This window comes from Phoenix dactylifera, unplaced genomic scaffold (assembly GCF_009389715.1).
Source record: "Phoenix dactylifera cultivar Barhee BC4 unplaced genomic scaffold, palm_55x_up_171113_PBpolish2nd_filt_p 000159F, whole genome shotgun sequence".
In the NCBI taxonomy this organism is placed as follows: domain Eukaryota; kingdom Viridiplantae; phylum Streptophyta; class Magnoliopsida; order Arecales; family Arecaceae; genus Phoenix; species Phoenix dactylifera.
In genome coordinates this window covers 783,075-1,071,432 of record NW_024067703.1, presented here as the reverse complement: position 1 = coordinate 1,071,432, position 288,358 = coordinate 783,075, and positions in this window count along the sequence as shown.

Sequence of the window (288,358 nt, the reverse complement as noted above, 5' to 3'; positions counted from 1 at the left end):
GTACTCTAGACCCTGGGCTCTAAGCCTATCGCCTATGGTGAATCCTTCCCGGGAGAGATAGTCGAAAGTGACATACCTCCCGGAGGTGACGGCCTTCCCGGCCAACGGCCTAACATGAACCACCCTAGGCGGGGAACGATCCGGAGGAGGTTGCCTCGCGGGATCGTGCCGCGCCTTGGAGCGCCGCTCGGGACCGGCCACGGGACGGGACCTCTTTCTAACAACTCCCTTGCGAGGCATCTTGACCTAAACGAGATGAAAACCTAGAGAACGAAGAAGGATCGATAGAGGAAGCTCGGGACTGACCTGAAAAGACCTAGGAATGGACGGAAACTCAATGTCCGGCGAAGAATCGACGGGAAAAGGGCTTGGAGACGATCGAGGATGACCTAGGAGTCGGCTCTAGGGCTTTGTGAACAGTGGCGGCTTGAGAAAAAGTGTTTGCGAAACGACAAACCTAGGGTTAAAAAGTCGGATCCCGACTGCGAGTCGACTCCCCTGAGTCGCGAGTCGACTCGACCTCGAGTCGACTCCAGAAAATGCGCGAGTCGACTCTCCTTATGCGCCTGTAGACTTCGAGTCGACTCCCGACAATGTGCGAGTCGACTCCCCCTCAGCTGCCAACTTTGCGAGTCGACTCCCCCAAATGCGCGAGTCGACTCCCCCTTAGGAGCCGGCTCTGAAACTTACTCGAGTCGTCTCTAACCTTGGCACGCACTTAAAAATCATGCTATAACCGTGCCAAATGAGGGAAAATCACCTAGTTGGGATCTGATTTGATGATCATTGAATAGAAACTCTATTTTAACCTCATTTTAATCATCAAAATCAATTAATCTAGTGGAAACTCCCACTAGGATGGGTCAATCACTCCTAATCCCCTCCTAAGTACACTGAACCTCTCTTCACTTAGGGGTTTTGTGAAAATATCTGCTAATTGATTATCAGTACAAACAAATTGGAGAGTCACATCACCATTCAATACATGATCTCTTATGAAGTGATGTCTTATCTCAATGTGTTTAGTTCTTGAGTGTTGAATTGGATTTTTAGTTAGGTTTATGGCACTTGTATTATCACAATTAGTGGAGATTTTATCTTGTTTAATGCCATAATCTTCTAATTGTTGTTTAATCCACAAGATTTGAGCACAACAACTCCCAGCTGCAACATATTCAGCTTCTGCAGTGGATAATGCAACTGAGTTTTGTTTCTTGCTAAACCATGAGATTAGGTTTTCTCCTAGAAATTGACAAGACCCGCTGGTACTTTTTCTATCAAGCTTACATCCAGCGAAGTCTGAATCTGTGTACCCTATTAAGTTTAGGCTAGATTCTTTAGAGTACCACAGCCCTATGTTCTTAGTTCCTATTAAGTATTTAAAGATTCTCTTAACTGCAGCTAGGTGTGATTCTTTAGGATTAGCCTGATATCTAGCACACATGCACACACTAAACATAATATCAGGCCTACTTGCAGTAAGATACAGTAAAGAACCTATCATACCTCTATAAAGTTTTTGATCTACAGATTTACCTGATTCATCTTGGTCTAACTTACATGATGAGCTCATGGGGGTGCTGATTGACTTGTTTCCCTCCATATCAAACTTCTTGAGCATCTCCTTGATATATTTGGCTTGATTGATGAAGATGCCTCCTTCAGATTGTTTGATTTGAAGCCCGAGGAAGTAGTTCAGCTCTCCCATCATGCTCATCTCAAACTCACTCTGCATCAAATCAGCAAATTCCTCGCAGAGGCGATTGTTAGTAGCACCGAAAATGATATCATCAACATAAATCTGTACTAATAACATATCCTTATTTTTCTTTTTCAGAAATAATGTTGTATCTACATTTCCCCTAGAGAATTCATGTTCTAATAGAAATTTACTAAGTCTCTCATACCATGCTCTAGGTGCTTGTTTTAGTCCATAAAGTGCTTTGTTCAGTTTATACACATGATTGGGGTATTGATGATTTTCAAAATCAGGAGGTTGTTCCACATATACCTCCTCATTAATAAACCCATTTAGAAAAGCACTTTTTACATCCATTTGATATAGCTTGAAGTCCTTAGAGCATGCATATGCTAATAATAGTCTAATAGCCTCAAGTCTAGCTACGGGAGCAAAGGTTTCATCAAAGTCTATACCTTCTTCTTGATTATAACCCTTTGCTACTAGTCTAGCCTTATTCCTTATAACAATTCCATTTTCATCTAGCTTATTTTTATATATCCATTTTGTACCTATAATTGGATATTCAGAAGGTCTCTCTACTAGATCCCACACTTTGTTTCTAGTAAATTGGTTTAGTTCTTCTTGCATTGCATTTATCCAATTTACATCATTTTCGGCTTCTTCTATATGTTTGGGCTCAAAGTGTGAAACAAAAGCTAGATGGTTATTCAAATTTCTAAGGGATGCTCTAGTCCTAACGGGTTGGGATGGATCATCTAGAATTAGTTCCTTAGGATGCCCATGAGCATACCTCCAAGCTTTAGTTAGCCCATGATCCACTATAGGCTCTTGGTTTGATGATTCTCCTTCAATCAACTTTTGATTATCATCTTGTAATCCCATCTCATCTATCTTTTCTTCAAGTATTTCAATATCATCATCAAAATTAACCTTCTTACTAGATGAGATGTCACTAGAGTCATCAAAAACAACATGTATAGATTCTTCTATAACTAGGGTTCTTTTATTAAAGATTCTATAGGCTTTACTAGTTGTAGAATAACCTAGGAATATTCCTTCATCAGATTTTGGATCAAATTTCCCTAGATTATCTTTCCCATTATTATGTACAAAACACCTACATCCGAAAACATGAAAATAGTTAACCTTTGGTTTTCTGTTTTTCCACAGTTCATATGGTGTTTTCTTTATGATGGGTCTTAATAGAACTCTATTTAATACATGGCAAGAAGTATTAATGGCTTCTCCCCAAAAGTACTTAGGGAGGTTACTTTCACATAACATCGTTCTAGCCATTTCCTCTAGGATTCTATTTTTCTTTTCCACAACTCCATTTTGTTGTGGTGTCCTAGGTGCTGAGAAATTATGGGTTATCCCCTTTTTACTACAAAATTCAACAAATAATTGATTTTCGAATTCGGTACCATGGTCACTTCTAATAGCTATAACTGAGGACTCTCTAGCATTTGTTACTTCCTTATGGAACTTCTTAAACATAGAAAATGCTTGATCCTTATGCGCTAGAAACATGACCCATGTGTACCTAGAGTAATCATCTACTATAACTAGACCATATTTATTTCCACCTAGGCTTGTTGTTCTAGTTGGACCAAATAGGTCCATGTGTAGTAATTCTAGAGGCCTAGAAGTAGAGACACATTTTATGGATTTAAAAGAGTTTCTAGATTGTTTGCCAAATTGACATGCTTCACATATTTTGTTCTTTTCAAATTTTAATTTTGGCAAACCTATCACGGAGTCTCTTTTAACTAGTTTAGTTATTGTGTCCATGCTTGCATGACCTAACTTACGGTGCCATATCCAACTAGCATCATTTTCTTTAGTTTCATTAACAACTAAATATTGGTTATGTTTTGTAAGGTCTTCTAGATCTACCACATATACATTTCCACGTCTCATCCCTTTAAAAACTAAACTATTATCATTAGGATTTGTTATAATACATAGTGATGGTTTAAACATAACATCATATCCTTTATCACATAATTGACTAATGCTTAACAAGTTATGCTTAAGACCATCAACATATCTAACATTATCTATAAAGGTAGAAGGGGTGATTTGAACTTTACCAATACCAATGATGTGACCTTGGTTGTTGTCTCCAAAAGTCACAGCACCTCCCTTCTTAGCTTCAAGGGTGAAAAATTGATCTTTATCACCCGTCATGTGCCTTGAACAGCCACTATCCAAATACCAGCAGTTTTTGTTGACCTTGGCTGCAAGACACTCCTACACAAGCAAATCATGTCATCTTAGGTACCCAAGTTTTCTTGGGTCCTTCATGGTTAGTCAAGTTGGTTCCTTTTGGAACCCATACCCTTTTATTTTTTCTTTTAGTTTTACTTTTCCTAAAATTACATGCATTTGCTTTATGTCCTACTATTCCACAACAAAAGCAAGTTATTTTCTTAATTTTAGTTTCCCCAGCTTTAACAAAGAAGTTACTAAGAAGTTTTTGCTATTCCTTGGTTTATACCCTAAACCCGCTTTATTAAATACGGCTCGTTGATTATTAAGTATCATGTTTAACTTTTCAGAACTATATGTGAATTTTTCAACTAAGGGTTTGTATTTGTTTAGTTCTTTAGTTAATGTCTGATTTTCGATTTTTAGATCATTTAGCTCTTTAGTTAGATCCTTGTTTAAGACTTGTTTATGGTTTTTGAGATCTGAAAATTTCTTTGTTAGTTTCTCAATATCTTTCGTTAAGGTGTTAGTCTTCTTAATTAGGAGTTGGTTGCTTGTCTTAAGTTCTAGATTTTCTTTGGTGAGATTATCTTTATCCTTAATTAATGAATCATGCTTATGAATATAACTTTGGTTAGTTACTTTTAGTTCTCTGTTTTTAACATTTATATTCTTATACTCAATCATTAATTCATTGAACGCATCATAAAGTTCATCAAATGTAAAATCAAAATGCGTATCGGAAATTACCTCAATTTCGTTGGCCATGAAACAGAAATTGGCCTTCTCTTCTTGTTCTTCATCCGATGATGAAGATGATGCGTCGGAGTCCGATAGGGTGGTGACAAGTGCCTTCTTCTTCTTGTACTTACTCCCCTTCTTCAGTAAGGGGCACTCTGCTCTTATGTGTCCCGGCTTCTTGCACTCGTAACACCCAATCCCCTCATTTTCCCTTTCCTTACCTTTGTCTCTGCGGTAGGAATTTGAGGGACCTCTCCTTTGATGATACGTCTTCTTGTGGTTGATAAACTTCTTGAACTTGCGCACAAGAAGTGCCTCACCACCATCTTCCTCATCTTCTTCCTCTTCACTGCTGCTGCTGCAAGACAGGTCCTTGTTAGAAGAAGTAGATTTTAAAGCTATTACCTTTTTCTTATGGGAGGACTCTTCCTCGTTGTGTTGTTTCATGGTAAGCTCATGCGTCATCAGGGATCCAAGGAGCTCTTCAAGTTGAAGCTTGTTCAAGTCTTTAGCTTCTTGGATCGCCGTCACCTTGGCTTCCCACGACCTTGGTAGACACCGAAGGATTTTTCTGACAAGTTCACTGTTAGTATAGTTCTTGCCAAGGCTTTTTAGGCCATTGACAATATCAGTGAACCTAGTGAACATGCTTGTGATTGTTTCATTCGAATCCATTTTAAATAGTTCATATTTATGAACCAAGATGTTTATTTTGGATTCCTTGACTTGATTCGTGCCCTCATGGGTCACTTCAAGTCTGTCCCAAATTTCTTTTGCAGAATTACAAGTTGAAACTCTATTGAATTCATTACGGTCTAAGGCATAATAAAACACATTCATTGCTTTAGAGTTTAGTTGTGCCTTCCTCATGTCATGTTCATCCCAATCCGTTTCTAGTTTGGGTACCTTAACACCCTCTACATATGTGGATGGGATGTATGGGCCATTCACTACAATGGTCCACATCTCATAGTCTTGGGCTTGGATGAATATTCTCATCCTAGCCTTCCAGTATGAGTAGTCGGATCCATTGAAGAAAGGAGGTCTTTGGGTGGACTGACCCTCAATGTGAGAAGATCCAAATGGGGTTGTCATTTTGATCTTTTAACTCTTGAGTGGAAGAGTTTTTGGCTCTGATACCACTTGTTGCCCAGATAGACAACCCAAGAGGGGGGGGTGAATTGGGTTTTTAAATTAACTTAGCTAATTAAAACTTTGTGGATGATTAACTAAATACTATAGCCAGTTATTTAATTAAAGCTAAGTGCTGTGAGTAATGTGTGGGGAAGAAGATGAGAGACAATGCACTACAAACACAAAGTTTTATAGTGGTTCGGAGCTAACCCTTGCTCCTACGTCCACTCCCCAAGTCTCACTTGGGAATTTCACTATAACCCCCTTGGATTACAGCCGGTTGTTTTGCAAGCTCACAACCGAACTTGTTGTTTTACGAGCTCACAACGAACTCGGTCGGTTTTCCCAGGCTCACCGACTAGAACCAACCCCGATTGTTTTCCCGGGCTCACAATCAAACCCTTACACTCGTTGGTTTTAAACCGGCTCACCAACCAACCTTAATCCCCTTGATTCAATCCCCCGATTGAATCAAGTAAATACACGAGATAGAAGAAAACAGAAAATAGCTTCTCAAAAAGCAGATTTAAAACAATATAATCGTAAAGGAGTTAGAAGCCCTCAAACGCTTTTAAGATGGTGAAGAGGTGTGGCTTCTGGAACTTCGGTCTCCTCTTGAAAGAGTGATCGACTTGAAAGCAGGAGGAGGAAGCTTTGAATGCTGGGAAGATGTTGGTGGAGCAGTAAATGCAGATCTTCCCTTTTTCTCGTTGAAGAGCACTTAGAGAGCTTGAAGACTTGAATGCTAGGAGTGGAATGTGTGTTCTCTACCTTGCTACAGTCTTCTGTGGCTATTTAAGCCAACCCCCACGGAAACTAGCCGTTACTCTGCTTTTTCTGGCCGTTCTGCACACTCTGCGCAGCCTGACAATGTGACCGTTGGTGGGTTGGAGTCGACTCGCGCGATCAGGAGTCGACTCGGCTGTAGCAGGAGTCGACTCGAGCTTTTCCGGAGTCGACTCGGCAACTGTTCCCAGTTTGAATTAAAGTTGCCGTCTTGACTGGGAGTCGACTCGTCTTGACCCGGAGTCGACTCGCCAACTTCTGGCGCTGACCTGGCAATTTTGGAGTCGGCTCATCCTCTGTAGTCCGTGGATCCAAATTTGAATTTTGTCCACTCGAGTTGACTCGACTGTCCTGGGAGTCGACTCGAATCTCAGAGCCCGAACTCCCGATTCTCTGTCTTTTGGCTCATCCAGTCTTGGAGTCGACTCGAACTTCCTTGGAGTCGACTCGGCTCTCAGTTTCCGAAAGTTGGTCTTCTGCCTTTTGACGTGAAGCTTGTCTTGGAGTCGACTCGAGCTGTCTGGGAGTCGACTCGAATCTCAGAGGCAGTAACATGGTCTTCTGTCTGTCGACGGTCGCACAGTCTCGGAGTCGACTCGCGTACTGCGGGAGTCGACTCGAATCTCAGAGTCCATAAAACGCTCTCTGACTTTTTCTTTGTGTACCGCTGGGAGTCGACTCGCGTTCCACTGGAGTCGACTCGAATCTCAGAGTCCATAAAACGCTCTCTGACTTTTTCTGTGTGTACCGCTGGGAGTCGACTCGCATTCCACTGGAGTCGACTCGAATCTCAGACCTGAAAAACTGCTCTTCTGTCCTTCTGTCTGTTTTCAGTCGGAGTCGACTCGTACTGATCAGGAGTCGACTCGAGCTCGTGCCAGTGACCTTGATACGCTTGGAGTCGACTCGTGAAACTCGGGAGTCGACTCGTATCTCAGACATTGGTTCATGCAGACTTCTTAACTTATCCAAAATGCTATGAACCAAGTCTAGAGACACTTGGACAGGATTTTCACTGAAACACTCAATTGAATTCATTAGTAATCACAAGATATACTCAAATGCTTTGAGCTCATCAAAATCAAATGGGGTTTTAATCGATCACTCCACATAATGTTTCCCAAGCTGCGATCAACATCATCTACCCGCCTTCCTCTCCAACCACCTCTATCAACTCTAGCATGGTCGGACATGTTATAAGACGCTTTTTCATCAAAAACATCATCGTTCGCATCCTCATGCTCAACTTGGAATTGACGCCTTGCTTGCCTTTGCACATTAGGACCTTCACGTGCATGGTTCCTTTGCAACGCAGCAATGTTCGCATCTTGTCTTTCCAACCTGTCCAAAATTTCACCAAATCTGACTTCCATGCGCTCAAAATGTTGTCGCATAGCTCGTTGTTCAAGTGTCTCTGCCGTCCTTTCTTCCTCGCCACTTGACATCATTGTAGTAACCTGTCAAGAATGTTAAGAAAACCTCACAAGTTCCCTCCCCAGGTGTTTTACCCCAATGATATGTCACTCACCAAGTGTTTCACTCTTGCCTTTTACCTCTCAATTCACTTAAATTAGTTCTTCAAGGAACTAGAGAAACTCAAATCAAAGCAATTACCTTGCGATGTACAAACAACTTATCCACGAAACTCAGAGGGTGGACAAGAATTGAAAAGGATCAAGAATAACAAGTCAAATACTTACTTTCTTTTTCAGTTCAAATCTGTTTCAGAATTCCAAACCGAAGCCACACAATTTTTTTTTTTTTTGCCTCACAATTTTTTTTTTCTGATTTTTTTTTTATATATAAAGCACAATAGAGGCACTTTAAACTTCAAGGAATAGAAATTGAAAATATGGAAAGCAACAATGAAGAAGATGAAAAGGCCAAAATAAAATAAGAAGCACCAAGGATAGAAACTGATTTAGAAGACCTATGCTCTGATACCAACTGATGTGAACCCCGTAAGATGGATTCTTAGAAACCCACGAACAAGTTGATGAATAACCCAAGAAAGTCTGGAAATCAGTTTGGAAGAGATAGAACCTTGACCCAATGTTTAGCAAAACATGAACCAAAGGTATAGAAGGTTGTTGACGCCACACCCTAATTAGAATCAGGATGATAAGTCACTTGAAGGCCACAAGGGTTGCCTTGATAAGTTCTAAGTTCAATGAAGAACCAAAGAAGTGAATAACCTCACAATTTTCATTCCAATTTAGATCTGCCTGTTTACATAAGGAACACCCTTTTTATAGCCCAAAGGGAAACCTACCAGCCTTTAATTAAAGTCTAATCCCTAGAACAATAATAACTCCACTAGTCATAGTTCAGTCTCCTAGGAAATTAATGAAGACAGTTTCCTAGAACATTAATGAAACTCCACTAGTCAAAGTTCAATCTCCTAGGAATTAATGAAGACAATTTCCTAGAACATTCAGCAACATAAAACTAAATCTGAAAACTCCAGCAATATTTCCACCAAGTAAGCATCTAATTTGGCCTAATAATTGCATGGATCATGTTGACTAGTCCACAAGCTATCTTCACGTCCAAATCCACTCCAATAGCCTCTTGCTGGTTCCAAGCTTCCTCAATCAGCCCATTGAGTGCTTCCTTCATTCTTTTAGCTTTGGACCGAGTGATTGGTCCTCCACCAGTTTGTAATGGATCATCAAGATGTATCGGACCAGAATGCTCCATACATTGCTCCTTGCTTCCCACGGCCTTGGATAGTCCCTCCTTAGGTTGCTTGGTGGCTGCATCCTGGTTTCCATCATTCATGGTGAGGTTGCTGTAGTTTAACGAGCACATAAACATGGGCCCTATCTATCAGGATTCTTGTGGTGCAGATTGGTGTTAGATGTTTGCCTAGAAGTCAATCTGGCTGACACATTATTAATTCTAGGACATAATTTTGTACTTGACTTTATTATTATTAAATAATAAATGGGCATCTTTTTTATTCATACTGTTTATGTATCTATGAATCGTCCAAGAAATTAATAAGATGATGATGCATATTCTCAAGAGTTGAGAATTTGAGCCATGTATCATTGGAGATTAATTTCTAAATATTCCTGATCAATGGATCATCATGAGGACGGTGATCGATCCGATAAGATTAGTGCACGGATCGCTTTCTTTATGGATGGACGAGTCTCGAGTCCACAGTGTAGGAACACTAAAGTGATAGTGCAGGTGCTTGTTAGAGAACAAGGGTACTGAGCGTGACTAAGACAAGAAGTCACTTGGATGTCTGTCCACTCGTCAGTGACTTACTTAATGTTGCAGTTGTGTGACTGGTCCTTTGACCTGTGGTGCTTCGGCTACTCACAGTGAGGTTATTGTAGTTTGACTGCACGTATACATGGTCTCTAGACATATGGATCCTTGTAGTGCAGATTGGCTGCAGTAGCTTCACTATAGGAGTAGGGTATGCACCTACATGAAATCTATCGATATTGAAAGATGAGGAGTGATCCTATGTGATTTATAAGACTGAGTTCGTAAGACCTCGACCGGGGCAATACGCATAGTGAAGAAAGAGTTTTTCACTCTCGAACTTAAGTCAAATAAATCTTGACATATGACAGACGATGGGGTTTGACGAGTTGTCCATGACCTTCGTCCTGTAGAGATCCACGATAGAAGGACTGTATTATACGATAACTGCACCTAGAGTTCATCATTCCATTCTGCTGGATAGCCACTACATGCTGCTAGATGTCACTGATGGATGGTGAGACTCACAGGGACTATCTCGATGGTCGATAATTCCTAATGAGTTGAGTTGGAATTGTTCCAACCCATTGAAAGAAGTTTTCAATGATATTATGATAGAGATCGTAGTATATCTCACTACTAGACAGAATAGAACCTATGGGGTCACACACATTAGAGGTATTGACTAATTCGATGGTTGAATTGTGATTAGGAATCACAAATAATTTATAATTATCAATCTGATTGATAATTAGACTAACCCACTAAGAGTTAGTGAGTTGAAGAAGAAATAATGGAATTTAATTAATTGGACTTAAAACATGAATCCTACTTGGAGTAGGATTCCTAGAGTCCTAATTAGATTAGGACTTGGAATTCAAATTAGAGTCCTACTTATAGTAGGATTCCTAGAGTCCTAATTGGATTAGGACTTCGGATTCAAATTAGAGTCCTATTCGGAATAGGATTTCTAAAGTCCTAATTAGATTAGGACTAAAATTGAATAAGTCCTAATTGGATTAGGATTTCTTAAGTCATAATTAATTATTAATCTAATGAATTAACATGACTCCTAATTGGATTATGATTGAAGAGTTCAATTGAGTCATGATTCATTTGAGTTCTAATTGGATTAGGACTTGCATGGATTAAACCCAAATTGGTTCACACTTTGGTCTAAGCCTAATTAGATTAGGACCTAACCAAAAGAGGGCCACCTAATCCTCCTTATAGGACGACAAGGTTAACCAAGAAGGAGGGGCGTATGCCCTGCCTCTTTCTCTTAATTGGTGCGGCAAAATAAAGAGGGGTTGGTGCCCCTCTTGGAAATTAATTAGGAGCTCCACACGTCATTTAAAGGGGACATGGGGCGGCACCTAGGGCATTGAAGCCCTTTCTTCTCTAGCCGTGAGCCCCCTGCCTCCTCTTGGTTTTTAGTCGCCACCAGCTAGAAGAAAAGAAAGGCATTGGCAGCCGCCCTTCCTCACTCTCTTGGGTTCCAATGCAAGCAAGGGAAAAGGCTGCAAGGTGCTTGTGTTCTTCTTCCAAGACTCATCCTTCTTCTTCCTCCTCCCAAGCACAATCAAAGGTTGATTCAAAGGGAGGATATCAGACATCTAAAGTTGTCTTTGCAAGGGAGCTAGCACCCCAGGGAGACAAGAGAGCTTGATCGGTCCTCTACCTCGTGTGGATACCCGTAGAGGCCGGATGCGTATGCAGCTTCAAGCGAACCTTCATCCAAAATCACGAACATCAGTTTACGGTGATCATCTATCCGTACAAGATGAAGATCTGATCTTCCTAATGGTTTAAAAAGTTTTTAATCCTAATCTATCTATGAACAACCGTTTTAAATATTGTTCATGTGATGAACGGGATCTCGCGCATACCTTTCGCTGTGTTCAGAATTTTTCTGCGGCGTGTGAGGGATCCCAACAATAGTATCAGAGCCATGGTTACGTAGATTAAGATTAGGATTATGAGATTGAGGCATATTAGATCTGAAATTTTAAAAGATTATTCTTGTAAAATTTTCTGCGTGCAGCATTTCAGGTTGCTGATTTTTCTGCATGCTGATTTTTTGTATGCTTGGATTAATGATTCTATTGCTTTGATAATATGATTACAAATATTTAGAATCATATCTTGCATGATCAGCAACTCATGAGATGACATAATTAGCTAAATTATAGATCTGTAAATTATATTTATGCATGAGATGCGTATGGTGATGATCATGGATGATCCTTTGTGAATGTGCTGAAATGTTCTGCAATGTTCTGTGATGTTATGTGATGATATGTAATTTAGATTTTTAGATGCCTGCATGCATCTTAAATTCATGTATTAGAGATCTGTGTGTCTTAAGAAAAGGGTTGCAATTATTCTTTTATTTTTAAATTTATCTCGGATGTAATCTGTGATGTGTGTTGCACGTCGATGGTTGATCGATGCATACCCCTACAAGCAAGACTTGCGCGGATCGAGATCAAGGGTTGATTGAAGATGGATCAAGAAGTTGATCACAATTGAACCTAAGGGATCAAGATCGAGTCAAGAGTTGAAGGCGATCTAACCCATTGACGTGCATGTGCTTGTACTATGACCCCATCCTGGATCCATGATCATCACCAGTTACATTTACTTGGTTATTATGCCTGGATGTTTATGTTTATATCTATGCATAGCGGGTAGATATATATTTGCATTAGATGTGGATAGTCAATCGAAAGAGACCTAAATTAAAATCTCCTCAATCAGTCGAGAGTGAACCAACATGAGCGAGTCATATTAAATTAATTGATCTAATTGGAATCTAGAAAAGCATGAAAGGTGGTTACTTAATTAGGACCTTACTCTCTGAGTAAGGGGAGCCTCCCACCTGCTTATCTGGCTAATTGCTTTATTACCTCTTATGAAGAGCTCAAGGTTGCAAACACTAAGACATGATTACACAATATTAAGTCCATAGGTCTTCCACCGTAGTAAAGCTGCTAAGGACTTTCCGGTGTTGATTTGTCTCGGCTGGACATAGTGGGCAAGTTGCATCGGGGGACTGGACTTCTCTATAGATATGAGATATTGTAGGGGTAAAGGTAGGGTTGGGTGCCAATAACTATTAGGTGAGGATCCATGATGACTTTATTTCTACGGTTATACGGTGGGTCTGACTTAACTAAGGAATGGGGCCAATAATTGTTAGGTGAGGTCTTCATGACTTAGAGACCAAGTAGCACTGCAATATGCTTGAGAAGCATTGTACAAGAGTTGTACACTCATCCTTTTATGTGTCACAAATAACTGTTAGGTGAGGTGGCATGTAAATCGGTGGGACCGCAGTACCCATTAGAAACCTTAGTCGCGTAGGGTTTTCGTTTCTCTACCAGAGGAGTGTGAGAGATTCAAGAAAATAGTGGGAGATATGTTTGTTCTAAAAGATCCTAGAACAAATTAAGATTAAGTACAAAGTCTAACTAGAATCTTTACTCTCTACATATCATAATGTCAGTTTCTAACCCTTTGATCCGTATCCTTGAGACCAACCGACTGACCGGAGCCAATTACAAGTACTGGTTTAGAAACCTCAAAATCATTTTGAATTGCGAGAAACTACGCTATATCCTCGAAAATGATATCCTCAGGTTACCAGCACGTCCTACTGATGATCAGCGTGAGACGCATCAAAAGTGGACGGATGATGACATTAGGGTCAAGTGCTATATCATGGCATCCATGACCAATGAACTCCAATGCCAGCATGAGAATACGAAGACTGCTAGGGAGATATTGGCACACCTGTAAGAGTTGTATGGTGAGCAGAGTTGCACAGCTGTTAACCCTAAAGGATGAATTTTGATGATTACAAATACTTGAGATGATGTTGTGTACTAATGACATTGGCTTAATTATGAAGTTTTATAAGTCAAGAAAAATCAGAAAAATTGAAGCACTGCAAAATCTTTAAGTTCTTCGCAAACATCTCATTGGACATGTTCAAAAGAAAATGATCTTAATCTAATCCATGGAGATCAGAGATGAAGTCTAAAGTTTTCTGTTTGAAAGACTTGAGACAACCCCTAAGAAAAAAGGACAAGTTCAAGTTGATTTTGATATGTTTTATTCAAGGAACACGGTCAATGAGTCGACCGCGAAAAATATGAGTCGACCCTTGTGTAGTTCAAAGTAAACAAAAAGCCTTCAGTGCCTGAGACAAAGTCTGAAGAGTCGACCCCTTGTTCAAAATGAGTCGACCTCCGAAATTGAAGAGTCGACCCTTGCGTTTGAAGAGTCGACCCCTACTCAGTTTCAGCGTCAGCCCAAAAAAATATATCATGAGTCGACCTTTGCATCTGAAGAGGCAACTCCTGAAGATGAGCCGACCCTTTAGGATAAAGAGTCGACCCTTTGGAGATATCACAGCATAAGCCTTCTCAACATCTTGAAGCGTCGATCCAGAATGAACATGAGTCGACCCCTAAGATATATTAGTCGACCCTTGTACTGCTAGGACCACAACGGAAAGCTTTGAATGACTTTTGTCTTCTTCTGTAATAGAAAAAGATTCTCATCAGAATGGGAAGAAAGTATTTCAAATTCTGCCGAAGAATTTGTTTATAAATACGAGGGAACCTCAGAATGAAAACAACAAGAAAAGGAAAAAAGATTCTATCAAAAAATAAAAAGATTTCTACTGAGAAAAAAAGAAGAAAAAGCTAAACTGTTCATCATCCTCACCGGCACTCATCTGAAACTTACTCCTGTGAGGAGTAGAAGTTTCTCATTGAATCGAGAACATCTGCTGCTTAAGCATTGCGACATTCTTCCACAACCAACTTCTTCATCAGCTTTAGCTTTATTTTTATTGATTCATTCTATATATTCTGAAGCTTTAAGTTTTCCAGTTACAGCTTTCATTTATTTGTATTAACTGTCGCTGCAACAGTTTCATTCATTTGAAACCCATAAAGGCTCTTCCAAGCCTTGATTAGAAGTTGCTGAATCGGGAGTATTCAGCAAGGGTGATAGTTTTTGGTTGGTTTATCTGAAAACCAACTGGGTTGTTTGTGAGCCCGGAAAAACAAACGGTGTAAAGTTTTTGGTTGGTTTATCAGAAAACCAACTGGATTGTTTGTGATCCTGAAAAATAAAAGATTTTCGGTTGGTTGTTTGAGAAAACCAACTGAATTTTTTATTGTGAGCTCGAAAAACAATCAGGCTGTAATCTGCTGGGTTATAGTGAAATCTCAAGCTAGGCTTGAGGAGTGGACGTAGGTGCTGGGAGTGCACCGAATCACTATAAACCTTGGTGTTTGCGTTTGTGGTTGTCTCTCTTTCTCCACTGCATATTCCTGATTGCTTTCCTCTTCTTATTCACTGATTCATTTGTGCAAGTTTATTTCCGCTGCTAAATCTTCAAGTTATTGAAAGATAACAATAACTCACATCCTTCATACGCTTAATTTTTAAAGATCCAATTCACCCCCCACTCTTGGGCTGCACCTCTGGGCAACAAGTGGTATTAGAGCCTGGTACTCACAGTAACTTTTTGATCTAACAATCAAGAGTTAAAGGTCATGACAGCCACTATGGGATCCTCTGTTGCCGAAGGGCAATCTACCAACAGACCACCTCTTTTCAATGGCACAAATTTTTCTTATTGGAAAGCACGCATGCGTATTTTTATTCAAACACTTGACTATGATTTATGGACTATTATTGTCAATGGACCTCGCAAACCAACTAAGATTGTAGATGGCATCACCTTATTCAAACCTGAGATTGAATGGGATGACCATGATAAAAGAATGGCTCAGCTAAATGCAAAAGCCATGAATGTTCTTTACTGTTCTTTAGATACAAATGAGTTTAATCGTACATCTATTTGCATGACCGCTAAAGAAATCTGGAATAAGCTGGAAGTTACACATGAAGGCACTAACCAGGTCAAAGAATCTAAAATCAGTATAGTAGTGCATAAGTATGAATTTTTTAGAATGGAAAATATTGAATCTATAACTAAAATGTTTACTAGATTCACTAATATTATAAACGGCTTGAAAAGTCTTGGTAGATCTTACTCGAACAATGATCTTGTTCGAAAAATTCTTAGGTCTCTTCCTAGAGCATGGGAAGCAAAGGTCACTACCATTCAAGAAGCCAAAGATCTCAACTCTCTTCCATTAGAAGAACTGCTAGATTTCCTAATGACTCATGAGCTTTCAATGAAATAGAACCTTGAGGAGGACGAACCCAAGAAGCGCAGAACCATTGCTCTTAAGTCCACTCTACATGAAGATGAGAGCGAGGACTCTGAATCTGAAAATAATGAAGAAATGACCCTGATTACAAGAAGGTTCAGAAAATTCTTTAGAAGAAATAGAGAAAACTTTAAGAAAAGGCTTGTAATCAAGGGGGAGCAAAGCAAAGAAAATAAGGAGCAATATGTCTATTATGTGTGCAAAAAGCTTGGACACTTCAGAACAGACTGTCCTCTATTAAAAAAGGCTCCAAAAATGTTAAGGAAGAAAGCTATGCTGGCTACTTGGAGTGACAGTGATGAATCCAGCTGTGGAGAAGAGGAACAACAACAAGAAGCTGCAAATCTGTGTCCAATGACACAGAAAGTGAGGTATATTTAAAAACTGAATATGATTTCATTTTTGATGAACTTCAAGATGCTTTTTCTAAGCTTATGATTGAATATAAAAAGCTTAGTTTAAAGAATAAGGAGCTAAAGATTAAAAACCAATTGTTGGAAAAAGAAAATGCTCTGCTTCTGAAAAAATAAGAGGAACTACATAAAGAAGAATAAAAGTTAGATAAAGAACTTGAAAAACTGAGACCTATAGTAGATAAATTCATCCTAAACTCTGAGAAATTAAATCTAATCCTAGAGAGTCAGAAAGTTGTTTATGATAAAGCTGGTTAAGGATATAATCGTTGGAAGAAATAGAAATCATTGAAGAACATATTTGTAAAGCCAACTTATGTTCAACCAAAATCTACATTGTTTAAATTAGATAATAGAAACAAGAATACACTGCATGCAATCCTAAAAGCCAAAAACTTATAAGCAATATTTAAATTAAAAAAATATGGGTTCCAAAGGGAACCATCATTGCTAACATTCAAGGATCCAAGAAAGCTTGGATACCAAGGATAAGAAATTAAATTTCTATTTTGCAGGTGTGTCTAGCATCCCAAGCATCAAACAGAAAATGGTATTTGGACAGTGGGTGCTCTAGACACATGACAGGGTATGAATCCCAATTCATGTCCCTCAAAAAGAAAAATGGAGGAATGGTTACCTTTGGTGATAATGGAAAAGGCAAAATTATTGGTATTGGTAACATTCAGATTACTCCAACTACTTTTATTGAAAATATTTTATAGGTAGATGGATTAAAACATAATTTGCTAAGCATTAGTCAATTCTGTATAAGGGATATATTGTGACTTTTGAATCATCAATATGCTTAGTTTCTAGTACTAATAATAGTGGTATAATATTTACTGGACATAGACATGGAAATGTGTATTTGGTTGATTTAGATCAAATACTCATGAAAAATATGGACTGTTTGGTAGCAATGAAAACCAAAAACAGTGAAGCTAGCTGGTTATGACATCGAAAATTAGCTCATGCATGCATGGACTTAATTTCAAAACTTATTCGAAAAAAACTTATTTTCGGCTTGCCAAAATTATCATTTGAAAGGGATAAAATCTGTTATGCATGCCAACTAGAAAAACAGACCAAAACCTCTTTCAAATCAAAAAATGTTGTCTCCACAAACAGACCTCTAGAGCTTTTGCATATGGACTTATTTGGACCAACTAGAACTGCAAGTCTAGGTGGAAAGCATTATGGTTTTGTTATTGATGATTTTTCTAGGTATACATGTGTTTTATTTTTGGCACACAAAAGTGAAGCATTTTCAGCTTTTACTAAACTGTATAAAAAGATTTCAAATGAACATGGACTGCAGACCATCAAGATTAGAAGTGATCATGGAACTGAATTTGAAAATCATGACTTTGAAAATTTCTGCACTGAAAATGGTATTGATCATAACTTTTCTGCACCAAGAATACCACAACAAAATGGTGTTGTAGAGAGAAAGAATAGAACTCTTACTGAAATGGCTAGAACAAAGTTATGTGAAAGTGACTTACCTAAATATTTTTGGGCTGAAGCCATGAATACAGCTTGTTATGTTCTTAATAGAGTTACTGTTAGGTCAATTCTAAAGAAAACTTCTTATGAACTTTTGAAAAATAAGAAACCAAATCTTTCATACTTTCATGTTTTTGATTGCATCTATTTTGTTCTAAATAATGGTAAGGACAACTTGAGAAAATTTGATTCAAAATCAGATGAAGCTATTTTTCTTGGATATTCTTCATCAAGCAAAGCATATAGAATATTTAACAAAAGAATTCTAGTCGTAGAAGAGTCAATACATGTTATCTTTGATGAATCTAATGACTCTTCTTCAAGGAAGAATGTAGATCTCAATGATGATGCAGAAGAACTAAATGAACAAGTCAAAGATTTAACCCTAAAGGATGTTTCTGCATCTGAAAATTCAAAGCATGATGAAAATCAAGAAGAAGAAGATCAAATGCTTAAAGATAAAACTAGTCTACCAAAAGAATGGAGGTATGCACATAGTCATCCTAGAGACTTAATAATTGGTGATCCTTCTTAAGGCATTAGAACTAGATCTTCTATTAGAGATGTTTGTAATCACCTTGCATTTGTTTCTCAAATTGAACCAAAATCTTTTGAAGAGGCTGAAAATGATAACAATTGGTTAATGGCAATGCAAGAAGAACTAAAACAATTTGAAAGAAACAATGTTTGAAATTTGGTTAGAAGGCCTAAAAATATTTCTGTAATTGGAACAAAATGGGTTTTCAGAAACAAATTAAATGAAGATGGAATTGTAATTAGAAATAAGGCTAGATTAGTTGCAAAAGGATATAATCAAGAAGAAGAAATTAATTTTGATGAAACTTTTGCACCTGTAGCTAGACTTGAAGCTATTAGGCTATTACTTGCTTTTGCATGCTTCATGAATTTTAAATTATTTCAGATGGATGCCAAAAGTGCATTTCTAAATGGGTTCATAACAGAAGAAGTTTATGTAGAACAGCCACCTGGTTTTGAAAATCATAAACTTCCGGATCATGTCTTTAAATTGAATAAAGCATTTTATGGCCTAAAGCAAGCTCCTAGAGCTTCGTATGATAGACTAAGAAATTTTTTAATAAAGAGTAATTTTTTAAGAGGAAATGTTGATAAAACTTTGTTTATTAAAAAGAAAAATGCAGACATTCTAATTGTTCAAATATATGTTGATGATATTATATTTGGTGCTACTAATGAAAGTTTATGTGAAGAATTTGCTAAGCTCATGCAAAGTGATTTCAAGATGAATTTGATGGGTGAACTCAACTTTTTCCTTGAACTCCAAATTAAGCAAATAAGAGATGGAATCTTCATCTGCCAAAGCAAGTACACAAAAAAAATCTTAAAGAAGTTTGGTATGGAAGATTCAAAAATAATAGGTACTCCTATGAGCCTCTCTTGTAAATTAGAAAAAGATGAGCATGGTAAATCCCTTGATTCAAAGCTGTATAGAGGAATGATTGGATCTTTACTTTATCTTACAGCAAGTAGACCTGACATAATGCATAGTGTTTGTATGTGTGTAAGATATCAAGTAAATCCTAAAGAATCATACTTAATTGCTGTTAAAAGGATATTAAGATACTTAAACGGAACACTACACTTAGGCTTATGGTATTCTAAGACATCTACAATTGACTTAATTGAAAATTCAGATGTTGATTTTGCTGGTTGTAGATTAGATAGAAAAAGTACAAATCGAACTTGTCAATTTTTTGGAACAAACTTAATTTCTTGGTTAGCAAGAAACAAAATTCCGTAGCATTATCTACAACTGAGGTTGAATATATTGCTGCAGGAAGTTGCTGTGCCCAAATTCTATGGATTAAGCAACAACTTGAAGACTATGGCATAAAACAAAATAAAATACCTATAAGGTGGGACAACACTAGTGTCATAAATCTAACTAAAAATTCCATACAACACTCAAGATCTAAATATATAGAAATCAGACATCATTTCATAAGAGATCATGCTCAAAATGAGGATATAAAAATGGAATTTATAAATACTGATAAACAAATTGCAGATATTTTTACTAAACCTCTTAATGAAGAAGTATTTTGTAAATTTAGAGGTGAATTATGTATTTGTGATCCATTTTGTTCACTGATTATGAATGATAAATTGTGTATTTTGATTGACTATTATTGGTTGAATTTTAGTTGAATTGATCCGTGGTTTGCAATTGAGTTTCAAATCTTATTCAAAAAGATTTTGTCTCTTAAACAGTCTGAGGAGATGACTCATATAAATGAGGAGTCGACTCACGTAGTAAGGGACGACTCTTAAGTTAAAAGAGTCGACCCCTAACTTACAGGAGATGACTCTTAAGTTAAAAGAGTCGACTCCTAGTTCATAGGAGATGACTCATGAGTTGAATGAGTCGACTAAAGTGGAAACTATTCGAAATTGATTTTAAAAGGCTTTTTCCTTCTCTCTCTGAAACTTTGAACCTGAAACATTTCATACCTCGTAGAGCGCCTTTTTTTTCTTCAAACTCTCCCTCAAATAAAAACTTCCAAAACCCTAGAAAACCTTTTTGAGGTTCTGATTGATCTTCCAATGGTGAGAATCAAGCAAGTAACATCTGGGCCAAAGAGAAAGAATACCACTCCACACACAGAGAGGAGAACGAAGGCTAGGGCAGAAAAGAAAATGAACCCACAAAGGGAAGTAACACTACCACCTCAACCCATTACGGCCCCTCTGTCACCTCCGTCCTCAGTTTCGAAACAAGAACCTCTCTCTATAAGAAATGTATCCACAAGAAGGAGAGTGGATTTCGAGTTCTTGGAAAGGGAAAATTTACCACTTGGGCAGAATCTAAAGGATATGGGTTAGGAATACCTATGTTTACTGAATGTGCCAACCTACCCAGACCTAGTACGAGAGTTCTACAGCAATGCCAGATATGGACAAGAACAAATCTCATCTAAGGTAAAAGATGTCCCTATTTTAATTACTGAAGAGATTCTTAGATACCCTTCGGATTCCAAATGATGGAGAAAACAGAGATCACCTAGAGAATAGGAATGAAGGGATAAGTACCATTCTGAATAGAGAAATCACAAAAGATTGGACTGAAATCAGTGCCAATCAACTGAATGCTGAGATGCGCTTGCTGCATCACATGATCAACAAAATGTTCCTCCCGAAGACCAAAAAATTTGATCATGTTTCAGAACGGGATATACTAGTAATGCATCATGTCTTACAAAGACTCCCACTGAACTTGCCCTATCTGATGCTTAGATACATGGAAGCTCAAGGACAGAGAAAAGGAGCTTCACTTTCTTATGGTATGGTCTTAACTCGAGTCTTCTGTTACTTCAATGTAAATCTAGAAGGGGAGACCAAGAAGGAACTATTGTCTTCTGATGTCTACAATGACAAATCATTGAAAAGAATGGGATTTGTCAAAAATGAGGGCAAATGAACTCATAAAGGGAAAGAAATTCAAGATGAAGTGGTCAAGACACTCCAACACCACTTAAAGGCAAAAGAATCCCTACACAAGTACCTCCAACAGAGCCTCCAGCCAGTGAACCTCCTCCAGTCCAAAGGCCATCAGATCCTCTACTCAGACTTGAGAAATGGCAACTAAAATTTATTGGAGATAACATTATAAAAGCAATGTTCAATTCTGGAGTATATTGGAATTCGGTTGTTGACCTCATTGACTTGGTAAAAGAAGTAAAATCTGAACTGCAAGGATTGAGGCAACTAGCAGCTAACCAGCAGAGGAGAATTATTGAGATTGAAAAATAGTTGAAAGAACAAGAAAATTCTATTCAAGGCTCAATACAAGAATTGAAAGAAGAACACACTCAGCTCACTTGTTCCATCACTACACTAAACAATAAAAATGACAAGCTGATAGAAGAGCCAAAGGAAGATCAGTTTGAACTTTCATCCTCAAAACCTTGAACCTAGACTGACCTTAGACTGAACCTAACCAAAGCTTAGACTGAAACCCATGTTTTCAAAACATAACCTTGTACTAAGCGAAGTTTCATGATTATTTGGCACACTTGTATGCTGACTGATATCAATTGATACAAATTGTAATCCTCTGATTTATCAAATGTACTTTATTTACCCAATGCAATGAATGATTACTGTTCTTGAAATATATGTCTTCATTAGCTTATATACTGCTTTGATACATATTGCATCTGATACATATCAAAATCTTTAATTATTCCTTAATGTTGGTATCAGATATTATTTTTAGCTTCCTTCTTTTTGTTGATGACAAAAAGGGGGAGAAATATGAAAAGAATTCTAATCTGAGAAATGAGAAATATGAAAAGAATTCTAATATGAGAAATGAGAAATATGAAAAGAATTCTAATCTTAGAAATGAGAAATAAGATATAAGAATTATGAAAAGAATTCAGAATACAAATCTCCACACTAAAGATAATATATAGGGGGAGATTTAAATTATGATAAAGAACAGGTACTCTGCATAATTCAAATGTTTGTAATTGATAGGGGAAGACTTTTCTCTTTAATTTATTGAAATTATGCATATATCTCTGAATGTTATATTTGCTCTGAACTTCATTATAAAATTTTGATAATTGCTATGAAATTTATTGCAAAATTCTTTTTAACCCAATGGTTTTGTCATCATCAAAAAGGGGAAGATTGTCAACCCTAAAGGATGAATTTTGATGATTACAAAATACTTGAGATGATGTTGTGTACTAATGACATTGGTTTAATTGTGAAGCTTTACAAGTCAAGAAAAATCAGAAGAATTGAAGTACTGCAAAATCTTAAGTTCTTTGCAAACATCTCATTGGACATGATCTAAAAGAAAATGATCTTAATCTAATCCATGGAGATCAGAGATGAAGTCTAAAGATTTCTGTTTGAAAGACTTGAGTCAACCCCTCAGCAAAAAGGATAAGTTTAAGTTGACTCTGATATATTTTATTCAAAGAACACAGTCAATGAGTCGACCCCTGCAAAATATGAGTCGACCCTTGTGTAGTTCAAAGTAAACAGAAAGCCTTCACCGCCTGAGACAAAGTCTGAAGAATCGATCCTTGTTCAAAATGAGTCAACCCCCGAAATTGAAGAGTCGACCCTTGCATTTGAAGAGTCAACCCCTGCTCAGTCTCAGCGTCAGCCCAAAAAAATATATCATGAGTCGATCCTTGCGTCTGAAGAGGCAACTCCTGATGAAGATGAGCCGACCCTTTAGGATAAAGCGTCGACCCCTTGGAGATATCACAGCATAAGCCTTCTCAACATCTTGAAGTACCAATCCAAAGTTGTTGCCTAGATAGACAACCCAAGAGGGGGGGTGAATTGGGTTTTAAAATAATTTTGCAATTAAAACATTTGAGGATGACTAATTAATACTTTTGCAAGATGATTAATTAGTTGCTATGTGCTGTGAGTGAAATGAGAGTGAGAGAGAGAGACACAAGCAATCACAAACACAATGTTTATAGTGGTTCGGAGCTAACCCTTGCTCCTACGTCCACTCCCCAAGTCTCACTTGGGAATTCACTATAACCCCTTGGATTACAGCCGGTTGTTTTACAAGCTCACAACCCAACTTGTTGTTTTACGAGCTCACAACGAACTCGGTCGGTTTTCCCAGGCTCACCGACTAGAACCACCCCGATTGTTTTTCCGGGATCACAATCGAACCCTTACACGTTGGTTTTACCCTCGGCTCACCAACCAACCTCTACACTCTTGATTCAATCCCCTGATTGAATCAAGCAAAGACAAGATGGAAAGAACAAGGACAAACAGAAAAATAGAGTTTCTAAAAAACAGATATACAGCAATATAAACTAGAGAGAAGTTAAGAGCCCTCAAACACGTTTGAGTTGGAGTAGAGTAGGGCTTCTTGAACTGTGAGTCTCCTCTTGAATGTCTGGTCGACTTGAAGGCAGAAGGAGACTTCTTTTAAATGCTGGGAAGAGGTAGCTGGATGGAGTTAATGGCGCTCTTCCTTCTTTTCTGTTGAAAAACAGTTGGCAGAGATAGGATGCTTGATTTCTTTGAGTGGAATGGTGCTTCTCTGCCTTGCTACAGTCCTCTGTGGCTATTTAAGCCATCCTCCACGGAAACTAGCCGTTAGACATCTTTTTCTGCCCGTTCTGCACACTCTGCACATCCTGACAATATGTCCGTTGGGGTCGGAGTCGACTCGCGCGATCTGGAGTCGACTCGGCTGTAGCGGAAGTCGACTCATGCTTTTCTGGAGTCGGCTCGGCAACTGTTCCAGATTTGAATTAAAGTGACCTCCGCGACTGGGAGTCGACTCGACTTAACCCGGAGTCGACTCGCCAACTTCTAGAGCTGACTTGCCATTTTCGGAGTCGGCTCATCCTATGAAGTCCATGGAGCTAATTTTTCAACTTGGCCCACTCGAGTCGACTCGACAATCCTGGGAGTCGACTCGGCGCTCAAAGCCCGAACTCCCGATCTTCTGTCTTTTGGCTCGTCCAGTCTTGGAGTCGACTCGAACTGTTCTGGAGTCGACTCGGCTCTCAGTTTCCGAAACACAGCCTTCTGCCTTTTTGATGTAGCGCTGCCTTGGAGTCGACTCGAGCTGTCTGGGAGTCGACTCAGCTCTCAGAGACAATAATTCGGTCTTCTATCTTTTTGGGGTCGCGCTGTCTCGGAGTCGACTCGCGCATTGCGGGAGTCGACTCGGATCTCAGAGTCCGAAAACTGCTCTCTGACTTTTGCCTTGTGTACCACTGAGAGTCGACTCTCGCTTTCTTTGGAGTCGACCTGCCAACCATCGGAGTCGACTCGCGTTCCACAGGAGTCGACTCGCGTTCCACAGGAGTCGTCTCGAATCTCAGGGTCGAAAATCGCTCTCTGACTTTTCTGTCTGTAACTCCTTGGAGTCGACTCATACTACTCCGGAGTCGACTCGGTAATCATCGGAGTCGACTCGCGCACTTCAGGAGTCGACTCGCTGACAGGTTTTGAGTTGAGTCTTTCTGTTCGTCTGTCAGTTCTCAGTCGGAGTCGACTCGTAATGATCCGGAGTCGACTCGAGCCCGTGCCAGTGATTCTGATACGCTTGGAGTCGACTCATAATATCCCGGAGTCGACTCGAGTCTCAGACTTTGGTTCAAACTGACTTCTTAACTTATCCAAAATATCTTGAACCAAGTCTAGAAATACTTAGACAAGATTTTCACTGAAACACTCAATTGAATTCATTAGTAAACAAAAGATATACTCAATTGTTTGAGCTCATCAAAATCAAATAGGGTTTTAATCAATCACTCCACAATCTCCCCCTTTTTGATGATGACAAAACATTGAGTATATGTAAAGTGAATTGCTCAATAAACAAGAAAATGAAATCTATAAATGAATTCAAGTGTCTGATTTTTTTAATTTATCCAAACTTGAAAGGTGTGAGACAATAAATTTTGGAGTTAAAGCTCCCCCTTTCATTTGGAATTATATAAGCCTTCATGTCATGCACTCAATTATTTGGCTTATATATATTTAATGATTTGACTTTCTTAAAAATTCAGATTCTCCCCCTCAACATATGCATTCTACTTTGTTTTGATTCTCTGAATTTCCTTTTAATGCATTGAAGTTTTTGAACTGAAATTTTTGGTTTTTAGAGGGAAAATCTGTCAATTTGTTCTTGAGTAGGATTCAACTAATCTCCGAATATCCCTTGAATAGATTCTGGAGATTACTCCATTAGGAGCCCCAACAGAGAGATAATGAGCCTCGAGGTACCAAATCCACTAAGAACAAATTATGTTTTAATTTTTAATTTTTGATTTCTTTTATGTTGATTCCATTTACATATCTATTAAATATTTCTCCCCCTTTTTGTCATCGTATCAAAAAGGAAGTGAGTATAACACGCAATCAATTAGAGAGCAAATTGCACAAAATTGAAGAGAATATGTCTACTCATTGTATTGATGTGTATGTAAATACATTTGTGAATACAATAAGTAAAGCAAAAAGAATACATGTCAAAATACAAAAAGATATCTAAGGCTTCCTCGAGGAGGATGCGGCTCCCCGGGGCATGCGCTCTGCAAGTAGTGTGACAGCATTGGTGACGTGCTCGAGCTGTCGGATAATGGCCGAGGTGGCCCTGCTATGTGTCGTATCGAGCTCGGTCACCGACTGCTGAAGTGTGTCAAGCTTGGCGATGAGCACATTCGCCAAGCGCTCGGCCCCCTGGGTAGTGGTGCCCATGTCGTGTCGCATGTCATCGCGCATCTTCCGAGTGGTGCTCGTGACTTCGCTCATGCTGTGGAACTGGGCTTGGATCAGGCTCCTTACATTGTAGATTTCTTCCCGCACATGGGCCGTCATCTCAGTCACTGCTGACAGGGAAGGGACCAACGCTGAAGAAGGTGCAGGAGAGGGAGCAGGCACTGAACCTCGGAGCTCCCTAAGCAGGTCGTCCCGGAGATCTCTAACTATCTCCTGCCGCAACTCCCGGAGCTGCTCAGGAGAGATCCGGACCTCCATGGGCTGAGTAGGTGGAGCTGAGGAGGAGGGTCCGGCAGAGGTCGTGGGAGCAGAGGTGGAGGGAAAGGTAGGATAGTCTGAGTCTGGGTCAGGACTGGGGGAATGTCTGGTGGTATGTGTGGAGGTGGATGATTTCCTAACCCAGGTTCCCTCGACCTTCCGAAACCCCATCCTGTGTAGGGTTCCCGGACGCATGCGATCTGTCCATCGCAATGCGCGAGAGGGTTCCCCCTCAGGAATGGGAATCTCGGCCTCCCTAAATAGAAGAGTGAACATCATGCCATAGGGGAGGGTGAGCCTAGGTCTATCTAGTGGCTCACATAGATATCTATACATCATCTTGGGAAAGTTGATTGAGGTGTCCTGGAGGATGTAGAACATAAGAGCTAGGTCTCTCTCAGATACAAAATCGAAGCGGCCAGTCTTCGGGAAGAGGGACCTAGAGATGATACTCAAGAGGAGCCGCATCTCAACTGAAAGTGAGCTAGCGGACACCTCATCTAAGGGGGACTGAGGTGGATGTCCTAGAATGGCCGTAAGGGCCTCAGTCCTATCCTCGGGGTGTGTGGAAGCCACCCCTACTTGTGGAAGATGGAGGATCTGAGCAATGATATCCTCCGAAATGAACAATGGGACACCGGCTACCATGCCCTCGATACCCCCATCGCCCCTATGTACAGTACCGTAGAACTCCCTAACTAGGCCAGGGTATGTGGGGAGATCTAGGGAACAAAAATACTCTAAGCCCTGGGCCCGCAGTCTCTCTCCTATAGTAAAGCCCTCCCGGGAGAGATAGTCGAAATCGACGTATCTCCCGGTGGAGACCGCCTTCCCGGCGCACGGCCTCGAGGGAACCTCCCTCGGCGGGGAACGAGCCGGAGGTTGTGGCCTCGCGGGATCGTTCCGAGCCTTGGAACGCCGCTCGGCACCGGTCGCGGGTTGGGGTCTCTTCCGGACAACGGCTTTACGAGGCATTTTGACCTAGGGAAGAGGAAGGAACCTAAAGAAGCGAGGAAGATGGACGGAAAAAACCTTAAGGTCGGCCGGAGACGCTCTAGGAGTCGGCTCTAGGGCTTGTGAACAGTGGCGGCGGTGAATAGAAGTGTTGAGTAAACGATGAAGTTAGGGTTAAAAAATCGGATCCCGACTGCAAGTTGACTCCTCTGAGTCGCGAGTCGACTCGACCTCGAGTCGACTCCAAAGTATGCGCGAGTCGACTCTCCTTATGCGCCTATTGACCTCGAGTCGACTCCCGACTGTATGCGAGTCGACTCTCCGTTACGAGCCGACTCTGAAACTTGCTCGAGTCATCTCGAACTCTGGCACACACCTAAAAATCATGCTATGTTCGTGCCGAATGAGGGAAAATCACTAAGTTATGATCTGATTTGATGATCATTGTAAAGAAACTCTAAATTAGCCACAATCTAATTATCAAAATCAATGAACTAGTGGAAAATACCACTAGAATGGATCAATCACTCCCAATCCCCTCCTAAGCACACTAAATCTCTCTTCACTTAAGGTTTTTGTAAAAATGTCAGCTAATTGATCATCAGTGCAAACAAATTGAAGTGTCACATCACCATTCAGTACATGATCTCTTATGAAGTGATGTCTTATCTCAATATGTTTAGTTCTTGAATGCTGAATTGGATTTTTAGTTAGATTAATGGCACTTGTATTATCACAATTAATAGAAATTTTATCTTGTTTAATGCCATAATCTTCCAATTGTTGTTTGATCCACAAGATTTGAGCACAACAACTTCCGGCTGCAACATATTCAGCTTCAGCAGTAGATAATGCAACCGAGTTTTGTTTCTTGCTAAACCATGAGATTAAGTTTTCTCCTAGGAATTGACATGACCCGCTGGTGCTTTTTTTATCAAGTTTACATCCAGCAAAGTCTGAATCTGTGTATCTTATTAAGTTTAGGCTAGATTCTTTAGAATACCATAACCCTATATTCTTTGTTCCTATTAGGTATTTAAAGATTCTCTTGACTGCAATTAGATGAGATTCCTTAGGATTAGACTGATATCTAGCACACATGAAAACACTAAACATGATATCAGGTCTACTTGCAGTAAGATACAATAAAGATCCTATCATACCTCTATATAGTTTCTGATCTACAGATTTACCTGATTCATCTTGGTCTAATTTGCATGATGAGCTCATGGGGGTGCTAATTGACTTGTTCCCCTCCATATCAAACTTCTTAAGCATCTCCTTGATGTATTTAGCTTGATTGATGAAGATGCCTTCTTCAGATTGTTTGATTTGAAGCCCGAGGAAATAATTCAGCTCTCCCATCATGCTCATTTCAAATTCATTCTGCATCAAGTCAGCAAATTCTTCGCAGAGGCGATTGTTAGTAGCACCGAAAATAATATCATCAACATAAATCTGCACTAACAACATATCTTTGTTTTTCTTCTTTAGAAACAATGTTGTATCTACATTACCCCTAGAAAACTCATGTTCTAATAGAAATTTGCTAAGCCTCTTATACCATGCTCTAGGTGCTTGTTTCAAACCATAAAGTGCCTTGTTTAATTTATATACATGATTAGGGTATTGATGATTTTCAAAACCAGGAGGTTATTCTACATATACCTCCTCATTAATATACCCATTTAAGAATGCACTTTTTACATCCATTTGAAATAATTTGAAGTCCTTAGAGCATGCAAATGCTAGTAAAAGTCTAATTGCCTCAAGTCTAGCTACAGGAGCAAAGGTTTCATCAAAATCTATACCTTCTTCTTGATTATAACCCTTTGCTACTAATCTAGCCTTATTCCTTATTACAATTCCATTTTCATCAAGTTTATTTTTATAAATCCATTTGGTACCTATAATTGAATATTCAGTAGGTCTTTCAACTAGATTCCATACTTTGTTTCTAGTAAATTGGTTTAATTCTTCTTGCATTGCATTTATCCAATTTACATCTTTTTCAGCTTCTTCTATGTGTTTGGGCTCAAAATGTGAAACGAAAGCTAGATGATTGTTTAAGTTCCTAAGAGATGCTCTAGTCCTAACAGGTTGAGATGGATCATCTAGAATTAATTCCTTAGGATGCCCGTGAGCAAACCTCCAAGCCTTAGTCAGCCCATGATCCATAATAGCCTCTTGGCTTGATGATGCATTTCCAATTAATTTTTGATTATCATCTTGTAATGTCATCTCATCTATCTTCTCTTCAAGAATTTCACCATCATCATCAAAATTAACTCTCTTGCTAGAAGAGATATCACTAAAATCATCAAAAACAACATGTATGGATTCTTCTATAACCAGGGTTCTTTTATTAAAGATTCTATAGGCTTTACTAGTTGTGGAGTACCCCAAGAATATACCCTCATCAGATTTAGAGTCAAATTTTCCTAGATTATCTTTCCCATTATTATGAACAAAACACCTACATCCAAAAATATGAAAATAGTTCACTTTTGGTTTTCTGTTTTTCCAAAGTTCATAAGGTGTTTTCTTTATGATGGGTCTTAATAAAACTCTATTTAATATATGACAAGAAGTATTGACGGCTTCTCCCCAAAAGTACTTAGGGAGGTTACTTTCACACAACATAGTTCTAGCCATTTTCTCTAGAGTTCTATTTTTTCTCTTCACAACTCTATTTTACTGTGGTGTCCTAGGTGCAGAAAAATTGTGTGTTATCCCCTTTTTACTACAAAACTCATCAAATAAATGATTTTCAAATTCGGTACCATGGTCACTTCTAATAGCTATTACTGAAGTATCTCTAGCATTTGTTACTTCTCTATGAAATTTCTTGAAAATTGAAAATACTTGATCCTTATGGCCTAAGAACATGACCCAAGTATATCTAGAATAATCATCTACGATAACTAAACCATATTTATTTCTACCTAGACTTGTGGTTCTAGTTGGTCCGAATAGGTCCATGTGTAGTAGTTCTAGAGGTCTAGAGGTAGAGACACAATTTATAGATTTAAAGGAGTTCCTTGATTGTTTGCCAAATTGACATGCTTCACATATTTTATTCTTTTCAAACTTTAATTTTGGCAAACCTATCACAGAATCTCTTTTAACTAGTTTAGATATGGTGTCCATGCTTGCATGACCTAACTTACGGTGCCATAACCAACTAGCATCATTATCCTTAGTTTCATTAACAACTAAACATGGGTTGTGTTTGGCAAGATCCTCAAGGTCTACAACATACACATTTCCACGTCTTATTCCTTTAAAAACTAAACTATTGTCATTTGGGTTTGTTATGATGCATAGTGATGGTTTAAACATAACATTATAACCTCTATCACATAATTGACTAATGCTTAATAAATTATGCTTAAGACCATCAACATATCGAACATTATCAATAAAAGTTGAAGGGGTAATTTGTACTTTACCTATACCAATGATGTGACCTTGGTTATTGTCTCCAAAAGTCACAACACCTCCCTTCTTAGCTTCAAGGGTGAAGAATTGATCCTTGTCACCCGTCATGTGTCTTGAGCAGCCACTATCCAAGTACCAACAATTTTTGTCGACCTTGGCTGCAAGACACTCCTACACAAGCAAATCATATAATCTTAGGTACCCAAGTTTTCTTGGGTCCTTCATGGTTAGTAATGTTGGTTCCTTTTGGAACCCAAACCCTCTTAATTTTTCTTTTAGTTTTTCCTTTCCTATAATTACACACATTTGCTTTATGTCCTAAAGTTCCACAACAAAAGCAGGTTATTTTCTTAGTTTTACTTTCTCCTGCTTTAACAAAGAAGTTACTAAGAAGTTTTTGCTTATGTTTAGGTTTACACCCTAAACCCGCTCTATTGAATACCGCTCGTTGACTATTAAGTATCATATTCAATTTTTCAGAACTATATGTAAATTTTTCAACCAAGAGTTTGTATTTTTCAAGTTCTTTAGTTAGTGTTTGTTTTTCTGCTTTTAGATCATTTAGTTCTTTTGTGAGACTCTCATTTATATGTTTATTGTTTTTGGGTTCTAATGTTTCTTTGTTCAGCCTTTCATTTTCTTTAGTTAAGGTATTATTCTTTTGTATCAAGATTTGGTTGCTTGTTTTAAGTTCTGCATTTTCTTTGATAAGAACATCTTTATCCTTAACTAATGAATCATACTTACGGAGATGAGTTTGGTTAGTTACTTTTAGTTCTTTGTTTTTAACGTTTATTATTTTGTATTCATCCATTAATTCATTGAAAGCATCATATAATTCATCGAAAGTAAAATCTAAATGTGGTGCGGATGTTACCTCATTTTCATTGGCCATGAAGCAGAAATTGGCCTTTTCTCCTTGTTCCTCATCCGATGATGATGATGATGTGTCGGAGTCCGATAGGGTGGTGACAAGGGCTTTCTTCTTCTTGTACTTGCTCCCCTTCTTCAGTAAAGGACACTCAGCTCTGATGTGTCCCGGCTTCTTGCACTCATAACATCCAATCCCCTCATTTTCCCTTTTCTTACCTTTATCCTTTCAATAGAAATTTGAGGGGCCTCTCCTTTGATGAAAGGACTTCTTTTGGTTGATGAATCTTCTGAACTTACGTACGAGAAGAGCCTCATCATCCTCTCCCTCGTGATCTTCTTCTTCACTGCTGCTACTGCAAGACAAGTCTTTGTTAGATGATGTAGATTTGAGAGCTATTACCTTTTTCTTATGGGAGGACTCTTCTTCGCTGTGTTGCTTCATTGTTCGCTCGTGCGTCATTAGGGATCCAAGAAGCTCCTCAAGTGGTAGCTTGTTCAAGTCCTTGGCTTCTTAGATTGCCGTCACCTTGGCTTCCCATGACCTTGGTAGACAGCGAAGAATCTTCCTGACAAGATCACTGTTAGTATAGTTTTTGCCAAGGCTTTTTAGGCCATTGACAATGTCAGTAAATCTAGTGAACATGCAAGTGATTGTTTCATTAGAATCCATCTTAAATAGTTTATACTTATGAACCAATATGTTTATTTTGGATTCTTTGACTTGATTCGTGCCCTCATGGGTCACTTCAAGTCTATCCCAAATCTCTTTTGCAGAATTGCAAGTAGAGACTCTATTGAATTCATTCCTATCTAATGCACAGTAAAGCACATTCATTGTTTTGGAATTGAGTTGTGCCTTTCTCATGTCATGGTCATCCCAATCCTTTTCGAGTTTGGGTACAGTGACACCCTCTACATAGATGGATGGGATGTATGGTCCATTTACTACAATGGTCCACATCTCATAGTCTTGGGCTTGGATAAATATTCTCATCCTAGCCTTCCAATATGAGTAGTCGGATCCATTAAAGAATGGGGGTCTTTGGGTGGACTGACCCTCAATGTGGGAAGATCCAAATGGGGTTGTCATTTTGATCTTTTACTCCTAGGGTAGAAGAGTTTAGGCTCTGATACCACTTGTTGCCCAGATAGACAATCCAAGAGGGGGGGTGAATTGGGTTTTAAAATAATTTTGCAATTAAAATGTTTGAGGATGACTAATTAATACTTTTGCAAGATGATTAATTAGTTGCTATGTGCTGTGAGTGAAATGAGAGTGAGAGAGAGAGACACAAGCAATCACAAACACAATGTTTATAGTGGTTCGGAGCTAACCCTTGCTCCTACGTCCACTCCCCAAGTCTCACTTGGGAATTCACTATAACCCCTTGGATTACAGCCGGTTGTTTTACAAGCTCACAACCCAACTTGTTGTTTTACGAGCTTACAACGAACTCGATCAGTTTTCCCAGGCTCACCGACTAGAACCACCCCGATTGTTTTCCCGGGATCACAATCGAACCCTTACACGTTGGTTTTACCCTCGGCTCACCAACCAACCTCTACACTCTTGATTCAATCCCCTGATTGAATCAAGCAAAGACAAGATGGAAAGAACAAGGACAAACAGAAAAACAGAGTTTCTAAAAAACAGATATACAGCAATATAAACTAGAGAGAAGTTAAGAGCCCTCAAACACGTTTGAGTAGGAGTAGAGTAGGGCTTCTTGAACTGTGAGTCTCCTCTTGAATGTCTGGTCGACTTGAAGGCAGAAGGAGACTTCTTTTAAATGCTGGGAAGAGGTAGCTGGATGGAGTTAATGGCGCTCTTCCTTCTTTTCTGTTGAAAAACAGTTGGCAGAGATAGGATGCTTGATTTCTTTGAGTGGAATGGTGCTTCTCTGCCTTGCTACAGTCCTCTATGGCTATTTAAGCCATCCCCCACGGAAACTAGCCGTTAGACACCTTTTTCTGCCCGTTCTGCACACTCTGCACATCCTGACAATATGTCCGTTGGGGTCGGAGTCGACTCGCGCGATCTGGAGTCGACTCGGCTGTAGCGGGAGTCGACTCATGCTTTTCTGGAGTCGGCTCGGCAACTGTTCCGGATTTGAATTAAAGTGACCTCCGCGACTGGGAGTCGACTCGACTTAACCTAGAGTCGACTCGCCAACTTCTGGAGCTGACTTGCCATTTTCGGAGTCGGCTCATCCCATGAAGTCCATGGAGCTAATTTTTCAACTTGGCCCACTCGAGTCGACTCGACAATCCTGGGAGTCCACTCGGCGCTCAGAGCCCGAACTCCCGATCTTCTGTCTTTTGGCTCGTCCAGTCTTGGAGTCGACTCGAACTGTTCCGGAGTCGACTCGGCTCTCAGTTTCCGAAACACAGCCTTCTGCCTTTTTGATGTAGCACTGCCTTGGAGTCGACTCGAGCTGTCTGGGAGTCGACTCGGCTCTCAGAGACAATAATTCGGTCTTCTGTCTTTTTGGGGTCGCGCTGTCTCGGAGTCGACTCGCGCATTGCGGGAGTCGACTCGGATCTCAGAGTCCGAAAACTGCTCTCTGACTTTTGCCTTGTGTACCACTGAGAGTCGACTCTTGCTTTCTTTGGAGTCGACCTGCCAACCATCGGAGTCGACTCGCGTTCCACAGGAGTCGACTCGAATCTCAGGGTCGAAAATCGCTCTCTGACTTTTCTGTCTGTAACTCCTTGGAGTTGACTCATACTACTCCGGAGTCGACTCGGTAATCATCGGAGTCGACTCACGCACTTCAGGAGTCGACTCGCTGACAGGTTTTGAGTTGAGTCTTTCTGTTCGTCTGTCAGTTCTAAGTCGGAGTCGACTCGTAATGATCCGGAGTCGACTCGAGCCCGTGCCAGTGATTCTGATACGCTTGGAGTCGACTCGTAATATCCCGGAGTCGACTCAAGTCTCAGACTTTGGTTCAAACTGACTTCTTAACTTATCCAAAATATCTTGAACCAAGTCTAGAAACACTTAGACAAGATTTTCACTGAAACACTCAATTGAATTCATTAGTAAACAAAAGATATACTCAATTGTTTGAGCTCATCAAAATCAAATAGGATTTTAATCAATCACTCCACAAAAGTGAACATGAGTCGACCCTTGAGATACATGAGTCGACCCTTGTACTGCTGGGACCACAACGGGAAGCTTTGAACGACTGTTGTCTTCTTCTGTAACAGAAAAAGATTCTCATCAGAACGGGAAGAAAGAATTTCAAATCCCGCCGAAGAATTTGTCTATAAATACGAGGAAACCTAGAATGGAAACAACAAGAAAAGGAAAAAAGATTCTATAAAAAAAACAAAAAGGTTTTCACTGAGAAAAAGAGAAGAAAAAGCTTAACCGTTCATCATCCTCACCGGCACTCATCTGAAACTTACTCCTATGAGGAAATCAGTCAAAGTTTCTCATTGAATCGAGAATAGCTGTTGCTTAAGCATTGGACATTCTTCCACAGCCAACTTCTTCATCGGCTTCAGCTTTATTTTTATTGATTCATTCTATATATTCTAAAGTTTTAAGTTTTCCAGTTACAACTTTCATTTATTTGGATTAACTGTCGTTGTAACAGTTTCATTCATTTGAAACCTGTAATGGCTTTTCCAAGCCTTGATTGGAAGTTGCTGAATCGGAAGTATTCAGCAAGAGAAATAGTTTCTGATTGGTTTATCTCAAAACCAACTAAGTTGTTTGTGAGTCCGAAAAAACAAACGATGTAAAGTTTTTGGTTGGTTTATCTAAAAACCAACTGGATTGTTTGTAATCCCGAAAAACAAAAGATTTTTGGTTGGTTGCCTGGGAAAACCAACTAAATTTTTGATTGTGAGCCCAAAAAATAATCAGGCTGTAATCTGCTGGATTATAGTGAAATCTCAAGCTTGGCTTGAGGAGTGGACGTACGTGCTGAGAGTGCACCGAACCACTATAAACCTTGGTGTTTGCATTTGTGGTTTTCTCTCTTTCTCCACTGCATATTCCTGATTGCTTTCCTCTTCTTATTCACTGATTCATTTGTGCAAGTTTATTTCCGCTGCTAAATCTGCAAGTTATTGAAAGATAACAATAACTCACATCCTTCACATGCTTAATTTTTAAAGACCTAATTCAACCCCCCCTCTTGCGCTGCACCTCTGGGCAACAACAACTCGCTTTGAAGTGTCCAAGAGGCCCTTCAAGGCAAAGATGCGCAAGGGGCAGTCTGTCCATGATCACGGACTGACTATGATCAAGGACTTAGAGGAGTTTGAGAAGCTCGGTATGAATTTGCACAAGGAATTGCAAGTAGATCTGATCCTACACTCCCTTTCTGATTCATTTGGGTAGTTTATAGTAAACTACCACATGAATAAGATTGAATGCACTAAGACTAAACTGTTGAATATGTTGGTAACTGCTGAAGAAGCCTTGAAAGGTTCAAGAGACACTATCCTTGCTGTTGAGTTTGTTGGGAATTGTATCCTAAATATCAATCGTCAACATGTTGATGATTAAATTTTGTAAATGAATTGACAAATTAATAAAGTGTAATTTGGCATTATTCATCATTTCATCTTCAAATGAACTCTTATATGATGAAGTCCTTAGGAATTATGTTATGATAAAGGAGGATTTATCTTTGAGTCTTTAAACTTGTTCGCGACCAAATGATATGTTGTTACTAGGACGATAACATTATCGAGATTAGATCGTTGTGTGACATATACGTTGGTTGTCCTCTTAACCAAAGAGTGTGGAGACATTGGTATACCACACAGGTGAAGTGTAGGAGTACATTTCACTGAACGTGACCAATTCTGGAATGCTTTACCGTCAAGAGATGTTCCGAGTGGATATGGGTATAAATTTGGCCCTCTGACCTGAGACCGCAACCTATGACTAGCAAGCAACTCACTGTACTTTGGTACCGGACTACCTGAATTTCTAATTCAGTGACGGAAGGTCACTGGGTGCAGTCAAGTACTTGCATAGTCAGTTGTGAGTCGAGATGGAATTGACCCCTCCTGAAAATAGGCGATAATATCTTGTGATTAATTTAGCAAAACCTTGGCTAGGGTAATCCCAGTGAGGAGTCACGGAATATCTAAAGTTAATCACATAATAGATGTACTAATTATAGGGTTGACAGTAAGCTCTAAGTCATCCTGGCATTAGGAGTCAAAGGGATTGAATTATACAGTAACATAGTCCAAGGTTCTAGAATATTTGCTTCGCATATATTCCACATATCCGGATGTCGAGTACCATTGCTAGATGGTCACATCGATTAGTATAGAAAGATGTTCCTATACTACCGGCTTAGGTTTGAACCTATGAGGTCACACATATAGAAATTTTTAGGTCGATCAAATGGCTGATTGATGATTAAGAATTATTCAGGGATAATTTGGTCAATTTGATTGACAAATTATCCTAAGCAAAAGTTGCATTAAAATAATTATTGAATTATTGGAGGATTAATTAGCAATTAGATAGCTAATGAACTCAATTTGATTGAGTAATTGGGCTTAGGTTGAGCTAAATTGAATAGGATTCAATTTGGGCTGCATCTGGGTTTGACCTAATTGGATTGGGTTCAACCCAAGTTGATTGAGCTTGACCCAATTGATGGAACTTGATCCAATTAGATTGGGCTTGATCCAAATCAATTAGAAGACCTTATTTGATGAGGATTATGAGTCCAAATAATCAGAATTGGATAAGGAGAAGAATCCCTAAATTTTAGAAACCCATCCTTATCTTCTTGGAGAAGAATGACACCTTGATTTATTTCCAATATTTTCCTTGCCTATCCTCTTTATTTTTGGCCAAAAATTGGCGTGAGAAGAGAGAAGGCGTGGGGCTATATTTGTTATAAAAATGGTGCCTCAAATCGTCCTAAAAAGATTTATTTGTAGGGATTGCATGGTGCATGAAAAAGGGTGGTCTGCGGCTGAACTTTGGATGCATGAATTCCTATCTTTTAGGGATCCAAAATGCACAAAATTTGGATATGTTTATCTCATCTTAGATATTAAATCACTAGAATTTTTTGGAGATTTTATCAGCCAAATTAATTGGCTAAATTAGGTGTGAGGCGTGGGGGGATCTTTTGGCTATAAAAGACCCCCATGCCTGGGGTTCAAAATATACAATATTTAGATATTTCAAAAAATTCTAAAAAAATTCTCTGATGGCCTTCATCCCTTCTTCTCCTTCTTCCTCATGTCCATCCTCCATCTCCTTGAAGAACAATCAAAAGTTGAGTGTTTAGAAGGAGAAAGCTTTAGCCACTGCAGTGTTCCTGCGCGAGCTAGCAGTCCTGCGGAAAACGATCTACCTAGGGCTTCGTGTGTACTTCTCATAGAAGATATTCGTGTGCGTGGCTGCAAAGTCAAGAATCAGATCCATAAGTTTCTTCCATCATAAAAGGTATTAATTCTAGATTAATCTTTTATTTTGGAGTCAGGGTCTAGGTCCGATTCCTCGAGATTTTACCCTCCTTTGGGGCTCCTCATGGAGTTATTTCCAGAATCCATTCGATGGATATTCGAAGATTAATCAGACTAGAGTGTTTACCTTTCAGATCTGATAGTTAATCATACATAAAATTTTAGCATAATTGTTTAAATGATTCCGGCATAATCCTATGTGTGCTTACAATACTGATTTCTAGATTTGATCTTGTAAGCATGCACAAATTAAATTGTTTGATTCGATTTTTCCGCTGTGTTTTTAAAACTTAAAAATAACTATGTATGGCTTGATCCCCCTTTTGAAGGGGTATGTAGGCAACCCGATCAGGTTCAGCCATGGTTTTAAAAAAAAAAATTCAGCATGCTTAACACCGAAGAATCTTGGATTCACTTTCAGTGGTATCAGAGCCAGGTTCTTGTTTAAACTTTTATGTTTTAATTCTTGCAATTAAATCTGAAATCATGAACATATTTAGATTAGATCTAAAGTATTTTTTATGATTGATTTAATTGCTGATTATGCATGATTAACTAGATCTGAAATTTTGAATGCATATGATGCATGTTTGCGTTAAGATTTGTAACATAAAGAAATCTGAAATCATAATATTATTTAGATTAGATCTAAATAAAATTAATGATTCAATTGATCTCTGATTTTAAAGAACAAATCAGATCTAAAAATAATAATAAAAATAAATAAATACATAAGATGTATGTTGTTTGAGTTAATTCATATTAGTTTGTATATATGATATATGAACATAAATCATCTAAGATTTAAACATGAATTAAATCTGAATTTTAACATGATTAATTACAAATCTCAGATCTGAAAAATAACTTTTAAGAACTGAAACTTTATAATTAATATGTAATTAAGAATTATGCAATGATCTGAATTTTCATAAGTTTATACTTAATGGAGAATTAAGTGATATGAAAATCTAGATCTAGAATTGTAACTCAATTAAATGACAATTGCATAATTCATGGGGCATTTGGATTAGCTCAAATCAAGTTCTTAGGATTGGGTTAGAACTAGGGTTAGAATCAAACATGGTCTAATTAGTGTTAATTGATCAAATCTAATTAAGTAGTAACTAGATTAGGTCAAGGAAACTCTAGGTCAAATATAGTAGTTGTAGATTGATCAATTCCATGTCTTTGATTAGACCAAGATGAAACTTGATTTAGGCTCAGAGGTAGAGCCCGAGTCATTTGAGTGATCAAATCGAAATTGATTAACCAGTTGATGTCTAAGGTAAGTTTGGCAGACTCGACCGGTGGTTTTTAATTGGGAGCTACTCGCACTGATTCATCTTTGTCAAGTTAATGGCATATCCCTTTCACCGATCTCACTTACCTGGCCAACATGGCCAATCATATTTTGATTGGATCACTTAATGATTCAAGTTAGCTCATGCCTATAAGGAAAATCAGTTTGACTGATTTAGGTGCCTCCTTAATCGGTTTGAGTCTAATCTGATTTGGTGAAGTCAGTGGGAGAAATTAGACTAACCGGATCTTTTCATCTATCCTAATTATGAAATCCTCTAAAATTAGTAGGTTCTTAAAATGAAATGGTTATGGGGATAACTAGATCATAGCCTCCCATTAAGTTGGGTGATAATGGGTCCAATATTTTGATAATTATTGGTGGCGCGACACGCCTGGTACTTATCAAGCATTGAAATTGTCGTTCAATATATGATGAGTTAAGTGTACCTTTAATAGGCGGTCAGGTAAGCCGAGCCACACTCGGGCTTAGTCATCTATTAGTTGATTTGACTGAACCCTATCATTTAATGGTTGGACCTAACTAGGGTATTCGGTGGAGGCGCTACACGCCTGCCGAAGAACCTAGGGCAAAATCATCACTAGAAGTTGCTTGTTGAAGCAATTGGTTAAGAACCTACCAATAGGTGCATATGGGTTGGCCGAGCCACACCGGGCCTATATACGATCTATTGGGTTCTAGTGCCCACTAAAGAATTAAGAGTAATTTTTCGAGTTGGAAGTAGAGGCTACCAATTTGTATAAAATAGTGGGAGTATCTTTAGACTAAAGTTCAAGTCTACTGTGTTTAGTCAATTCATATACTAATAGCCAAATTTTTTTTTTATGCAGAAATGGCCACAAGTTTGTCACTTCGTTCATTATTGGATAATGACAAGTTGACTGGTCTCAATTTCAATAATTGGTATAGGAAACTAAAAGTTGTGCCATAGCATGAACGAATCCTTTATGTGATAACGGATCTACCACCTGAGCAGCCCGCTGCTAATGCACGGGGTACGGTCAGAGATATTTATCAGAAGTAGCTCAGTGATCATATCACAGTTCGTTGCATTATGCTTGCTGCAATGAATGATGAGTTTAGTAGGCATTTTGAGAATGCGCAGCCGGAAGATATCATTCAAGTGTTGAATGAATCATTCGGTGTTCCCGACGACATTGAGAGGCACAAAACCAGTTGTGTCATCTTCAATGCCCGAATGAAAGATGGAACCTCGGTAACTGATCATGTACTGTGTTGATCGAGCGTTGAAGCTCTCTTAGCTTTCCCCTTCATAATCAATTAGGGAAGGATGCCATACTAAACTCATTGCCTAGATCATACCGTCCCTTTCTCACTCATTTTCGTATGACGAAACCTGTAGTGAATTATCACCAATTGTTGGGGTTACTACCGATGTTTGAGAATGATCACCAACTTCTGAAGAAAATCGTAAACTTAGTGGGAGGATCTTCCAAAGGTCGTCCCTTTAAGAAAGAGAAAAAGAAAAATAAAAAAGTGCATCATGCTCAGCCTAGTCAGACAAAGAAGAGAAAGGTTGATCAAAGTAAGGCGGAGTGCTTCTTCTGCAAGAAGCTAGGACATTGGAAGAGGAATTATCCTCTTTACACTGCATCCCTTGATCCGAACAGGCCTAAGAAAAGTGGGCAATCAGTTGCCAACCAAGGTACTTATATGATAACACCTTGCAATTTTTCTGTTTGTGATAATTCGACTTGGGTATTAGATACCGGTAGTTCTTTTAATATTTGCAATTTGTTGCAGGGACTACAAGTCAGTGAGAGATTTGAAGAAGAAAAAAGATTCCTGAATGTTGGAGATGGAAGAGTTGTTCCAGTTCTAGCTTTAGAAATTCTTAAATTTTTATTCAGCTCTCATGTAAATGTTCTTAGTGATTGTCACTATTGTCCAAGTTTTTTGTTGAATGTCATTTTTGTAGGCCTTTTGGCCAAAAATGGTTATGAAATATCAATAGAAAAGGATTATAGAAATGTCATTTGGAATGGTGTTGCTGTAATGAATAAAATTCTGAGTAATGACATTTACATTTTGTCACAGCCTGTTCATATGATGTACATGTCCAATAAGCGCCCTAGAATAGATATTGTCACGGATGTCTACATTTGGCATCATAGGCTAGAGCATATTAACAAGAACAGGATGAACAGGTTAAGTAAAGAAGGAATCCTCAATGTTAATGATTGTGAATCATTAACAATCTGTGAATCATGCCTTCTTGGTAAAATGACTATGTCACCTTTTATTGAAAAAGGTGAACGAGCCAATGACTTATTGAACCTTATACATACTGATGTATGTGGGCCAATGAGTACAGATGCTAAAGGTGGATATGTATATTTCATTACTTTCACAGACGACCTTTCAAGGTATGGTTATGTCTATTTAATGAGACATAAATCTGAAGCATTTGGAATGTTCAAATTGTATCGTAATGAAGTAGAAAAATAAATTGGAAAGAGTAGTAAAACTCTTCGATCAGATCGAGGAGGCGAATATCTTTCCAATGAGTTTTTGACATATCTAGGAGAGAATGAGATTCTCTCCCGATGGACTCCTTCTAGTACACCACAGTATAACGGTGTATCAGAAAGAAGAAATCGAACCCTATTAGATATGGTTCGATCCATAATGGGATTTGCAAGTCTGCCCATATCATTTTGGGGATATGCACTTGAGTCAGCTTGTTACATTCTTAATAAGGTTCCAAGAAGTCTGTAAATAAAACACCACATGAGATGTGGACTGGACGTAAGCCGATGTTCTCTCGCCTTAGGGTTTGGAGGTGTCCGGCGTATGTCAAAAGTTTGAAGACAGATAAACTTGAACCCAAGTCTGACAAATGTTTTTTTGTTGGTTATCCTAAAGAAACTAAAGGATACTACTTCTACTTTGCTGAAGAACAAAAGTTGTTCGTAAGCAATAGAGGCATTTTCTTAGAGAAGAAATTCCTTAGTGAAGGAACAAATAGCTCTAATGTTGAGCTTAGAAAAGTTCAACATGTAGAAGATCCCACACCATCTACTGAACCAGTTGAGTCAGATTTGATTAGATCAGATCCAGAATCCATCTTAGATGCATCATTAAAGCGATCAGGTAGAGTATTACGTCAGCCGGAAAGATACTATAGTTTCTTGGTCCGGGACGGGGATCCTATCGAACTTGATGAGAACGATGAGGATCCGATCACCTACATGGATGCAATGCAAAGGTATGACTCTGATAAATGGCTTGGAGCCATGCAATCCAAAATGGAATCCATGAAGGTCAATAATGTATTGACATTAGTTGACCCATCCGAAGGGATTAAACCCATAGGGTGTAAGTGGATTTTCAAAAGGAAACGAGGTGCGGACGGAAAGGTAGAGACCTATAAAGCCCGTCTGGTTGCCAAGGGATATCGTCAACATTATGGTATTGACTATGACGAGACGTTTTCTTCCGTGGCAATGCTCAAGTTCATTCGGATTGTGCTTGCGATAACAGCATATTTAGATTATGAAATCTGACAAATGGATGTAAAGACCGCTTTTCTAAATAGAGATTTAGAAGAGAAGGTGTATATGATGCAACCTGAAGATTTTATATCTGCAGATGAGTCTAAGGTGTGCAAGCTTCAAAAATCCATTTATGGATTAAAGCAAGCTTCACGGAGTTGGAACATACGATTTGATAAGGTGATCAAATCGTATGGCTTCATTAAGAATGAAGAGGAACCTTGCATTTACAAATGGGCAAATGGTTCAGTTATTATATTTCTTGTCTTGTATGTGGATGACATTCTTCTAATCGGGAATGACATTCCTGCATTATAAGGAATAAAGGTTTGGCTATCATCTCAATTTGCCATGAAGAATTTGGGAGAAGCATCTTACATCCTAAGAATGAAGATCTATAGAGATAGATCTAGAAAATTGCTTGGATTATCCCAATCCACATACATTGATACTATACTGAAGAGGTTCAATATGATTAATTCCAAGAAAGGCTATTTTCCGATGGGCTATGGAATTAACCTCTCTAAGAGGGATTGTCCGACAACCCCTCAAGAAAGAGAGAGTATGGATAGAATTCCATATGCTTTGGTAGTGGAATCTATAATGTATGCCATGACATGTATTAGACCAGATGTAGCATACTCACTAGATGTAGTGAGCAGATACTAGTCTGATCTAGGTAGCAACCACTGGAAGGTTGTAAAAATTATACTTAAGTATTTGAGAAATACTAAAGACCAGTGGCTTATCTACGGTGATTCTGACTTAAAACTTGAGAGATATACCGATTCAAGTTTTCAGTCAGATCAAGATGATAGCAAGAGCGTGTCGGGATATATCTTCACTCTTAAGGGTGGGGCCATCTGCTGGAAGAGTTCCAAGCAGCATACAGTGGTAGATTCTACATGTGAAGCAGAATACATCGCAGCATCTGATGCCGCCAAGAAAGCTGTATGGTTGCGGAAGTTCATCACCGAACTTAGAGTGACACCCTCCATTGATGGTTCAGTGAATGTATTTTGTGACAACACTGGAGCCATAGCTCAAGCAAGAGAACCCAAAGCACATCAGTGGACCAAGCATATTCTACGTCGCTACCACCTGGTTCGAGAGATCGTCGAACGAGGTAATATTAATCTTCAGAAGATTGACACAAAAAAAAATCTGGCTGACCCATTTACCAAAGTCCTCGGCATCAAAGAGTTCAACGAATACAAGTCAAAGATGGGTATTAGATACTATGCCGATTGGCTCTAGGCTAAGTGGAAGTTGTTGGGAATTGTATCCTAAATATCAATCGTCAGCATGTTGATGATTGAATTTTGTAAATGAATTGACAAATTAATAAAGTGTTATTTGGCATTATTCATCATTTCATCTTCAAATAAACTCTTATATGATGAAGTCCTTAGGAATTATGTTATGATGGAGGAGGATTTATCTTTGAGTCCTTAAACTTGTTCGACCAAATGATATGTTGTTACTAGGACGACAATATTATCGAGATTAGGTCGTTGTGTGACATATACGTTGGCTGTCCTCTTAACCAAGTAGTGTGGAGACACTGGTGTGCCACACAGGTGAAGTGTAGGAGTACATTTCACTGAACGTAACCAATTCCGGAATGCTCTACTATCAAGAGATGTTTCGAGTGGATATGGGTATAAGTTTGGCCCTCTGACCTGAGACCGCAACCTGTGACTAGCAAGCAACTCACTGTACTTTGGAAAAAATTACCATGCACGAGCCACGCACAATGTTAAGTGATAAGTGCTAAATAATGCATAAATTAATATCTTACTCATAACACTTGTCATTATTTTTATGCACATATTTTAAATTTAAACATAAGAAAATGTGTTCCCCTTCATCATGGCATTATTAAAAATAATTCGAGTTTGCCTGATTTTATTGGTCAAGTCTAATGTGTGCAGGTCAAGTCGAACTAATTGGGATGATGTCTGAACTAAAGTGTGCAGGTCGCATTTGCAGCTGAACCCGTGTCCACATCACCCTCTAAGTGCTTAGCGATTAATGCTCCAAGTTTGATCCTAGCCGTCCCATGTTGATCTCCCAATATCCCAGCTCATAGATCCGTTTCATTACTCTCCCACATTACAACATCTTTCTGGATTATCACCTAGCCGACCCAAATTCATCTCTTCCGAATTCCAAGTCCCCTTAAATCCAATGTCTTCCCTCTTCCGAACCAACGCAGCCAAATTAAATTCACATCATCTCACCCTTCCGAGTCCCTAGCCGTGAGCTTCTACCACGAAATCCTTCCCGTGTCCCACGAACAAAACCAAAACAAAACCTCCCGCATGATCCACACGATGGATTCAAAAACCTAGTTTCCTCCACGTCCTTCCCAGCACCCCAACGTCTTCCGTACCATCTTCCCCTTCTTCCGTGATCCAACTCCAACCTCCGAGATCCTCTCAAATGCCCACGTCTTGCATCACTCCCCCGTTCCAGCTTGCATCCTTATCCCAGGAACAAGAATTCATCCGCGTACGAGTTCCCTAGCCGTGAGCATCATCAACGTCGCATCCCCTGCTCCGCTAGATTTCAGCCAAGATAGATGCAAGTCCAATCTTCCCAGCGTCCGGATAGACTTCATCTTCCCCTGCTTCGAATAAGTCCCAAACTCCCATTCATAGTTATCCAGCAAATCCTTCATCGCCCATGAAGAATCCAACGCGTCCCAGCCGCGTCCAAGATCCTCTCCGCATTGAAGAAGCGCCGATTCCTTCCATCGCCCATGGATGATAACCAGCAACCACTGCCAGCTGCTTCCCTCGCGGACTCAAATCAACCTCTGGATCCCTTGAGAACAAAGCTTATCCTCTCCGGAAAGCAAGCATCATGAGCTCCCTCCACATCCATTCCAGCTCCCCTGTTACGCGTATCTCCTAGCATCCCGTCTTCATCGCCCACTGAACGCGTATCAGACTCATCAAATATGATATTAACTGACTCTTCGACTACAAGGGTTCTTTTATTGAATACTCTGTATGCCCTGCTAGATGTGGAGTATCCTAAGAAGATACCTTCATCTGACTTGGCATCAAATTTACTTAGATCCTCCTTGCCATTGTTTAAGATGAAACATCTACATCCAAATACTCTAAGATACTTAGCAGTTGGTTTCTTATTCTTCCAAAGTTCATAAGGAGTTTTCTTGGTTATTGGTCGTATTAAAACTCGATTTAGAATATGGCAAGCAGTGCTTATAGCTTCAGCCCAAAAGTACTTTGGAAGATTTGACTCACACAACATCGTGCGTGCCATTTCTGCCAATGTCCTGTTTTTCCTTTCAACAACCCCATTTTGTTGAGGCGTTCTAGGTGCTGAAAATTGATGTGAAATACCATTTTTATTACAAAATTCTTCAAAGTGTTGATTTTCAAATTCAGTACCATGATCACTTCGAATTGCTACTAAGGTGAGCTTCTTTTTATTTGTGATATTATTATAAAGTTTCAAGAATTCTGAAAATGCTTCATTCTTATGTGCCAAAAATGAAACCCATGTATATCTTGAGAGATCATCTACAATAACTAGTCCATACTTCTTCCCCCTTAGACTCGCAGTTCTAGTGGGTCCAAATAGATCCATGTGTATGAGTTCAAAAGGCCTAGTTGTTGATACTATATTTTTTGATTTGAAGGATGATTTAGTTTGTTTTCCCAATGAGCATGGTCCACAGATTTTGTCCTTTTCAAAAATCAACTTTGGCACATCTTTTATTAATTCCTTATTGACTAGTTTTGATATTAATTCCATACTAGCATGTCCTAGTCTACGATGCCAAAGCCAACTTGTTTCATTTTTCTTTTCTTCATTAGTAATTAAGCATAATCCATTTTTCTTGCCTAAATCATGTAGATCTACCATGTAAATATTTCTTTGCCTTTGTCCTACAAGTACAATGCTATTATCTTTAAGATTTGTGATTATGCATACTGAAGCTTCAAATGTGACTTTAAATCCTTTATCACAAAATTGACTTATGCTAAGTAGGTTATATTTCAAACCCTTAACTAATAAGACATTTTCTATGAAAATAGATGGAGTAATGAAAATTTTATCCTTTCCAATGATATACCCTTTACCATTGTCTCCATAGGTTACTACTCCACCCTTCTTAGATTCCAAGGTGACAAATTGGTCTACGTCACCAGTCATGTGTCTTGAACAGCCGCTATCTAGATACTATCGTTTTTCCTCTTTATTAGCTGCAAGACACCCCTGCAATAAAGATCAAGAAAGAGCTTTAGGTACCCAAACTATGTTGGGTCCTTTAGGGTTAGTACTTGATGTTCTTTTTGGAACCCAAACTTTCTTGAATTTGAGCTTATGATTATTACTCAATTTGTTTTGACTGGACTTTCTATAGTTACATTCATATGCTTTATGTCCTGATTTATTGCAGCAATGACAAGTAATATTTTTATTTTTAGCTTTAACAAAAATGTTCTTCAAGTATTTTTGATTCCTATTTGTTTTATAACCTAATCCAGCCTTATCATATACAGCTTTTTGACTATCAAGAATCATATTTAATTTGGTTGAACTAAGTGTAAACTTATCTACTAAGGATTTATATTTTTCAGCATCTTCTTTTAACTTGATATTTTCAGCAATTAGATTCTTGGTTTCATTTGTGAGTTTCCTACTTAATGTTTCATAGTTATGAGATAGTTTTAGCTTGTCTTTGATAAGAGATTGATTTTCTTCTTTTAGAACTTTATTTTTATTGATTAGTTTTTTATGTTCTTCCATTAGTTCTAAAAATGCATCATGTAATTCATCAACAGTAAAATCACATTCAAGTTCAGAATCTACCTCATCGTCATTGGCCATATGACACATTTGGGCCGTCTCTTGATGATCTTCCTCTTCTAAACTTGACTCCTCACTTTCACTCCATTCAGCCATGAAGTTCTTCTTTTTCAGTTTTTTTGCCATCCATTTCAATTCTGGGCAATCTATCTTATAATGCCCAGGTTTGTTACACTCATAACAAATAGGAGTTTCTTTTTCTTTTTCTTTGTCCTTACCCTTTTCTTTGCTTGAGCTACCTTTGAAGAAGGGTTTCTTTTTATGAAATCTATTCTTACCTCTCATAAACTTTCTGAATTTTCTTCCAAGCATAGCCATTCCTTCTTCATCCAATTCATCATCATCATCTGAATCTTCCGACTCAGTTTGTTGTTTAGGGGTGGTAGACTTTAGGGCAATGAGCTTTCTTCTCTTGATCTCATCTTCTGAATTTTGCCTTATGGTCAACTCATGGGTCATGAGTGATCCTAGAAGTTTCTCTAATTACAGTGTGTTGAGGTCCTTAGCTTCCTGAATTGCAGTTACCTTGGCCTCCCAAACTCTTGGTAGAGACCTGAGAATTTTTCGCACCAATTTAGAGTTAGTATAAGACTTTCCTAAACTCTTAAGCCCATTTATAATTTCAGTAAAACGAGTAAACATATCTGTGGAGTGATTGATTAAAACCCTATTTGATTTTGATGAGCTCAAAGCATTTGAGTATATTTCTTGTTTACTAATAAATTCAATTAAGTGTTTCAGTGAAAATCTTGTCTAAGTGTCTCAAGACTTGGTTCATAATTTTTGGATAAGTTAAGAAGTCAGCTTGAACCAAAGTCTGAGACTCGAGTCGACTCCAGAGTATCACGAGTCGACTCCAAGCATATCAAGTTCACTGGCACGAGCTCGAGTTGACTCCGGATCAGTACGAGTCGACTCCGACTGAGAACAGACAGACGAACAGAAAGCTTCAACTCAGAACCTGTCAACGAGTCGACTCCCGAAGTGTGCGAGTCGACTCCGATGTTCACCGAGTCGACTCCAGGGTAGTAAGAGTCGACTCCAAGAGGAATACAAAGAAAAAGTCAGAGAGCAGTTTTCGGGTCTGAGATTCGAGTCGACTCCAGTGGAACGCGAGTCGACTCCGATGGTTGGCAGGTCGACTCCAAAGACAGCAAGAGTCGACTCTCAGCAGTACACAAAGAAAAAGTCAGAGGGCAGATTCTGGACTCTGAGATTCGAGTCGACTCCCGCATTACGCGAGTCGACTCCGAGACTCCGCGACCATCAAAAAGACAGAAGACCAATTTACTGTCTCTGAGATTCGAGTCGACTCCCAGACAGCTAGAGTCGACTCCAAGGCAGCTTCACATCAAAAGGGCAGAAGACCAAGTTTCGGAAACTGAGAGCCGAGTCGACTCCGAGGAAGCTCGAGTCGACTCCAAGACTGGACGAGCCAAAAGACAGAAGATAGGGAGTTCGGGCTCTGAGCGCCGAGTCGACTCCCAGGACAGTCGAGTCGACTCGAGTGGACCAAATTCAAAAATACGTCCACGGACTTCATGGGATGAGCCGACTCCGAGAAAGCCAAGTCAGCTCCAGAAGTTGGCGAGTCGACTCTGGGTCAAGACGAGTCGACTCCCAGTCGCGAAGGCAACTTTAATTCAAATCTGAAACAGTTGCAGAGTCGACTCCGGAAAAGTATGAGTCGACTCCCGCTACAGACGAGTCGACTCCTGATCGCGCGAGTCGACTCTAACCCACCAACGGACACATTGTCAGGCTGCGCAGAGTGTGCAGAACGGGCAGAAAAAGCTCTCTAACGGCTAGTTTCCGTGGGGGTTGGTTTAAATAGCCACAGAGGACTGTAGCAAGGTAGAGAACAACCATTCCACTCCAAGTATTCAAGCATTCAACTCTGCAACTTGTTCTTCAACGAGAAAAAGGGAAGATCTGCATTTACTGCATCCACCTACATCTTCCCAGCAATTAAAGAAGCTCCTCCTGCATTCAAGTCGACTACACATTCAAGAGGAGACCGAAGTTTAAGAAGCCATTCCTCTTCTCCAACTTAAAAGCGTTTGAGGGCTTCTAAACTCCTTTTAGATTATATTGTCTTTCATCTACTTTTGAGAAGCTTGTTTTTCTGTTTGTCTATTCTATTCACAACTTGTATTTGCTTGATTCAATCGGGGGATTGAATCAAGGGTATAGAGGTTAGTTGGTGAGCCTAGTTATTAAAACCAACGTGTGTAAGGGTTTGATTGTGATCCCGAGAAAACAATCGGGGTGGTTCTAGTCGGTGAGCCTGGGAAAACCGACCGAGTTCGTTGTGAGCTCGTAAAACAACAAGTTTGGTTGTGAGCTTGGAAAGCAACCGGCTGTAATCCAAGGGGGTTATAGTGAATTCCCAAGTGAGACTTGGGGAGTGGACGTAGGAGCAAGGGTTAGCTCCGAACCACTATAAAACTTGGTGTTTGTGTTTGATTGTCTCTCTTCTTCTTCCTCTCTTATCACTCACAGCACATAGCATTTAATTAAACAACTTGCAATAGTTTTAATTAGTCATCCACAAACGTTTTAAATATCTAAATTATTTTAAAACCTAATTCACCCCCCCCTCTTGGGTTGTCTATCTGGGCAACAAGTGGTATCAGAGCCTAAACTCTTCCACCCAAGAGTAAAAGATCGAAATGACAACCCCATTTGGATCTTCTCACATTGAGGGTCAGTCCACCCAAAGACCCCCATTCTTTAATGGATCCGACTACTCATATTGGAAGGCTAGGATGAGAATATTCATCCAAGCCCAAGACTATGAGATGTGGACCATTATAGTAAATGGCCCATACATCCCATCCATATATGTAGAGGGTATCACGGTACCCAAACTAGAAAAGGATTGGGATGAACATGACATGAGAAAGGCACAACTAAACTCTAAAGCTATGAATGTGCTTTATTGTGCCTTAGATAGAAATGAATTCAATAGGGTCTCTACTTGCAATTCTGCAAAAGAGATTTGGGACAGACTTGAAGTGACCCATGAGGGCACGAATCAAGTCAAAGAATCCAAAATAAATATTTTGGTTCATAAATATGAACTATTTAAAATGGATTCTAATGAAACAATTACATGCATGTTTACTAGGTTTACTGACATTGTCAATGGCCTAAAAAGCCTTGGCAAGAACTATACTAACAGTGAGCTTGTCAGGAAAATCCTTCGGTGTCTACCAAGGTCATGGGAAGCTAAAGTGACCGCAATCCAAGAAGCCAAGGACCTGAACAAATTACCACTTGAGGAGCTTCTTGGATCCCTAATGACGCACGAGCTAACCATGAAACAACACAACGAGGAAGAGTCCTCCCATAAGAAAAAGGTAATAGCTCTAAAATCTACTTCATCTAACAAGGACTTATCTTGCAGTAGCAGCAGTGAAGAAGAAGAACATGAGGAAGATGATGGTGAGGCACTTCTTGTGCGCAAATTCAGAAAATTCATCAACCACAAGAAGTCCTATCATCAAAGGAGAGGCCCCTCTAATTCTTACCGCAAGGACAAAGGTAAGGAAAGAGAAAATGAGGGGATTGGGTGTTACGAGTGCAAGAAGCCGGGTCACATAAGAGCTGAGTGCCCTTTACTGAAAAAGGGGAGCAAGTACAAGAAGAAGAAGGCTCTTGTCACAACACTATCCGACTCCGATTCATCATCCTCTTCATCGGATGATGAACAAGAAGAGAAGGCCAATTTCTGCTTCATGGCCAATGAAAATGAGGTAACTTCCGAATCGCATCTTGATTTTTCTTTTGATGAACTTTATGATGCATTTAATGAATTAATGATAGAATATAAGGCCATAAATCTTAAGAATAAAGAACTAAAAACCGCTAATCAATCATACCTACATAAATACGATAAATTAGTTAAGGATAAGGATTTAATCACCAAAGAAAATATAGAACTTAAGACAAGCAACCAACTTTTAACTCAAAAGACTAATACCTTAACTAAAGATAATGAAAAACTAACTAAGGAATTTTAAGAACTTAAAAAACATAAACAAATCTTAAATAAGGATCTCACAAAAGAACTTAATGATCTAAAAGCAGAAAATCAAACACTAACTAAAGAACTTAACAAATACAAACCCTTAGTTGAAAAATTTACATATAGCTCTGAAAAGTTAAATATGATACTCAATAGTCAACGAGCAGTATTTAATAAAGCGGGTTTAGGGTATAAACCAAGAAATAAACAAAAACTTCTTAGCAACTTCTTTGTTAAAGCTGGAGAAACTAAAACTAAGAAAATAACCTGCTTTTGTTGTGGGACTATAGGACATAAGGCAAATGTATGTGACTATAGGAAAAGTAAAACAAAAAGGAAAATTAAAAGGGTATGGGTTCCAAAAGGAACCAACTTGACTAACCATGAAGGACCCAAGAAAACTTGGGTACCTAAGATTATATGATCTACTTGTGTAGGAGTGTCTTGCAGCCAAGGTCAACAAAAACTGCTGGTACTTGGACAGTGGCTGCTCAAGACACATGACGGGTGACAAGGATCAATTTTTCACCCTTGAAGCTAAGAAGGGAGGTGCTGTGACTTTTGGAGACAACAACAAAGGTCACATCATTGGTATTGGTAAAGTTCAAATCACCCCTTCTACTTATATTGATAATGTTAGATATGTTGATGGTCTTAAGCATAACTTATTAAGCATTAGTCAATTATGTGATAAAGGGTATGATGTTATGTTTAAACCATCACTATGCATTATAACAAACCCTAATGATAATAGTTTAGTTTTTAAAGGAATTAGACGAGGAAATGTATATGTTGTAGACCTTGAAGATCTTGCAAAACATAACCAATGTCTAGTTGTTAATGAAACTAAGGATAATTGTTGCCCAGAGATGGTCACCCAAGAGGGGGGTGAATTGGGTGTTTTAAAACTTTTCGCCTAATTAAAAATAAAACACACAAATATATGCACTAAAGTAAAGAAGGAGGAATGAGAAAGGTCAATCGCAAACACAAGGTTTTATAGTGGTTCGGAGCTTCCACTGCTCCTACATCCACTCCCCAAATCACCTTTGAGAATTTCCACTATAATCCAAGATTACAGTACGGTAGTTTTGCGAGTTCACTACCTAACTCGTTGTTTTACACCGGGCTCACAACAAACCCTAACACCCCCAATTTCACTTAGGCTTGGGACGCCTTTCCCTTGTTCCACGTCCCTTGACTGGAACAAGCACCACAATGAAAGAGTTTACACAGAAAAGAAAAGCTCTAGAAAAGCAAATATGGCAATGATGAACAATAGAACCCGGAAGAATCCTTTTGCCGTTGGAAGCGTGGGAAAATGGTGATTCTTCCGATGTGGATCGCGTAGATTTGAGTGTGAGCTTTGAATGCACGAGCGGAAGAGAGTGGTTGAGCTTGAAATCACTTGGGAAGCTTGAAAGCACTTGATTTCTTCACTTGAATGCACTCACTCCCTTGAACTTCTCTCTCTTGCTTCTCTCTTAAATGATCTAGCTTTTGGGTTGGTGAAAAGTTGTTTTGAAGCACTTAAGAGCTCCCTTTTATAGCCCAAAAAGCAAATATAGCCGTTAGAGATAAAGTAAAAGAGATTTGAAATTCAAACCAAACCTGTAAAAGTTGTCAGTTGCGTCCCAGGCGTTCCGGGGACGTCTCCGCTTCAACGAGAGACGTCTCGGCTACAAGATTTTACTTTTTACGTTGTCTGGGGTCGACTCGGCACTTTACGGGGACGACTCTGCTTGTTTGCACTTTTTGAATGGGGATGACTCCGCTGTCTCGGGGTCGACTCCGCTTCTTTATCTCCGAAAAACATGTCCTCTGGAATTCCCTGAGAGAGCCGACTCCGCTCTTTCAGGGGACGTCTCTGCTGCCTTATCACCGAAAAAATCATTCTCTGGAAAACCCTGAGAGAGCCGTCTCCGCTATCTTGGGGACGACTCGGGAAGTCTCCTTTTTACTTGTGGGGACGACTCTGCTTGCTGTGGGGACGTCTCGCGCATATCTCTTGAAAACTGCCTTTCTGCCGCCACTGAGAGAGTCGACTCCGCTACTGAGAGAGTCGACTCCGCTGTCGTGGGGACGACTCGGCAGGTGCCGGGGACGTCTCCAAGTGTGCCAGTTCTTCCTGTTTGTGCCAGAGACGTCTCTGAGACTATCAGGAGACGTCTCGGCTGTCCCTGAACTTTTTCTTTCATCTCAAAAAAATTCTTCAATAAGTTCATAAAAATTATGGAAACTTGCCTAGACATTTCTTAACAATATTCTTAATAAAACACATGAATTTCTCAATTAAATTGTTAAGATAAATGGAATTATACTCTAGTGTTTTGTATTCATCAAAATCCATTAGGGGGTCAACAATCTCCCCCTTTTTGATGATGACAAAACACTGAGTATATGCAAAATTCGAAATTTAAACATATACACAGTATTTGCTCAGATGTAGAGGTATAAAGATAATTGAAAGCTAAGTTCTTTTTGACTCCCCCTTTCTTTTCCAGAAGGGCAATTATCTTAAAGCCAATATTCTTCAATTTTATCTCTTCCAATTCAACTTTTAAGCATGAATTTTGTATTTTGCATTCCAATGTATCCATATTGGTTCTACTCCCCTTATCCATATTGGTTCTATGGTTCTACTCCCCCTTTTTGTCATCAACAATGAAGGGGACAAATTATCTGTAGGTGCTTAAAGCATACTTCCTAGTAAGATTCAGCATATTTCCATGAACGACTCAAGAATATTCAAGTTGTACTCCCCCTGTCCAAGTCATTTCTATTAATGAATTCAGTCATTCATATCACTCCCCCTTTGTTTTGGAATTCATTTCAGACTCATCTTTTTGTTTAGTATAGTTATCACAAGATGTGCCCCCTCTGTTTTAGATGCATTGTTTCTTTGTATCAAATTTGAACACTCAAGGTATGTGATGAGATTTTTATGGCACATCACAAACTCACATACACAATCACATACACAGAGTTAGAAATGTACACAGGGTTTCAAAAGAGATAGTATGTCATTCATATGTCATTGTAAACCTTTGAAGTCAGTACATAGTCAAAAGAAGAAATCATTACAAGTATTGATTTCTAATACAAAAAGTGTTTCAAAATAGCCTAGGGTTTACAAAAAGAAGATTCCTAGATGTTTACAAAGCGTCCCTTATCGGCGACGTTGCTCATAAATCCTACTAGCTGCATCTATAAAAGCATTGATTGAATCCATTAGGGTCTTAAATTGATCTCCCTGTGACTTGTGGAAGGCTGCCACAAGTGCTTCAAATTCTTCAGTTGCCATTTCAATCCTCCCTCTAAGTTGGGCAACTAAAGTGCCCACATTGCCTCCTGGGCTTGTCAACTCTTTGAGGCTCTTGGAAATGGTCTTCAAGCTGTCCTTGAGCTCTATTGATCTGAATTTTTGGGAGGCATCCACACCAATTATTTCATGTGTTGTGGCTTCAATTTGACTTCTAATGTCCTTCAGCTCTTGTAGAAGCACTTCATGTGAAGCTCTGAAGGGGGCCAACTCTGTAGAGATCATGGATCTCATCTCCTCCCTCATTTGTTGGCAAATTGCAGATGCTAGGGTGCGCATCTGATCTTCTGAAAGAAAGGAGGGCCCGCTAACTGGAGGAGGTGGTGGCATGGATGTGGAAGGTCCAGCTGAGCTGGAGGGTATATCAGGGATATCCAAGTGGCTAGGTGGAGGAGAGTGATGGTCAGACTCATGATGTGGGTTCTCGGGCTCTAGGAATTGGGCTTTTCTCTTTGGTACCTTCACCCACGACCTATCTATCTTATGAAATTCCATTCTTCTCATTGTGCCCTCATTATAATAGTCGGTGTTTCTCAAGGGCTTTGCAGGTTCATTTGTTGGAATGGAAACTTTGAAGTGTTTGAAAACTAAGGTAAAGATCATGTCGTAGGGTAAACTAAACCTAGAATACCTATGACATAGGGCAATGTAGTTTAGCATAAGTCTAGGGAGGTTTAGGGGTATCCCTAGTAGGATATGGTGCATTATAACTAAATCTCGCTCCGAAACAAAATCGAAGCGACCGGTTTTGGGAAATAGGACCCGGTTGACAATACTTAAAAGAAGTCTCATCTCTGCATTTAGGTCCTGGGAATTGACAACATCAAGAGGGCCGCAGTCCTCTCTTCCTAAAAGTAGATTTAGGGCTGATTCCCTTTGGGAATGTGAGGTTGGAGCCTCACCGTCCTTAGGAATTTGTAAGACAGTGGATAGGACATCTTCATTGACTTCTACTAATGTCCCCCGGACATATGCAGTGTACCCTTGGTCCCCTAAGGCCATATTGCTAAAAAGTTCTCTAACTAGGCCGGGGTAGGTCGAGGTATTTAGGGTACAAAGGTGCTCCCACCCTTGGGCTCGGAGTCTCTCTCCAATAGAGAACCCCTCATGATCTAAAAATGAGAAATCTATGTACCTTCCGGTCGTGACTGTGCGATTTGCACAGGAAATAGTCGTGGTTGGCGGAGCAACCGGAGGAGACGGCGGGGAATGTTCTTCCCTCCGTTCCTCATCGTCGGCCGCTGCCCTAGGTCGCCTTCCACGGGTTGTCCTAGCTCTTTTGGGTGCCATGATTGGAAATCCTAAGAAAAAGTGGAGAAGGAGGCTAGGGTTTGTGATGGAGAACAAATGGAGGCTAGGGTTTTCGTTTTTGGTCGGGGATGAGAGAAGATAGCTCGGGTCGGCTCGAGCTGTTTCACTTATTTTAAAAACCCTAGTTCGGTCCCCGAGACGTCTCTGCGACTAAGGCGAGACGTCTCGCCTGGGGGGACGTCTCTGCGACTTGCCAGAGACGTCTCCGGCACTGAAAAATTTCAGACTGAATTTTATCTTTTCCCAAATTTTTATTTAATCGCCCTAAACAACATGATTTCTTTTGATAAACACAGAGTGAATTTGTTTGTGGTCCTCCCCATTAATAATACACCCTATAATAATTTGGTTATGATTTTTGAATTATTAATATTGAAATGAGGAATGTTTGACCAAATTTCGAATACCTATGATATAGGCTCTGAAAATATCTCTATGAAGAGTCCAAGGGAGGGTAACCATCCTCCGGAAAGTCAAACAGTTCGTCATTTAGATTAGATGGATTCATGCTTTCACTTATATTGACCTTGAGATGGATTACTAGTTTGAGTAGCAAAGCAATGCAATACAAATTCAATTCATTTGCTAGGATCATACAAGCTTAAAGCATTCCTCAAGAAATTGAATCTATCTTTACAAAGGGGCTTTGTAAAGATATCAGCCAATTGATTTTCAGTACATACATATTCAATCATCACATCATTTTTCAGCACATGATCCCTAATAAAGTGATGCCTAATCTCTATATGCTTTGACTTAGAGTGTTGGACAGGATTTTTTGTTAAATTAATTGCACTTGTATTATCACATTTAATTGGTATATTATCCATTTTGATACCGAAATCTTCAAGTTGTTGCTTAATCCAAAGAACTTGGGCACAACAGCTTCCAGCTGCAATGTACTCAGCCTCAGCTGTGGACAAGGCAACTGAATTTTGTTTCTTGCTAAACCAAGAAACCAAATTGGCACCCAAGAATTGACATGTGCCACTTGTGCTTTTTCTGTCGAGTTTGCACCCAGCAAAGTCAGCATCGGAATAAGCAATTAAATTTATGTCAGATTGTTTAGAATACCATAAGCCTACATTAGATGTCCCTACTAGATATCTAAAAATTCTCTTAACAGCTTGCAAGTGTGATTCCTTAGGACATGCTTGGTATCTAGCACACATACAAACACTGAATAATATATCTGGTCTACTAGCAGTAAGGTAAAGTAGAGAGCCTATCATACCTCTGTACAATTTGCAGTCTATACTTTTACCTTTTTCATCTTTGTCAAGCTTGCAACTTGAGCCCATGGGTGTGCTGATTTTCTTTGCATCCTTCATCTTGAATTTTTCCAACATTTCCTTGATGTATTTGGACTGACTGATGAAGATGCCCTCCTCTGATTGTTTTATTTGTAGCCCAAGGAAGAAGTTGAGCTCACCCATCATGCTCATTTCAAATTCTCCCTGCATAAGCTTGGCAAACTCTTGACAAAGACTATCATTAGTAGCACCAAAAATTATATCATCCACATAAATTTGTACAAGCAATAAGTCATTTTCTTTTCTTTTAATAAAGAGGGTTTTGTCTACATTTCCTTTCTTAAATTTGTTTTCAATTAGGAAATTACTTAATCTTTCATACCATGCCCTAGGGGCTTGCTTAAGGCCATACAATGCTTTATACAATTTATATACATAATCTGGATGTAAGTGATTTTCAAAACCTGGAGGTTGTTCTACATAAACTTCCTCCATTATATAGCCGTTTAAAAATGCACTTTTTACATCCATTTGATAGAGTTTAAAATCCATGAAGCATGCATATGCCAAAAGTAATCTAATAGCTTCTAATCTAGCAACAGGAGCAAAAGTTTCATCAAAGTCTATTCCTTCCTCCTGATTATATCCTTTGGCCACTAGCCTGGCTTTGTTTCTTATTACTATCCCATCTTCATCTAGTTTATTTCTATATACCCATTTGGTGCCTATAATTGAAACATTAGGGGGTCTTTTCATTAGAGTCCAAACTTTATTTCTTTCAAATTGATTTAATTCCTCTTGCATAGCATTCATCCAATTATCATCTTTTTCAGCTTCTTCTAGTGATTTAGGCTCTATTTGTGAAACGAAAGCAAGATAATTACTAGTATTTCTTAGAGAGGATCTAGTTCTTATACCTTGTGAAGGATCACCAAGGATTAGATCCTTTGGATGACCATGTGCATACCTCCATTCCTTAGGAAGATCTTGAATTCTTGATGGAGGTTGATCTTCTTCACCTTGCTGATTTGTATCTTCTTTGATCTCATCCTCATGTTGTTTGTCTTGTATGGAGAATTCCTTCATTCGGTCTTCAAGTATACCTGCATCACCATCTTCTTCTTTTCTAGAAGAATCTCCATTAGCTTCATCAAAAACAACATGAATGGATTCTTCAACAACAAGAGTTCTCTTGTTGAAGACCCTGTATGCTCTACTAGATGAGGAATAACCTAAGAAGATCCCCTCATCTGATTTAGCACTAAATTTGCTTAGATTGTCCTTTCCATTATTTAAAACAAAGCATCGACAACCGAAAACATGAAAATAGCTTATATTTGGTTTCTTACCTTTTATTAACTCATAAGGTGTTTTCTTCAAGATGGATCTAACTAATGCACGGTTCAAAATGTGACATGCAGTATTTATTGCTTCAGCCCAGAAATATTTTGGTAGATCCGATTCGCACAACATGGTACGAGCCATATCTGCTAGTGTGCGATTCTTCCTCTCTACCACCCCATTTTGTTGGGGTGTTCTAGGTGCCGAGAAATTGTGATTGATACCATTTTCGTCACAAAACTTTTCAAAGTGCTGATTTTCAAACTCGGTACCATGATCACTCCTAATTGCTTTTAATTTAAGATTGAGTTCATTCGAAACTCTATTATGAAACTTGATAAAAGCGGGAAAGGACTCATCTTTATGTGCAAGAAATGAAACCCATGTAAAACGTGAAAAATCATCAATAATTACAAGACCAAATTTCTTACCCCCTAGACTAGCAGTTCTAGTGGGTCCAAACAAGTCCATGTGAATTAGTTCCAAGGGTTTTGTTGTTGAGACTATGTTCTTAGACTTGAAAGAATTTCTTGTTTGTTTCCCTAATTGACATGCAGCACAAATTTTATTCTTTTCAAAGTCTATTTTTAGTAGTCCTTTAACTAGATCCTTTGTAATTAATTTAGAGATTAAATCCATGCTAGCATGCCCTAACCTACGATGCCATAACCAACTAGTCTCATTGACTTTGGGATTCATGGCTACAAGACATTGGCCATCCTTCATGGTGAGATCATCAAGATCTACCATGTAAACATTTCCATGCCTATGTCCTGTGAGTATGATCTCATTATCAATTGGACTACTAATTATGCATAGTGATGATTCAAATGATACTTTAAATCCCTTGTCACAAAATTGACTTATACTTAATAAATTATGTTTTAGTCCATTAACTAACAATACATTATCAATGAATGAGGAGGGTGATATGGAGATTTTACCAACACCAATGATTCGGCCTTTAGCATTGTCTCCAAATGTGACTACTCCTCCTTCTTTTGATTCCAAGGTGACGAAGAGACTCTTGTCACCGGTCATATGCCTTGAGCAGCCACTATCAAGATACCACATTCTCTTTTTATTCCCGGCTGCAAGGCATACCTACAAAATGATCACGTGAAGCTCTTAGGTACCCAAGTTTTCTTGGGTCCTTCGTGGTTAGTGTAGTTGGTTCCCTTAGGCACCCATACTTTAGTTATGTTTTTAGCTTTCACAAATGTACTCTTGTTAGTTTGGATCTTTCTTTGAATACAAGAGTAGGCTTTATGTCCATTCTTTCCACAATGAAAGCATGTAGGTTTTTCAGTTTTTACATCTTTTGCTTTTACAAAGAAATTCTTTAGATACTTTTGTTGCTTGTTAGTTTTATATCCTAATCCGGCTTTATTAAAAACAGCTCTTTGATTTGAAAGAATAAGATTTAATTTTTCAGAGCTTTGTGTAAATTTTTCAACAATTGGTTTGTACTTATGTACCTCATTCTTAAGATTCAAATTTTCTTTGACTAGTTCTTCCTTATCCTTTTTAAGAGATTCAACATTTTGTGCAAGTGAGGTATTATTATCGAGTAGGGATTTTACTTTTAGATTTAATTCCTTAATTACTGTTTTTGCCTTTTCATTTTCAATGGTAAGTTTTGAATTTTTGATTTCTAGGTTAGTAGTGTTAATATTTTTAACGTTCTCCTTTTTAATTAATAGGTTTTCAATATCTTCCTTCAGTTTTTGATTGGAGGCTTTTAATTCTTTATTTTTTGCTCCTAACAGACTACAATCACCCATAAGTTCTTGAAAAGCTTCATACAATTCTTCTAAAGTAAAATTTATGGTTGGGTTTTGACATACCTCGTCGTCTTCGAACGCCATGAAGCACAAATTGGCGGTCTCTTCCTTCTCTTCCTCGGAGGATGATGTGTCACTATCATCCCATGTTGCCTTCAATGCCTTCTTCTTCTTCTTTCCAAAATACTTCTTTTGTTGAGGACATTCGGAACAAATGTGTCCCGGTCTCTTGCAATCATAGCATATGATTGGGTCTCTTTCTTTTTCCTTTTCTTTTTCCCAATCATTTCTCCCTCCAAATTTCTTTCTTGGGAAGGGTTTCTTTCTTCTCATGAATTTCTTAAACTTCCTTACTATCAAACCCAAGTCCTCATCTTGGCTTTCTTCTTCACTCTCACTACTCTCTTCTTCACACACACTTGAGGTAGCCTTGAGTGCGATTGTCTTTTTCTTAGGCAACTCTTCTTCATGTTGCTTCATCGTGAGCTCATGCGTCATCAATGACCCCAAAAGTTGTTCTAGCCCCAAGGTGTTGAGGTCTTTGGCTTCTACGATTGCCGTGACCTTTGCTTCCCATGCTTTTGGCAAAGACCTGAGAATTTTACTCACAAGTTTCGGGTTAGTGTAAGATTTACCCAAGCTCTTTAGACCATTAATAATATCGGTAAAGCGTGTAAACATGCATGTAATAGTTTCATTAGGTTCCATCTTAAACAATTCATATTTGTGAACTAGAATGTTCACTTTGGACTCTTTGACTTGATTTGTACCCTCGTGGGTAACTTCAAGCCTATCCCATATTTTTTTAGCGGAACTACATGTGGAGACTCTATTAAACTCATTTACATCTAAAGAACAAAATAATGAGTTCATGGCTCTCGAATTGAGTTGAGCCATCCTATCATCATTCTCATCCCAATCCTCCTCAGGTTTGGGAACTCGAATGCCATTAACCACGTGTGATGGTTCTTGTGGTCCCTTGACTATAACCCTCCACAAGGCATAGTCTTGTGCTTGAATGAAAATTCTCATTCTAGTCTTCCAATAGGTATAATTTGTCCCATTGAAGAGTGGAGGTCTATTGGTTGCTTGCTTCTCGGCAGGAACATTGTTAAAGGGTGTTGCCATCTAGATCTTTGGCTAAGACGGTTAGGTCTTTCAAGAAATACACAGAGCACCTGCTCTGATACCACTTGTTGCCCAGAGATGGTCACCCAAGAGGGGGGTGAATTGGGTGTTTTAAAACTTTTCGCCTAATTAAAAATAAAACACACAAATATATGCACTAAAGTAAAGAAGGAGGAATTGGAAAGGTCAATCGCAAACACAAGATTTTATAGTGGTTCGGAGCTTCCACTGCTCCTACATCCACTCCCCAAATCACCTTTGGGAATTTCCACTATAATCCAAGATTACAGTACGGTAGTTTTGCGAGTTCACTACCTAACTCGTTGTTTTACACCGGGCTCACAACAAACCCTAACACTCCCAATTTCACTTAGGTTTGGGACGCCTTTCCCTTGTTCCACGTCCCTTGACTGGAACAAGCACCACAATGAAAGAGTTTACACAGAAAAGAAAAGCTCTAGAAAAGCAAATATGGCAATGATGAACAATAGAACTCGGAAGAATCCTTTTGCCGTTGGAAGCATGGGAAATGGTGATTCTTCCGATGTGGATCGCGTAGATTTGAGTGTGAGCTTTGAATGCACGAGCGGAAGAGAGTGGTTGAGCTTGAAATCACTTGGGAAGCTTGAAAGCACTTGATTTCTTCACTTGAATGCACTCACTCCCTTGAACTTCTCTCTCTTGCTTCTCTCTTAAATGATCTAGCTTTTGGGTTGGTGAAAAGTTGTTTTGAAGCACTTAAGAGCTCCCTTTTATAGCCCAAAAAGCAAATATAGCCGTTAGAGATAAAGTAAAAGAGATTTGAAATTCAAACCAAACCTGTAAAAGTTGTCAGTCGCGTCCCAGGCGTTCCGGGGACGTCTCCGCTTCAACGAGAGACGTCTCGGCTACAAGATTTTACTTTTTACGTTGTCTGGGGTCGACTCGGCACTTTACGGGGACGACTCTGCTTGTTTGCACTTTTTGAATGGGGACGACTCCGCTGTCTCGGGGTCGACTCCGCTTCTTTATCTCCGAAAAACATGTCCTCTGGAATTCCCTGAGAGAGCCGACTCCGCTCTTTCAGGGGACGTCTCCGCTGCCTTATCACCGAAAAAATCATTCTCTGGAAAACCCTGAGAGAGCCGTCTCCGCTATCTTGGGGACGACTCGGGAAGTCTCCTTTTTACTTGTGGGGACGACTCTGCTTGCTGTGGGGACGTCTCGCGCATATCTCTTGAAAACTGCCTTTCTGCCGCCACTGAGAGAGTCGACTCCGCTACTGAGAGAGTCGACTCCGCTACTGAGAGAGTCGACTCCGCTGTCGTGGGGACGACTCGGCAGGTGCCGGGGACGTCTCCAAGTGTGCCAGTTCTTCCTGTTTGTGCCAGAGACGTCTCTGAGACTATCAGGAGACGTCTCGGCTGTCCCTAAACTTTTTCTTTCATCTCAAAAAAAATTCTTCAATAAGTTCATAAAAATTATGAAAACTTGCCTAGACATTTCTTAACAATATTCTTAATAAAACACATGAATTTCTCAATTAAATTGTTAAGATAAATGGAATTATACTCTAGTGTTTTGTATTCATCAAAATCCATTAGGGGGTCAACAATAATGATGCTAGTTGGTTGTGGCACCGTAAGTTAGGTCATGCAAGCATGGACACAATAACTAAACTAGTCAAAAGAGATTCCGTGATAGGTTTGCCAAAATTAAAATTTGAAAAGAACAAAATATGTGAAGCATGTCAATTTGGCAAACAATCTAGGAACTCATTTAAATCCATAAAATGTGTCTCTACCTCTAGGCCTCTAGAATTATTACACATGGACCTATTCGGACCAACTAGAACAACAAGCCTAGGTGGAAATAAATATGGTCTAGTTATTGTAGATGATTACTCTAGGTACACATGGGTCATGTTCCTAGCACATAAGGATCAAGCATTTTCTGTTTTTAAGAAATTCCATAAAGAAGTAACCAATGCTAGAGATACCTCAGTAATAGCTATTAGAAGTGACCATGGTACCGAATTCGAAAATCAGTCATTTGAGGAATTTTGTAGTAAAAAGGGGATAACCCATGATTTTTCTGCACCTAGGACACCACAACAAAATGGAGTTGTGGAGAGGAAAAATAGAACTCTAGAGGAAATGGCTAGAACTATGTTATGTGAAAGTAACCTCCCTAAGTACTTTTGGGGAGAAGCCATTAATACTTCTTGTCATATATTAAATAGAGTTCTATTGAGACCCATCATAAAGAAAACACCTTATGAACTTTGGAAAAACAGAAAACCAAAAGTTAATTACTTTCATGTTTTTGGATGTAGGTGTTTTGTTCATAATAATGGAAAAGATAATCTAGGTAAATTTGACTCTAAATCTGATGAGGGAATTTTCTTAGGCTACTCTACAACTAGCAAAGCCTATAGAGTCTTTAACAAAAGAACCTTAGTTATAGAAGAATCTATACATGTATTTGATGATTCTAGTGACATCTCCTCTAGTAAGAAAGATAATTTTGATGATGATGTTGAAATTCTTGAAGAAAAGATAGATGAGATGGTATTACAAGATGATAATCAAAAGTTGAGTGAAGGAGCATCATCAAGCCAAGAGGCTATTGTGGATCATGGGCTAACTAAAGCTTGGAGGTATGCTCACGGGCATCCTAAGGAACTAATTCTAGATGATCCATCTCAACCGGTTAGGACTAGAGCATCCCTTAGGAATTTGAATAACCATCTAGCTTTTGTCTCACACTTTGAGCCCAAACATATAGAAGAAGCCGAAAATGATGTAAATTGGATAAATGCAATGCAAGAAGAATTAAACCAATTTACTAGAAACAAAGTGTGGAATCTAGTTGAGAGACCTTCTGAATATCTAATTATAGGTACAAAATGGATTTATAAAAATAAACTAGATGAAAATGGAATCGTAATAAGGAATAAGGCTAGACTAGTAGCAAAGGGGTATAATCAAGAAGAAGGTATAGATTTTGATGAAACCTTTGCTCCTGTAGCTAGACTTGAGGCTATTAGACTATTATTAGCATATGCATGCTCTAAGGACTTCAAACTATTTCAAATGGATGTAAAAAGTGCATTTTTAAATGGGTATATTAATGAGGAGGTATATGTAGAACAACCTCCTAGTTTTGAAAATCATCAATACCCTAATCATGTTTATAAATTGAACAAAGCACTTTATGGTTTGAAACAAGCACCTAGAGCATGGTATGAGAGACTTAGCAAATTCCTATTAGAACATGAGTTCTCTAGGGGTAATGTAGATACAACTCTATTTCTGAAAAAGAAAAACCAAGATATGCTGTTAGTACAGATTTATGTTGATGATATTATTTTCGGTGCTACTAACAATCGTCTCTGCGAAGAATTTGCTAACTTGATGCAGAGTGAATTTGAGATGAGCATGATGGGAGAGCTGACTTACTTCCTTGGACTCCAAATCAAACAATCTGAAGGAGGCATCTTCATCAATCAAGCCAAATATATCAAGGAGATGCTCAAGAAGTTTGATATGGAGGGAAACAAATCAATCAGCACCCCCATGAGTTCATCATGCAAATTAGACCAAGATGAATCAGGTAAATCTGTAGATCAGAAACTGTATCGAGGTATGATAGGATCCTTATTGTATCTTACTGCAAGTAGACCTGATATTATGTTTAGTGTTTGCATGTGTGCTAGATATCAGGCTAATCCTAAAGAATCACATCTAGTTGCAGTTAAGAGAATTTTTAAATATTTAATAGGAACTAAGAATATAGGGCTATGGTACTCTAAAGAATCTAGCCTAAACTTAATAGGATACACAGATTCAGACTTCGCTGGATGTAAGCTTGATAGAAAAAGTACCAGCGGGTCGTGTCAATTTCTAGGGGAAAACCTTATCTCATGGTTTAGCAAGAAACAAAACTCGGTTGCATTATCTATTGCTGAAGCTGAATATGTTGCAGCCGGGAGTTGTTGTGCTCAAATCTTGTGGATTAAACAACAACTAGAAGATTATGGCATTAAACAAGATAAAATTTCCATTAATTGTGATAATACAAGTGCCATTAATCTAACTAAAAATCCAATTCAGCATTCAAGAACTAAACATATTGAGATAAGACATCACTTCATAAGAGATCATGTATTGAATGGTGATGTGACACTCCAATTTGTTTGTACTGATGATCAATTAGCAGACATTTTTACAAAACCCCTAAGTGAAGAGAGGTTTAGTGTGCTTAGGAGGGGATTAGGAGTGATTGATCCATCCTAGTGGTAGTTTCCACTGGATTCATTGATTTTGATGATTAGTTTGTGGTTAAAATAGAGTTTCTCTTCAATGATCATCAAATCAGATCTTAATTTAGTGATTTTCCCTCGTTTGGCACAAACGAAGCATGATTTTTAGGTGCGTGCCAAAGTTAGAGACGACTCGAGTAAGTTTCAGAGTCGGCTCCTAAGGGGGAGTCGACTCGCGCATTTGCGGGAGTCGACTCGCATAGATGGCAGCAGAGGGGGAGTCGACTCACATATAGTCGGGAGTCGACTCGAGGTCTACAGGCGCATAAGGAGAGTCGACTCGCGCATATTCTGGAGTCGACTCGAGGTCGAGTCGACTCGCGACTCAGTGGAGTCGACTCGCAGTCGGGATCCGACTTTTTAACCCTAGCTTTGTCGTTTCGAAAACACTTTCTTTCTCAGCCGCCACTGTTCACAAGCCCTAGAGCCGACTCCTAGGTCGTCCCCGATTGTCTCCAAGCCCAGTTCCACAGCATGAGTGAGGTCACGAGCACCACTCGACGGATGCGGGATGACATCGGCCGTGACATGTCCACCACCACCGCGGCCGAGTGCTTGTCGAATGTGCTCATCGACAAGCTGGACGGACTGCAGAAGTCAGTACTCGAGCTGGATACGACACAGAGCAGGGCCATCCAGGCCATCATTCGCCAGCTAGAGAACGTGACCAATGCGGTCCAATCACTCGTGGAGCGCGTGCCTCGAGGAGATACATCCTCGAGAGGAGGAGTCACATCCTCGAGAGGAGGAGATACATCCTCGAGAGGAGGACCTACATCCTCGAGGAGACCGTAGCTACTTTTTGTATTTTGCTTTGACATGTATTGCTTTACGTTACTTATTGTATTCTGAAATATACTTACATACAAATTAATACAATGAGTAGCCGTATTTTTCTTCAATACTGTGCCTTTTGATCTATGTTTGATTGTGTGTTCTATTTACCTCCTTTTTGATATGATGATAAAAAGGGGGAGAAATATGTAAAAGGAGGAAAAATATGTATAAAATATGTAAAAGGAATCAATGGAAATCAATAAAAAGATAAACTCTTAAAACACACAAATTTGTTCTAAATGGATTCGGTACCTCGAGGCTCATTATCTCTCTTTTGGGGCTCCTAATGGAGTAATCTCCAGAATCTATTCAAGGGATATTCGGAGATTAGCTGAATCCTACTCAAGAACAAATTGACAGATTTTTCCTCTAAAAACCAAAATTTCAGTTCAAAAACTTCAAAGCATTAAAAGGAAATTCAAAGAATCAAAACAAAGTAGAATGCATATGTTGAGGGGGAGAATCTGAATTTTTAAGAAAGCTAAATCATTAAATATATATAAGCCAAACAATTGATTGCATGATATGAAGGCTTATATAATTCCAAATGAAAGGGGGAGCTTTAACTCCGAAATTTATTGTTTCACTCCTTTCAAGCTTGGATAAATTGAACTACCAGACATTTGAATTTATTTATGGATTTTATTTCATTGTTTATTGTGCAATTCACTTTACATATACTCAATGTTTTGTCATCATCAAAAAGGAGGAGATTGTGGAGTGATTGATTAAAACCCTATTTGATTTTGATGAGCTCAAAGCATTTGAGTATATTTCTTGTTTACTAATGAATTCAATTAAGTGTTTCAGTGAAAATCTTGTCTAAGTGTCTCAAGACTTGGTTCATAATTTTTGGATAAGTTAAGAAGTCAGCTTGAACCAAAGTCTGAGACTCGAGTCGACTCCAGAGTATCACGAGTCGACTCCAAGCGTATCAAGTTCACTGGCACGAGCTCGAGTCGACTCCGGATCAGTACGAGTCGACTCCGACTGAGAACAGACAGACGAACAGAAAGCTTCAACTCAGAACCTGTCAACGAGTCGACTCCCGAAGTGTGCGAGTCGACTCCGATATTCACCGAGTCGACTCCAGGGTAGTAAGAGTCGACTCCAAGAGGAATACAAAGAAAAAGTCAGAGAGCAGTTTTCGGGTCTGAGATTCGAGTCGACTCCAGTGGAACGCGAGTCGACTCCAGTCGACTCCAAAGACAGCAAGAGTCGACTCTCAGCAGTACACAAAGAAAAAGTCAGAGGGCAGATTCTGGACTCTGAGATTCGAGTCGACTCCCGCATTACGCGAGTCGACTCCGAGACTCCGCGACCATCAAAAAGACAGAAGACCAATTTACTGTCTCTGAGATTCGAGTCGACTCCCAGACAGCTAGAGTCGACTCCAAGGCAGCTTCACATCAAAAGGGCAGAAGACCAAGTTTCGGAAACTGAGAGCCGAGTCGACTCCGAGGAAGCTCGAGTCGACTCCAAGACTGGACGAGCCAAAAGACAGAAGATAGGGAGTTCGGGCTCTGAGCGCCGAGTCGACTCCCAGGACAGTCGAGTCGACTCGAGTGGACCAAATTCAAAAATACGTCCACGGACTTCATGGGATGAGCCGACTCCGAGAAAGCCAAGTCAGCTCCAGAAGTTGGCGAGTCGACTCTGGGTCAAGACGAGTTGACTCCCAGTCGCGAAGGCAACTTTAATTCAAATCTGGAACAGTTGCAGAGTCGACTCCGGAAAAGTATGAGTCGACTCCCGCTACAGACGAGTCGACTCCTGATCGCGCGAGTCGACTTTAACCCACCAACGGACACATTGTCAGGCTGCGCAGAGTGTGCAGAACGGGCAGAAAAAGCTCTCTAACAGCTAGTTTCCGTGGGGGTTGGTTTAAATAGCCACAGAGGACTGTAGCAAGGTAGAGAACAACCATTCCACTCCAAGTATTCAAGCATTCAACTCTGCAACTTGTTCTTCAACGAGAAAAAGGAAAGATCTGCATTTACTGCATCCACCTACATCTTCCCAGCAATTAAAGAAGCTCCTCCTGCATTCAAGTCGACTACACATTCAAGAGGAGACCGAAGTTTAAGAAGCCATTCCTCTTCTCCAACTTAAAAGCGTTTGAGGGCTTCTAAACTCCTTTTAGATTATATTGTCTTTCATCTGCTTTTGAGAAGCTTGTTTTTCTGTTTGTCTATTCTATTCACAACTTGTATTTGCTTGATTCAATCGGGGGATTGAATCAAGGGTATAGAAGTTAGTTAGTGAGCCTAGTTATTAAAACCAACGTGTGTAAGGGTTTGATTGTGATCCCGGGAAAACAATCGGGGTGGTTCTAGTCGGTGAGCCTGGAAAAACCGACCGAGTTCGTTGTGAGCTCATAAAACAACAAGTTTGGTTGTGAGCTTGGAAAACAACCGGCTGTAATCCAAGGGGGTTATAGTGATTTCCCAAGTGAGGCTTGGGGAGTGGACGTAGGAGCAAGGGTTAGCTCCGAACCACTATAAAACTTGGTGTTTGTGTTTGATTGTCTCTCTTCTTCTTCCTCTCTTATCACTCACAGCACATAGCATTTAATTAAACAACTTGCAATAGTTTTAATTAGTCATCCACAAACGTTTTAAATATCTAAATTATTTTAAAACCCAATTCACCCCCCCCCTCTTGGGTTGTCTATCTGGGCAACAATATCAATTATGGACTCAGTGGATTCCATTTTAAACAATTCATACTTGTGTACTAATATGTTTATTTTTGACTCCTTAACTTGATTAGTCCTTTCATGAGTGACCTCAAGTTTGTCCCAAATTTCTTTTGCAGAGACGCAAGTAGATATTCTATTAAATTCACTTACATCTAATGGACAGTAAAGTACATTAATTGCTTTTGCATTTAACTGTGCTAATCTTCTATCACTTTCATTCCAATCCATTTCTGGTTTGGGTATGATAGTGCCCTCTATATTAAGTGTGGGTGTGTGAGGTCCTCTAGTAATAATGTACCATAATTCATAGTCTAAAGCTTGAATGAATATCCTCATCCTAGCTTTCCAGTATGTGTAGTTTGTGCCATTAAATAGAGGAGGTCTATTTGTGGATTGCCCCTCACTCATAGAACATCCCACTTGGGTTGTCATGATCTTTAACTCTTGATTGTGAGATCAATAAGTACTATTGGAGCACCTTGCTCTGATACCACTTGTTGCCCAAGGTGACAAGCCAAGAGGGGAGGGGGGGTGAATTGGTTTCTCTTAATTTTAACTAACTTACTTATGTTAATTGATGAGTTAGTGAAATATGCAAATCACAATACAAACAACAAGAAGTCTAGTGGTTCGGTGCTCTCCTTAGCACCTACGTCCACTCCCCAAGCGACCCCTTGGGAATTCACTATATGTTGGGTTGTGGAGCCTGATCCATTCCCTTTTTCTAGACCCCTATGTGCACTATGGTGGTGGAGGATCAAGGGAAGACAAGCCGGAAAGAGTTTCGAGAAGATTCAGAGTTGAATCAGCAAAGAAAGAAACCTTCAGCAAGGTTCGGAGTCGACTCCAGCAGACTTGGAGTCGACTCTGGCACGCAGGTAGTCTTGGCACAGTTTTTGGAGTCGACTCCAGCAGACCTGGAGTCGACTCTCTAGTATTGGAGTCGACTCGAGAACTCCAGGAGTCGACTCCCACAGGCAGACAGAGAGGCATTTTTCTGTGGACTGTTGCCGAGTCGACTCGCAGAATTGCGGGAGTCGACTCGAACACGGTTTTCACGCGAGGCTGAGTTATGAACCGGGTCCAAGCCAAGGTTTTTTGAGCCCTAATCAAAGTAAGAGATTGGGAGGTATATATAGACTTCTTGAGGGATACGAGAGGTGTGGTTGCAACCTAGAGAAACCCTAGAACTCATCAACGAGAGGTTCCAAAAGTAGATCCTTTGTGTGCATCAGGAAGACGACGTGTTGCTCATCTTGAGAGAGATTGTTTGCTGTGAGAAAGAGAGTTTGTTTCTCTTTTCTTGAATCTCTGTAACTTCCTTTGATCATATAGTGAAATATTGATCTGTGCGGCTGTGGACGTAGGAGCAAGAGACTCCGAACCACATAAACTTGAGTGTCTTGTGCGTTTTGCTATTGTTTTTGCCGTGTTATTCTTTCTCCTACTATCCTTTATATTCCGCATTCGTAGGGTTGATCCCTAACAACTGGTATCAGAGCAATCTGGTTCGAAGGAAAAAGTGGGAGCAATGGCGGCTGAAGAAGGCAAGGTCAAGATTGACAGATTTGACGGCAAAGACTTTGGTTTCTGGAAGATGTAGATCGAAGATTATTTATATCAGAAGAAACTTCATCTACCTCTTGAAGGTATGAAACCGACAAATATGTCACAGGCTGTTGCCCAGGTGACAATCCAAGAGGGGGGGGGGGGTGAATTGGTTTCTTCTAAATTTTTGGTACTTTTAAAACTTTCTTAATTAAGTGCGATGGATGCTCTCTTAGGTTATTTAAGTGAGTTAATCTAATGCAAGAAGAGAAGATAAAGCAAGAAAAAATGAAAGCACAAACACAATGCAAACACACCAATATATAGTGGTTCGGTGCTCTCCTTAGCACCTACGTCCACTCCCCAAGCGTACCCTTGGGAATTCACTATAATCTTGCGGATTACAGTTGGATTGTTTTCCGGGCTCACAATCCAAAAACCTTGTTGGTTTTACGGGCTCACCAACGAACCTATACACTTGGTTTTCCGGGCTCACCAAGAACCTTGTTGGTTTTGCGGGCTCACCAACGGAACCTATACAACTTTGGTTTTCCGGGTTCACCAAAAACCTTTGTTGGTTTTGCGGGCTTACCAACGAACCTTTGTTGGTTTTGCGGGCTTACCAACGAACCTTTACAAAGTGTTTAAACAAATGAAAAGAAAAGATTTAAACTCCTAGATGAGCATATAAAGCAATATGAACAACAAGAAGAGTTAGAAAGAAATTATCGCTTTGAAGTCGCTTTGCTCTTCTTGGTCAAGGAAGCTTCACTCTTCAATGGGGAAGGAGCTCTTAATTGCCTCTTTGAATCTGCTCAATCCCTTTCTTTGATTCTTGAATGAAGCTCTTGATGAAGCTTGTCTTGCTAGGGTTCTCTCTTGAATGCACTTGATGTATTTTTCCCCAAAAGCTTGCTTCCTCTGATGAATACTCCCTCTTAAATACTTCTCCAACCTCCAAATAGTCCTTTCTGACCGTTGGATTTGGAAGAAACTAGCCGTTTTATAGCCATTGGGAGTCCAAAACAGCATTTCTGCACAACTAGCCGTTATGTTCAGCCCGTGTTTGGGTCGGCTCAACCTGTCCTTGGGTCGACCCAAACGTTCATTGGGTCGACTCAACCATTTCTTGGGTCGACCCTCTCAGAAAACACAGAAACTTGAAAATTCAGCCTTCTGTTGCCTTGGGTCGACCCAACCTTTCTTTGGGTCGACCCCAAGGTCAGCTTCAGAAAATTCAGAGCCTTGGAATTTCAGCCTTTCTTCACTTGGGTCGACTCAACCTTTCTTTGGGTCGACTCAAGGTTTACTTGGGTCGACTCAACTTCTTCTTGGGTCGACCCTCTCAGTAAATCCAGAGAGCATTCTTCCTTTGCATTTTGAGGTTCTTTGGGAGTTGGGTCGACTCTTGCTTACCTTGGGTCGACCCCAACTCACTGTTCATGTTGTGCTGTTTTTGCAGGAGTGTGCCAGATGATTCCTCGATGTGCCGGGGTCGACCCAATCAACCTATGGGTCGACTCAATCCACACTTTGCTGCATTCTCAAGGTTAGTTTCATCCAAATGAACAAGACCATATATATATTTCCAATTAAGCAAATGTACTGAGAGCAATGAACTTATAAATGAAGTATCAATTTTAACTTATAGCATTCTCTAGAGAATTGCTTGTTAATCATCAAAATAACACTATCATCCTCAATCTCCCCCTATTTGATGATTACAAAATAAAGAGTATAAGCCTATTGATACTTTGTCTTTAAAATCAGTTTATAAAAGGAATTGAATTTCAGAATTTCAGGCTTTTCATATATATAAGTGAGAATCTCCCCCTATATCATTCAAAAATTTGCCAATTTGATTTTTTGAATGGCTCCCCTTTCATTTATACATTCATTTAGCAATGAAACTTCAAAAATTTGAGATAAAATAAGAAGTTTCAGCTTATGTATCGGGGGTGAGACAGGAGCGTGCCAAATTCTGAATTTATATGTGCCAAATTCTGAAATTATGATAGAAATTTTTGATTTGATGATTTTCATTGTTACAAATTGCTCCCCCTTAGATATGTAAGCTTTCTTATATGATTTTCAATTTGTTTGCCCATTTATTTCTCTTTTCTTTTCATAACTTCTTACTCACTCTTTCTCACAAAAGTAATACTCTTTCTTCTCCCTTTATATACTCTTTTCCTTCTCTTCTCTTTTATATACTCTTTCCTTCTCTTCTCTTTTATATACTCTTTCCTTCTCTTCTCCTTTATATACTCTTTCCTTCTCTTCTCCCCCTTTTTGTTATCATCAAAAACATATATATGGGAAAAGATGCAATAAAGAACAAACTTCAGACTTCATTGATCAAAATAGGAACATTTCATATATTAATGCTCAAAATGATGAAAAGTACAATGTTCCACAATCAAGATTTAAAGATATAAGGGAAAGACAAGATTCATAAGGGAAAAAGCAAGATACATATGAGAAAAGGCAAGATACATACGAGAACTAGATTTCTAGCCTAGGCTCTAAATATAGATGCTAAGATCAGCCTAGGGAGACTCTAATTGAGAGTGGGAAATAGGGTTTTCGGAAGAGGACAAAGGGTAAACAGTGCCCTAGATAGCTCACGGGTCCCCCTTTTAATAGTGGGGTCCCGACGTTGGGTCGACTCAAGAAATTTCTTGGGTCGACTCAACGTTGGGTCGACCCTATTCTGGGTTGGGTTGACCCAAGTGCAGATTTTCTTTTTTCGTTTTGCTTCTAAAAGATCAAAATGACAACCCCATTTGGATCTTCCCACTTTGAGGGCCAGTCTACCCAAAGACCCCCATTCTTTAATGGATCCGACTACTCATATTGGAAGGCTAGGATGAGAATATTTATCCAAGCCCAAGACTATGAGATGTGGACCATTATATTAAATGGACCATACATCCCATCCATCTATGTAGAGGGTGTCACTGTACCCAAACTTGAAAAAGATTGGGATGACAATGACTTTAGGAAGGCACAACTCAATGCCAAAGCAATGAATGTGCTTTACTGTGCATTAGATAGAAATGAATTCAATAGAGTCTCTACTTGCAATTCTGCAAAAGAGATTTGGGATAGACTTGAAGTGACCCATGAGGGCACGAATCAAGTCAAAGAATCCAAAATAAATATATTAGTTCATAAGTACGAGTTATTTAAGATGGATTCTAATGAAACAATCACTTGCATGTTCACTAGGTTTACTGACATTGTCAATGGCCTAAAAAGCCTTGGCAAAAATTATACTAACAGTGAACTTGTCAGGAAGATTCTTCGCTGTCTACCAAGGTCATGGGAAGCCAAGGTGACGGCAATCCAAGAGCCAAAGACTTGAACAAGCTTCCACTTGAGGAACTTCTTGGATCCCTAATGACGCACGAGCTCACAATGAAACAACACAGCGAAGAAGAGTCTTCTCACAAGAAAAAGGTAATAGCATTAAAATCTGTTTCTACTAACAAAGACTTATCTTGCAGTAGTAGCAGTGAAGAAGAAGACAATGAGGGAGATGATGATGAGGCTCTCCTTGTAAGAAATTCAGAAGATTCATCAACCGGAAGAAGTCCTCACATCAAAGAAGAGGCCCCTCAAGTTCCTATCACAAGGATAAAGGTAAGGAAAGGGAAAATGAGGGGATTGGATGTTATGAGTGTAAGAAGCCAGGGCACTTCAGAGCTGAGTGTCCTTTGCTGAAGAAGGGAGCAAGTACAAGAAGAAGAAAGTCCTCGTCTCCACCTATCGGACTCCGACACATCATCATCATCATCGGATGAAGAACAAGAAGAAAAGGCCAATTTGTGTTTTATGGCTAACGACAATGAGGTAACATCCGCAACACATTTAGATTTTACTTTCGATGAACTATATGATGCCTTCAATGAATTAATGGACGAGTACAAGACAATAAACCTTAAAAACAAAGAATTAAACTAACTAACCAAACTCACCTCCGGAAGTATGATACATTAGTTAAAGAAAAAGATATTATTATCAAAGAAAATTCAGAACTTAAGACAAGCAATCAAATCTTAATTCAAAAGAATAATACCTTAACTAAAGATAACGAAAGGCTGAACAAAGAAATAGTAGAACTTAAAAACAATAAACATATCTTAAAAGAGAGTCTCACAAAAGAATTAAATAATATGAAAACAGAAAAACAAAAATTGACACTCGAACTTGAAAAGTACAAGCCTATTGTAGAAAAATTTACATACAGCTCAGAAAAATTAGAGATGATACTTAATAGTCAACGAGCTGTATTCAATAGAGCAGGTTTAGGGTATAAACCTAAAAATAAGCAAAAACTCCTTAGTAACTTCTTTGTTAAAGCAGGAGAAAGTAAAATTAAGAAAATAACCTATTTTTGTTGTGGAACATTAGGACATAAAGCAAATGTATGTCATTATAGGAAAGGTAAAACTAAAAGAAAAATTAAAAGAATTTGGGTTCCAAAAGAAACCAACATTACTAACCATGAAGGACCCAAGAAAACTTGAGTACCTAAATGTATATGATTTGCTTGTGTAGGAGTGTCTTGCAGCCAAGGTCGACAAAAATTGTTGGTACTTGGATAGTAGCTGCTCAAGACACATGACGGGTGACAAGGATCACTTCTTCACCCTTGAAGCTAAGAAGGGAGGTGCTGTGACTTTTGGAGACAATAACCAAGGTCACATCATTGGTATAGGTAAAGTACAAATTACCCCTTCAACCTTTATTGATAATGTTCGATATGTTGATGGTCTTAAGCATAATCTACTAAGCATTAGTCAATTGTGTGATAGAGGTTATGATGTTATGTTCAAACCATCACTATGCATCATTACAATCTCAAATAACAATAGTTTAGTTTTTAAAGGATAAGACGTGGGAATGTGTATGTTGTAGACCTTGAGATCTTGCCAAACATAACCCATGTTAGTTGTAATGAAACTAAGGATAATGATGCTAGTTGGTTATGACACCGTAAGTTAGGTCATGCAAGCATGGACACAATTCTAACTAGTTAAAGAGATTCCGTGATAGGTTTGCTAAACTAAAGTTTGAAAAGAATAAAATATGTGAAGCTTGTCAATATGGCAAACAATCAGGAACTCCTTTAAATCCATAAAGTGTGTCTCTACCTCTAGACCTCTAGAACTACTACACATGGATCTATTCGGACCAACTAGAACCACAAGTCTAGGTGGAAATAAATTTGGTCTAGTTATTTGTAGATGATTTTTCTAGATACACTTGGGTCATGTTCTTAGTCATAAAGATCAAGCATTTTCAGTTTTAAGAAATTTCATAGGAAGTAACCAATGCTAGAGATACTTCAGTCATAGCTATTAGAAGTGATCATGGAACCGAATTTGAAAATCATTTATTTGATGAGTTTTGTAGTAAAAAGGGGATAACTCATAATTTTTCTGCACCTAGGATCCCACAACAAAATGGAGTTGTGGAAAGGAAAAATAGAACTCTAGAGGAAATGGCTAGAACATGTTATGTGAAAGTACCTCCTAAGTACTTTTGGGGAGAAGCATCAATACCTCATGTCATATATTAAAAGAGTTTTATTGAGACCCATTATAAAGAAAACACCTTATGAACTTGGAAAAACAGAAAACCAAAGGTAAATTATTTTCATGTCTTTGGATGTAGGTGTTTTGTTCATAAAATGGGAAAGATAATCTAGAAAATTTGACTCTAAATCTGATGAGGTATATTCTTAGGGTACTCTACACTAGTAAGCCTATAGAGTCTTTAATAAAAGAACCCTAGTTATAGAAGAATCCATACATGTTGTTTTTTGGATGATTCTAGTGATACCTCTTCTAGTAAGAGGTTAATCTTTGATGCTGAAATTCTTGAAGAAAAGATAGATGAGATGACGTTACAAGATGATAATCAAAATTAATTGGAGATGCATCATCAAGCCAAGAGGCTATTGTGGATCATGGGCTGACTAAGGCTTGGAGGTTTGCTCACGGGCATCCTAAGGAATTAATTTTAGATGATCCATCTCAACCTGTTAGGACTAGAGCATCTCTTAGGAACTTAAATAATCATCTAGCTTTTGTCTCACATTTTGAGCCCAAACATATAGAAGAAGCTTGAAAAAGATGTAAATTGGATAAATGCAATGCAAGAAGAATTAAACCAATTTACTAGAAACAAAGTATGGAATCTAGTTGAACGACCTTCTGAATATTCAATTATAGGCACCAAATGGATATATAAAAACAAACTTGATGAAAATGGAATTGTAATAAGGAATAAGGCTAGACTAGTAGCAAAGGGGTATAATCAAGAAGAAGGTATAGATTTTGATGAAACCTTTGCTCCTGTAGCTAGACTAGAGGCAATTAGATTATTATTAGCATTTGCATGCTCCAAGGATTTCAAATTATTTCAAATGGATGTAAAAGTGCATTTTTGAATGGGTATATTAATGAGGAGGTGTATGTAGAACAACCTCCTGGTTTTGAAAATCATCAATACCCTAATCATGTGTATAAACTGAACAAAGCTCTTTATGGTTTGAAACAAGCACCTAGAGCATGGTATGAAAGGCTTAGCAAATTCTTACTAGAACATGAGTTCTCTAGGAGAAATGTAGATACAACATTGTTTCTAAAGAAGAACAAAGATATGTTATTAGTGCAGATTTATGTTGATGATATTATTTTCGGTGCTACTACAATCGCCTCTGCGAAGAATTTGCTGACTTGATGCAGGGTGAGTTTGAAATGAGCATGATGGGAGAGCTGAACTATTTCCTCGGGCTTCAAATCAAACAATCAAAAGAAGGGATCTTCATCAATCAAGCTAAATACATCAAGGAGATGCTTAAGAAGTTTGATATGGAGGGAAACAAGTCAATCAGCACACCCATGAGCTCATCATGCAAACTAGACCAAGATGAATCAGGTAAATCTGTAGATCAAAGATGTATAGAGGTATGATAGGATCTTTATTGTATCTCACTGCAAGTAGACCTGATATCATGTTTAGTGTATGCATGTTGTGCAGATATCAGTCTAATCTAAGGAATCTCATCTAATTGCAGTAAAAAGTCTTTAAATACCTAATAGGAACAAAAAGTATAGGTTTATGGTATTCTAAAGAATCTGTCTGAACTTAATAGGATATACAGATTCAGACTTTGCTGTTGTAAACTTGATAGAAAAAGCACCAGCGGGTCATGTCAATTCCTAGGGAGAAAACTTAATTTCATGGTTTAGCAAGAACAAACTCGGTTGCATTATCTACTGCTGAAGCTGAATATGTAGCTGCCGGGAGTTGTTGTGCTCAATCATGTGGATTAAACAACAACTTGAAGGACTATGGCATTAACAAGACAAATTTCCATTAATTGTATAATACAAGTGCAATTAATCTAACCAAAAATTCCAATTCAGCATTCAAGAACTAAACATATTGAGATAAGACATCACTTCATAAGAGATCATGTTCTGAATGGTGATGTGACACTCCAATTTGTTTGCACTAATGATCAATTAGCTGATATCTTCACAAAACCTTTGAGTGAAGAGAGATTTAGTGTGCTTAGGAGAGGATTAGGAGTGATTGATCCATCCTAGTGTGTTCTCCACTAGTCCATTGATTTTGATAATTAGGTGGTGTTGAATTTAGAGTCTCTCATCGATGATTATCAAGTCAGATCATAAACTTAGTGCTTATCCTTGTTTGGCACGAAATAGCATGATTTTTAAGTGCGTGCCAGAGTTCGAGTCCGACTCGGATACGTTTCAGAGTCGGCTCATAAGGAGGAGTCGACTGCACATAGACGGGAGTCGACTCGAGGAAGATGAAGCATAAGGGGAGTCGACTCACACATAGGCGGGAGTCGACTCGAGGTCGATGACAGCATTAGGGGAGTCGACTCGCGCATATTTTGGAGTCGACTCGAGGTCGAGTCGACTCGCGACTCAGTGGAGTCGACTCGAGGTCGGGATCCGGATTTTTTAACCCTAATCCAAGCGTTTAATCAACACTTCTATTCACCGCCGCCACTGTTCATAAACCCTAGAGCCGTCTCCTACGTCGTCTCCGACCGTCCTTAGGGCTTTTCCGTCGACCCTCTTCCGTCCCTTAGGGTTCTTCCTCTTCCTAGGTCTAGAATGCCTCGAAAACCGTTGTCCCAAGCCGGAAGAGGCCCCAACCCGCGACCGGTGCCGAGCGACGGTCCAAGGCTCGGAACGATCCCGTGAGGCCACAACCTCCGGCTCGTTCCCGCCGAGGCCCGTTCCCTCGGCGAGCCTCTTACGCGTCATGCGATGACTCCTTCTCCAGGTCGGGTGGACGTGCGCCGGGAAGGCGGTCTCCACCGGGAGATACGTCAACTTTGACTATCTCTCCCGGGAGGGCTTCACCATAGGAGAGAGGTTGCGGGCCCAGGGTTTAGAGTTCTTTTGTTCCTTAGATCTCCCCACATACTCTGGTCTAGTTAGGGAGTTTTATGGTACTGTGCATAGGGGCAATGGGGGTATAGAGGGAACCGTAGCGGGTGTCCTATTATTTATTTCAGAGGATTTCATAGCTCAAATCCTCCATCTTCCCCAAGTAGGGGTATCTCCTACACACCCCGAGGATAGGACTGAGGCCCTTACGGCCATTTTAGGGAGTCCACCCCAGTCCCCACTGTTGGGGTGTATGTGGAGACCTTTGGTGATGAAGAGAATTGAAGGAAAATCAATTCTGCATAGTTTTCTGTCTGGCGGACTGTCGGAGTCGACTCGAGCTTCAGTCGAGTCGACTCGGGAACAGTCGAGTCGACTCGAGGTCTGTCGAGTCGACCCGAGAGGAGAAAGCCGCAAAAACCATGTTTCTGTCTGGACTGTCAGAGTCGACTCGAACTACAGTCGAGTCGACTCGGAGCATCGTCGAGTCGACTCGAGATACAGTGAGTCGACTCGAGATCGTGCCAGTTAAACTGGAAGTTGTTCAGACGTGCCAGAGTCGACTCGGACTTCAGCCGAGTCGACTCGGGCTCGCGAAAAATCGTACGGACGATTTTCTTTTGGTGTTTTTGGTGGCGTTTCGACGGCTATGATCATCTGAAGGTCTTGAGACTATATATAGGACTCATGAGAGCCCTAGGGTAAGGTATTGGCCGTATATTTGAGAGAGACTCTTGTTTGTGAGGCTAGGGTTCTAGAGAAGAAGAGGATTGGGATCCTACTTCTTGTGCAAAGGGAATTCTGTGTGAATCTCTTGTAGATCGATCGCTTGTGATCGTTCGGGTGTGTGCTATCTCTGTAATCAGTTCATCCTTATTGAGATTTGGAGCGGTGGAGGACGTAGGCTATTTGTAGCCGAACCTCGTTACATTTTTGTGTTTGCTTTGCTATTTTCTTCCTTCTTCTTCCTTTGATCTTTGATAATCCGTTGCGGTGCTCAAGTGTTTTACCCTACTGATACCACGGGGTAATCTTTTGCCCTTCGTAGGCGGAGCGAAGAGGTGATCCTTGAGTCCGGAGTCGAGGGAGCGAGAGAGTGCTTATCCGTTTGTATCTCTCTTGCTTGTCCGACGTCGGTGGCGGCGCTGGTGTGAGTGGGTTCCGGTGCGGGGGCGACAACAATTGGTATCAGAGCTATTGGTTATTCTGCAATGGCGGATGAAGGGAAGTTGCGAATTGAGAAGTTCAATGGCACGAACTTCGGGTTTTGGAAGATGCAAATAGAAGATTACCTTTACCAGAAGGATCTCTATTTACCTCTTGGAGGTAGAGCAAAGAAACCAGAGAAGATGTCCGATGAAGACTGGGAGGTCCTCGATCGGAAGACGCTCGGCACCATCAGATTGTCACTTGCATCCCAAGTGGCATTCAACATCAAAAACGAGAAGACGACGATGGAGTTGATGGCAACATTGTCGCGGATGTACGAGAAACCCTCAGCATCAAACAAGGTATTTCTCATGAAGAGGTTGTTTAATCTTCGTATGAAAAATGGCGGCAGCGTAGCAGAATACCTCAACGAGTTCAATGGACTCACGGCCCAGTTGGAGTCAGTGGAGATTAGTTTTGACGATGAGATTCGGGCATTGCTAATCCTCTCCGGATTGCCTGATAGCTGGGAGGGCCTGGTGATGGCGGTGAGCAACTCTTCGGCAACGGGGAAGTTGATTTTTGATGACGTTGTGGGAGTGCTTCTGAGTGAAGAAGCAAGAAGGAAATCTTCTGGAGCTACGGAGTCGTCTGGAAGTGCACTAAACACCTCTGACCGGGGAAGACAAAAGAAGGACGGTCGATTTCGAAGCGACTCGAAGTCGAGATCCAGCAGGTCTCGAGCACCTCAGAACAAGGGAGCGAAGTGCTGGAACTGCGGGAAGACGGGGCACTTTAGGAGGGATTGCAAATCTCCTAAAGGGAAGCAAGGCGACCACACCGAAGGAGTCAGCAAGGATCTGGCAAATCTTGCTGAAGACGGTGATATGGATGCCCTCGTTCTATCTTTGTCTACCTGTGACGAGTCTTGGGTGATAGACTCGGGCGCGTCTTTCCATGCTACATCCCAACGGAAGCTTCTTGGAGGATATGAGAAGGGAGACTTTGGCAAAGTCTACCTAGGGGATGGAGAGCCTTGCACCATACAAGGAAGGGGAAGCGCGGAAGTGAAGTTGGTTTCTGGATCTTCACTTGAGCTTGAGGACGTACGGCACGTACCTCAACTGCAGAGGAATCTGATTTCTGTTGGACAGTTGGCGAGCCAGGGGTACAAGGCTACTTTCACAGCTGATCAGTGGAAGATATCCAGAGGTTCGTTGACGGTGGCTAGTGGCAAGAAGGTTGGGACACTTTATGTCACCAACGGCACGGAGAACTCTATTGGAGTTGTTGCAGCAGATGTGGACACCAAGTTATGGCATTGTAGACTTGGGCACATGAGTTATCAGGGACTGGAGGTGATGCACCAGTTGGGAAAGCTGCAGGGTCTCAGGAGTGTTGAGATGGACTTCTGTGAGGATTGTGTTCTCGGAAAGCAGAAGCGTGTTTCATTCAACAAAGAAGGTAAACCTCGGAAGCAAGAAAAGCTAGATCTCGTGCACACGGACGTGTGGGGGCCTGCACCAGTTTCTTCCATTGGTGGATCTCAGTACTATGTTACTTTTATTGATGATGCTACCAGGAAGCTTTGGGTGTTCTTCTTGAAGCACAAGTCAGAGGTATTTGGGGTCTTCAGGAGATGGCAGGCGATGGTAGAACTCGAGACAGGAAAGAGGTTGAAATGCCTGAGATCGGACAACGGTGGTGAGTATTGTAGCAGGGAGTTTGAGGACTACTGTGCAGATGCTGGGATCGTCAGGCAAAGGACAGTTCCAGGAACACCACAACAAAATGGAGTTGCTGAAAGGATGAACAGAACAATTAATGAGCGTGCCAGGAGTATGAGGATACATGCTGGATTGCCACAGCAGTTTTGGGCGGAAGCAGTTAACACTGCTGCCTACTTGATCAACAGAGGGCCATCAAAGAAACTTGAATTTGGGATTCCTGAGGAAGCATGGACAGCGAAGAAGATTGATTTGGCGCACTTACGAGTATTCGGTTGTACCAGTTATGTCCATGTTGATTCCAGTCAAAGAAGCAAACTAGACGCCAAATCAAAGAAGTGTATTTTCGTTGGATACGGAGGTCAACAGTTTGGGTACCGGCTTTGGGATCCCGAACACAAGAAGATCATTCGTAGTAATGATGTGGTATTCAATGAGAAAATGCAGCAGAGCACTGAATCAGAAACAAAACCTGTTGAGCCGTGTTTTGTGGATCCTGAAGAGGAGTCTACAAATTCTGGTCAGAAGACTCAGTCAGAGCAAGAACCTGAAGCATTGGCACCCCCTCCACAACTAAGAAGGTCCACTCGTAGTACTCATGGGAAGCCTCCTCAAAGGTATGATGGGACTCTTAGTTATTTGCTGCTCACAGATAATGGCGAACCTGAATGCTTCACGGAGGCATTGGAGGTTGATACCAGGAAGGAGTGGGAGTTGGCCATGGATGATGAGATGAAGTCATTGGAGCAGAATCAAACGTGGGATTTGGTGGATCTGCCCAAGGGGAAGAAAGCACTGTCAAACAAATGGGTTTACAGGCTGAAGGAAGAGCAAGGCGGGAAGAAGCGATACAAGGCCAGGCTGGTTGTAAAAGGATTTCAGCAGAGAGCAGGTATCGACTTCACAGAGATCTTTTCTCCTGTAGTCAAGATGAGTACTATTCGAGCGGTGCTGAGCATGGTGGCAGTAGAGGATCTTCACTTAGAGCAGCTTGATGTGAAGACGGCCTTTCTCCACGGAGATCTCGATGAGGAGATATATATGCAGCAGCCGGAAGGATACATGCAGCTGGCACAGGTGACTTAGTCTGCAACTAAAGAAAAGCCTCTATGGTTTGAAACAGGCACCCAGACAATGGGTATCTCAAGTTCGATAGTTACATGCTTGAGATAGGATACAGGAGATGTCAGGAGGATCACTGTTGCTACTTCCGGGGACTTCGGTACATCTTACATTATCTTGCTATTGTATGTTGATGACATGTTAGTTGCAGGAGCTAGCATGCATGAGATTGCAAAATTGAAGCTGAAGCTGTCAAGAAAATTTGCAATGAAGGATCTAGGAGCAGCAAAACAGATCCTTGGGATGCGGGATTCAGTAGAGATAGGTCTAAACATATCCTCAGACTATCTCAGGCGGAGTACATCAGCCGAGTACTCAGGAGATTCTGCATGGAGGGTGCCCAAACCTGTTGGCACACCGCTGGGTGCCCCATTTTAAGCTCTCAAAAGGGCAAAGTCCGAAGACGCGGGGTGGAGGAGCTCAATATGTCAAAAATCCCGTATGCATCGGCAGTGGGGAGCTTGATGTACGCTATGGTGTGTACGAGACCAGACATTGCTCAAGCAGTGGGAGTTGTGAGTCGCTTCATGAGCTACCCAGGCTTGGAGCAATTGGCGCGCAGTCAAATGGATACTGAGGTATCTGAAAGGCACTGGAGCACATGTCATTGTGCTATGGAGGTTCTGAGATCCAGTTACAGGGCTATGTGGACTCAGACATGGCAGGGGACTTGGATGGCAGGAAGAAGCACGACAGGGTACTTGTTCACCTTGGGCAGTGGAGCCGTCAGTTGGATTTCCAGGTTGCAACCAGTTGTTGCATTGTCGACTACGGAGGCGGAGTATGTGGCAGCCACAGAGGCGTGCAAGGAACTAATATGGCTTTCAAGGCTTGATGAAGGAGCTTGGGAAGGAACAGAAGGATTGGCATGTTTATATTCAGATAGTCAATGTGCAATTTCATCTGGCAAAGAATTCAGCTTTCCATTCAAGGACGAAGCATATTGACATACGGGTACCACTTCGTGAGGTCATTGCTCGAGCAGGGACTCGTCAAGTTGGAGAAGATTCATACAAGTCAGAATTCTGCAGATATGTTGACGAAGGTCATCACGGTGGAGAAGCTGAGGAGTTGTTCAGCTTCTGCTGGTCTTCATGCTTGAAGATGTTGAGGAGGCATCGTACCTATTTCACTAGGATGATTTAGTTTCAGTGGGAGCACAGACGAGAGCCAAGTAACAAGAGGGATATACCCAAGGTCTCCAAGTGGGAGATTGTTGGGGTATGTGGAGACCTTTGGTGATGAAGGAATTGAAGGAAAATCAATTCTGCATAGTTTTCTGGTCTGGCGGGACTGTCGGGAGTCGACTCAAGCTTCAGTCGAGTCGACTCGGGAACAGTCGAGTCGACTCGAGGGTCTGTCGAGTCGACCCGAGAGGAGAAAGCCGCAAAAACCATGTTTCTGTCTGGACTGTCAGAGTCCACTCGAACTACAGTCGAATCGACTCGGAGCATCGTCGAGTCCGACTCGAGATATAGTCGAGTCGACTCGAGATCGTGCCAGTTAAACTGGAAGTTGTTCAGACGTGCCAGAGTCGACTCGGACTTCAGCCGAGTCGACTCGGGGCTCGCGAAAAATCGTACGGACGATTTTCTTTTGGTGTTTTTGGTGGCGTTCGACGGCTATGATCATCTGAAGGTCTTGAGCTATATATAGGACTCATGAGAGCCTAGGAAAAAGGTGATTGGCCGTATATTTGAGAGAGGACTCTTGTTTGTGAGGCTAGGGTTCTAGAGAAGAAGAGGATTGGGATCCTACTTCTTGTGCAAAGGGAATTCTGTGGTGAATCTCTTGTAGATCGATCGCTTGTGATCGTTCGGGTGTGTGCTATCTCTGTAATCAGTTCATTCCTTATTGAGATTTGGAGCGGTGGGAGGACGTAGGCTATTTGTAGCCGAACCTCTTACATTTTTGTGTTTGCTTTGCTATTTTCTTCTTCTTCTTCCTTTGATCTTTGATAATCCGTTGCGGTGCTCAAGTGTTTTTACCCTACTGATACCATGGGTAATCTTTTGCCCTTCGTAGGCGGAGCGAAGAAGGTGATCCTTGAGTCCGGAGTCGAGGGAGCAAGAGAGTGCTTATCCGTTTGTATTCTCTTGCTTGTCCGACGTCGGTGGCGGCGCTGGTGTGAGTGGGGTTCCCGGTGCGGGGCGCTGACAACACCCACTAGACGAGGTGTCCGCTGGATCTCTTTCTGTTGAGATGCGGCTCCTCCTGAGCATCATCTCTAGGACCCTTTTTCCTAAGACCGGCCGATTTGATTTTGTGTCTGAGAGGGACCTAGCCCTCATGTACCACATTCTCCAGGACACCCCTATCAACTTTCCCAAGATGATCTATAGATACCTATGTGAGCCACTAGATAGACCTAGGCTCACCCTTCCTTATGGGATGCTGTACACCCTGATCTTTAGGGAGTCCGAGATCCCTATTCCTGAGGGGGAACCCTCTCGCGCATTGCGATGGACAGATCGCATGGGTGAGGGAACCCTACACAGGATGGGGTTTCATAAGGTAGAGGGAACATGGGTTAGGAACCATCTTCCTCCACACCTACTACCAGACATTCCCCCAGTCCTGACCCAGATTCAGATTATCCTACCTTTCCCTCCACCTCAGCTCCCACCACCTCAGCCGGACCCCTCCTCCTCAGCTCCACCCACTCAGCAGATGGAGGTTCGGATTTCTCTTGAGCAGCTCCGGGAGTTGCCGGCAGGAGATTGTCAAAGATCTTCGGACGATCTTCTGAGGGAGCTCAGAGGGTCCACCCACTGCCCCCTCTTCTGCGTTGGTTCCCTCCCCTATCAGCCGTGACCGAGATGACGGTCCATCTAAGAGAGGAGTCTTCAACGTCAGGAGCCTGATCCAAGCCCAGTTCTCCAACATGAGCGATGTCACAAGCAACACACGGAAGATGCGAGATGACATCCGACATGATATGGGCACCACTAGTCAGGGGGTCGAGCGCTTGGCGAATGTCCTGATCGCCAAGCTGGACACATTCAGGGAGACTCTGACCGAGCTCTCCACGACACACAGCAGGGCCACCTCGGCCATTATCACACAGTTAGGGCACCGTCACCGATGCGGTCACTGTACTCATGGAACACCAGTCCAGACTGCCCAAGGGAGCCGCATCTCCTCGAGGAAGCCCTAGCTTATTTTGTTTACTTTGACATGTATTTACTGTTTTACTTATTGTATTCACAAATGCACTTACATATACATCAATACAATGAGTAGACAAATTTCTTCAAAATTGTGCAAATTGATCTCCGCTTGTTTGTGTGTTCTGCTTACTTCCTTTTTGATGCAATGACAAAAAAGGGGGAAGAAATATATTTAATAGATATGTAAAAGGAATCAATGAAAATCAATAAAAAGAAATTTTTATAACACACAAGAATTGTTCTTAGTGGATTCGATACCTCGAGGCTCATTATCTCTCTGTTGGGGCTCCTAATGGAGTAATCTCCAGAATCTATTCAAGGATATTCGGAGATTAGTTGAATCATACTTAAGAACAAATTGACAGATTTTTCCTCTAAAAACCAAAAATTTAAGGTTAAATTCTGAGAATCAAAACTAGTTGAATGCATGTGTTGAGGGGAGAATCTGAATGTTTAAGAAAGCAAAATCATTAAATATATATAAGCCAAACAATTGATTGCATGATATGAAGGCTTATATAATTCCAATGAAAGGGGGAGCCTTAACTTCAAATTTATTGTTTCACACCCTTTCAGGGTTTGGGATAAATTAAATAACCAGACATATGAATTCATTTTAAAATTTTTACTATAATTCTCCTTGTTTGTTGAGCATTCACTTTACATATACTCAATGTTTTGTCATCATCAAAAAGGGGGAGATTGTGGAGTGATTGATTATGACCCTATTTGATTTTGATGAGCTCAAAGCATTTGAGTATATCTTATGTTTACTAATGAATTCAATCTAGTGTTCAGTGATATTCTTGTAAATTTCTGGTTAAGTGTCTCTAGATTTGGTTCAAGACAATTTCGATAAGTTAAGAAGTCAAGATGAACCAAAGTCTGAGACTCGAGTCGACTCCGGGATATTACGAGTCGACTCCTAAGCGTATCAGGAAGCACTGGCACAGACTCGAGTCGACTCCGGAACATTACGAGTCGACGTCCCGACTGAGAACAGACAGAACGAGCAGAAAGATACAACTCAAACCTGTCTGCGAGTCGACTCCTGAAGAGCGCGAGTCGACTCCGATGCTAGCCGAGTCGACTCCAGAGCTATATGAGTTGGACTCCAGGGAGTTACAGACAAAAAGTTAGAGAGCAGTTTTCGGACCCTGAGAGCCGAATCGACTCCTGAGGAACGCGAGTCGACTTCCGATGGTTGGCAGGTCGACTCCAAAGAAAGCTAGAGTCGACTCTCAGTGTCCATATACTAGGCAAAAGTCAGAGAGCAGTTTTCGGACACTGAGATCCGAGGTCGACCTCCCGCAATGTCCGAGTCGACTCCGAGACAGCGCCGACCCCAAAAGACAGAAGACAGTATTGTTGTCTCTTGAGACGCGAGTCGACTCCAAGACAGTTCGAGTCGACTCCAAAGGCAGCGCTACTCCAAAAAGACAGAAGATTGTTTTCGCGATACTGAGAGCCGAGTCGACTCCGGAAACAGCTCGAGTCGACTCCAAGACTGCACGAGCCAAAAGACAGAAGATCGGGAGTTCGGCCTCTGAGCGCCGAGTCGACTCCCAGATCACGAGTCGACTCGATGAGCCAAGTTGAAGAATACATCTATGGGATTCCTTGGGATGAGCCGACTCCAAAAGTGCAAGGTCAGCTCCAGATTTTGGCGAGTCGACTCTGGGTTAAGTCGAGTCGACTCCCAGTCTAGGAAGACTACTTTAATTCAAATCTGGAACAGTTGCCGAGCCGACTCCAGAAAAGCATGAGTCGACTCCTGCTACAGCCGAGTCGACTCCAGATCACGCGCAGTCGACTCCGACCCCAACGGACACATTGTCAGGATGTACAGAATATGCAGAACGGCTAGTAAAGTGTGTCTAACGGGCTAGTTTCTATGGGGAATGGGCTTAAATAGCCACAGAGGACTGTAGCAAAGAGAGAAAAGTAACATTCCACTCAAGAAAACAAGAATCCTTCATCTGCAAACTGATTTCAACGGAAAAGAAGGAAGAGGGCCATTAACTCCAGTCAACCAACTCTTCCCAGCATTAAAGAAGTCTCCTCCCGCCTCCAAGTCTTCCAGACATTCAAGAGGAGACCCAAAGTTCAAGAAGCCCTTCTCTACTTCATCTCAAACGTGTTTGAGGGCTCTTAACTTTTCTCTTATATATATCGCTGTATATCTGCTTTTAGAAGCTCTATTTTTCTGTTTGTCTTTGTTCTTTCCATTTGGATCTTACTTGATTCAATCAGGGGATTGAATCAAGGGTATATAGGTTTGTTGGTGAGCCTAGGTTGAAACCAACGTGTAAGGGTTCGATTGTGATCCCGAAAAAACAATCGGGGTGGTTCTAGTCGGTGAGCCTGGGAAAACCGACCGAGTTCGTTGTGACCTCGTAAAACAACAAGTTGGGTTGTGAGCTTGCAAAACAACCAGCTGTAATCCGAGGGTTATAGTGAATTCTCAAGTGAGACTTGGGGAGTGGACGTAGGAGCAAGGGTTAGCTCCGAACCACTATAAAATCCTTGTTTTGTGAATTGTCTTGTTATTTGCACTTTCTTTTCATTCACTGCACGCAGCATCTAATTAATTACCTACAAAGAATAATTAGCTGATCCACAAACGTTTTATTGAAAAATTAGTGTAAACCCAATTCACCCCCCCTCTTGGGTTGTCTATTGGCAACAGTATGAGTTGATTTATATGCCAAAACTAGTTTCTTTAATCTTGGTATTCATAATGCATATATTCTAAAAATATACCAAAGTTACACATTCTTATGCCTAAGATCAATAATAAGAAATGTCATGGTTATAAAACTTTCAATTTAAGCATATAGAGAATTCATAGAGTTATTCTTAATAAATTAATTAATCATTAGCAAACTTATCCAACAGTCAGTAAAGCATACTATAAAATAAAGTGATTTGATTATATTTTTAAAAAATATTACCTATATCACAAAATTGATTAATACCTGCAATTCATGTTTAATTAGATACTAAGGCAAGAGAATGATGAGATGCAAGGATTACTAATTTTCATTATTCTTTTTATTTCAATTACTTTCTTAAGTATATTTTAAGTTCATTCTTTATATATGTTAGAGCACCCAATGTCTAAATTAACATCTTTTGTTGGAAACTTGAGTGCTAGACACACCTGCCGAAAAATAATTAGATTTTCAACTTAGGAACCCAAGCTCTTTTGGGTTTTTGCAGGTTATGCTATAATTGTTCCTTTTGGAATCCATATTTATTTAATAGTAATAGCTTTACCATGTTAATTTATGTGTGTTGGAACTATAGGAAAGTTTGTTAGCATCCCTAATTGCCATGAAAATTTCGAAATAATTTTCAGATTGCAGCGGAAAAACATTGCGGGATCCGTTCATCGCATGAACGAATTTTTAAAAACTTTCGTTTGTAGATAGATTAGAATTAAATTATTTTAAACCATTTTAAATCTTAAGAAGATCAGATCTTCACTTGTGCGGGTAGATGGTCTCCGTAAATCTGATTCACGTGGATTTGTAGAAGGTTCGATGGAAGCCGCACACGCGTCGGCCTCTACGGGTATCCACACGAGGTAATGATTCGATCGAAGCCTATGGATTCACCGGGGTGCTAGCTCCCTTGCAGAGATGGCTTTTTGATGGCTGAGATCCTCTCCTTTGAATCAACCTTTGATTGGCTTGAGAGGAGGAAGAAGAAGGAAATGCCAAGGAAGAAGAAACAAAGGCTCTTCGCAGCCTTTTCTTTTTCTCCTACGCTGGACCCAAGGAAGAGGAAGAAGAAGGCCACCCACCCTTTCTTTTTCTCCCTTTTCTCTTCGTTGGCTTGAAGGAGGAATGAGGGGAGGAGAGGTTCCCACGAAATGCCCAAGAAAAGCATCCAAAATTCTGGCCGAAATCACTCTCCCTTTTGAAATGCAAAGGGATAAAGATGAGCTCCTATTTCTTTTTTAGGAGCTCATCCTTATCTCTATTTCATGCCACCTAGGAGGGCGTGCTCCCTTCCTTTTTCTCCCACGCATGGCTCAAAGAGAGGGGTATTCCCCTCCCTCTTATCCATTTAAATCTGCCACTTAATCAAATTAATGGGTGATTTAATTTGGGTCTAGTGCATGAGTCCAATCCTAGTCAAAATAGGACTTGTATGAACCCATTTCAATTTCCTCTTATCCTAATCTAATTAGGATTTAATTGAACCATGACTCTATTGAACTCTTCAATCCTAATCCAATTAGGAGTCATGAAATTAATTAGATTAAATTTAAAAATTAATTTGGACTTAAAATAATCCTAATCTAATTAGGACTTATTAAATTTCAGCCCTAAGACAATTAGGACTTTAGAAATCCTATTCCAAATAGGATTCTAATTTAATTTGAAATCCTAATCCAATTAGGACTTCATGAATCCCACTCCAAGTAGGACACATAATCAAGTCCAATTAATTAATTCAATTAATTAAATTGCAATCCGATTGCAATTGTTTCTTCTTCTAACACTAACTCTTAGCGGGTTATCCATTTATCAATCTAATTGATTATTTGTGATTCCTAATCACATTCAACCATCGGATCGGTCATTACCTCTAATGTGTGTGACCCCATAGGTTCTATTCTGACTGGTAGTGAGATATATTACGATCTCTATCATAATATCATTGAAAACTCCTTTCAATGGGTTGAAAACAATTTCAACTCAACTCCAGGGTTCATCGACCTCAAGATGATCCCTGTGAGTCTCACCATCACCAGTGACACTAGCAGTATGTAGTGGCCACCCAACAGAATAGAATGATGAACCTCTAGGTGCAGTTATTGTATGATACAGTCCTTCTATCGTGGATCCCTACAGACCGGAGGTCATGGATAACTCGTCAAACCCGTCATCTGCCATATGTCTAGATTTATACGACTTGAGTTCGATAGTGGAAAACTCTTTCTCCACTGTATATTATTGCCCTGGCCAAGGTCTTAGAACTCAGTCTAATAAATTACATAGGATCTCTCCTCATCTATCAAGGTCGATAGATTTCATGTAGGTGCATACCCTACTCCTACAGTGAACTTACTGCAGCCAATCTCCACTATAAGGACCCATATGGCTAGAGACCATGTGTATGTGCAGTCAAACTACACATAACCTCACTGTGAGTAGCGAAGCCCGCAGGTCAAAGGACCAGTCATACTACTGCAACATCAAGCAAGTCACTGACGAGTGGATAGACATCCAAGTGACTTCTTGTCTTGGTCACGCTCAGTACCCTTGTTCTCTAACAAGCACCTACACTATCACTTCAGCGTCCCTACACTGTGGACTCGAGTCTCGTCCATCCAGAAGAAAAGTGATCTGTGCACTGATCGGATTGATCACCGTCTCGTGACGATCCATTGATCAGGAGCATTTAGAAATTAATCACCAATGATACATGGCTCAAATTCTCAACTCTTGAGAATATGTATCATCATCTTATTAATTCCTTGGACGATTCATAGACACATAAATAATATGAATGAAAAGATGCCCATTTATTATTCAATAATAATAAAGTCAAGTACAAATTTATGTCCCAGAATTATAATGTGTCAGCCAGATTGGCTTCTAGGGCATACATCTACAATCTCCCACTTGCACTAAAACCAATCAGCCATATATCTAAGCCCCATCTTCTCAAGGTGGGCTTCAGTCTTCTGCTGACTTAGCTGGCTTAGTAAGCGGGTCTGCCACGTTGTCCGTGGAGTCTACTCTCTGCACCTCGATATATTTCTTCTCGAGTAGTCGCGTATAAGGTGAAAGCGCCGCTCTATGTGCTTGGACTTCTGATGAGACCTTGGCTCCTTAGCAAGAGCTATGGCGCCATTATTATCGCAGTAGAGTGTGATGGCATCTGATGGCATTACATCTAGTTCTGCAATGAATTTCTTGAACCAAAAGGCTTCCTTTGCAGCTTCAGAGGCGGCGATATACTCAGCTTCCATGGTAGAATCAACAATGATCGGTTGTTTGAAACTCTTCCAATTAACCGTACGCCATTGCACAGAACACATATCCAGATGTAGACTTTCTATCATCCAATATCAGTCATAAGTCTGAATCTGTGTATCCTTCTACCTTTAACTCCGATGCTCCTCCAAAGACCAAGAACAAATCTTTAGTTCTTCTTAAGTACTTAAGAATGTTCTTCACAGCTGTCCAGTGCTCTTCGCCTGGATTCGACTGATATCTGCTAGTGACACTCACAGCAAGGGCTATATCAGTCGTTTGTACATAGCATGGCATACATGAGGCTCTCTATTGCAGAAGCATAAGGAATCCTGCTCATGCGTTGAATCTCTTCATATGTGTTGGGGCACATCTTTTTGGAGGATGAATCCCATGCCTAAGGGGTAAGAGACTTCTCTTGGAGTTTTCCATACTGAACCTCTTCAGTACCTCCTCTATGTACATCCTCTGTGATAGGCCAAGAACCTCTTAGATCTATCTCTATAGACCTTAATCCCCAAATGTAGGATGCTTCCCCAAGGTCTTTCATGGAGAACTCTTTTGACAACCAGACCTTGACCGAGGTTAGCATGGAAACATCATTCCCAATCAAGAGGATGTCATCCACATACAGTACGAGGAATACGACAGCACTCCCACTAACCTTCTTGTAAACACACGGTTCCTCTTCGTTCTTGATGAACTCAAACGATTTGATTGCATCATTGAATCGAGTATTCCAGCTCCGAGATACTTGCTTTAGTCCATAGATGGACCTTTGCAGCTTGCAGACCTTGTGATTCCATCACTGAAAGTGAAACCCAAAGGCTGCTCTATATAGATATCTTCATCAAGATATCTGTTACGGGGGAACTTAGCCACCATGCCCCACGTGACCGGCACGCGCCCAGGAAGACTACGGCTGCCCCTTGATCCAGCAATCCGACCTCGGGTCGGATTATCTTCGGCTTCCGCAGCCCGACCCCGAGTCGGCTGCCCCTTGATCCAGCAATCCGACCTCGGGTCGGATATCTTCGGCTCCGCAGCCCGACCCGAGTCGGCTGCCCCCTTGATCCAGCCAATCCGACCTCGGGTCGGATATCTTCGGCTCCGCAGCCGACCCCGAGTCGGCCGCCCTTGATCCGCAATCCGACCCCGAGTCGGCAATCTCTCGACAACAACAGACTGTTCCTCTGAGGCACGCCGCGGCCCCCTGCTCCACTACTCCCTGCAACGGCCGTATCCGGCGCTGCCCACGATCCCCTGTAACAGCCGTTACAAAGCGGAGCCTCTACTATGCCCTGCCATGGCTGTACCCAGCGCTGCCCCACGACGCCCTGTAACGGCCATGTCAGTGGCAGCCCCATCGTGCCACACGATGACGAATCCCCGGAAAAACCCCCAGCCTGATATATATGAGGCTGGGGGGGAAGGGGGATGGTAAGATATATCTTCCAGAGTATCATCTCACCTGCTACCTTCTCCTTCTCCTTCTCCTTCGATCTCCTCTGAACTTGATCGTCGGAGGGCCCCCACTACCCCGGTGGTGGTGCGAGGCTTGCTTGCAGGTTTCACGGCGGAGGGCGGAGCGCAACCAAGCAACTCAAAGGGAACCCCGTTCACACCGCTGTGCCAATCGTTCTCGGTTTGGACCACCAGCAACAGTTGGCGCTAGAGGAAGGGCCGGATCTCAAAGCGATCGTAATGGCACGGCGAGGTGGTCGTGGAGCTTCCAATGCTTCTGGTCGCGGGGCCTCTCGCGCCTCCGGCCGGGAGGCCGCTGCATCTCCAACACACTCTCAGCAAACACTCCACCACCCCACCGCCCCATTCAGACGGTCGAAAGCCCGCCCAGTTCGACCCAGCTAGCCCAGCAGGTTCGCACCCTCGCGGAGGCGGTGCAGAATCTGCAGGGTGCGATGTCCCGGGCGCCGCAGCGGGCTCAGGAGCCACTGCTCCCTGAGCGCTCGCCTGTCCTCCTCAACCCGCGCTCCTTCCTCTCCCATGGGGAGGAGCGCCGGCGCGAGGAGGATTCTCGAGCACGGTCTATTCTGTCGGGACCTTCCCATCGGAGCTGCGCGGGGTACGAGAGGTGGGCCCGGGCGCGTTCCCAGACCCCCCCAGTCCTCGAGGAACCCGCGCTCCAGTCGGTCCCCCACTCGCCGCTCCTTGTCTCCCACCCACCGGTCGCGCTCCCTGGACCGGCGGGTGGACGATCTCCACCGACAACTCCAGGTCCTGAAAGGGCCATTCCAAAGATCCCTTCGCCGACTTAGAGATCTCCTTCCAGCCGGCGCTTGCCTCGAGGATCCTGCGGACCCCGAATCCCCGGGGTTTCAAAATGCCGGCGATCGAGCCCTATGACGGGGCGGCAGACCCGCGGGATCACGTCGAGAGTTTCAGGACCCTTATGCTCCTCCACGGAGCATCAGATTCCCCTTCTCTGCAAGGCCTTCCCCGGCAACCCTCCGTGGCCCGGCGAGGGCGTGGTTCGCCGGGCTGGAGGCTGACTCAATCCGGTCTTTCAACCAGTTCACGTCGCCTCTTCCTCACTCATTTCGCCGTCAGTAGCCGGCGGCGACTGGTCTTCGACTCCCCTCTTTGACGTCCGGCAAAAACGAGGGAGAAAGCCTACGGGATTATCTTACCCGCTTCAACAGGGCTACGCTGGAGGTTCCGGAACCTGAGTCAGGAGGTAGCTCTTTCAGCCCTGAAGCGTGGCTTCTGGAAGGGCAGGCTCACCTTCTTCCTGGACAAACGCCTGCCGCGGAGCTTCCCAGAGCTGTTGTCCCGGGCGAACCAGTATGCGGACGCCGAGGAGGCGGCCGCCCACTGGAGCAAGGAGGCTGCCGAGATCCCTCCAAAGCTTGGGAAGAAAAGGCGGAAAGAGGCACCGCCAGAGGAGGAGCCCGACGCCCCAGCGTCGGCGCAGAAGCCCGTCGCCGGCGGAAGAACCACGGCGCCCCACGCCCTCGTTCTCCGCCCCGACGTTTCAACCGGTACACCCCCTCCTGACTCCCCGGGCCCAGATCCTTATGGAGATCAAGGGGCGGGAGGACCTCCCGGCCCCGAGACAGATACGAAGGATCCCTGGAAAGAGGCCCCTCCCGGGCGTACTGTGAGTACCACCGAGACCACGGCCACGACACAGAGGACTGCTTCCAGCTTCGGGACGAGATCGAGGCTCTTATCCGTCGGGGGTGTCTCGGTCGATATGTGAGCGACCGACGTCCCCCCGCAGAACCCGCGTCCGGCCGACCCGGCTCCTCCGGAGCCTCGGGAGCAGAATCGACCCGTTGCAGGCGTGATCCACACTATCACTGGGGGCTGCTCTCGGCCCGTGAGGAACGCAGGGGGCTTCGACGGAAGTGTCAGGGGACGGCCGTCGTAAAGAGGCAGAGGGTCGGCAATGTAATCACCTTTTCTGATGAGGATGTAAAGGGGGTTCAGACTCCCCACGATGACGCATGGTGATCTCCCTCACTATGGCAAACTATGATGTAAGGCGTGTTCTTGTGGATAGTGGAAGCTCAGCTGATATTTTGTTTTACGAGGCCTTCCAAAAGATGAGCTTGTCCAGACAGTTGTTGCACAAAATGTCCACCCCCCTCGTAGGATTCACCGTGACGCGGTCCCGGCGGAAGGTGTCGTTGAGGCTGCCTGTGACTGCGGGCGTCGCACCCGCAGAAGCCACGGTGCGACTCGGGTTCTTGGTCGTCCGTGTTCCCTCGGCCTACAACGCTATCCCTCGGGCGACCCGGGCTGAACGCCCTTCGCGCGGTGGTCCCACGTACCACTTGCTCATGCGGTTCCCCCACGGCGGTCGGGATCGGAAGAGGTCCGAGGTGACCAACCGACCGCACGGCAATGTTTTCTAGCGACCCTCAAAGGGAAGAAGCCCGCAGGAAGCCCTAAGTGTCGAGTCCCTTGATGCCAGAGACGAGGTGGCCTTGCGGCAGGGGGAGCCGGCCGAGGGTGTGGTCGAAGTCCCCCTCGAGGAAGGCCGCCCCGACCGGGCGGTCCGGGTCGGCGCCAATCTCGATCCGGGAGTTCGGGCCCGGTTGGTGGAATTCCTCCGAGCCAATACCGATGTATTTGCCTTGGTCGGCGGCCGATGTACCTGGGATCGACCCGGAGGTCATTTCTCACGCCCTCAACGTCGACCCGACCCACCGACCAATAAAGCAGAAGAAGAGACACTGTGCCCCAGATCGGATCCGGGTGGTCCGACCCAGGAGGTAGACAAGCTCTTGGAGGCAGGATTCATAAGGGAGGTAAGCTACCCCGAGTGGCTGGCAAATGTTTGTACTTGTCCGGAAGGCGAGCGGGAAGTGGAGGATGTGCGTCGACTATACCGACCTGAACAAGGCGTGCCCTAAGGATAGCTTTCCGCTTCCGCGAATAGACCAACTGGTCGACGCGACTCCGGATATCAGCTGCTGTCTTTCATGGACGCCTTTCTCCGGTTACAACCAGATAATGATGGCCCCACAGGACAAGGAGAAAACTGCCTTTATAACAAGACCGGGGGCTGTACTGCTACAAGGTAATGCCCTTCGGTCTGAAGAATGCTGGCGCCACTTACCAGCGCCTCGTCAACAAAATCTTCAAAGAGCAAATCGGCCGGAACATGGAGGTGTACGTGGACGATATGCTGGTGAAGAGCCGCCATGCAGACCAGCACATCGCGGATTTGGAGGAGACTTTCACCACCCTTGCGGAAGTTTCGCATGAAGCTGAAACCCAGCGAAGTGCGCCTTCGGCGCTTCGGCCGGGAGGTTCCTCGGTTTCATTGTCAACCAGCGGGGTATCGAAGCCCAACCCGGACAAAATCAAGGCCATCCAAGGTATGTCCCCTCCGACCAAAGTAAAGGAGGTTCAGGAGCTCGCTGGAAGGGTCGCCGCGCTTGGACGATTTGTGGCAAAATCGGCCGAACGCTGCCAACCATTCTTCAAGGTGTTAAAACGCCCGAAAGACTTCCTCTGGACGGCCGAATGTCAAGCAGCATTCGACCAGCTCAAGGAATACCTGGCGTCTCCTCCCCTACTGTCCAAGCCGCAAGAAGGGGAGATGCTCTACCTCTATCTGGCGGTCTCCCCAACCGCGGTCAGTGCGGTGCTGGTTCGGGAAGAGGCAAAGCTCCAGAAGCCCGTGTACTACATCAGCCGGGTCCTACGGGATGCCGAGACGCGGTATACGAAGGCTGAGAAGATCGCCTTCGCGCTGCTGACGCGACCAGGAGACTCCGCCCTATTTCCAGGCCCCATTCTGTCACCCTCTTAACTGATCAACCACTACGACAGATCCTCAGCAATCCGGGAATGCGGGACGGCTGGTGAAGTGGGCAATAGAACTCGGTGAGTTCGACATCCGCTACCCAGCCTCAACCCCGCCATCAAGGCCCCAGGTGCTCGCGATTTCCTCGCTGAGTGCACGGGGCAGGAGGCGGAACCTAGACCGCCGGAAACGCCCAGCCTCGACCTCCCGACCTGGACGCTTCCACATCGATGGGTCGTCGAACCCCCGAGGTGGAGGAGCCGGCTGGTCCTTACCAGTCCTGATGGAGTGATAGCCGAGTATGCCTTGAGATTCGGATTTCCAGTGACCAACAACGAGGCGGAGTACGAGGCCCTAGTCACGGGACTCAAACTCACCAGGGAGCTCGGCATCCGGCGTTTGAAGGTCTTCACCGACTCCCAGCTGGTGGTCGGGCAGGTTCGTGGGGAATTCGAGGCCCGGAGCCCGACCATGCAGAACTACATCCGGAAGGTGCAAGCACTCATTCCCGATCTCGGCAGTGTCGACATCCAGCAGGTCTCCAGAAGCGAAAATGCTAGGGCCGACAGGTTGTCCCGCTTGGTGAGCGCAGAGGCGCACAACTTGTCGAGGGCAATCTACCTGGAGACCCTGGAGGCCCCGAGCATCGGCGAGGCTGGAGCGGTGATGGCGATTGATCCGGAGCCGTCTTGGATGGACCCGCTCGTCGCCTACCTCGCCGAAGGGATCCTCCCTGAAGACGAAGATCAAGCTCGGCAACTTGTCAAGAAGTCCGCCCACTACGTACTCTATGAAGGGAGGCTGTATCGGACCTCGTTTACCGCCCCCCTCTTAAGGTGCCTCCGCCCCTCGGAGGCGGCCTACGTCCTCGGCGAAGTCCACGAGGGCGTTTGCGGATCGCACTTGGGGGCTAGGTCCTTGGCCGCACAAGATCATGAGGCAAGGCTATTATTGGCCTACCTTGTTGGAGGACTCAAAGGATCATGTACGGAAATGCGACGCCTGCCAGCCAGCCACGCCAACGTCCAGAGAGTCCCTTCTGTCCCTTGGCACCAATCACCGCACCCTGGCCCTTCGCACAGTGGGGAATGGATATCCCTCGGACCATTCCCCGTCGCTTCAGCCCAGCGAAAATTCTTGATTGTTGCAATCGACTACTTCACCAGTGGGTGGAGGCAGAGCCGCTGGCCACTATCACGGTGGGCGCAAGTCCGGAAGTTCGTGAAGAAAAACATCATTATCCGATTTGGGGTACCCCGAGTCCTCATCTCGGATAATGGTCGACAGTTCGACAACAAGCATTTCCGTGATTTCTACGAGGAGTTCGGGATCGAGCATCGGTTCACATCTGTTGTCCGCATCCCCAAACCAACGGTGAGGCCGAGGTCACAAATCGGACAATCCTCCAAGGAATTAAGGCGTGAATCGGTCGGACGGGGCAAGCTTGGGTCGAAGAACTCGAGAATGTCCTTTGGGCGTATCGACCACGCATCGGACCCCTACCGGGGAGACACCTTTCAGCCTAACCTATGGCGCGAAAGCGGTTGTTCCGTGGAGCTCGGACTCCCCTCGCCCGGGTGGCCGCGCACCGACCCGAGGCCAATTCGGAGCAACTCCGAGGGAACCTGGACCTCTTGAAGAAGCCAAGAGAATGGGCGCAGGTTCGGATGGCGATGTATCAGCGGAGGGTGGCCCGATATTATAACTCCAAGGTCCGACCGAAACTTTTCAGATCGGAGATCTGGTGCTAAGGCGAGCCAAAGCATCTCAACCCGCGGAAGGTGGGAAGCTGGCGCCAAAATTGGGAAGGCCCGTATAGGGTTCGCTGGGTAAACCGACCTGGCTCCTGCCAGTTGGAGGCCCTAGATGGTCGAGAAATTCCGAGGAGCTGGAATTCCGCTAACCTGCGGGCGTATTACCAGTAGAACGACAAAGCCAGGAAGACAGTTCGAAAAATGTACAATTCTTTTCATTTCAATAATTCCTGGTTACAACGGTGTGTTCGTGTGATTACAAAGAATTCCCAGAGGGGAATGGGGATAAAGAAAACAAGGAAGAGGTGGAGACTCCGTGGAGCTGAAGATCTGGGATCCCCGAACCCTCCATCCGAAGCAAGCTGCAATCCCACCGGGCGTGGGTGCTTCCCCCCGGAGGCGCCATCGACGCCTCACGAAAAAGATGAGGAGCCGCCGCAGAAGAAGTTCCCGCTGCCTCCAGAGGAACGCCACCTCCAAGGAATATTCCGGTCCTCCCCGGGAGAAGGGGAGGGAAGGAATACAAGGGAGAAGAGCGCGAGGAGGCGCGATCGCCGGATGAAGCGTCTGGCGCAGAGCTCAATCGGGAGGCCGGGGCTGAAAGGAGGGGGGATGTGATCCCGGATGAAACGCCTAGAGCGGAGTTCCGCCGGGGAGAACCTCCTTGTTGATCCCAGATGAAACGGCTAGTTTGGCGGAAGTCGCGAGGGGCGCGCCTCCCGCGTTCCTCCAGCAGGGGTTTTCCAGCCACACGCCGGAGAGGAGGTCTACGATCCATGGCAACCTGAATAGCTCCGGCTTGGGAGGCCTCCACCGCACCTGCACTTATATTTATAGCCAAACTGTGGCCCCGGTCGTTCCGATGCGGGTGGCTCCAATAAAGGCGGCGCGCACCGAATCCGGAGCCGTTCCAGCTCTCGGAGGCGTAATCCTCCCACGATCTCCCAAGCGTCGTTCTCCTTAATTGCATTCTTCATGCAGGACACTCCGGGCGGTGTGTATCCCACGGCCCACGTATCTCCGCTCGGCGGCCCAGGCCGCATCCGCCTCGAAGAAGCGCGCGTATCGCGCCGCTTAACTGACACTCCTTGCAAGCAGCAACTGGCGATCCGATTTTCCAGGTAACGCCTCAATTAGCATTTAATACCCTTCTGGTGTTCCCCCAGGCGACGCTTTGGAGAATAGGAGAAACACGATCGTAGCTTGGCCACTGGAGAGATCCCGTCGAGCGGCAAGCGACAGGCCGTGGCCAACGAGCGGAATTTTCCGAGGTTCGGCCCTCGGATGCCAGGCTAACCCGATGATCATGCCCGGGAGCAGACTAGCCTGAAGCCCCGACCGGGTCCGCCTCGGCTTGCGCCAGCCTTGGCCGACCAATGAGCGGAATTTCCCGAGGCTCGGCCCTCGGATGCCAGGCTAACCCGATGATCATCCCGGGAGCAGACTAGCCTGAAGCCCCGACCGGTCGCCTCGGCTTGCGCCAGCCTTGGCCGACCAACGAGCAGAATTTTTCGAGGCCTCGGCCCTCGGATGCCAGGCTAACCCGATGATCATCCCGGGAGCAGACTAGCCTGAAGCCCCGACCGGTCACCTCGGCTTGCGCCAGCCCTTGGCCGACCAACGAGCGGAATTTCCTGAGGCTCAGCCCTCGGATGCCAGGCTAACCCGATGATCATCCCGGGAGCAGACTAGCCTGAAGCCCCGACCGGTCGCCTCGGCTTGCGCCAGCCTTGGCCGACCAATGAGCGGAATTTCCCGAGGCTCGGCCCTCGGATGCCAGGCCAACCCGATGATCATCCCGGGAGCAGACTAGCCTGAAGCCCCGACCGGGTCACCTCGGCTTGCGCCAGCCTTGGCCGACCAACGAGCGGTAATTTCCTGAGGCCTAACCCTCGGATGCCTGGCCTAGCGCGGAAGAATTTTCTGAGGCCTAACCCCCGGATGCCTGGCTAGCACCGGAAGAATTTCCTGAGCCTAACCCTCGATGCCTTGGCCTAGCGCCGGAAGAATTTCCTGAGGCCTAACCCTCGGATGCCCTGGCCTAGTGCCGGAAGAATTTCCTGAGGCCTAATCCTCGGATGCCTGGCCTAGCGCCGGATGAATTTCCTGAGGCCTAAACCCTCGGATGCCTGGCCTAAGCGCCGGAAGAATTTCCTGAGGCCTAACCCTCGATGCCTGGCCTAGCGCCGGATGAATTTCCTGAGGCATAACCCTCGGATGCCTGGCCTAGTGCCGGAAGAATTTTCTGAGGCCTAATCCTCGGATGCCTGGCCTAGCGCCGGATGAATTTCCTGAGGCCTAACCCTCGGATGCCTGGCCTAGGCGCCGGAAGAATTTTCTGAGGCCTAACCCTCGGATGCCTGGCCTAGCGCCGGATGAATTTTCTGAGGCCTAACCCTCGGATGCCTGGCCTAGCGCCGGATGAATTTCCTGAGGCCTAACCCCTCGGATGCCTGGCCTAGTGCCGAAAGAATTTTCTGAGGCCTAACCCTCGGATGCCTGGCCTAGCGCCGGAAGAATTTCCTGAGGCCTAACCTTCGGATGCCTGGCCTAGCGCCGGATGAGTTTCCTGAGGCCTAACCCTCGGATGCCTGGCCTAGCGCCGGAGGAACTTCAAGAGTCAGGAGTCGGCGAGGCGCTACGAGAGTTAAAAAGAGGAAGGATGAAAGTGAAATGAGGAAACACTCTGTTTGCATTAACTTTCGTTGCACCAGGGCCGAGACCCATACAACATGGCAAAACGCCAACATACAAAGAAAAGAAACAAAGAAAAGTACAGAGGGTCAGCTTGGAGGAACCCCTGGGTCGGGAACGGCGAGCACACCCGCAAGGGGTAGGGAGACAGTTAGAGAATCAGCAGGCAATGGCATCGAAGGGGAGTCGAGGAGGGAGACCCCACTCAGGTCAATTTCGGGGTATCTAGCGGACACCCTCGCCAGGCCTTCATCGAAGCCTAAGACAAAGGAGTCGGACCCCGCGTCCGACATGTCACGGATGAACTCGGCGGACTGACGATAGGCCTGTACCGCCTGACGCCCGATTTCCGCGCTCTTCTCGCCAGCGCCGCCTCCGCTCGCTCCGTAATCTGAGCTTTCGCCTCCATGACCTTCGCCACAATCCGGTCGTCCGCCTCGGAGGAGACCCTCAGCAGATCGGCCCGAGCCTCCATGTGCTTCGCCTCGGCAGCAACGCGAGCAGCCTCAGCCTCCTCCAGGCGCGAATGAAGCTCCCGGTTGCTCGCGCGGGACTCCTCCAAGGCCGATTCCAATTCGGCCAGCTTGGCTTCAAGAGATCGGCTCGGTTGCGGGCGTTGTCGGCTGACTGCTAGGCCTTCTCCCACCTCTCCCGGAAGTCGGCAGCTTCGGCCCGCTCCTCCGCCTTCCTGATCTCACCTTCGAGACCCCGAGGCAACTTGAGTTGCTCCCTGAGTCTCCAACAGTTGCCTCTCGAGGGCGGCGAAGCCGAGTACCCCGCTCTTCGCCACCTGGAGCCTCGTCTCGAGGTCCCTGGTCGTCCTCCCCGCCGCAGCCTGGCCTCCCTCCTCTACAGCTTTCAGTCGGCTCTCGGCCCTCGCCAGAAGCCTCGCCTGTTCCTCGTGGCTCTCCTCCAGACGGATCATGTACTGGGCGAGCTAAGAGATAGGAAAAATGAGGGCGTCAGGCGGGGATCAATAGAGCCTACAAATGACGAAAGCGGCCAGAAGAACACTCACCGACATGAGACAGACGCAGCTGGCAGCTCCGACGTCAAGGATCCCCATCTGCCGGACCCGCCTACGGTCACTCTCCAGCAGCACCGTCTCGATGAGGTTTCGGGCGCCGGCGAAAGTGAAGGCTGACCCCGACTTCGCCCCGGAGCCGGACGGTGGTTCTGCGGCCTTACCCTTACCCATTGCTTGGGGGAGAGTCATGCTGACCGTGCTCGGGGCGGGGGCCGCTCCAGAAATCGACAGGGTCCCGCTCGGCCGGGGCCTCGGCGCGCTCCTTCTCGTATCATCCGAAGCCGACCGAGTCGAAGGCCGGGCTGGGGACCGATCGCGTCCGACCGGCCGTCTCGGGCGCGCCCGGGTGACGCCTCCGGAAAAGCGGTAGTCTCATCACCGGAGGGCTGATACGGCGTCAACTGTCGGTCCGAGCCCACGCGTCCCCCTGATCAGTGGGTCCGGACCCGTCTGTCGGCGTCGGAGTCGCCTGCTGGCGGGACTTCTTCGCCGGTGGGACCCCGCTCGGAGGATTCCGTTTCTTCCTCCGGACCGCTTCCAGTAGGGACGCCCTACTGACAGCCATCAGCCTTGTCCGACCGCATGACGTCGTCGATTTCTGCAAAAAGGACGAGATGGTCGGAGACTGAGAAACTGATGGAAAGAAGAAACGAAAGAGGAGAAAAGAGCTAAAAAAGAAGTGGTGGCGGCTCACGGTCGGCGGGGACCGAGCTCAGACCGACGTTCACCAAGGCATCCTCGGAAATAAGGCGGGCCACCGGGGGAAGCCCGGCCCTCGGCAACCAGCCCCCTCAAGACGGCAACGCCATCGGACTCCTCCCACGACAACCTCGATAAGCCGATCGGGGACTTCATCGGCATCTCCCAGGTTGTCCCGATTCCCCAAGAGGGATCTACGTCAATGAAAAGAAACGCTCCTTCCAGCCGTGAATGGAGGAAGGAGCATCCTTGACGAGGCCGCACCCTCGCCGCGCCGCGAAGCACCACCACCCTCTGTCCCGGGGGTGGCCGTTCAGGCCGTAGCATTCCCAAAAGACATTCAGGGTGGCGGGAACCTCATGCATGCGGCAGAGAACCTGGAAGGCCGTCAGGGTGCGCCATGAGTTCGGCACCAGTTGCGTCGGCGCCACTCTTAAACCCCGAAGCACCTGCACGACTAAGTCCGAGGGGGGAAAGCGGAACCCAGCCCGAAGGATGTCCTCATTGATGGCGACCTTCCCTGGAGGAGGATGGGACATCCTCTCCTCAGGCCCCGGGAGCGTAATGTTGCAGGCTTCGGGAAGGTGGTATCCGGGCCACGAACCTATCTAGGTCTTCAGGGACCAGCTCCGACTGAATGCGGTCCGCCCTTACTTCGTCCATCCCTAATGGCCAGTGAACCTACGGTCAGGACGGGGTCAAGAGGGGGGAAGGCACCGGAACGACTGGAGTACACTAACACGAAAGGAGAAAGTACGGAGAGCCCTAAATTGAAGAGTGGGGCAACTCACCGGAAAGGAAGGAAGAACGGCTCCGAGAGCGTCAAAGGAGGAGCGAACGAACAGTTCGGCGGCAACGACAGCGGCACAAGGGAGAAACTTGAAGATGCCTGTGAAGAGAAAGGCGGACGGGGGAGGGCCCCCGATTAAATAGGCGGAAAGGCGGGTGATGCCTCGGTGACGCCAGAGGACGCCTGGCTGCCGAAAGTTTGTTCGCGCCCCAAAGGCGAATCGACGCCATTAAGGAAGGATGTCCGCCGAAATCCGCAGACCGCCAGATCAGCGACAACTGCCATACGCCATAAAGAAGGCGGGGAAGCTCGGAGCGCGCGCGCTTTCCGAGGGATGGCGGCAATCTCGAAGCATCACTCCCTTCACCCGTTCCCCTCCTGGTTCCAGGCTCGGGAGTGGGGGCTACTGTTACGGGGGAACTTAGCCACCATGCCCCACGTGACCGGCACGCGCGCCCAGGAAGACTACGGCTGCCCCTTGATCCAGCAATCCGACCTCGAGTCGGATATCTTCGGCTCCGCAGCCCGACCCCGAGTCGGCTGCCCCTTGATCCGGCAATCCGACCTCGGGTCGGATATCTTCGGCTCCGCAGCCCGACCCCGAGTCGGCTGCCCCTTGATCCGGCAATCCGACCTCGGGTCGGATATCTTCGGCTCCGCAGCCCGACCCCGAGTCGGCTGCCCCTTGATCCAGCAATCCGACCTCGGGTCGGATATCTTCGGCTCCGCAGCCCGACCCCGAGTCGGCCGCCCCTTGATCCAGCAATCCGACCCCGAGTCGGCAATCTCTCGACAACAACAGACTGTTCCTCTGAGGCACGCCGCGGCCCCCTGCTCCACTACTCCCTGCAACGGCCGTATCCGGCGCTGCCCCACGATCCCCTGTAACAGCCGTACAAAGCGGAGCTCCACTATGCCCTGCCATGGCTGTACCCAGCGCTGCCCCACGACGCCCTGTAACGGCCATGTCAGTGGCAGCCCCGTCATGCCACACGATGACGAATCCCCGGAAAAACCCCCAGCCTGATATATATGAGGCTGGGGGGGAAGGGGGATGGTAAGATATATCTTCCAGAGTATCATCTCACCTGCTACCTTCTCCTTCTCCTTCTCCTTCGATCTCCTCTGACTTGATCGTCGGAGGGCCCCCACTACCCCGGTGGTGGTGCGAGGCTTGCTTGCAGGTTTCACGGCGGAGGGCGGAGCGCAACCAAAGCAACTCAAAGGGAACCCCGTTCACACCGCTGTGCCAATCGTTCTCGGTTTGGACCACCAGCAACAATATCCATTCAGGAAAGCAGTTTTCACATCCATCTGCCATATTTCATAATCATGAAACGCTGCAATGGCAAGCAACGTTCGAATGGATTTTAGCATGGCTACAGGTGAAAAAGTCTCCTGATAGTCAATGCCTTCACGCTGACTATACCCTTTCGCCACTAGCCTTGCCTTATAGGTCTCTACCTTTCCATCCGAACCTATCTTCCTTTTGTAGATCCATTTGCATCCAATAGGTACTATACCTCTGGTGGATCTACTAAGGTCCAGACTTGGTTGGAATACATGGAGTCTATCTCTGACTTCATGGCTTCCAGCCATTTCTCGGAATCGATATCAGATATCGCCTCGTCGTAGGTATTGGAATCCTGTACATGTTCCCTATCTCCCATGAGGAACATTTCCTCGGTGTCCTCTACTAGTATACCTAAGTATCTATCGGGAGGATGGGAGACCCTACTAGATCTACGAGGTGGAGGAGGTACTACGTGTACTGGCTTTATATGAATAGGTTCTATAGGATCCATGACTCGTTGCTTTTCAGAGACTCTCTCTTCAAGCTCAATTTTTCTCCCACTGCCTCTATCAAGGATACACTATTTTACCAAGAAGACGGCATGTCGGCTCACAAACACATTGTGATCCTCTGAAACGTAAAAATTGTATCCTAATGACTCTTTAGGATATCCAATGAAATGAGCACTTATGGTCCTAGACTCTAACTTGTCCGCCTGTAGTCGCTTGACGTGGGCCGGACATCCCCAAATCTTGAGATGACCAAGACTCGGCTTCCTTACCATGCCATATCTCATACGGTGTGGTAGGAACGGATTTAGAAGGAAACTCTATTCAATAAATAAATTGCGGATAATAAGGCATCTTCCCAAAGAAACATAGGTAGATCAGTGAAGCTCATCATGGATCGAACCATATCCAATAGAGTCCGATTCCTCCTTTCTGACACCCCGTTGAGTTGAGGTGTACCCGGAAGCGTCCATTGTGAGACTATGCCATTTTTCCTTGAGATAATCCCGGAATTCCCCACTAAGGTATTCTCCTCCTCGATCTGATCGAAGAACCTTAAGGGTTTTTCCAGTCTGTTTTTCTACTTCATTTCTGAACTCTTGGAACTTTTCAAAAGACTTCAGATTTGTATCTCGTAAGATACACATAACCCATATCATGAATAGTCATCGGTAAAGATAATGAAGTATGAAATAACGACCCCTGGCTAGCACATCGAATGGGCCACACGCATTCAGTGGTGTACCAGGGTGAGTATTTCAGTGGTCCTCTCCCCCCAAGTCCTACAAAAGGTAATCTAGCCATTTTCCTTGAAGACAGGACTCACAAACTGAATATGACTCAGAAGTCAACTAGGCCGAGAAGCCCATCTTTCTCCATTTTGTTCATTCTATCCTCTCCAATATTGGCCAAGTCTGAGAAGGTGCCACAAATACTTCTGGTTTTTCTCATCTCTGGAATCTTCTAGATCCATATGGCAACTTCCCTACCCTTGCTCAGCCAATTCACATGAACACATCAATATGCAAGTTGTAGAACTGTCAATATGGAAACCACGTGCAACTAATTATTTCTGAAATTAAAATTGAACAGCAGTCTTTGTCAAAGGTAAAATATGACTATCCTTGTGCTAAACACGAAACAGAAATCAATTCCTGCATAGCAGCAGGGACATAATAACAGTCTCTAAGTTGTAAACTAAATCCAGACGGTAATCGCAGAGGATAGGTGCCCACAGCTACAGCAGCAACTCTTGCCCCGTTGCCAACCCGAAGGGTTACTGCACCATCCGCCAGCCTCCTACTTTCCTTTAGACCCTGCATAGTAGTGCACAAATGAGCACTAGAACCAGAATCTATAACCCAACTAGAAGTAGAAGAAACCGTAAGGTTAGTTTCAATCACAAGCAAGTCTAGCATACCTTCAGAAGGTGTGTCCCTTTTGTTCTTCAAGTTCTCGAGGTATGAAGGGCAGTTCCTTTTCCAGTGGCCATTGACGTTGCAGTGGAAATATTTTCCTTTGTCACTAGCTTTTTCTTATGAACTTTCTTTTTAGGCTTTTTGTCTTTCTTGTGCTTCTTTGCAGACTTCTTTTTCTTCCAAGTAGACTTTCTCTTGGAACCAGAAGTCAGCTCAGCAGCCAGAACAGAGCCCTTTGAACCTTTCAAGGCCCCTTCAGCAGTTACCAACATGTTCAACAACTCGGTCTTCGTGCATTCAATTTTATTCATATGGTAGTTTACTATAAACTGACCAAGTGAATCAGGAAGGGATTGCAGGATCAGATCTATCTGCAGTTCCTTATGCATGGACATACTGAGCTTCTCAAGCTCCTCGAGGTCCTTGATCATAGTCAGACAATGATCATGGAAAGACTGCCCCTCGCGCATCTTTGCCTTGAAGAGCCTCTTGGACACTTCAAAGTATGCAATGCGGCTCTGCTCACCATACAACTCTTGCAGGTGAGCCAGTATTTCCCTAGCAGTCTTTATATTCTCATGCTGGATTGAAGTTCGTTAGTCATGGATGCCATGATATAGCACTTGACCCTAATGTCGTCATCAGTCCACTTCTGATGCGTCTCACGCTGATCATCAGTAGGACGTGCTGGTAGCCTAGGGATATCATTCTCGAGCACATACCCTATTTTCTCACAATTCAGAATAATTTTCAGGTTCCTAAGCTAGTCTTTATAGTTGGTTCCGGTCAGTCTGTTGGTCTCAAGGATTCGGGTCAAAGGGTTTGAAGCTGACATTGTGATATGTAGAGAGTAAAGATTCTAGTTAGACTTTGTACTTGAACTTAATTGTTCTAGGGACTTTTAAAACAAATATGCTCCCACTATTTCTCGAATCCCTCATACTCCCCTGATGAAGAAACGAAAACCCTACGCGACTAGGATTTTTAGTGGTACTGCGGTCTCACCGATTTACATGCCGCCTCACCTAACAGTTATTGGTGACATATACATAGATGAGTGTACAACTCTTGTACAATGCTTCTCAAGCAAATTGCAGTGGTACTTGGTCTCTAAGTGATGAAGACCTCACCTAACAGTTATTGGCCCCATTACTTAGTTAAGTCAGACCCACCGTATAACCGCAGAAATAAAGTCATCATTGGGTCCTCACCTAACAGTTATTGGTGCCCACCCCACCTTTACCCACAACATCTCATGTCTAATAGAGAGGTCCAGCCCATGCAACTTGCCCACTGTGTCCAGCCGAGACAAATCAACACCGAAAAGACCTTAGCAGCTCTACTACGGTGGAAGACCTATGGACTTAATATTGCATAATCAAGTCTTAGTGTTTGCAACTTGAGTTCTTCATAAGAGGTAATCGAACAATTGGCCAGGTAAGCAGGTGGGAGGCTCCCCTTACTCAGAGAGTAAGGTCCTAATTAAGTAACCACCTTATAGGCTTGCCTAGACACCAATTAGATCAATTAATCTAATATGACTAACTCATGTTGGTTCACCCTCGACTGATTAGGGAGGTTTCGATTTAGGTCTCACTCGATCGCGTATTCACATCTCATGCAAATATAAGTCTACCCGCATAACATAAGCATTAAACATCCAGGCATTTATCAAAAATAAAATTAAATGGTGATGATCATGGATCCAGGATGGGGTCATTTTACAAGCACATGCACGTCAATTGGTTTGATCGTCTTCAACTCTTGACTCGATCTTGATCCTCTAGGTCCAATTGTGATCAACTCCTTGATCCATCTTCAATCAACCCTTGATCTTGATCCGCGCATGTTGAGCTTGTTGATGTACATATCGATCAACCATCGACGTGCAACACACATCACAGATTACATCCCAGATTGCTTTAAAAATTAAATAAAAATAAAAATAAAATTACAACCCTTTTCATGAGACACGCAGGTCTCTAATACATGAATTTAAGATGCACGCAGGCATCTGAAAATTAAAATTACATGCATCACAGAACATCGCAGAACATTTCAGCACATTCAAAGGGTCCATCCATGATCATCACCATACGCATCACATGCATAAAAAATTATTTTCAGATCTGTATTTAATGATTATTCATCTCATGACTTGCTGATCATGCTAGATTTGACTCTAAATATTTGTAATCACATTATCAAAGCTTTAGAATCATTAATCTAAGCATCTAAAAAGTATGCAGAAAAATCAGCAAGCTGAAAATTCTGCATACATAAATTTCAGCAAGCATAATCCCTTAAATTTCAGATCTAAAATGCCTTGAAAAATTTAATTCTAATCTTAATCTACATAACCATGGCTCTGATACCACTGTTAGCATCCCTCATATGCCATGAAAATTTCGAAATAATTTTCAGATTGCAGCGGAAAAAATATGCGGGATCCGTTCATCGCATGAACGTATTTTAAAACCTTTCGTTTGTAGATAGATTAGAATTAAATTATTTTAAACCATTTTAAAATCATTAAGAAGATCAGATCTTCACCTTGTGCGGGTAGATGGTCTCCGCAAATCTGATTTACGTGGATTTGTAGAAGGTTCGTGGAAGCCGCACACGCGTCCGGCCTCTACAGGTATCCACACGAAGTACTGACTCGATCGAAGCCTTTGGATCTCACCGGGGTGCTAGCTCCCTTGCAGAGATGGCTTGGATGGCTGAAGTCCTCTCCTTTGAATCAACCTTTGATTGGCTTGAGAGGAAGAAGAAGAAAGCCAAGGAAGAAGAAACAAAGCCGCAGCCTTTTCTTTTTCTCCTCCTGGAACCAAGAAGAGGAAGAAGAAGGCACCCACTTTCTTTTTCTCTTTATTGTGGCTCAAGGAGGAATGAGGGGAGGAGAGCTCACGAAATGAAGAAAAGCATCAAAATTCTGGCCGAAATCACCCTCCTTTTAAATGCAAAGGGATAAAGATGAGCTCCTATTTTTTAGGAGCTCATCCTTATCTCTATTTCATGCCACCTAGGAGGGGCGTGCGCCCTCCTTTTTCCCACGCATGGCTCAAGGGAGGGGCATATTCCCCTCCCTCTTATCCATTTAAATCTGCCACTTAATCAAATTAATGGGTGATTTAATTTGGGTCTAGTGCATGAGTCCAATCCTAGTCAAAATAGGACTTGTATGAACCCATTTCAATTTCCTCCTTCCTAATCTAATTAGGATTTAATTGAACCATGACTCTATTGAACTCTTCAATCCTAATCCAATTAGGAGTCATAAATTAATTAGATTAAATTTAAAATTAATTAGGACTTAAGAAAATCCTAATCTAATCAGGACTTGTTCAATTTCAGCCCTAAGACAATTAGGACTTTAGAAATCCTATTCCAAATAGGATTCTAATTTAATTTGAAATCCTAATCCAATTAGGACTCCATGATCCCACTCCAAGTAGGACTCATGATCAAGTCCAATTAATTAAATTTAATTAAATTAAATTGCAATCCGATTGCAATTGTTCCTTCTTCTAACCACTAACTCTTAGCGGGTTTTCATTTATCAATCTAATTGATTATTTGTGATTCCTAATCACATTCAACCATCGGATCGGTCATACCTCTAATGTGTGTGACCCCATAGGTTCTATTCTGACTGGTAGTGAGATATATTGATCTCTATCACAATATCATTGAAAACTCCTTTCAATGGGTTGAAACAATTCAACTCAACTCATCAGGGTTATCGACCATCAAGATGATCCCTGTGAGTCTCACCATCCACCAGTGACACCTAGCAGTATGTAGTGGCCACCCAGCAGAATAGAATGATGAACCTCTAGGTGCAGTTATCGTATGATACAGTCCTTCTATCGTGGATCCCTACAGACGGAGGTCATGGATAACTCGTCAAACCCCGTCGTCTGTCATATGTCTAGATTTATTCGACTTGAGTTCGATAGTGAAAAACTCTTTCTCCACTTTATATTATTGCCCTGGCCAAGGTCTTAGAACTCAGTCTAATAAATCACATAGGATCACTCTCCTCTTCTATCAAGGTCGATAGATTCCATGTAAGTGCATACCCTACTCCTACAGTGAACTTACTGCAGCCAATCTACACTACAAGGACCCATATGGCTAGAGACCATGTATATGTAGTCAAACTACAATAACCTCACTGTGAGTAGCCGAAGCACCGCAGGTCAAAGGACCAGTCATACTACTGCAACATCAAGCAAGTCACTGACGAGTGGATAGACATCCAAGTGACTTCTTGTCTTGGTCACGCTCAGTACCCTTGTTCTCTAACAAGCACCTGCACTATCACTTCAGTGTCCCTACACTGTGGACTCGAGTCTCGTCCATCCAGAAGAAAAGTGATCTGTGCACTGATCGGATCGATCACCGTCCTCGTGATGATCCATTGATCAGGAGCATTTAGAAATTAATCACCAATGATACATGGCTCAAATTCTCAACTCTTGAGAATATGTATCATCATCTTATTAATTCTTGGACGATTCATAGACACATAAAAATATGAATGAAAAGATGCCCATTTATTATTCAATAATAATAAAGTCAAGTACAAATTTATGTCCAAATTAATAATGTGTCAGCCAGATTGGCTTCTAGGGCATACATCTAACAAAGTTATTATGCCCATTCTTTTTATATTTGAAATAAGTTATCTTATTTGATGGTTTGCTTGGTGAATTGATAATCTTTTTCTTTAGAAAATTATTGTTAAGCAAGGGAGTCAAGCCAAATTTTGATTTATCAAGGCTTTCTTGCTTTTAATTTCTTTCTTTCTTTCTTCTTGCTTCCTCTTCTTCTTTATCTTTAGGAAGCTTTTGAATTTCTTAGGGATTGATGATAGGTCTTTGTCTTCATCCCCAATATTTTCTTTTCTGAACTTTCTTCCTGATTTAGAGTGTTTCCTGCATGCTCAATGTTAGTCTTGCAATTATCCTCAAGTAATCTAACATGGGGTTCCTCAGAAATATCATAAGTTGCTTCAAGAGAATTCCATATTTGTTTGGCAGATGAACATATACAAATTTGGTTGAAAATATTTCATTAAATGCACAGTAGAGAAGGTTCATGGCCTTAGCATTTAGTTTAGCCAAATTTTTATCGAACATACTTTCAATCAATTTCGTGGGTGTGTGTAGGCCATTTTTTATGACATTCCATAACTCATAATTTTGTGATTGAGTAAAGATTTTCATTCTAGCTTTCCATTAAATATAGTTAGATCCATCAAATAGTGGAGGTTTGTTTGTGGAAAGTCCCTCAGCAAATAATATGTTATGTGGGGTTGTCATAATCTTTGGCTCTAGTCGGTTAAGACTACAAATAATATGAGAGCACCTGTTCTGATACCACTTGTTGCCCAAGGGGACAACCCAAGAGGGAGGATGAATTGGGTTTTCTAAAACATTATGTTTCCTAATTTACTTTGAATTGAATGCAGCGGAATGATAAGATGTTATTTACTTAAGCTCTAGGCAATTACAAGTAAAGTAGTGGAAGATTAAGCTAGAGCAATTATAATCTATGTGAATGGTAAGGATGGAGTGGAAGCTAAGCAAATTCTAAACAATCACTTATAAATCAATAGGAAACAAAATTAGAGATATTACACAATCAAGTATGAATGTAAGGCATGAAACACAAGAGATAAGGCATCACAAACACAAAGATGTATAGTGGTTCGGTACACCCCAGCACCTACATCCACTCCCCAAGATCTCTTGGAAATTTCACTATAATCCCTCAGATTACAGCCGGTTGTTTTACAAGCTCACAAACTAACTTGTTGTTTTCACGAGATCACAACGAACTCGGTCGGTTTTCACAGGCTCACCGACTAGAACCAACCGATTGTTTTTCGGGTTCATAATCAAACCCAGTTGGTTTTTCCCGGTTCACCAACCACACCCTTACACCGTTGGTTTTCCCTTTGGCTCAACAACAAACCTTAATCCCTTGATTCAATCCCTTGATTGAATCAAGTTACCAGATATTAAAACAAGAATTTAAAGCAAATACAAGCTTCTTAAACAAGCAGATATAGCAAATATAAACAAGTAGAGTAAAGAGAAGAAGCCCTCAAACAAATTTTGTAGATGAAGAAACTCGGCTTCTTCTTTACTTGACCCTCTTCCTGATTTTACCGAGGTAGAGGATCACTGAGGCAACACACAGTTGGAGAGGAAGCTTTGGGATTCACTTGGATGCTCTTCTTCTCTCACTTTTGCTTTGAATGGCCCTTTTGTGCTTCTGGGAGGTTTCTCTTGAAATCTCGTTGAAATCTCTTTCCTATGTGTTCTCTCCCACTTCCTTAACTTCTCCCCTAGCTCTTCCCTTGATTTTATAGCTTTGGATGGCGTGGGAACAAAGATCTAGCCATTAGAGACAAAAATAGAGCCGTTGGAGTTGAGAAAAAACTAGCTATTATGCCTCCCAGCATGCTCGAGTCGACTCGGCTGAAGTAGGAGTCGACTCGGATGAACTTCCAGGAATCGACTCGAGGACTATTCTTTTGAATCTTTCTTTGAATTTGCTCATCCAACTTGAATCCTTTGAACTTGAAACTTGGGCCAATGAAGTATAGCTTTCTTTCAATTTTTTGAGAGCTTTTGAGGTCTTCTTCTATTCTTCCAATTTGTTATGTTCCTTGCAAAATAAATATCTTTCTTCTTGCAACACAATATTAGTAATTATACTTCAAGGTTTTGTGATTATTAATATCAATCTATGGATCAGCAATCTTCCCCTTTTTGATGATGTCAAAACTTGGAGTATATGCAATATAAAATAGATTGTGTTCTAGAGCTAATGCATAACTAAGTTGCATGAAGTAGAAAACATGCATATTTAAAACATACTTCATGATAATGCTTTAGATTTAATCAGCTTAACACAATCAACATATTTCAATCTAAGCTGATTTGTATTCAATTCAAAACATAAAGCATTATGAGCATATACTCATACTCAAATATTTCTCCTCCTTTTTGACAACATCAAAAAGGTTGCAAAGTAATTAAATATTAAGCACAAAGCAGCAAATGATACTCAAATATTCCTTTTCCTTAGTGTACTCTGATTTTCAGTCAATGCATGTTGAATTATTGCAAGAATATGAATCATATAACTCAAGACAATAATGTCAGAATAAGATTAATGAGTATAGATCAAAGCTAATTAAGATGATTTCAGAGCAAATTATAATGAGAGCACATCGAATGTGATTCCAAAGATAGTTTTCAAATCAAGTGTAGGTGGAACATTTTTCAAGTTAATTCAAGGGTATCAAGACTGATATTCAAAGAAGGCACGAATGAAAATCTAATCCCTTTTTTTTGAAAGATCTTTAATAACAAGTATGAAAGCTTGTTCATTTAAGATCTTTTTCCTAATATATTAGGTATTTAGCAACAAAAAAAATCAAAAAAATATAACATCATGTTGGATCATTAATTCTTAATGACTTCAAAGTTCTTATGTGATAATAAAAGCATTCGGTCACAAAAATCAAAACATGAATTCATGCAATTTATGATATATCTTAGAGTATACATAAAATTCAAAGCTTTGAAAGTTCATTTAAAGATAGATTTTCTAATAAAGATAGATGGAATTCGTATTCAAATAATTTTCAGAACAGCTGATTTGCCGATTAGGTGCGTTTTAAAATCTATAGATCTATCATATGTAGCAGCTATTTTTAAATTTGTGTTCACAAGAGATACTCAAGAAAACTCAACACATTATTCTCCCCCTGTTTCATTAAACTAGAGGCTCTTAAGATCAACTGTTTGAATTGCAATTTGATTCATGATTGATGCATAAAATATATTAATCAAATAGTAAGCCTCAAGGTATATCATAAAGATTTTCAGATTTAAATTTCAGATGATACATATTGGAGAGTATTAGGATCACTTCTCATTTAGTATTCTTTCTCTCTCCTTTAGTTATGGATTTATGCGATTAAGTTCCATATGATCTCTCCCCCTGAAATTTTCTTTCTTCCCCTTAATTGAGCATTCTATTTAAGAGTTTAGAATTTGAAGATAATTTTCAATAACTAGCCGTTGGAGTTGAGAAAAAACTAGCCGTTATGCCTTCCAGCGTGCTCGAGTCCACTCGGCTGAAGCCGGAGTCGACTCGGCTGAAGCCGGAGTCGATTCGGCTGAAGCAGAAGTCGACTCATGAATAGGAGTCTGCCGGCACTGTAGCTGGGAGTCGACTCGACTATAGCTGGAGTCGACTCAAGCACTGTAGCGCTGAAAATCAACTCTCTATCTTTTTGTCTATTCTCAGTCGGAGTCGACTCGCAGAGTCCCGGAGTCGACTCAAGCACTGTTCCTTGAAACTCTAGAGTGCCAGAGTCGACTCTGAACTTCCAAGAGTCGACTCGAGGACTATTCTTTTGAATCTTTTTTTGAATTTGCTCCTCCAACTTGAATCCTTTGAACTTGAAACTTGGGCCAATGAAGTATAGCTTTCTTTCAACTTTTTGAGAGCTTTTGAGGTCTTCTTCTATTCTTCCAACTTGTTATGTTCCTTGCAAAATAAATATCTTTCTTCTTGCAACACAAACATTAGTAATTATACTTCAAGATTTTGTGATCATCAAAATTAATCTTTGGATCAGCAGAGAGGAATTACAGAATACTGGATTAGTTTGGATGTGGGGTTTTGAGTGGCTGATCACAAATGGGATGATTGCTAATCTACAGTTGTGGTATGGGTTCAAATAGTGCAACGTGGAGAGGATGAAACTAATCTTGAGAGGTTGAACTCAATTGGATGTGGGAGAAACTAAACCACAGTAGATAACTTGGAAACTATTGGAATGGACCTGCACATATTAGACTCGATTAATCAAATCAAACTCGAATTACCTTTAATAATTTATTAAAATGCAATTATGAAAGTAACACATCTTTTATGGTTAAATTTACAAAATATGTGAATTAAAATAATGATAAGTGCTATGAAAAAGAGGCTAATTTATGTCTTATTTAGCACTTATCACACCCCCCTAACCTACATTTTGCTAGTCCTCGAGCAAAATAAAAACTAACTCACTTTCACAGAAATCGCGATTGCATTTACCGTATGCAATAAGGCTTTAAACCCCTAGGTGGCCCTAGTAGACGAGTTTTGTCTCGTGAGGGTTTCCACCTCAGATACCCACAAACTGCTGTCTTTTTCCAAATAATTTATTTTATCGTTTCATAAAGTCTAATTTCAAATACATAAGTGCCAATAATTTCAAAAGTACACAAAGTTTTAATTACTGAGTCAGCCCAAATCCAAGGTCAGTATGCAACTTAAGTTGAAGTTATTAAGTTTCTGTTAGAGAGTTGTAAGACTTATTTATACTTGGGTATTCGGTGATATCTGGACTGTTGCCCAAGGTGACAAGCCAAGAGGGGGGGGTGAATTGGTTTCTCTTCAATTTTTTTTTTTACTATCTTTCTTTAGTCTATTAATGAGTAAGTGAGATTAGAACAATGCACAATACAAACACACAAGAAGTATAGTAGTTCGGTGCTCTCCTAAGCACCTACGTCCACTCCCCAAGCGACCTCTTGGAAATTCACTATAATCCCTCGGATTACAGTTGGATTGTTTTCCGGGCTCACAATCCAAAAACCTTTACACTTTGGTTTTCCGGGATCACCAAAAACCTATGTTGGTTTTACGGGCTCACCAACGAACCTTCACAATTGGTTTTACGGGTTCACCAATAAACCTACACCGTTGGTTTTACGGGCTCACCAACAAACCTTTACAAGGTGATTAAAAAGAAGAGAAGAAGTTGAACTCCTAGATGAGCAAATATAACAATTATAAGCTACAAAGAAGAGTTTAGAGAATAGTTATCGCTTGATGAGACTTCTCTCTTCTTGTCAAGAAATGCTTCACTCTTCAAGGATGGATGGAGCTCTTAATATCTCTTGGAATCTGCTCAACCACTTCCTTTTGACTCTGAATGAAGCACTTGGATGAAGAAGATTAGGGCACTTGTATTTCTTGATGTAAGCTTTGATATTTTTCAAAAGGATTACTTCTCTGATTGAATAGTGTCCCTTAAATAGTTTTCCTCACCCATTGGACACCCCATTGGTCAGATTTCAAAAACTAGCCGTTACTTACTGTTGGGAGGACAAAAAGTACTTCTGCAGAACTAGCCGTTATGCTTCTGCCCTGCTGGGTCGACTCAACTTTTACTAGGGTCGACCCAACTTTCACTTGGTCGACTCAACACTTTTGGGGTCGACCCTCTCAGGAACCACAAAACCTTGTATTTCAGCCTCCTTCACTTGGGTCGACTCAACACTTTTTGGGTCGACTCAAGGTTCAGTTGGTCGACTCAAATTTCACTTGGTCGACCCTCTCAGAGATTCCAGAGAACTGATTTGAATACATAACCTTTGGTCGACTCAGTTCAGTGGGGTCGACTCAAGGTGGGTCGACTCAAGTTCATTTGGGTCGACCCTCTCAGGGATTCCAGAACTTGTTTTCTTAAGCTTGAAGTGGGTCGACTCAACTTCACTGGGTCGACCCAAGTACTGTTCATCCGTGCCATTTTGCAGAATGTGCCAGATTTTCCTTGATGTACCGGGGTCGACTCCACCAAGCTTGGGGTCGACTCAATCCATACTTGCTGCAACTTAAGGTTAGATTCATCCATACAATCAATGAAATAAACTTCAAATAATTTGAATATATGTCATGTGGGCTACATACTCTAAAAATAAAATACTATTGTCCACTTAAGAGTACGTTTCACTTGAAACTTTGCCGAATTGGAATTTTGAATTCACTATCCTTTCTATCGCAAATTTATCTCATGTTAATCATTAAATACATCTTGATCTCATTCTACTAATTACCGAGAGTGACGAACTTAGTAATGATGTATCATATACCTTGTAATATTTAATAGGTATACCCTCAATGGTTGTGTTAATCATCAAAATAACACTATCATCCTCAATCTCCCCTTTTTGATGATTACAAATATTGAGTATGAGCAAATTGATTCTTATCTTAAAATTAGTTTTAGAAGGGCTCAAGTAGCTGAATTTCAGCTTTTCACATTTGAGAGTGAAGTCTCCCCTATTTCATCCAAATATTGCCAATTTGAACTTTTGATTTACTCCCCTTTTTTATATTTGGTTAAAGATGAAACGTCAAAAATTTGAGATAAAGCAAGAGTTTCAGATTATGTATCGAGGTTGAGAGGTATGTGCCAAATTCTGAAATTTGATTAAAAGTTTAGATTTAATACATATCGCTCCCCCTTAAGTGTATATTGTCCTTGTTGTCAACTATTACAACTTAATTTCTTTCCTTGCTTCTCCCCTTTTGTTATCATCAAATAGGTGCATGGCAATAGATAAGTAGACACAGTAAATAATAAACATTCAGATTTACTGATCAAACATGGAACATTGTAGTACATTAACACAAAATACAATTTCTTCAATCAAAGTACAAAGTACATGATCAACACAAAATACATATGAGAACTAGATAAATCCTAGGCACTAATACCAAAAGTGCTAACATCAGCCTAGGGGGTATCTAATGGCTGTGATCTAGTCCTCATCCTCCTAGCATAAGTGCGAGGGGAGGTCGAGCCTGATGGGACTGAGTCTGGCTGGACCTCGCTGAGCTGGATGACTCTGTGCCGAAACCTCTGACTCAGCTGCTCGGGCACAGATGGACCATGAGCTTGTCTCTCTCTCCGTAATGCTCCGACCTCCTCTCTAAGATTGCTAATCTCAGCAGTCATGATATCCAACCTGCTCATCAATCCCATCAGTGATAGTCCTCGCCTGAGCTGACATAAGCTCAGTCATCCTACTCCTAAACTCATTTGTGCACCCCGGTGGAACAGATGATGATGGGCCACCTCTGAAGGTGCCGTAGGATGCTCCTCAGGTACCTCAGCCTCAGGGATGGGTCTCCAACATCTGGTGCATCACCCTCCGTGCATGTATCCCTGCTCCTGTACGCACCCACTGCCCGTTCACCTTCTCATAACCCATGCGAATTAGGACCGTGCAGTGTAAGTGTCAGTGTATAGAAGGTGCCTGGAGATCTCTCCCTCTACTGATATGTCATGCTGTCGGAAGATCAGGATGAGTATCATACCATAAGGCAGGGAGACTCTCGAATTACATATTACATTTCTCATCTGCCTAAGCATCATAGCTGAAGGTTCAGGGATGCCCTGAATAATGTGCTCCATGATGACCAGGTCTCGCTCAGAAATGAGATCAAATCTCCGCTCTTGGAAATAAAATTCGACCTATGAAGTTATGCAACAACCTCATCTCAGCTGAAAGAGAGCTTGCTATTACATTTTGGAATAGTCAAAATCATCATTCTCAAGAATCAACTGTAGAGCTCTCAACTTGTTTTCAGGCTTTTCTGGAGTTGCACCTTCGCAGGGGAGATGAAGCAACTCACCCAAACTTTCTTCTGAAACCCTAACCCTTACTCCTCGGACTTCAGATATAAGCCCTCCCATTCCAACTTTCAGGAAGGCATAAAACTCACGAACCAACCCTGGTAAATCACCACATCTAGGGAGCAAAGATACTCCCATCCTTGCCTACGGATCCAATCACCCAACCGGAACCCTTCTTGATCCAAAAACTTGGAGTGGATCCTTCTTCCCGTGGTAACCGGTCTCCCGCAAATTTTGCAAGTTGGACTGAAGGGAGGGAGGAGGAGGAGGCTCTACACGTGTCTCACCTGTAGAGGCATGTAGAAGGCTCTGTAGCATTTCTATCAACACGGGTGGTCCGTGAAACCCTCCCGGATCGCTTGGCTACGGCTCTCTTGGGTCCCATTTCTTCAAGATCTTGATCTAACGGCTTGGAGAAGCTTCCTTCTATTGTTGAGATGATGGAGGAGATTTGAGATGGGGAATAGGATTTTTTGAAGAGGACAAAGTGAAACAGTGCACTAGATTGCTCACGGGTCCCCCTTTTAACAGTGGGGTCCCGTCGTTGGGGTCGACCCTAGATTTTTCTTGGTCGACTCAACGTTGGGTCGACCCCATTCTGGGTTGGGTCGACCCTAGGTTCAGAAATTTCTCTTTCTCTTTCCTTTTCCCTTTCAAAAATTTTTCTTTCTTCCAATCCTTACAAATTCTTACTGGGACAATGATACATTAGTAAGGAATCTATAGATGACTAGTTTGACTAATGTTTCATGGGTTTTTAGAAATGGGAGGAGAGTATCATGAACAGCTTGCTCCTTTTTATATTTCCTTAATCAAAAGGATCACATATGCCTAATTCCCTCCTAAGCATGCAAAATCTATCTCACTCAAAGAATTTGTGAATATGTCAGCTAATTGTTTCTCAGTACATACATGCTCAATACATATATTTCCATTTTGCACATGATCTCTAATAAAATGATATCTATTTCAATGTGTTTGGCTTAGAGTGCTGAACCGGATTTTTAGTAAGGTTGATGCACTAGTATTATCACACTTTATAGAATTTATCTAGTTTAACTCCATAGTCCTCTAGTTGTGCTTAAGCCATAGTACTGAGCACAGCAACTGCCGGCCAGCTATATATTCGGCTTCAGCCAGTTGACAGTGCTACTGAATTCTGCTTTTGCTAAACCATGATACTAAATTATTTCCTAAAAATACATGTTCCATTAGTGCTCTTCCTATCTAATTTGCATCCAGCAAAAATCTGCATCAGAGTAGGAAAGGCAAATCTAGACAAGAGTCTCTTGAGTACCATAATCCTATGTTTGTAGTCCTCTCAAATATCTAAGGATCTTTTAACAGCACTTAAATGTGACTCCTTAGGACTGATTGGTATCTAGCACATATTTCCACACTGAACACTATGTCTGGTCTAACTAGCATAAGGGTAGAGCAAAGATCCAATTAATCCTCTATAAAGCTTCATATCTATACTTTTCCTTTCTCATCTTTGTCTAGCTTACTAGTGGGATTCATTGGTGCCTATTCTTTGATTTTCATCCCAAACTTCTTTAATATTTTTCTTGTATATTTTATTGATGAATGAAGATACCTTCTTTAGTTTGCTTGATTTTGTAATCCGAGAAAGAAATTTAGTTCTCCCATCAAACTCATCTCGAAATTCTCCTTGCATTAAATTAGCAAACTCTTTGCAAAGATTATCATCTGTGGACCAAAAATATAGTCATCTACATATATTTGTACCACTAGCAGATTTTTGTCTTTTCTTTTGAGAAAAAAGTTTTATCTACATTCCTCTACTGAAATCATTATCAGTAGAAATTTGCTTAGTCGATCATACCAAGCCCTAGGTGCTTGTTTTAATCCATATAATGCCTTAGTAGTCTAAACACATGATTTGGCAATTCATGATCTCAAACCAGGAGGTTGCTCTACATATACCTCTTCCTCTATAAAACCGTTTAAGAAGGCACTTTTACATCCATTTGATACATTTGAAATCCATGAAACATGGCAAAAGCTAGAAGTAATCTAATAGCCTCTAATCTAGCCACGGGAGCAAGTGTTTCCTCAAAATCTATCCCTTCTTCTTGATTGTATCCTTAGCTACAAGTCACTTTATTTCTTATAACAACCCCATTTTCATCTAATTTATTTCTAAAGATCCATTTTGTTCCCAATTACAAGTTATGCTTTGGTCTCTCAGTTAATGTCCATACATTATTTCTTTTGAATTATTTAATTCTTCTTGCATAGCATTTATCCAATTGGTGTCTTTTCAGCTTCTTCATAAGTCTTAGTTCTAACTGTGAAACAAAAGCAAGATAATCATTTAAATTTCTAAGAGAGATCGAGTCTTACCCTTGAGATGGATCACCAATGATTAAGTCTTTAGGTGTCCATATGCATACCTCCATCCTTTGGCAAGTCTTGAGATTGGGTGGCACGCGATCATTTTTCTATCTGATTGGCACGTCATCAAGATTCAATTTTTCAAAGTCAATAATTCCTGCATCATCATCAAGGATATTTCTCTCCTAGCAGACTCACTATCAGACTCATCAAAAATGATATTAACTGACTCTTCGACTACAAGAGTTCTTTTGTTAAACACTCTGTATGCCCTGCTAGATGTGGAGTATCCTAAGAAGATACCTTCATCTGACTTGGCATCAAAATTACTTAGATCCTCCTTGCCATTGTTTAGAATGAAACATCTACATCCAAATACTCTAAGATATTTACGGTTGGTTCTTATTCTTCCAAAGTTCATAAGGAGTTTCTTGGTTATAGGTCGTATAAACTCGATTTTAGAATATGGCAAGCAGTGCTTATAGCTTCAGCCCAAAAGTACTTTGGAAGATTGACTCGCACAAATATTGTGCGTGCCATTTCTCCAAGGTCCTATTTTCCGTTCAACAATCCCATTTGTTGAGGCGCTTTAGGTGCTGAAAACTGATGTGAATACCATTTCCATTACACAATTCTCAAAGTATTGATTTCAAATTCCAGTTCCATGATCACTTCGAATTGCTATTAAGGTGAGCTTCTTTTCATTTATGATGTTTTATAATATTTCAAGAATCTAAAATGCTTCATTCTTATGGCAAGAAATGAAACCCAGTTATATCTTGAAAAATCATCTACTATAACTAGTCCATACTTCTTCCCTCCTAGACTCGCGGTTCTAGTGGTCCAAATAGATCCATATGTATGAGTTCAAAAGCTAGAGTTGATACTATATTCTTTGATTTGAACTGATTTTGTTTGCTTTTCTAAAGAGCATGGTCCACAAATTTTTCCTTTTCAAAGATCAATTTTGGCACATCTTTTATTAATTCCTTCTTGACTAGTTTGATATTAAATCCATCTAGCATGTCCTAGTCTACGATGCCAAAGCCAACTTTTCATTTTTCTTTTCTTCATTAATAATTAACATAATCATTTTTGCCTAATTCATGAAGGTCTACCATGTAAATATTTCTTTGCATTGACCTATAAGTACAATGCTATTATCTTTAGGATTTGTGATTATGCAAACTGAGGCTTCAAATGTGACTTTAACCCTTTATCACAAAATTGACTTATGCTAAGTAGGTTATATTTCAAACCATTAACTAATAAGACATTTTCTATAAAGGTAGATGGAGTAATAAAAATTTTACCCTTTCCAATGATATACCCTTTTCCATTGTCTCCATAGGTTACTACTCCACCCTTCTTAGACTCCAAGGTGACAAATTGTTCTACGTCACCTGTCATGTGCCTTGAACAGCCGCTATCTAGATACCATCGTTTATCCACCTTATCAGCTGCAAGACATTCCTGCAATCAAGATCAAGAATGAGCTTTAGGTACCCAAACTATGTTGGGTCCTTTAGGGTTAGTACTTGATGTTCCTTTTGGAACCCAAACTTTCTTGGATTTAAGCTTATAATTATTACTCAATTTGTTGAAGCTAGACTTTCTATAGTTACATTCATATGCTTTATGTCCTAATTTATTGCAGCAATGATAGGTTATATTTTCATTTTTGGCTTTCACAAATATATTCTTTAAGTATTTTTGTTTCCTATTTGTTTTATATCCTAATCCAGCTTTATCATATACAGCTTTTTGACTATCAAGAATCATATTTAATTTGGTTGAGCTAAGTATAAACTTGTCTACTAAGGATTTGTATTTTTCAGCGTCTTCTTTTAACTTGACATTTCAGCAATTAGATTCTTGGTTTCATTTGTGAATCTCCTACTTAATGTTTCATAGTTATTAGATAGTTTCAGCTTATCTTTGATAAGAGATTGATTTTTATCTTTTAGAACTTTATTTTATTGATTAGTTTTTGTGTTCTTCCATGAGTTCTAAAAATGCATCATGTAATTCATCAACAGTAAAATCACATTCAAGTTCAGAATCTACCTCATCGTCATTGGCCATATGACAGATTTGGGCCGTCTCTTGTTGATCTTCCTCTTCCGAACTTGACACCTCACTTTCACTCCATTCAGCCATGAAGTTCTTCTTCTTAAGTTTCTTGCCATCCACTTTAATTCCGGACAATCTATCTTGAAATGCCCGGCTTGTTACACTCATAACAAATTGGTGTTTTCTTTTCCTTTTCTTTATCCTTACTCTTTTCTTTGCTTGAGCTACCTTTGAAGAAGGGCTTCTTTTTATGAAATCTCTTCTTTCCTCTCATAAATTTTCTGAATTTTCTTCCAAGCATAGCCATTCCTTCTTCATCAAATTCCTCATCATCATCAGATTCTTTCCGATTCAGTTTCCTGTTTTGGAGTGGTAGACTTTAAGGCAATGGTCTTTCTTCTCTTGACCTCATCTTCTGAATTTTGCCTATGGTCAACTCATGGGTCATGAGTGACCCTAGAAGTTTCTCCAATTGCAGTGTATTGAGGTCCTTTGCTTTCTGAATTTGCTGTTACCTTGGCCTTCCAAAGCTCTTGGTAGAGACCTGAGAATTTTTCGCCGACCAATTCAGAGTTAGTATAAGACTTTCCTAAACTCTTTAGCCCATTTATGATTTTCGTGAAACGAGTAAACATTTCAGTTATGGACTCAGTGGATTCCATTTTAAACAACTCATACTTATGTACTTAATATGTTTATTTTTGACTCCTTAACTGATAGTTCCTTCATGTGTGACCTCAAGTTTATCCCAAATTTCTTTTGCGGAGATGCATGTAGATATTCTTATTGAATTCACTTACATCTAGTGAGCAGTAAAGTACATTAATTGCTTTAGCATTTAGTTGTGCTAGTCTTCTATCACTTTTCATTCCAATCCATTTCTGGTTTGGGTATGATTAGTGCCCTCTATACTAATTGTGGGTGTGTGGAGTCCTCTAGTTATAATATACCACAATTTATAGTCTAGAGCTTGAATGAATATCCTCATCCTAACTTTCCAGTTATGTGTAATTAGTGCCATTAAATAGAGAAGGTCTATTTGTGGATTGCCCCTCACTCATAGAACATCCCACTTGGGTTGTCATTGATCTTTGTCTCTTGATTGTGAGATCAACAAATCTATGTGAGCACCTCGCTCTGATACCACTTGTTGCCCAAGGTGACAAGCCAAGAGGGGGGGTGAATTGGTTTCTCTTTTAATTTTTTTTTTACTATCTTTCTTTAATCAATGTGATGAGTAAGTGAGATTAGAACAATGCACAATACAAACACACAAGAAGTATAGTGGTTCGGTTACTCTCTTAAAGCACCTACGTCCACCCCCAAGCGACCCCTTGGGAATTTACTATAATACCTCGGATTACAGTTGGATGGTTTTTCAGGCTCACAATCCAAAAACCTTTAGACTTGGTTTTTCGGGATCACCAATAACCTATGTTGATTTTACGGGCTCACCAACAAACCTTACAAGGTGACAAATTATTCTACGTCACCTGTCATGTGCCTTGAACAGCCGCTATCTAGATACCATCGTTTATCCACCTTATCAGCTGCAAGACACCCCTGCAATCAAGATCAAGAATGAGCTTTAGGTACCCAAAACTATGTTGGGTCCTTTAGGGTTAGTACTTGATGTTCCTTTTGGAACCCAAACTTTCTTGAATTTAAGCTTATAATTATTACTCAATTTGTTGAAGCTAGACTTTCTATAGTTACATTCATATGCTTTATGTCCTAATTTATTGCAGCAATGACAGGTTATATTTTCATTTTTGGCTTTCACAAATATATTCTTTAAATATTTTTTGTTTCATATTTGTTTTATATCCTAATCCAGCTTTATCATATATAGCTTTTGACTATCAAAAATCATATTTAATTTGGTTGAGCTAAGTGTAAACTTGTCTACTAAGGATTTGTATTTTTCAGCGTCTTCTTTTAACTTGACATTTTCAGCAATTAGATTCTTGGTTTCATTTGGAATCTCCTACTTAATGTTTTCATAGTTATTAGATAGTTTCAGCTTATCTTTGATAAGAGATTGATTTTTATCTTTTAGAACTTTATTTTTATTGATTAGTTTTTTGTGTTCTTCCATGAGTTCTAAAAATGCATCATGTAATTCATCAACAGTAAAATCACATTCAAGTTCAGAATCTACCTCATCGTCATTGGCCATATGACAGATTTGGGCCGTCTTCGTTTGATCTTCCCTCTTCCGAACTTGACACCTCACTTTTCACTCCATTCAGCCATGAAGTTCTTCTTCTTAAGTTTTCTTGCCATCCACTTTAATTCCGGACAATCTATCTTGAAATGCCCGGGCTTGTTACACTCATAACAAATTGGTGTTTCCTTTTTCTTTTCTTTATCCTTACTCTTTTCTTTGCTTGAGCTACCTTTGAAGAAGAGCTTCTTTTTTATGAAATCTCTTCTTTCCTCTTCATAAATTTTCTGAATTTTCTTCCAAGCATAGCCATTCCTTCTTCATCAAATCCTCATTCATCATCAGATTTCTTCCGATTCAGTTTTCTGTTTTGGAGTGGTAGACTTTAAGGCAATGGTTTTTCTTCTCTTGACCTCATCTTCTGAATTTTGCCTTCATGGTCAACTCAATGGGTCATGAGTGACCCTAGAAGGTTTCTCCAATTGCAGTGTATTGAGGTCCTTTGCTTTCCTGAATTGCTGTTACCTTGGCCCTTCCAAACTCTTGGTAAGAGACCTGAGAATTTTTCGGCACCAATTCAGAGTTAGTATAAGACTTTTCTAAACTCTTTAGCCCATTTATGATTTTCGTGAAACGAGTAAACATTTCAGTTATGGACTCAGGTGGATTCCATTTTAAACAACTTATACTTATGTACTTAATATGTTTATTTTTTGACTCCTTAACTTGATTAGTTCCTTCATGTGTGGACCTTCAAGTTTATCCCAAATTTTTTTTGCGGAGATGCATGTAGATATTCTATTGAATTCACTTACATCTACGTGAGCAGTAAAGTACATTAATTGCTTTAGCATTTAGTTGTGCTAGTCTTCATCACTTTCATTCCAATCCATTTCTGGTTTGGGTATGATAGTGCCCTCTATACTAAGTGTGGGTGTGTGAGGTCCTCTAGTTATAATATACCACATTCATAGTCTAGAGCTTAAATGAATATCCTCATCCTAGCTTTCCAGTATGTGTAATTAGTGCCATAAATAGAGAAGGTCTATTTGTGGATTGCCCCTCACTCATAGAACATCCCACTTGGGTTGTCATGATCTTTGTCTCTTGATTGTGAGATCAACAAATACTATATGAGCACCTCGCTCTGATACCACTTGTTGCCAAGAGGGGGGGGGTGAATTAGTTTCTCTTCAATTTTTTTTTTTTTTACTATCTTTCTTAGTCAATTGATGAGTAAGTGAGATTAGAACAATGCCACAATACCAAACATACAAGAAGTATAGTAGTTCGGTGCTCTCCTAAGCACCTACGTCCACTCCCCAAGCGACCCCTTGGGAATTCACTATAATCCCTCGGATTACAGTTGGATTGTTTTCCGGGCTCACCAATCCAAAAACCTTTACACTTTGGTTTTCCGGGATCACCAATAACCTATGTTGATTTTACGGGACTCACCAACGAACCTTCACAATTGGTTTTACGGGTTCACCAATAAACCTACACCGTTGTTTTAACGGGCTCACCAACAAACCTTTACAAGATGATTAAAAAGGAAGAAGAAGAATGTTGAAACTCCTAGATGAGCAAATATAACAATTATAAGCTACTAAGAAGAGTTTTAGAGAATAGTTATCGCTTGATGAGACTTTCTCTCTTTTTGTCAAGAATGCTTCACTCTTCAAGGGTGGATGGAGCTCTTAATATCTCTTGGAATCTGCTCAACCACTTTCTTTTGACTCTTGAATGAAGCACTTGGATGAAGAAGATTAGCGCACTTGTATTTCTTGTATAAAGCTTTGATATTTTTCAAAAGAATGTTTTTCTCTGATGAATAGTGTCCCTTTAAATAGTTTTCCTCACCCATTGGACACCCCCCATTGGTCAGATTTCAAAAACTAGCCGTTACTTTACTGTTGGGAGGACAAAAAGTACTTCTGCCCAGAACTAGCCGTTATGCTTCTGCCCGTGCTTGGGTCGACTCAACTTTTACTGGGGTCGACCCAACTTTCACTTGGGTCGACTCAACACTTTTTTGGGGTCGACCCTCTCAGGAACCACAGAACTTTGTATTTCAGCCTTCCTTCACTTGGGTCGACTCAACACTTTTTGGGTCGACTCAAGGTTCAGTTTGGGTCAACTCAAATTTCACTTGGGTCGACCCTCTCAAAGATTCCAGAGAACTGATTTTGAATGACATAACCTTTGGGTCGACTCATGTTCAGTTGGGGTCGACTCAAGGTTGGGTCGACTCAAGTTCCATTTGGGTCGACCCTCTCAGGGATTCCAGAGACTTATTTTCTTAAGGCTTGAAAGATGGGGTCGACTCAACTTTCACTTGGGTCGACCCAAGTACAGTTTATCCGTGCCATTTTTGCAAAAGTGTGCCAGATATTTCCTTGATGTGCCGGGGTCGACTCCACCAAGCTTGGGGTCGACTCAATCCACCACTTTGCTGCAACTTAAGGTTAGATTCATCCATACAATCAATGAAATAAACTTCAAACAATTTCGAATATATGTCATGATGGTGCTACGTACTCTAAACAATGAAAATTACTATTGTCCACTTAAGAGTACGTTTCACTTGAAACTTTGCCGAATTGGAATTTTGAATTCACTATCCCTTTTCTATCGCAAATTTTATCTCATTGTTAATCATTAAAATACATCTTGATCTCATTCTTCTAATGTACCGAGAGTGACGAACTTAGTAATGATGTATCATATTACCCTTGTAATATTTAATTAGGTATACCCTCAATGGTTGTGTTAATCTTCAAAATGACACTATCATCCTCATGGACCATACACAAGCTAAGACTTTAGATCCCCAAAATACTGCTAAAGCTAGTAGTTTTCAGAAATTGGTCAGATAAGACCTAATCACTGATTCAAAATCATCCTATCTTGCAGGATTTCGAGAGTTGTGGATATTTACTTTAATACCTCATGGGCTTTATCTGTAATATTCCAGTTTATTCGAATTTTTACAACGACGGCTTTCACACTATCATCTTTTTCAAGGTCAATATTATTTTCTTTTTCTCTTTTTTTAAATTTTATTTTGTATTTATAAATGAATTATGTACTTTTACTCTTGTAATGATTCCTCCGTGTAGCGAGCATTCAATCAACAACTCCTACACCAGATGGCATAAGGTGTTGGGCATCAAAACTCCCCTACGGACCTATGCTCGGGTTCATCATCAACAAGCTCGCTGACCTTTGACGATAGGTAGCCCTTTTCGATATACCTGACTAAATTCACTCTCTCTTTTTTTAAATAAATATGGGATAATAGTGAATTAGATAGGTATGATTCATTAGGACTCAAGGTTGCTACCAGACTTAACAATATAATGTTGAACCTAATCCTTAGAAGTGCAGGCCATGTGTGTTGTGAAATTTCAAAGTAAAAATTATCTTACAACTCGCTAAAAGAACTTTTAATAAAAAGAACTCAAATTGTCTTACTCCTGACTAGTCATTGGGTTTTTTTTTTATAGATTTTATATACTTTGTGCATTTATCATTTCAGCACTAATGCATAAAAATGAGGTTTTTTTTTGAGATAAAAAAATTTGAAAAGTTTGAAAAACTTATTCACAAATTAAAAATGCGAAAAATTTCTTCAAAAATTCGACTCCTATACCCTCCAACCTAGATCAAACATTATCCTCAATATTTTTTTTATTATTATATTATTATTATTATTATTTTATTTTATACGAAAATATGATGCATATGGAGGATATAAGCATTGTACCATAGTTGCATCAGTAATATGAGGACTTCTGAAAAAAAATGTGACAAAAAAATATGCAAAAATAACCTATGAGAATTGGGTTGCCTTCCAACAAGCGCTAAGTTTAACGTCTTCAATTAGACGCAGTACATCTTGAATTATCCCGATAAATAGGATCCATCAAATCAAGAGATTCAATCAACTGTCCATCTGCAACACACTCTATGTAAGGTTTCAATCTTTGACCATTGATGTTCAGGACACGACCATCACTAATGTTCTGAATTTTTACCGCACCATGAGGAAAAACCTTCCTAACTAAAAAGGGACCATCCCACCTAGAGCGAAGTTTACCAGAAAAGAGATGCAATTTAGAATTGAATAGCCAAATCTTTTGATTAGGCTCGAAAGACTTACGGTTAATGAATTTGTCATGAAAAGCCTTAGTCCTTTCCTTGTAAATTTTGGCATTTTCATATGCCTCATTGCGTAACTCTTCAAGCTCGTTCAGTTGAAGTTTCCGGTTAGAACCAGTTGCTGCCATATCAAAGTTAAACTTTTTAATGGCCCAAAAAGCTCTGTGCTCAAGTTCTACCGGTAAGTGGTAAGCTTTACCAAAAATCAGTCGATAAGGAGACATGCTAATATGAGTCTTATATGCAGTACGGTAAGCCCAGAGAGAATCGTTTAACCTCTGAGACCAATCTTTCCTATCGGGGTGTATTGTTTTCTCTAAGATGTGTTTTATCTCCCTATTGGAAACTTCAACTTGCCCGCTTGTTTGGAGATGGTACGGGGGTGGCAACTTTGTGGGTGATTAAATATTTACGAACCAAAGCATCAAAAGATCGGTTGCAGAAATGTGATCCCCCATCACTAATGATAGCTTGGGGTGTGCCAAAGCGACTAAATATATTTGTTTGTAAGAACTTAACTACAACTTTGTGATCATTAGTCCTAGTGGCAACAGCTTCTACCCACTTTGAGACATAATCTACCTCGACAAGAATGTACTCAAAACCAAAAAAATGCGGAAAAGGGCCCATGAAGTCAATACCCCAGACATCAAAAATTTCTACAATTAAAATGGGGTTAAGTGGCATCATATCCCTATGGGTGATTGTACCCATTCGTTGGCATCGCTCACAAGTCTGGCAAAATTTGTGAGCATCTTTGAACAAGGAGGGCCAATAAAATCCACTTTGTAAGACTTTAGCTGCAGTTTTTCTACCCCCAAAATATCCCCCGCAGGCTTGGGTATGACAAAAATTAAGAATACTCTAAAATTCACATTCAGGCATACATCGACGGATTACTTGATCAGGGCAATACTTAAATAGATCGGGGTCATCCCAAAAGTAGAACTTAACTTGCGAAAAGAATCGATCCTTGTCCTGCCTGGACCAGTGATCGAGAATTTGTCCTATGGCAAGATAGTTCACTATGTTGGCAAACCATGGTGTTTTCACTTGTTGTACCTCAAACAATTATTCATCTGGAAAGGAGTCATGAAGTGGCGAAATGTTATGAGGAGGCTCGAGAAGGATTCTAGACAAATAGTCTGCTACAACATTTGTGGTACCCTTCTTATCACGAATTTCTAGATTAAATTCTTGTAACAACAGGATCCATCGAATTAGGCGAGGCTTGGTGTCCTTTGAAAGAAGGTACCGGAGAGCAGAATGATCAGTGAACACAATAACCTTGGACCCTAAGAGATAGGACCAAAATTTGTCCAGAGCAAATACTACTGCTAATAAATTTTTTTCAGTAGTAGTGTAATTCAACTGTGCATCTGAGAGTGTCTTACTAGCATAGTAGATGACATGAGGTAACTTATCTAGCCGTTGTCCTAAAACTGCCCCAATGGCATAGTCAGAAGCGTCACACATAAGTTCAAATGGAAGGATCCAATTGGGAGGTTGTATGATAGGTGCTGTAGACAACTTAGATCGGAGTTTTTCAAAGGCCTCTTTACATGCTTCATCAAAGACAAAGGGTGTATCCTTAGCAAGGAGATTGCACAAGCGCCTAGAGATTTTGCTGAAGTCTTTAATGAAGCGACGGTAAAAATTAGCATGGCCAAGAAAAGAACGGATTTGTTTCACAGATTTGGATGGAGGAAGATTAGAAATAAGATCAACTTTCGCTTTATCTACCTCAATACCCCTTTTGGACACAATGTGTCCCAAGACTATACCCTCTTGAACCATGAAATGGCTCTTTTCTTAACTCAGCACTAGATTGGTCTCCTTACATTTTTTTAGAACCAGGGCTAAATTACTAAGACAATCATCAAATGAGGGGCCAAAAACTGAAAAATCATCCATGAATACTTCTAGAAATTTTTCTACCATGTTAGAAAAAATTGCCATCATGCATCGTTGAAATATCGCGGGTGTATTGCAGAGTCCAAATGGCATTCTTCTATACGCAAATATTCCAAATAGACATGTGAAAGTGGTTTTCTCTTGATCATTGGGATACACGGCCACTTGGTTATATCCAGAATAACCATCTAAGAAACAGTAGAAACCCTGACCGGCTAGCCTTTCTAATATTTGGTCAATAAAGGGCAAAGAAAAATGGTCCTTCCTAGTCATGGAGTTTAGCTTTCTATAGTCAATGCAAACACGCCAGCTAGTGGTCGTGCGTGTGGGTATCAACTCTCCTTCTGCATTTTCAACCACAGTAATGCCCGACTTCTTTGGTACTACTTGAGTCGGACTCACCCAGTTGCTATCAGAGATAGGGTAAATGATTCCAGCATCTAGCAACTTCACTACTTCCTTCTTGACTACCTCTTTCATGTTTGTATTGAGTCTCTTTTGCATTTCACGGGTAGGTTTCGCATCTTCTTCTAGGTGAATTCGATGCATGCAAATAGATGGGTCAATCCCCTTCAGATCGGTTACAGACTATCCAATTGCATGTTTGTGTTCTCCTAGCACGCTCAAAAGTCGACTTTCTTGTTTGTCAGATAGGTCAGCCACGATGATTACAGGTAGGATATCTTTTGGCCCTAGAAAAGCATACTTCAAGGTTACCAGGAGTGGCTTTAACTCAAGTTTGGGAGGGGACTCAATGGAGGGGCACTGTGGTTTACTAGAAAGGGTAGGAAGAGGCTCATATCGGATTCGCCAAGGATGAGAATTTGTGGGAGATGGATTGTCGAGCAGGATATTGACTTCTTCTATGGCCTTATCTAGATCAAAGTTATCAATATCGAAATGGGCTAAGCATGCTTCCAAAGGGTCATCTGCCAGAATATAGGGAAGGGCTTCTTCTACAAGATCGTCCATTTTGTCAACTAGGAAGCATTCATCTTCCCTTGCATGTTGATCAGAGGCATGGAATACATTTAGTTTGACTTTCATGTTCCCAAAAGATATATCCATCACCCCAGTTCTACAGTTAATACACGCATTGGCTATAACTAAGAAGGGACGACTAAGAATCATAGGGATCTGTTTCTTAAGATTCGGCATAGATTCTATATCAAGGACAATGAAGTCGACTGGAAAATAAAATTTGTCTACTTTGACTAGGACGTCTTCAATTGTTCCTTGTGGTATTTTAACAGATCGATCAGCCAATTGTAGGGACACCGAAGTAGGCTTCAATTCACCTAATCCGAACTTCTCGTAGACTGAATAAGGAAGAAGATTAACACTTGCCCCTAAATCTAATAGTGCTCGATCAATAGAATTATCTCCTACCACACAAGAGATGGTAGGTGCACCAGGATCCTTGAACTTAGGAGGGGTTTTGTGCTGGAGGATGGAGCTCACTTGTTCAGTTAGGAAGACCTTTTTAGGCACATGTGACCTAGATTTTCATTTTTAGGTACAAAGGCCTTTAAGAAATTTGGCATAGGATGGAACTTGTTTTATGGCATCAAGGAGAGGGAGGTTGATTTTCACTTGTTTGAAGACCTCCAATATTTCTTCCAATGAAGTTCCTTTCATGCCAAAGGGAGAAGGTGCTTTCAGGCATTGAGGAAAAAGGGCCTTTGGTGTAAGAGGTGTGGTCGATACTAGACTAGATGGTGACAAAGAATAGTTTGGGTTTTCTTTAGGCACAGTCACACTCCTGTCTTCATTTTCCTTATGTTCTTTTTCTCCAACCTTATTGTCCACTATGCGTCCGCTTCTTAAGGTAGTCATGGCATTAGCTTGTTCATGGTGAACATCATTCGGGTGAGTCTCTTGAGCCATGTACTACTGCCCTCTCGGGTTACTCACTGGTTGGCTTGGAAGCTTGCCTTCCTCTCTCTTATTTAGTGCACTCGCTAGCTACCCTAGCTGGGTTTCTAATTTGGCAATAAACTGGGTATGTGAGTGCAACAGTTATGTATTGGCTTCCAGTCCTTGAAGGGCAGTCAAAACTTTTTGCTCAAAAGCCATATCTCTTTGGGGTGCTAGAGAAGAGACATGCTGGAATTGTGAATAGTGAGTAGGAGGACGGTTCGGATGAACATTTGGGAAGGGTTGAAAGTTTTGGGAATAAGGTTGGGAAGTATTGGGAGTCTGCTGCTTCCAAGAAAAGTTTGGATGGTTGCGCCACCCCGGGTTATAAGTGTTAGAATATGGATCATTACCCCGTCGGGACTGTGCTTGGGCAGCATTAACTTGTTCTTGCACAAATTCAGGGAATTGAGCTGCTGAAGGGCATTCATGAATAGGATGAGATGGGCTAGAACAAAGAGCACAAACTTATGCTTGGGGAAAGTTTGGAAGCTGTTCTCTAGACATTAGCTGGTCCAACTTACGGGATAGTGCATCTACTTTGTCAGATAGACCTATGGATATATATGGTCCCTTTTCTTTGAGAACTCGGGGGTGTTTGACGAGCGGAGGAGGCATGGTGGAGGGAATTCTCATTAAGGTTTTCAAACATCTGCCATGCCTCATGCTCACTCTTAAGCATAAAAGTTCCTCCGCAAGAAGCATCAACCATTTGACGATTTCGTTCAGACAATCCATCATAAAAGCATTGCACTAATTGCCACTTGGGTATTTAATGATGCGGGCATTTTCGAAGTAAATCTCTAAATTTCTTTCAGGTTTCATGAAAGTCTTCCCCGTCAGATTGGGAGAAGCTCGTGATCGCACGCCTAAATTGGTTCGTTCTTCCTATGGAAAAATATTTTTTTAAAAATTCGTGTTGCATTTGGGCCTATGAAAGAATAGAATTGGCTTCTAATGAATGGAGCCACTGCTTAGCTCTATCCTTAAGGGAGAAAGGGAACAACCTAAGTTTTAGAGCATCATCAGTGAAGTTTTGAATTTTGACAGTAGTGTAGATCTCAAGGAACTCATCTAAATGTTTGTATGGGTCTTCATTGTTAAGTCCATAAAAAGAGGGAAGCATTTGGATGACACTAGACTTAATTTCAAACTGTACAGCAGCAGTGGTATCACGTAGTCGAATACAAGATGGAGAGGTATAAATGGAAGGAGTAAAGTACTCCTTTAACAGCTTGGGTTGTTCTTCAGCCATCTCGAATGGTGGAGCAGATCCTATGGTTCTATAGGTACGGATTTCGGCTCGAAGGGCCCTAATAGAATGCTCTATTTTAGAATCAAAAGGTACTAATTCAGGAGATCTGAAACGACATCCTAGCATACACTAATACTTTTTGGATCAGTTAAGTACAGTCAAGCATGCACTAAAAGAAAAACACATCAAATTCTTGTATTTATCCTAAAATTACGAGACAGCTCCTGACTGGTTTGAAGGGGCACCTAAGCCTCCAATCTGGTCTAATAAACTGAGTTGACCAGGTAAGCTCCCAGGTAAGTGGGGGGGGCACGATGCGTTCGCAAAGATCCCACTTAAAAACCACTTGCCTCGAACAGATGAACTATCTCCCTTATAGGGACAAAGCTTGCCTAGATATCAACTGAGCCACAGAGCGAAATTGGTGCAACATTCGGTGATATTCATCCTATTGAGCTCGAATGTCCCTAGGGGCCAACGTCTAATTAATTTTAATTAAGGTGATAGCTATGTGAGAATTGGTTCACCTAATTTGGACAAGAATCTGGTGATGAAATCCAGTTTTTATCTTGTTGGGGTGATTGCCCTTACTATGTGCGGATTAATTGGTGTATGTGTATCAAGCATGCATTCACACTTTTACTGAAATTAAAATCAAACAGTCACCACAAAATTTCAAGCTAACTGGGAATCAATTTAAATAAGAAAGGTTTAGAGGTTACCAAAGAGAATTTTCCTAGCAATGTTTTTTTATTTTTAGGCAAACCTCTACAGCATTCCTTTTTCAGCAGTTCTCTTTTTGATCGTCCTAGATTTCTTGAAAAACAGTTGTACGAATATCATATTTAAAGTCACAGAGATTAAATATGAGATGAAAGAAAAATATTCATTTAAGAGTAAAAGGATTCATACAACTCCAAGAATATAAAATTAAATACATAAAATCCGTGTTCCTTTGTTAGGGCTGCATCCAGTCCTGGAGAGAAGATCAGCCTTCTATGAAGAGCTGAACAGTGTGAACAGTGGCAGCGCCGAGAGCTTCCATTTCTTCTTTTCTTCCTCTGGTGACTCCCATCAAAAACTCCCTCTCAACACTTCATTATTTTTTTATATGGGAAGTTATTCCCGAAATGCCCAAACTTCTCTCCCTCCTTTTATTTCTATGGGAAGTCGGCCTCTCCAAGCTTGCTCTCTCCCAGTGAAGCTCCCTCCTTTTATAGCCTTCACCTGGGTGGGAGGATAAGGTTGATTGAGCTGATCCGCCGTTGGAAAGATAAGCTAGGATTTTTGATTGCGTGGAAGACGACTGCTTGCTCTCATCCGGCCGCAGAGAAAAACTCAGAACAGGGGATATGGATGGGACAAGGCAGAGAGGACGCATGCTGGATGAAGAGTTGGAACTCGTCGTGGATGGAGGGTGGTCCGTGATGCTTGGGATGCTATGAACAGACGCCTGGGACCTATCCCATGGATCCTGGATGCTCATCACGAACGGGATGACGCTTGGGACTCGGCTAGCAGCTGGATAAGGATAATCATGCTGAGATGTACAGAGGAAGCGGACGGGATCATGGAAAAATTGCTGGGCTGCGATTCGGACGGTTCGGACGCTGCTAAAACGCGGAATGGCTTGCAGATGAGGTTGATCCGGAAGCAAAGGAGATGAAGATGAATCATGGGGTTGCTAGGATTTTGTGGAATGACTGGAATGTGAACGTGGGATAATCTGTGATGACGCGGAGATGAAGATGCTGGGAACAAACACGGACGGGCGAACGTGGGATGCTATGCATTTGGTTCGGATTCGTGAAGTTGGTTAGTATTAATCCAGAAGATGGCTGGGACATTGAAGATGCTGGATTTGGTGGGAGGTGAAGGTTGGATTCTGAGATTTGCTGGGGGGAGTGGTTCTGGAATTTTGGGATGCAGGGGAAGAAGTTTGATCCGAGAAGATGATGATGAGAGCAATCCAGAACGAGAGGAAGCTCGGGAACAGCTTGGGACGTTAGGAATAATCCGGCAGAAGGTTGCTGGTTCTCATCCGGAAGGGAAGATGAATATGAGAGGCTTCATTTTTGGAGAAGATAGACTGTTCTGGGATGCAGGGAATCCGGAATGTTGGGAAGAAACGAGATGGTGCTCACGGCTGAGAGGAATCCGGAAGGGCTTCAACGTCGAGGACGTGGACGCTTGTGAGGATTGTGGCTCAAGCAGGGAGGAACTCACGGATGCTGGGATGATGGGATTTCGGCTGGATACAAGATGATCTTGGGATGCTGGGATCTAGCGGAAGAAGCTAGGTGGAAACATGGAGTTGTGTGAACGGTCTATACTTGTTGGACACAGGAGATCCTATGCGAGTGTGAAGCAAGGGAGATGACTCGTAGATGAATGTTGTGGAACAGGGGAAGACTAGCATGGAAGGCTTGTTGGACTTGGAGCTGTGAATCGGCTGGAGTCAATCTAGATACGTGAGAGGAATTACAGAATACTGGATTAGTTTGGATGTGGGGTTTTGAGTGGCTGATCACAAATGGGATGATTGCTAATCTACGGTCATGGTATGGGTTCAAATAGTGCAACATGGAGAGGATGAAACTAATCTTGAGAGGTTGAACTCAATTGGATGCGGGAGAAACTAAACCACAGTGGATGACTTGGGAACTATTGGACTGGACCTGCACACATTAGACTCGATTAATCAAATCAAACTCGAATTACCTTTAATAATTTATTAAAATGTAAAGATGAAGGTAACACATCTTTTATGGTTAAATTTACAAAATATGTGAATTAAAATAATGATAAGTGCTATGAAAAAGAGGCTAATTTATGTATTATTTAGCACTTATCAGCGTCGCAGTCTTCGGTCCTCTTTTTCCATCTCATCCCATGCGAAAACAGGGGAGGAGCAACAGTTCCATCATCCGCATCCACGTCTGCATCGTCTAGCTCGTCCGTGTGATCCCACGCATCCGTCGCTCCTCCCGAGTGTCTCACGTGTTCAGCGATTTCCCAGCTTCTAGATTAGCGCCCCATTCTCCGCGATCAGCTTCTGCTCGTCCTTCCGGATTCCCTCCGCGGCCCAGCCGTTCGTGAAGCCAGCAGCGTCCAAGTCTCCCAGCAACCCCTGCTTCCTGATTAGCCTCCCGCGATGCATGCCAAGGACCGAGCGATCTCGCGGAAACCGAGTCCCAGCGATCCTACAGCGCCCCTTATCCGAATCCCCGCATCCACAGCATCCAGCCTTCAACATCCCAGCGATCCCGAGCGATCACGCGTGATTCCAGCATCCTCCACGATCGGCCATCCGTGATTCTTCCCCCAGATTCCAGCATCCTTGATCAATCCCAACCTGCATCACACATCCGTCTTCCTCTTTCGCTTCATCATCGGCATCCTCCACGTTCCCAGCTCCTGTGTTTGCCTCCTTCCTCCATTTCAAAAATCTTCCACCAAGCATCATCGCCTCCCCTACATCCGTGATCCCGCGACCGTTTCGGTCCTCAGCCGGCTTCAAGGGGTGGGGGCGAGCTATATAAGGAGGCTCTCAGCAAGGAAGAAAGGGAGCTCACATCAAAAAGAAAGAACAGAGGATGCCCTGTTATAAAAAATAAAAAGGAAAGAGAAAAAAAAGAGAGTGTTCCACCGAGAGGGGTTTCTTGTTTTTTTAATTCTTGTAATCATTTTTTTTATGCAATCTATCAATTTTATTTTATGCAATCCGTATTCTAGGTTCAGTTTAATTTCTATAATTTATTTTATGCATTCTGAAATTTTTATTTTATTTGCAAAAGTTTTCTTTCTTTCCTTTGTTTATTTTTGAATAGAAAACTAGCTCCGATTGGTTAGAGATTAATCGAATATCTTCAAGAAATTATTTTAATATATATGTATATATTGCAATGAATCTTAATGGAGTTTCTGTTCTCTATTTGTGTGCTCCAATCGCCTTCCTGTGGATCGACCTCCTACAACCACTATTAATCGAATAAAGGATGGTATAACAACGACACTCTTTTTAAGTCATCCTTAGGTCTAAAAAAAAGAGAATCAATAGTCACACGTATGGAAGTTTCTAGGTTGATCAAATGGCTAATTAATGATTAAGAATCATTCAGGAATAATTTGGTCAATTCGATTGACAAATTACCCGAAGTAAAAGTTGCAATAAAATAATTATTAAATTTTTAAAGGATTAATTAGCAATTAGATCGCTAATGAACTTAATTTGATTGAATGATTGGGCTTAGGTTGAGCCAAATTTAATAGGATTCAATTTGGGCTACACAGGATTTGATTTAATTGGATTGGGTTCGACCCAAGTAGATTGAGCTTGATCCAATTGATGGGACTGATCCAATTGGATTGGGCTTGACCCAAGTTAATTAGAATTTATTATTTGATAAGGATTATGAGTCCAAAAATTCAGAATTAGATAAGAAGAAGAATCTCTAAATTTTAGGAGTCTAGCTTTATCTCTTGGAGAAGATTGACACCTTATCCTTATCCCCTTGGTAATCCTTCTTAGACAAGGGGTTTTCCACAAAATTAAGAGGGATTATTCCCCTCTTATCTGCCGTATTTCTCAAAATTTTTGGGGATTTTATCAGCCAAATAAGTTGGCAAAAATAGAGGTGTGGTGTGGGGGGTCCAAGGCTATAAAAGGACCTCCACGCCTAGGGTTCAAGACATGTTTCCTTGGGTTATCAAAAGGGTTATGAAAATTCTGAGATTGGGCCATCCTCCTCTTCTCCTTCCTCTCTGTCATCTCCATCCTTCATCTCCTTGAAGAATAATCAAAGGTTGAGTGCTTCGAAGGAGAAAGGTTCAGCCATTGCAGTACCTCTGCGCGAGCTAGCACTCCTATGGAGATAGATCTTCTTGGAGCTTCATGTGGACGATCCATAGAGGCTGGACGTGTGTACGGCTCCAAAGCATAATCAAGGAGTCATCAAAGACCTCCAACAAATCAGGTATGAGATTTGATCTCATTAGAAATTAAGATTAGATCTTAAATATGGTTGCTGAAATTTTAGGGTTACTAAAATTTCAGGATTGTTTGTTAGACACACAATCATAATTTCTTGTTTGAGGTAAATGTTTAAATCCTAAGATCTGTTTTTATTGTAGAGATATGATCTCTAGCATACATAGAAATTAAATAGTTTAATTCATACTTCCACTGTAAAATTTTTAAAATTATATGCATGCGACCACTAAGGTTCCCAACAGTGGTGTCAGAGCCAGATTCAAAGTAGTTTAAATATTTATGCCTAAAAGAAGTTTTCTAATCCTAGTAGTCAAGTAATCTGATTGGAATGATCACCAGGCCGTCCGGTCATAGGAGAAAGTAGGGTTCATAACCCTCTTTTTTCATTCAATCCTTATAGCATGTAGGGGTGCCACTGTGATCCAATCCTTGAAGATGAACCACGAAAAGAAGATTAAAAATAGTTTTAATCTTTGTAATTAAATCTGAAATCATAGATATGTTTAGATTAGATCTAAAAGAGATTTATGATTGATTTAATTGCTATTTTTGTATAATAAGTCAGATCTGAAAATCAGATGCATATGATGTATGTTATTTAGATTAAATTATTGTTACTTTGTATATATGATGTATGAACATAAATCAAATAAGATTTAAACATGAATTAAATCTGAAATAAGTATGTTTAATTGACAAACTTAGATTTGAAAATAAGTTTTAAGAACTAAAAGTTTGTAATTAACATGTGATTCAAGACTTGTACAATGATCTGAAATTTTTCATAAGCCTACACTTAATTAAGAATTAAGTGATTTAGAATTGTGAATTGAAATCTAATTGACATTGCATAAATCTTGAGAGTTCTTGGGTTAGCTCAAATCAAGTTTTAGTGAACTGGGTTAGACCTAGGGTTAAAATCAAAGATGGACTAATCGGAATTGATCAAATCTAACTAAGTAGTAATTAGATTAGGTCAAGGATGCTCAATCAAATACAATAGTTGTACTTGTGGTTGAGCCCGAGTCATTAGGATGGTCAAAATCAAAATTGATTAACCAGTCGGTGTCTAAGGTAAGTTAGGTAGCTTTGACCGGTGGTTTTTAATTGGAAGCTACTCGCACTGATTCGTCTTTGTTGAGTTAATAGCATATCCCTCCCACCGATCTCACTTATCTGGCCGACTTGGTCAATCATTTTTGATTAGATCACTTAATGATTTGAGTTGACCCATGCTTGTAAGAAAAATCAGTATGACTAATCTAGGCGCCTAAGAACCGGGTTGAATCTAATTCCTTTTTTAATCTGACTTGGTGAAGTTAGTGAGAGGATCAAGATTAACCGGTTCTTCTCTTCTCTCTATTAAATCAAATCTTCTAAAATTATTAGGTCCCTGAAATGAAATAGTTATGAAGTAACTAGCTCGAAGCCTCCTATTAAGTTGAATGATAATGGGTCCAATGGTTCGATAATCATTGGAGGCGCCACACGCCTGGTGCTTATCGGCCATTAGAATTATCATCCATAATATGATGATCCAATTGTACTCTTTGATAGGTAATCAGGTTAGCCGAGCCACACACGCCTGCTGAAGAGATGCCTGGGGCAAAATTAACACTAGAAATTATTTAGATGAAATAATTGGTTAAGAACCTACATATTGACACACATGGGTTAGCCAAGCCACACTCGGGCCCATATGCGATCATGTGGATTCTAGTGCCCACTAAAGAATTAGGATAATTCTTCAAATTGAATGTAGAGGTTAACAATTTGTATAAAATAGTGGAAGAACCTTTAGACTAAAGTCCAAGTCTTTGGGTCTAATTAAGATGCAGAAAAGTGTGAAATGAGTCAACCCCAAGCTAAGTGGAGTCGACCCTAGCACACCATGGAACCATCTGGCACACCCCTGCAAAAATGGCACAGATGAACAGTAAGTGGAGTCGACCCCATGTATCTTTGAGCCGGCCCCAGGTGAGGAGCCGACCCCAAAGAACCTTGAGCCGACCCCAGTTTGAAGCCTCAAGAAAATAACTCTCTGGAATTCACTGAGAGGGCCGACCCCAAGATTCCTTGAGCCGACGCCAGCTGGAGCCGACCCCAAGATTCCTTGAGCCGACCCCAGCTGGAGCCGACCCCAACTGAACATGAGTCGACCCAAGGTTATGTGTTCAAAACCATGTCTCTGGAATCCCTGAGAGGGTCGACCCCAATGGAACTTGAGTTGACCCCACTATAGCATGGGCCGACCCCAAGAAAGCTTGAGTCGACCCTAGTGAAAACAGCCAAAAATGCAAGATTCTGTGATTCCTGAGAAGGCCGACCCCACTGTAGCAGGGGTCGACCCTAGTGAAGTTTGAGTCGACCCTAATGTGAGTTGGGTCGACCCCAAGTCCAATGAACAGAAAGTTTGGGTCAACCCTAGCACGGACAAGGGCATAACGGCTAGTTCTGCAGAAGTACTTTTTGACCTTCCAACGGCTAGTAACGGCTAGTTTTTCAAATCTAACCAGTGGGGAGTGACCAATAGAGGTGGAGAAGTATTTAAAGTGACACTATCCATCAGAGAAAGTAACTTTTGCCAAGAAATCAATAGCATATTCAAGAGAAAGCAAGTCTAAGTGCTTTTCATTAAGGTTCTTCATTGAAGTCTCGAAAAGGAGGTGGTTGAGCAATCTGAGTGTGCATTCAACAGCTCCACCAACCCATTGTGAAGTGAAGTAACCTTAGCAAAGAAGAGAAGAGGATCCTCAAAGCGATAACTATTTTTCTCCTCTCTTCTATTAGTGTAAAATTGTTATATTTACTCTTCTAAGAGTTTCAAACTCTTTCTTCTTTATTACTTTGTAAGGTTTGTTGGTGAGCCCGTAAAACCAACGGTGAAGGTTTGTTGGTGAGCCCACAAAACCAACATAGGTTTTTGGTGATCCCGGAAAACCAAAGTGTAAAGGTTTTTGGATTGTGAGCCCGAAAAACAATCCAACTGTAATCTGCGGGATTATAGTGAATTTCCAAGGGGATGCTTGGGGAGTGGATGTAGGTACTTAGGAGAGCACCAAACTACTATAATTCTTGTGTGTTTGTATTATGTATTGTTCTAACTTCACTCCATGAACTCAATTAATATTGACTAAACCACTCACTCATCAATTGATTTAATTAAAGGATTAAAAAATTTAGAAAAACCAATTCATCCCCCCCTCTTGGCTTGTCACCTTGGGCAACAAACTCTCTAATTAATCACTCATGCAAAAAACTGAAATCTTAACAAAAGAAAGAGAGAGGTTGATTAAAGAAGGTTCAGAATTAAAAATGACTAATTGTCAACCCTAAAGGATGAATTTTGATGATTACAAAACACTTGAGATGCTGTTGTGAACTAATGATGTTGGCTTAATTGTGAAGTTTTATAAGTCAAGAAAAATCAGAAGAAATGAAGCACTGCAAAATCATTAGTTCTTCACAAACACTTTATTGGATATGTTCTAAAACAAAAATGATCTTAATCCAATCCATGGAGATCAAAGATGAAGTCTAAAATTTTCTGTTTGAAAAACTTGAGTGGACCCCTAAGCAAAAAGGACAAGTTTGAGTTGACTCTGGCATGTTTTCTTCAAGTGGCACAGTCAATGAGTCGATCCTCACAAAATATGAGTCGACCCTTGTGTAGTTCAAATTAAATAGAAAACTTTTACCGTTTGAGACAAAGTTTAAAGAGTCGACCCTTGTACCAAATGAATCGACCCTTGCGTTTGAACAGTCGACCCCAGTTCAGTTCAGCGTCAGCTAGAAAAATTATTGCATGAGTCGACCCTTGTGTTTAAAGAGGCGACTCCTGAAAAAGATGAGTCGACCCTTAAGGTTAAAGAGTCGACCCTTTGAAGTTATCACAGCAAGAGCCATCTCAATATCTGAAAGTGTCGACCCAGGATAAACATGAGTCTACCCCTGTACTGCTGGGACCACAACGGAAAGCTTGCAACAACTTTTATCTTCTTCTGTAACGGAAAAAATTTCCATCAGAACGGAAAGAAAGGAATTCAAATCCCTCTGAAAAACTCGTCTATAAATTCAAGGGAATCTTACATGGGAAAGAGCAAGGAAAGTGAGAAAGATTCTATTAAGAAAGAAAAGTTTCCACAAAAGAAAGGAGAAGAAAAAGCTAAACAGTTCATCATCCTCACCGGCATTCATCTGAAACTTACTCTTGTGAGAAAATCAGTCGAAGCTTCTCATTGTATTGAGAAGAAATGGTGTTCAAGCATTGGGATATTCTTCCACAGCCAACTTCTTCATTGACTTCAGCTTTTATTTTTATTGATTCATTCTATATACTCTGAAGTTTTAAGTTTTCTAGTTACAGCATTCATTTATGTGGATTATTTGTTGCTGTAACAGTTTCACTGTCTGAAACTTGTAAAGGCCCTTCCAATCCTTGATTAGAAGTTGCTGAATCGAGAGTATTCAGCAAGGGATAAAGTTTTTGGTTGGTTTGTCTGAAAACCAATTGGATTGTTTGTGAGCCCGGAAAAATAAATGGTGTAAAGTTTTTGGTTGGTTTGTCTGAATATCAATTGGGTTGTTTGTGAGCTCGGAAAACAAACGGTGATAGATTTTGGTTGGTTGCTTGGAAAAACCAACTGGGTTTTTGATTGTGAGCCCAGAAAACAATTAGGCTGTAATCTGTTGGGTTATAGTGAAATCTCAAGCTAGGCTTGGGGAGTGGATGTAGGTGTTGGGAGTGCACCAAACCACTATAAATTCTGGTGTTTGTGTGCGTGGTTTATTTCTCTTCTTCCACTGCATATTTCTAACTACTTTCCTCATCTTATCCACTATTTTATTTGAACTTTAATTCCGCTGCTAAATCTACAAGTTATTGGAAGATAACAGTAACTCATTCATATCACGTTATTAAATTTTAAAAAATCCAATTCACCCTCTCTCTTGGGCTGCACCTCTGGGCAACACTAATCAATCTATAAAAGACTGCTTAACTAATGACACAAATTTACTGAAAATTAAAAATCAATTTTTAAGTAAGGAAGTTAATAAATATAAACCAATTATTGCAAAATTCACTCTTAGTTCAAAAAAACTGAAAATAATTCTTGATAATCAAAGAGCCGTTTTCAATAAAGCTGGTTTAGGATACAAACCTAATAAAAAAGAGAAATTACTTAAAAAAATTTTTATAAAAGCTAAAGATACTCAAACTGAAAGTATAGCACATTTCTATAATGAAAAAATCAGGCATGAAGCAAACATAATTAATCACACAAAAATAGAAAAGCAAAAGAAAGAAAAATTTGTTTGGGTTCCAAAAGAGACCACCTATACTAACCACGAAGGACCCAAGAAAGCTTAGGTACCTAAATCTATTTGATGTATGTTTTTAGGAATGTCTTGCGGCCAAACACAATGAAAGGAGTTGGTACTTAGATAGTAGCTGCTCAAAACATATGATGGGTGACAAAGATCATTTCTTCACCCTTGAAGCAAAAGAAGGTGGTGTAGTGACTTTTGGTGATAACAACCAAGGTCATGTAAAAGGCATTGGTAAAATTCAAATCACCCCTTCTACCTATATTGATAATGTATTATATGTTGATGAACTTAAACATAATTTGATTAGTATCAGTCAACTATGTAAGAAAGGGTTTGAGATTTCATTTAAATCATCATTGTGCATAGTAATCAATCCAATTGACAATAGCATAGTATTTGTTGCCCAGAAGTGCTGAAAGAATAGATGCCCTACAAGCCAATCGCAATATGTATTGCGGAGGGTTTTTCTTTTGATTTATCCAAATCATGTACATGACATTAAATTATGAATAAAGGCATTAAGTTTCAACATACGCTGTTTATTATATTTGTGATGAACCCCTTAGATTAGGATAATGGTTTTAGGGCTATGATGAGATCATACTAGTGAGACCTAAAATTCTAAAATCCTAATCTTAAATATTTTCAGTCATTGGTACATTGAGTCGTGGATCAATGTTACCGAGAAAGATTGGCATATCTTATCTATGCTCGATGTAGAGTGTTGCCCAAGGTGACAACCCAAGAGGGAGGGAGGTGAATTGGGTTTTTCTAAATTTTTGGTGCTTTAAAAGTTTTCTTGTTAAGAGCGGTGGAAGCTTTCTTAAGTTATTTGTGTGAACTTACCCTAGAGCAAAAATCAAATATAAAGCAAGAATAAATATAAGAATAAGTACAACACAAACAAGACAATGTATAGTGGCTCGGTGCACCCCAAGCACCTACATCCACTCCCCAAGCCTCTCCTTGAGAATTCACTATAATCCGTCGGATTACAGTTGGATTGTTTTTCGGGCGCACAATCCAAAACCTTTACAATTGGTTTTGCGGACTCACCAATAAACCTCAATGTTGGTTTTGCTGGCTCACCAACAACCTGAGTTGGTTTTTTCGGGCTCACCAATAATCTGAGTTGCTTTTTCGGGCTCATCAATAACCTACGTTGATTTTGCGGGCTCACCAACAACCTACAATGTTGGTTTTACGGGCTTACCAGCAAACCTTACAATAAGAGTAATAAGTAAAGAATGAAAGCTCCTAAAAGAGCAAATAAGGCAATTATAAACTACAAAGAAGAGTTTAGAGAATGTTTATCGCTTTGGAGGAGCTATTCTCTTCTTTGTCAAGCTTGCTTCCCTTCACAAGGGTTGGTGGAGCTATTGATGACTCTTTGAAACTGCTCAACCACTTCCTTTTGGCTCTTAAGATGAAGCAATTGAATGAGGCTTGCTTTTCTAGGATTTTCTCTTGAATGTGCTTCTTGATTTCCAAAAGGTTATTTCCTCTAATGAATAGTGCCTCTTAAATACTTTTCCAACCTCTAAACAACACTTTTCTACCGTTGGAATGGAGAAAGTAGCCGTTTATAGCCGTTGGGGACTTAAAAAACAATTCTGCAGAACTAGCTATTGGGCTGTCACCCGTGCTGGGGACGATCCGAGCAAATTTGGGGTCGACTCAAGTTACTGTTCATCAGGCTGGGGTCGGCTCCACCTGGGGTCGGCTCAAGAAAACTTGGGGTCGGCCCTCTCAGTAAATTCCAGAAGGCTGTATTTTCGGATGGCTAAAGCTAGGGTCGGCCCGAGCTTTTCTGGGGTCGACCCGAGCTGGGGTCGGCCCGAGCTTTTCTGGGGTCGACCCGAGATCTGTGCCATTTATGCCATTTGTGCCAAAATATGTCAAAGTGTGCCAAATTGTGCCAGGGTCGACTCCATCTCTTCTGGGGTCGACTCTAACCCTGTTTTTCTGCATTTTTAGGTTAGATTTGCACATTAAACATATAAAAGAAGTAACAACATTGCAAATCATTTCTTTCTTCTTAGGATGCTTGGCACATTAAAGTTTAAGCTCATTAAGCATGTAAATGACAGAGTTAAGCTTCAATCAAAATAACTTGACTCTAAGGCATATTAAACTGTAAATTAGTTCTTTTCTCAAGTTCTTCCAATATAATTTATTTTTAGATATACTCTTGAAGGTTCTTTTAAATGTATCAAGCAAAGCGTATCAAGGATGTATCAAATCTTTCTTCCTTACTCACTTATGTACTGGATTAATTGAGTTAATAGCATTAGCACTTCCATATGGCCTCAATGGCTTTGTAAGCATCAAAATAACACTAGAATCCTCAATCTCCCCCTTTTTGATGATTACAAAACATTGAGTATAAGCAAATTGATATTCATGTGAGAAGTAAGGTTTAATGTATAGAAAATGCTTTTGGTGTAAAAGTTTCAAATAGTCTAATTTAGAGAATGTATCAATGAACCAAAAGCTCCCCCTATCTTATCCAAGTAGAATGCCTAACGAATTTTAGCTTTGCTCCCTCTTAAAGCAAGAGTTTCAAGCTATGTATCGAGGCAAGAAAAATCTCTATGATTATATGCCAGATCAGATTTTCTCTTTGTCAAATGTATCCCCTTTAAGCTTAAGTGTATAATACATGTCTCCCCCGTAAGTATACAATATATACCTTTTATATTTTCTTCCTTATACAGTCTTTTTCTTTATAGAATTATCTTTCTTATAGAATTTGCTTCTAGTTTCTCTCTTATACTTTCTCCTCCTTTTTGTCATCATCAAAAAGAATGAATAGCAATGGATAGTATTGTAATGACACATAGATCATGAGTAAAGAAAAAATGTATTTCATCATCTTTGCCAAAAGTATAATATTCTAGAGAAGAAATGCAGACAATAACCAAGAGTAGATACTAGTCAAAACAAATACAAAATCTAGAAGACACTAGTCATAATGAAAATGCTTCATTATGAGCATATACTCAGATATTTTTTTCCTTTTTGACAACATCAAAAAGATTGCAAAATAATGAAATATTAAGCACAAAATAATATTTCATTCATTGCATGCCAAATTATTGCAAGAATATGAATTATGTGACTCAAGGCAATACTGTCAGAGCAAGATAATGAGTATAGATCAGAGCCAATTAAGATAGTTTTAAAATTATGATTGGATCACATCAAAATTAAGGATGAAAAGTTTGGCTTTAAAAATGAGACATTTAAGATGTGAGCCAGAAGAGATCTCTAAATATAGATTCCAAAGATAGTTTTCAAATCAAGTGTAGATGGAATCTTTTTCAAGTTATTTCAAGGAGTATCAAGAATAATATTCAAAAAAGGCACGAATGAAAATCCAACACCTCTTTTTTAAAAAAAATATATATTAAGTATATAGCAAAATGAGAGCAATCTAATTAATTTTCAGAGTATAGTATAAGAGCAGATAAAGATCAAAACTTATATTACTCGAAAAACATAAGATTATGTTGAATCCTTAATTCTTAATGACTTCAAAGTTCTTTCATGATATAAAAGTATTGGGGCATAGATACCAAAACTTGAATTTATGCAATGTAGGATACATAAAATTCAAGGCTTTGAAAGTTCTTTTAGAGCTCTTTTAAAGACTTTATTTTACTCCTTTAAAGATCATAGCATCAAAATCAATTAAAATGAATTGGTTCAGGATTGAAACACTAAAGTGCAACCCAATAAGAACTCATAAGTAGATTTCAAGATAAATTTTCGATACTAAGACAGATGGAATCCTTTTCAATTAATTTTCAGAAATAAATGATTTACTGATGAATATAGATGGAAATCTAACTTTCAAAAGATATTCAATGAAGCACAAAGTTTAATACCACGTTACATTTAGTATCTTTCTCTTATCTTTAGTTGTGAATTTACACGATTAAGTTCTATATGATCTCTCCCTCTGAAATTTCTTTCTCCCCCTTAATTAATCATTCCATTTGAGAGTTTTAGAGTTTGAAGATAATTTTCAATAAAGAGATTGAGTATTTAAAGCTCCCCCTCAAAAGATACATTTTCTTTCAAACTTTCTTTTCTTCTATAATATCAAGAATGTAGAGTGATCCAAAATTTTTCAAAATTTATAGCAATCACTCTTTTTAATCTTTCAAGAATAAATTATATTTCCTCTTATTTTTTTTGAATATGTATGGAAATATTAATCAGAAAATAATTCTTTTGAAGCTCAAATTTGTTTCAAAAGTAATTACATTTTCTTTCCTATAAGAATTATTGGAAGGAGTTGAAATATTTTAACCTTTAGGATCATTAACTCTTTTCTTACAAATAGCTTTTCTTTTTAATGATAGAAGCATTTAATTATGCAGGAGTGTATATTCAAAATATTAATTTCTTAGTCATAGTTTTTCAGCAATGTATATATGAAGCACGATAAATCTTTTTAATATCAAAATAACATCATATATTTAGAAATATTTGTTCGCAATCAAGATCATTGAAAAACACATCATTTAGACCAATTTCAGTATACTTATAAGATAAAAAATGATAAGTTTCAGATGCATATCAGAGCAAACAACCAAGGTATCAAAATTAATTCTATTTTTCTTAAGCTGTAGTTTTTATCTAAGAATCATCGTAAATTATTCTCCAGCATGATGCAATCTTTGAAGCATATAATGAAAAATTATAAAAATGTAAAGATATAAGCATTTTATATGGAGTTTAAACTTTTATACTAGGTTATATTCTTGAATTTCATAAGAATTTTTAAGGAGACTTTCAAAATTTATAATTTGAGATATGTATCTTCTACATTGTAGCTCATCTTAAGTCATTAAGACTGAAAATACATATTTCAAGCACATCAGAGCACATTTAGAATCTTTATTTTTAATATTGAGTTTTGGTACAAATTGTGAGGACATTTTAACATGTATCAGAACATTATGTAACAATGTTTAGGCAAAATGGAAGATAAATTCGAATTAATTCATTCTGCCTAATTTGCAAATTTAGATTGTTCTTTTCTTTTATTTTTCAAAAGATATTCACTAAAATAAAATGATGTTGTTGTTGATAGAAACATGTTTCAATCAAATTATCTAGGCACAGAGCATTACAAATTATATTTGAACAAAATCCTCAATTTTTTTCGAATATTGAAACTCACAATTCAAAACATTATGCTACATGCGAAATATAGTATGCATACCATTAAAGCATTAAGAACAAGTATGTCAAGGATTAAAATCAATTCTTTTCAAATAAAATTCCTCCTATTTAAATACAATTTAGCACTGATTTTATCCTTTCCAAAAGAATGCTCACACAAGTCTCACAAATGTGTCGAATATATTATGTTTGTTTTGCCTTTCCTTAAGATTGGAGTATTTGCTTTTACTTAGCTTATACTTTCCTTAAATAATGTTCATTTTTTTTTCTTTATCTCTCTCTCTTTTTATTATTCTCAAGTAATTTACATGAAAGAGTAGAATAAAGAAATAATCTAATTATGCTCAAGCATTCATAGCTTCTCACAAGTTATTTTAAATCAAAATTTTAAGCATAAACTTGTGTATTTCATGGTTATGCATTACGTAGGCAAAGGTATATTTCAGTTTGGGCAAACCATGAAATAATTTTAAAAGCATAAGTCAATCAATACATATATAGACATGATATCTAAAAATTAATAATTAAAAACTTCAATCATGCCACAATAAGATTTCTTATGTGTAAACTTTTGACTGAAGAAGGTCCTCTCTCTTGTTTGCATATAAATGTTTATTGTATCTTACGTGGAGGTGTCCTTCAAGTTGAAATCTCTCATTTTCTTGCTCAAAAATCCTGCATTATTAACAAAATTTTTTTCTTTCTTGAAGAAAAGTCATTAGTTTCTTCAAGATACAAAACATTCATACAACGTATTTCTTAACTAGATGGCTCAACATAAGATATGGCAATAATTGAATATTAAGTCACTTTACTCAAGAGATTGCCTGGATACAAGCATGCACATGTCACTTGAACTAAAGAGATAGTTTCATTAAGCAAGATGGTTCAAGAACAAACATGTGAGGCAATAGGAAGATTCATCAAGGTCAAATCAATTTCTTGTTTTCAGAATTAATTCAGCTTAGATTCTATTGCTTAAGATAATTATCAATAAGACATGCTAGCTAAGTTTTAATCAAATTTTCTTAAACAGTTGTTTCTATCATAATTCAGATTGTTACATAAAAACAAAATGATAAACTATATTCTCAATAAAAGATCTAGTTTTAATAAGAATAAAATGAATTGATATTTCTACAACTAGTATCTTTTCATTGAATATTCTATATGTATTGCTGAAGTGTAATATCCAAAGAAACATTTGTTTTAATGGATTTAGCATATCTTTCATTGTTGACAGCATAACATGTACAACTGTAAAATATGAAAGTATGCAACTTTTGATTTCCTATTTTTTTTTGAGTTCACAAGGGTTTTTCTTCAAAAATAGATTTAATAGAAAACCTTATAATATGATAATCTGTGATGATAGCAAAAATCAATTAACCAAGTTACTATCACAAAGCATTGTTATTACACAAATTTTTCAAGGGTTCTATTTTTTATGTTCTTATAACCTCTATATGTAATGGTGTTCTTGGTGCAAGAACAATTGTATTCAATACCATTTTCTGTACAAAACTTATCAACAAATTGGTTTTCAAACTGTCCCATGATACTTCTTTATTTTCATAGTTTGTAAACCTTTTTCATTTGAAACCTTTTGTAAGTTGTGCCAAAGCAAAAAATATTCAATTTAAGTGCCAAGAACAAAACCAACGTTAGTTTTGAGAAATCATCCACCAATTACAAAATCAAGAAGCTTATCTCCTAGGTTCACTATCCTAGAGATCCAAATAGATTCTTGTGGAGAATTTTCAAGGACTAAGAGGTGGAAACAATGTTTTCAGATTTAGAAATAATTCTAGTTTGTTTTCCTAGATACATGCATAGCAAACTTTGACCTTGCCAGAAATTAATCTATATAAGCCAATGATAAGGTCTTTTGAGATTAAGTACATACTAGCATGAGTTGATTTATATGCCAAAAATGGTTTTCTTTAATCTTGGTATTTATAGTGCATAATATTCAAAGGCATACCAAGTATACATTCTCAGTCTATGATCAATAAAAGATAATGCCATGGATAAAAACTCTTAATCAAGCATATAGAGAATTCATAGAGTTATTCTTAATAAATTGATTTAATCATTTAGCAACTTATCCAACAGTAAGTAAAAGCATACTATAAAATGAAATAAGATTTAATTATATATATATATTTAAATATTACCTATATCACAAAATTGATTAATACCTGCAATTCATGTTTTAATCAGATACTAAGGCAAAGAGAATGACAAAATGCAAGGATTATTATTTTTATTATTATTTTCATTTCAATTACTTTTCTTAAGTATATTTTAAGTTTTCATTCTTTAATATGTTCTAGAGCACATAATGTCCAAATTAACTGTTGGAGCCTTGAGTGCTAGACACACCTGCAGAAAATATTCAAATTTTCAACTTAGGAATCCAAGCTCTTCTGGGTCCTTGCAGGTTAGCTATAATTGTTACTTTTGGAATCCATATTTTCTTAGTAGCTATTTTTTCCATAGACTTGCAGATTTTAGGATACAAGGAATGTATTTCTACATCTTCTTGTTAAATTTAACAAACATAGATTTAATATGAGTAGTAGATAAAACCTTCAGTTTTCTGTTTTTGCCTTTTAGGTTCATCAAATTTGTAATGTACAGATTTAGGAATAGAAGAGATTTTGCTTAGCTTTTGTTCCTATTTATCAGCATTATAAAATCTGTTTTAAAATAATTAGAAACTGTTTTAACAAATATATTCTTGAAAGATTTTTGAATGTACCAAGGTTGATATCCCATCCAACTTCATCAAATCCAGCTCTTAATTATTTATCATTAGGTTCAACTTTTCAGAATTGAAAGTAAATCTTTCAACAACAGGTCTCAATTTGTCAACTTCTTTAGTTAATCTTCTATTATCTTCTGAAAGTAATTCATTGTTTTTCTTAAGTTTATCATGGCTTTCAGTGAGAAGTTGGTTTTTCTGATTTAGTTCTTTATTTTTCTTAATTAAAATTTTAGTTTCATTAGTATGTTTCTTAATTAGAGTTTCATAATGATTAGACAGTTTTTAGTTTTTCAGTTACTAGGGTTTTCTTTTCATTCTTCAGGTTCTTGTTTTTACAAATGAGTTTCTTATGTTCTTTCATTAGATCAAGAAATGCATCATGTAACTCATCAAGTGTAAAATCATTTTCAATTTTATCACATACTTCATATTCAGAAGAGGAGACACTTTCTGTTTCAATACATACCTCGTCCTTGTATACCACAAGGCATAGGTTTTCAATATCAACTTGCATCTCTTCTTCTCAGAGCTAATTTCAGTTTCACTAAAAATATTAGTGCTTTCATATTTAGCCTCTAGCATATTCCATATATCTTTAGCAGTTATGCAAGAAGATGTGCAATTAATCTCATTCTCATCTAATGCACAATATAATAGCTTCATGCTTTTGAATTTTGTTGGGTCATTTTCTTATTATGATTAGTATTTGTCTTTGTCCCATTGACCTATAATACCCCATAAATTATAATCAAGTGATTGTATGAAGACGCGCATGCGTGCTTTCCCACTGTGTGTAATTTATGCCATTAAATAGTGGAGGTCTATCAATCAATTGTCCTTCTTCTAGAAAACTATCTATTTGAGTTGTGATCTTTGGCTCTTTGACGTTAGGTCAAAATCAACAGATAAGAAATTATAGAGTAACCTGCTTTGATACCACTTGCTGCCCAAGGTGACAACCCAAGAGGGGGGGGGGTGAATTGGATTTTTCTAAATTTTTGGTGCTTTAAAAGTTTTCTTGTTAAGAGCGGTGGAAGCTTTCTTAAGTTATTTGTGTGAACTACCCTAAGGGAAAAATCAATATAAAGCAAGAATAAATACAAGAAACAAGCACAACACAAACAAGACAATGTATAGTGGTTCGGTGCACCCCAAGCACCTACGTCCACTCCCCAGCCTCTCATTGGGAATTCACTATAATCGTCGGATTACAGTTGGATTGTTTTCCGGGCTACAATCCAAAACCTTTACAATTGATTTTGCGGGGCTCACCAATAACCTCAATGTTGGTTTGCGGCTCACCAACAACCTAGTTAGTTTTTCGGGGCTCCACCATACCTGAGTTGGTTTTTTGGGGCTCACCAATAATCTAAGTTGGTTTTTCGGGCTCACCAACAATCTACAATATTGGTTTTCGGGCTTACCAAAAACAAACCTTACAATAAGGATAATAAGTAAAGAATGAAAGCTCCTAAAGAGCAAATAAGCAATTATAAACTACAAAGAAGAGTTTAGAGAATGTTTATCCGCTTTGGAGGAGCTATTCTCTTCTTTGTCAAGCTTACTTCACTTCACAAGGTTGGTGGAGCTATTGATGACTCTTTGAAACTGGGCTCAACCTTTCCTTTTGTCTCTGAAGATGAAGCAATTGAAATGAGGACTTGCATTTTCCTAGGGTTTTCTCCTTAAATGTGCCTTCGTTGATTTCCAAAAGGTTACTTCCTCTGATGAATAGTGCCTTTTAAATACTTCTCCAACCTCTAAAGAATACTTTTCTACCGTTGGAATGGAGAAAGTAGCCGTTTATAGCCGTTGGAAACTTAAAAAACATTCTGCAGAACAAGCCGTTGGGCTGTCACCCGTGCTGGGGTCGACCCGAGCAAATTGGGGTCGGCTCAAGTTACTGTTCATCAGGCTGGGGTCGGCTCAAGGAAACTTGGGTCGGTCCTCTCAGTAAATTCCAGAAGGCTGTATTTTCAGATGGCTGAAGCTGGGTCGGCCCGAGCATTTTGGGGTCGACCCGAGATCTGTGCCATTTGTGCTAGAATGTGCCAAAGTGTCCAAATTGTGCTAGAGTCGACTCCATCTCTTCTGGGGTCGACTCTAATCTTGTTTTTCTGCATCTTTAGGTTAGATTTGCACATTAAACATATAAAAGAAGTAACAACATTGCAAATCATTTTTTCCTCCTTAGGATGCTTGGCACATTAAAAGTTAAGCTCATTAAACATGGTAAATGCAGAGTTAAGCTTCAATCAAAATAACTTGACTCTAAAACATATTAAACTGTAAATTAGTTTCTTTTCTCAAGTTCTTCCAATATAATTTGTTTTAGATTACTCTTGGAAGGTTCTTTTAAATGTATCAAGCCAAAGCGTATCAAGGATGTATCAAATCTTTCTTTTACTCACTTATGTACTGATTAATTGAGTTAATAGCATTAGCACTTCCATATGCTCAATGGCTTCGTAAGCATCAAAAATAACACTAGGTCCTCATAGAGGGTGATTGATCTCACAATCACTTGTGTGAGACACTAATGCAAAGATGTAGGTGCTCATTAAAAAAATGAGTTCACTGAATTGACCTACCTAGAGAATATCTTATGAAGTCTTACTTACATGTCAAAAGATGATTCTCTTAGTGGAAGTTGTGCAACTGATCCTTTGACCTGAGATCACCATGGTATCTTGTGCATATAAATCCATATTTGGTTTACACTCATTCATGACAATAGTTATGTACGAGATATGGATATGGTGGATTGTGTACGAAGATTATGAGTAGGGTCAACAAAGAATCAATCCTTCTAGGTAAGAAAAGATCGCATCCCATTTATTCTAATCATTGATAATTCAGGAAGCCTTTGATCACAAGCAGAATGGAAAATTAGAAGAGTTTCTAATGTTTCATGATTCGAATTATCATTAGAATATTGAAAAAATATGATATGAAATTGAGGTTTGACATACATTCATACTCATATATATTCGGGATGCAGTTGATTGAAGGATTGAATTGCACGTAACTTGCCACTGAACCCAATGGGTCACACACAAGAAAACTGATCAAGGGTCTATTGATTAGATTATGTTTGCAAGATAAAATCTAGCAGTGTTGCAAACCTTAGCTCCTAATTCAAATTGGATTCGAATCTGTTCGAATTGGATTTGAATCTGATTCTTAATTAATCTAATTTGATTAGATCATGTTCTAATATGGGTTAGCCAGAGTTGGCACCTAATTGACTTGGTTTGAGTCTAATTGGATTAGATTTGATAAATCATTCAACCTAGACCGTTAGATCTTGATTTACTGTTGGATGAAGACATAATGGTGAGGTGGTTTGAACCCAATTCGATTGAGTTAGGTAAGGCCTTTAATTATGACCATTTGATCTTCATCAGCCATTAGATGAAGACATAATGGGATCATGATGAGGTGCCTTGGATTGGAGCCCTTAGATCATCATCGACTGTTGGATGATGAATAATCCTCTCCTTATGGTGCCTTGATTTATAGCCCTTGGATCATGTGATGATGGATTCATGGCGTGATGGAGCCTCACATGGGCTGGTGGATGATGATGATGGCATGAAGATATGCTTCCTTGATTAGTTATGGATAAGGCATCCTTATCTCTTTATCAGATAAGGATTACATCTTATCTCTCCATAACTTTCCTATCATGAGTATTGCCCTGTCATCAAGAGGCTTACATCCTTGGATCCATGCCTCCTTCATGGTATGATAAGGATGGGATGCTGCATTCCCTACGCCATCTATAAAAGGAGTCAATTCCAGTCATTATTCCATTTCATCCCATTCCAGCCGCATTTCTGCTTCCTATATCCCTTTTTTGCTTATGAAAGTTTGTCTCTTTCTAGGATTGTCTAGGGTGTCCTAAATCCGAAGACAAGGTGGTATTTCTTTAGGACTAAAAGGAATTAGAAGTGATACTTTAGAAAGTGGTAAGAAGTTAGAAAGGAAGGAAGCAAGCTATAGATTCTTTGGAAGATTCTGCATTAAGGATCAAGTCTTTGGAGCTAAAGTCTTGAATCAAGTTTTCGTGTGGAACACACTTTGGAGGGGCGGACACTTGGACGCTCATGGAGATCATTCATATTGGATTAGCGTTAGACGGTATTCTTCTATTCCTACATTTATATTTATATATTATTTGATTGTTACCATTAAAGGTGATCTAGGCTTATAAGTGTTTCATGTTAAGAGCTTTATTAAGAATTTTTAAAATTCCTAGCTTCCGCTGCCATTATGACATGTTAAAACCTTTCAGTGGTATCGAAGCCATCCTGAATTGGTTCAATCAAGTGATTATGTATGATGTATGATTGTTAAATTACTATGAGATAGGTATGTCATATGTTAGAAGAATGCTGAATTATATGATTCATATATGTATGATATATATAAAATATCATGATATGAATTTTTCATATGAAGATATGTTGGAAGCATGTTAATTGATTTAGTTAATTGTTAATAATTATATATGCTATGAGATAGCCGTGATGCATGATATTTGGTTATGATTTATATATGCTATGAGATAGATATATAATTTGTTGTAGCATATACAAAGACATGTTCAATATATTACAATTATAGAATGTGTATGAGACCAGTAAGCCCTCAATAAAAATTATATTAAGTCATAGTGTTGAAAAACTTTGAGCTGACCCATTCTAGAATAATTAATCTAATTGGTGTCTAAGGAAAGCACTAAAGGTCGTTCTCTAATTAGGACCTTACTCTCTGAGTAAGGGAAGCCTCCCACCTGCTTACCTGGCCAATTATTTGATTGCCTATTATGGATAAGCTTAATATTGATAAACACTACTCTTAGGCCTTTCTTCATGCTTCGACATTATTATGTCAAGATCCATGCTAGTTTGTTGTGCAACCACAAGGCTTGGCAATGGGGACTGATGTTATACCTGTCTTGGTGCATAGAGATGCTTATGGCATATTTTAATATGTTGCTTTGTTTGTGCAACCACAAGAGCAATATTTTTTGAATATGACTATATGGAAATAAAGGGTTTGACTTAACTAAACATTATAGTTTGTTGTGCAACCACAAGACTATAAGTGTTTTAAGAGGACAAGATAAAGTTGAGAATTGTATGAGATGCAATTGAAAAAAGTTTCCTACCTATGAACTCATAAAGGTTTGTTGTGTAACCACAAAGTATTTATGATGAATTAGGATCTCAAATCCTACTAAGAAAAATTATGTTTTCTCGTTTATCATAGGGAGAGGGCTATGATATTCGATTAAAAATAGTGGAGTAACAATTAGATAAAGTCCTTGTCTAATTGTATATATGGGTCATCATGATTGTTTGCTTATGTTAGTTTGTTTCTTTGTTATGTAGAATTAATTCTGAATTAAATGGGCATCTTCACTATCACAAGTGGGCATCTTGGATGCCAACAAGTTGACCGGTCCAAAACTATGTGGACTGGTTGAGGAATCTTAAAGATTGTACCACTCAGGAGAAATTTCTTATTCTTGAAACCCCTGATCTTGGAGATCTAGAGGGATGATGCTACAGAGAGGAGGTAGCCACACATAAGATGTGCAAGAATGATAGTTTAACTGTCAAATGTATCATTCTTGCCTCCATGAGCAATGAGCTACAGAGACAACATGAAAACATGACACTAAATCCATACTTCTCAATTTAAAGGAGTTGTATGGAGAGTAGAGTAGAACTGCTAGATATGAGATATCTAAGCAATTGTTCCGTACTAGAATGAATGAAGGAATGTTTCGTGCAAAACCATTGTCTTATGGTTATAGACTTGATCACCAGATTAAGTCAATTAGGTTTTGCCATGGATAGTGAGCTCAGTCAGGATTTGATCCTGCAATCACTACCTGAATCATTCTCTCAGTTTGTTGTGAATTTTCACATGAACAAGCTGAACGTTTCACTGCCTGAGCTGTTAAATATGTTAAAGACAGCTGAGACCTATATCAAAAAGGAAAAGGGTACGATCCTTCTTGTTGATAGGGGCTCAAGGAAGAAATCAGACAATAAGGGTTCTAAGAAAAGGTTGAACCCTAATAGTAGCAAGATCAAGAAGAAGAAAGGAAAAAAAACTCCAAACCCAATACCTGTTTCCATTGCAGTAAGGAAGGTCACTGGAAGAGAAATTGCAAGAGTTTTCTTTACAAGTGTAAAGCAGATGCAAAAGTTGCATCAAAAGGTATGTTTCTGATACATGCTAGTTTGTCATTAAGTTATTCAAATTCAAATTCATGGGTATTGGATACCGGCTGTGGTTCTCATATTTGCAAATCTTTGCATGGACTACAGAAAATTAGAAGTTTGAAGAAAGGTGACTTCGAGCTTTATGGCGCTAGAGGAGAATCCATCCAAGCTGAAGCTGTTGGAACCTACTACTTGGAATTGCCTTCGAGAGAGTTCCTGAAATTAGAAGATTGTTATTATATGCCCAAGATTATTAGAAATATAATTTCTATTCCTTTGTTGTTAAAGAAAAGGATTTGAAATTAATGTAAAGAGCAATGGGTGCTCAATTTTTTTTTAATAAAGTCTATTGCAATGGCATTATGGAAAATAGTCTTCTTGTTCTATCTCTTAATGACAATGTATTTCATATTGATGAAAATAATAAAAGAAAGAGAGAAGAGGGGAATAATACCCTCCTTTGGCATTGCCGACTAGGTCATATTAGTGAGTCAAGAATACATAAGTTATACAAAGAAAAGTTATTTGATCCTTATGATTTTGAATCATTAGGAACTTGTGAATCTTGTCTTATGGGTAAAATGACCAAGTCTCCATTCACTGGACATGGAGAAAAAGCGAGTTATTAGAACTTATGCATATAGATGTATGTAGTCCTATGACAACTCTAGCTAGAGGTGGATACTCTTACTTCATCGCATTCACTGATAATTTATCAAGGTTTGGATATGTGTATCTTATGAAACATAAATCCGAAGCCTTTGATAAGTTTAAAGAGTATCAAAGTATGGCTGAAAAACAAACTGAAAGTATATTAAAATTCTTCGATCTGATCAAGAAGGCGAATACTTTTCTAGTGAGTTTTTAAATCATCTTAAAGAAAAGGGCATTCTCTCTGAATGGACATCTTCGTATACGCCACAGTTAAATGGTGTAGCCGAATGAAGAAATCATACTTTATTAAATATGGTACGGTCCATGATGTGCTTTACTGATCTTCCTATTTTTTTTCTGGGGTTTTGCTCTAGAGACTGCTGCACTAATATTAAACAGAGTACCTTCTAAGTCTATACCTAGCACTCCATATGAGATATGGAGAGAAAAGAAGCATAATCTTAAGTATTTTAAGATATGGGTTATCAAGCTTATGTCAAAAGAAATTTTGGACACAAGCTAAGTGCTAGATCAGATAAATATATTTTTGTAGGTTATCCTAAAAAGAGTATATGATACATCTTCTATCATCCTACCGAACAAAAGGTCTTTGTAGGCAGGCATGCCACTTTCATGGAGAAAGAGTTTTTCTTTGAAAAGTGCAAGGATAGAAGAATTGAACTTGAAGAAGTTCAAGACTTACAAATGGAGACACAAGATATTCCTCAACCAGATGTATCCATTGATGAGGTACAACCACAACACATCTCCTCTCCGAAGGTCAGATATAATGCGAAATGCACCTAAGAGGTATGGGTTTATCATTGGAATGATGAAGCACACATCATTGAAAATGATGATCCTCTAACCTATTCGGAAGCTATCATGAGTAGTGACTCTAACAAATGGCTAGAAGCATGAAATCCAAAATAGACTCTATGTATACCAATCAAGTATGGACTTTGGTTGATGCACCAGAGGGTGTAAACCCTATAGGTTGCAAATGGGTCTATAAGAAAAAAATTGGAGCAGATGACCAAGTACAAACCTACAAGGCTAGATTGGTGGCAAAAGATTTTAGGCAAAAGTAAGGAATTGACTATAATGAAACTTTTTCACCAATTGGTATGCTCAAATCTATTCGGATTTTGCTTGCAATAGCTGCATACTATGATTATGAAATCTGACAGATGGATGTCAAACTGCCTTCCTTAATGGTCATCTTGAGGAAGAGGTTTACATGACACAGCTAGAAGGATTTGTCTTAAGTGAGAGAGCAAATCAAGTATGCAAGCTTAAGAGATCCAATTATGGATTAAAGCAAGCATCAAGGAGTTGGAACATCCGTTTTAATACAACAGTCAAAGAGTTTGGTTTTATCAAAATATGGATGAACCATGTGTGTATAAGAAGACTAGTGGGAGTGCCATTGTCTTCTTAATATTGTATGTAGATGACATACTAATTATAGGAAATAATATTCCTATGTTACAATCGATCAAGACTTGGCTATCAAAAAGCTTTTCCATGAAAGACTTGGGAGAAGCATCCTATATACTTAGTATAAAGATCTATAGGGATAGATCTCAAAGGATGTTAGGCTTGCCCCAGTCTAGGTACATAGATCATGTGTTGAAAAGATTCAGCATGGAAGGAAGTAAAAGAGGTTACTTACCTATGAGTCATGGCATATGTCTCTCTAAGAAGATATCTCCTAAACATCTGAAGAGAGGAAAAGAATGAATTCTATTCCCTATGCTTCGGCAGTAGGATCGATTATGTATGCTATGCTATGTACTAGGCCTGATGTTACTTATGCCTTAGGTATAACAAGCAGATTCCAGGCTGATCCAGGGGAGGATCATTGGATAGCTGTGAAAAATATTCTTAAGTACTTAAGAAGGACTAAAGATATTTTTCTAGTTTATGAAGGTTCTGAGTTGAAACTAGAAGAATTTTCTGATTCTAGTTTTCAGTCAGACCCAGATGATAGCAAGTCCATTTCAGGATATGTCTTTACCCTAAATGGTGGTGCAGTGAGCTGGAAGAGTTCAAAATAGCAAACTGTAGCTGACTCAACTACTGAGGCAGATACATTGCTGTGAGTGAAGCCGCTAAGGAAGCTGTCTGGATGAAGAAGTTCATCACTAAGTTGGGAGTAGTTTCTGAGATTGCTGGACCAATCCCAGTTTATTGTGATAACACTGGAGCTGTTGCTCAAGCAAAGGAACCAAGGTCTCATCACAAATCCAAGCACATTCTAAGATGCTTCCACCTCGTTCGAGAGATTGTCGAGAGATAAGACAGTCATTGAACGAGTAGACACAAAGAACAACCTAGCAGACCCGTTCACTAAAGCTCTACCACAGCAGCAGTTCGATCGCCATTTCGATTGTATAGGGAAACAATATAAAGGCGATTGGCTTTAGTGCAAGTAGAAGATTGAATGAATAGATGCCCTACAAGCCAATTGCAATATGTATTGCGAAGGATTTTTCTTTTGATTTATCCAAATCATGTACATGACATTTAATTATGAATAAAGGCATTATGTTTCATCATACGCTATTTATTATATTTGTGATAAACCCCTTAGATTAGGATAATGGTTTTAGGGCTATGATGAGATCATACTGACGCGTTTGCAAAAATGCTTTCGCGAAACTAATCTCCCAAGTATAGGAGAATCGTACAAGTAGTAAATTCTCGAGAGTCCGAGGTCGAATCCTCAGAAAACGAAATATATATGAGATTATTTAGTAAAATTTCAGATTAATTAATTCAATAAATTTGTGGATTAAGATGATGTTTTGCAAATAGAAAATAAATCAGTAAATAGAGAATCGAAGTTTGGATAGATTAAGATGGTGTAGGGATCCAGAATCTCCTTTGATAATATCAAATTCATGCGATAAATTCTATGATTCTTTTTTTTTTAAGAATTATAAGCAGATAAAATTTAATTATGGAGTATGTTCTTGATAACACGAATTCTTTTTTTAAGTATTCAACGTGCCTTATAACGTCAACGATGAATCAAATAATCGAGGAAGACATGTATCAATAAGCATAAATCATAAAAGAATTTTCAACATATAAGAATCATGGCATAATCAAAAAGATAAATCGTATAAAGCAAAGGAGTAGAATTTACATCATGAACTTGGTACATCAAAGGATCTTCCTTCACCCATCACCTAGGACTTTAGCCGATCATCTTCCTCTCTCTTTCTCACTCTTTTTTGTTTTCTTTTCTTTGGCCCGAAAGCAGAGCCTCCCTCGTTTTTTCTTTTTTTTTGTGTGTGGGAACAAGAACAATGTGAGAGAGAGCCCCCTGGCTCGCTGACTCCCTCCCTTTTTATACAATGAAACATCTCCCAAAAACAAAACTTCCTCACAAATCAAAACCAAAAATTCCAAACTAAGGATGCTGGAATTTTGCTGGAAGGAGGAGGTCGTCCGGGATGCGCATCCCGGCTAGCCGCGGGATGCCCGGACGCGGTGGAGGAGGCGGACAGGTGGGAGGTGATCGTGGGATGCTGGAGATGCACGCGGGCGGATCCAATGCTGAGAACGGATGCCGAGGATCGTGCATGGGAGGCTGAATAGCGGAAACGGGGGAAGCGGACGCGGTGGAGGAGGCGGACGGCTGCAGGCGGGATGGAATGCGTGAGACGTTCGGAAGATCTGATCGCGAATCCGGGAGCTAGAGCACGTGAGATGAGTGGGATCCTGAGATCTGGGAGGTGATCGCGGGATGCTGGAGATGCATGTGGGAGAAGAAGCTCAGACGCCGTGGATCTGAGACTCTGGAAGATCGCGGATGCTGGGGGATCTGATGTGGGTCCGGAAGCATGGGATCACGGGCTCGGGCGGATGCTGGGTGGAATCTTCCCGGGAGGCTTGCAGGAGGATGGGCTGCACGCAGACGGCTGGGAGACGCGTGAGGCGGGCTCGCGAAAGAAGAGTCATGGACTCTGTTCTACAGATATAAAAAAATATAATAAGTGCTAAGGATAAAATATTTAATCATACAAATATTAACACCTATTATTTATCATTATTTTGCTAGCATTAAGCTAAGTTAATTGGTACTTAGAACGCATTTTTGTGCTCTCATCATACCCCCCAACTAGCTTATTGCTAGTCTCTAGCAATTCAGAGTAAACAATAACATGAGAGTACAAAATGTGTTGGTTGATCCTTTAATGTTTTATTAGAACTAATTGCATAAAATTAAGATAAGTACTCACTTTCGTAGGAATCACGATTGCACTTAGTACGTGCAACAAGCCGTTAAACCCCTAGGTTACCCTAGTGGACGAGTATTGTCTCGTGAGGGTTTGCAATGATGTTACCGACAAACATCATTCATAAAATGATATATAATGAAATCTAAGTCAGTACACACATGATATATATTTTTCTCAAGCATGGAAACTATCAAAGCAAGAGGAATACTAAAGTGTAGTATGCATAACAGAATGACTTTCTTAGAGCACTAATACCTCCACCACAACATGGTACCGCTTGAATTTTAGGTGCACTACTTAAGTTCACAAGTGTTTACTATAGTTTATTAGAGCCTGATCCATCAAATTTTCAGAATATCTCATGTTGTCTAAATTTGTCAAGAATGGTTCGTATATAAAGAAGGAGCTATCAATCCCAACTAAACATCCAAAGTTCACAGAGTTCCAAATTAATGGAGTCAAACCAGCCATTACCACATGTCACGGGGTTCAGTCCAACCAACCCTATTCATGCTTATTTTTAAACACATATGACGATTACAATAGTCCAACCCCCTTAGGCTCTAATAAGGTCCATGTAACGAGTTTTCGGCCAATGACTCCTGATCTAGTTGGCTCAAGGCATTAGGTGAAACATCCTTCGGGCTTAATTACTCGAGCCAAACTACACCATGAGGTCAGCCTTGTCATCTCTTTCTTCTTCTTCTTTTTTTATTTTTATTCATTTTTTTATGCAATAAAAAGAGAAGGTAAACTAAACCATATAACGTGACTGCATTGTGACTATAGGTCAACCAAGGTCAGAACATAAGGCACTTAGGTGATCTAGCCGGGGTATTCAACCTCTATCTTTATGTGAGAACCAAATCATGAACCTTATAGTACGGACAAGGATACTGTATTTCTTTTACAAATACGGCTTAATAAAAATGCATTAAATAAATGTGAACTCCTGAGGCCTTCCTATAATCATTAAGTACATGTGCGGGGATCTAATAATAGGTCTCTGATCAGTCATAGTATGCATGTGTTCCTTGCCTTAATAGTTGCTCAAACTCAATATGAAAATACATGTGCATTTGCTCAGAAAAGAAAGTAAAAGAATAAATCAAATGCAAAAACGAAATCTCTCCATTTTTTTTTTGTGCAAAATATTTCCATCCCCCTCAACTTAAACATTGCATTATCCTCAATGTAAAAGATGTAAGAAAACTATATATGAGAGACAATAGAGAAAATAATATTGGAAAGAAGAGGAATACCTTGAGCTGTTGATACTAGAAAAGAAGACCTACAAAATAAAAAAAAACTAGAAATAAAAGAAAATAATTTTAACTAATATACACATACCTTTGCTGTCATGCTCAGTCATAAGAAGGCTCCCCCAAGGAAAAGGAGTCCTCTTCATCTGCAAAATTCTCAAGAAAGGTTTTAATCTGTGTCTATTTACCTTAAAAATTTTGTCATCCTGTGGATTCTCAATCTCAACTGCCCTATGTGGAAAAACAGTTTTTACAATGAAAGGATCTGTCCATCTTGATCGTAACTTTTTAGGAAACAGATATAAGCGAGAGTCATAACAAAAAACTTTGTGTGAAGGTTCAAAAGATTTTTTTAGAATTCATTTATCGTGCCTAATTTTCATTCGTTCTTTACAAAGTCTAACATTGTCATACGCATCCCGACGATTTTCATTCTACTCACTTAATTGTAATTTTCTAGCTAAACCAGCATCTTTCAATTCAAAGTTTAATTTTCTAATGGCCCAATACGATTTATGCTCTATTTTAACAGGTAGATGACATGCTTTTCCATAGACTAGCCGATACGGGGACATACCAAGAATAGTTTTATAAGCAGTACGGTAAGCCCATAATGCGTCAGAAAGTTTTAAAGACCAGTCTTTGCGTGATGGATTCACCGTCTTCTCTAAAATTCGTTTAATCTCCCGATTGGCTAACTCTACTTGGCTACTAGTCTGCGGGTGATAAGGGGTTGCAATTCTATGGGTGATACCGTACTTGCGTAATAGGATCTCAAACGGCTTATTACAGAAATATTTTCCCCCATCACTAATTATAACTTTGGGCATCCCAAACCTTGAAAATATGTTTTCTTTAAGAAATTTTAAAACTGGTTTGTGGTCATTTGTTCGACAAGATACCGCTTCAACCCATTTGGATACATATTCAACACCGACTAATATGTATTCGTAACCAAAAGATGGCGAAAACGGACCCATGAAATCAATGCCCCACAGGTCAAAAATTTCAATAGCAGTAATGGGCTGAAGAGGCATCATTTGCCTACGAGTTAGACTCCCAACACGTTGACATGGGTCACATATCCTACAGAACTCGTGGGCATCTTTAAATAGTGTAGGCCAATTAAAACCACATTGCAACACCTTAGCTGCCATTTTCTTAGATGCAAAGTGTCCTCCGCAAGCACTGGCATGACAAAAAGAGAGTACACTTTGCATCTCATGACCCGGTATGCATCTTCTAAAGATTTGATCATTGCAATACTTGAACAAATAGGGGGCATCATAATAATAACTCCTTACTTCATGCAAGAAATTATTCTTATCATTCGATCCCTAATGCTCCGAAATCCGATTCGTGACCAGAAAATTTATAATGTTAGCGTACCATGGCATAATAGAAAGTGCAAATAATTGCTCTTCAGGGAACAAGTCCTTGATGGGCAACTGTGGCACCAAATCATAAACAACTAGCCGTGATAGATGGTCAGCGACTACATTTTCTACCCTCTTTTTATCTTTGATGGTGATATTGAATTCTTGGAGTAGAAGAATCCATCGTATCAAGCGTGGTTTAGCTTCTTTCTTATTTAGTAAATATTTTAGCGTAGTATGGTTCGTGAAGATAACAATAGGGGCACCTAGAATATAAGAACGAAATTTTTTTAAGGCAAATACTACTGCAAGCAATTCCTTCTCGGTAGTAGTGTAATACATTTGAGCATCATTTAAGGTTTTGCTTGCGTAGTAAATGACATATGGCTTTTTGTCCTTACGTTGTCCTAATACGGCTTCTACCGCATAGTCGCTAGCGTCGCACATCACCTCAAATGGTAATGACCAATCTGGTGGTCTCATGATAGGTGCAGAGATAAGCATAGATTTTAGTTTGTCGAACGCATCTTGACAAGTTTGGGTCCAGTCAAATGGTCTATCAAGAGAGAGGAGGTTGCACAATGGTTTGGCTATAACACTAAAATCTTTGATGAACCTCCTATATAATCTGGCATGGCCCAAAAATGATCTAATATCTCTAACTGTCTTAGGTGCTGGTAGTTTGGCAATTAAATCAATCTTAGCTCTATCTACTTTCATCCCCTTTGATGAAACAACATGCCCTAAGACATTGCCTTTCGGTACCATAAAGTGCCATTTTTTTCAATTCAGTATCAGATTCGTTTCTATACACCGAGCTACGACAGCTTGTAAATGTAATAAACAATCATCAAAAGAATCACCAAAAATAGAGAAATCGTCCATAAACACTTCTAAAAATTTCCCATTCATATCTTCAAAAATACTAAGCATACACTTTTGGAATGTTGCAGGTGCATTACACAACCCGAATGGCATTCATCGGAAAGTGAATGTACCAAAAGGACAAGTGAAAGTAGTTTATTCTTGATCCTCAGGTGAAATTTCGATTTGGTAGTATCCGGAATAGCCATCGAGAAAACAATAGAAATTGTGTCCTGCAACTCTTTCCAAAACTTGGTCTAGGAAGGATAGGGGAAAGTGATCTTTCCGAGTGACCAAATTCAATTTTCAGTAGTCAACACACATGCGCCAACTCGTCGGAACGCGAGTCGGGACTAACTCACCTTGCTCATTTTCGACTACCGTCAGACCCGCTTTCTTGGGCATGACTTGAGTAGGACTCACCCACTTGCTGTCGAAAATCGGATAAATAATACCCACATCAAGCAACTTAAGGATTTCTGTTTTAACCACGTCTCTCATTGTCGGATTCAGCCTACGCTGCATTTGCCTTGTGGTTTTCTCATTATCCTCCAAATATATCCGATGCATGCAAATCGAAGGGTTAATCCCCTTTAAGTCTGCAATCGACCATCCAAACGCTTCTTTATGACTCTTTAGGACCGTAAGTAATTTTTCTTCTTGATCATTATCGAGCTCAGTCGAGATAATTACGGAAAAAGTGTTATCGAGTCCAAGAAAGGCATACTTGAGTTCCCTTGGTAAGGGTTTCAGCTCAAGTTTGGGTGCTTGTTTCCGAGATTGTACAATTTTTGTCCCTTGTGAGGACAACTGCTCGAATTCCTCTATTTCGGTCTCCACCCATTGACCATCATGAAATTCAAATTATCTAAAATAGATGGGACCACATCATCAGCAGTACCTTCAGAACACCAATCTATTAAACCATTATCGGCCGATTCAGTAAATATTTTTTTTAATAGATATTCTTCCGCAATGGTTTAAACCCATTCAACCTCTTTACTTTCTTCATGATCACTAGGTTGTTTGCCTATACTAAAGATGTTCAGTTCCAAGGTCATATTGCCAAAAGAATGCTTCATGATACCATTCCTACAATTGATCAATGCATTAGAAGTTGCAAAGAATGGACGTCCTAAGATGACCGAAATCTGAGATGGTGAATTAGAAGCCGGATGTGTGTCCAGTACGATAAAGTCGATAGAAAAATAGAACTTATCTACTTGGACCAACATATCTCTGATTATTCCTCTTGGGACCTTCACTAACCTAATAGCTAATTGTAAGGTGATAGTTGTTGGCTTCAACTCACCCAAACCGAGTTGCTCATATACCGTATATGGCAACAAGTTCACACTCGCTCCTAAATCTAGTAATGCTCGCTCAATCCTAAAATTATCAATGATGCACGAGATAGTTGGGCAACCTGGATCCTTATATTTAGGGAGAATGTTATGCTGTAAAATCGTACTCACATTTTCAGCCAGAAATGCCTTCTTCTTGACATTTAATTGACACTTGACAGTGCACAAATCCTTCAAAAATTTTGCTTATGAAGGCACTTGTTTGATTGCATCAAGAAGAGGTACATTAATTTTTACTTGCTTAAAAAGCTCAAGAATTTCAGAGTTTGGTTCAAGCTTTTGCAAGGGCATTAATCTTTGTGGAAATGGTGCTTGAAAAGGACATTCGATTTTTTCAGCAGATGTTGGTGCTTTGGTTTCTTCGTTATCCTTTTCTTTTGTCTTAGGAGGGTCAGAATCAGGTATGACTTGTGTTTATTTTGGGACTGGTCGGTCAATAACTTTCCCACTTTGCAAAGTTATTATACTCTTCGCTTGTTCTTTATGCGAAGTTGAAGATGATGCATTGCTACCACTGTAGACTTGAGGGTTAGGTTGTGGTTGAGCTGGTAGCTTGCCCTTCTCTTGAGAACTTAAAGCAGTGGTCAGCATTGTCAGTTGTTTTCTTATTTCATCATTGATCTTGGCTTGACCTTGCATGAAAGATTGCAAAATTTCTTCGAGACTGGGTTTTTGAGAGGGTGTGGGTGCCTAATGAGGTTGCGGAGGTGGAGGAGTTGGATAATATACTTGTTGAGGTTGGTCATTCCTCCACCTGAAATTTAGATGGTTCTTCCATCCAGAATTGTAAGTACCCGAAAAAGGATTATTAAAAGATTTTTGATATGCATTCATAACATTGGCCTGATCGTGCAAGACTTTCTTGAATGTGGGTATTGTGGGGCAATCAGTGGTGAAATGGCCAGGCATCTCACAAATCTCACAACACTCGCTGTTATGTTCTACAGTCTTGACGGATTCAATCCTTCTAAGTTCAATTTCCTCTACCTTCCTTGTAAGGCTGCTATTGTTAGATATATGCCTTAGAAGCCAATCTGGCTGACACATTATTAATTCTGGGATATTATTTTATACTTGACTTTATTATTATTGAATAATAAACGGGCATTCTTTTCATTCATATTGTTTATGTGTCTATGAATCGTCCAAGAAATTAATAAGATGATGATACATATTCTCAAGAGTTGAGAATTTGAGCCATGTATCATTGGTGATTAATTTCTAAATGCTTCTGATCAATGGATCCTCACGAGGACGGTGATCGATCCGATCAGCGCACAGATCGCTTTTCTTATGGATGGACGAGACTCGAGTCCACAGTGTAGGGACACTAAAGTGATAGTGTAGGTGCTTGTTAGAGAACAAGGGTACTGAGCGTGACCAAGACAAGAAGTCATTTGGATGTCTATCCACTCGTCAGTGACTTGCTTGATGTTGCAGTAGTGTGACTGGTCCTTTGACCTGCGGTGATTCGGCTACTCACAGTGAGGTTATTGTAGTTTGACTACACATATACATGGTCTCTAGTCATATGGGTCCTTGTAGTGTAGATTGGTTGCAGTAGGTTCACTGTAGGAGTAGGGTATGCACCTACATGGACTCTATCAATCTTGATAGATAAGGAGTGATCCTATGTGATTTATAAGACTGAGTTCTAAGACCTTGGCCAGAGCAGTATATACAGTGGAGAAAGAGTTTTCCACTCTCGAATTCAAGTCGAACAAATCTGTGGAGTGATTGATTAAAACCCCATTTGATTTTGATGAGCTCAAAGCATTTGAGTATATCTTGTGATTACTAATGAATTCAATTGAGTGTTTCAGTGAAAATCCTGTCCAAGTGTCTCTAGATTTGGTTCATAGTATTTTGGATAAGGTAAGAAGTCTGCTGAACCAAAGTCTGAGACTCGAGTCGACTCCCGAGTATCACGAGTCGACTCCAAGCGTATCAAGTTCACTGGCACGAGCTCGAGTCGACTCCAAAGAAGGTAAGAGTCGACTCTCAGAGGAACACAAGGAAAAAGTCAGAGAACGATTTTCGGACTCTGAGATTCGAGTCGACTCCCGCAGTACGCGAGTCGACTCCGAGACTGAGCGACCATCAACAGACAGAAGACCATGTTACTGCCTCTGAGATTCGAGTCGACTCACAGACAGCTCGAGTCGACTCCGAGACAAGCTTCACGTCAAAAGGCAGAAGACCAACTTTCGGAAACTGAGAGCCGAGTCGACTCTAAGGAAGTTCGAGTCGACTCCAAGACTGGATGAGCCAAAAGACAGAGAATCGGGAGTTCGGGCTCTGAGATTCGAGTCGACTCCCAGGACAGTCGAGTCGACTCGAGTGGACAAAATTCAAAATTGGATCCACGGACTTCAGTGGATGAGCCGACTCCAAAATTGCCAGGTCAGCTCCAGAAGTTGGCGAGTCGACTCCAGGTCAAGACGAGTCGACTCCCAGTCAAGACGGCAACTTTAATTCAAATTTGGAACAGTTGCCGAGTCGACTCCGGAAAAGCGTGAGTCGACTCCTGCTACAGCCGAGTCGACTCCTGATCGCGCGAGTCGACTCCAACCCACCAACGGTCATATTGTCAGGCTACGCAGAGTGTGCAGAACGGCCAGAAAAAACAGAGTAACGGCTAGTTTCCGTGGGGGTTGGCTTAAATAGCCACAGAGGACTGTAGCAAGGCAGGGAACAGATATTCCACTCCAAGCATTCAAGTTTTCAAGATCTCCAAGTGCTCTTAAACGAAAAAGGGAAGATCTGCATTTACTGCTCCAACAACTTCTTCCCAACAATCAAAGCTTCCTCCTCCTGCATTCAAGTCGACCACTCTTTCAAGAGGAGACCGGAGTTCCAGAAGCCATACCTCTTCACCAGCTTAAAAGCGTTTGAGGGCTTCTAACTCCTTTACGATTATATTGTTTTAAATCTGCTTTTTGAGAAGCTATTTTCTGTTTTCTTCTATCTCTTGTATTTACTTGATTCAATCGGGGGATTGAATCAAGGGGTTTAAGGTTGGTTGGTGAGCCAAGTTAAAACCAACGTGTGTAAGGGTTTGATTGTGAGCCCGGGAAAACAATCGGGATTGGTTCTAGTCGGTGAGCCTGGGAAAACCGACCGAGTTCGTTGTGAGCTCGTAAAACAACAAGTTTGGTTGTGAGCTTGCAAAACAACCGGCTGTAATCCAAGGGGGTTATAGTGAAATTCCCAAGTGAGACTTGGGGAGTGGACGTAGGAGCAAGGGTTAGCTCCGAACCACTATAAAACTTTGTGTTTGTAGTGCATTGTCTCTCATCTTCTTCCCCGCACATTACTCACAGCACTAGGCTTTAATTAAATAACTTGCTATAGTTTTTAATTAATCATCCACAAAGTTTTAATTAGCCAAATTATTTTAAAAACCTAATTCACCCCCCCCCTCTTGGGTTGTCTATCTGGGCAACAAGTGGTATCAGAGCCAAAAACTCTTCCACTCAAGAGTTAAAAGATCAAAATGACAACCCCATTTGGATCTTCTCACATTGAGGGTCAGTCCACCCAAAGACCCCCTTTCTTCAATGGATCTGACTACTCATACTGGAAGGCTAGGATGAGAATATTCATCCAAGCCCAAGACTATGAGATGTGGTCCATTGTAGTAAATGGGCCATACATCCCATCCATTTACGTAGATGGTGTTAAGGTACCTAAACTAGAAATGGACTGGGATGAACATGACATGAGAAAGGCACAATTAAACTCTAAAGCAATGAATGTCTTCTATTGTGCCTTAGACCGTAATGAATTCAATAGGATTTCAACTTGTAATTCAGCAAAAGAAATTTGGGACAGACTTGAAGTGACCCATGAGGGCACGAATCAAGTCAAGGAATCCAAAATAAACATCTTGGTTCATAAATATGAACTATTTAAAATGGATTCAAATGAAACAATCACATCCATGTTCACTAGATTTACTGATATTGTCAATGGTCTAAAAAGCCTTGGCAAGAACTATACTAACAGTGAGCTTGTCAGGAAAATCCTTCGGTGTCTACCGAGGTCGTGGGAAGCTAAAGTGACAGCAATCCAAGAAGCCAAGGACTTGAACAAGCTACCACTTGAGGAGCTTCTTGGATCCCTCATGACGCACGAGCTCACCATGAAACAACACAACGAGGAAGAGTCCTCCCATAAGAAAAAGGTAATAGCCCTTAAATCTACTTCTTCTAACAAGGACTTGTCTTGCAGCAGCAGCAGTGAAGAAGAAGAAGATGAGGAAGATGGTGGTGAGGCTCTTCTTGTGCGCAAGTTCAAGAAATTCATCAACCACAAGAAGTCCTATCATCAAAGGAGAGGCCCCTCAAATTCCTACCGCAAAGACAAAGGTAAGGAAAGGGAAAATGAGGGGATTGGTTGTTACGAGTGCAAGAAGCCGGGTCACATAAGAGCGGAGTGCCCCTTACTGAAGAAGGGGAGTAAGTACAAGAAGAAAAAGGCACTTGTCACTACCCTATCGGACTCCGACTCATCATCCTCCTCATCAGATGATGAACAAGAGAGAAGGCCAATTTCTGTTTCACGGTCAACGAAAACGAGGTAACTTCCGACATGCATCCTGATTTTTCTTTTGATGAACTTTATGATGCATTTAATGAATTAATGGTAGAATATAAGGCTATAAATCTTAAGAATAAAGAACTGAAAATAACTAATCAATCATACCTACATAAATACGATAAATTAGTTAAGGATAAGGATTTAATCACCAAAGAAAATATAGAACTTAAAACAAGCAACCAACTTTTAACTCAAAAGACCAACACCTTAACTAAAGAAAATAAAAAACTAACTAAGGAATTTTCAGAACTTAAAAAATATAAACAAACCTTAGATAAGGATCTTACTAAAGAACTTAATGATCTAAAAGCCGAAAATCAGACACTAACTAAAGAACTTAACAAATACAAACCCTTAGTTGAAAGATTTACCTATAGCTCTGAAAAATTAAACATGATACTAAATAGTCAACGTGCAGTGTTTAATAAAGCCGGTTTAGGATATAAACCAAGGAATAAGCAAAAACTTCTTAGTAACTTCTTTGTTAAAGCTGGGGAAACAAAAACTAAGAAAATAACCTGCTTTTGTTGTGGTACAGTAGGCCATAAAGCAAATGTATGTAATTTTAGGAAAAGTAAAACTAAAAAAAAATTAAAAGGGTATGGGTTCCAAAAGGAACCAACTTGACTAACCATGAAGGACCCAAGAAAACTTGGGTACCTAAGATGACATGATTTGCTTGTGTAGGAGTGTCTTGCAGCCAAGGTCAACAAAAATTGCTGGTATTTGGATAGTGGCTGCTCAAGGCACATGACGGGTGATAAAGACCAATTTTTAACCCTTGAAGCTAAGAAGGGAGGTGCTGTGACGTTTGGAGACAACAACCAAGGTCACATCATTGGTATTGGTAAAGTTCAAATCACCCCTTCTACTTTTATAGATAATGTTAGATATGTTGATGGTCTTAAGCATAACTTGTTAAGCATCAGTCAATTATGTGATAAAGGATATGATGTTATGTTTAAACCATCACTATGTATTATAACAAATCCTAATGATAATAGCTTAGTTTTTAAAGGGATTAGACGTGGAAATATATATGTTGTAGATCTAGAAGATCTTGCAAAACATAACCAATGTCTAGTTGTAAATGAAACTAAAGATAATGATGCTAGTTGGTTATGGCACCGTAAGTTAGGTCATGCAAGCATGGACACAATAACTAAATTAGTTAAAAGAGACTACGTGATAGGTTTGCCAAAATTAAAATTTGAAAAGAACAAAATATGTGAAGCATGTCAATTTGGCAAACAATCTAGGAACTCTTTTAAATCCATAAAATGTGTCTCTACCTCTAGGCCTCTAGAATTATTACACATGGACCTATTTGGTCCAACTAGAACAATAAGCCTAGGTGGAAATAAATATGGTCTAGTCATAGTAGATGATTACTCTAGGTACACATGGGTCATGTTTCTAGCACATAAGGACCAAGCATTTTCAATGTTTAAAAAGTTCCATAAGGAAGTAACAAATGCTAGAGAGTCTTCAGTCATAGCCATTAGAAGTGACCATGGTACCGAATTCGAAAATCAATTATTTGATGAATTTTATAGTAAAAAGGGGATAACCCATAATTTTTCTGCACCTAGGACACCACAACAAAATGGAGTTGTGGAAAGGAAGAATAGAACTCTAGAAGAAATGGCTAGAACGATGTTATGTGAAAGTAACCTACCTAAGTACTTTTGGGGAGAAGCCATTAATACTTCTTGCCATATATTAAATAGAGTTTTATTAAGACCCATTATAAAGAAAACACCTTATGAACTGTGGAAAAACAGAAAACCAAAAGTTAACTATTTTCATGTTTTTGGATGTAGGTGTTTTGTACATAATAATGGGAAAGATAATCTAGGGAAATTTGATCCTAAATCTGATGAAGGAATATTCCTAGGTTATTCTACAACTAGTAAAGCCTATAGAATCTTTAATAAAAGAACCCTAGTTATAGAAGAATCTATACATGTTGTTTTTGATGACTCTAGTGACATCTCATCTAGTAAGAAGGTTAATTTTGATGATGCTATTGAAATACTTGAAGAAAAGATAGATGAGATGAGATTACAAGATGATAATCAAAAGTTGATTGAAGGAGAATCGTCAAACCAAGAGCCTATAGTGGATCATGGGCTAGCTAAAGCTTGGAGGTATGCTCACGGGCATCCTAAGGAACTAATTCTAGATGATCCATCACAACCGGTTAGGACTAGAGCATCCCTTAGGAATTTGAATAATCATCTAGCTTTTGTTTCATACTTTGAGCCCAAACATATAGAAGAAGCCGAAAATGATGTAAATTGGATAAATGCAATGCAAGAAGAACTAAATCAATTTACTAGAAACAAGGTTTGGGATCTAGTGGAGAGACCTTCTGAATATCCAATTATAGGTACTAAATGGATATATAAAAATAAGCTAGATGAAAATGAAATTGTTATAAGGAATAAGGCTAGACTAGTAGCAAAGGGTTATAATCAAGAAGAAGGCATAGATTTTGATGAAACCTTTGCTCCCGTAGCTAGACTTGAGGCAATTAGACTTCTATTAGCATATGCATGCTCTAAGGACTTCAAACTATATCAAATGGATGTAAAGAGTGCTTTTCTAAATGGGTTTATTAATGAGGAGGTGTATGTAGAACAACCTCCTGGTTTTGAAAATCATCAATACCCTAATCATGTGTATAAACTGAACAAAGCACTTTATGGACTAACAAGCACCTAGAGCATGGTATAAGAGACTTAGTAAATTCCTATTAGAACATGAATTCTCTAGGAAAAATGTAGATACAACATTATTTCTGAAAAAGAAAAATAAGGATATGTTATTAGTACAGATTTATGTTGATGATATCATTTTCGGTGCTACTAACAATCGCCTCTGCGAGGAATTTGCTGATTTGATGCAGAGTGAGTTTGAGATGAGCATGATGGGCGAGCTGAACTACTTCCTCGGGCTTCAAATCAAACAATCTGAAGGAGGCATCTTCATCAATCAAGCAAAATATATCAAGGAGATGCTCAAGAAGTTTGATATGGAGGGAAACAAGTCAATCAGCACCCCCATGAGCTCATCATGTAAGTTAGACCAAGATGAATTAGGTAAATCTGTAAATCAAAAACTTTATAGAGGTATGATAGGTTCTTTACTGTATCTTACTGCAAGTAGGCCTGATATTATGTTTAGTGTGTGCATGTGTGCTAGATATCAGGCTAATCCTAAAGAATCACACCTAGCTGCAGTTAAGAGAATCTTTAAATACTTAATTGGAACTAAGAACATAGGGCTGTGGTACTCTAAAGAATCTAGCCTAAACTTAATAGGGTACACAGATTTAGACTTCGCTGGATGTAAGCTTGATAGAAAAAGTACCAGCGGGTCCTGTCAATTTCTAGGAGAAAACCTAATCTCATGGTTTAGCAAGAAACAAAACTCGGTTGCATTATCCACTGCAGAAGCTGAATATGTTGCAGCCGGGAGTTGTTGTGCTCAAATCTTATGGATTAAACAACAATTAGAAGATTATGGCATTAAACAAGATAAAATTCCCATTAATTGTGATAACACAAGTGCCATAAATCTCACTAAAAATTCAATTCAACACTCAAGAACTAAACACATTGAGATAAGACATCACTTCATAAGAGATCATGTATTGAATGGTGATGTGTCACTCCAATTTGTGTGTACTGATAATCAATTAGCAGACATTTTTACAAAACCCCTAAGTGAAGAGAGGTTTAGTGTGCTTAGAAGGGGATTAGGAGTGATTGATCCATCCTAGTGGGGTTTTTCACTAGATTAATTGATTTTGATGATTAGAATGAGGTTAAAATAGAGTTTCTATGCAGTGATCATCAAATCAGTCCTTAATTAGGTGATTTTCCCTCATTTGGCACGATTATGGCATGGTTTTTAGATGCGTGCCAAGGTTAGAGACGACTCGAGTAAGTTTCAGAGCCGGCTCCTAGGGGGGAGTCGACTCGCGCATTTGCGGGAGTCGACTCGCAAAGTTGGCAGCTGAGGGGGAGTCGACTCGCACACTGTCGGGAGTCGACTCGCGCATATTCTGGAGTCGACTCGAGGTCGAGTCGACTCGCGACTCAGGGGAGTCGACTAGCAGTCGGGATCCGACTTTTTAACTCTAGGTTTGTCGTTTCGCAAACACTTTTCCTCAAGCCGCCACTGTTCACAAAGCCCTAGAGCCGACTCCTAGGTCACCCCCGATCGTCTCCAAGCCCTTTTCCCGTCGATTTTTCGTCGGACATTGAGTTTCCGTCCGTTCCTAGGTCATTTCCGGTCCGTCCCGAGCTTCCTCTGTCGGTCCTTCGCCGTCCTCTAGGTATTTTTTCTTTCCGTTTAGGTCAAGATGCCTCGTAAGACCGTCGTTAGGAAGAGGTCCCGTCCCGAGGCCGGTCCCGAGCGGCGCTCCAAGGCGCGGCATGATCCCGCAAGGCAACCACCTCCGGATCGTTCCCCGCCTAGGGTGGTTCTCGTTAGGCCGTTGGCCGGGAAGGCCGTCAACTCCGGGAGGTTTGTCGATTTCGACTATCTCTCCCGGGAGGAGTTCACCATAGGCGATAGGCTTAGAGCCCAGGGCCTAGAGTACTTCCTCACCTTGGACCTTCCCACCTATCCTGGCCTAGTTCAAGAGTTTTACAGTACCGTCCATCGGGGAGATGGAGGTATCGAGGGCACGGTAGTAGGTGTCCCGTTGCGTGTCACAGAGGACCTCATTGCCCATATCCTTCACCTTCCATTAGTAGGGGTGGCTCCCGCACACCCTGAGGATAGAGTTGCGGCCCTTACGGTCGTCTTAGGGCATCCACCTCAGTCCCCCCTAGATGAGGTATCTGCTAGCTCACTTCCTATTGAAGTGAGAATCCTTTTGAGCATTCTGTCCAGGTCCATCTTCCCTAAGACAGGGAGATTTGATTTTGTGAATGAGAGGGACTTAGCTATCATGTCTTATATCCTTCAGGACACCCCGATCAACTTCCCAAAGCTCATTTATAGGTATATGTGTGAGCCCCTAGATAGACCTAGGCTCTCACTCCCATACGGGATGTTTTCACTCTTCTTTTTAGGCAGTACGAGATTTCCATTCCTGAGAGGGAACCCTCTCGTGCCTTGCGATGGACTGATCGCTTATGTACGGGGACTATGCACAGGATGGGGTTTCGGAAGAGAGAAGGGATCAGGGTTAGGAAGTCCACTCTCACTGCTCAGACCACCAGACCATCACCCAGTCCTGAGCCAGATTCAGACTACCCAGACCTTCCAGACCATCCAGACCTCCCATCCACTCCTCCTGCTCCTACCACCTCTGCCGGACCTTCCTCCTCAGTTCCACCATCTATGGAGGTCCGTATTGATACAGAGCAGCTCCGGGAGCTGCGGCAGGAGATCGTCCGAGATCTGAGGGATGAGCTGCTTCGGGAGCTCTGAGGTGCGGTGCCTGCCCCCACTCCTGCACCCGTATCTTCTCAGTTGGTCCCTTCCTTGACAGCCGTGACTGACATGACGGCTCATGTACGGGAAGAGATCTACAATGTCCGGAGTTTGGTCCAGGCCCAGTTCCACAGCATGAGTGAGGTCACGAGCTCCACTCGACAGATGCGAGAGGAGATAGGTCGTGACATGCACACCACCACCGAGGGGGCCGAGCGCTTGGCGAATGTACTCATCGACAAGCTGGACGCACTTCAGACATCGGTGACTGGGCTTCAGGCGTCGGTGACAGAGCTCTCCACTACACATAGCAGAGCCACCACGTCTATTATCACGCAGCTCGGACATGTGACAGATGCAGTCACCCTCCTCATGGAGCAGAGCCGATTGAGAGGAGGAGCACCATCCTCGAGAGGAGGTGCCACATCCTCCAGAGGAGGTGATGCATCCTCGAGAGGGGGAGCTTCATCCTCGAGGAGGACATAGATGTGTTTGAGTTGTGTTTTGTCTTGCTTTGCTTTACTTATTGTATTCTCACATGTATTCACATTCATATCAATACAATGAGTAGACATTTTATCTTCAATTATGTGCTTTGCTTTATGATTGATTGTGTGTGATTACCTCCTTTTTGGAATGATGACAAAAAGGAGGAGAAATATGTATAAAATGTGTAAAAGGGGAGAAATATGAAAAAATATGTAAAAGAAATCAATGGAAATAAATAAAAAGATAAACTCCTAAAAACACACTCAAATTTGTTCTAAGTGGATTCGGTACCTCGAGGCTCATTATCTCTCTTTTGGGGCTCCTAATGGAGTAATCTCCAGAATCTATTCAAGGGATATTCGGAGATTAGCTGAATCCTACTCAAGAACAAATTGACAGATTTTCCCTCTAAAAAGATAAAATTCAGTTCAAAAACTTCAAAGCATTAAAAGGAAATTCAGAGAATCAAAACATAGTTGAATGCATATGTTGAGGGGGAGAATCTGAATTTTAATCAAGCTAAATCATTAATGACATATAAGCCAAACAATTGATTGCATAATATGAAGGCTTATATAATTCCAAATGAAAGGGGGAGCTTTAACTCCGAAATTTAATGTTTCACTCCTTTCAAACTTGGATAAATTAAATTATCAGACATTTGAATTCATTTATGGATTTTACTTCATTGTTTTAAGAGCAATTCATTTTACATATACTCAAAGTTTTGTCATCATCAAAAAGGGGGAGATTGTGGAGTGATTGATTAAAACCCCATTTGATTTTGATGAGCTCAAAGCATTTGAGTATATCTTGTGATTACTAATGAATTCAATTGAGTGTTTCAGTGAAAATCCTGTCCAAGTGTCTCTAGATTTGGTTCATAGTATTTTGGATAAGGTAAGAAGTCTGCATGAACCAAAGTCTGAGACTCGAGTCGACTCCCGAGTATCACGAGTCGACTCCAAGCGTATCAAGTTCACTGGCACGAGCTCGAGTCGACTCCAAAGAAGGTAAGAGTCGACTCTCAGAGGAACACAAGGAAAAAGTCAGAGAACGATTTTCGGACTCTGAGATTCGAGTCGACTCCCGCAGTACGCGAGTCGACTCCGAGACTGAGCGACCATCAACAGACAGAAGACCATGTTACTGCCTCTGAGATTCGAGTCGACTCACAGACAGCTCGAGTCGACTCCGAGACAAGCTTCACGTCAAAAGGCAGAAGACCAACTTTCGGAAACTGAGAGCCGAGTCGACTCCAAGGAAGTTTGAGTCGACTCCAAGACTGGATGAGCCAAAAGACAGAGAATCGGGAGTTCGGGCTCTGAGATTCGAATCGACTCCCAGGACAGTCGAGTCGACTCGAGTGGACAAAATTCAAAATTGGATCCACGGACTTCAGTGGATGAGCCGACTCCAAAATTGCCAGGTCAGCTCCAGAAGTTGGCGAGTCGACTCCAGGTCAAGACGAGTCGACTCCCAGTCAAGACGGCAACTTTAATTCAAATTTGAAACAGTTGCCGAGTCGACTCCGGAAAAGCGTGAGTCGACTCCTGCTACAGCCGAGTCGAGTCCTGATTGCGCGAGTCGACTCCAACCCACCAACGGTCATATTGTCAGGCTGCGCAGAGTGTGCAGAACGGCCAGAAAAAACAGAGTAACGGCTAGTTTCCGTGGGGGTTGGCTTAAATAGCCACAGAGGACTGTAGCAAGGCAGGGAACAGATATTCCACTCCAAGCATTCAAGTTTTCAAGATCTCCAAGTGCTCTTAAACGAAAAAGGGAAGATCTGCATTTACTGCTCCAACAACTTCTTCCCAACAATCAAAGCTTCCTCCTCCTGCATTCAAGTCGACCACTCTTTCAAGAGGAGACCGGAGTTCCAGAAGCCATACCTCTTCACCAGCTTAAAAGCGTTTGAGGGCTTCTAACTCCTTTACGATTATATTGTTTTAAATCTGCTTTTTGAGAAGCTATTTTATGTTTTCTTCTATCTCTTGTATTTACTTGATTCAATCGGGGGATTGAATCAAGGGGTTTAAGGTTGGTTGGTGAGCCAAGTTAAAACCAACGTGTGTAAGGGTTTGATTGTGAGCCCGGAAAAACAATCGGGATTGGTTCTAGTCGGTGAGCCTAGGAAAACCGACCGAGTTCGTTGTGAGCTCGTAAAACAACAAGTTTGGTTGTGAGCTTGCAAAACAACCGGCTGTAATCCAAGGGGGTTATAGTGAAATTCCCAAGTGAGACTTGGGGAGTGGACGTAGGAGCAAGGGTTAGCTCCGAACCACTATAAAACTTTGTGTTTGTAGTGCATTGTCTCTCATCTTCTTCCCCGCACATTACTCACAGCACTAGGCTTTAATTAAATAACTTGCTATAGTTTTTAATTAATCATCCACAAAGTTTTAATTAGCCAAATTATTTTAAAAACCCAATTCACCCCCCCCCTCTTGGGTTGTCTATCTGGGCAACAAAATTTAGACATATGACAGACGACGGAGTTTGATGAGTTATCCATGACCTCCGTTCTATAGGAATCCACGATAGAAGGACTTTATCATACGATAACTGCACCTAGAGGTTCATCATTCCATTCTACTAGGTTGCCACTACATGCTGCTAGGTGTCACTGATGGATGGTGAAACTCATAGGGACCATCTTGATGGTCGATGATCCATGGTGAGTTGAGTTAGAATTGTTTCAACCCATTGAAAGGATTTTCAATGATATTATGATAGAGATCGCAATATATCTCACTACCAGTCAGAATAAAATCTATGGGGTCACACACATTAGAGGTATTGATCGATCCAATGGTTGAATTGTGATTAGAAATCACAAATAATCAATTTGATTGATAATTGGTTAACCCGCTAAGAGTTAGTGAGTTGAAGAAGGAATAATTGCAATCGAATTGCAATTTAATTTAATTAATTGGACTTGATCATGAGTCCTACTTGGAGTAGGATCCTTGGAGTCCTAATTGGATTAGGATTTCAAATTAAATTAGAGTCCTATTTGGAGTAGGATTTCTAAAGTCCTAATTGCCTTAGGGCTGAAATTTAATAAGTCCTAATTAGATTAGGATTTTCTTAAGTCCTAATTAATTTTAATTTTAATATAATTAATTAAAAGACTCCTAATTGGATTAGGATTGAAGAGTTCAATTGAGTCATGGTTCAATTAAATCCTAATTAGATTAGGATTTGGAGGAAATTGAAATGGGTGCAAATCCTATTTTGAATAGGATTGAATCCTAGCACTTGGACCCAACCCTCCCCACTTAATTAGATTAAGTGGGGGCTAACCAAATGGGAGAAGAGGGAGGGGCCTACGCCCCTCCCTTGGCTGGTGGTGTGAAGGAAAAAGGAGGGGCCATGCCCCTCCTATTTTGAATTCACAAAGGGATAAAGATGAGCTCCTAAAATTTAGGAGCAATTTTAGGAGCTCATCTCTATCCACACACCATAAAAGAGGGGTTCAAAGGGGCTCCGAATTTTTCATGGTTTTTCTTGAGATTTTTGGCAGCAAGGAACCTCCTTCCATTCCTCCTTTCAGCCACAAGGAAGCAAGGGAAAAGAAGCTCTTGGCGTGGTCTACTTCATCCCCTTCCTTGGTTCCAACGCGAAGGAAAAAAAAAAGGTTGCGGGTTTTTGTTCTCCTTCCATTGAATCATCCTTCTTCTTCCTCCTCCCTTAGGCATTCAAGAGTTGATTGATAGGAAGGATATCAGCCATCAATAGCTATCTCTACAAGGGAGCTAGCATCTCAAGGAGATCTAAAAGCTTCGATCGGTGCTTTGCCTCGTGTGGATACCCGTAGAGGCCGGACGCGTGTGTGGCTTCCATCGAACCTTCAACAAATCCACGTATATCAGATTTGCGGAGACCATCTACCCGCACAAGGTGAAGATCTGATCTTCTTATTGATTTTTAAATGGTTTAAAAGAATTTAATCCTAATCTATCTACAAATGGTTTTAAAATACGTTCATGCGATGAACGGAATCTGCGCATGCCCTTCCGCTGTAGATTTGAAAATTTTTGAAATTTTTCTGCGGCATGCATGAGATCCTAACAGCCATTTTAGCCTAAATATCATCCTGAGTACTAAGGTTGTAAAGGCCGCCGTGTCCAATGCTAGTAGGCTTAGGTAAAAGTTTATTCACTCTGTCCCCTGTATCCCATAATTGTGCAGTCTCTGCGAGAGAGTCTAAATAGTTCCATGCCTCATCGGGTTGCTTTTCCAAAAATAGACCATTGCACATGGTCTCTATAAATTGTTTTAACTGTGGAGACAACCCTTCGTAAAACAAACTAATGGTTCTCCATGTTTCAAAGTGATAAGGACAAGAGAGAAGCAACTCCTTAAATCTCTCCCAGCATTCATAAAATGTTTCATGGTTTTTTTTGTTGGAAAATACTAATGTGCCTTTTCAAAAAGTTAGTCCTTTATGCGGGAAAGAATTTTTTCAAAAATTCTCTTTGCATATTATGCCATGTTCCTAGCGATCTAGGTCTCAAGGAGTTCAGCCATGTTTTGGCTTTATCCTTTAAGGAAAAAGGAAACAAGGTCAATTTAAGAATGTCTTCCGATATATTTGGCACTCTAAATGTGATGCTAAATTTCCTCAAAATCCTTAAGGTGAAGATAAGGATTTTCGAATTCCATCCTATGATACTTGGGCAGCAATTGAATTACCCCTGGTTTGATTTCAAAGTGTCCTACGTTTTCAGGAAAAATTATGCATGAAGGTCGACTAGTCCTAGTCGGTTGTAGGTATTGTCTCAGAGTCATAACATGGGGTTCACGTTCTCGATCGTGGTGACTCTCCGCATCTTCATTTAAAACAGCCATCTCACAAGGTGTGAGATACTGCGAAGGAATTTCAGGGATGTGTCCTAAGGGATGATATAAAGTTGTACGACTTAATCGACCGGTGTCATCCCTATTCTACTTTAGCATGCAAAAATTTTTCTCTCTCTCTCTCTTCTTTTTTTTTTTTAAAGTATAAGTACCACCTAAAGATATCTAAAATGACATCCTAAAACAAAAATTTATTCACAATCAAGCATGCATCAAAACATTACACCTCAATTCCTAATGTTTTTCTTAAATTTCTAGACAGCTCCTAACTGGTTTGAAGAGGGCACCTAAGCCTCCAGTCTGGTCTAGTAACCTAGTCGACCAGGTAAGCTCTTAGGTAAGTGGAGGGGTTACGATGCGTTTAGCAAAGGTTCCACTTAAAACTCACTTTTCTCGAATAGAGACTGTCTCCCTTAAAGGGACAAAGCTTGCCTAGACATCGACTGGGCCATAGAGCGAAATTGGTGCAACTTTTGGTGGTCTTCATCCTATTAAGCTCGAATGTCCTTAGGGGCCAACGTCTAGTTGATTTTAGTTAAGGTTAGGATATTTATGCACTGGGGTAATTTTTGGGCTAAGGACGAGTGATGAAATCCCGACCTTATCCTTTTTAATGGGTTCAACCTTTAGAATATTTTATGCTAATGCCTTATACTATATGCAACAATCAAAAGATTTTTTTTTTAATGTTTTATAAAATGACATTAAATTACATTGAATAGTTGATCAAGCAAATTATTTATTTCTTTTTTTTAAAAAAAAATTATTACTTAAAATTTGAAATTTGAATTCTGAAATTTGAAATTTAAAATTTGAAATTTTGAGTTCTCCTCCTTTTTTTTATTAATAGAAAATAGAAACTTACCTAAACTAAATCTCTAATTGGATCTGAAAGTATGCTAATAAATCAGCCGTTCTCCGACAACGGTGCCAAAAACTTGACGTGTTCGCAAAAATACTTTTGCAAAACTAATCTTCCAAATATAGGAGAATCGTACAAGTAGTAAATTCTCGAGTGTTCGAGGTCGAATCCTCAGGGAACGAAATATATATGAGATTATTTAGTGTAATTTTAGATTAATAAATTCAATAAATTTGTTGATTAAGATGATGTTTTGCAAATAGAAAAAAATCAGTAAATAGAGAATCGAAGTTTGGATAGATTAAGATGGTGTAGGGATCTAGAATCTCCTTTGATAATATCAAATTCATGTGATAAATTCTATGATTCTTTTATTTTTTTAAGAATTATAAGCAGATAAAATTTAATTATGGAGTATGTTCTTGATAACACGAATTCTTTTTTTAAGTATTCAACGTGCCTTATAACGTCAATGATGAATCAAATAATCGAGGAAGACATGTATCAATAAGCATAAATTATAAAAGAATTTTCAACATATAAGAATCATGGCATAATCAAAAAGATAAATCGTATAAAGCAAAAGAGTAGAATTTACATCATGTACTCGATGCATCAAAAGATCTTCCTTCACCCATCACCTAGGACTTTAGCCGATCATCTTCCTCGCTCTTTCTCACTCTTTTTTTTTTCTTTTCTTTGGCCCGAAAGTAGAGCCTCCCCTTTTTTTTGTGTGGGAACAAGAACAACATGAGAGAGAGCCCCCTGGCTCGCTGACGCCCTCCCTTTTTATACAATGAAACATCTCCCAAAAACAAAACTTCCTCACAAATCAAAACCAAAAATTCCAAACTAAGGATGCTGGAATTTTGTTGGGAGGAGGAGGTCGTCCGGGATGCGTATCCCAGTTGGCCGCGGGATGCTCGGACGCGGTGGAGGAGGCGGACGGCTGGGAGGTGATCGCAGGATGCTGGAGATGCACGCGGGCGGATCCCACGCTGAGAACGGACGACGAGGATCGTGCGTGGAAGGCTGAATAGCGGAAACGGGAGAAACGGACGCGGTGGAGGAGGCGGACGGCTGCGGCGGGATGGAATGTGTGAGACGTTCAAGAGATCTGATCGCGAATCCGGGAGCTAGAGTGCGTGAGATGCATGGGATTTTGAGATCTGGGAGGTGATTGCGGGATGCTGGAGATGCACCAGGAGAAGAAGCTCGGACGTCGTGGATCTGAGACTCCGGAAGATCGCGGATGCTAGGGGATCTGATGCGGGTCCGGAAGCAGGGATCACGGGCTCGGGCAGACGCTGGGTGGAAGCTTCTTGGGAGGCTTGCAGGAGGATGGGCTGCACGCAGACGGCTAGGAGACGCGTGAGGCAGACTCGTAGAAGAAGAGTCATGGACTCTGTTCCGCAGCTGGGAAGATGAATTTATATAAAAAAATATAATAAGTGCTAAGGATAAAATATTTAATCATGCAAATGTTAACATCTATTATTTATCATTATTTTGCTAACATTAGGCTAAGTTAATTGGTACTTAGATCGCATTATTGTGCTCTCATCACATACTAGTGAGATCTAAAATCCTAAAATCCTAATCTTAAATATTTCCAGTCATTGGTACATTGAGTCGGGGATCAATGTTACCGAGAAAGATTGGCACATCTTTTGTATGCTCGATGCAGAGGGTGATTGATCTCACAATCACTTGTGTGAGACACTAATGCAAAGATGTGGGTGCTTATTAAAGGAATGAGTTCACTGAATTGACCTGTCTAGAAAATATCTTATGAAGTCTACTTACATGTCAAAAGATGATTCTCTTAGTGAAAGTTGTGCAACTGATCCTTTGACCTGAGTTCACCATGGTATCTTGTGCACATAAATCCATGTTTTGGTTTACACTCATTTATGATAATAAGTTATGTACGAGATCTTCTAGATATGGTGGATTGTGTACGAAGATTATGAGTAGGTCAAGAAGGAATCAATCACTTCTAGTAAGAGAAGATCGCATCCCATTTATTCTAATCATATGATAATTCAGGAAGCCTTTGATCAAAGCAGAATGAAAATAGAAAAAGTTTCTAATGTTTCATGATTCGAATTATCATTAGAAGATTAAGAGAAATATGAATATGAAATTTAGTTTGACATACATTCATACTCATATACATATTCGGGATGCAGTTTGATTGAATGATTGAATTGCACGGTAACTTGCCACTGAAGGATATTTTTGGTATTTTCACCAAATTTCATATTTTTCGGGTAGATATGACACGTTGCTAGACGTCAATCTTGTCTTATAGGTTTGATCAAATTAAAGAGATTAATTCGATCACCAATTAGAAAGAATTCTAATTGTTAAGTTTGGGTTCGCACGATTTGGACCTATATCGATTAGTAGAGTTCTAATCAAGTTGGGTCAACTCGCACTCACACCTATTGCTGGCTAAGTATGGTACCCAATGGATCACACACAAGAAAACTGATCAAGGGTCTAATTAGATTAGATCATGTTTGCAAGATAAACATTCTAGTAGGTGTTGCAAACCTTAGCTCCTGATTCGAATTAGATTCGAATCTGATTCTTAATTGATCTAATTTGATTAGATCATGTTCTAATATGGGTTAGCCAAGAGTTGGCACCTAATTGGCTTGGTTTGATCTAATTAGATTAGATTTGATAAATCATTCAACCTAGACCGTTAGATCTTGATCTACCGTGAAGTGGTTTGAACCCAATTCGATTGGGTTAGGTATGGCCTTTAATCATGACCATTTGATCTTCATCAGCCATTGGATGAAAACATAATGGGATCATGACGAGGCGCCTTGGATTGGAGCCCTTGGATCATCATCGAACCGTTGGATGATGACATAAGTCCCTCTCCTTATGGTGCCTTGATTTATAGCCCTTGGATCATGTGATGATGGGATTCATGGCGTGATGGAGCCTCACATGGGCTGGTGGCATGATGATGATGGCATGAAGAGATGCTTCCTTGATTAGTTATGGATAAGGCATCCTTATCTCTTTATCAGATAAGGATTACATCTTATCTCTCCATAACTTCCCTATCATGATATGCCCTCTCATCAAGAGGCACATCCCTTGGATCCCACGCCTCCTTTCATGGATGAAAGGATGGGATGCATGCATCCCTATGCCATCTATAAAAGGGAGTCATTCCACCATATTCCTTCATACCATTCCACCGCATTCTCTGTCCCTTATCCCTTCTTTCTTACAAGAGTTTGTCTCTTTCTAGGATTGCTTCTAGGGTATCCTAATCCAAGACAAGGTGGTCTTCTTTAGGACAAAAGAATTAGAAGTGATTTTAGAAAGTGGAAGAAAGTTAGAAAGGAAGGAAAGCAAGCCATTAGAATTCTTTGAAAGAATTCTGCATTAAGGATCAAAGTTTTTGGAGCTAAAGTCTTGAATCAAGTTTTCGTGTGGATCACCATTGGATGGCGGACACTTGGATGCCTCATGAAGATCATTCATATTGGATTAACGTAGAGATATTCTTCTATTCCTACATTTATATTTATATATTATTTGATTGTTACCATTAAGGTGATCTAGGCTTATAAGGGTTTCATGTTAAGGGACTTCATTAAGAAATTTTTAAAATCCCTAGCTTCCGCTGCCCATTATGACATGTTAAAACCCTTTAGGTGCAGCCCAAAAGGGAGGGTGAATTGGGTCTTTTAAAAATTAATAGTGTGAAGAATGTGAGTTACTGTTATCTTTCAATAACTTGTAGATTTAGCAGCGGCAATAAGGTTGCACAAATAAAGCAATGAATAAGATGAGGAAAGCAATCAGAAATATGCAGTGGAAGAAGAGAGATAAACCACACACACAAACACCAAAGTTTATAGTAGTTCGGTGCACTCCCAGCACCTACATCCATGTTGGGTGGTGGAGCTTGATCCATTCCCTTTTTCAAGACCCCTATGTGCACTATGGTGGTGGAGGATCAAGGGAAGACAAGCCAAAAAGAGTTCGAGAAGATTCAGAGTTGAATCAGCAAAGAAAAAACCTTCAGCAAGGTCTGAAGTCAACTCCAGCAGACTTGGAGTCGACTCTGGCATGCAGGCAGACTTGGCACAGTTTTTTGGAGTCGACTCCAGATCCACAGGAGTCGACTCCCCAGTTTTGGAGTCGACTCGAGAACTCCAGTAGTCGACTCCCACAGGTAGATAGAGAGGCGTTTTCTGTGGACTATTGGCGAGTCGACTCGCAGAATTGCGGGAGTCGACTCGAGCACGATTTTCACGCAAGGCTGAGTTATGAACCGGGTCCAAGCCAAAGGTTTTTGAGCCCTAATCAAAGTAAGAGATTGGGAGGTATATATAGACTTCTTGAGGGACACGAGAGGTGTGCGGCAACCTAGAGAAACCCTAGAACTCATCAATGAGAGGTTCCAAAAGGAGATCCTTTGTGTGCATCAAGAAGACGACGTGTTGCTTATCTTGAGAGTGATTGTTTGCTGTGAGAAAGAGAGTTTGTTCTCTTCTCTTGAATCTCTATAACTTTCTTTGATCATATAGTGAAATATTGATCTGTGCGGCTGTGGATGTAGGAGCAAAGGACTCCGAACCACATAAACTTGAGTGTCTTGTGCGTTTGCTATTATTTTTTGCCGTGTTCTTCTTTCTCCTACTATCCTTTATATTCCGCCATCGTAGGGTTGATCCCTAACAATTGGTACCAGAGCAATCTGGTTTGAAGGAAAAAGTGGGAGCAATGGCGGCTGAAGAAGGCAAGGTCAAGATTGATAGATTTGACGGCAAAGACTTTGGTTTTTGGAAGATGCAGATTGAAGATTATTTGTATCAGAAGAAACTTCATCTACCTCTTGAAGGTGTGAAACCGAAAGACATGTCACAGGCCGACTGCGATTTAATGGATCGTCAGGCTTTGGGAGTTGTTCGCTTGACGTTGGCTAGAAACATTGCGTTCCACATTTTGGAAGAGAAGACAACAGTAGGTTTGCTGAAAGCACTATCGAATATGTACGAAAAACCCTCGACCTCCAACAAGAGGTGTACCTGATGCGCCATTTATTCAATCTGAAGATGAGTGAAGGTTCCTCAGTTACAAATCACATCAATGAGTTCAATCTGATTACGAGCCAGTTGAGTTCGGTGGAAATTAGTTTTGAGGATGAAGTTCGTGCTCTAATTCTTCTATCCTCCTTGCCAAAAAGTTTGGGTGCAATGGTGACAGCTATAAGCAGTTCCTGTGGCTCAAACAAACTGAAGTTTGAGGAGGTCCAAAATCTGATACTCAGCGAAGATATCAGAAGGAGAGAGTCTGGTGTGAACTCTGGTTCGGTCCTGAATACATCTGAAGGTAGAGGAAGAACTGTGCAGCGCAGTAAAAACCATGATAGATCGAAGTCTAAGAGAAGAAGCAAGTCTAGATCGAAAGGTGATGGCTGCTGGCATTGTGGCAAGAAGGGCCACACGAGGAAGAATTGTTGGCTCAGAAAGAAGAATCCAAGCAAGGGGCAGAACGAGGAGTCCATGAATGCAACCATAGATGAAGCCAACGATGCTTTGATTCTCAGCGTGGACAGTCCTATGGAATCGTGAATACTAGACTCAGGAGCTTTGTTTCATTCTACCTCACGGAAGGAGTGTATGCTGAATTACACTGCAGGAGACTTCAGAAAAGTTTATCTCGATGATGATGAGTGATGAGAGCACAAAAGTGCGACCTACATGTCACTAAAATTAGTGTTGTTGCTAACCGATAATGATAAATTCACTGGATTAATATTATATTTGGGTTTGACACAGATTATCATAAATTAGAGATTCTGGAGCTTTGTTTCATTCTACCTCACGGAAGGAGTGTATGTTGAATTACACTGCAGGAGACTTCAGAAAGGTTTATCTCGATGATGATGAGTGATGAGAGCACAAAAGTGCGACCTACATGTTACTAAAATTAGTGTTGTTGCTAACCGATAATGATAAATTCACTGGATTAATATTATATTTGGGTTTGACACAGATTATCATAAATTAGAGATAAAATGCACATTGAGTACAAATTTGACTTCAGAAGGATCCCTTCCCAGATCCGACCTGGTTGAAGATCGGATAGGGTCCGAGTCGGGTTCGGGTCCGAATCGGGTCTATTTTGTTTGTGTTTTTTGGGAAAGAATTTTGGGCAAATCTAATTTGGCCATATCATAACTATGAGGTGCTGGGTGACCCATGACTTGAAAGACTTGCAATTGATCTCCAGTCAGAACAGATGACCCGTGACGAACCAAGTTCATCCGTCTACAAGCCAAATTTCATATTACACTATTTTTTACTATATGACTAATTGGACGGAACTTGGTGACTCCCAGCTCGCCTCTCAGGAGGGCAAATAAAATCCCAAACCTTCTTCCAAAATCCAATTCCATTGCAGAAACTGGCACATGACCCATAAGCAGTCCGCATCCATCTCCACACTCCCAGCCGTTCCGTGCATTCATTCCTCCCAAAAATCATGCGTCTACAGCTCCTCCCTCTTCCGTGTGGACCCGGACGACCGTCTCCTCCAGTGATCCCGCGATGCATCGTCAAGGAACCGCAACCAATCTTCCAATCCCGATTTTAATCCATGATCCCAGCACCAAGCCGTCCACATCTCCAGCCTCCGACGCCGCGTCTGTGATCCACGCCTCCTCCCAGGTGTTGGGAACCCGCCCATGCCGCTGATATTTCAAAAATTAAATCAGGTGGCAGCGGAAGAGGCATGTGCAGGATTGACGTTCATCGCATGAACGTTGTTTCGAGACCTTTCGTAATTAGGTAAGAATTAAAACTTTTAAAACTATTAGGAAGATCAAATCTTCACCTTGCGCGGGTAGATGATCACCGCAAATCTGAATTCGTGGTTTTGGAAGAGGGTTCGCTTGAAGCCGTTCAAACGTCCGGCCTCTACGGGTATCCACACGAAGCAGGATCCGATCCAAGCTCTCTATCTCACCGGGGTGCTAGCTCCCTTGCAGAGATAGCTTTGATGGCTGATGTCCTCTCTTTCAATCAACTCTTGATTGCACTAGAGAGGAGGAAGAAGAAGGATCTTTGAAGAAGAACCAAAGCCTGACTGCAGCCCTTTTATTTTCCTTGCGCTGGAGGAAGAAAGCAAGGATGGAGGAGGGCCGCCAATCACCTTCTTTTTATTCCTTGCTTGCGGCTGAAGATGGAGAAGGAGGAGAAGGAGGCCACGGCTGCAAGGAGAGGGAGAGCTCTTCTACCTAGGGCGCCGGCCTCATGCCTCCTTATAAAGCCATCTAGGGCTCCTACAATCTAGGAGCCCTAGACATATTGCCTAAGAGGGAAGGGGGGCGCCGGCCCCTCTCTTCATGCCGCACACAAGGAGAGGAGGAGGGGCGTGATCCCTCCTTCTTGTGATGCCCTAATCCTCTTCCAAAGAGGATTGGGTGCCTCTCTTATGGTTAAGTCCTAATCTAATTAGGATTGACCATATTGGGTTCAATCTACGCTAGTCCTAATCCAATTAGGACTTGAATGAACCATGACTCAATTGAACTCTTCAATCCTAATCCAATTAGGAGTCATGTTGATTCATTAGATTATTAATTAATTTAGACTTAAGGAATCCTAATCCAATTAGGATTTGTTTAATTTTAGTCCTAATCCAATTAGGACTCTATTTGAATCCGTAATCCTAATCCAATTAGGATTTCTAGGAATCCTACTCCAAGTAGGAATCCAATTTTGATTCAAAATTCCTAATCTCATTAGGATTGTAGGAATCCTATTCTAAGTAGGAATTCCAGTCCTACTCCAACTAGGATTCCCAGCCCTAATCCAATTAGGACTCTAGGAATCCTACCCGAAGTAGGATTTGTGTTTAAGTCTAATTAATTAATTTCCTTTGTTCCTTCTTCAACTTCTTATCAATCAAATTGATTACTTGTGATTCCTAATCACAATTTCAACCATCGGATCGGTCAATACTTCTAGTGTGTGTGACCCCATAGGTTCTATTCTGACTGGTAGTGAGATATATTGTGATCTCTATCACTATATCATTGAAAACTCCTTTCAATGGGTTGGGACGATTCCAACTCAACTCATTAGGGTTTATCGATCATCAAGATAATCCCTATGAGTCCCACCATCCACCAGTGACACCTAGCAGCATGTAGTGGCTACCCAGCAGAATGGAATGATGAACCTCTAGGTGCAGTTAACGTGTGATACAATCCTACTATCGTGGATCCCTACAGGACGGAGGTCATGGACAACTCGTCAAACCCCATCGTCTGTCATATGTCAAGATTTATTCGACTTGAGTTCGATAGTGGAAAACTCCTTTTCCACTTTATATTACCGCCCTGGCCAAGGTCTTAGAACTCAGTCTAACAAATCACATAGGATCACTCCTCTTCTATCAAGGTCGATAGATTCCTTATAGGTGCATACCCTACTCCTACAGTGAGCCTACTGCAGCCAATCTACACTGCATGGACCCATATGGCTAGAGACCATGTATGTGTGCAGTCAAACTACAATAACCTCACTGTGAGTAGCCGAAGCACCGCAGGTCAAAGGACCAGTCACACTACTGCAACATCAAGCAAGTCACTGACGAGTGGATAGACATCCAAGTGACTTCTTGTCTTGGTCACGCTCAGTACCCTTGTTCTCTAACAAGCACCTGCACTATCACTTCAGTGTCCCTACACTGTGGACTCAAGTCTCGTCCATCCAGAAGGAAAGTGATCTGTGCACTGATCGGATCGATCACCGTCCTCGTGATGATCCATTGATCAGGAGCATTTAGAAATTAATCACCAATGATACATGGCTCAAATTCTCAACTCTTGAGAATATGTATCATCATCTTATTAATTTCTTGGACGATTCATAGACACATAAACAATATGAATGAAAAGATGCCTTTTATTTATTCAATAATAAATAGTCAAGTACAAAATTATGTCCCTAAAATCAACAATGTGTCAGCCAAATTGGCTTCTAGGGCATACATCTAACAATCTCCCACTTGCACTAAAGCCAATTGGTCATATATCTTAGGCCCATCTTCTCAAGGTGGGCTTCAGTCTTTTGCTGACTCAGCTGCTTAGTGAACGGGTCTGCCACGTTATCCGCGGAGTCTACTCTCTGCACCTCTACATCATAGTCGCGTATGAAATGGAAGCGCCGCTCTATGTGCTTGGACTTCTGATGAGACCATGGCTCCATAGCTAGTGCTATGGTGCCAATGTTATCGCAGTAAAGTGTTATGGCATCTAATGACATTACACCTAACTCTGCAATTAACTTTTAATCAGAAGGTTTCCACTGCACCCTTAGATACGGCTTAACATTCAGCTTCTAAGGTAGAATCAGCAATGATCGATTGTTTAGAACTCTTCCAATTCACCGTACCACCATTGCATAAGAACACATATCCAGATGTTGACTTCCTGTCATCGACATCAGTCATGAAGTCTGAATCTGTGTACCCTTCTACCTTTAACTCTGATGATCCTCCAAAGACCAAGAATAAATCTTTAGTTCTTCTCAAGTACTTAAGAATATTCTTCACAGCTGTCCAGTGTTCTTCACCTGGATTCGACTGATATCTGCTTGTGACACTCACAGCAAGGGCTATATCAGGTCGTGTACATAGCATGGCATACATGAGGCTCCCTATTGCTGATGCATAGGGGATCTTGCTCATGCGTTGAATCTCTTCAGATGTGTTGGGGCACATCTTCTTGGAGAGATGAATTCCATGTCTTAGGGGTAAGAGACCCCTCTTGGAGTTTTCCATGCTGAACCTCTTCAGCACCTCCTCTATGTACATTTTCTGTGAAAGGCCAAGCATCTTTTTAGATCTATCTCTATAGACCTTTATTCCCAAAATATAGGATGCTTCCCCAAGGTCTTTCATGGAGAATTCTTTTGACAACCAGACCTTAACCGAGGTTAGCATGGGAATATCATTCCCTATCAGGAGAATGTCATCTACGTACAGTACGAGAAAAACGACAGCACTCCCACTAACCTTTTTGTAAACACACGGTTCCTCTTCGTTTTTGATGAAATCAAACGTTTTGATTGCGTCATCGAAACGAGTGTTCCAACTCCGAGATGCTTGCTTTAGTCCATAGATGGACCTTTGCAGCTTGCAGACCTTGTGATCTCCATCACTGGAAGTGAAACCCAAAGGCTGTTCCATATAGATATCTTCATCAAGATATCCATTCAGGAAAGCAGTTTTCACATCCATCTGCCAGATTTCATAATCATGAAATGCTGCAATGGCAAGCAATGTTCGGATGGATTTTAGCATGGCTACAGATGAAAAGGTCTCCTGATAGTCAATGCCTTCGCGCTGACTATACCCTTTCGCCACAAGCCTTGCCTTATAGGTCTCTACCTCTCCATCCGAACCTATCTTCCTTTTGTAGATCCATTTGCATCCAATAGGTACAATACCTTCTGGTGGATCTACTAAGGTCCAGACTTGGTTGGAATGCATGGAGTCTAACTCTGACTTCATAGCTTCCAGCCATTTCTCGAAATCGATATCAGATATCGCCTCGTTGTAGGTTTTGGGATCCTGTATGTGATCCCTATCTCCCACTAGGAACATTTCCTTGGTATCCTCTTCTAGTATACCTAAGTATCTATCGGGAGGATGGGAGACCCTACTAGATCTACGAGGTGGTCGAGGGACATCGTGTACTGGCTCTGTATGAATGGGTTCAATAAGATCCATGACTCGTTGCTTTTCAGAGACTTTCTCTTTAAGCTCAATTTTCCTCCCACTACCTCTATCAAGGATAAACTAATTTTTCAAGAAGATGGCATGACGGCTCACAAACACATTGTGATCCTCTGAGACGAAAAAATTGTATCCTAATGACTCTTTAGGATATCCTATAAAACGAGCACTTATGGTCCTAGCCTCTAGTTTGTCCGCCTGTAGTCTCTTGACGTGGGCCGGACATCTCCAAATCTTGAGATGACCCAGACTTGGTTTCTTACCATGCCATATCTCATACGGTGTGGTAGGAACGGATTTAGAGGGAACTCTATTCAATAAATAAATCGCTGTGAGTAAGGCATCTCCCCAAAGGAACATAGGTAAATCAGTGAAGCTCATCATGGACCTGACCATATCCAATAGGGTCCGATTCCTCCTTTCTGACACCCCGTTGAGTTGAGGTGTACCCGGAGGTGTCCATTGTGAGACTATACCGTTTTCTTTGAGATAGTCCCGGAATTCCCCACTAAGGTATTCTCCTCCTCGATCTGATCGAAGAGCCTTAAGAGGTTTTCCAGTTTGTTTTTCTACTTCATTCTTGAACTCTTTGAACTTTTCAAAAGATTCAGACTTGTGTCTCATAAGATACACATACCCATACCGCGAATAATCATCGGTAAAGGTAATGAAGTAAGAATAACGTCCCCTGGCTAGCACATCGAATGGGCCACATACATCTGTATGTACTAGGGTAAGTATTTCAGTGGTCCTCTCCCCATGTCCTACAAAGGGCAGTCTAGCCATTTTTTCTTGAAGACAGGACTTGCAAACTGGATATGACTCGAAGTCAATGAGCCGAGAAGCCCATCTTTATCCATTTTGTTCATCCTATCCTCTCCAATATGGCCAAGTCTGAGGTGCCACAAATATCTTTGGTTTATCTCATCTCTGGATCTTTTGGATCCTTTGGCACTCACATCTTGCTCGGTAACATTCACAAATACATCCATATGTAAATGATAGAGACTGTCAATCATGAAACCACGTGCGACTATTTTATTTCTCAAATAAATAGAACAGCAGTCTTTGTCAAATGTAAAAACATGACCTTCCTGTGCTAGACATGAAACAGAAATCAAATTTCTGCTAGCAGCAGGTACATAATAGCAGTCTCTAAGTATTAAACTAAATCTAGACGGTAGTCGCAGATGGTAGGTGCCCACAGCCACAGCAGCAACTTTTGCCCCGTTGCCAACCCGAAGGGTTACCGCACCTTCCGCCAGCCTTCTACTTTCCTTTAGACCCTGCATGGTAGTGCACAAATGAGCACTAGAACCAGAATCTATAACCCAACTAGAAGTAGAAGAAACCGTTAGATTAGTTTCAATTATGAGCAAGTCTATACCTTCTGAAGGTGTGTCACCTTTCTTGTTCTTCAGGCTCTCGAGGTATGAAGGACAGTTCTTCCAGTGGCCTTCGACATTGCAGTGGAAACATTTTCCTTTGTCGTTAGCCTTTTTCTTTTGAACTTCCTTCTTTGGCTTCTTGTCTTTCTTCTGCTTCTTTGCAGGCTTCTTTTTCTTCCAAGTAGACTTTCTCTTGGAACCAGAAGTCAACTCAGCAGCAAGGACATTGCCCCTTGAACCTTTCAAGGCTCCCTCAGCAGTTACCAACATGTTGATTAGTTCAGTCTTAGTGCATTCAATCTTATTCATGTGGTAGTTTACTATAAACTGACCAAATGAATCAGGAAGTGACTGTAGGACCTAATCCACTTGTAATTCCTTGTGCATGTCCATACCGAGCTTCTCAAGCTCCTCTAGATGCTTGATCATAGTCAGACCGTGATCATGGACAGACTGCCCTTCGCGCATCTTCGTCTTGAAGAGCCTCTTGGACACTTCAAAACGAGCTGTGCGACTTTGCTCACCATACAACTCTTGCAGGTGTGCCAGTATGTCCCTAGCAGTCTTCATATTTTCATGCTGGCATTGGAGTTCATTAGACATGGATGCCATCATATAGCATTTTACTCTAATGTTATCATCCAACCACTTTTTATGCATCTCACGCTGAACATCAGTAGGACGTGTTGGTAGTGTGGGGATATCTGAATCGAGTATGTAGCCTATTTTCTCACAGTCCAAAACAATTTTGAGATTTCTAAGCCAGTCCTTGTAATTGGTTCCGGTCAGTCGGTTGGTCTCAAGAATACGGGTCAAAGGGTTTGAAGCTGACATTGTATCTGCAGAGAGTAAAGATTCTAGTTAGACTTTTGTACTTGATCCTAATATGTTCTAAGGTCTTTTAGAACAAATGTAACTCCCACTATTTTCTCGAATCCCTCACACTCCCCTGGTAGGGAAACGGAAATTTCACACGACTAGGGTTTCTAGTGGGTACTGCGGTCCCACCGATTTACATGCCACCTCACCTAACAGTTATTGGTGACACATAGATGGATGAGTGTACAACTTTTGTACAATGCTTCTCAAGCATGTTGCAGTGTAACTTGGTCTCTAAGCCATGAAGACCTCACCTAACAGTTATTGGTCCCATTTCTTAGTTAAGTCAGACCCACCGTATAACCGTAGGAATAAAGTCGTCATTGGGTCCTCACCTAACAGTTATTGGTGCCCAACCCCACCTTTACCCTACAACATCTCATGTCTATAGAGAGGTCCAGCCCCCCGATGCAACTTGACCACTGTGTCCAGCCGAGACAAATCAACATCAGAAAGGCCTTAGCAGCTCTACTACAGTGGAAGACCTATTGACTTAATATTGGTTAATCAGGTCTTAGTGTTTGCAACTTGAGCCCTTCATAAGAGGTAATCGAACAATTGGCCAGGTAAGCAGGTGGGAGGCTCCCCTTACTCAGAGAGTAAGGTCCTAATTAAGTAACCACCTTTCATGCTTTCCTAGACACCAATTAGATCAATTAATCTAATATGACTTACTCATGTCGGTTCACTCTCGACTTGATTGAGGAGGTTTTGATTTAGGTCTCAATTGGGTTTGCTACATCACATGTAAACCTATCTACCCGACTCGCATTCACATCACATGCAAACGGTACATCACAGGCAGTTATAATCGCAGCATCAAATTAAAGCTAAACTTTAACTAGGTGATGATCATGGATTCTAATTAGGTCGTATTACAAGCACATGCACATCAATCGATCAAGTGGTCTTCAACTCTTGAATTGGATCCAAGCCTCCTTGATTCGATCCTTGATCAACCCTTGATCCCATCGCCATCAACCGCTTGGATCACCTTTCATCTCATGCTTTTGCTTCAGCTTGATCGTTGATGTACATCACATCACAGAAATACAACCAGATGTAAAATAAAAATAAAAATAAATTACATCTCCTTTTAGGAGGCACGCAGGCCTCTCAAAACATCAAATAAGATGCATGCAAGCATCTGAAAAATTACATGACATCGCAGATCACATCGCAGGTAATTACATTTGATACCAAAAGGGTTTGAATCCTATGATCATCACCGTATGCAACAATTATAATTTTCAGATCTGAAAACTAACTGATTATATCATGACATAGGTCGCTGATCATGCTAATCATGATTCTAAACTTTGTAATCCCATTAACAATGCAATTAGAATCATCTTTTTATCACATAAAAATCAGCATGAAAAAAATCAGCACCCCTGAAAAATCTGCATGCAGAATTTTTCAGCATGCATGATCAATCAATTTTCAGATCTAATAAGCCTTTAGATATTTAATTCTTACCTTAATCTACGAAACCTAGGCTCTGATACCACTGTTGGGAACCCGCCCATGCCGCTGATATTTCAAAAATTAAATCAGGTGGCAGCGGAAGAGGCATGTGCGGGATCGACGTTCATCGCATGAACGTTGTTTCGAGACCTTTCGTAATTAGGTAAGAATTAAAACTTTTAAAACTATTAGGAAGATCAAATCTTCACCTTGCGCGGGTAGATGATCACCGCAAATCTGAATTCGTGGTTTTGGAAGAGGGTTCGCTTGAAGCCGTTCAAACGTCCGGCCTCTACGGGTATCCACACGAAGCAGGATCCGATCCAAGCTCTCTATCTCACCGGGGTGCTAGCTCCCTTGCAGAGATAGCTTTGATGGCTGATGTCCTCTCTTTCAATCAACTCTTGATTGCACTAGAGAGGAGGAAGAAGAAGGATCTTTGAAGAAGAACCAAAGCCTGACTGCAGCCCTTTTATTTTCCTTGCGCTGGAGGAAGAAAGCAAGGATGGAGGAGGGCCGCCAATCACCTTCTTTTTATTCCTTGCTTGCGGCTGAAGATGGAGAAGGAGGAGAAGGAGGCCACGGCTGCAAGGAGAGGGAGAGCTCTTCTACCTAGGGCGCCGGCCTCATGCCTCCTTATAAAGCCATCTAGGGCTCCTACAATCTAGGAGCCCTAGACATATTGCCTAAGAGGGAAGGGGGGCGCCGGCCCCTCTCTTCATGCCGCACACAAGGAGAGGAGGAGGGGCGTGATCCCTCCTTCTTGTGATGCCCTAATCCTCTTCCAAAGAGGATTGGGTGCCTCTCTTATGGTTAAGTCCTAATCTAATTAGGATTGACCATATTGGGTTCAATCTACGCTAGTCCTAATCCAATTAGGACTTGAATGAACCATGACTCAATTGAACTCTTCAATCCTAATCCAATTAGGAGTCATGTTGATTCATTAGATTATTAATTAATTTAGACTTAAGGAATCCTAATCCAATTAGGATTTGTTTAATTTTAGTCCTAATCCAATTAGGACTCTATTTGAATCCGTAATCCTAATCCAATTAGGATTTCTAGGAATCCTACTCCAAGTAGGAATCCAATTTTGATTCAAAATTCCTAATCTCATTAGGATTGTAGGAATCCTATTCTAAGTAGGAATTCCAGTCCTACTCCAACTAGGATTCCCAGCCCTAATCCAATTAGGACTCTAGGAATCCTACCCGAAGTAGGATTTGTGTTTAAGTCTAATTAATTAATTTCCTTTGTTCCTTCTTCAACTTCTTATCAATCAAATTGATTACTTGTGATTCCTAATCACAATTTCAACCATCGGATCGGTCAATACTTCTAGTGTGTGTGACCCCATAGGTTCTATTCTGACTGGTAGTGAGATATATTGTGATCTCTATCACTATATCATTGAAAACTCCTTTCAATGGGTTGGGACGATTCCAACTCAACTCATTAGGGTTTATCGATCATCAAGATAATCCCTATGAGTCCCACCATCCACCAGTGACACCTAGCAGCATGTAGTGGCTACCCAGCAGAATGGAATGATGAACCTCTAGGTGCAGTTAACGTGTGATACAATCCTACTATCGTGGATCCCTACAGGACGGAGGTCATGGACAACTCGTCAAACCCCATCGTCTGTCATATGTCAAGATTTATTCGACTTGAGTTCGATAGTGGAAAACTCCTTTTCCACTTTATATTACCGCCCTGGCCAAGGTCTTAGAACTCAGTCTAACAAATCACATAGGATCACTCCTCTTCTATCAAGGTCGATAGATTCCTTATAGGTGCATACCCTACTCCTACAGTGAGCCTACTGCAGCCAATCTACACTGCATGGACCCATATGGCTAGAGACCATGTATGTGTGCAGTCAAACTACAATAACCTCACTGTGAGTAGCCGAAGCACCGCAGGTCAAAGGACCAGTCACACTACTGCAACATCAAGCAAGTCACTGACGAGTGGATAGACATCCAAGTGACTTCTTGTCTTGGTCACGCTCAGTACCCTTGTTCTCTAACAAGCACCTGCACTATCACTTCAGTGTCCCTACACTGTGGACTCAAGTCTCGTCCATCCAGAAGGAAAGTGATCTGTGCACTGATCGGATCGATCACCGTCCTCGTGATGATCCATTGATCAGGAGCATTTAGAAATTAATCACCAATGATACATGGCTCAAATTCTCAACTCTTGAGAATATGTATCATCATCTTATTAATTTCTTGGACGATTCATAGACACATAAACAATATGAATGAAAAGATGCCTTTTATTTATTCAATAATAAATAGTCAAGTACAAAATTATGTCCCTAGAATCAACAATGTGTCAGCCAAATTGGCTTCTAGGGCATACATCTAACACCAGGCGCCCGTTCGAATGCAGTCCAGCCGTTCGTCCGCCTCCCAGCTTCTCCAAGAGATCCCGCAGCTAGCCAACCTCCCAGCGGTCCCACGACGCCATCCACGGATCCAAGCCGTGACCGCCTCCTCCAAGTGATCCTGCATCCGTCCATCTTCCACGGCGTCGTCCCGTCGATCTCGCGGCCAGCCTTCCGTTTTTTCTTCAGCCAGCGAATCCCATTTGCAGCATCCCTTCCGCCCGTGATTCTCCCCCAAATCCCAGCGCCTAAGCTTCCGGATCCCCAGCAATCATGCATCCTCTCCCTCTCGATGCTTCAAGGATGGATCTATAAAAGGGGGGAGGAGCTCACGTCCAAGGGGGGGAGGAGAGCTCGGTTTGGATGGTGGCCGGCGGGTCCAAGAAAGAAACAGGGGAGGAGGGAGGTTCGGTTTGGGGAAGAAGAGAGAAAGAAAAAGTTCACGCTCTGTTTTCAAACAGAGCATGTTACTTGTTCTTCATTTTTCTTTTTATTTTCTTTTAGTTTTAGTTTAATTAAGAGCAGTGTTGTTTTTGATTTTAATTAAGAGTCTTATTTGTAGCTCTTTCTGTTGCAATTTTACTGGAGAGTTTTATTTTAAGAGCTTTAGATTTGCAATCTTAATTTATGTTTTTTTACATTTTGTAATTTTTCTTTTTATGCAATACAATTAAATCTTCCTTCATGCAATTTGTGTTCGCTTCAATCTTGTTGTCTTCATCCATTTTAATTTATGCCAAAACTCTTCTTTGATTAATTAAATAAATGCTTTTCGAATCTGAGTACCTTACTTTTAGTTAGTTTCAATTAGAAAATCATATCAACACCCCCGACATAATGTTTTTTCTCTTGTTATTCGAAAATCGATTTCAAATCCGAGTGAACGTTCTAATTTTTATGCAACTCCAATCGCCTCCCTGTGGATCGACCTCTTACAACCGCTATTCTTCGAGTAGGAAAGGTAAGAGTAAAATTAAATTAAACTTTGTTTGTCGGTTCTAACAACGATCTGTTTAGCATATTTTTAGGTAAACAGAAATCGGACGAACATAATTTTGGCGCCGTTGCCGGGGAGGCAAGTCGAGAAGCAAGAACCATCACGAAGATCAAATCGAATTTTGGATGCCCGGAGTGAACGCACTCCGGTAGTAAGTTTTTATTTTTCCTTATTTTGATTATTTTTAGTTAATAATTTCATAGTTATTAAATTTTGAAATTTGAAATTCAAAATTTAAAGTTTTTTTTAAAAAAGTAAAAAAATTAAAATTCAAAAAAAATTTAAAAAAAATTGAAAAAATTTCCAAAATTCAAAAATTTAAATTCAAAAGTTGAATTTTGAGATTCAAAATTTGAAATTTAAATTTTAAAAAAAAGAGTTAAAAAAATTAATTAATTAAATAAAAAAAATTAAAAAATTTTATTATTTTTGCTAGTAATTGATAGGGTGCAATCCCCCGAGGTTATCATACCTCTATTGGGGCTCCTCACGGAGTAATCTCCAGAGCTTATTCAACGGGCATTCGGAGATTGACTGACGCATAAGGATTGTGTTTAGTTTACATTCAAGTTATTGCTCTATAAAAATTTAAATTTAAAAAAAATAAAAAAAATAAAGAAAATAGTAAATATAGAAAAAAAATTTGCTTGCTAATTTAATCAGTACAACCTAATGACATTGCATAAACTTTAAAAAAATCATTGATTATTTGATGCATTTAGTATTAAGCATTTGCATAAAATAATTTAAGGGCAAAACCTATTAAAAAGATAAGGTCAGGAAGTCATTACCTGTCCTTAGCCCAAAAATCACCACCTTGCATACATATCCTAAGCCAAATTAAATTAAAATCAATTAGATGTTGGCTTTAGGATTTTCGAGCTCAATTAGGCTCTTGGAAAGAAGCGGCTGAAAGCCTCTTCAGTGAGAATTTAGTAATTGGTGATGTCTAGGAAAGTTTTACAATAGTGAGAACTGTTATGGGTATTGTGGTATCGATGTATCCCTTCTGGCACCACCACACATCCCGGGACTTTCCTGGTCACTGGTTACTGGATTGCTTAACTAGTAAGCTCAAGCTTAATCTGAAAGGGAGATTAGGAGCTGTCTAATCTAGAGAGAATTTCAGAAACTTTTTAACCTCATAAATCTCTGTGCAACTAGATTTAAGAAGCTACTAACCCTCACTTAATTCTAAGACTAATAGGGTCAAATTGTTGTGTGGTGTTGGTTGTGGTCATCTGTGTCTAGCCCTTCTTCTCTTTTAGGATTTCGTTTAGGAGTCGAGTCTAATTAAGTTGTGGATAATGTATGCATGGTAGAAGATCATTAAGGGGTAAGTTAACACTATTTAACCCAGAGGTTGGAAAAAATTATCGTCACATCCGACGAATTATTGATCAACCACCAATCTCTACAATGGGCGATCATATTAGAACCCTGAATGAATTATTCGCTCCTGCATCTGCTAGTCCACCTACATGTATAGTGTTGCCAATAAATAATGCAGCCCAATTTGAAATTCGGGCTGCAACAATAAATATGTTACCCAATTTCATGGGTTTGAAAGTGAACAACCCTACATTCATCTAAACAAATTTTTGACAATCTGTCAAACGTTTAAAAATCAAAACTTAGATGAAGAGGGTATTAAATTAAGGTTGTTTCCCATGACTTTAGAGGATCGTGCTGCTGCATGGCTGTATTCCCTTGCTTCAAATTCCATCACATCATGGGAACAACTATCTAGGAAGTTCATGGCTAAGTTCTATCCCATGGTAAAAACTGAAAAAATTAAGGATGCCATCAGAACTTTTAGAAAAAAATCTGAGGAGGAATTTTTCCAACTTTGGGAAAGATTCCATGATCTTTTGGTCAAGTGCCCGCACCATGGGCTTGATAAGGCTGATCTAGTACATTTTTTTTACAAAGGATTACCTCCAGCACATAGGAACATGATTGAGTCCATGCACAAGGGTAGGTTCATGAACCAAACCCCAGATCAAGCCTATGAATTTCTTGTTGACTTAGCTGAAAATGCCCAAAATTGGAGTAGCTATGGTGAGGAAGTAAATAGAGATGAGTTCGGATCTAGAAAACTAGGTAATTATGATATGAAAACAGATCCAGAACTAAAAAATGTCATGTCCAATCTGGTGACTGGAATGAACAACTTAAGTAAAAAATTTGATGCTTTCACTGTTTCCACTAGTTCGAGTTCATACAAAGAATCAAATCCTGTCATGAAAGTGGATCACGAGTCATATAGTTTGTGTGTCTTGTGTAACAGTCCAGAGCATCTAGTGGAGTGCTGCCCTAATCTGCCCACCATAAAGGCCGAGCAAGCAAATGCTCTAAATTCATATAGTGCCTTTAAGAAGCCCACTCCCAACTCATTCAGCCCAGTTTACCACCCTGATAATAGGTTCCACCCAAATTTTTCATACAAGCAAAATGAACCTATTCAGCATCAAGGTGGTCCACCAGGTTTTCAGAACAACCTTTCCAAGATAGGTCCATCACAAATGAACCAACCATTGGTTCCATCTGTGCCTCCTTATAATGCCCCTATCCCACAGCAACCTTCACAATTAGAAACCATGATGGCTAATATGATGAAACAACAACAAGATTTTATCAAGCAACAACAACAGACCAATATAGCCCAAGCCCAGACTAACCAATTCCATGCGCAAGCAATTGCAAAACTTGAGGTTAGTCTGAGCCAAATAGCTAACTCTCTAGGGGATAGGAAAAAAGGTGAACTACCGAGTCAACCAGTGCCTAACTCTAGTAGACAACAAAATCAAGGTCAGATAGGTCAGTATCAAATCAATTCTAATGAAAATCCGACCTATGAAGTCCAGGCAATTACCACTTTAAGGTCTGGCAAGCAACTGGATAATAAAGTCCAACTTCCTGAACATGAAAAAGAAAATAAAACTGAATCCGATAAGAACCCTATTCAGAAGAGGGGTCAAGAACAGGATAAATCAAAAAAAAAGGAAGAACCCATAGAAACATACAAACCTAAGGTTCCCTTTCCCACTAGACTTCAGAACTCCAAGAAACAATCTAACTTTAATGAAATCATGGAAGTCTTTAAAACTGTTCGGATAAATATACCTTTTCTCGATGCCATAAGACAAATTCCCTCCTATACAAAATTCTTGAAAGACCTCACCACGGTCAAAAGAAAAACCAGCATTCCTAGGCAAGCTGTTATGCCTGCACAAGCCTCATCTCTCATTCAACAACAGATTGCCCTGAAATTCAAAGACCTTGGTTGCCCAACCATTGAAATAAAAATAGGAGAGACGATCATCCAGAGAGCTCTATTAGATTTAGGAGCCAGTGTGAACCTACTTTCTTACTATGTGTACCAAAAGTTAGGTTTGGGGGAATTAAAGCCTACAAATATTACCCTTTTCTTAGCAGAGAGGATAGTGAAGTACCCCAAAGGGATTGTAGAGGATGTAATAGTGAAAGTAAACGAGTTTTACTATCCTGTAGACTTCGTTATCCTTGAGACTGAACCAGCAATACATCCAGACAGTCACACACCTATAATTTTAGGTAGACCTTTCTTAGCCACAGCAAATGCTATGATCAACTGTCGAAATGGGATGCTGAAGTTATCTTTTGGCAACATGAAAGTCGAGCTTAATGTCTTCAACATAAGTAAACAACCACCAGACGATAAAGAAATCAATGAAGTTGACATGATTGAAAGTCTGGTTCAGGAGACTTTCTTACAAACTTATAATAAGGACCCTTTAGAAGCTTACCTTGCCCATTCCGAGGAAGGGGTCAAGCATGCGCCCCTTAGTTCTGTTCTCCTTATGAGCATAGATTGTCATCAGCCGACTGTTCTTCATCGGACTCTTCCAAAACCATTCTTAAATAATGGTTGAAAAAAAAGGGGGATTTACATTTTGTCTGGCTGAAGACATAAAACTTAGTGCTCTTGGGAGGCAACCCAACATATAATTTTCAAAAAAAAAAAAATTCAATACATTACTAACATGCAGGTTTGGGGGTTTTTGGCCCCAATTGTCACTTTATCCACCCATATCAGGTAACTTCTTCTATATCCTATTACTGCTTTAAATCTTCTTTAACATTGAGGACAATGTTAGATTTAGGTATGGGGGTGAGAATATTTTTAATTTTTTTATGCAATTAAAAAAATTAAAAAAAAATTTCAAATTTTTAAATCAAACTCTAATCTTTTTGGCTGTACAAACTAGGAATTGCTTTGACAATAGCTTTGAGTTAAGGAATATGATAACAGTTCTAGCTTGAGTTTTCATCCTACCTATCTTCTGCTAACATGATACAAGATAATTTAACACCTACACGTAAGCACATGAATAGTGGGGTATGCAAACTTGCAACTAATATGAATACTTTTAATCTTCAGAATAATTTAAAGTTATATGTGTGATGAACACCCTAATCAAAAAAAAAGAAAAAAAAAAAAGAGATAAAATAAAATAAAATAATGAGTTTAATTTAAGTCTTCTCACTGAGTAACCGGACCTCTTGCTTGGCAAGCAGCGAGTGTTCGCGTAAAAAGGTGAGGATGATTGAGATTAAACTCTGAGTGACTAATTTGACCTTGAAGCCTAGTTAACTTGAGTTATTAAGCCTGTTAGGGTGTCTCTACACCTAGTGCCCAGAGCCATCTGGATCGGGAGTCATTGGCCTAACACTCGCTACATGGGTCAGCTAGAAAGCTTAATAAGGCTAGATATTGTACAAGTCATTCTTCTTAGCATTGAGTCTGATAAAAAAATATATATATAAATAAATAAATAAATCTGGGGTGTTCATTACCATTTCACTCTAGAAAGTCTTGAAAATTGGAGTGATCATGTTGGAAGTAAGTGAAAGCCACCCATTTATATGATACTATCTTGCACCTCACTACATTCTTGACTTGTTAGCAGATAGATAGGGTGTAATGAAACTTGAGTTAGAGTCTGTTTAAATATGATAGCAACAAGTCTCTATTGTCCTTGCAATTCTAGTTTCATACAGTAATACCTGTTCAAATTTCGAGTTAAAAATTGGAAATTCCTGACTGATGAAGTTTGTGGGTAACTTCACTGAAAACCCTCACGAGACAACACTCGTCCACTAGGGTAACCTAGGGATTTAAAGGCTTGTTGCACGTGCTAAGTGCAATCGTGATTCCCTATGAAAATGGGTACATATCTTAGTTTTGTGTATTTAGGTTTTTTTATAAAAAAAATAGAGTCATAAGTTAGACTACATCTTTTTGTGCCCTCATTTTATCGTTTGCTTGTTGATTGCTAGAGACTAACAATAAGCTAGTAGGGGGGTGTGATGAGAGCACAAAAGTGCGACCTACCTGTCACTAAAATTAGTGTTGTTGCTAACCGATAATGATAAATTCACTAGATTAATATTATATTTGGGTTTGACACAGATTATCATAAATTAGAGATATAATGCACATTGAGTACAAATTTGACTTCAGAAGTATCCCTTCCCAGATCCGACCTGGTTGAAGATCGGATCGGGTCCGAGTCGGGTTCGGGTCCGAATCGGGTCTATTTTGTTTGTGTTTTTTGGGAAAGAATTTTGGGCAAATCTAATTTGGCCATATCATAACTATGAGGTGCTGGGTGACCCATGACTTGAAAGACTTGCAATTGATCTCCAGTCAGAACAGATGATCCATGACGAACCAAGTTCATCCGTCTACAAGCCAAATTTCATATCACACTATTTTTTATCTATATGACTAATTGGATGGAACTTGGTGTCTCCCAGCTCCCCTCTTAGGAGGGCAAATAAAATCCCAAACCTTCTTCCAAAATCCAATTCCATTGTAGAAACTGGCACATGACCCATAAGCAGTCCGCGTCCATCTCCACGCTCCCAGCCGTTCCGTGCATTCATTCCTCCCAAAAATCATGCGTATGCAGCTCCTCCCTCTTTTGTGTGGACCCGGACGACCGTCTCCTCCAGTGATCCCGCGATGCATCGTCAAGGAACCGCAGCCAATCTTCCATTCCTGATTTTAATCCATGATCCCAGCACCAAGCCGTCCACATCTCCAGCCTTCGACGCCGCATCTGTGATCCACGCCTCCTCCCAGGCGCCCGTTCGAATGCAGTCCAGCCGTTCGTCCGCCTCCCAGCTTCTCCAAGAGATCCCGCGGCCAGCCAACCTCCCAGCGGTCCCACGGCGCCATCCACGGGTCCAAGCCGTGACCGCCTCCTCCAAGTGATCCTGCATCCGTCCATCTTCCACGGCGTCCTCCCGTCGAACCCGCGGCCAGCCTTCCGTTTCTTCTTCAGCCAGCGAATCCCATTTGCAGCATCCCTTCCGCCCGTGATTCTCCCCCAAATCCTAGCGCCCGAGCTTCCGGATCCCCAGCAATCACGCATCCTCTCCCTCTCGATGCTTCAAGGATGGATCTATAAAAGGGGGGAGGAGCTCACATCCAAGGGGGGGGAGGAGAGCTCGGTTTGGGTGGTGGCCAGCGGGTCCAAGAAAGAAACAGGGGAGGAGGGAGGTTCGGTTTGGGGAAGAAGAGAGAAAGAAAAAGTTCATGCTCTGTTTTCAAACAGAGCATGTTACTTGTTCTTCTTTTTTCTTTTTATTTTCTTTTAGTTTTAGTTTAATTAAGAGCAGTGTTGTTTTTGATTTTAATTAAGAGTCTTATTTATAGCTCTTTCTGTTGCAATTTTACTGGAGAGTTTCATTTTAAGAGCTTTAGATTTGCAATCTTAATTTATGTTTTTTTACATTCTGTAATTTTTCTTTTTATGCAATACAATTAAATCTTCCTTCATGCAATTTGTGTTCGCTTCAATCTTGTTGGTTTCATCCATTTTAATTTATGCCAAAACTCTTCTTTGATTAATTAAATAAATGCTTTTCGAATCTGAGAACCTTACTTTTAGTTAGTTTCAATTAGAAAATCATATCAACACCCCCGGCATAATGTTTTTTCTTTTGTTATTCGAAAATCAATTTTAAATCCGAGTGAACATTCTAATTTTTATGCAACTCCAATCGCCTCCCTGTGGATCGACCTCTTACAACCGCTATTCTTCGAGTAGAAAAGGTAAGAATAAAATTAAATTAAACTTTGTTTGTCGGTTCTAACAACGATCTGTTTAACATATTTTTAGGTAAACAGAAATCGGACGAACAATGAGCCTTTAGATATTATGGGGAAAGGTGAAGTTCATATCCGGATGCTGAATCAGTTAGTGTGGAAATTGAAGAATATGAGGCATGTCCCAGGCTTGAAGGAAAACTTGATTTCTATTGGGCAGCTTGACAGCGAAGGGTATGTTACTACCTTCGTAAGTGGTTCATGGAAAATCACCAAAGGAGCTATGGTGATAGCACGTGGGAACAAGTTGGGAACACTCTACATGACCAATGACCCCAAGGATATGGTGACATTAGCAGAGACAGGTGCAGATAGTTGTCTTTGGCATCGCAGATTCGAACATATGAGTGAGAAAGGTATGAAGATGATGGTGAAGAAGAACAAGCTAGCAGATCTGAAAACTGTTGATGTAGGTATCTGTGAAGACTGCATATTTGGGAAGCAGAAAAGGGTAGTTTCTCAAAGGGTGGAAGAACACCGAAGACAGAAAAGCTAGAGCTTGTATACACGATGTGTGGGGGCCTTCACCAGCTGTATCTCTTGGAGGCTCACACTATTATGTCACGTTCATTGACGACTCTACCAGAAAGGTTTGGATTTATTTCATGAAGCACAAATCAGAGGTATTTGTCACCTTTAAGAAGTGGAAAAGTCTGGTGGAGAATGAATCTGGTGCAAAGATAAAACGACTAAGGTCTGACAATGGCGATGAGTATGACAGCAGCGAGTTCAAGAAATTTTGCACAGTGAATGGAATCCGCATGGAGAAGATAATATCGAGCACACCGCAAGAAAATAGGATGGCTGAGCGAATGAGCAGAACCCTGAACGAGAGAGCCAATAGTATGAGGATCCATGCTGGTTTGCCTAAGATGTTTTGGGCTGAGGCAGTCAACACCGCAGCGTATGTGACAAATAGAGGCCCGTCGGTTTTTCTAGATTGCAAATTTTCTAAAGAAGAGTGGACAGAAAAAATAGTAAATTTGTCACACTTGAGGGTCTTTGGGTGTGTCTCCTTTCTGCACATCAATGCAGAGAAAAGGGACAAGCTAGATGCAAAGTCCAAAAAGTGCTTCTTCAATGGTCATGGTACCGATGTTTTTGGTTACAAGTTCTGGGATGCGCAGAACAAGAAGGTCATCAGAAGCAAGGATGTGATATTCAATGAACGAGTTCTCTATAAGGGCAAGAATACTTTAGATCTTGATAGTGTAGGGAAGCAAAGGAAGGAAAATCAGCAAGTTGAGTTGCAAGAGATTACAGAAGAAGACGTTGCCAAAAGTGTTCAGAAAAATTCTAAAAATTCAGAAACTGTTGCGGCACAACCTCAACCAAGTATACCGCAGCTGAGAAGATCTACAAGAATCTCGAGACAACCGGATAGATATTCATCCTCTTTACATTATCTACTTTTGACAGATGGAGGTGAACCCGAGTGTTATGAAGAAGCCATAGAAAGCGAAGATTCAGTGAAGTGGGAGTTAGCCATGAAGGATGAGATGAAGTCCTTGGATAGAAATCAAACTTGGGAGCTCAGTTCACTACCAGAAGGCAAGACGGCTTTACAGAATAAGTGGTTCTACAAAGTTAAAGAGGAACATGATGGCAACAAGAGGTACAAAGCAAGGTTGGTTTTGAAAGGCTTCCAACAGAAGGAAGGTGCCACGACCCCTACCCCGCTTCCGGCAGGCGGCCGCGATGGTCCTAGGGTGCGGGTAGGCATAAGGCCACCAGCCACCAAAATGATCACCTTTCCTATATTGACCTGTCAGGATTATCTCAATACATACAACAACACTACCTCAGAGCAGCAATCACATATCCTGTCATAATATAAGCCTGGACAACACATATATCATCACAGGCATAAACTCATCTATATATAAAAAAGATTGGTTCCCATTTCATCCATGGCCAAACCCATATCCACAACAGGATCTATGTCTATAACTGTACACTATATACAACTGAAGGTTTATAATACACCAACATATATAAACCTCTAATCTACTCTATACTATGCTATGGAGCGACACAGCTAGCAGGCAACCTTTAATCCTGATCTTCTCTATACATCACCTGGCCTACAATAAAAACATCAAACTAGAGAGTGAGTATATAAATACTCAGTGAGTGGAGTGGAGAGTACTATGCACATGAGACAGAACATAAATTATGGCTCGAGGTGAAATTTCAAGAGCATATGAATAGTGGTCAATAATAAGATGTACATGAACTCAACATATGAAATATGGAGTAAATCATCACAATATCACTATAGTCATAGTCAACTCATCTGGAGCATATATAGAATAATCAAATAAGCATGTATGATAACATGAATATGCTCAATAGGTCATAATACTGAAACATATAAATCAGGTGTCAATAGGCTGAATCATCAACAAGATAGCTATCGGAAGGTGGGTCTTACTGTAGGGTTCTGGCATGTCTTAATGGGCAGCGGAAGCTAGGGATTTTAAGAATTTCTTAATAAAGTCACTGTGCATGAAACCCTTTAAGCCTAGATCACCTTAATGATTACAATCAAATGATATAAAATAAATGCAGAATTAGTAGAATACCTCAAACGCTAATCCAAAGTGTACAATGTCCAAGTGTCCGCCCTCCAATGGTAATCCACACGAAAACTTGACCAAGACTTTAGTTCCGACGATTTTTGATCCTTAATGCAGAATTTTTCTAAAGAACTCTAATGGCTTGCTTTCCTTCCTTTCTATTTTTCTTTAGCCTTCTAAAATCACTTCTAATCATTTTGTCCTAAGGAAGACCACCTTGTCTTAGTTTAGGACACACTAGAAGCAATGTTAGAAAGAAAGAAACTAATGTAAGAAAGAAGGGATATGAGAGAGAGAGAGTTGGATTGATTTCCGATGATTAGAAAACACCGGGAGCATTCCTATTTATAGATGGCGTGGGGATGCATCACCAAAGGATGCATCCCATCCACACATCCTTCAGATGGGGCGTGATAAGAGGAGAGAAGGCACCACAAAAATAGGGAAAGGCATATCAAAAGTGGTTAGGATAAGATCAAGCGCTTATGATATGGCGCTTCATTCCCTAAGCACCTCTTCAAGAAATGCGCCGTACTCTTCCCTTTCTTCACTTTTTCTCACGCATGAAAAATAGGAACCAACCTTATCCATTCATCAAGGGTTGATGATGATCCAAAGGCCATGAAAGAGGGCGCCATATATCCCTTAGGCGTGATGAAGAGAGAGAGAGAGATCAAATGGATAAGATCAAAGGAAGATTCATCCTTATCCATTTAAAATCTCATGCTATCCTCTCTTTTCCCTTCACGTATTTTTCATCATCACGCCTCCAGATGAGATCCATCACGAGATCATGATCTCCCATCATTCCATGATGAAGATCCAATGGCTCCAATCCATAGCGCCATCCATTTGATCCTTCTCTTCATCCAATGTTGATCCAACGGTCAAAATTAAATGATTTATCAAATCTAATCCAATTAGACTCAAACCAAGCCAATTAGGTACCAATTCTTGGCTAACCCATATTAGAATATGATCTAATCAAATTAGATCAATTAAGAATCAGATTCGAATCCAATTCGAATCAGATTCGAATCCAATTCGAATCAGGAGCTAAGGTTTGCAACACCTGCTAGGATGTTTATCTTGCAAACATGATCTAATCTAATTAGATCCTTGATAAGTTTCCTTGTGTGTGATCTCTTGGGTTCCATACTTAGCCAGCAATAGGTGTGAGTGCGAGTTGACCCAACTTGATTAGAACTCTTCTAATCGATTTAAGTCCAAATTGCGCGAACCCGAACTTAACAATTAGAATTCTTTCTAATTAGTGATCGAATTAAACTCTTTAATTCGATCAAACCTCTAAGACAAGATTGACGTCTAGCAACGTGTCATGTCTACCCGAAAAATATGAAATTTGGTGGAAATACCAAAAATACCCTTCAGTGGCAAGTTACCGTGGAATTCAATTCTTTAATCAAACTGCATCCCAAATATGTATATGAGTATGAATATATGTCAAACTCAATTTCATATTCATATTTTTCTCAATTTTTTAGTGATAATTCAAATAATGAATCATTAGAAACTCTTTCTAATTTTCATTCTGCTTTGATCAAAGGCTTTCTGAATTATCATATGATTAGAATAAATAGGATGCGATCTTCTCTTACTAGAAGTGATTAATTACTTATTGACACAATTCACCATATCCAGAAGATCTCGTACATAACTTATTGTCATGAATGAGTGTAAACCAAAACATGGGTTCATGTGCATAAGATACCATGGTGATCTCATGTCATAGGATCAGTTGCACAACTCCCACTAAGAGAATCATCTTTTGACATGTAAATAAGACTTCATAAGATTTCTCTTTGTAGGTCAATTCAGTGAACTCATTCCTCTAATGAGCACTCACATCTTTGTATTAGTGTCTCACACAAGTGATTGTGAGATCAATCACCCTCTGCATCGAGCATACATAAGATGTGCCAGTCTTTCCGGTAATCATTGATCCCCGACTCAATGTACCAATGACTGAAAATATTTAAGATTAGGATTTTAGAGTTTTAGGTCTCACTAGTATGATCTCATCATAGCCTCAAAATCATGGCCCTAATCTAAGCGGTTTATCACAAATATAATCAACAGCATATGATAAAACACAATGCCTTTATTCATATTTAATTGTCATGTACATGATTTGGACAAATCAAAAGAAAAACCCTTTGCAATACATATTGCGATTGGCTTGTAGGGCATCTACTCTTTCAATCTCCCACTTGCACTAAAGCCAATCGCTCTTATATTTCATCCCCATACAATCGAGGTGGCGATCGAACTGCTGTTGTGGTAGAGCTTTAGTGAACGGGTCTGCTAGGTTGTTCTTTGTGTCTACTCGTTCAATGACTATGTCTTGTCTCTCGACAATCTCTCGAACAAGATGGAAGCGACTTAGAATATGCTTGGATTTATGATGAGACCTTGGTTCCTTCGCTTGAGCAACAGCTCCAGTGTTATCACAATAAACTGGGACTGGTCCAGCAATCTCAGGAACTACTCCTAACTCAGAGATGAACTTCTTCATCTAGACAACTTCCTTAGCGGCTTCACTTACAGCAATGTATTCTGCCTCAGTAGTTGAGTCAGCTATAGTTTGCTGTTTGGAACTCTTCCAGCTCACTGTACCACTATTTAGGGTGAAGATATACCCTAAAGTGGACTTGCTATCATCTGGGTCTGACTGAAAACTAGAATCAGAAAATCCTTCTAGTTTCAACTCAGATCCTCCATAAACTAGAAAAATATCTTTAGTCCTTCTCAAGTACTTAAGAATATTTTTCACAGCTATCCAATAATCCTCTTCTGGATTAGCCTGGAATCTGCTTGTTATGCCTAAGGCATAAGCAACATCAGGCCTAGTACATAACATAGCATACATAATCGATCCTACTGCCGAAGCATAGGAAATACAATTCATTCTATTTCTCTCTTCAGATGTCTTAGGAGACATCTTTTTAGAGAGACGTATGCCATGACTCATAGGCAAGTAACCTCTTTTAATTCCTTCCATGCTGAATCTTTTCAGCACATGATCTATGTACCTAGACTGGGACAAGCCTAGCATCCTTTTAGATCTATCCCTATAGATCTTTATACCAAGTATATAGGATGCTTCTCCCAAGTCTTTCATGGAAAAGCTTTTTAACAGCCAAGTCTTGATCGATTGTAACATTAGAATATCATTTTGTTGCCCAGATAGACAACCCAAGAGGGGGGATGAATTGGGTTTTACACTAATTTTTCAATTCAAACATTTGTGGATAGCTAATTAATTCTTTTTGCAGGTTAATTAATTAGATGCTGCGTGCAGTGAATGAAAAGAAAGTGCAAATAACAAGACAATCACAAACACAAGGATTTTATAGTGGTTCAGAGCTAACCCTTGCTCCTACGTCCACTCCCCAAGTCTCACTTGGAAATTCACTATAACCCCTCGGATTACAGCCGGTTGTTTTGCAAGCTCACAATCCAACTTGTTGTTTTACGAGGTCACAACGAACTGGGTCGGTTTTCCCAGGCTCACCGACTAGAACCATCCCGATTGTTTTCTCGGAATCACAATCGAACCCTTACACGTTGTTTTCAACCTAGGCTCACCAACAAACCTATATACCCTTGATTCAATCCCCTGATTGAATCAAGTAAGAACCAAATGGAAAGAACAAAGACAAACAGAAAAATAGAGCTTCTAAAAAGCAGATATACAGCGATATATATAAGAGAAAAGTTAAGAGCCCTCAAACACGTTTGAGATGAAGTAGAGAAGGGCTTCTTGAACTTTGGGTCTCCTCTTGAATGTCTGAAAGACTTGGAGGCGGGAGGAGACTTCTTTAATGCTGGGAAGAGTTGGTTGACTGGAGTTAATGGCCCTCTTCCTTCTTTTCCGTTGAAATCAGTTTGCAGATGAAGGATTCTTGTTTTCTTTGAGTGGAATGTTACTTCTCTGCTTTGCTACAGTCCTCTGTGGCTATTTAAGTCATTCCCCACGGAAACTAGCCGTTAGACATACTTTACTAGCCGTTCTGCACATTCTGCACATCCTGACAATGTGTCCGTTGGGGTCGGAGTCGACTCGCGCGATCTGGAGTCGACTCGGCTGTAGCAGGAGTCGACTCATGCTTTTCTGGAGTCGGCTCGGCAACTGTTCCAGATTTGAATTAAAGTGGTCTTCTCGACTGGGAGTCGACTCGACTTAACCCGGAGTCGACTCGACTTAACCCGGAGTCGACTCGCCAAAATCTGGAGCTGACCTTGCACTTTTGGAGTCGGCTCATCCCAAAGAATCCATAGATGTATTCTTCAACTTGGCTCACTCGAGTCGACTCGTGAGTTCTGGGAGTCGACTCGGCGCTCAGAGGCCGAACTCCCGATCTTCTGTCTTTTGGCTCGTGCAGTCTTGGAGTCGACTCGAGCTGTTCCGGAGTCGACTCGGCTCTCAGTATCCAAAAAACAGTCTTCTGTCTTTTTGGAGTAGCGCTGCATTGGAGTCGACTCGAACTGTCTTGGAGTCGACTCGCGTCTCAGAGACAACAATACTGTCTTCTGTCTTTTTGGGGTCGCGCTGTCTCGGAGTCGACTCGGGCATTGCGGGAGTCGACTCGGATCTCAGTGTCCAAAAACTGCTCTCTGACTTTTGCCTAGTATAACACTGAGAGTCGACTCTAGCTTTCTTTGGAGTCGACCTGCCAACCATCGGAGTCGACTCGCGTTCCTCAAGAGTCGACTCGGCTCTCAGGGTCCGAAAACTGCTCTCTGACTTTTTGTCTGTAACTCCCTGGAGTCAACTCATACATTTCTGGAGTCGACTCGGCTAGCATCGGAGTCGACTCGCGCTCTTCAGGAGTCGACTTGCTGACAGGTTTTGAGTTGTATCTTTCTGCTCGTCTGTCTGTTCTCAGTCGGAGTTAACTCGTAATGTTCCGGAGTCGACTCGAGTCTGTGCCAGTGCTTCTGATACGCTTGGAGTCGACTCGTAATATCCGGGAGTCGACTCGAGTCTCAGACTTTGGTTCATCTTGACTTCTTAACTTATCCAAATTGTCTTGAACCAAATCTAGAGACACTTAACCAGAAATTTACAAGAATATCACTGAAACACTAGATTGAATTCATTAGTAAACATAAGATATACTCAAATACTTTAAGCTCATCAAAATCAAATAGGGTCATAATCAATCACTCCACAATCTCCCCCTTTTTGATGATGACAAAACATTGAGTATATGTAAAGTAAATTGCTCAACAAACAAGGAGAATTATAGTAAAAATTTTAAAATGAATTCATATGTCTGGTTATTTAATTTATCCAAACCTGAAAGGTGTGAAACAATAAATTTTGAAGTTAAGGCTCCCCCTTTTATTTGGAATTATATAAGCCTTCATATCATGCAATCAATTGTTTGGCTTATATATATTTAATAATTTTGCTTTCTTAAACATTCAGATTCTCCCCCTCAACACATGCATTCAACTTAGTTTTGATTCTCAGAATTTAACCTTAAATTTTTGGTTTTTAGAGGAAAAATCTGTCAATTTGTTCTTAAGTATGATTCAACTAATCTCCGAATATCCCTTGAATAGATTCTGGAGATTACTCCATTAGGAGCCCCAACAGAGAGATAATGAGCCTCGAGGTATCGAATCCACCAAGAACAAATTCTTGTGTGTTATAAAAATTTCTTTTTTATTGATTTTCATTGATTCCTTTTACATATCTATTAAATATATTTCTCCCCCTTTTTGTCATTGCATCAAAAAGGAAGTAAGCAGAACACACAAGCAAGCGGAGATCAATTTGCACAATTTTGAAGAAATTTGTCTACTCATTATATTGATGTATATGTAAGTACATTTGTGAATACAATAAGTAAAACAGTAAATACATGTCAAAGTAAACAAAATAAGCTAGGGCTTCCTCGAGGAGGATGCGGCTCCCTTGGGCAGTCTGGACTGGTGTTCCATAAGTACGGTGACCGCATCGGTGACGTGCCCTAACTGTGTGATAATGGCCGAGGTGGCCCTACTGTGTGTCGTGGAGAGCTCGGTCAGAGTCTCCTGAAGTGTGTCCAGCTTGGCGATCAGGACATTCGCCAAGCGCTCGGCCTCCTGACTAGTGGTGCCCATATCATGTCGGATGTCATCTCGCATCTTCCGTGTGTTGCTTGTGACATCGCTCATGTTGGAGAACTGGGCTTGGATCAGGCTCCTGACGTTGAAGATCTCCTCTCTCAGATGAGCCGTCATCTCGGTCACGGCTGATAGGGAGGGAACCAACGCAGAAGAGGGGGCAGTGGGTGGACCTCTGAGCTCCCTCAGAAGATCGTCCCGAAGATCTCTGACAATCTCCTGCTGCAACTCCCGGAGCTGCTCAGGAGAAATCCGAACCTCCATCTGCTGAGTGGGTGGAGCTGAGGAGGAGGGTCCGGCTGAGGTGTTGGGAGCTGAGGTGGAGGGAAAGGTAGGATAATCTGAATCTGGGTCAGGACTAGGGGAATGTCTGGTAGTAGGTGTGGAGGAAGATGGTTTCCTAACCCATGTTCCCTCTACCTTATGAAACCCCATCCTGTGTAGGATTCCCTCACCCATGCAATCTGTCCATCGCAATGCGCGAGAGGGTTCCCCCTCAGGAATAGGGATCTCGGACTCCCTAAAGATCAGGGTGTACAGCATCCCATAAGGAAGGGTGAGCCTAGGTCTATCTAGTGGCTCACATAGGTATCTATAGATCATTTTGGGGAAGTTGATAGGGGTGTCCTGGAGAATGTGGTACATGAGGGCTAGGTCTCTCTCAGACACAAAATCAAATCGGCCGGTCTTAGGGAAAAGGGTCCTAGAGATGATGCTCAGGAGGAGCCGCATCTCAACAGAAAGAGATCCAGCGGACACCTCGTCTAGTGGGGACTGGGGTGGACTCCCTAAAATGGCCGTAAGGGCCTCAGTCCTATCCTCGGGGTGTGTAGGAGATACCCCTACTTGGGGAAGATGGAGGATTTGAGCTATGAAATCCTCTGAAATAAATAATGGGACACCCGCTACGGTTCCCTCTATACCCCCATTGCCCCTATGCACAGTACCATAAAACTCCCTAACTAGACCAGGGTATGTGGGGAGATCCAAGGAACAAAAGAACTCTAAACCCTGGGCCTTCAACCTATCTCCTATGGTGAAGCCCTCCCGGGAGAGATAGTCAAAGTTGACATATCTCCCGGTGGAGACCGCCTTCCCGGCGCACGGACGCGAGGGAACGGGCCTCGGCGGGGAACGAGCCGGAGGTTGTGGCCTCACGGGATCGTTCCGAGCCTTGGACCGTCGCTCGGCACTGGTCGCGGGTTGGGGCCTCTTCCGGCTTGGGACAACGGTTTTCCGAGGCATTCTAGACCTAGGGAAGAGGAAAGAACCCTAAGGGACGGAAGAGGGTCAACGGAAAAGTCCTAAGGACGGTCGGAGACGACGTAGGAGACGGCTCTAGGATTTATGAATAGTGGCGGCGGTGAATAGAAGTGTTGATTAAACGCTTGGATTAGGGTTAAAAAACCCGGATCCCGACCTCGAGTCGACTCCACTGAGTCGCGAGTCGACTCGACCTCGAGTCGACTCCAAAATATGCGCGAGTCGACTCCCCTAATGCTGTCATCGACCTCGAGTCGACTCCTGCCTATGTGCGAGTCGACTCCCCTTATGCTTCATCTTCCTCGAGTCGACTCCCGTCTATGTGCGAGTCGACTCCTCCTTATGAGCCGACTCTGAAACGTATCCGAGTCGACTCGAACTCTAGCACACACTTAAAAATCATTTTCGTGCCAAACAAGGGATAAACACTAAGTTTATGATCTGACTTGATAATCATCGATGAGAGACTCTAAATTCAACACCACCTAATCATCAAAATCAATGGACTAGTGGAGAACATCACTAGGATGGATCAATCACTCCTAATCCTCTCCTAAGCACACTAAATCTCTCTTCACTCAAAGGTTTTGTGAAGATATCAGCTAATTGATCATTAGTGCAAACAAATTGGAGTGTCACATCACCATTTAGAACATGATCTCTTATGAAGTGATGTCTTATCTCAATATGTTTAGTTCTTGAATGCTGAATTGGATTTTTGGTTAGATTAATTGCACTTGTATTATCACAATTAATGAGAATTTTGTCTTGTTTAATGCCATAGTCTTCAAGTTGTTGTTTAATCCACATAATTTGAGTACGACAACTCCCAGCAGCTACATATTCAGCTTCAGCAGTAGATAATGCAACCGAGTTTTGTTTCTTGCTAAACCATGAAATTAAGTTTTCTCCTAGGAATTGACATGACCCGCTGGTGCTTTTTCTATCAAGTTTACAACCAGCAAAGTCTGAATCTGTGTATCCTATTAAGTTCAGACTAGATTCTTTAGAATACCATAAACCTATACTTTTTGTTCCTATTAGGTATTTAAAGATTCTTTTTACTGCAATTAGATGAGATTCCTTAGGATTAGATTGATATCTAGCACACATGCATACACTAAACATGATATCAGGTCTACTTGCAGTGAGATACAATAAAGATCCTATCATACCTCTATACATCTTTTGATCTACAGATTTAGCTGATTCATCTTGGTCTAGTTTGCATGATGAGCTCATGGGTGTGCTGATTGACTTGTTTCCCTCCATATCAAACTTCTTAAGCATCTCCTTGATGTATTTAGCTTGATTGATGAAGATCCCTTCTTTTGATTGTTTGATTTGAAGCCCGAGGAAATAGTTCAGCTCTTCCATCATGCTCATTTCAAACTCACCCTGCATCAAGTCAGCAAATTCTTCGCAGAGGAGATTGTTAGTAGCACCGAAAATAATATCATCAACATAAATCTGCACTAATAACATATCTTTGTTTTTCTTCTTTAGAAACAATGTTGTATCTACATTTCCCCTAGAGAACTCATGTTCTAGTAAGAATTTGCTAAGCCTTTCATACCATGCTCTAGGTGCTTGTTTCAAACCATAAAGAGCTTTGTTCAGTTTATACAAATGATTAGGGTATTGATGATTTTTAAAACCAGGAGGTTGTTCTACATACACCTCCTCATTAATATACCCATTCAAAAATGCACTCTTTACATCCATTTGAAATAATTTGAAATCCTTGGAGCATGCAAATGCTAATAATAATCTAATTGCCTCTAGTCTAGCTACAGGAGCAAAGGTTTCATCAAAATCTATACCTTCTTCTTGATTATACCCCTTTGCTACTAGTCTAGCCTTATTCCTTATTACAATTCCATTTTCATCAAGTTTGTTTTTATATATCCATTTGGTGCCTATAATTGAATATTCAGAAGGTCGTTCAACTAGATTCCATACCTTGTTTCTAGTAAATTGGTTTAATTCTTCTTGTATTGCATTTATCCAATTTACATCTTTTTCAGCTTCTTCTAAATGTTTGGGCTCAAAATATGAAACAAAAGCTAGATGATTGTTTAAGTTCCTAAGAGATGCTCTAGTCCTAACAGGTTGAGATGGATCATCTAAAATTAATTCCCTAGGATGCCCGTGAGCAAACCTCCACAATAGCCTCTTGGCTTGATGATGCATCTCCAATTAATTTTTGATTATCATCTTGTAATGTCATCTCATCTATCTTTTCTTCAAGAATTTCAGCATCATCATCAAGATTAACTCTCTTACTAGAAGAGGTATCACTAGAATCATCAAAAACAACATGTATGGATTCTTCTATAACTAGGGTTCTTTTATTAAAGACTCTATAGGCTTTACTAGTTGTAGAGTACCCTAAGAATATACCCTCATCAGATTTAGAGTCAAATTTTCTTAGATTATCTTTTCCATTATTATGAACAAAACACCTACATCCAAAGACATGAAAATAATTTACCTTTGGTTTTCTATTTTTCCAAAGTTCATAAGGTGTTTTCTTTATAATGGGTCTCAATAAAACTCTATTTAAAATATGACAAGAGGTATTGATGGCTTCTCCCCAAAAGTACTTAGGGAGGTTACTTTCACATAACATGGTTCTAGCCATTTCCTCTAGAGTTCTATTTTTTCTTTCCACAACTCCATTTTGTTGTGGTGTCCTATGTTGCCCAGAGATGGTCACCCAAGAGGGGGGTGAATTGGGTGTTTTAAAAACTTTTTGACTAATTAAAATCAAATACTCAAGTGTGTGTGCAAAGATAAAACTAGAGTAGCAATCACAGTCAATCGCAAACACACAAAGGTTTATAGTGGTTCGGAGCTTCCACTGCTCCTACATCCACTCCCCAAACACCTTTGGGAATTTTCACTATAATCTGCGATTACAGTACGGTAGTTTTGCGAGTTCACTACCCAACTCGTTGTTTTACCCTGGGCTAACAACGAACCCTACAATCCCCCAATTTAACCTAGGCTTGGGACGCCTATCCCTTGTTCCAAGTCCCTTGACTGAAACAAGCACAATAAACAAAGGTTTTACAAAAGATTTGAAAGCTCTTAATAAGCAAATAGGACAATGAGAAATAATGAAAAACCCGGAAGAATCCTTTTGCCGTTGGAAGCGTGGGAAATGGTGATTCTTCCGATGTGGATCGCGTTGGCTTGAATGTGAGCTTTGAATACCGAGTGGGAGTGAATGGTTGAGCACAAAATCAGTTGGAAAAACTTGAATGCACTTGATTTCTCCTCTTGAAAGCTCTATCTCCCTTGAACCTCTTTTTCTTTCTTCTCTCTTGAATGATCTTGTGTTGGGTTGGTGAGAAGTTGTTTGAAGGCACTTAAAAGCTCCCTTTTATAGCCCAAAAAGCAATAGATCCGTTAGACACAAAAATATGACCGTTTGAAATTCAAATTTACCTAAAAAAGTGTGTCAGTCGCATCACAGGCGCTCCGGAGACGTCTCCGCTTCAACGCGAGACGTCTCGGCTGTATAAATTTTCTTTTGACGATGTTTGGAGTTGACTCTGCGCTTTACGGGAACGACTCCGCAGAAGGACTCTATGACTTCTTGTTTTTCTGTTTTTCTGAGAGAGTCGCCTCGGCACTTTACAGGGACGTCTCGGGATGTTTATGCTTTTTGCATGGGGACGACTCCGCTGCCTCGGGGACGACTCCGCTGTTTTATCTCTGAAAAACAAGTCCTCTGGAATTCTCTGAGAGAGTCGACTCCGCGCTTTCAGGGGACGTCTCGGCAGTTCTGTCAATGAAAAACACATCCTCTGGAATACCCTGAGAGAGTCGACTCCGCGCTCTCTGGGGACGACTCGGAAGGTCTGCTTTTTACTCGCGGGGACGACTCCGCGTCCTGTGGAGACGACTCGCGCGCATCCCTTGAAATCGGCCTTTCTGCCGCCTCTGAGAGAGTCGACTCCGCAGTGTCGGGAGTCGACTCCGACCCTGTGAGACGCCTCGCCAGGTGCCGGGGATGTCTCCAGACGTGCTAATTCTTCCTGTTTGTGCCAGAGACGTCTCGGAGACGACCTGGAGACGTCTCGGCTGTCCCTGATCTGTTTTCTTTAACTCAAAAATTCTTCAATAAATTCTTGAAAAATATGGGAACTTGCCTAGACATTTCTTAACAATATTCTTAATTAATCACCTGAAATCCTCAAGTAAATTGTTAAGATAAATGGAATTATACTCTAGTATTTTGTATTCATCAAAATCCATTAGGCGGTCAACAATCTCCCCCTTTTTGATGATGACAAAATACTGAGTATATGCAAAATTCGAAATTTAAACATATACACAGTATTTGATCAGATGTACAATTATTGTGTTTTGGTTAGAGCTAGATACATTGTGCATAAGTCAAAATAGTCAACTTTCAGTTCTTCCTTTATGCATAAGTATTGGTCTTAGTAGCTCTTGAGCAATTTTGGTATATCAACTGAATTTGAATCAAGTCAAATTGTCAATTACTGAAATATTGATGCTAAAGACAATTGAAGGCTAAGTACTTTTTGACTCCCCCTTTCTTTTCCAGAAGGGCAATTATCTTAAAGCCAATATTCTTCAATTTTGTCTTTTCTAATTCAACTTTTAAGTATGAGTGTAAATTTTGCATTCCATATTTAGGTTCTACTCCATATACTTCATATACTCCATATATAGGTTCTATATATCTACTCCCCCTTTTTGTCATCAACAATGAAGGGGACAAATTATCCTTAGGTACTTAAAACACAATTTCTAGTGGAATTCAGCATGTTACCATGATTCGCTTAAGGATATTCAAGTTATGCTCCCTCTGTCCAAGTTATTTTTATTAATGAATGCAGCATTCATTTCACTCCCCCTTTGTTTTGGAATTCATTTCAGTCCCTTTTTTTTTGTTTAAAATAGTTATCACAAGATGTGCTCCCCCTGTTTTATATGCATTGATAAAACATACACAATTTTTATGGCACATCACAGAATCACATACACAAAGTTTGATTCCACAGAATTTGAAACATACACAAAGTTTCAAAGGAATTGTATGACATTCATATATCATTGCAATCATTTGAGGTCATTACAAAGTTAAGAAAGGAAATCATTACAAGTATTGATTCCTAATACAAAAGAAGTTTCAAAATGAGCATAGGGTTTACAAAAAGAAGAAGAACCCTAGATGTCTACAAGATGTCCTTCACCGGCGACGTTGCTCAATAGCTCTAGCCGCTGCCTCTATAAATGCATTTATTGAATCTAGTAGAGTCTTAAACTGATCTCCCTGAGATTGATGGAAGGCTGCTACTAGTGCTTCAAACTCAAGACTCGCCCTTTCAATTTTTCCTTTAAGTTGGGCAGCCACGGTGCCTACACTGCCTCCAGGGCTTGTCAACTCTTGAAGACCATCTGATATGATCTTCAATTTCTTCTGAAGCTCAATTGATCTTATAGTTTGGATGGTACTCACATGAACCAACTCTGATGCTGTAGCTTCTATCTGAGTTTTGATTTCCTTCAGTTCTTGTAGAAGAGCTTCATGTGAGGTACGGATGGGGGCCAACTCAGCAGTGATCATCGATCTCATCTCCTCCCTCATCTGTTGGCATATCACAGATGCTAGAGTATGCATCTGTTCATCTGATAGGGAGAAAGGCCCACTGACTGGAGGAGGAGGAGGCATAGAGGTGGAAGGTCCAGCTGAGCTAGAGGGTACATCAGGGAAGGCCATATGGCTATGTGGAGGAGAGTGGTGGTCAGGCTCCTGATGTGGGATCTCGGGCTCTAAGGTTTGAGGTTTTCTTTTAGGGACCTTAACCCAAGACCCATCTACCTTGTGAAACTCCATTCTACGCATTGTGCTTTCATTATAGTAGTCGGTGTTTCTTAAAGGTTTTGCAGGCTCATTTTCTGGAATGGGAACTTTGAAATGTTTGAACAGTAAAGTAAAGATCATTCCATAGGGTATGCTAAACCTAGAATACCTATGACATATAGAGATGTAGTTTAACATAAGTCTAGGGAGGTTTAGGGGAATCCCTAGTAAGATATGGTGCATGATAGCTAAGTCTCGCTCCGAAACGAAATCGAAGCGGCCGGTTTTTGGAAACAAGACCCGGTTCACAATGCTCAAAAGCAATCTCATTTCGGCATTGAGGTCTTGGGAGTTAACTACATCAAGAGGGCCACAGTCCTCTCGTCCTAAAACTAGGTTTAGGGCAATCTCCCTTTGGGGATGTGAGGTTGGAGCCTCACCGTATTTAGGGATTTGCAATATGCTAGATAGGATATCCTCATTAATCTCTATCAATGTCCCTCGGACATATCCAGTGTACCCCGAGTCCCCTAAGGCCATGTTGCTAAACATTTCTCTAACTAGGCCGGGATAGGTTGATGTGTTTAGGGTACAAAGGTATTCCCAACCTTGGGCACGGAGTCTCTCTCCAATAGAGAACCCCTCACTATCTAGAAATTGAAAGTCAATGTACCTACCAGTGGTTACTGTGCGATTTGCACAGGAAAGGGTCGTGGTTGGCGGAGCAACCGGAGGAGACGGCGCGGAAGGCTCTTCCCTCCGTTCCTCGTCGTCGGTCGCTACCCTAGAACGCCTCCCACAGGTTCTCCTAGCTCTTTTAGGTGCCATGGCTCGGAAACCCTAGAGAAATGGGGAGAAAGAGGCTAGGGTTTGTGGTGGAGAGAAAATGGAAGCTAGGGTTTTATGTTTTCGTTGGGGACGAAAGAGGATAGCTCGGGTCGGCTCGAGCTGTTTCGACCTAATTTAAAAACTTTCGTTCGGTCCCCGAGACGTCTCCACGACTAACGCGAGACGTCTCGCCGGGGGGACGTCTCTGTGATTTGCCAGAGACGTCTCCGGCACTGAAAATTTTCTGAATGATTTCTATCTTTTCCCAATTTATTTTATTTAACCACACTAATCAACATGATTTCTTTTGGTGAATATAGAGTGATTTTGTTTGTGATCCTCCCCTTTAATAATACACCCTATAAAAGTTTGACAATGATTTTTGAATTATTAATATTGAAATGAGGAATGTTTGACCAAATTTCAAATACCTATGAAATAGGCTCTGAAAATATCTCCATGAAGAGTCCAAGGGAGGGTAACCATCCTCCGGAACGTCAAACAGTTCGTCATTTAACTTAGATAGATTCATGCTTTCACTTAATAGATACTAGGTTTGCTATTTGTGACTTTGAGGTGGATTACTAGTTTGAGTAGCAAAGCATTGCAATACAAGTTCAATTTATTTGCTAGGATCATACAAGCTCAAAGCATTCCTTAAGAAGTTGAACCTATCTTTACAAAGGGGCTTTGTAAAGATATCGGCCAATTGATTTTCAGTACATACATACTCAATCATCACATCATTTTTCAGCACATGATCCCTTATAAAGTGATGCCTAATCTCTATATGTTTTGATTTTGAGTGTTGGACAGGATTTTTTGTTAAATTAATTGCACTTGTATTATCACATCTAATTGGTATATTGTCCATTTTGATACCGAAGTCTTCAAGTTGTTGCTTAATCCAAAGAACTTGGGCACAACAGCTTCCAGCTGCAATGTACTCAGCCTCAGCTGTGGATAAGGCAACTGAATTCTGTTTCTTGCTAAACCAAGAAACCAAATTAGCACCCAAGAATTGACATGTGCCACTTGTGCTTTTTCTGTCGAGTTTGCACCCGGCAAAATCAGCATCGGAATAAGCAATTAAGTTTATATCAGATTGTTTAGAGTACCATAAGCCTACATTAGATGTCCCTACTAGATATCTGAATATTCTCTTAACAGCTTGCAAGTGTGATTCCTTAGGACATGCTTGGTATCTAGCACACATGCAAACACTGAATAATATATCTGGCCTACTAGCAGTAAGGTAAAGTAAAGAGCCTATCATACCTCTGTACAATTTGCAGTCTATACTTTTACCTTTTTCATCTTTGTCAAGCTTGCAACTTGAGCCCATGGGTGTGCTGATTTCCTTTGCATCCTTCATCTTGAATTTTTCCAACATTTCCTTGATATATTTGGACTAACTGATGAAGATGCCTTCCTCTGATTGTTTTATTTGTAGCCTAAGGAAGAAGTTGAGCTCACCCATCATGCTCATTTCAAATTCTCCCTGCATAAGCTTGGCAAACTCTTGACAAAGACTATCATTAGTAGCACCAAAAATTATATCATCCACATAAATTTGCACAAGCAATAAGTCATTCCCTTTTCTTTTAATGAAGAGGGTTTTGTCTACATTTCCTCTCTTAAATTTATTTTCAATTAGGAAATTACTTAATCTTTCATACCACGCCCTAGGGGCTTGCTTAAGTCCATACAATGCTTTATGCAATTTATAAACGTAATCTGGATGTAAGTGGTTTTCAAAACCTGGAGGTTGTCCTACATAAACTTCCTCCATTATATAACCATTTAAAAAGGCACTTTTTACATCCATTTGATAGAGTTTAAAATCCATGAAGCATGCATATGCCAAAAGTAGTCTAATAGCTTCTAACCTAGCAACAGGAGCAAAAGTTTCATCAAAATCTATTCCTTCCTCCTGATTATAGCCTTTGGCAACTAGTCTAGCTTTGTTTCTTATAACTATTCCATCTTCATCTAGTTTATTTCTATATACCCACTTGGTGCCTATAATTGAAACATTAGGGGGTCTTTTCATTAGAGTCCAAACTTGATTTCTCTCAAATTGATTTAATTCCTCTTGCATAGCATTTATCCAATTTTCATCCTTTTCGGCTTCCTCTAGTGATTTAGGCTCTATTTGTGAAACGAAAGCAAGATAATTACTAGTATTTCTTAGAGAGGATCTTGTCCTTACCCCTTGTGAGGGATCACCAAGGATTAAATCCCTTGGATGACCATGTGCATACCTCCATTCCCTCGGAAGATCTTGATTTCTTGTTTGGGGTGGATCTTCTTCATCTTGCTGAATTGCATCTTCCTTGACTTCATCCTCAAGTTGTTTGTTTTGTATGGAGAACTCCTTCATTCTGTCTTCAAGTATACCTGCATCACCATCTTCTTCTTTTCTAGAAGAATCTCCATTAGCTTCATCAAAAACAACATGAATGGATTCTTCAACAACGAGAGTTCTCTTGTTGAAGACCCTGTATGCTCTACTAGATGAGGAATAACCTAAGAAGATCCCCTCATCTGATTTAGCATTAAATTTACTTAGATTGTCCTTTCCATTATTTAAAATAAAGCAACGACAACCGAAAACATGAAAATAACATATATTTGGCTTCTTATTATTCAGCAACTCATAAGGTGTTTTCTTTAAAATAGATCTGACTAATGCACGGTTTAGAATGTGACATGCAGTATTTATTGCTTCAGCCCAAAAATATTTTGGTAGATCCGATTCGCACAACATGGTACGAGCCATATCTGCTAGTGTGCGATTCTTCCTTTCTACAACCCCATTTTGTTGGGGTGTCCTAGGGGCCGAGAAATTGTGATTGAAACCATTTTCGTCACAAAATTTTTCAAAGTGCTGATTTTCAAACTCGGTACCATGATCACTCCTAATTGCTTTTAGTTTAAGATTAAGTTCATTGGAAATTCTGTTATGAAACTTGATAAAAGCGGGAAAGAACTCATCTTTATGTGCAAGAAATGAAACCCATGTAAAACGTGAAAAATCATCAACAATTACAAGACCAAATTTCTTACCCCCTAGACTAGCAGTTCTAGTGGGTCCAAACAAATCCATGTGAATTAGTTCTAGGGGTTTTGATGTTGAGACTATGTTCTTAGACTTGAAAGAACTTCTTGTTTGTTTCCCTAATTGACATGCAGCACAAATTTTGTTCTTTTCAAAGTCTATTTTTGGTAGTCCTTTTACTAGATCTTTTGTAATCAATTTAGAAATTAAATCCATGCTAGCATGCCCTAACCTACGATGCCATAACCAACTAGTCTCATTGACTTTGGTACTCATGGCTACAAGACATTGGCCATCCTTCATGGTGAGATCATCAAGATCTACCATGTAAACATTTCCATGCCTATGTCCTGTAAGTATGATCTCATTGTCAACTGGACTACTAATTATGCATAGTGAAGATTCAAATGACACTTTAAAGCCCTTGTCACAAAATTGACTTATACTTAATAAATTATGTTTTAGTCCATTAACTAACAATACATTGTCAATAAATGAGGAGGGTGATATGGAGATTTTACCAACACCAATGATTTGACCTTTAGCATTGTCTCCAAATGTGACTACTCCTCCTTCTTTTGATTTCAAGGTGACGAAGAGACTCTTGTCACCGGTCATATGCCTTGAGCAACCACTATCAAGATACCACATTCTCTTTTTACTCCCGGCTGCCAGGCATACCTGCAAAATAATCATGTGAAGCTCTTAGGTACCCAAGTTTTCTTAGGTCCTTCTTGGTTAGTGTAGTTGGTTCCCTTAGGCACCCATACTTTAGTTGTGTTTTTACCCTTTACAAATGTATTCTTGTTAGTTTGAATCTTTCTTTGAATGCAAGAATAGACTTTATGTCCACTTTTTCCACAATGAAAGCATGTAGGTTTTTCAGTTTTGACATCTTTTACTTTCACAAAGAAATTCTTTAGATACTTTTGCTGTTTGCTAGTTTTATATCCTAATCCGGCTTTATTAAAAACAGCTCTTTGATTGGATAGAATAAGATTTAATTTTTCAGAGCTTTGTGTAAATTTTTCCACAATTGGTTTGTACTTATGTACCTCATTTTTAAGAATAAAATTTTCTTTGCGCAAGTGAGGTATTACTATTCAGTAGGGATTTAACTTTTAGATTTAATTCCTTAATTAGTGTTTTTGTCGTTTCATTTTCAATGCTAGGTTTTGAATTTTTATTTTCTAGGTCAATGGTGTTAACATTTTTAACGCTCTCCTTCTCAATCAATAAGTTTTTAATATCATCCTTTAGTTTTTGATTGGAGGCCTTTAATTCTTTATTCTTTGCTCCTAGCATACTACAATCACTCATGAGTTCTTGAAAAGCTTCATATAATTCTTCTAATGTAAAATTTGTAGTTGAGCTTTGACATACCTCATCGTCTTCGAATGCCATGAAGCACAAGTTGGTGGTCTCCTCCTTCTCTTCCTCGGAGGAGGATGTGTCACTATCATCCCACGTTGCTTTCAACGCCTTCTTCTTCTTCTTTCCAAAGTGCTTCTTCTGTTGAGGGCATTCGGAACGGATGTGTCCCGGTCTCTAACAATCATAACATATGATTGGGTCTCTTTCCTTTTCTTTTTCCTTTTCCAATCATTTCTCCCTCCAAACTTCTTTCTTGGGAAGGGTTTCTTTCTTCTCATGAATTTCTTAAACTTCCTTACTATTAAACCCAAATCCTCATCTTCGCTTTCTTCTTCACTCTCACTACTTTCTTCTTCACACACACTCGAAGTAGCCTTGAGTGCGATTGTCTTCTTCTTTGGCAAATCTTCTTCATGTTGCTTCATTGTGAGCTCATGCGTCATCAATGAGCCCAATAGTTGTTCAAGCCCCAATGTGTTGAGGTCTTTGGCTTCTACGATCGCCGTGACCTTCGCTTCCCATGCTTTTGGCAAAGACCTGAGAATTTTACTCACAAGTTCTGGGTTAGTGTAAGATTTACCTAAATTCTTTAGACCATTTATTATGTCCGTGAAGCGTGTGAACATGCATGAAATGGTTTCATTGGGTTCCATCTTAAATAACTCATATTTGTGAACTAGAATGTTCACTTTAGACTCTTTGACTTGATTTGTACCCTCGTGGGTAACTTCAAGCCTATCCCATATTTCCTTGGCGGAATTACAGGTGGAAACTCTATTGAACTCATTCACATCTAGAGCACAGAATAATGAGTTCATGGCTCTAGCGTTGAGTTGAACCATCCTATTATCATTCTCATCCCAATCCTTCTCAGGTTTGGGAACTTGAATGCCATTAACCATGTGAGATGGTTCGTGTGGTCCCTTGATTATAACCCTCCACAAGGCATAATCTTGTGCTTGAATAAAAATCCTCATTCTAGTCTTCCAATAGGTATAATTTGTCCCATTGAAGAGTGGAGGTCTATTGGTTGCCTGCCCCTCAGCAGGAATATTATTGAAGGGTGTTGCCATCTAGATCTTTGGCTAAGACGGTTAGGTCTTCAAGAAATACACAGAGCACCTGCTCTGACACCACTTGTTGCCCAGAGATGGTCACCCAAGAGGAGGGTGAATTGGGTGTTTTAAAAACTTTTTGACTAATTAAAATCAAATACTCAAGTATGTGTGCAAAGATAAAACTAGAGTAGCAATCACAGTCAATCGCAAACACACAAAGGTTTATAGTGGTTCGGAGCTTCCACTGCTCCTACATCCACTCCCCAAACACCTTTGGGAATTTTCAGTATAATCTGCGATTACAGTACGGTAGTTTTGCGAGTTCACTATCCAACTCATTGTTTTACCCCGGGCTAACAACGAACCCTACAATCCCCCAATTTAACCTAGGCTTGGGACGCCTATCCCTTGTTCCAAGTTCCTTGACTGGAACAAGCACAATAAACAAAGGTTTTACAAAAGATTTGAAAGCTCTTAATAAGCAAATATGACAATGAGAAATAATGAAAAACCCGGAAGAATCCTTTTGCCGTTGGAAGCGTGGGAAATGGTGATTCTTCCGATGTGGATCGCGTTGGCTTGAATGTGAGCTTTGAATGCCGAGTGGGAGTGAATGGTTGAGCACGAAATCAGTTGGGAAAACTTGAATGCACTTGATTTCTCCTCTTGAAAGCTCTATCTCCCTTGAACCTCTTTTTCTTTCTTCTCTCTTGAATGATCTTGTGTTGGGTTAGTGAGAAGTTGTTTGAAGGCACTTAAAAGCTCCCTTTTATAGCCCAAAAAGCAATAGATCCATTAGACACAAAAATATGACCGTTTGAAATTCAAATTTACCTGAAAAAGTGTGTCAGTCGCATCTCAGGCGCTCCGGAGACGTCTCCGTTTCAACGCGAGACGTCTCGGCTGTATAAATTTTCTTTTGACGATGTTTGGAGTCGACTCTGCGCTTTACGGGGACGACTCCACAGAAGGACTCTATGACTTCTTGTTTTTCTGTTTTTCTGAGAGAGTCGCCTCGGCACTTTACGGGGACGTCTCGGGATGTTTATGCTTTTTGCATGGGGACGACTCCGCTGCCTCGGGGACGACTCCGCTGTTTTATCTCTGAAAAACAAGTCCTCTGGAATTCTCTGAGAGAGTCGACTCCGCGCTTTCAGGGGACGTCTCGGCAGTTCTGTCAACGAAAAACACATCCTCTGAAATACCCTGAGAGAGTCGACTCCGCGCTCTCTGGGGACGACTCGGAAGGTCTGCTTTTTACTCGCGGGGACGACTCCGCGTCCTGTGGAGACGACTCACGCGCATCCCTTGAAATCGGCCTTTCTGCCGCCTCTGAGAGAGTCGACTCCGCAGTGTTGGGAGTCGACTCCGACCCTGCGAGACGCCTCGCCAGGTGCCGGGGACGTCTCCAGACGTGCTAATTCTTCCTGTTTGTGCCAGAGACGTCTCTGAGACGACCTGGAGACGTCTCGGCTGTCCCTGATCTGTTTTCTTCAACTCAAAAATTCTTCAATAAATTCTTGAAAAATATGGGAACTTGCCTAGACATTTCTTAACAATATTCTTAATTAATCACCTGAAATCCTCAAGTAAATTGTTAAGATAAATGGAATTATACTCTAGTGTTTTGTATTTATCAAAATCCATTAGGCGGTCAACATCCTAGGTGCAGAAAAATTATGAGTTATCCCCTTTTTACTACAAAACTCATCAAATAAATGATTTTCAAATTCGGTTCCATGATCACTTCTAATAGCTATGACTAAAATATCTCTAGCATTGGTTACTTCCTTATGAAATTTCTTAAAAACTGAAAATGCTTGATCTTTATGAGCTAAGAACATGACCCCAGTGTATCTAGAAAAATCATCTACAATAACTAGACCAAATTTATTCCACCTAGACTTGTGGTTCTAGTTGGTCCGAATAGATCCATGTGTAGTAGTTCTAGAGGTCTAGAGGTAGAGACACACTTTATGGATTTAAAGGAGTTCCTTGATTGTTTGCCATATTGACAAGCTTCACATATTTTATTCTTTTCAAACTTTAGTTTTGGCAAACCTATCACGGAATCTCTTTTAACTAGTTTAGATATTATGTCCATGCTTGCATGACCTAACTTACGGTGCCATAACCAACTAGCATCATTATCCTTAGTTTCATTAACAACTAAACATGGGTTATGTTTGGCAAGATCCTCAAGGTCTACAACATACACATTCCCACGTCTTATTCCTTTAAAAACTAAACTATTGTCATTTGAGTTTGTTATGATGCATAGTGATGGTTTGAACATAACATCATAACCTCTATCACACAATTGACTAATGCTTAGTAGATTATGCTTAAGACCATCAACATATCGAACATTATCAATAAAGGTTGAAGGGGTAATTTGTACTTTACCTATACCAATGATGTGACCTTGGTTATTGTCTCCAAAAGTCACAGTACCTCCCTTCTTAGCTTCAAGGGTGAAGAATTGATCCTTGTCACCCGTCATGTGTCTTGAGCAGCCACTATCCAAGTACCAACATTTTTTGTCGACCTTGGCTGCAAGACACTCCTACACAAGCAAATCATATACATTTAGGTACCCAAGTTTTCTTGGGTCCTTCATGGTTAGTAATGTTGGTTCCTTTTGGAACCCAAATTTTTTTAATTTTTCTTTTAGTTTTACCTTTTCTATAATCACATACATTTGCTTTATGTCCTAATGTTCCACAACAAAAACAGGTTATTTTCTTAGTTTTACTTTCCCCTGCTTTAACAAGAAAGTTACTAAGGAGTTTTTGCTTATTTTTAGGTTTATACCCTAAACCTGCTCTATTGAATACAGCTCGTTGACTATTAAGTATCATCTCTAATTTTTCTGAGCTATATGTAAATTTTTCTACAATAGGCTTGTACTTTTCAAGTTCGAGTGTCAATTTTTGTTTTTCTGTTTTCATATTATTTAATTCTTTTGTGAGACTCTCTTTTAAGATATGTTTATTGTTTTTAAGTTCTACTATTTCTTTGTTCAGCCTTTCGTTATCTTTAGTTAAGGTATTATTCTTTTGAATTAAGATTTGATTGCTTGTCTTAAGTTCTGAATTTTCTTTGATAATAATATCTTTTTCTTTAACTAATGTATCATACTTCCGGAGGTGAGTTTGGTTAGTTAGTTTTAATTCTTTGTTTTTAAGGTTTATTGTCTTGTACTCGTCCATTAATTCATTGAAGGCATCATATAGTTCATCGAAAGTAAAATCTAAATGTATTGCGGATGTTACCTCATTGTCGTTAGCCATAAAACACAGATTGGCCTTTTCTTCTTGTTCTTCATCCGATGATGATGATGATGTGTCGGAGTCTGATAGGGTGGAGACGAGGACTTTCTTCTTCTTGTACTTGCTCCCCTTCTTCAGCAAAGGACACTCAGCTCTGAAGTGCCCTGGCTTCTTACACTCATAACATCCAATCCCCTCATTTTCCCTTTCCTTACCTTTATCCTTGTGATAGGAACTTGAGGGGCCTCTTCTTTGATGTGAGGACTTCTTCCGGTTGATGAATCTTCTGAATTTCCTTACAAGGAGAGCCTCATCATCATCTCCCTCATTGTCTTCTTCTTCACTGCTACTACTGCAAGATAAGTCTTTGTTAGTAGAAACATATTTTAATGCTATTACCTTTTTCTTGTGAGAAGACTCTTCTTCGCTGTGTTGTTTCATTGTGAGCTCGTGCGTCATTAGAGATCCAAGAAGTTCCTCTAGTGGAAGCTTGTTCAAGTCTTTGGCTTCTTGGATTGCCGTCACCTTGGCTTCCCATGACCTTGGTAGACAGCGAAGAATCTTCCTGACAAGTTCACTGTTAGTATAATTTTTGCCAAGGCTTTTTAGGCCATTGACAATGTCAGTAAACCTAGTGAACATGCAAGTGATTGTTTCATTAGAATCCATCTTAAATAACTCGTACTTATGAACTAATATATTTATTTTGGATTCTTTGACTTGATTCGTGCTCTCATGGTCCAACTACAGAACTTCTTCTTTTTCATTACTTCCATGGTCGTGCCTCGTGGCACGGCAGCACCCGTACTATTGAAATGGTTCGTCAGTCCAAATCTCTTTTGCAGAATTGCAAGTAGAGACTCTATTGAATTCATTTCTATCTAATGCACAGTAAAGCACATTCATTGCTTTGGCATTGAGTTGTGCCTTCCTAAAGTCATTGTCATCCCAATCTTTTTCAAGTTTGGGTACAGTGACACCCTCTACATAGATGGATGGGATGTATGGTCCATTTAATATAATGGTCCACATCTCATAGTCTTGGGCTTGGATAAATATTCTCATCCTAGCCTTTCAATATGAGTAGTCGGATCCATTAAAGAATGGGGGTCTTTGGGTAGACTGGCCCTCAATGTGGGAAGATCCAAATGGGGTTGTCATTTTGATCTTTTACTCTTTGGGTAAAAAGAGTTCAGGCTCTGATACCACTTGTTGCCCAGATAGACAACCCAAGAGGGGGGGTGAATTGGGTTTTACACTAATTTTTCAATTAAAACGTTTGTAGATAGCTAATTAATTTTTTTTGCAGGTTAATTAATTAGATGCTGCGTGCAGTGAATGAAAAGAAAGTGCAAATAACAAGACAATCACAAACACAAGGATTTTATAGTGGTTCGGAGCTAACCCTTGCTCCTACGTCCACTCCCCAAGTCTCACTTGGGAATTTACTATAACCCCTCGGATTACAGCCGGTTGTTTTGCAAGCTCACAACCCAACTTGTTGTTTTACGAGGTCACAACGAACTCGGTCGGTTTTCCCAGGCTCACCGACTAGAACCACCCCGATTGTTTTTCCGGGATCACAATCGAACCCTTACACGTTGGTTTCAACCTAGGCTCACCAACAAACCTATATACCCTTGATTCAATCCCCTGATTGAATCAAGTAAGAACCAAATGGAAAGAACAAAGACAAACAGAAAAATAGAGCTTCTAAAAAGCAGATATACAGCGATATATATAAGAGAAAAGTTAAGAGCCCTCAAACACGTTTGAGATGAAGTAGAGAAGGGCTTCTTGAACTTTGGGTCTCCTCTTGAATGTTTGGAAGACTTGGAGGCGGAAGGAGACTTCTTTAATGCTGGGAAGAGTTGGTTGACTGGAGTTAATGGCCCTCTTCCTTCTTTTTCGTTGAAATCAGTTTGCAGATGAAGGATTCTTATTTTCTTTGAGTGGAATGTTACTTCTCTGCTTTGCTACAGTCCTCTGTGGCTATTTAAGCCATTCCCCACGGAAACTAGCCGTTAGACACACTTTACTAGCCGTTCTGCACATTCTGCACATCCTGACAATGTGTCCGTTGGGGTCGGAGTCGACTCGCGCGATCTGGAGTCGACTCGGCTGTAGCAGGAGTCGACTCATGCTTTTCTGGAGTCGGCTCGGCAACTGTTCCAGATTTGAATTAAAGTGGTCTTCTCGACTGGGAGTCGACTCGACTTAACTCGGAGTCGACTCGCCAAAATCTGGAGCTGACCTTGCACTTTTGAGTCGGCTCATCCTAAGGAATCCATAGATGTATTCTTCAACTTGGCTCACTCGAGTCGACTCGTGAGTTTTGGGAGTCGACTCGGCGCTCAGAGGCCGAACTCCCGATCTTCTGTCTTTTGGCTCGTGCAGTCTTGGAGTCGACTCGAGCTGTTCCGGAGTCGACTCGGCTCTCAGTATCCGAAAAACAGTCTTCTGTCTTTTTGGAATAGCGCTGCCTTGGAGTCGACTCGAACTGTCTTGGAGTCGACTCGCATCTCAGAGACAACAATACTGTCTTCTGTCTTTTTGGGGTCGCGCTGTCTCGGAGTCGACTCGGGCATTGCGGGAGTCGACTCGGATCTCAGTGTCCGAAAACTGCTCTCTGACTTTTGCCTAGTATAACACTGAGAGTCGACTCTAGCTTTCTTTGGAGTCGACCTGCCAACCATCGGAGTCGACTCGCGTTCCTCAGGAGTCGACTCGGCTCTCAGGGTCCGAAAACTGCTCTCTGACTTTTTGTCTGTAACTCCCTGGAGTCAACTCATATAGCTCTGGAGTCGACTCGGCTAGCATCGGAGTCGACTCACGCTCTTCAGGAGTCGACTCGCTGACAGGTTTTGAGTTGTATCTTTCTGCTCGTCTGTCTGTTCTTAGTCAGAGTCGACTCGTAATGTTCCGGAGTCGACTCGAGTCTGTGCCAGTGCTTCTGATACGCTTGGAGTCGACTCGTAATATCCCGGAGTCGACTCGAGTCTCAGACTTTGGTTCATCTTGACTTCTTAACTTATCCAAATTGTCTTGAACCAAATCTAGAGACACTTAACCAGAAATTTACAAGAATATCACTGAAACACTAGATTGAATTCATTAGTAAACATAAGATATACTCAAATGCTTTGAGCTCATCAAAATCAAATAGGGTCATAATCAATCACTCCACACATTTCCAATGATCAGTATGTCATCTACATACAATATTAAGAAGACAATGGCACTCCCACTAGTCTTCTTGTACACACATGGTTCATCCACATTTTTGATAAAACCAAACTCTTTGACTGTTGTATCAAAACGGATGTTCCAACTCCTCGATGCTTGCTTTAATCCATAAATGGATCTCTTAAGCTTGCATACTTGATTTGCTCTCTTACTTGAGACAAATCCTTCTGGCTGTGTCATGTAAATATCTTCCTCAAGATGACCATTAAGAAAGGCAGTTTTGACATCCATCTGCCAGATTTCATAATCATAGTATGCAGCTATTGCAAGCAAAATCCGAATAGATTTGAGCATAGCTACTGGTGAAAAAGTTTCATCATAGTCAATTCCTTGCTTTTGCCTGAAACCTTTTGCCACCAATCTAGCCTTGTAGGTTTCTACTTGGTCATCTGCTCCAATCTTTTTCTTATAGACCCATTTGCGACCTATAGGGTTTACACCCTCTGGTGCATCAACCAAAGCCCATACTTGGTTGGTATACATAGAATCTATTTCGAATTTCATGGCTTCTAGCCATTTGTCAGAGTCACGAATAGGTCAGAGGATCATTATTTTGAACAATGTGGGCTTCATCATTCTCAATGATGAACCCATACCTCTCAGGTGCTCTTCGCACTCTATCTGACCTTCGGAGAGGAGATGTGTGTTGTGGTTGTTCCTCATTTATGGGTACATCTGGTTGAAGAATTTCTTGTGTTTCTATTTGTAGGTCTTGAACTTCATTAAGTTCAATTCTTCTTTCACTGCCCTTTTCTAAGATAAACTCCTTTTCTAAGAAGGTGACATGCCTACTAACAAATACCTTTTGTTCAGTAAGGTGATAGAAGAGATATCCAATACTTTCTTTGGAATAACCTACAAATATACATTTATCTGATCTAGCACTTAGCTTATGTCCAAAATTTCTTTTGACATATGCTTGGCAGCCCCATATTTTAAAATATTTAAGATTGGGCTTTCTATCTCTCCATATCTCATATGGAGTACTAGATACAGATTTTGAAGGTATCCTGTTTAGCACATATGTAGCAGTTTCTAAAGCATAATCCCAGAAGAAAATAGGAAGATTTGTAAAGCACATCATGGACCTTACCATATCTAATAGAGTACGATTCCTCCGTTCAGCTACACCATTTAATTGTGGCGTATACGGAGGTGTCCATTCAGAGAGAATGCCCTTTTCTTTAAGATGATTTAAAAACTCACTAGAATGGTATTCACCTACTCGATCAGATCGAAGGATTTTAATACACTTTTCGGTTTGTTTTTCAACCATACTTTGATACTCTTTAAACTTATCAAAGGCTTCGGATTTATGTTTCATAAGATACACAAATCCGAACCTTGATAAATCATCAGTGAATGTGATGAAGTAAGAGTATCCACCTCTAGCTGGAGTTGTCATAGGACCACATATATCTATATGTATAAGTCCTAATAACTCACTTGCCCTTTCTCCATGTCCAGTGAATGGAGACTTGGTCATTTTTCCCATAAGACAATATTCATAAGTTCCTAATGATTCATAATCATAAGGATCAAAGAACTCTTCTTTGTATAACTTGTTGATTCTTGATTCACTTATATGACCAAGTCGGCAATGCCAAAGGAGGGTATTATTCACTTCCTCTCTCTTTCTTTTATTGCTTTTATTAATATGAAAGACATTGTCATTAAGTAATAAAACAAGAAGACCATTTTTCATAATGCCATTGCAAAGATGCTTATTAGAAAAATAAATAGAGCAACCATTGCCCTTTCCATTAATTTCAAAGCCTTTCTTTAACAACAAAGAAATGAAAATTACATTTCTAATAATTTTGGGTATATAATAACAATCTTCTAATTGTAGGAGCTCTCCCGAAGGCAACTCCAAGTTGTAGGTTCCAACAGCTTCAGCCTGGATGGACTCTCCTCCAGCGCCATATAGCTCGAAGTCACCTTTCTTCAAAATTTTAATTTTCTGTAGTCCATGCAAAGATTTGCAAATGTGAAAACCACAGCCAGTATCCAATACCCATGAATTTGAATTTGAAGAACTTAATAACAAGTTGACATGTAACATAAACATACCTTTCGATGCAACTCTTGCATCGGTCTTCATACTTGCAAGAAAACTCTTGCAATTCCTTTTCCAGTGGCCAGCTTTGCCGTAATGAAAACAGGTACTTGATCCGGAGTTTTTCTTTTCTTTTTTCTTTTTGATGCTACTCTTAGGGTTCAATCTTTTCTTAGAACCCTTATTTCCCGATTTCCTCTTAGAGGTGCTATCTATAAGGAGGAGTGGACCTTTATCCTTCTTAATATGGCCTTCAGCTGTTTTGAGCATATTTAACAGCTCGGGCAGGGAGGTGTTCAGCTTGTTCATGTAAAAGTTCACAACAAACTGAGATAATGAATCAGGCAGTGATTGCAGGATCAAATCCTGACTGAGCTCACTATCCATAGCAAAACCTAATTGACTTAATCTGGTGATTAAGTCTATAACCATAAGAACATGGTTTTGCACTGGAGTTCCTTCATTCATTCTAGCATGGAACAACTGCTTAGATATCTCATACCTAGCAGTCCTGCTTTGTTCTCCATACAACTCTTTTAAATTGAGAAGTATGGATAGAGTGTCCATGCTTTCATGTTGCCTCTGTAATTCATTGCTCATAGAGGCAAGTATGATACATTTGACAGTCAAACTGTCATTTTTCCACATCTTATGTGTGACAACCTCCTCTTCTATAGCATCATCCCCTAGATCTCCAAGATCAGGGTTTCAAGTATATAGAAAATTTTCTCCTGAGTGAGTACTATCTTTAAATTCCTCAACCAGTCCACATAGTTTGAACCGGTCAACTTGTTGGCATCTAAGATGCCTCTTAGTGAAAGTGAAGAAGCCATTTAATAATTCTACATATACAAGAACAAAACTAACATAAGCAGACCAATCATGATGACATGTTTGCAATTAGATAAGGACTTTAATCTAATTTGTCTTCTAGTATTTTTATCGAATATCATAGCCCTCTCCTATGATAAACGTGAAAATATAATTTTTCTTAGTAGGGTTGAGATCCTAATTCATCATAAAAAGCCTTGTGGTTACACAACAAACCCTTATGAGTTCAAAGGTAGAAAACTCTTTCCAATTGCATCTAATGCAATTCTCAACTTTATCTTGTCCTCTTAAAACACTTATTGCCTTGTGTTAGCACAACAAACAATAATGTTTTAGTTAAGTCAAACCCTTCATTTCCATATAGCCATATTCGAATAATATTGCCCTTGTGGTTACACAACAAAGCAATATATTAAAATATACCATAAGCATCTTAATGCACCAAGACAATATAAAATCAGTCCCCATAGCAAGCCTTGTGTTAGCACAACAAACTAGCATGGATCTTGACATAATAATGTCGAGGCATGAAGGAAGGCTATCAATAGTGTTATATCAATATTAAGCTTATCCATAATAGGCAATCAAATAATTGGCCAGGTAAGCAGGTGGGAGGCTCCCCTTACTCAGAGAGTAAGGTCCTAATTAAAGAACCACCTTTAGGGCTTTCCTTAGACACCAAATAGATTAATTGTTCTAGAATGGATTAGCCTAAAGTTTTTCAACACTATGACTTAATATAATTTTTATTGAGGGCTTACTAGTCTCTAGCACATTCTTTAATTGTAACATATATATAACATGTCTAAAATAAACTATTATGCATCATGGCTATCTCATAGCATGTATAAATCATAAGCAATTAATTAACATGCTTCAACATATTTTCATATGGAAAATTTTATATCATGATATTTTATTACATATCATATATGAAAAAATACATTTCAGCATTTCTCTAAGCATATGACATTACTATCTTATAGTAAATTAATAATCATACATCATACATAATTATTTGATTGAACCAATTAAGGATGGCTCTGATACCACTGTAGGATTCTGGCATGTCTTAATGGGCAGCGGAAGCTAGGAATTTTAAAAATTTCTTAATAAAGTCCCTGTGCATGAAACCCTTTAAGCCTAGATCACCTTAATGATTACAATCAAATGATATAAAATAAATGCAGAATTAGTAGAATACCTCAAACGCTAATCCAAAGTGTACAATCTCCACGAGGCCTCCAAGTGTCCACCCTCCAATGGTGATCCACACGAAAACTTGATCAAGACTTTAGCTCCAAAGATTTTTGATCCTTAATGCAGAATTCTTCTAAAGAACTCTAATGGCTTGCTTTCCTTCCTTTCTATTTTTCTTTAGCCTTCTAAAATCACTTCTAATCCTTTTGTCCTAAGGAAGACCACCTTGTCTTAGCTTAGGACACACTAGAAGCAATGTTAGAAAGAAAGAAACTAATATAAGAAAGAAGGGATATGAGAGAGAGAGAGTTGGATTGATTTCCGATGATTAGAAAACACCGAGAGCATTCCTATTTATAGATGGCGTGGGGATGCATCACCAAAGGATGCATCCCATCCACACATCCTTTAGATGGGGCGTGATAAGAGGAGAGAAGGCGCCACAAAAATAGGGAGAGGCATATCAAAAGTGGTTAGGATAAGATCAAGCGCTTATGATATGGCGCTTCATTCCCTAAGCACCTCTTCATGAAATGCGCCGTACTCTTCCCTTTCTTCACTTTTTCTCACGCATGAAAAATAGGAACCAACTTTATCCATTCATCAAGGGTTGATGATGATCCAAAGGCCATGAAAGAGGGCGCCATATATCCCTTAGGTGTGATGAAGAGAGATAGAGATCAAATGGATAAGATCAAAGGAAGATTCATCCTTATCCATTTAAAATCTCATGCTATCCTCTCTTTTCCCTTCACGTATTTTTCATCATCACGCCTCCAGATGAGATCCATCATGAGATCATGATCTCCCATCATCCCATGATGAAGATCCAATGGCTCCAATCCATGGCGCCATCCATTTGATCCTTCTCTTTATCCAATGTTGATCCAACGGTCAAAATTAAATGATTTATCAAATCTAATCCAATTAGACTCAAACCAAGCCAATTAGGGGCCAATTCTTGGCTAACCCATATTAGAATATGATCTAATCAAATTAGATCAATTAAGAATCAGATTCGAATCTAATTCGAATCAGATTCGAATCCAATTCGAATCAGATTCGAATCCAATGCGAATCAGGAGCTAAGGTTTCCAACACCTGCTAGGATGTTTATCTTGCAAACATGATCTAATCCAATTAGACCCTTGATAAGTTTTCTTGTGTGTGACCCATTGCGTGTCATACTTAGCCAGCAATAGGTGTGAGTGCGAGTTGACCCAACTTGATTAGAACTCTTCTAATCGATTTAAGTCCAAACTGCGCGAACCCGAACTTAACAATTAGAATCCTTTCTAATTGGTGATCGAATTAAACTCTTTAATTCGATCAAACCTATAAGACAAGATTGACGTCTAGCAACGTGTCATGTCTACCCGAAAAATATGGAATTTGGTGGAAATACCAAAAATACCCTTCAGTAGCAAGTTACCGTGCAATTCAATCCTTTAATCAAACTGCATCCCAAATATGTATATGAGTATGAATATATGTCAAACTCAATTTCATATTCATATTTTTCTCAATCTTTTAATGATAATTCAAATAATGAATCATTAGAAACTCTTTCTAATTTTCATTCTGCTTTGATCAAAGGCTTCCTGAATTATCATATGATTAGAATAAATAGGATCCGATCTTCTCTTACTAGAAGTGATTAATTCCTTATTGACTTACTCATAATCTTCGTACACAATTCACCATATCCAGAAGACCTCGTACATAACTTATTGTCATGAATGAGTGTAAACCAAAACATGGGTTCATGTGCACAAGATACCATGGTGATCTCAGGTCATAGGATCAGTTGCACAACTCCCACTAAGAGAATCATCTTTTGACATGTAAGTAAGACTTCATAAGATTTATCTTTGTAGGTCAATTCAGTGAACTTATTCCTCTAATGAGCACTCACATCTTTGTATTAGTGTCTCACACAAGTGATTGTGAGATCAATCACCCTCTGCATCGAGCATACATAAGATGTGCCAGTCTTTCCGATAATCATTGATCTCCGACTCAATGTACCAATGACTGAAAATATTTAAGATTAGGATTTTAGAGTTTTAGTTCTCACTAGTATGATCTCATCATAGCCTCAAAATCATGGCCCTAATCTAAGGGGTTTATCACAAATATAATCAACAGCATATGATAAAACACAATGCCTTTATTCATATTTAATTGTCATGTACATGATTTGGACAAATCAAAAGAAAAATCCTTTGCAATACATATTGCGATTTGGCTTGTAGGGCATCTACTCTTTCACTTACGTCCTAGGCGAACTACAAGAACTTCCTATTGTCACATGCATATGCAGAAATGGGACACCACACAATAATACAAATGCTGGCCAGTATCCAGAATAGAAATCCATAGAAAACTGTGAGACTCATCTCACATCTGAATACTAAATGGCACCTTTCGAAAATTCTACATCCGTGGAAAGCCTATTGCACCTTGTGGGGACTTACTATGCCCGGCAGAAAGCAAATATATGTCATAGGACTGGCCGATCCTACGCCTAAGACATATCCCCCCTAGAAAGGGACTAGGCTGCGTCCACCCAGGGGACAACTATGTGCATATAGGCCGATGTCTAACCCCATTGACTATCGGTGTCCTGTAGATACTGTCAAGCCATACATAAATGACATAATACACCCTCCCAATACTCAACTATAAAGGAGTATAATCAAGACTACCACTCACTCGACCACGACCCAATCATAAACTAACATCAGGGTTGGGAGCGAGCAGTCAAGAGAGTGCAATGCAACTCAATATACCACTGAAAAGAGCTTTACAAGTCTTTGAAATAGATAAAATGAAATCAATTTACAAAAGAAATAATTTAACAACTCGAAACCAATTTGACTACTCTTTTTTTCCTTGTAATCCCTCTCAATGTTTCCTCAAATGCATGTACAAAATAATCAAACATGGAGAAACAAGATTATAGAGGAATCTACTACAATATCAATCAATATGCTCAAATGAAATCAATTCACATTTGGCGACAATCATAAAAATGAATTAAGAATTCTCATGGTGCAAAGTACATAACTCCCATCCACCTGCCAATCTGGCACGGCCTCGATACGCCTCCAAAACTTTACGGTAGGCAGTAGGGGACTTCTTCTTCTTGCTCCCTAACTTCTTGCCTAACTGAAACATACATTAATCATGCTCTTAGTCTTGTATCAAGGGCCTATTATCTATGTATCAATCATAACATAGAAAGCTTTAGTTGACTCAACTCCCCCCTTCCCTAAATCTTTTTTTTTCTATTAATTAACTCACCATTTATGTGTATTAGGGACTCCCTTGCATGAGTACAAGGTCCTCCTTAGCCTAACTAGGCTTAATACCCTATTATGGCATGAAATTCCTTACTTTCACACCTGGATGAATAGTAACTCGGACTGACAGCCGGTTACTTCATCCCGGGTTTGATCTACTTTCCAAACTCCAAACTCTATAAAATTTATACCTAATATTTTATATTCATAGAGGTTTCCAAAATGGTGACATGCATCACCATCGAAGGCCGATTGACCCCCGAAATAATTTGCTGAAATCAGGACTTCGACACAGATTTTCCGCAGTCTCGAAAAATCTTGCCGAAATCCGATTCTCTCTCTTAACCACCTCTAAAATCCCTATCTAACCTCTTTACAGCCTCAATTCCATTAGGAGACTAGGTAGGGATGGGATACTCACCACTTTTTTCTCTAAAAATGAGGTCCTTGCACCGAGGGAAAGGAGACCAACACTTCTCCTTTCAACCGGCACACAATCGGGATCCTTTCCACCTCGATTTCCCCTTCCTTTCTCTCGTCTTCCCTTCTTCTTCTTCTTCTTCTTCTATTTCCTCTTCTTTTTCTTCTTTTCTTTCTATGACTCTCCCGGCTCAATTCCACCGCCACAGCAACCAAACCCCCCATTTAAATCACATCAAGCATTGTTCACCCTTTGTTTAAAATAATTAAATTCCCATTTTACCCCTTATATCAATTTTAAGGACTATTCTATCCTTCTTTATATAGAAATTTTTTTTGTTGGGATTATTACATCCTCCCCCCTTATATAAAATTCGTTCTCGAATTTAAAAGAGTAAATTACCTGATTACTCAAAAAGGTGAGGGTATCTACTCTTCATATTCTGCTCCGACTCCCAAGTGCACTCATCAACATTGTGCCGGTGCCATTGAACCTTCACCATACATATTTCTTTATTTATCAGCTTCTTGATCTGAGTATCAAGAATAGCTACAGGAAGTTCTTCATAAGAAAGGTCTTCCTCTATTGTAACTTCCTACACTGGTAGCACGTGGGATGGATCCGGCACATATTTCCGAAGCATAGATATATGGAATACTGGATGCACATGGCTGAGGTTTGGAGGCAGTGCTAATCTGTAAGATACATTGCCAACCTTGTCTAGTATCTCAAAGGGGCCAATGTATCGGGGACTAAGCTTGCCCCTCTTTCCAAACCTCATTACTCCTTTCATATGAGAGATCTTTAAGAAAAAATGATCCCTCGTGCCAAACTGTACATCTCTCTTTCTAACATCTGCGTGGCTCTTCCGCCTACTAAACACTGTCCTCAACCTTTCCTGTATCACTGACACCTTTTCCGATGTCTCTCTAATCAAATCTGGCCCTTCTAGGTGCTTCTCTCCAATCTCAGACCAGCACAAGGGAGATCTACATTTCCTCCCATAAAGCGCCTCGTAAGGTACCATACCAATAGTGGAGTGATAGCTATTATTATATGCAAACTCCACTAAAGGTAAGTACCTATCCCAGCTACCTCTGAAATCCAGTACACACATTCTGAGCATATCCTCGAGGGTTTGAATGGTCCTCTCTGATTGCCCATCTGTCTGAGGGTGAAATGCTGTACTGAAATCAAGCTGAGTTCCTAATGCCTCATGGAGTTTCTGCCAAAATCTAGAGGTAAACTGTGAACCTCTATCTGATATAATAGAAACTGGTACCCCATGTAAAGACACTATCTTATCCACATATATCTCGGCATACTGCACTACTGAATATGTGGTTTTCACCGGTAAGAAATGGGCTGATTTTGTCAATCTATCTACAATCACCCAGATGGAATCATATCCTTTCTGTGTTCTAGGCAGCCCAACCACAAAATCCATAGTTATCATTTTCCATTTTCACTCGGGCAAAGGTAACTCTTGCAACAGTCCTGTTGGCTTCTGATGTCCAAATTTCATTTGCTGACAAGTCAAACAAGAAGCGACATACTTGGCCACATCCCTTTTTAATCCGTTCCACCAATACATGCTTTTGATATCATGATACATCTTGGTGGAACCAGGATGAATGCTATAGGGAGTGTTGTGTGCTTCATGCATAATCTTCTGTCTCAGATCTCCCACATTTGGCACACAAAGCCTACTGCCACACCTCAATATCCCATCTACTATCTGAAACCTTTCTAACTGTCCTGATTGTACTTCTCCTTTCAGTTTCACAAGGACTGGATCTAAATCCTGTGAAACCTTGATTTCATCTATCAACCTCGGTTTCACCTGAAACTATGCAATCAAAGGACAAACTTCTGATATCTCAAAAGATAGTCCCTGACCAAATAAATCTACCAGATCTCTGACTATCTCTCTCCTCTGGATGGAGATATGAGATAAACTGCCCATTGACTTCCGGCTTAATGCATCTGCTACTACATTAGCCTTGCCCGGATGATACAGGATTTGGCAGTCATAATCCTTCAACAGCTCTATCCATCTCCTCTGTCTGAGATTCAAATCTCTTTGCTGCTGAATGTACTGGAGGCTTTTGTGATTAGTATATAATTCACATTTCTCACCATGTAAATAATGCCTCCATATCTTTAATGCAAATATGACAGCAGCCATTTCCAAGTTATGAGTGGGATAGTTTACCTCATGTTTTCTCAGTTGTCTAGATGCATATACAATCACCTTGCCATTCTACATTAACACACATTCCAATCTCACTCTGGAAGCATCACAGTAAACTACAAACCCGCCTGTATCTGTGGGTAGAGTCAAAACTGGAGCTGATGTGAGGCAATTCTTCAGCTTCCGGAAGCTCTGTTCATAAGAATCTGTCCAAGTGAACTTAACCTGCTTCCGAGTCAGCTTTGTTAATGGGGTAGCTATTTTTGAAAAGTTCTTTACAAACTTTCTATTGTACCCAGCCAGACCCAGAAAACTCCAGATTTTTGTTGTATTTGTAGGTCTCGACCAATCCATAACTGCCTCAATCTTCTTGGGATCTACCCTAATTCCTTCCTTGCATATTATGTGACCCAAGAATCCAACTTCCTATAGCCAGAACTCATATTTGGTAAGTTTGGCATAAAGTTCATGTTCTCTCAAGGTTTGTAGTGCTATCCTCAAATGCTCTTCATGATCAGCCTGACTCTTAGAGTATATGAGGATGTCATCTATAAAGACTATCACAAACCTGTCAAGATAGGATTTGAAAACCCTATTCATTAAATCCATGAATGTTGCTGGGTCATTTGTCAGCCCAAATGGAAGCACTAGAAACTCATAGTGCCCATACCTCATTCTGAATGCAGTCTTCAATACATCTTCCCTCCTGATCCTTAGCTGATGATACCCAGACTGCAGATCAATCTTCGAGAAATACTCAGCCCCTTGCAATTGATCAAACAGGTCATCTATCTTAGGGAGTGGGTATCTGTTCTTGATGGTCACTTTATTCAGCTGTCTATAATCTATACACAATCTCAGTGACCCATCCTTCTTCTTTACAAACAGCACCGGGGCACCCCACGGTGATGTATTAGGCCTAACAAATCCCTTGTCTAACAAATCCTGTAACTGCACCTTCAGTTCTCTCAACTTTGTAGGTGCCATACAATAGGGAGCAATTGAAATAGGGTTTGTACTAGGAAGAAGTTCAATACTGAACTCAATTTCTCTATTAGGTGGCAATCCTGGTAATTCTCCTGGAAATACATCTGGATACTCCCTAACAACTAGAATCTGTTGCAGATCAACAGACTCTACCTAGATGTCCATCACATAAGCTAGATAGCCTTGACACCCCTTTCTCAGTGGCCTCTTTGCTTTCACTGCAGATACCAAATTTACTGGGACCTCACTCCTATGCCCTTGATATGCAAATTCACCCCCATCTAAAGGTCTGAAGATAACACTCTTTTCTTGGCAGTTAATGGTGGCACGATTGTCTGATAACCAATCTATGCCCAATATGACATCAAAGTCTAATATTGCTAACTCAATCAAATCAATTGAGAGTGTTTTACCTTCTATCTCTGCCACACAAGTAGGATACACATACTTCACTTCTATACTATCCCCTACAGGTATACTAATAGCTAAGGGAATATGCATTAATATCTTATCCTTAGCTAACTTCTTAGCAAAATAAGGGGATATAAAGAAATGGGTAGCTCCAGAATCAAACAGTACTCTAGCTTTAATCTTATCAATGAGGAGCATACCAGTCACAGCTGCGTTCGACGCCTGTACCTCTTGTGGGTTTACTGTGAACACCCTTCCTTGCCCTCTGCCTACTGCAGTTGACGGTTGTAATGGTCCAGCACTCTGCTGTGATGTTTGTGCCTGACCTCTGCCTCTGCCTACAGGCCCTCTGCTACTGGGTCTATCCATCTGCACAAAAGGGTAGGATGCCGAAGGTATAAACTGCTGGGTGGCACCCTGAGGGCATTCTCTGGCAAAATGACCCACCTGTCCACATCTGTAGCCCACTTCCTGACCCATTCTGCATCTGCCAGGGTACTTCTTTCCACATGTATCACACACTGGCCATGACTGAAACCTTGGTTCAGTCCTGGTCATAGCAACTGGAGGACGAAGTGCTGATGGTAGAAAAGCATCCTGTGACTGACCTCTTCTCCTCCACTTCCTCTTACGTGGGGCAGGTGGAGCTGAGCATACAGACTGCTCTGTCGGGCCCTCCGGGAGACCTGCTCCATCAGATTTACCTCTGCTGCTTTGCCCTTTCCCCACACTCATTTTTCTCTGTTCTCTTTCAACTCTTTCCTCTTTGTTTCTGGTCTCCCACTATTTTACTTTATCTATAAGCTTGGACAAAGTGGAGACCTATACTGCCAACACTGCATTATAAAGTGGAGAAATCAGACCCCGTCTGAACCTTTCTATCCTGGCAACTTCAGTGGGGATGATGTAAGGAGCATACCTCCCCAATCTGGTGAACTCACGAGCATACTCAGCTACGCTCATTCCGGGCATCTGCTTCAACCTCTCAAACTGAAGAGCCTGATTCTGCCTCTCCGCCGGAGATAAGAACTCATCCATTACTGCTTGTCTGAACTCTTCCCAAGTTATAGAATTCCTACTGTACAATCTGTCCTCTACTTGCCTCTGGTACCAGTCCCAGGCATCTTCTTTCATTGTGTGCCCTACAAGTTCTATTGCCCTTGCATCAGAACAGGGCAGTCTCCATATTATCTTTTCAGTCTCCTCCAGGAATCTCTAAGGATCTTCACCTTCTTCCCCCTTAAACTTCGAGGTTCTGAGCCTCAGAAAGTTTTGTATAGTAATCCCCTCATCATCTAGAGCCCGCCTGGCCAAATTTCTTGGCACAGGTGCAGGAGGTGGGATGGATGCTATTGACGGGGCTGGAGGCTTCCCTCGAGCAATTTGCTCCTTCAGAGCTTGATTCTCCGCCAGTAACTGTTCCACCAGCGCATCTCTACTTCTTACCTCTCCTAGATCATCAACCCTCCATCTGTCAGCAGAAGAAGATTTTTCTCTCTGGGGCTCGACGTGTGCGGAACCCACATCAAACTCTATATCTCGCTCCGTCCTCCTTCCATGATGAGCGGGTCCTCTCCTTGGAGGCATCTTTTATGTATCTCTAAAAAGAAACAAGGAGAGAGGGTGGTCACTACACACTGAGCCATCAAATGTTTTAACAATTTGTTAATGACTTAGAAAATAACATAAAGAGAAATCCTATGCTCCATAGTATAACTCTATCCTTATTCCTAACTCATCCTATTATTCTGACAGGACTCTTCTTAACCTTTGCTCTGATACCACGCCTTACCACGACCCCCACCCCACTTCCGGCGGGCGGCCACGATGGTCCTAGGGTGCGGGTAGGCATAAAGGCCACCAGCCACCACATAGAACCCTACTTACTTATCAAAATCATTAATAAATTCTGAAAATTTTGGCATGATACATGCACAAAATAATCACTTTTCCTATATTGACTGGTTAGGATTATCTCAATACATACAACAACACTACCTGTCAGAGCAGCAATCACATATCCTGTCATAATATAAGCCTGAACAACACATATATCATCATAGGCATAAACTTATCTGTATAAAAAAAGATTGGTTCCCATTTCATCCATGGTCAAACCCATATCCATAACAGGATCTATGTCTATAACTGTACACTATATACAACTGAAGGTTTATAATACACCAACATATATAAACCTCTAATCTACTCTATACTATGCAATGGAGCGACACAGCTAGCAGGCAACCTTTAATCCTGCTCATCTCTACACATCACCTGGCCTGCAACAAAAACATCAAACTGGGGAGTGAGTATATAAATACTCAATGAGTGGAGTGGAGAGTACTATGCACATGAGACAAAACATAAATCATAGCTCGAGGTGAAATTTCAAGAGCATATGAATAGTGGTCAATAACAATATGTACATGAACTCAACATAAGAAATATGGAGTAAATCATCACGATATCACTACAGTCATAGTCAACTCATCTGGAGCATATATAGAATAATCAAATAAGCATATATGATAACATGAATAAACTCAACAGGTCATAATACTGAAACATATAAATCAGGTGTCAATAGGCTGAATCACAGCTATCGGGAGGTGGGTCTTACGCCCAGGCAAACCACAACAACTTCCTACTGTCATATGCATTTGCAGAAATATGACATCACACAATAATACAAATGCTGGCCAGTATCCAGAATAGAAATCCATAGAAAACCGTGAGACTCATCTCACATCTGAATACTAAATGGCACCTCGCGGAAATTCTACACCCGTGGAAAGCCTACTGCACCTCGCGGAAACTTACTATGCCCGACGGAAAGCAAATATATGTCATAGGACTGGCCGATCCTACACCTAGGGCATATCCCTCCTAGAAAGGGACTAGGCTGCGTCCACCCAAGGGACAACTATGTGCACATAGGCCGATATCTAACCCCATCGACTATAGGTGTCCTGTAGATACTGCCTAGCCATGCATAAATGACATAATGCACCCTCCCAATACTCAACTATAAAGGAGTATAATCAAGACTACCACTCACTCGACCATGACCCAATCATAAACTAACATCAGGGTTGGGAACGAGGAGTCAAGGGAGTGCAATGCAATTCAATATACCACTGGCTCTACAAGTCTTTGAAATTGAGAAAATAAAATCAATTCACAACTCGGAACCAATTTGACTACTCTTTTTCTCTTGTAATTTCTCTCAATGTTCCCTCAAATGCATGTACAAAATAATCAAGCATTGAGAAACAACATTATAGAGAAATCTACTATAATATCAATCAATATGCTCAAGTGGAATCGATTCGCACTTGGCGTCATTCATAAAAATGAATTAAGAATGCTCATGGTGCAAAGTATATATCTTCCACCCACCTGCCAATCCGGCACGGCCTCGATACGCATCCAAAACTTTACGGTAGGCCGTAGGGGACCTCTTCTCTCTTAACCACCTCTAAAACCCCTATCTAACCTCTTTACAGCCTCAATTCCATTAGGAGACTAGGTAGGGATGGGGTACTTCCCACTTTTTTCACGAAAAATGAGGTCCTTGCACCGAGGAAAAGGAGACCAACACTTCTCCTTTCAGCCGGCACACAATCGGGATCCTTTCCACCTCGATTCCCCCTTCTTTTCTCTCGTCTTCCCTCCTTCTTCTTCTTCTTCTTCTTTTATTTCCTCTTCTTTTTCTTCTTTTCTTTTTGTGACTCTCCCGGCTCAATTCTACCGCCACAGCAACCAAACCCCCCATTTAAATCACATGAAGCACTATTCATCCTTTGTTTAAATTATTAAATTCCCATTTTGCCCCTAACACTTCAACGCATCTACTGTTATGCCATTAACTTTTGATTCCTTCCAATTTTACCCCTTATATCAATTTTAAGGACTATTCTATCCTTCTTTATATAGAAAAAAAAAATTTGGGGTTATTACAGAAAGTATCGACTACACTGAGATTTTCTCTCCGGTAGTCAAATATTCAACAATCGGAGTGATTCTGAGTATTGTGGCAGCAAAAAATCTATATTTGGAGCAGTTGGATGTTACGACTGCATTTCTCCATGGAGAGATTGATGAAGACATCTACATGCAGCAACCTGTCGGCTTTGCAGTCCCTGGCAAGGAGAATCTTATATGCAAGCTGAAAAGAAGTTTGTATGGTTTGAAACAGGCCCCGAGGTTGTGGTACAAAAAGTTCGATGGATTCATGATCAACAATGGTTTTGCAAGATGTCAAGAAGATCATTGCTATTATCTTAAGGTACTTGATAGCAGTTTTATCATCTTACTCTTGTATGTTGGCGACATATTGATAGCCGGACTGAATCTACAAGAGATTGAAAGATGGAAGAAAGAGCTATCAAGGGAGTTTGCAATAAAAGACATGGGTGCAGCAAAATAGATGCTTGGGCTGAGGATTGAAAGGGATAAGGTGGCTGGAACATTGAAGCTTTCTCAAGCTAACTACAATGATAAGGTGCTGAATAGATTCAATATGATAGATGCAGATCCTGTGATGACACCTTTGGCGAGCCACTTCAAACTTTCAAAAGAGCAATCACCCAAGGATGATGAGAAGCTGAAGAAGATGTCAAGGGTACCATATGCTTCAGCTGTAGATAGCTTGATGTATGCTATGATATGCACGAGACCCGATGTTCGTCCGATTTCTGTTTACCTAAAAATATGCTAAATAGATCGTTGTCAGAACCGACAAACAAAGTTTAATTTAATTTTACTCTTACCTTTTCTACTCGAAGAATAGCGGTTGTAAGAGGTCAATCCATAGGAAGACGATTGGAGTTGCATAAAAATTAGAACATTCACTCGGATTTGAAATTGATTTTTGAATGATAAAAGAAAAACATTATTTTGAGAATGTTGATGGATTCTCTTGTCTATCGGAGAATATTTTTTAATTGAAATTAACTAAAAAACAGGTATTTAACTTTGAAAAGCATTTATATGTTTAACTAATCAAAGAAAAGCTTTGGCATAAATTAAAATGGATGAAAACAAGAAGATTGAAGTGAACACAAATTGCATAAAGGAAGATTTAATGTATTGCATAAAAAGAAAAATTAAAAGATTTCATAAAAAAAATAGAAATTAACTTGAACCTAGAACAGAGATTGCATGAAAGAAATTTTGCTAGATTTCATAAAAAGAAAATTGATTACAAATAAAAATGAAGATTAGAGGCCTAATACTCCTTCTATTTTGCAAATAAAATAAAGAAAAGAAAGAAAAACAAATTACTTCTCTTTTCCCTCTCTCTCCCACGGTGGAATTTCAACATAAAATACTATATCTCTTTTTTTTTATTCTTTCTTCTTCCCAAAAGAAACAGAGCACTCCTCCCCTGTTTCTTCTTTTGAACCCAAAGAGCACACCTTCTCCTCCTTGGACCCGCCGGCCACCACCTCCAGCCCCCTCTTCTCCTCCCATTCTCCCCTTCTTATAGCGCCACAGCAAATGTGGATGGCTGGATCATGGGCGGAAGGAGAGGGCGGACGCGCTCTTGGCTGGGACGGCGGCTTGATCACAGCATGCTTGATGGGCGCGGGATCGCTGGAATCGGGGAAGAGGGTCGTCCGGGATGCGGAAGGATGAATCTCAAATTCGGAAGAGCTTGGATCACGGGAGGAAGATGAATACGGACGGGATCTTGGGCTGCTTCACAGGCTGCTAGCAGTGACGCGGATGAATGGATCGGGCGAAGGAGGCTGCTGTGAATGCGTTGGGTCGAGCGGAAGAGAGCTGGGATCACGGGCGGAAGCTTGGGAGGTGGCTCCGGACGATGGCTGCTGGGAATCCAGAAGAGCTGGGAGGAGGATTGCGGAGGAGATGGACGCGTTGATACTGGGAATCCGGAAGAGGGTGGAGCCGAACGCGTCATGGACAACGGGTGGCTGAGATGCTGATCTGGTGCGGTTCCTTGATGGCAAGAATCGAAAGAAATGAAGGCCTGCGGGATCACTAGGAGCGTGATCGACGGGGTGACTTGGAGGGCGCCGTGGAAGATGGATACGGGGCGCTGAAGAGGAAGGATGTGAACTTCCTTCTTTGGGCCAAGAGGGGGATGCGATGCAAGGACCTCCCGTGATCGCACGGAATGGGGCGCGCGTGAAGAACGCGGACTGCTGGGAGGAGCGGACGTGGGAGATGCTTGGGGTTGCACGCGGACGGCTGCTGATCGTGGGATGTTGCTTTGATTGTGTTGATGGCGTGGAGGATTTGGAAGGGATGCCACGGCTGCAGGTGCGGACGGTTGATGGTCTAGTGATGTTTTATTGGATGCAGGTTCAGATGAGACGTGGACGGCCGGGATTTCATGCATGCATGGCAACTGGGGAATTTGTTGAGCTCGGGCTGCCGGGCATTGGGCTCAAACCCAATGTTATTGAGTTTCCTGGATTACTTGCACTTAAACACAAAGACACCGTTAATTAATTAATTTATCATTAAAGATTAACTATAATACTAATTAAGATAGTACGACGATTGCATTTTTGTGCTCTCATCACATCCCCCAACTAGCTTATTGCTAGTCTCTAGCAATTTAGTGCGAAAATGATAAAATGAGAGTGCAAAAATGTTACTTATTATATAAATATACTAAGATAAATACTCATTTTCGTAGAGCATTACGATTGCACTTAGCACGTGCAACAAGCCGTTAAACCCCTAGGTTATCCTAGTGGATGAGTGTTGTCTCGTGAGGGTTTGCAGTGAAGTTACCCACAAACTTCATCAGTCAGGGATTTCCAATTTTTAACTCGAAATTTGAACAAGTATTACTGTATGAACTTAGAATTGCAAGGACAATAAAGACTTATTGCTATCATATTTAAGCAGACTCTAACTCAAGTTCTATTACTCCCCATCTATCTGCTAACAAGTCAAGAATATAGTGAGGTGCAAGATAGTATCATATAAATGAGTGGCTTTCACTTACTTCCAACATGATCACTCCAATTTTCAAGACTTTCTAGAGTTAAATGGTAATGAACACCCCGAATTTATTTATTTATTTATTTATTTATTTTATCAGACTGAATGCTAAGAAGAATGACTTGTGCAATATCTAGCCTTATTAAGCTTTCTAGCTGACCCATGTAGCGAGTGTTAGGCCAATGACTTCCGATCCAGATGGCTCAGGGCACTAGGTGTAGAGACACCCTAACAGGCTTAATAACTCAAGTTAACTAGGCTTCAAGGCCAAATTAGTCACTCAGAGTTTAATCTCAATCATCCTCACCTTTTTACGCGAACACTCGCTGCTTACCAGGCAAGAGGCCCGGTTACTCAGTGAGAAGACTTAAAATAAACTCATTATTTTTATTTTATTTTATCTTTTTTTTTCTTTTTTTTGATTAGGGTGTTCATCACACATATAACTTTAAATTATCCCGAAGATTAAAAGTATTCATATTAGTTGCAAGTATACATACCCCACTATTCATGTGCTTACGTGTTGGTGCTAAATCATCTTGTATCATGTTAGCAGAAGATAGGTGAGACGAAAATTCAAGCTAGAACTGCTATCATATTCCTTAACTCAAAGCTATTGTCAAAGCAATTCCCAGTTTGTACAGCCAAAAAGATTAGAGTTTGAGTTAAAAATTTGAACTCCTTTTTTTTAAAATTTTAATTTTAATTTTTTTTTGGGCATAAAAGATCAAAAATATTCTCACCTCCATACCTAAATCTAACCTTATCCTCAATGTTAAAGAAAATTTAAAGCAGTAATAGAACAGAGGAGAAGTTACCTGATATGGGTGGGTAAAGTGATAATTGGGGCCAAAAACCCCCAAACCTGCATGTTAGTAAATTTTTTTTAAAATAATTATTATTTTTTTTATTTTTATTATTTATTTATTTTTATAATATTTATATGTTGGGTTGCCTCCCCAGAGCGCTAAGTTTTATGTCTTCAGCCAGACAAAATATGGATTCATATTTTTTTTAACCATTATCTAAGAATGGTTTTGGAAGAGTCCGAGGAAGAACAGTTGGCTGATAACGATCTATGCTCATGAGGGGAACAGAATTAGGGAGCGCATGCTCGACCCTTTCATCGGAATGGGCAAGGTAAGCTTCGAAAGAATCCTCACTATAAGTTTGAAAGAAAGTCTCCTGAACCAAACTTTCAATCATGTCAACTTCCTTGATTTCTTCATCGTCTGGTGGTTGTTTACTTATGTTAAAGACATTAAGCTCGACTTTCATGTTGCCAAAAGATAACTTCAGCATGCCATTTCGATATTTGATCATAGCATTTGCTGTGGCTAAGAAAGGTCTACCTAAAATTATAGGTGTGTGACTGTCTGGATGTATTACAGTTCAGTCTCAAGGATAACGAAGTCCACAGGATAGTAAAACTCGTTTACTTTCACTATTACATCCTCTACAATCCCCTTGGGGTACTTCACTGTCCTATCTGCTAAGAAAATGATAATATTTGTAGGCTTTAATTCCCCCAAACCTAACTTTTGGTACATATAGTAGGGAAGTAGGTTTATACTGGCTCCTAAATCTAATAGAGCTCTCTGGATGATCGTCTCTCCTATTTTTATTTCAATGGTTGGGCAACCAGGGTCTTTGAATTTCGGGGCAATCTGTTGTTGAATGAGAGATGAGGCTTGTGCAGCCATAACAGCTTACCTAGGAATACTGGTTTTTCTTTTGACCATGGTGAGGTCTTTCAAGAATTTTGTATAAGAGAGAATTTGTCGTATGGCATCGAGAAAAGGTATATTTATTTGAACAGTTTTAAAGACTTCCATTATTTCATCAAAGTTAGATTGTTTCTTGGAGTCTCGAAGTCTACTGGGAAAGGAAACCTTAGGTTTGTATGTTTCTATGGGTTCTTCCTTTTTTTTCTGATTTATCCTGTTCTTGACCTCTCTTCTGAATAGGGTTCTTATCGGATTCATTTTTATTTTCTTTTTCATGTTTAGGAAGTTGGACTTTATTGTCCACTTGCTTGCCAGACCTTAAAGTGGTAATTGCCTGGACTTCATAGGTTGGATTTCTATTAGAATCGGTTTGATACTGACCTCTCTGACCTTGATTTTGTTGTCTACTAGGGTTAGGCACTGGTTGACTAGGTGGTTCACCTTTCTTTCTATCCCCTAGAGAGTTTGCTATTTGGCTTAGACTAACCTCAAGTTTTGCAATCGCTTGCGCATGGAATTGGTTAGTCTGGGCTTGGGCTGTATTGGTCTGTGGTTGTTGCTTGATAAAATCTTGTTATTGTTTCATCATATTAGCCATCATGGTTTCTAATTGTGAAGGTTGTTGTGGGATAGGGGCATTATAAGGAGGTACAGATGGAACCAATGGTTGGTTCATTTGTGATGGACCTATTCTGGGAAAGTTGTTCTAAAAACCTGATGGACCACCTTGATGCTGAATAGGTTCATTCTGCTTATATGAGAAATTTGGGTGGAACCTATTATCAGGGGTGGTAAACTCGGCTGAACGAGTTGGGAGTGGGGCTTCTTAAAGGCACTATATGAATTTAGAACATTTGCTTGCTCGGCCTTTATGGTGGGCAGATTAGGGCAGCACTCCACTAGATGCTTCGGACTGTTACACAAGACACACAAACTATATGACTCGTGATCCACTTTTATGACAGAATTTGACTCTTTGTATGAACTCGAACTAGTGGAAACAGTGAAAGCATCAAACTTTTTACTTAAGTTGTTCATTCCAGTCACCAGATTGGACATGACATTTTTGAGTTCTGGATCTGTTTTCATTTCATAATTATCTGGTTTTCTAGATCCGAACTCATCTCTATTTACTTCCTCTCCATAGCTACTCCAATTTTGGGCATTTTCAGCTAAGTCAACAAGAAATTCATAGGCTTGATCCGGGTTTGGTTCATGAACCTACCCTTGTGCATGGACTCAATCATGTTTCTATATGCCGGAGTTAGTCCTTTATAAAAGAAGTGGACCAGATCAGCCTTATCCAAGCCCATGGTGCGGGCACTTGACCAAAAGATCATGGAATCTTTTCCAAAGTTGAGAAAATTCCTCCTCAGATTTTTTTCTAAAAGTTCTGATGGCATCCTTAATTTTTTCAGTTTTTACTATGGGATAGAACTTAGCCATGAACTTCCTAGATAGTTGTTCCATGATGTGATGGAATTAGAAGCAAGAGAATACAGCCATGTAGTGGCACGATCCTCTAAAGTCATGAGAAACAACCTTAATTTAATACCCTCTTCATCTAAGTTTTGATTTCTAAACGTTTGACAGATTGTCAAAAATTTGTTTAGATGAATGTAGGGTTGTTCACTTTCGAACCCATGAAATTTGGGTAACATGTTTATTGTTGCAGCCCGAATCTCAAATTGGGCTGCATTATTAATTGGGTAATACTATGCAAGTAGGGGGACTAGCGGATGCGGGTATGAACAACTCTTTCAAAGTTCTAATATGTTCACCCATTGTAGAGATTGACGGTTGGTTTATAGTTCGCAGGTTGTGATGAAAAGTTCTATCAATCTCAGGATCAAATAGGGTTAACTTATCCCTTAATGACCTTCTAACCATGCATACATTATCAACACCTCATTATATTTGACTCCTACAATGAACGAAATCCTAAAAGAAGAGAAGGGCTAGACACAGATGACCACAACCAACACCACACAACAATTTGACCCTATTAGTCTTAGATTAAGTGAGGTTTTAGTAGCTTCTTAAATCTAAGTTGCACAAAAGATTTATCAGGTTAAAAAGTTTCTGAAATTCTCTCTAGATTAGACAGCTCCTAATCTCCCTTTTAGATTAGGCTTGAGCTTACCAGTTAAGCAATCCAGTAACCAGTGACCAGGAAAGTCCCGATCCTGGGGTGTGTGGTGGTGCCAGAAGGGATACACCGATACCACAATACCCGTAACAGTTTTCACTGTTGTAAAACTTTTCCTAGACATCATCAATTAATAAATTCTCACTGGAGTGGCTTTCAGCCGCTTCTTTCCAAGAGCCTAATTGAGCTCAAAAACCCTAAGGCCAATGTCTAATTGATTTTAATTTAATTTGGCTTAGGATATGTATGCAAGGTGGTGATTTTTGGGCTAAGGAGAGGTAATGACTTTCCGACCTTATCTTTTTAATGGGTTTTGCCCTTAAATTATTTTATGCAAATGCTTAATACTAAATGCAGCAAATAATCAATAATTTTTTTAAAGTTTATGCAATATCATTAGGTTGTACTGATTAAATGAGCAGCAATTTTTTTTATTTACTTTTTTTATTTTTTTTTAAATTTTTTTATATATTAATAACTTGAATGTAAACTAAACACAATCCTTATATGTCAGTCAATCTCCGAATGCCCGTTGAATAAGCTCTGGAGATTACTTCATGAGGAGTCCCAATAGAGGTATGATAACCTCGGGGGATTGCACCTTATCATTACTAGCAAAAATAATATATATAATATATATAATTTTTAATTTAATTAATTTTTTTTTAACTTTTCTTTTTTCTAAAAAATTTTAAATTTTAAATTTCGAATTTGGAATTCAAATTTTTCCAATTTAAAATTTTTTTTGAATTTTAGAATTTATGGGAATTGTTCTTTTTTTTAAAAATTTTAAAATTTTTTTGAATTTTAAATTTCGAATTTCAAATTTTAGAATTTTAATAACTACGAAATTATTAACTAGAAATTATCAAAATAAGAAAAAATTAATAAAAATAAAAATAAAAACTTACTACCGGAGTGCTTCACTCCGGGCATCCAAAATCCGATTTGATCTTCGTGATCGTTCTTGCTTCTCGATTTGCTCCCCGGCACGACGCCAATTTTGTTCGTCCGATTTCTGTTTACCTAAAAATATGCTAAACAGGATCGTTGTTAAAACGACAAACAAAGTTTAATTTAATTTTACTCTTACCTTTCCCTACTCGAAGAATAGCGTTGTAAGAGGTGCGATCCCACAGGAGGCGATTGAGATTGCATAAAAATTAGAAGTTCACTCGGATTTGAAATTGATTTTTGAATGATAAAAGGAAAACATTATTTTGAGGATGTTGATGGATTCTCTAGTCTACCGGAGAATATTTTTTAATTGAAATTAACTAAAAGACAGGTATTTAACTTCGAGAAAGCATTTATATGTTTAACTAATCAAAGAAAAGTTTTGGCATAAATTAAAATGGATGAAAACAAGAAGATTGAAGTGAACACAAATTGCATAAATGAAGATTTAATGTATTGCATAAAAAGAAAAATTAAAAGATTTCATAAAAAGAAAACAGAAATTAACTTTGAACCCTAGACAGGGATTGCATGAAAGAATTTGGCTAGATTTCGTAAAAGAAATTGATTACAAATAAAATGAAGATTAGAGGCCTAATACTCCTTCTATTTTGCAAATAAAATAAAGAAAAGAAAACAAAAACAAATTACTTCTCTTTCCCTCTCTCTCCACGGTGGAATTTCAACATAAAATACTATATCTCTTTTTTTTTAATTCTTTCTTCTTCCCAAAAGAAACAGAGCACTCCTCCCCTGTTTCTTCTTCTGAACCCGCCGAGCACACCTTCTCCTCCTTGGACCCGCCGGCCACCACCTCCAGCCCCCTCTTCTCCTCCCATTCTCCCCTTCTTATAGCGCCACAGCAAACATGGATGGCTGGATCATGGGCGGAAGGAGAGGGCAGACGCACTCTTGGCTGGGATGGCGACTTGATCACAGCATGCTTGATGGGCGCGGGATCGCTGGAATCGGGGAAGAGGGTCGTCCGGGATGCGGAAGGATGAATCTCGAATTCGGAAGAGCTTGGATCACGGGAGGAAGATGAATACGGACGGGATCTTGGGCTGCTTCATAGGCTGCTGGCAGTGACGCGAACGAACGGATCGTGCGAAGGAGGCTGCTGTGAATGCGTTGGGTCGAGCGGAAGAGAGCTGGGATCACGGGCGGAAGCTTGGGAGGTGGCTCCGGACGATGGCTGCTGGGAATCCGGAAGAGCTGGGAGGAGGATTGCGGAGGAGATGGACGCATTGATACTGGGAATCCGAAAGAGGGTGGAGCCGAACGTGTCATGGACAACAGGTGGCTAAGATGCTGATCTGGTGCGGTTCCTTGAGTAAGTCGTCGTGGGTGATCGGACGTAGTTGAGTGGGTCAACTGGTTGTCGTGGAGGGCCTGAGATCTGTGGATAGCATGCGCATTAATTGTTGAGCGAGCCGGAGATCTGCGGAGGCCATGCACATTAACTGTTGAGTGAACCAAAGATCTGCGGAGGCCATGCGCATTAATTGTTGACAACGGTAGTAGGGTATAGTCCCGGTCGGGCTGCAGAGGGATGTGACCGCAGCGGGTGGATAGTGAGGTCGGGCTTCCAAGGTCGAGAATGCTGAGGTCGAATATCCGGTTGGACGCCTCCAGATCGGGCGCATCCAGGTCGGGCGCCTCGAAGTCGAGCGCTTGGTCGGACGCCAGGTCGGGAGCCTCCAAATCGGGCGCCCTGAGGTTGGGCGCCTCCATCATGTGCTGGCGATGCGTTTACGTGTTTTCGGGACGATCCTTTTTCCCTCCATCAACCACCATTGAAGCCGGAGGTGGTGGCCGTATCAGGCCCAAAGACGGATCTTTCTTGTCCTCTTCAGCAGAGGAGCATGGGAATTCGGTAGGAACTGGGGGCATGGGGGCTCCAACTGAGGCTCCGCATCACTACAGTCATCCGAATAGCCTCTTCTTCCATGACATCATCACCTCCGGCATCGGCCATTGGTGGCGGCCGCATCAGGCTCCAAGACAGGAGCTTGATTATCGTCTCGGCAGAGGAGGACGGGGAGACCGCAGGGGAACCCGCGCACCGGGGCTCCACAACCACGTCGACAGCCATCCGAGTGGCCTCTTCCTCCATGGAATCATCACCCCCGACAACGCTGGAGGCGGCGACCGCATCAGGTTCTGATGCGGGGGCTTTCTCTTCTTCTCCGATGACAGATGAAGGGGAGGAGACCGCAGGGAGCACGGTACATGCGAGTCCTCCACTGCTCCCCGTCCTCCATCCGCTCGAATTGGAGAACGCCGGCCTCCTCGGCCGCCGGCGGAGACGGCGGGTTCTCCTCGCTAGATTGGTTCATCGGAGGAGGACCAAGAACGTCCGAAACCTCTCCTCCCCAGTCCTGTGATCGATCGAAGGCGGAGGCGCAACAGAATCACTTAGGGTTTCAGCTAAAAGCCTAGCTTTCTCCTTCCTCCAAGGATGATCGGGTTTTGATTACGAGATCGACGAAGAGAAGGGGCGCCTAGGTTTTTTTACATATATACCTTTTTTTATTCCCCCTCGTAAAAAGCGATTTCTGTTCATGCGTTAATAGATATAATTTTTCTGGTTTTTTATACTTATGATTATCCAGCAATTTTCTTGTTTTAAGCATCAATTCTATGATTTCTTATTCCCTCTAGCATGCCCATTAAAATTACCTTAAATATTATTTTAAAAGTTTAGAAATTATCTTACAACTTTTGTTTATTTTGGTTGAGTCTTTTCTCTCTTTAGTTACATCAAAAAAATTTTAATAAATACTCAATATCTCTCTATATAAAAATAATGAAAGTTATAAAGAAAAAAAAAAGCTGAGAAGATTACGAGAGACTAAACTCAATCCATGAAAAGTTATATGCAAGTTAGAAAAGAAAAATTGAAAGAAAGATACCCTAAGATTGTGAGATAAAAAGAAAAACTAGAGATTTGACTCAAGCCGATATATTAAAAGATAAAAAATCAAAAATTTGATTGAGGAAGACGAGATCAAAAAGGTGGAGACAGCAGGCCCAGACTAGTGGTGAATTGGGGTGCGGTATATTCGATCAATCTGTCGATAGCACCGAGATGAGAGCAGCATGGGAGAGAGTTTTCTATGCAAGATGGGTGCTAGGGGCAGATTAAATTATTATTGAGAGAGACTCCGCAATGATGATCGAGGGGATCCAGAGAAGTAGGGGTGCTGATGGGGTATGTGATTGCTCCACGATATTCGTCATCTGCTAAGTAAATGCATCTCCCATCGAGCCTCCCATGTGTACCGAGAGGCCAATAGTGCTGCGGATTGGATGACCTCTTATGCGGCTCATCATGCTGACGATTTTATCTGGATGGACTAGACTTCTATCCCATCTTCCTTGCAATCCATTTTACCTTCTGACTTTTTTGGCAAACCCAACACCCATTATGTGTGAGCTGCCAATGTATCCAAAAAAAAAAAAAGAAGGTGGAGAAGTTATTTTGATAAGCTCTTCAATGAAAATCATGTAAATAATTTAGAATATCTTACTAATTCTATTTAGAATAAAAATCTTAATTATACACATAAATTTAAGTATTTGAGATATATGAGGCTATGAGCAAGATGGAAATAACAAAAGTGGTTAGTCCAAATAGAATTCTTATTGATATCTGGATGTGGTGAGGTGAATTTTTATTGAGTTTTCGATGAACTTAGGTTAGATAGGAGTAACCTAGTTGACTAATTTGTTTAATAAAATTTTAAAGATTAAGAAGACATCTGAATGAATGGAAGAAGAGCAATACAGTACCAATTTGTAAGAATAAAAGTGATCCTCAAAATTATTCCAACTATCATGATATTAAACCCGAGCCATACTACAAAATTTTGGGAGGGGGTGACAGATTGACGTGCGATATAAAAATATCATAGTATCAATTAGATTTTTTTATCCCAAGAAGGTCAACTATAAAAGCCATTTTTTTTCCTCTAGAGATTAATGAAGAAATATAGAAAAAAGAGATAAGATCTTCATGTAGTTTCTCTTGATTCAAAGACAGTAATGATAGAGTCCCCATAAAAGTCTTATAGTAGGTGCTAAAATATAAAATATTTTATTAATTATATTAATATAATTAAGAATATATATAATAGAGCAGCTACTAACAATAATACTAGTTTCTAATTACAATAGATTTACACTAAGAATATGCTCGAAGTTCTTACCGTTCTGTGCTAGGACTCTGAAATAAGGAAAGGTGTGAGAATGAAAGGTTGGCGTGAGATTGAGAAGAGATATTGGTGTGAGGATGAGAAGGGATTTGCTAGGATGGCGTGAGAAGGGTTGTGGCATGATAAGGAAAGGATAGCTAAGAGATTGTATGAAAGAGTCTTACTTACATACAAACTTTAAGGGTTGGCGTGAAGAAAGAGAAAGATCTCACATTCACCTACTTCTACCAATGCTTGGCGTCGCACCAAAGGAAGAAGCGTCTCGCCTCTCACTAGTAAAACTCTTAAGGATTTTCAAAACTCAAATCAATTCTATTCTCTGAATTTTATTCTTGGACCTTTCATTTATATAGAGTAAGAGGTTGGAAAAATAAGGACTCTTATAACCAGAATTTTGAAGACTCCTTCTTTAACAAGGACTCCTACTTAATATGGACTCTTTTAAATCAAACCAATCATTGACTCAGTCAACTAATAAATTACCTAACTCTTGAATGACATAAGGGCTAAATAACAAGACTCCAAAAAAATTAGGACTCCTTAGCTTGCGCACGCCCTATGAAGGAGTTTACGGATGCCTTGAATGAGTGTTCACGGCACGCCCTTATTTCTACTCCTAAATTCAGACTTTTGACTGAGTCAATCAAGCCAAAAAACTAATCAAAACATCCAAGTGTTGCCCAAGGAGACAACCCAACAGGGGGGTTGAATTGGATTTTAATTAAATATTGATCAATTAAAAATAAAGTTTGAGGATGATGGTGGTATTTTGATTATTAACACAACTATTAAGGAAATATCTAATTAAATACTACAGGTTAATTTGATACATCATTACTGAGTTTGACACTGCTCGGTAACATTAAAACAATGAGATCAAGGATGTATTTCAATTGACTTAATAAATGAGATAGAATTTGTGATAGAAAGGAGATAGCTGACATTCTAGAATTCCTAATTTCCGGCTAACAGTTTCAAGTGAAACGTACTCTTAAAGGGGAACAATAGTAATTCTTCATTGTAAGAGTATGTAGCAAATATCATGGCATACATCAAAATTGCTTGAAGTATATTCTTATTTGGATTTAATACGGTATAAATCTAACCTTAAGTTCCAGGCAAAGTGTGGAATGAGTCGACCCCCAAGGTTGATGGAGTCGACCCCCGGCACCATCATGGAACCATCAGGCCACACTTCTGTAAATAATGGCACGAATGAACAGTAGTTGAGTAACGACCCGAAGCTTGCGTTGAGTCGACGCCCACTCTTCAAAGCCTCAAGAAAAAACAAGTCTCTGGAATCTCTGAGAGGGTCGACCCCAATGTAATTTGAGTCGGACCCCCAACCTAAACATGAGTCGACCCCCGAAGGTCTGTGTCATTCCAAAACTGGATCTCTGGAATCCCTGAGAGGGTCAACCCCAATAGAACTTGAGTCGACCCCACTGACCTTGAGTCGACCCAAAAGAATTGAGTCGATCCTAGTGAAAAACGGCTGAAATATAAGGTTCTGTGTTTCCTGAGAGGGCCGACCCTAATGTAGCATGAGTCGACCCCAGTGAAAGTTGGGTCAACCCCAGTGAAAGTTGAGTCGATCCCAAGTCTGATGAACAGTGGTTTGAGTCGATCCCAGCACGGGCAAAAGCATAACGGCTAGTTCTGCAAAAGTACTTTTTGTCCTTCCAACAGTAAGTAACGGCTAGTTTTTGAAATCTAACCAATAGGAGATGTCCAATGGATGAGAAAAACTATTTAAAGTGACACTATTCATTAGAGAAAGTATCCTTTTGCAAAAATATCAAAGCTTACACAAAAAAGACAAGTGCCCTAATCTTCTTCATCCAAGTGCTTCACTCAAGAGTCAAAAGGAAGTGGAAAAGCAGATTCTAAGCAACATTAAGAGATCCATCAATCCTTGAAGAGTGAAGCAATCTTGACAAAGAAGAGAGAAGTCTCATCAAGTGATAACTATATTCTAAACTCTTCTTTGTAGCTTATAATTGTTATATTTGCTCATCTAGGAGTTTCAACTTTCTTCTTCTTTTTAATCACCTTGTAAAGGTTTGTTGGTGAGCCCGTAAAACCAACAGTGTAGGTTATTAGTAAACCCGTAAAACCAATTATGAAGTTCGTTGGTGAGCCCGTAAAACCAACGTAGGTTTTTGGTGATCTCGGAAAACCAAAGTGTAAAAGTTTTGGATTGTGAGCCCGGAAAACAATCCAACTGTAATCCGCGGAATTATAGTGCATTCCCAAGGAGTCGCTTGGGGAGTGGACGTAGGTGCTTAGGAGAGCATCGAACCACTATACTTCTTGTGTGTTTGCATTGTGTATTGTCTTAACTTCACTTACTCATCAATTGACTCAATTAAGATAGTAAAAATTTAGAGAACGCACATTCACCCCCTCCCCCTCTTGGCTTGCTCCCCTTGGGAATAAGTGGTAAATCCGTAGAGCAAAGGTGCCCACATCAGTAATTGTTGATCTCACAATCAAGGAGATAAAGATCATGACAACCCAAGTAGGATGTTCTAGTGAGCGAGGGCCGCAATCCACAAATAGGACCTCCTCTGTTAATGGCACTAATTACACCATACTGGGAAAGCATAGGATGAGGATATTCATTCAAGCTCTAGACTATGAAGTTGTGGCTAGTATCTATAATTAGAGGGACCACACACACCCACAATTAGATATTAGAGGGGCCACTATCATTCCAAAATCAGAATAGATTGGAATGAGAGTGATTACGAAGACTAGCAACAGTTAAATGCAAAAAGCAATTAATGTAACTTTACTGTTCACTAGATGTAAGTGAATTCAATAGAATATCTGGCATGCATCTCTGCGAAAGAAATTGGGATAAACTGGAAGTCACACATGAAGGAAACTAATCAAGTCAAGGAGTCAAAAATAAATATATTAGTTCATAAGTATGAGTTGTTTAAAATGGAGTCCACTGAGTCCATAACTGAAATATTTACTCGATTCACAGAAATCATAAATGGGCTAAAGAGTTTAGGAAAGTCTTATACTAACTCTGATTTAGTGCGAAAAATTCTCAGGTCTCTACCAAGAGTTTGGGAGGCCAAAGTAACAGCAATTCAAGAAGCAAAGGACCTCAATACACTGCAATTGGAAGAACTTCTAGGATCACTCATGACCCATGAGTTGACCATGAGGCAAAATTCAGAAGATGTGATCAAGAAAAGAAAGACCATTGCTTTGAAGTCTACTACTCCAAAACAGGAAACTGAATCAGAAGAATCTGATGATGAGGAGGAATATGATGAAGAAGGAATGGCCTATGCTTGAAAGAAAATTCAGAAAGTTCATGAGAGGAAAGAAGAAATTTTATAAAAGGAAGCCCTTCCTCAAAGGTAGCTCAAGCAAAGAAAAGGGTAAGGACAAAGAAAAGGAAAAGGAAACACGCAATTTGCTATGAGTGTAACAAGCCCCGGGCATTTCAAGATAAATTGTCCGGAATTGAAGTGGATGGCCCAAGTAAACTTAAGAAGAAGAACTTCATGGCTGAATAGGAGTGAAAGTGAGGAGTCAAGTTCGGGAAAAGGAAGATCAACAAGAGACGGTCCAAATCTGTCATATGGCCAATATGATGAGGGTAGATTCTGAACTTGAATGTAATTTTACTGTTGAAGAATTACATGATGGCATTTTTAGGAACTCATGGAAGAACATAAGAAATTAATCAATAAAATAAAGTTCTAAAAGATTGAAAATCAATCCTCTTATCCAGAAAAGCAAAAAACTGTCTAATGACTATAAAACATTAAGTAGGAAGATTTACAGAATGAACCAAAAGTCAAATTTGTTAAAGAATTACATATGCATTTTTAGAACTAGGAAGAACACAAGGAAATTAATCAATAAAAATAAAGTTTCCTAAAAGATGGAAAATCAATTATCTCTTATCCCTTTCCCAAGAAAAGCAAAAACTGTCTAATGACTATGAAACATTAAGTAGGAGATTTACAAATGAAACCAAAAGTCAAATTGCTGAAAATGTCAAGTTAAAAGAAGATGCTGAAAAATACAAATCCTTAGTGGACAAGTTTACACTTAGCTCAACCAAATAAATATGATTCTTGATAGTAAAAAGCTGTATACGATAAAGCTGGATTGGGATATAAAACAAATAAAAAACAAAAATACTTAAAGAACATATTTGTGAAAGCCAAAAATGAAAATATAACTTGTCATTGCTGCAATAAATTAGGACATAAAGCATATAAGTGTAACTATAGAAAGTCTAGCTACAACAAATTGAGTAATAATTATAAGCTAAAATCCAAAAAAATTTGGGTTCCAAAAGAAACATCAAGTACTAACCCTAAAGGACCCAATATAGTTTGGGTACCTAAAGCATATTATTGATCTTGATTGCAGGAGTGTCTTGCAGCTAATAAGGTGGATAAACAATGGTATCTAGATAGCGGCTGTTCAAGACACATGACAGTGACATAGAACAATTTGTCACCTTGGAATCTAAGAAGGGTGGAGTGGTAACCTATGGAGACAATGGAAAAGGACTTATCATTGGAAAGGGTAAAATTTACATTACTCCATCCACCTTTATAGAAAATGTTTTATTAGTTAATGGTCTGAAACATAACCTACTTAGCATAAGTCAATTTTGTGATAAAGGTCTTAAAGTCACATTTGAAGCTTCAGTATGCATAATCACAAATCCTAAAGATAATAGCATTGTACTTATAGGACAAAGGCTGAAAATATTTACATGGTAGATCTTCATAAGTTAGGCAAGAAAAATGGATTAGTTTAATTACTAATGAAGAAAGGAAAAATGAAACAAGTTGGCTTTGGCATCGTAGACTAGACATGCTAGTATGGACTTAATATCAAAACTAGTCAGAAGGATTTGATAAAGGATGTGCCAAAATTGATCTTTGAAAAGGATAAAATCTGTAGACTATGCTCATTAGGAAAACAAACAAAAACATCCTTCAAATCAAAAAATATAGTATCAACCACTAGGCCTTTTGAACTCATACACATAGATCTATTTGGACCACTAGAACCGCAAGTCTAGGAGGGAAGAAGTATGGACGGTTATAGTAGATGATTTTCAAGAAATACATGGGTTTCATTTCTTGCACATAAGAATGAAGCATTTTCAGCATTCTTGAAATACTATAAAAATATCATAACTGAAAGAAGCTCACCTTAATAGCAATTCGAAGTGATCATGGAACTGAATTTGAAAATCAACACTTTGAAGAATTTTGTAATAAAAATGGTATCTCACATCAATTTTCAGCACCTAAAAAGCCTCAACAAAATGAGGTTGTTGAAAAGAAAAATAGGACCTTGGCAGAAATAGCACGCACAATGTTGTGCGAGTCAAATCTTCCAAAGTACTTTTGGGCTGAAGCTATAAGTACTGCTTGCCATATTCTAAATCGGATTTATTAATACGACCTAACAAGAAAACTCCTTTATGAACTTTGAAGATAAGAAATCAACTGCTAAATCTCTTAAAGGTATTTGGATGTAGATATTTCATTTTAAATAATGGCAAGGAGATCTAAGTAAATTTGATGCCAAGTCAGATAAGGTATCTTCTTAGGATACTCTACATCTAGCAAGGCATACAGAGTATTCAACAAAGAACTCTTGTAGTTGAAGAGTTAGTTAATATCATATTTGATGAGTCTGATAAGTGAGTCTCCTAGGAGAGAAAATATTCTTGATGATGATGCAGAAATTATTGACTTTGAAAAAATTGAATCTTGATGGACGTACCAAATCAAGAAAGAAAATGAACGCGTGCCACCACAATCTCAAGACTTGCCAAAGGAATGAAGGTATGCACATGGACATCCTAAAGACTTAATCATTTGGTGATCCATTCAAGGATAAGAACTCGATCCTCTCTTAGAATTTAAATGATTATCTTGCTTTTGTTTCACAATTAGAACCTAAGACTTATGAAGAAGCTGAAAAAGACACAAATGGATAAATGCTATGCAAGAAGAATTAAATCAATTCAAAAGAAGTAATGTATGGACATTAACTGAGAGACCAAAGCATAACTCAATATTGGAATAAAATGGATCTTAGAAATAAATTAGATGAAAATGGGGTAGGTTATAAGAAATAAAGCTAGACTTGTAGCTAAGGGATACAATCAAGAAGAAGGGATAGATTTTGAGGAAACATTTGCTTCCGTAGCAGATAGAAGCTATTAGATTACTTCTAGCCTTTGCATGCTCATGGATTTCACATTGTATCAAATGAATGTAAAAAAGCGCCTTCTTAAATGGTTCTATAGAGAAAGAAGGTATATGTAGAGCAACCTCCTAGTTTTGAGAATCATAAATTACCAAATCATGCGTGTTAGATTACATAAGGCATTATATGGATTGAAACAAGCACCTAGGGCTTGGTATGATCGACTAAGCAAATTTCTACTGAACAATGATTTCAGTAGAAAAAATGTAGATAAAATACTTTTTCTCAAAAGAAAAGACAAAAATTTGCAGTAGTTCAAATATACGTAGATGACATAACTTTTGGTGCCACTAATGATAATCTATGCAAAGAGTTTGCTAAATTAATGCAAGGAGAATTCGAGATGAGTATGATGGAGAACTAAATTTCTTTCTCGGATTACAAATCAAGCAAACTAAGGAAGGTATCTTCATTCATCAAACTAAGTACACAAAGAAAATATTAAAGAAGTTTGGGAATGAAAATCACAAGGGAATAGGCACCCCAATGAATCCCACTAGTAAGCTAGACAAAGATGAAAAAGGGAAAAGTATAGATATAAAGCTTTATAGAGGCTTAATTGGATCTTTGCTTTACCTTACTGCTAGCAGGCCAGACATAGTGTTTAGTGTGGGAATATGTGCTAGATACCAATCAGATCCTAAGGAGTCACATCTAAATGCTGTCAAAAGAATCCTTAGATATTTGAGAGCAAACCACAAACATAGGTTTATGGTACTCTAGAGACTCCTATCTAGATTTACTTGCATACTCTGATGCAGATTTTGCTGGTTGCAAATTAGATAGAAAGAGCACTAGTGGAACATGTCAATTTTTAGGAAATAACTTAGTATCATGGTTTAGCAAAAAGCAGAATTCGGTAGCACTGTCAACGGCTGAGGCCGAATATATAGCTGTCGAAAGTTGTTGTGCTCAAGTACTATGGCTCAAGCAACAACTAGAGGACTATGGAATTAAACTAGACAACATTCCTATAAAGTGTGATAACACTAGTGCCATTAACCTTACTAAAAATCCGGTTCAACACTCTAAAGCCAAACACATTGAAATAAGATATCATTTCATTAGAGATCATGTGCAAAATGGGAACATATGTATTGAGCATGTGTACTAAGAAACAATTAGCTGACATATTCACAAACCTTTAAGTGAAGATAGATTTTGCATGCTTAGGAGGGAATTTAGGCATATGATCCTTTTGATTGAGAGATATAAAAAGGAGCAAGTTGTCTTATGATACTCTCCTCCCATTTCGAAAACCCATGAAACATTAGTCAAACTAGTCATCTATAGATTCCTTACTCATTGTATCAGTGTCCCATAAAGAATTTGCAAGGATTGGAGGCAAGGAAGGAATTTTTAAAGAAAAGGAGAGAAAGAAAATTTTCTGAACTTGGGGCCGACCCGAGCCAGAATGGGGTCGACCCCACGTTGAGTCGACCCAAGAAAATCTGGGATCGACCCAACGGCGGGACCCTGTTTTTAAAGAGGACCATGAGCTATTTTAGGGCACTGTTTCTTCTTGTCCTCTTCCTAAAATCCTATTTTTCACTTTCAATCTCTTCCAATCTCTCCAAATAGTGCTAGATTGCTTCCCCAAGCCGTTTTAGATCAAGATCTTGGAAGGATGGGGATCCAAGCGAGCCGTTGCTAAGCGATCCGGGAGAGTCTCCGGCCAACATTATTGATAGGCATGCTAGGGACTCGTCTACAGTGCCTCCACAAGGTGAGACACGTGCAGAGCCTCCTCCACCTCCCTCACCTTCAGTTCAACTTGCTAAATATGCGGGGAGACCGGTAACCACAGGGAGAAGGATCCACTCGAATTTTTTGGATCAAGAAGGTTCCGGTTGGAGGATTGGATCCGAAGGCAGGGATGGAGTATTTTTTGCTCCTAGATTTGGTGACCTACCGGTGTTGGGAATTGTGTCCAAAGCCATTTTTATTGTAAGAATATGTATATGTTTTATTTAATGAATAATAAAATCTATTCTGGCATTCTTTGCATCACAAGTGTTGCATCTTCAAATAGGAACTCCTGTGTATTGTGATGAAGTCCTTAGGACTAATTAGTGGATAAAGGAAGGTTTTATCATTTAGTCCTTAAATGGTTCGCGACCAAATGAACAAGTATTAATTGGACAATAGCTATGTCAAGTATAGGTCGTTGTATGCCATTTAGTTGGTTGTCCTCTTAACCAAGGAGTGTGGAGACACTGGTATGGGATATAGGTGAGATGTAGGAGTACATCGTCGCTGAACAGCGACTCACCTGTTGGCACTCCACTGCAGGAGTTAGCTCACAAAGCATATGAGCATAAGTATCCCTTAGACCTGAGACTATCACGGTGACTTGCAAGCAACTCACTGTACTTTGGCACTGAACGATCTGAATTTCTAATCAGATATTGAAAAGTTACTGGGTGCAGTTAAGTACTCGCGAAGTCTGTGTATGAGTCAAGAAGGATTGACCGCTCCAGATTATAGGAGTTGATGTTTCGCTGTATTTCAATTTAGTAAAACCATGGCCAGGGTAAACCAAGTGATTGGTCACTTGAATTTAATTAATTTGAAATACAATATGGATGACCGGACCAAAGTGTGACAGTTCACTTTAGGTCATCTTGAGCATCGTTGGTCAAAAAGGATGATTATGCGGTAACCATATGAATGGGTTCTTGAATGTTGCTTTGCATATTCGACCTATCCGGACATCGGGTATCATTGCTAGATGGTCACCTCGATTAGTGCATGGAGTGGTTCATGTACTACCGGCTTAGTGTTCGAACCTATCGGAGTCACGCAATAAGTCAAATTAAGTAGGAGGACTTGATCCAATTAATTGAGAATTAAATTGTGGGTCATTTGAGATTTGGTTTTGTCTATGTTCAGCTAGCACTGAACATGAGGTACATACTGAATTTCATGGATGTGTATTTAATTATGTCTGTATTCTGTTTAATCAAGTTTCAATTAATGTAATTGAATTGATTTGGACTCATTTGTTGAGTTTGGTTTTGAATTGGATTCAATGAATGTAATTGGCTTAATGAGTTGTTATTTATTAGAATTTATTCCATATTTATTCTAGTCCAGTGTGACTTGGATTGATCTGAAATTGAACTAATTGGAGTTCACATGAATCAGATTCATGTGGAATTTTTCGGATCCAAAATCTTTCAATTGGTCTTCAATTTGGTTTAGAACCAATATGGACCCAAGCCCATTTGATTCAGCCCATTTGAATTAACCCCATTTAAGAAAAGTCAAAATTTGATTTGAATTTACTTGTTTGCCTCTCTAATTGAATGACACGTTTTTTTTTGTTGGTTCTGGTTTCTTCCTCAGTCCTGTGGACAATTTTTCTGCAAATACTTCTTCCCGTGGACCGCGTTACTTCTTCTTCTTCGAACACATCGAAGGCCGCTTGATCTTCCCTCTTTCGCGCTACCATTTGAAGATCCGAAGAGACGTGTCTCTTCGGTTTTGAAACCTCTTTAATATAGTACTGATTTAATTGAAATCAAACGGTTTCAAAAAATTCAATAAATCATGAAACGTTTGGCGTTCACTCTTCCCTTTGGCGTTTTCTCTTCCTGGTTCGCCTTGTCTTTGCCTATAAATAGGCTAGCTTTCTTTTCATTCATAGCTAGAAATTTATTTGGGGAGAGGGGAGATTCCATGATCTTTGAGTAGCCTGTAAAAGAGAGAAAAAGGAAACGGAAGAAGAGGAAAAGAAAGAAAAAACAGGAGAAAGAATTTTTGAAATTCTTTTCTTCCAGGGGTTTATTTGCAAAAGGGTTTTTGCCACTATACAGACATCATCCTACCTTCTTGCATTTCTTGGCGTGCGTGTGAAGTAGAGAGTCCGTACATCCGGGCTCGCATAGCACCAGATCCAGTTCCAGATCCGGTTCCCGATCCAGTACCAGATCTAGCATCCGATCCAGTATCTGATCTAGCACTTGGCCCTGTACCAGATTCTGTTCCAGAGCACCTCGACCATCTTCCGCTGCGGGATCGAGGTATGGTAAAACATAATATAGTTATGTTATTTATTATATACCTGTTATAGATAAATAGATAAAATTTTAAAACTGATTTTCTGACCTGGCATCCGATTTTATCGGATTTTGCGGGATATTTTTCCTTCAATTGGTATCAGAGCCAGGTTGGCCTAGATATTGGCCTAACACATTTTGATATTATGCATGTTTTAATTATTAAATTTAGATTAGATCTAGATTTATTCACTTAATAAAATAATAGTTTATTTTATGAAATTATGCATAATTAATGTTTTAAATGTATCAATTTTAAAAATTGCCATGACCACAATAAAATATAAAATGTTTATATTTAAATTATGTGACACCTTAAATAAATGGTCATTATATATTTAATTGCGAATTATAAATTGAATTTAAATTCTATAATTATGACTTTATGGTTTTAAATTCAATTTGTTGATCATGACTTTTGGGCATGGGTTAGCACAATCAAATTAGTTGATATAGGTTAGACCTAATGTTAGAATTGAATTGGAATCAATAGTTGTATTAGACTAAATTCATTTTTCTAATTTTGATCAAACTCAATAGTTTAGTTGATCATGTCCAAACACTTCAATTGGATTTGATTGTGGCTCAGTGGTCAAGCCTGAGTTCTCAATGACTATCTAAATCAACTTGACATACCATTTGGTGTCTTAGGCAAGTTGGATCTACGATTATTAATTGGGGCTACCTCTTTCCTGGCCAACTCTGTTGGTGTCTAGGAAAGACGGTTAATGGCGGAACCCTCCCGTGATCTCTCTTACCTTGCCAATGTGGTCGTTCAAGCTTTGATTTAGATATCTTGAGACTTGGTACTCACCCATGTCAATAAAGAAATCAGTATGACTGATTTAGATGTCCAGAGACCAATGAAATTCTATGTCCTCTATTTGACTCATGCAGTCAGTGGGAGGATATAGAATTATTGGTCTCTCTAAAATTCTCTAAATTATTAGGTCCTTTAAAATGATATAGTTATATAGATAACTAGGTCATAGCCTCCCAATTAAATGGGATGATAATTGGTCCAGTATTTCAGTTGGACATGCAGGACGCTTCCGTCTGGTGTTCATCTGAATATTGGAATTATCCTTCATTATATGATAGCTTTTTGAGCTATCTGATTGTGATTAGGTTGGCCGAGCTTTCCTCGGGGCCTGATCATACATTAGGTAGTATCATCGAGTTAGTTCATTAATGGTTGGATTTGACCAGGATTTTCAGTGGAAACCTCCGCTTACTGATTACCACCTGGGGCAAAATAAAATACTAGAAATTATTTAGAGAAATAATTGGTAATGTACCTACCCTTAGATGCATATGGGTTGGCCGAGCTTTCCTCGGGCCTGTATACAGTCCATGTGGATTCTAAGTACCCGCTAAGGAATTAAAGTAATTCCTCGAATTAAAGGTAGAGGCTAAAAATTTGACTAAAATAGTGGGAGAAATCTTTAGACTGAAGTCCAAGTCTTTAGAATTAAAATAAATTATATACTAATTAGCTCTGATTTTTTCCTTTCAGATATGGCTAACTCTTTTGTCCCTCCGAACACTCTTAGACAACGATAAACTTAATGGACCTAACTTCGATAGCTGGTATCGGAAGTTGAAAATTGTATTAGAGCACGAGCGGATCCTATATGTGATATTGGATCCAGCACCTGAGGAACCTGCAGCAAATGCACCACGTGCAATCAGAAACGCTTATCAGAAGTGGCATAATGATCGCACTACCGTACGCTGCATCATGAGGGCTTCGATGAATGACGAATTTAGTCGTAAATTCGAAGAAGCACAGCCTGTGGAAATATTTCAAATGTTGAAAGAGTCTTTCGGGACACCTGATGATGTCGAACGACATAAGACCTCCTGTGCGATTTTCAATGCCCGCATGAGGGAAGGGGAATCAATCACAGAACATGTATTGTACATGGTCGAGAAAATTGATCTCCTGAGTAAACTTGGTTTTCCTCTGCACGAGCAATTGGGCAAGGATGCTATTTTGAACTCACTTTCCAAATCCTACCTGACCTTCCTTAATCATTATAGAATGACTAAACCTACAGTATCCTATCATGGATTGCTAGGTTTACTGCAGACCTATGAGAAGGATCACCAACTCTTTAAGGGGTCGGTGAATGTGGTGGGTGGAACTTCTGCAGGTCGTTCTTCCTTTAAGAAAGGAAAGAAAAAGAAGGTAAATAAAGTTCGTGCTGGGGCTTCTAAGCCCAAACAGACTATAAAGCAGAAATCTGATCAGAGTAAGGCAGAATGCTTCTTCTGCAAGAAGCAGGGTCACTGGAAGCGGAACTGTCCGGCTTATTTAGCATCCCTTGATCCAAACAGGCCAAAGAAGAAAATGCAACAAACAGTTGCTGCACAAGGTAATTATATGATAACACCTTGTAATTTTTCTGTTTATGATTCTACTACCTGGGTATTGGATACCAGAAGTCCAATTAATATTTGCAATTCTTTGCAGGGACTTCAAGTAAGTAGAAGATTCAAGAACGGCGATCGATTCCTAAATGTTGGTGATGGAAGATCTGTTCCAGTCCTAGCTTTAGGAGTCATTGAGTTGTTTTTTAAGTCTGGAGTAGTTATGTTAGATGATTGTCACTTTTGTCCAGCATTCTTGATGAATGTCATCTCTGTAGGTTTTTTGGCCAAGAATGGTTATACCTTTTATATAAATGAAAGATTTTATGATATCATTTTGAATGATACTAAAATTTTCAGTGGACAAATGAAATATGGCATTTATACTCTATCATTGCCTGTGAATGTAATATACACATCTAATAAACACCCTAAACTAGATAAAGTCAATGAAACCTATTTATGGCATTGCCGGCTTGGTCATATAAACAAAAACAGGATAAACAGGTTAGCCCAACAAGGCATTTTAGAAATCAATGATTATGAATCATTGCCGACCTGTGAATCATGTCTTCTTGGTAAAATGACCAAGTCACCTTTTACAGGAAAAGGTGAAAGAATCCAGCGATGTTCTTGGACTCATACATACTGATGTATGTGGACCTATGAACACAAGTGCCAAAGATGGTTATACCTACTTCATAACCTTCACAGATGACCTATCTAGATATGGATATGTCTATCTAATGAAACATAAGTCGGAATCATTTGAAATGTTCAAACGATTTCGTAATGAAGTAGAAAAACAGACTGGAAAGTGTATTAAGATCCTTCGGTCAGACCGAGGAGGAGAATACCTTTCCGGTGATTTTTTGACTTATCTAGAGGAGAATGGGATTCTTTCTCAATGGACCCCTCCTGGAACACCGCAGCATAATGGTGTGTCCGAGAGGAGGAATCGAACATTGTTAGACATGGTTCGATCCATGATGGGGTTTACTAGTCTGCCTTTGTCTTTTTGGGGTTACGCTTTAGAATCTGCATGTATAATACTAAATAAAGTTCCAAGTAAGTCCGTAGAGAAGACTCCATATGAGATATGGACTGGGCGTAAGCCGATACTTTCTTACCTTAGGGTTTGGGGGTGTCCGGCTTATGTTAAACGTTCTCAAACTGGCAAACTTGCGTCCTAGGTCTGACAAGTGTTATTTTGTTGGGTACCCCAAAGAAACTAGGGGTTATTACTTTTACCTTCCTAATGAACAAAAGGTGTTCGTAGGACTTAAGGCAACATTTTTGGAAAAGGAATTCCTTGGTGAAGAAATTGTTGCCTCTAAGGTTGAACTTAGTGAAGTTCAGCAGGTGGAAGATTTAACACAATCTACTAAACCCACAGAATCGGTTTTGATTAGATCAAACCCGGAGCCCAGTATAGAGGCACCATTAAGGCGATCTGGTAGAGGTACCGCGTCAAGTGGATAGATACTACGGTTTCTTGGTCCATGACGTGGATCCTATTGAGCTCGATGAAAACAATGAGGATCCGATCACCTATATGGATGCTATGCAGAGGTCCGACTCTGAGTTGTGGCTTAATGCCATAAAATCCGAAATGGAGTCCATGGAAATCAATAGTGTATGGACACTAGTTGATCCACCCGAAGGGATAAAAACCCATAGGGTGCAAATGGATCTTCAAAAGAAAGAGAGGCGCAGACGGAAAGGTGGAGACCTATAAAGCCCGTCTGGTTGCCAAGAAATTTCGTCAACGTTATGGTATTGACTATGACGAGACTTTTTCTCCTGTGGCAATGCTCAAATCTATTCGGATCTTGCTTGCTATAGCTGCATATCTGGATTATGAAATCTAGCAAATGGATGTGAAAACAGCTTTTCTAAATGGTGAGCTGGAAGAAGAGGTGTATATGATACAACCTGAGGGTTTCATTTCCACAGAGGAGTCTAAGATATTAAAACTACAGAAGTCCATTTATGGACTTAAGCAAGCTTCTCGAAGTTGGAACAAACGTTTCGATAAAACAATCAAAACGTTTGGCTTCGTTAAGAACGAAGAAGAACCTTGTGTTTACAAGTGGGCAAATAATTCTGTGATTATATTTCTTGTCTTGTATGTGGATGATATTCTCTTAATTGGGAATGACATCCCTGCATTACAAAATATAAAACTCTGGCTATCATCACAGTTCTCCATGAAAGATTTGGGAGAAGCATCTTTCATCCTAGGGATAAAGATCTATAGAGATAGATCTAAGAGAATGCTTGGATTATCCCAATTCACGTACATTGATACTTTGCTAAAACGGTTTAGCATGGAGAATTCCAAGAAAGGCTATCTTCCGATAGGCCAAGGAATTTCCCTCTCTAAGAAAGATTGTCCGACAACTTCTAAAGAGAGAGTGCGTATGAGTAGAGTCCCAATGCTTCTGCAATTGGATCTATAATGTACGCCATGACATGTACAAGACCAGATGTTGCTTACTCACTAGCAGTAGCGAGTCGGTATCAATCTGATCCGGGTGAAAAACCATTGGAAGGTGGTGAAAACCATCCTAAAGTATTTAAGAAATACTAAGGATCAATGGTTAATATATGGAGAATTTGATTTAAAACTTGTGGGGTTTACAGACTCTAGTTTTCAGTCAGATCACGATGACAGTAAGAGTATGTCAGGTTATGTGTTGACCCTTAATAGAGGAGCAATCTGCTGGAAAAGTTCCAAGCAGCATTCAGTAGCCGATTTAGTATGTGAAGCAGAATATATTGCTGCATCAGATGCCGCAAATGAAGCTGTTTTGGATAAAAAAGTTTATCAATGAACTTGGTGTGGTTCCCTCAATCAACGGTCCAGTTCTTTTGTACTGTGACAACATTGGAGCTATTGCACAAGCGAAGGAACCAAAGTCTCACCATAAGACCAAGCACATTTTGCGTCGCTACCACCTTGTACGAGAGATTGTGGAACGAGGGTGACATCAATCTTCATAAGATCGATGGAAAGGAAAACTTAGCTGACCCATTCACTAAAGCCCTTGCTGTAAAGAAGTTCGATTATCACAAATCGTAGATGAGTATTAGATACTGTACAAATTGGCTTTAGTTCAAGTGGGAGTTGTTGGGAATTGTGTCCCAAAGCCAATTTTTATTGTAAGAATAATGTATATGTTTTATTTAATGAATAATAAAATCTATTCTGGCATTCTTTTCATCACAAGTGTTGCATCTTCAAATAGGAACTCCTGTGTATTGTGATGAAGTCCTTAGGACTAATTTAGTGGATAAAGGAGGTTTTATCATTTAGTCCTTAAATTGGTTCGCGACCAAATGACAAGCTATTAGTTGGACAATAGCTATGTCAAGTATAGGTCGTTGTATGCCATTTAGTTGGTTGTCCTCTTAACCAAGGAGTGTGGAGACACTGGTATGGGATATAGGTGAGATGTAGGAGTACATCGTCGCTGAACAGTGACTCACCTATTGAGCACTCCACTGTCAGGAGTTAGCTCACAAAGCATATGGGCATAAGTATCCCTTAGACCTGAGACTATCACGGTGACTTGCAAGCAACTCACTGTACTTTGGCACTGAACGATCTGAATTTCTAATTCAGATATTGAAAAATTGCTGGGTGCAGTTAAGTAGTCGCGAAGTCTGTGTATGAGTCAAGAAGGGATTGACCGCTCCAGATTATAGGAATTGATGTTTCGCTGTATTTCAATTTAGTAAAACCTTGGCTAGGGTAAACCAAGTGATTGGTTACTTGAATTTAATTAATTGAAATACAATATTGTTGCCCAGATAGACAACCCAAGAGGGGGGGGGTGAATTGGGTTTTAAAATAATTTAGATAATTAAAACGATGTGGTTGATTAATTAAAAACTATTGCAAGTTATTTAATTAATGCTAAGTGCTGTGAGTGATGTGAGGGGAAGAAGAAGAGAGACAATCCAATGCAAACACAGAGTTTTATAGTGGTTCGGAGCTACCCCTTGCTCCTACGTCCACTCCCCAAGTCTCTCTTGGGAATTCACTATAACCCCCTTGGATTACAGCCGGTTGTTTTGCAAGCTCACAACCAAACTTGTTGTTTTACGAGCTCACAACGAACTCGGTCGGTTTTCCCAGGCTCACCGACTAGAACCAACCCCGATTGTTTTTCCGGGCTCACAATCAAACCCTTACACGCGTTGGTTTTTAACTTGGCTCACCAACCAACCTTAGTCCCCTTGATTCAATCCCCCGATTGAACCAAGTAAATACAAGTTATAGAAAGAAAGGAAAATAAGCTTCTCAAAAGCAGATGTAAAACAATATAATCAAAAGAGGAGTTTAGAAGCCCTCAAACGCTTTTAAGCTGAAGTAGAGGAATGGCTTCTTGAACTCCGGTCTCCTCTCGAATGTGTAGTCGACTTGAATGCTGGAGGAGAAGGCTTTAATTGCTGGGAAGATGTAGGTGGAGCTGTAAATGCAGATCTTTCCTTTTTCGTTGAAGAGCACGTTGCAGAGCTTGAATCCTTGATTAGTTGGAGTGGAATAACTGTTCTCTGCCTTGCTACAGTCTTCTGTGGCTATTTAAGCCAACCCCCACGGAAACTAGCCGTTACACTGCTTTTTCTGCCCGTTCTGCACACTCTGCGCAGCCTGACAATATGACCGTTGGTGGGTTGGAGTCGACTCAAGCTTTTCCGGAGTCGACTCGGCAACTGTTCCAAATTTGAATTAAAGTTGCCGTCACGACTAGGAGTCGACTCGTCTTGACCCGGAGTCGACTCGCCAACTTCTGGAGCTGACCTGGCAATTTTGGAGTCGGCTCATCCACTGAAGTCCGTGGATCCAATTTTGAATTTTGTCTACTCGAGTCGACTCGACTGTCCTTGGAGTCGACTCGAATCTCAGAGCCCGAACTCCCGATTCTCTGTCTTTTGGCTCATCCAGTCTTGGAGTCGACTCGAACTTCCTTGGAGTCGACTCGGCTTTCAGTTTCCGAAAGTTGGTCTTCTGCTTTTTGACGTGAAGCTTGTCTTGGAGTCGACTCGAGCTGTCTGGGAGTCGACTCGAATCTCAGACTCGAAAACTGCTCTCTGACTTTTCTTTGTGTACCTCTTGGAGTCGACTCTTACTACCCTGGAGTCGACTCGTTGAACATTGGAGTCGACTCGCGCACTTCAGGAGTCGACTCGTTGACAGGTTCTGAGATGAGGCTTTCTGTTCTTCTTTCTGTTCTCAGTCGGAGTCGACTCGTACTAGTCTGAAGTCGACTCGAGCTCGTGCCAGTGAACTTGATACGCTTGGAGTCGACTCGTGATACTCGGGAGTCGACTCGAGTCTCAGACTTTGGTTCAGCAGACTTCTTAACTTATCCAAAATACTATGAACCAAATCTAGAGACACTTGGACAGGATTTTCACTGAAACACTCAATTGAATTCATTAGTAATCACAAGATATACTCAAATGCTTTGAGCTCATCAAAATCAAATGGGGTTTTAATCAATCACTCCACAATCTCCCCCTTTTTGATGATGACAAAACTTTGAGTATATGTAAAATGACTTGCTCAATAAATAATGAAATAAAATCCATAAATGAATTCAAATGTCTGATAATTTAATTTATCCAAGTTTGAAAGGAGTGAAACAGCAAATTTCGGAGTTAAAGCTCCCCCTTTCATTTGGAATTATATAAGCCTTCATATTATGCAATCAATTGTTTGGCTTATATGTCATTAATGATTTAGCTTGATTAAAATTCAGATTCTCCCCCTCAACATATGCATTCAACTATGTTTTGATTCTCTGAATTTCCTTTTAATGCTATGAAGTTTTTGAACTGAATTTTTTGTTTTTAGAGGGAAAATCTGTCAATTTGTTCTTGAGTAGGATTCAGCTAATCTCCGAATATCCCTTGAATAGATTCTGGAGATTACTCCATTAGGAGCCCCAAAAGAGAGATAATGAGCCTCGAGGTACCGAATCCACTTAGAACAAATTCGTGTGTCTTTTTATTGATTTCCATTGATTTCTTTTACATATTTCATCCATATTTCTCCCCTTTTACATATTGTATACATATTTCTCCCCCTTTTTGTCATCATACGAAAAAGGAGGTAATCACACACAATCAATGGCACAACCAATCATCAAATGGCACAGAAATGAAGATAAGATGTCTACTCATTGTATTGATATGAATGTGAATACATTTGAGCATACAATACGTAAAGCAAAGCAATATAAAACAAAGCAAAAAGAACATCTATGGTCTCCTCGAGGATGAAGATCCCCCCCTCGAGGATGTATCTCCCCCTCTCGATGATGCATCTCCTCCTCTGGAGGATGTGGCTCCTCCTCTCGAGGATGTGGCTCCTCCTCTCGAGGATGGTGCTCCTCCTCTCAATCGGCTCTGCTCCATGAGGAGGGTGACTGCATCTGTGACATGGCCAAGCTGTGTGATGATAGACGTGGTGGCCCTGCTATGTGTAGTGGAGAGCTCTGTCACCGACGCCTGAAGCCCAGTCACCGATGTCTGAAGTGCGTCCAGCTTGTCGATGAGTACATTCGCCAAGCGCTCGGCCCCCTCGGTGGTGGTGTGCATGTCACGACCTATCTCCTCTCGCATCTGTCGAGTGGAGCTCGTGACCTCACTCATGCTGTGGAACTGGGCCTGGACCAAACTCCGGACATTGTAGATCTCTTCCCGTACATGAGCCGTCATGTCAGTCACGGCTGTCAAGGAAGGGACCAACTGAGAAGAGACGGGTGCAGGAGTGGGAGCAGGCACCGCACCTCGGAGCTCCCGAAGCAGCTCATCCCTCACCTCTCTGACTATCTCCTGTCGCAGCTCCCGGAGCTGCTCAGGATCAATCCGGACCGCCATAGAGGGTGGTGCCGAGGAGGAAGGTCCGGCGGAGGTGGTAGGAGCAGGAGGAGTGGATGGAAGGTCTGGATGGTCTGGAAGGTCTGGGTAGTCTGAATCGGGC